General features: G+C 36.3%; 1 protein-coding gene across 1 annotated transcript; it reads right to left on the bottom strand.

Moving 5' to 3' along the window:
- Nucleotides 1-61,468: 61,468 nt before the first annotated feature.
- ZNF608 (zinc finger protein 608) lies at nt 61,469-279,253 on the bottom strand. The gene is made up of 9 exons (XM_036741750.1): nt 278,978-279,253; nt 274,649-275,735; nt 153,055-153,310; nt 71,482-71,569; nt 68,646-71,094; nt 66,508-66,925; nt 65,768-65,940; nt 64,335-64,488; nt 61,469-61,554 (listed from the first exon to the last, which is right to left on the bottom strand). The coding sequence occupies exons 2-9, from the start codon at nt 275,555-275,557 to the stop codon at nt 61,469-61,471; spliced, it is 4,533 nt and encodes a 1,510-aa protein (XP_036597645.1). The 5' UTR covers nt 275,558-275,735; nt 278,978-279,253.
- Between the last annotated feature and the right edge of the window lie 9,105 nt (nt 279,254-288,358).

Genomic DNA, 288,358 nt, shown 5'->3' with positions numbered 1-288,358 from the left:
TCTCTTTTTGCAGATGATGTGATTTTATATTTGGAAAATCCTAGAGATTCAATGAAAAAGCTAGTAGAAACAATTAACAATTTTAGCAAAGTAACAGAATATAAAATAAACCCACATAAATAATTGGGATTTTTATATATCACCAACAAAATCCTACAAGAAGTAAGAGATGACCATTTAAAATAACCGTAGACATTACAAAATACCAGGAAGTACACCTACTAAGACAAATCCAGGAACTACATGAACATAAGTATAAAATGCTATTTATACAAATTAAATCAGATTTCAATCATTGGAGAAACATTTATTGTTCATGGGTGGGCAGAGCCAATATAATAAAAATGACAGTTCTACTTAAATTTATCTACTTATTTAATGCCATCCCAATTAAATTGCCAAAATAATATTTTTGAAATTGAAAAAACAATAATGAACTTCATTTGGAAGAACAAACAATTGAGAATATCAAAGAAGCTAACAGGAAAAAAATGTAAACAAGGAGGTTTAAGAGTACCTAATCTTAAACTGTATTATAAGGCAGTAATTATCAAAACTGTCTTAAGAAACAGAAAGGTAGATAGGTGGAACCATACTCTGACATGTAATACCCAGTAGTAAATGATTAAAGTAACCTTGTGTTTGACAAATGCAAAATTTTAAGCTTTAAGGATAAGCATTCACTATTTGGCAAAAATTGTTGGGAAAACTGAAAAGCAGTATGGCAGAAACTAGGTATAGACCAAAATGGTACACCATTTACCAAGATAAGGTATAAATAAAGACATGGCATAGATTTAAAGGGAGATACAAGAAAACTAGAAAAATATGGAATATATTACCTATTAGGCTTATGGATAGGAAAAGAATTTATGAATAAACAAGAAACACTGCAAGGTATAAAATGGATCATTTTGATTATATAAAATTTAAAAGTTTTTATACAAACAAAACCTATATAGCTATGATTAGAAGGAAAGCAGAAAATTGGGGGTGAGGGGGTAATTTAAAGACAGTTTCTCAGATAAAGCTTCCATATCTCAAATACATAAGGAACTTTGTTAAATTTATAAGAATATGAGTCATTTCCCAATTGATAAATGGTCAAAGGATATGAACAGGCAGTTTTTCAATGAAGTTTTTCAATATATGGTCATATAAAATGCACTAAATCATTATTGATTATAATAATGCAAATTAGAACTTTGAGATATCATCTCACATCCATCAGATTGGCTAAAGTGATAGAAGGGGAAAGGGCAAATGTTGGAGGGAATGTGGAAAAATTGGGACACTAATACACTATTGGTGAAGTTTTGAACTGATCCAACAATTTAGGAGAGCAATCTGGAACTATGCCCAAAGATTTAAAAAAAAACTGGATGTACCCTTTGGCCCAGCAATCCCACTATTAGGTGATTAGAGGAAAAAAAGAGAAGAATATATATGTTCAGAAATATTTAGAGCAACTCTCATTGTGGTGGCAAAGAACTGGAAATTGAGGAGATATCCACCAATTAGGGAATGGCTGAACAAGTTGTGGTATTATGATTGTGATGGAATACTACTGTGTTTTAAGAAATGATGAGCAGGTTGATTTTACAAAAATATGGATAGACTTTCATGAAATAATGAAGAGTGAAATGAGCAGAACCAAGAGAAAGTTGTATATGGTAAAAGCAACATTATTCAAAGAAAAACTGTGAACCACTAAGCTATTCTGAGCATTATATTCAAATCAACTACAAAGGACTTACGAAGGAAGATTCTATCTACCTCCAGATAAAGAACCAATAAATGGAAGTATGCATTGTATGGTTTTATATATACATATCTATTACATACACTACATATACACACACATATATATGGCTGGCTATCTATCTATCTATCTATCTACCTATCTATCTATCAATCTATCTGTCTATCTATCTATGTCAAATGCTGGCCTCTAGTTCAGGGTGGAGAGGGAGGGGGGCAGTTTGGCACTTAAAATGTAAGAAAAAATAAAATAAATTAAATTAAATTATAAAAATCATCTAAGAAGATAATATTCATGGTTGGAGAGGCAGAGGGTAGAAGAAAGGGAAGGGGAAAGGAAATAGCAAACTTGTAGGCTATTAAAAATCCATGATCCATTCTTATTTTGATAGAGGTCACGCAAGGAAATGTGAAGTAGCATAAGCATTGAAAGGTGCCTCTGCATACCCTGCTACACCCAAATTAGTGGGAATGAAAGGTATTGGCCTGTTTTTCTCTGTTCAGATTCCTCTCTTTGATGACTGGGAATTTTCAACATAGCCATGCAAGAACGGTGCTTTACTTAAAAATACCGTGTTCTGTTAAGCAGTCTGTCATTACAAAGCTGCCATAGGAGACAATGGATACATTTGTGTTGTTTTTATTATAGGGGCTGTCAAGATCTATAATTCACACATCATTAACTGCTTCATTAAGACTGCAGCTGCCCTGTGGGGCCTCAACTTTAGCAGTTTGAAGACAATGCAAAGTAAATGCTCTCACTGTCACTGATAGCCAAACAGCTATCTCCAGTGACTTGGGCTCAGAGAAGTTTTGAAGGAAAAGCTGTTTTTGAGGAAATCACTTTTCCCCCTCAAGTTTTCCAGCATGAATGTGTAAAACACATTCACTTAAAACTGATTTGACTTAAAAGTGCTATTTTGCAATGAGCTATGCACTCTCACATCATCAGTCAAAGCTCAGCAAGTACACCGCACACCAGACAACTACTTAAATGTTTTCATATGTCCTATGCCTCTTATCGGAAGAAAAAGCAGGAAACGCACAGAAAGTAAAACATTAGAAATATATATGTAGTCCATAATATCCACATTCTTTTAATGTTTATTGTAGTACTAAGCAACACTTAGGGAAACAGGGAGACCAAACCAAATATTGCTCCACAAGGCATGTGGATTTATTTGGTTGGGGTTTTTTGTTTTTTTTTTTCCTTTCCTCAGGAGCAAGAGAAAATATTGAAACCTGGTGTCATGCAAAGACTTATAGGCAAGAAAGAGAGCTTAGACTCTTTTCTATGCAAATGTCACTGGGGGTGGGCAAATGCATACTCTCAAAAAGGCTCAGTTTCCTCATCTTAAAAAAGAAAGAGGATATTAATATTAGCCCTATCTACCTCATAGGGCCAGGGGCAAGCATTTTATAAACTTAAAAGCACTATATAAATGTTTTGTAATCCCTATAAATTAAAGAAGAAAAATTTAAATTTTGTTGTCATGGGAAAGGTAACTGTTCTCATTTTACAAAACAAAAAAACAAAAAATTCTATCAGTAAATGTCTGAGCTGAGACTTAAACCTACATCTCTTTATTTCATCTCCGCTATGTCAGGATGAAGATGGACCTACCCTGATCATTTTGCTTTTTAGTAGCAATTAAGAAAAGACATACGTGCAAATAACTATAATACAAATTAGAATATGATAAACTAATTAGTGAGATTCAAATAAAATGTTATGAAACTTCAAGGAAGGAATAGTTATTTCTAGCTGAGAAGGCTTCATGGAAAAGGAACCACCTATATAAGTTAGATATTAGATGTTTAAGGGGAGATGGATGAACTATTCCAGTTACAGAAGACAGTGTGAGAAAAAAAATAGGAGAGGATAAGAAATTTTTGCCTGATACATAGACTGTGTAAGGTGGAAAAGAAGGAGACAAGATTTTAAAGCTACATCATTCTGTAGTGGAGGGGATGTGTCTAGCATTAGTCAATGAGTATTTATTAAGCCCTTACTATCTACCAGGCATTGTGGAAGTGCGGGAAATAAAAATACAAGTAGAAAGACAGACACTACCCTAAAGGAACTTACATTCTAATGGAGGAATACAACACCCATTAAAAAACTCAGAAAAGGAAAGGAGGAGGGAAGTAGAGAAAGTCCAGGGGTATAGGCTGGAAAGGACATGGCTTGGCCTAGGTGCCTGTTCTTAAACAGAGGTTCTGGGAGGAGCCATTCAATCAGAGGGAGAGGCTGAAGGGGAACAGGTTACTTCCAATGTTTGAGTTATGGGGCTGGAATGAAGCTCCATGAAGAACAGTTAGGGCATAGTAGAAGTCCAGGATGCTGCCTGGAGAGGAAAAAAAGATCATGGAAGAGATATCTCACTGGGCACAAAGGTGTTCTTTTAGGATAGTCGCTCTGTAGAACAATTTGGAACTATGCCCAAAGGGCTATAAAACTGTGCATACCTTTTGACCCAGTAATAAGACTACTAGGTCTATAACCCAAAGAGATCAAATAAAAAGGAAAAAGACCTATATGTACAAAAATGTTTACAGCAGTGGTAGTGGTAGCAAAGAATTGGAAATTTAGGGGATGTCCATCAATTGAGAAAGGCTGAACAAGTTGTGGCAGATGATTATGATGGTATACTCTTGTGTTATAAGTAACAATACTCCAAATCCTTTCAGAAAAACCTGGGAAGACGTATATGAACTGCAAAATCAGGAGAACATTGTACACAATAACAGCAATATTGTAAAATGATTAATTATGAAAGACTTAGCTACTCTAATCAATATAATGACCTAAAATAAAGGATTTTATGAAGAAAAATTCTATCTACATCCACAGAGAGAACTGGTAAACTCTGAGTGCAGATTGAAGTATACTTTTTTCATTTACTTTTATTTTTCTTACTTTTTTGCAACATGGCTAATATGGAAATCTGTCATGACTTCACGTGTATAATTGATATTATATTGCTTGCCTGCTCAATAGACAGGACAGGGGTTAGATGAAAGGAGAGAATCTGCAACTTGAAATTTTTTTAATGAATATTAAAACAAAGTATATTTTTGTGAAAAAGAAGGACATTGGTAGGTGTATGTACTGGTATGCAAAATCCTTGTGATGTGAAAGTTGTTACCACTGATGACTCTAGAATTCTTATGGAGGAACTTGAAGGCTAGCTGTTGTGGTCTAGAACTAGAATGAACTGTGTCCATCCTCCTGACTATTTATATTGTATTTCCCCTCAGTAAAGCTGTCTTACTTTTACTCTGTAGACTCTTTTGGGATTTTTTGTCTTGTGTTACTCTGTCATTCCTTGGTCTATATCTTGGAATCTTATAACTCACTCAAATTGCAGTAAAACATGGCTCCAAAGCCAAGATGGTGGAATAGAAAGAAGCTGTGAGGAACTCTAAACTTTTCCAAATAGATACAGAAAAGCCTATAGGCCAAATCCTGATTGGAAAATTCAAGAAAAAGTTCAGCCCCAAGTTGGCGTAAAAATACAGATGGGTAAGTCAACAGATACTGAAATAGGATCTGGTACAGAGTATATTGTGGGGAGCACAGCAGCACCCAGGAAGAGGTTATAAACTGAAGCACTTACCATGACACCATGACAAGGACTAGCATAAATTTGTAGCTTTGCTGCCCACTACCCAGTTTCAGGGCACAAGTCCAGGGTGGAATGATGAGAATACCTCTCCCTTTCTCAAAAGGTCTCAGGATGTGGATTCTATATCAAGAGAGGAGCAAGTTCAGAAATAAGAAACAATGTGGGTCAAATATCAGGAACAGAGCCAGGTGTCAGTTATAACCTCTAGTCTGAAGATCACAGGGGAATAATGAGGACAAGAATTCCAGACCTAAAGGGAGCATGCAGTTCTATAACTAAACTAGCAAGGTTTTCCAGGTGGCTGAAAGTGGCTGAGTCCAGTAGCAATCTGCTCAGACCCAAAATGAGGTCAGGAATGCATAGAGTTCATGCTGGGATTTATTCTGGAAGGAGAGAGCCAAAATAAGTAAAATCTAATAGGTTTTAACAGGATGGGGAGGCTACTGAGTTTCTTACATTTCTCCAATAAGGACCTGGCTCCTGAGGAATGCCATTTTGCTAGCTTACTGATGGCTCCAGCCTTGACAAGAGAGGCATACACAACTTGACTAACACAGTCAGTGAAACAATCATAGTGGATACCTTAGGGAATGAGGATCCTGGCAAGTCCAAGTTGCATAGCTGATATGTTTGAGAACCTTGAGGGATGAGTTAGAGAGGATTTCATCTAGGTTAATGCCTGTGCAGTGACCATGAGCTAAGTGATCTGGGACCTGGAGAGCACAGATTGAACAATCAAAGGCTCTTTTGGGCCATGACAAATGGAAGAATTTTGCTTATACCTCCCAATACATATTTTTAAAGCATGTTAGCACCCATCAGAGGTGTAATATGATTAACAACCAATTGGGAGACATTATAAGAACCAAAGATCAGTTTGGCATGTTGTGCTTGGTATGGGACCATATAATCCACTTAATTCAAAATAAGGCACCTATTCCTGCCCAACTGCATTTTGTGCCAGTCAAAGTACCCACCCAAACTTAAGTGGCCCTCAATTTGTTCCCTAATGGCAAAATGACTGTCTCCCACCTCAGGATAAGAGATTTTTGCCCCTTGCTAATCAGTAGTTACATCATCATGTGCCTGATGGCCCAGGTCAGGTGTCCAACTTCTCAGAATCCATGTTTATGACAAAACAAAGCCATCTTTATAGAAAAAAAGCTCTCCAGCCCAGCAGTTTCTTGGATCCAGTGGCCAGGAATATTCATCTGATAATAATGGGCTTGTTTTAGACATAGTTCCAGCTTACCCTTTCCAATCCTTCTTTATTCTTTCCCTAGTTCGGAGTCACCTTGGCCTAAAGGTATTTGTCTCCTCAGAGGGCTTTGTACACCCTGGAGAAATAGCTCAGCCCCCCCTCAAGTGGCAGGCTTCCTTTTCTCTGGAATAGTTTGAAAGATGCCTTGTTTTTTAATAGCATGGTGGAGATGAAGTTATCATCAAATAACTATAGTAAAATATACAATTTTTAGGAGAAAGGGAATCCCTTAGTGACTTAGAATAATGGGGCAGTGCCTCTACAGATTCTATAACAGGGCAAAGATTTACTAAAATTGTCTTGATAAGTCTCTCAGCTAGGGGGGATGGTGGGTGAATACATAGTGATAGTTTTGAGAGAATTTCAGTGACATCTTATATCCTGGGTAAAAGTTGCATGCAAGACATTTATGGTTGCTTAGTCACTTTGCTATAGATAACCCTAAGGCATAATGAAATGTTAATTATGCCATAAGCATAATCATCTGTGCTGGCTGGGGCCCTAATGTTTCTAGTGCTGTTCTTACATCAAGATAAGAAATGAGACTATGCAAGAAGTGTCATCATCTGTGCTGTCTCCCAAACATTTCTCGTGATGCTCCGTATTATTGGTTCATCATCACCACCTTAAATTAGGAGATCCACTGTGAACTGCAAAGATGTGGCATCACCTACCACATGTATCAGATAGTCAAGATCTGAGTTTTTGTTATTTGCGGGGGGTGGGGGGGTACTTAGAATTTCTCAAATTTTCCTGCTCCATATTCTTTTCTTTTTTCTTCTTATTCCTTATAGTGACTCTTGGGAAGAGGGCTATATTTTTTTTCTTATCCCTCTAGTATTGATTATGCCAAGAGAATTGTCCAATAAGATCTCTAAAATCATTTAAATGATTGAATGTCTTCTACAAGATCATTGAGACCTTGCCACCATGGGGTTGGTATGTGATAGGTCCAATATCTTACCAGGGATCCTCCCATTCCCTCCAAAAGGGATTAATTTTCCCTAACAGAAAAACACTGCTCCCAGGATCCACTTGGCCCCAATATAGTTTCCTGGTCATTTAAGGGTGTAAAAGTCCCACCCATGGCCAGTCAGAGCTCTTTTTACTTGGTAGACATCTGAAGACCTCTCAAATCACCACATGTCCCTGCTGACCAGATGTGTTTCTATAATGAGAAGTATGTGGTGGGGGAGCGGGGTGGAGAAAATTGGATAAAGGGGGATAGGATAGGAAGGAGCAAAATATAGTTAGTCTTTCACAACATGAGTATTGTGGAAGGGTTTTACATAATGATACACATGTGGCCTATGTTGAATTGCTTGCCCTCTTAGGGACGGTGGGTGGGGAGGGAAGATGGGGGAGAATTTGGAACTCAAAGTTTTACAAGCAGATATTCAAAAAAAAAGTTTTTGCATGCAACAAGGTAATGAGATATACAGGCAATGGGGCATAAAAATCTATCTTGCCATATAACAAAGTAAGGGAAAAGGGGATGGTGGGAGTCAGGTGACAGAAGGGAGGGTTGAGTGGGGAACGGGACAATCAGAATATATGCCATCTTGGAGTGGGAGGAGGGTAGAAATGAGGAGAAAATCTGTAGTTCAAATTCTTCTGAAAATTAATGCTGAAAACAAAAAATATTAAATAAATAAATAATGATTTTTTTAAAAAAGAAAGAAAATAGAATTAGGAAAAGGGAAAAAGAGATATAAAATTTCACTGATGAAAAGAACTCCTTAACAAGCAGAACTGGCCAAATAAGCAAAAGTAACATGGAAGCATGGATTAAAAATTAATTGAAAACAAAATAATCTAATGTTAAAGAATGAGCAGATCAAAGGAAAAATCATAGAAATTATTAATAGTTTCATTAAAGAGAATGACAACAATGATACAATATGTCAACATTTGTAGGATGCAGCCAAAGTCGTACTTAGGTGGACATTTATATCTCTAAATGGATACATCAATAAAATATAGAAAGAGCAGATCAGTGAATTGGGAATGCAACTAAAAAAAACCTGAACTAAAAATTCCCAATTAAAGATAAAAATGGAAATCCTGAAAATCAAAGGAGAGATTAATGAAATTGGAAGTAAAAACTAAACAAAACACTGAACTAATCAATAAGACATGTTTGTTTTGTTCAGTCATTTAGTCATGTCTGACTCTTTGTGATCCCATATGTTTCCTTGGCAAAAATACTGTACTGGCTTGCCATTTCCATTCCCAGTGGATTAAAGCAAACCAAGGTTAAATGACTTGCTCAGAGTCACAGAGCTCAATTAAATTATTATAAAAATAACCTGAGTTTAATGTACATACAATTTTCTACACATATGGCCTTAGTCTCTCTGCTGAACTCTAATCTTGCATGCCAAACTACTTATTGGACATTTTCTAATGGCTATCCCATAGACGTCTCAAGTTTATCAAATCAGCCTTTCTCCCCACCCCCACACCTCTTCTGAGTTTCCTTATTTCTGTTGAAGGCAATACCTCCTTTCAGTTTCCCAAGTGTTTAAGGTCAGAGTTAGCCTCTACGCTTTACTTTTCCTTACATATGTGTGTGCGTGTGTGTGTGTGTGTATGTGTATATATATATATATATATATATATATATATATATATATATGTATATATATGTATATATATAATCAATATGTCAGTAAGTAAATAAAAATTTATTCAGCAGCCTAATATAAACAAAACACTGTACTAATTTCTGGGGATACAAAGAAAGGCAAAGAAGTTTGCATTCTAATAGTCTAATATGAGAGACAATATGAAAACAACTAGATATACAATCAAGATATGTACAGGATGTTTAGTGTTCAGTCATTTCAGTCATGTCTGACCCCATGTGGGGTCTTCTTGGCAGAGATATTGGAGTGGTTTGCCATTTCTTTCTACAGCTCAGTTTACAAATGAGGAAACTGAGGCGAATAAGGTTAAGTGACTTGCCTAAAGTCACACAACTAGTAAGTGTCTGAGGCCAAATTTGAATTCATGAATATGAGTCTTCCTGACTCCAGGCCCAGAACTCTATCCACTGTGCCACACAGCTGCCTTATATAAAAGATAAATTGGAGATATTCAACAAAGGGAAGGCACTAGCATTAAGGGAGATCAGGAAAGGGGGATAGCCAGTATTTCTGTCTGAAGTGATACTTACATCAGAGTGAGAAAATTAAGTGTCTTGAACAGCAGAGACACCAGTCTCTAGATTTCAAAGTACATATTAGGAAGCAAGGTCTAAGAATACTGGAAAGGTAGGAGGAGCTGTTGAAAATTAAACAGAGGATTTTATATTTGATCTTGGAGTTTATTGAATTGAGAAGAGGGTAACATGGTCTGAATTTCACTTTAAGAAGATCATTTGATAGCTGAATAGGGGATGTATTAGAAAGGGGGAACTCATGACAGAGAGACCAACCAAAGTGATATTGCAACAACCCAGGCTTTAGTGATAAGGATTTGCATCAGGGTTATGGAAGTGTCAGAGGAAATAAGGGGGTAAATAGTAAAGATGTTACAAGATTATATGATAATAAATTTAACAATTTAAGTGAAATGTAAGAATATTTACCAAAAAAAAGATGTTACAAGGCTAAAGTAATAGGAACTTGGCAACAGATTAGACATAAGGCATGACAAGGTGGAGTCAAAGATGGATCTAGGTTTTAAATCTGAATGATTGGGAGGATAGCAATGACTTTCACAGTAACAATGAAGTTCAAAAAGAGAGAGGGTATGTTTTTTGCACAAACAAAACCAATGAAGCCAATATTGGAAGCAAAACAGAAGACTAGGGGAAAAATTTTACAACAACTTTCTCTGATAAAAGTTTTACTTCTCAAAATAGGGAGAACTGAGACAAATTAATAAGATTACAAGTCATTCCCCAAATTTATAAATGGTCAATGGATATGAATAGGCAGTTTTCAGATAAAGAAATTAAAGTTATGTGAAAAATGCTCTAAATCACTATTGATTAGAGAAATGCTAATAAAACAACTCTGAGGTACCACCTCACACCTATCTGATTGGCTAATATGACAGAAAAGGAAAATGATAAGTATTGGAGGGGATATGGGAAAATTAGGACACTAAGGTACTGTTAGTGGAGTTGTGAATTGATCCAACCATTCTAGAGAGTAGTTTGGAACTGTACCCAAAAGGCTATAAAATTGTGTAATTGCTTTGGCCCAACAATAGCACTACTAGGTTTGTATACCAAAGAGATAAAAAAGAGGAGGTGGGGGGAGAGGACGTATTTGTACAAAAATATTTATAGCAGCTCTTTTTGTGGTGACAAAGAATTGGAAATTGAGGGGACGCCCATCAAATGAGGAATGGCTGAATAAGTTGTATCATAACATTCTGATTGAATACTATTTTGCTATATGAAATTATGAGAAGGATACTCTCAAAAAACATGGAAAAAGCTTACATGAACTGATGCAAAACCAATGTAGCAGAACCAGGAGTACATTTTGCACAGTAACATTAATATTGTATGATGACCAACTGTAAATGACTTAGCTGTTCTCAACAATACAAAGATCCAGGATGATGCAGAAGAACTTATGATGAAAAAAATGCTATCTCCAGAGAAAGAACAGATGATGTTCTTTTTAAAAAAACCTATTACTAAAAAAACTTTTAAAATCTATTTTTTTTTACTTTATAGTTTTGTGGAGGTTTTTTTGGTCTGTGTTTTATTTCACAACATAACTAACATGGAAATATATTTTGCATTACTGCATACATATAATATATATCAAATTGCTTGTGGTCTTAGGGAGGGGAAAGAGGTGGGAAGGAAGAAGAGAATTTGGAACTCAAATTTTTTAAAAATGCTAAAATTGTTTTTACATGGAATTAGAAAAAAATAAAATATAATTTAGGGGAAAGGGAGAGGGTTTGTGAAGGAAATATCTTTTGCATATTTTGAATTTAACATATCTATAGGACCTGTAGTTTGAAATGTTCAGTAGGCAGTTGAAGATGTAAGTGTGGAGATTAGGAGGAAGGTTAGGGTTAACATTAGGTAAGTACACCTGAGAATTATCAATAGAGATGATAATTTAATCCACGTATGAAGCTCATGAGATCATCAACTGAAATAGTGTAGAGACAGAAGAGAAAAGCATCGAGTACAAAGTTATGGGGAACCGCTACCACTGGTCGGTATGATCTGGATGAAGATCCCTCAAGAGACTGAGAAGGAGCTGTCAGACAGACGGAAGAAGAATTAGAATATAATGGTGTCATGGAAACCTAGAAAGAAGAGAGCATCAAGTAGAAAATAAAACAGCCGCCACTCTTCACAGAGGAGGATTGAAAAAAGGCTATTAAATTTGGCAATTAAAAGAATACTGGCAACTTTAGAAAGAGCAGCTTCAGTTGAATGATAAAGTTGAAAGCCAGTCTGTAAAGAGCTGAGAAGAGAGTAAAAGGCAAGGAAGTAAAAGCAATGATTAGAGAAATCCTGCTCAAGGAGTTTGGTCATAAAAGAGAATAAAGATTTGAGGTAATAGCCAGCAAAGTCAAATTGTTCCACAAATCACATGAGGCATTTTTGAAGATGGGGAGACATGGTTATGTTTTAGGCAGTAGGGAAATGGTTGGTAAACAAGGAGACATTGACAAAAAGTGAGAGTGGGGATGATAGAGGGAACTATCTGCAATAGAATGGAATGGGATAATTTACATGTAGAAGGGTTTACTTTGGCAAGGAGAAGGTCAACTTCACATGAGATATAGGTGAAGGAGGAAATAGTGCAGAAGACATCTGGGTGATGCAAAAATGAAAGAGGAGGAAAGAAGAGGGAGCACTCAGTAAATGTCTTTTTTAATGAAATATGAAGCAAGTTTCTCAGCTAAGAGGGTGGAGAGAGGAGAGCCATGGTAGGTTTGAGGAGGAATGGAAAATCTGGGGCAGCCACCTAAGTGGAATAATGAGTTAATCAAGGTGGTGCAACAGGCTTGCTTTGCCATAGTGAGGAGCCAGTTTAAGGTTATGTTACATAAATTTGTAGTGAACGTGGTTTTTTGATTTTCTCCAGCTTTTTTCAGGAGCATGTGTGTAGGTTGAAATAATCTAAAGCAGAGGCTTTGCAGGGCCGAACTGGCAATTAAGATAAGGAAGCAAGGAATTGATAGAAGAGAATGGAGAGTCATACTGGTTCACCAAAAGGTCAAGGCAGGGAATAGAGGAGTGTGTAGCTAGGAAACAGCCAAAGGATCAAGGGATTGGAGGTCTCAGTGAGGATGAAGAATAGGGTTTGAGGTTGCAAGGCCAAGGAAGAAGCAGAATGATAGTAGATTGAGATCAGATAAGGGAATTTCAGAGTACATGAACATGACCCACTTTTGCATGATGGCAAAATCTAGGCTATGACTATCTTTGTGTATAGCTGAGGTGGGGTAGAGGAATAGATTCTGTTATAACTGTAAGATATAAATTCATGTGAGACATTTCACATTGTCTTCCACTTTTTCATTCCTTTGGTTCTGTTTTATAATATTATCTCGCATAAAAGTGGCAAGAAAAAAAAGTTCTGTAGGAAGAGAAGAGAAAGCAGGTGAGAAGGAATGAGTGAATCTTGCTCTCATCAGATTTGACCTGAGGAGAGAATACCATACACAGTCAATTGGGTATCTTACTCCACAGGAAAGAAGGAGGAAGAAGATAAAAAAGGGGAGATGATAGAAGGGAGGGCAGATGGGGGAGGAGGTAATCAAAAACAAATACTTTTGAAAAGAGACAGGGTCAAGGGAGAAAATTGGATAAAGGGGGATGGGTTAGGAAGGAGCAAAATATAGTTAGTCTTTCACAACATGAGCATTGCGGAAGGGTTATACATAATGATACGCATGTGGCCTATGTTGAATTGCTTGACTTCATAGGGAGGGTGGGTGGGAAGGGGAGAGGAGAGAGAATTTGGAACTCAAAGTTTTAACAACAGATGGTCAAAAAAAAAAACAAACACAAAAAAAGTTTTTGGCATGCAACTAGAAAATAAGATACACAGGCAATGGGGCATAGAAATTTATCTTGCCCTACAAGCAAGGAAGGGAAAAGGGGATGGGAGGGGAGTGGGGTGACAAAAGGGAGGGCTGACTGGGGAACAGGGTAACCAGAATATACGCCATCTTGGAGTGGGGGGGAGGGTAGAAATGGGGAGAAAATTTGTAATTCAAACTCTTGTGAAAATCAATGCTGAAAACTAAATATATTAAATAAATTAAATTTAAAGAAAGAAAAAGAAAAAAAAGATATAAATTCATAGGACAGGAATCATTAAAGGGGGTGCAGGTAAGGAAATGATAAATATCCTAAACTCAGTAAAATTGTTTAATATGTTAAGTGAGCAGTGTGTTATAGATTACAAAGAGCTCCTTTGGGACTCCAAGCATAACTGTCAGATCTGTCCTACTGGCTTAGAGTCATTCTGTTGGTTGTACTGAAATGCAATGATATGACGTGTCAGCAAGCAAAATGGGCTTTGTTTTCTTTGAGTGACTCGTCGCATTTCATTGAGCCTTGCTGGGTCCTGGGCCCCAAGCCCAGAGCCTTATTAGGTGTAGAACTTATGTGGGTGGTCGGATTGGTGACTGGGATGGGCCCAGGATGGGGCTGGCTAGGGGGAGGTGTTGACTCCAGAGCCATGCCCTATTGGGTGTTGACCTAATGTATGTGGATGTGAGCCTCCCAGGGTCCTGAGGGGAGGGGCCAACTCAAGAACCAATCACCAGAGCCTGGGCTCTGGTCAGTCAGACAATGCTTGATGATGTCAAAAGCTCTATAAGAGGAGAGAAGACAGCTTGAAGATCCCTTTTCAGTTGGAGCAGCAGTGGTGGCAAGTGTGACTCTGGGCCGGCCTTTGTTCCGAGCTCCCGGGCTGAACCCAGATGTTGGTAACTATGAATTGTATTGGGTCTGTCTGTTGATGCTTGTAATTTGTTTGTATTTTGTTCTGAAGTTCAGGGTGCTGAATTTTTCCCCTGAACTAAATGAATGTTCTGAAGTTCAGGGTGCTGGTCTCTTCCCCTGAAGTAAGTGAATGAATCTGTGTTTGGTCTGTCTGTTGATGCTTGTAATTTGTTTGTATTTGTTCTGAAGTTCAGGGTGCTGGCTTTTTCCCCTGAACTAACTGAATGCTGTCTGTATGCTCCCCTGAACTAACTGAATGCTGTCTGTATGCTGGATTAAAGTAAGCTTGTCAACCCCTTCACCTTGCTTTCCTTGGTTAAGCAGATCAAAAGAACCTGTGCTTTCCCGGCATGCCGGCAGCTTTCTGGGTGCTGGCTATGGATGGATCTTACACCCCCACAGAAGCTGTTAGCTGGATTGTTAAAACATATGATACCACTTGGCCATACTGGACTGTCTCCATGCCTCAGCGTATACAGGGATGATGTAAGCATCTACCTACTACCACAGTTGCTATTTTCTTCTTTCCTTTCCACCTCTCAATCTTTTTATTCTGATGGCTTGCCTTTTTACTTTAATTCATCTTTGCTGATAATTTGTCTACATATATAGCATATTGCTGCCTCATTTTTGGCAGCTAAATTTTGTGGCAGGAAAAGAGTATTTTAAGTGACCATTTTGTAATAAAGTGTTCTTAACTCCTAACCAAAGCTGGAAACAGTGTCACTAGGATGTCAGTGAAATATGTCCTATCTTAGCATGTGCCATCAAAAGCCAAGAATTTGGGATTTAAAATTAAAAGTACACCTTGAGGGAATAAAGTGTAATATAATTTGAAACTATAGTAGCCTTATAAGGAAGAGCCTTATAACTTATAGTTTTGTGAGTGGAATGTATGTTAAGTTTTCATACATAGATATTATGTGTCTATCTAATAGGTTTCTACTGTAGTGATCTGCTTCCTTTGTAATTTGTAGTCCTAAAGGCTTTTTTTTAAAAAAATAAAGGCCATCCTTAAGCTTAGAAAAAAAATAACAGTAGGGCAAGGAATTGTGAAGTTCCAAGTGTTGTATAAATACTATCTATAATAATTATTATTATAATTATTTATTATTATAATTATCATTATTAATTCAATCTCTAAATATTGAACACATCTATACCCACTATTCTCATTCAAGGCCTTGTAAATTCAATTCCCAATAACCTCCAAATTGATCTTCTTGTCTTAAATCTTTCCTTTTTTCATCTATCGCTCACATAGTTATTAAACTGATATTTCTAAAGCTCATGTCTGATTACAACACTCCCATTCTCAAAGAGCTTCAACAGGTCCTAGGATAAAGTTAATACTTAGCTTGGTATTTAAAGTCTTTCATAATCTAGCTCTAACCTGACTTTCCAAACTATCCCCATATCCATTCCCACTTCCACGCCCCTCATACGTTCTTTATTCCTGTGAAAATGTGCTACTATTCTCCATACACAGTGTTCCGGTCTTGGCTCTATGCCTCTCAAAAGATTTCCTTCACATTCTTGGAATGCATTCTGTCCTCATTTCTCTGCCTCTTAGAAGCTTTAACTTCCTTTAAGGCTCCCTTCAAATAGTTTGCAATGCTTTCGCTGATTCCACCACTCCTGCTGAGTTGTTAATGTCCCCTCTCTGCCTATATTTTGAAGATTGGCTTATCTGTGTACAGACTATTTATTCCTAATAGAATATAAGCTTCTCAAAGGTAGGGACTGGTTTTTGTTTGTTTTGTTTTTTTCTTGCTTTTCTAGTACCTAGTATACCACCCAACTAATGAAGATTAGAAGGAAGGGAAAGAAATACTATCTTTCTTCAAGTATTTGAACTATCGTAGAAGAAGGATTAGATTTTTGTTTTGTTTGATCCCAGAAGACAGAAATAGAAGTAATTTAATGGAAAGCCATTGAGAAGTAAATTTAGACTCATTTACTTAAACACTTCCTAGCAATTAAAGCCAAAAGTATAGAATAGTTTGCCTCAGGAGTTCCCTCTCACTGGAGACTGGGTGACCATTTTTGGCTATGTTGTAAAAATGCTACTTGCAGCTGCTGTTGGGGTACAAGACCAATAACACCAGCACACAGGAGGGCTGCTAGCATGCGTTCTTTGATCTGCTTTTCTAAAGGAAAGCAACTTTAAAAGGGTCAACCATCTTACTTTAATCAAACATATGTATATATGTAAATGTGTGTATGTGTATGTGTGTATATGTATGTGTATATGTATGTGTATATATACATGCACACACATACATATATACATATGCATATGCATATATACATATTTGTATGTATGTGTATGTATGCATGTGATATGTACATATATGTGTATATATACACATATGTATGTATATATACATGTATATGTATATATACATATATACACACATATCTATGTATATATATATACATACGCATAAGAATTCACTTAGCTCAGGGGAAAAGTCAGAACTTCAGAGAAAATACAAACAGAAATTACAAGCAGAAATTATATAAACAGAGCAAATACAAACAACAAAGACCAATAGACATGGCTTCCAACTGTCTAACCAAAATCAATACATACATAGTTACCAGAGAAAGACGCACCAATATCTGGGTTTTTCAAAGCTGGGGGGCTCCTTAACAGCTACTCAAAGTCGCATCTGGCTAAATTACATGAACACTCTTTCAATGAGTGAGCTCCAAAGCAAAAGGCTACCCTCGGAGTGTATACTCTTCTTCAGGGCCAGAGGGCATCACAGTCATCATGATCAAGGTTCATGTGACTCAGGCTTCCATGTGACTCAGGTTCAAAGCAGGTCTATTAACGGGCAGGGAAGATCTTCAAATTGTATTAACATTACAGTGGTAAAAAGGATTCTTGTTCCAATACAGTGTGGTCTAGATCACTTTTGAGTCCCCTCTAAACCTGAGATCCTGAGATTGTTAGGATCAAATAAAATAACATGTAAAAGTACTTTGTAAACTTCAAAGCACTTTGTAAAAATGAGTTACTATTAAAGATAAGGACTGGACTTGTGTTTTCATTTGTATAGGGATATTCTGGGTGAAGAAACTCCCACCAGTGTAGGTCAGCACCTTCTCTGTAACTGACAGTCTTAGGCAGTAGCCTGGGTCACTGAAAGTTAAGTAACTCGCTCAGGGTGATGCAGCCACTATATATCAGAGGCAGGATTTGAAGCAAGGTCTTCTTGGCTTCAGTACCAGCTCTTTATTGATTATGCCATGCTGCATCTCACAAGCTATTATTATTACCATCAGTAAAGTGAAGTGATCGGTGTATACTGGAGGTTCTTAACCTGGCCTGTGAAAAGATTTCAGAGGTCATTTGAAATTATAAAATTTCGCTAACTACATTTCAATATAATTGGTTTCCATTGTAATCCCAAGTATTTATTTTATGCGTTTAAAAATACAATTCTAAGAAAACTCCATAGGCTTCATCAAACTGCCAAAGAGATATATGACACAAAAAAGTTTAGAGCCCCCGCTTTTGATGTTCTCTTACATTCCTTCGACCGATAATATTTGATTATTCTATGATATGATAAGGTATCACGCATTTTCCTTAGATTTAGTGAACAAAACATCCATGGATGAATCTGGAATTTCAAGAGGACTCTAAAGGATTGGTAAGAAGAGTAGATAGGGGGGAAGAGCCAAGAAAGCCACGTGAAAACAGCATCTTACCAGAGCTCTCTCATAAATTCTGTCAGATACCTCTAAAAAGGTTAATCTGAGCATATTTGAGAGAGTTAGAAGCTACTAGTAGACTGAGTGGGACAGGAACTCTGGGGGTGTGGAATGGGCACCAGACCACACAAAATGGGAGCAGCAGAGAAACCCAGCCAGTGTACTGGACTGAGAGAGCCCTGGGCACATGAAACATGGGAGCAGGCGCAGACCCAGGGCTAAACCATGGCTACAGCAGCTATCCCTATGCCTCTCAGCCCAGGACAGAAATCAATCAGACAAAGTATCTGATTGATGATAAAAACAAAATTGAGGAGTACAAAGGGATTGTTCTGGGAGAAGAGGTAAGGAGGAGATAGGAAAGGATAAATTATGTCACCTGAAGAGGCACAAAAACATAGAGGGAAAAAAGGGAGGGAGAAAAGCAGTGTTTGAGCTTTACTCTCTTTGGATTTGGTTCAAGAGGGAATAACATGCTCTGATAAGTATGGAAATCAAACTTGTCCTACAAGCAGTAGGAGAGGAAAGGAGAAAGGAAAGGGGCTGGTAAAAGGGAGGGAAGAAAGAGCAAGGGGAAAAGAGTAAGATGAGGGAGGATAAGGGAGAGAAAACTGAGGAAGATGGTAATCAAAAGCAAAACTCTTCTGAAGAATGGAAGGGAGAAATAAAAGCATAAAGAGGGTGGGAGGAAATAGGATGGAGAAAAAGACACAGATAGTAATCATAACTGTGAATGGGAAGAACTCTCCCATAAAATGAAGCTATGAGAGACACCAGTGCAGAGCATGAGGCCATGGCCCCAGCCACTTCTGAGGCCTCCAGACCACAGTCTAAAGGTTTGAAACTTGCCCTCTTGCATTTCTCAGGAGCCAAGATGACCAGGTAAAAACAGCTCTCATCCCTCCTTTCCTCACCCAGATAATACTCCCTCAGGAGAAACCCTGAAATAGAGGAGCCAGAAGTGGGGCTTCAGTAGCCTTTGTAGCACAGGAAGCTGGGAGTCTCCCTCTTCTGGTGGCAGAAGGAGACTAGTGCAGGAAGAGAGGTGTCCCTTGAAGGCCCCACCTCAGCAGAACAGAGGGAGTTACTGAGCCCCAGGGGGGTGGAGCCAGCAATCGTCAACACCAGGACCACAGACGTGCCTTTACACAGCCAGGGGAAGTGGCAGACACCAGCACAGACAACTGCTGAGACCACCTAAACTGTAGGGCAGCCCTAGGGGAAGAGGAGACTTCCAGCAGCCAGGCCACCCTCCCATACACCTCATGAAACCAGAGGCCACAGCACACAAAGTTAGTGAGCTCCAGAAGCAAAGATACACTTTAGAAGCCAGGGGAAGAAAACAAACACCATGAAAAAACAGACCAGAAAACCAAAGACTATTCATTTCTATGATGGAGAGAAGGAAGATCAAAATACACATTCAGAAGAGAACAGCATTGAAACTATGCCACATCTGAAACCTCAAAAGGGAATGTGTGCTGGTCTCCAGCCCAAAAAGCATTCCTGGAAGAGCTCAAAGAGGATTTTAAAAACCAAATTAGAGTGGTAAAAGAAGAAAACAAATCTTTAAAAAGTAAAATTGGTAAAATGGTTAAATAGGTTCAGAATATATTTGGAGAGAATAACTACTTATTAAGTAAAATTAATCAAATGGAAAAGGCGATACAGAAGCTAAATGAAGAAAACAATGTGTTAAAAATTAGAATTGGACAAGTGGAAGCTAATGACTTAATGAGACACCAAGAATCAGTCAAACAAAATCTAAAGAATGAAAAAATATAAGAAAATGTGAAATATCTGACTGGGAAAACAACTGACCTGGAAAATAGATCCAGGAAAGATAATCTAAGAATATTTGGTATACCAGAAAGTCATGATGAAAATAAAAGAGCCTGGACAGTATCTTGCAAGAAATCATGAAGGAAAATGTACTGAGGTCCTATAATCAGAGGGTAAAATAGTCATCAAAAGAAACCACCAATCATCCCCTGAGAGAGATCCAAAATTGAAAACTCCAAGGAATATAGCAGACAAATTGCAGAATTACCAGGTCAAGAAGAAAATACTGCAAGCAGCCAGAAACAAACAATTCAAATATCAAGGAACTACAGTCAGGATCATGCAGGACCTAGCCGCTTCTACATTAAAATACATGAGGGAGTGGCATCCGAAAGGTAAAGGAGCTTGGACTACAACCAAGGATCAACCACCCAGCAAAGCTGAGTGTATTTTTTCAGGCAAGGAGACGGACATTCAATGAAATAAGGGAATTCCAGACCTTCCTGATGAAAAGGCCAGAGCTCAATGGAAAATTTGATCTTCAAATAGAAAACTCAAGAGAAACATAAAAGGTAAATAGGGGGAAAAAATCCAAAACTATGTTATTCAATAAAGGAAAATTGTTTACATCCTTATATAGGATTACATTGATTTATATGTTTTATATATATATATATATGCACACATATATGCACATATATATGTGCACATACATATATATGTATACATATATATGTCAATCTTGAGAATGGTACAGTTATTATGACAATTGAAAGGGATATAAATAGACTGAGAGTGTCAGTATAAAGTATCTGATTGATGATAAAAACAAAATTGAGGAGTACAAAGGGATTGTTCTGGGAGAAGAGGTAAGGAGGAGATAGGAAAGGATAAATTATGTCACCTGAAGAGGCACAAAAACATAGAGGGAAAAAAGGGAGGGAGAAAAGCAGTGTTTGAGCTTTACTCTCTTTGGATTTGGTTCAAGAGGGAATAACATGCTCTGATAAGTATGGAAATCAAACTTGTCCTACAAGCAGTAGGAGAGGAAAGGAGAAAGGAAAGGGGCTGGTAAAAGGGAGGGAAGAAAGAGCAAGGGGAAAAGAGTAAGATGAGGGAGGATAAGGGAGAGAAAACTGAGGAAGATGGTAATCAAAAGCAAAACTCTTCTGAAGAATGGAAGGGAGAAATAAAAGCATAAAGAGGGTGGGAGGAAATAGGATGGAGAAAAAGACACAGATAGTAATCATAACTGTGAATGGGAAGAACTCTCCCATAAAATGAAGTTGGATAGCAGAAGGGATTAAAACCATAATCCTACAACATGTTGTTTACAGGAAGCACTTTGAAACAGGGGGATACAAACAGGGTAAAGGTAAAAGGCTGGAGCAGAATATATTATGCTTTAGGTAAAGTAGAAAAAGCAGAGGTAGCAATCCGAATCTCAGCAAAAGCAAAAGCAAAGATAGACCTAATTAAAAGAGATAAGGAAGGATACTATATCCTGCTAAAAGGCACCATCACCAATGAAGCAATATCATTAAAGTTTATGCACCAATGGTATAGCATACAAATTCTTAGAGGAGAAGTTAAGGGAGTTACAGGAAGAAAAAGACAGCAAAACTATACTAGTGGGTAACCTCAACCTCCCTCTCTCCGAACTTGATAAATCTAATCTCAAAATAAACAAGAAAGAAGTTAAGGAGGTGAATAGAATTTTAGAAAAGGTAGATAGGACAGACCTCCAGAGAAAACTGAATGGGGATAAAAAGGAATATACCTTTTCTCAGTAGTACATAGCACATACTCAAAAACTGACCAAATACTAGGGTATAAAAACCTCTCAGTCCAGTGCAAAAAAGCAGAAATACTTGCTGCATGCTTTTCAAATCATGACACAATTAAACTTATTTGTAATAAAGGACCATGGAAAGATAAACTGAAAATTAATTGGAAACTAAGTCATCTAATCCTAAAGAATGAGTGGGTCAAAGAACAAATTATAGAAACAATAACTTCATTCAAAAGAACGACAATAATGAGACAACATACCAATACTTATAGGATGCAGCAAAAGCAGTTCTTAGGAGAAGTTTTATATCTCTAAATGCTTACATGAATAAAATAGATAAAAAGGAAATCAACGAATTGGGCATGCGACTGAAAAAGCTAGAGAAAGAACAAATTGAAAATCCTCAATTAAATACCAAATTAGAAATACTGAAAATCAAAGGAGAGATTAATAAAAATGAAGTCAAGAAAAGTATTGAACTGATAAATAAAACTAAGAACTGGTTTTATGAAAAAATCAATAAAATCTATAAACCATTGGTCAATTTGATTAAAAAGAAAGAAGAAAGTCAAATTACCAGTATCAAAAATGAAAAGGGTGAATTCACTTCCAATGAACAGGAAATTAGAAAAGTAATTAGGAAGTATTTTGCCCAATTATATGCCCATAAATGTGACAACCTGAGGGAAATGGATTAATATTTATAAAAATATTAAATTGCCAGGTTAACAGAAGAGGAAGTAAAATATCTAAATAACCCCATCTCCGAAAAAGAAATTGAGCAAGCCATCAATGAACTCCCCAGGAAAAGTCTCCAGGGCCAGGTGGTTTTACATGTGAATTCTATCAAACATCTAAAGAACAGCTAATTCCCATACTTTACAGACTATTTGGGAAAATAGGTGAAGAAGGAGTCTTACCAAAAAATTTTTATGACACAAATATGGTACTAATACTTAAACCAGGAACAGTCAAAAGAGAAAAAGAAAACTGATAGACCAATTTCCCTAATGAATATTTATGCAAAAATTAAAAATAAAATACTAGCAAAAAGATTGCCGCAACTTATCACAAGAATAATGCACTATGACCAGGTAGGTTTTATTCCAGGAAGGCAAGGCTGGTTCAATATTAGGAAAAGTAAGAGCATAATTGATCATATCAACAACAAAACTAGCAGAAACCATGTCATCATCTCAATAGATGCAGAAAAAGCTTTTGACAAAACACAACATCCATTCTTATTAGAAACCCTAGAAAGCATAGGAATAAATGGAGTCTTCCTTAAAATTATAAGTAGCATCTACCTAAAACCATCAAAAAGCATTATTTGTAATGGCGATAAGCTAGATGCACTCTCGATAATATCAAGGGTGAAACAAGGATGTCCATTATCGCCCCTACTATTCAATTTGGTACTAGAAACATTAGCTGTGGCAATAAGAGAAGAAAAAGAAATTGAAGGAATTAGGCAAAGAAGAAACTAAGTTATCACTCTTTGCAAATTATATGACGATTTACGTAAAGAATCCTAGAGAATCAAGTAAAAAAACTACTTGAAATAATAAAAAACTTTAGCAAAGTTGCAGGATATAAAATAAACCCACATAAATCCTCAGCATTCCTATACATTACTAACAAAGCCCAACAGCAAGAGATAGAAAGATAAATTATATTTAAAGTTACTGTGGATACTATAAAATATTTGGGAGTCTACCTGCCAAGACAAACCAAGGCCTATAAGAACACAATTATGAAACACTTTTCACACAAAGTCAGATCTAAATAAATGGAAAAATGTCAGTTGCTCATGGTTAGACAGAACTAATATAAAAAATGACAATTTTACCTAAATTAATTTATTTATTCAGTGCCATACCAGTCAAACTTCCAAAAACTTATTTTACAGAGCTGGATAAAATAATAACGAAATTCACTTTGAAGAACAAAAGGCCCAGAACATCAAGAGAATTAATGAACAGAAGTGCCAGGGAAAGTGGCCTAGCCATACCAGATATTAAACTATATTATAAAGCAGCAGTCATCAAAACTACTTGGTACTGGCAAAGAAACAGAGTGGTGGATCAATGGAATAGGTTAGGTACACAAGGCACAGTAATCAATGACTATAGCAGAGTCCTCTTTGATAAACCCAATGAATCCAGATTCTGGGCTAAGAATTCACTATTTCACAAAAACTGCTAGAAAACTGAGAAATGGTATGGCAGAAACTGGGCATAGACCAATATCTTACATCTTATACCAAAATAAAGTCAAAATGGATTCACGATTTAGGAATAAAGACTGATACTATAAGCAATTTCGGAAGAGTAAGGAATAGTTTACCTGTCAGATTTAAGGGAAGGGGAAGAATTCATGACACAACAAGAGATAGAGAGCATTACAAAATGCAAAATGGATAATTTTGATTATGCTAAATTGAAAAGTTTTTGTATAAAAAAACCAATGCAACAAAGATTAGGAGGGAAGCAGAAAACTGGGAGAAAATCTTTACAACCAGTGTCTCTGATAAAGGCCTCATATCTAAAATATATAGGGAACTGAGCCAAATTTATAGGAATACAACTCATTTCCCAATTGAGAAATGGTCAAAGGTTATGAACAGGTAGTTTTCAGAGGAAGATGTTAAAGATATCTATAGGCATATGAAAAAATACTCTAAATCACTGTTGATTAGAGAAATGCAAATCAAAACAACTCTTAGGTACCACACGTCTCCTGTCAGATTGGCTAACATGACAAAACAAGAAAATGATAAATGCTATAGAGGATGTGAGAGAATTGGGACATTGTTACATTGTTGGTGGAGTTGTGAACTGATACAGCTGCTCTGGAGAGCAATTTGGAACTATGCCCAAAGGGCAATAAAAATGTGCATAGGCTTTGACCCAGCAGTACCACTTCTAGGGCTATATCCCAAAGAGATCATACAAGTGGGAAAGGAACCCGTATGTACAAAAATATTTAAAGCAGCTCTTTTTGTGATGGCCAAGAATTGGAAATCAAGGGGATGCCCATCAATTGGGGAATGGCTGAACAAATTGTGGTATATGAATGTAATGGAAATGAGGAACAGATGGACTTCATTATAATCTGATGACTTATACGAACTGATGCTGAGGGGAGCAGAACCAGAAGATCATTATACATGATTACAGACACATGGTATCTGTAAGGACTAACTATGATAACCTTGACTCCTCTCATCAATGCAAGGTTTAAAGACAAATCCAAAAGACTCATGGTGGAAAAAGCTGTACACATCCAAAGAAAGAATTATGGAGTCTGAATGCAGATTGAGGCAAACTTTTTGCCCTCTCTCCCTTTTTTTCCCTTTTTTTTGGTTTCATTTCTCCTTTCTTATGATTCATTCCATTGGTTATAATTCTTCATTACAACTGGACTATTATGAAAATAAGTTCAATGTGAAGGTATGTGAAGAACCTATAATGGATTACATGCCATCTTGGGAGGTTGGAGGGAGGAGTGGGAGGGAGAGAAAATTTGGAACCCCAGAACTTGTGTTACTGAGTGTTGTAAACTAAAAATAAAAAAATAAATTTATTTAAAAATTTTTGAAAAAGAAGAGTAGATAGATGTAGAGAAAATTTGGTTCAAAAGTTAAGAGTGGCACAAAAGATGACACCAGGCTAAAAATAGGAAGGCAATATGGATAAAAAGGGCTATAATAGGATTTAATTGATTAAAGTAGAACGCTAAGACAGGAAAGAAGTTAAATCTTCAGGTTGAGTACTTTGGAGTTGAGTAAAGGAATTAGACCTTTTAAACAATGTCGAAGTTCTTCTCTAATTCTTCACTGTGTTTTAGAGTTGTTCTTGGATTCTCAAAGGCTAAGGCAATCAAAGCACAAACTCTAATCAGTCTTAGCCTAGTGAAAATTTGCATCTGCCATTTGATGAAAAGTTTATTTAAATTTAGAGTGGCTCAACACCACAAGCCTACTCCCCCGGTGATATTTTCAGCTGAGGCAATACAGTGGCTGCTGTAGTGGATGGAGTACTGGACTTAGTATCAAGAAACTTGGGTTAGAATATCACTTCAAAAACTTACTAGTTGTGTAACTAGTATCTGCAAAATGAAGATAATAATAACTTCAAATTTAGAGAGTTATTGGGAAGATCGTGTGAGACATGTGTAAATGTAAAATGTAAATGTAAAACATTTTTCATATTTTAAAGTATTCTATGAAATTAAAAAAGCTCATGGTAAAAGTCCATTATACATGGGAGACATAGAATCTATGTGGGGAGAAATAACCACATAGGTCTTTTAAAATATAAAATTATTGTTTTCCTATTAATGTTTCTGCCACACTAATGATACTGGAATTTAGAATACAGGTCTGTGCTGTAATAATATCTATGTATGTCATATAATTTAAGAGCTGAAAATAACCCTAGAAGTCACGTAATACAACCCCCTTATTTCACAAGTGGGGAGACTAAAGCCAAGTTCAGTTAAATGTTTTACTGATGATATACCACTAGTTTGTAACAGAGGCAGGAATAAAATATAGGTTTTCCAACTGCCTATCAGTAGTGAAGTTGGAGAAATGCTAAAGTAAACTATATGACCTACTCTGTTTTTCAAAACATGATTTTAAAATAATTGATTTCTTCAAAAGTTGTTGATTTTTTGGAAAAGAAATCATCTACATCCCCAAGTTCTAATGTACTGTATACCAAAGCACTGCTGGAGTGGCCTTTTTGTTATAGCTTCCTAAGTTTTACCACGACGTTAAAAGAACAACTCACTGAATGGAAGCTCAATAGCATCTGCTAAGCTTAACTTGTACTTGGTAAGCAAGCCCGAGTAACTGCAAGATGAAATCACATTAGAGCTGGCTCTTTCAGCCATTTAAAGAAATTCCTCTTGTGCTCCATTAGTTTAATTATGACACAGTTAAACAGACTCAGAAATTTCAAACCTGTGAACATTTGCCCACAGAGAAGTCTGAACCCTGGCAGTAGCTTTTAATCACATTCCTCAGTCAGGTGTCAAACAGAGACAAACATACAAGCAAGTTTTGTTTAGAATACCTCAAAAAATCTGCCAAGTGGCAAATTTGGACATCTGCGCTAGACTGCGGCTGTCCTTTTTTTTTTCAGTCTAATCTGTCAAGATAACCATTTACCCATTCTCTTAAACAAACATAGACTTCCTTGTTTAAACTCTGTAACAGTGCTAACAGAACACACAATTTTCAATCATTCTGTGTTAAGTACACTGGCAAGAGACTGAGAAAAGAATAAAAATAACTTAAATGTAAATTGAAACTATTTTTGCTGGTGATAAATCCCTAAGAATCTTGGGCAGAAATCGAAAATCCTGTACAATTTGAATGAAATTTTTGAAAGCAAAAATAACAAATTTAAAAGGAAATCTTTATTTCAAATATTGTTTCTGTCTTTATTTATTTATTTGGAATTCAAAATTAATTCATTCGAGTTTTTGAAGAATAATATTTTACTTGAGGTTATTTTTCATTTAGTAAGAGTTTTCCAGTCTATTCATTTTTGCTTAATATTTCTGGTTTTTGCTAGCAGAGGCATACATAAAAAATTCAGGAATTTCTTTTCCCTTCTCTTTCTCCCTGTTTTTTTCATAGTCATAAACACAGGATTCCACAGAAAAGAAACAACTTAATCTGTCTCTCAAAACAGACTTTTTTGAAAATTACAAATAAATAGTCACAAAAATCATATTTTAGAAAATATTTAAAGAAAAGTATATAATCATTTAATCATGAAGTAATAGTAAGGATGATAATTGACATTCAAATAGTGCTTTATGTAAGTTATTTCATTTGATCCTCATAATCTGAGGAGGTCCACAAGAAGGGCTTTATATGAGAATCTGTATTCAAACCCAGGTCTCCTGATTTCCAATCAGTTGCTCTTTGTACTGCAGCACAAGGGCCCCGGATATGTATCATAAAAATTCATTTTTTTGCCATTCATACACAAAAAGTTAAAGTTCTTACTAACAGTGCAGAACACACAGTAAGCATTCAATAAACGTGAGCTGATATCAACAATATTGATACATATTTAGAATTAAAAATCCAAGAATACTAGGGTTTTAAATTGGTATTATTTATTGATTTCTTGTTCCATGTGCCAAATATTTCTAGTTATTTCCTTATATTTGAAAACACAAATATAAATGTGGAAAAACTCAATTTTTTGTTTTAGAATAAGGACTAGAATCTTGAGAAACATATTTTACAAGATGCCTACTCTTTCACTCTGTCTTTTTTTAACTCTTGCTTCAAATACATCTATGTTAGAGATGCCAGAAACAGTTGTTATCTCTTTAAGATTATAAGAAACAGAAACAGCTCAAGTTGAATGTTGAGAAAAATACTTTATTTTGGGAGTTCAAAAAAGTACTTGAGAAATTTTTTGATGTGAAGTACTTCTTTCTATTGAGACAAAGTATGTGTTTTATCTTTGATACCTGAAGATGGATGAAAAATCTGTGGAGAGGACAGAGAGGAAGAAGGTGAAGATGGATTTCTTTCTTGTGGGATCTTTCTTAATGTTATTTTGGGAGGAATTTCTATAAAGAGAATTCTATGAAGAGCATGAGAAAAGCTAAAAGACTATTTCACTCTTAGAGAAGCTGGTGGTAAAAGAGGAGATATGGAGAAAATTCTTCTTTCTTCAAACTATTTCAATAATGTTATTTAAAAAAAACTTAGGTGAAGGAATTAAACAATTATTATATTGAGGATTCAGACAACTAGTTCATTTTTCATTTAAGGAAATTGAGGTTCAGAGATGTTGATGACAGATAATATGTGTCCACTTCCTAATTTAAATTCATGTACTCGGACTCCAAATCCAGTACTATTTTTGTTGTACAGAGATTGCTAAGTACTAACAATAAGCAAAAAATAGAAAAAAACATATTATGGGGGGCATAGTACAAGCTGGGTCTTGAAGGACACTTGAGATGCTAGGAGACATTGGTGAGGAGGGAGTGTATTGCACAAATGCAGAATGAACTGAGAATGCAAAGGCAATAGGGACTAGAAATGGAATGCCATGTGTGGGGAAGAGCTAATAGACTAATTGTCTGGAAGGTAAAGGGAAGTAGTGTGAAATTAATCAATCAATCAATAAGCACTCATTGAATGCTTACTGTGTGCCAGGCTCTGTTTGCCAAGTTTGTGAAGGGCTTTAAGTGTCAAGCTGAACAGTTTATATTATATTACAGGAACAATAGGGAACCACTAAAGCTGCTTCAGCATGGAGATGACATGGTCAAGCCCATGATTTAGAAATATTGATTTGGCAGCTTTGTGAAAAATGGCAGAGAGAGGAAGCAGAGAGGGAAATTGGAAGGCTGTTGTAATAATCCAGGAAAAAGGTGATAAGGTACTGTACCAAGATAGTGACTGTGTGAACATTGAGAAGAATATGAAACATACAAAGGTATAATTGACAGGATTTGATAACTAATTAAATATGGAGGGTGAAGGAGGGTAAAGTCAAAGATGATTTTAAGGTTGCAAACTTGTATGACTGGGAGGATGGTAGCACCCTCAAAAGAAATATAAGAAGTGTGGTGATAGGTTCAGGATGGAGACAATCCATTCGGTCTGAGACAAGCTAAGTTTAGTGCTGGTAGACATAAAAGTGAAGTTATAAAGTACAGTAAGAAGTTGATAATATGTGACTATAGTTCCAGAGTAAGATTATTACTGGTTATATAGATTTAGAAGTCATTTTTCTATAACAACGGTGTCAAACTCAAACAGAAATGTATATGAGCACCATATTGACTTAGAAAAACACAAATTAACATCAACTGTGTTGTATTTTGTTTTTGTTTATTTTGTTAAACATTTCCAATGACATTTTAATCTGATGCTTGTGGCACTCGGCCTGGGAGTTTTGTGGGCACTGCTGCCTCTAGTTTGACACCTCTGGTCATAGGCTCATAGATAAGAACTAGAATGGACCTCAGTAAGTCACTTAACCCAACTCCCTCATTTTACATATGAAGAAATTGAGGCCCAGAGAAGATAAGTGATTTACCAACGTCAAGATTCAATTCCTTATCTTCTGACTACAAATTGAATACTTCTTCTGCTGCATCAGTTTCTATCATGAGAAAGGATACAAAAAGAGAAGTTTTATAACAAAAGCTTGAGAGACATTCATGCTTAATGGATAGGAAATAGATAACTGTCCAGCCAATAAAACACTCATAGATCCTCTATACTTTATTTCTATATAATACAATATCATGCCTGACTTTATGTGAATGAGTAATTTTAAAATAACTTTGTGAGATAGGCAGAAAGAAGGCATTCTCTCCCTTTGGGAATGAAAGTGATAGGTGAAAGTTCACATAGTGATAATAGAGCTAACTGATCCCTAACTGACATGCTTTTCATTTTACTTACATTTCTATCAATATTTCTATGGGTAGAAATGTATGGACAAAGTACTATGAATTGCTTTTTCAATTGTAATTTTAAAGGGAAACTTTAAAGTTGATACTCAGGTAAACCAAATAACAAAAAAGACAAATGAAGAAAAGGAACCAAGAGGTATGTTAACTGGCAAGTCCCTTAGGTCTTGAACTCATGTGTCTTTGGAGAATCTTAGGAGCACTAACAAATCATCTATAGGTGTTTACCAAAATTCCATGACTTTGTTCTGCATGGCTTTTATATTTATAGTGTGGAGAAGTCCAAAAAAGGGAAAGTGAAAAAGGTAAAGATAAGAAAATGCATTCAAGACAGTTCAATGAGATGTAGTCCTTTCAAAAGCATCACCAAATTCTATCATCTTTTTATATCTAAAATGTTAAGGCAAAAAGGTTGTTTGAGGGTAGCTTTAGAAAGGGTAGTTTTAGAAAGTAGTACATTTCATCATAGCTTCTGAGCAGACACTAATTTCATTTAGGTTCAATGTTATTTCTTTTGCAGTTTACTAGAGTTGTAAATGACAAATTCAAAACATGGAGATTTTATTTAAAGACTTTCCTTGCCATTGACTTCTAAGATGTCTTGTGAAACACACAATAAAATTAAAATTTGTTTAATTATTGAATAAAAGTAGTAAAAAAAATTTTTCTCTACTTTTCTCAGTGCAGACAATTATCTTCACAGACATTTGTTACTGCAACATTGGGATCTTTTTAGTCATAGAATGTTATAAGAAAAGATATTTACTTATTCAAAAGATAAACAAGTAGTTAAAAGATAAATAAAAGATTAAATTGTTATTTCAAATTTATTCTACTGCTTGCAGAAAATGGTATTATTAGGGAAGGCCAAAATTCAAATACAATTAATAGTATTAGATGAAAATCTTGCTTTGAGAACCTTATTATTTACAAAGTTTATCATTAATTTAAATGAGAAAAATGTAATGACATTGCTCCAACTCTATGTTGGTCAGGAAAGAAACAATCAATCTACTTTGAACCAGTTTTTATGTTCAATCTCTTCCATTCAGTTAGCTCCTCAGACCTATGTGCTGGGAATTATTTCCTGGGTGTGCAAACATCTTTAACCATGCGCCTCCTGGCTATTGTGGGGATAGTATAAAAGAAAGAATGCAGCATCTTGGCAGTAAATCACACTTCATTCCAAGGAAGAGGCAAAGGTTAAGAATGAGGAAAATTAGGCAGACAACCATGTGTAGCTGAGAGAAAGGCAAGCTATTCTGCTGAGGCTGACTCCCCTGATATAAATAGAAGAAAGGCTCATGAATGAGATCATGTTGACTTCCTCTGCTCACATACTAATACAGGCATTTTTTCCTTTCGAAAAAGCAGGTCATCCATACACCAGAGTTCAGTGGTGCATTGTACAATATTTCCGCACTCCTGGTGACTGCTTTTTAACACAAGCCTAAAGTAAGTGTCACAAGCAGGCTTTTCCAGGCTAGCCTAAGGGTCCCACAGAATGCACCTTTCTGTTTTCAGAGAATCTTAACTATTAAGTCACCAGAAACTAATGAGTTTGCACTCACACAGGCTAAATAGTGTTGACTAAAAAACAGATCATGTTTAGTGACTTATTATCAACATTATTAATCATCAATTTCAATATATGAGATGTCATAACAATGCTTCAGTAACTCCTACTGGGCTAGAGAGGACAGAGATAACTGGGTCAATGCAGGAGCTTTTCCACAGTGCCCCCATCCATCCAATGGTGGGCCCATTATTCCATTTTCTTTCTTTTTTTATGTTTAAGACTATCTTCTGGTTAAAATTCACTGAGGTAAATGGCATGAGATATGGTTCTAATTCTGTTTCCCACAAGTTGCTAACCAACTTTCCTAAGTATATTTCTTAAATAAAATGAATCCTTTCTCCAGTATATATATTTCCAAAGTTTTATTAAATATTAATTATCAGAAGCAGCATAGTATAGTAGACAGAGGGCCAGCCTGGAAGTCAGGAAAACATGAGCTCAAGCTCTGGTTTGGCTTCTGACATATATTGATGCATGACAATGGACACTTTGCTTTTTGTTGTCCTAAACAACTGTCGAAGATATTGAGTTCCAGATACCTCCCATCTGCATCAGTGGAAGGAGTTTTCACCCTATAAGTTCCCTGTACTGATGAAATTATGTCTAGACTGAAATGGAAAAAAAAAGCTTTTTAAATTTAATTCGGTAAAGTTATAAAGTAACAACGAGTAAGACACTAGGCTAGGCATTAGAGATACAAAGACTAAAACGAAAAAGTCTCTATCCTCAAGCAGTTAATATCATTACATTAAATTGGTGAATATCTGTTAATTACTTCATAAGATGCTATAAAGTCTGAAAATGAAACAGTACCTTATTTAGTTTTTTTTTTATCATAATCTTGTTTAATATTGTGGCACATCACCCCAATCTTCACCATGGGCTAGAAATCTGGGTCTTTCCCTGCCTGCTTGCTGCCTCTCTTCTGCTGCTTTGAAGTCTCAAATTCTCAAACTCCATCACCTTCTGGCTGTCTCCAGAGCTGTGGTGAGCACAGCATACCCCTTCATCAGAGACCAGAGGAGGAGATAAAGGCTAATAAAGTCAAGGATTTTTGAGATGTAGAGGAAGGAAAAAGAGGGAGATCATGGTGATGGGCCTCTATTTAAAACCCCCAGGCCCATGGCCAGTTTTCAAACTCAACCAAAGTCAAAATAGCCCATCTCAAACACAGTATGCACAAAACCGAATTTATCATCTTTCCCCCAAAACTTATATATTTCTACATATAGAAATACATAGCCCTTTTCCATATATTTCTATTTCTGTCGATAGCAGCAACATTCTGTCAGTCTTTCAGGTCCGTAACTTCGACATTATTTTCAACTCCTCACTCTCCCTCACCACACATATCCAATTATAGCTAACAATTACATAGCACGTTAAGGTTTGCAAAGCACTTCACAAGCATCATCTCATTTTATCCTCACAACAGCCTAGGCAGCTAGGTTGTTATTATTATCATCTCCACTTCAAAGATGAGAAAATGGAGGCAGAGGAGATTTTAGTTAATCACCCAGGTTCACAAAGCTTGTAATTGATCTGAAGTAGGATTTGAACTCAGGTCACCTGGACTCCTGGTCCAACATTCTATCCCACTACACCACCTAGCTGCCTCAACTAATTGCCAAATCTTGCCATTTCTGTTTCCACAACATCTATCACATCTGACCCCTTCTGACCCACATCTGACAGTATGAGTACAGACTCATGCTATTACCACCTTAATTCAATCCTCACCTTTCGTTTATATTATTATAAGGCCCTGACTCAAGCCTCTCCCCATACCTGTCCACTGTTGTTAAAGTGATTTTCCTTAGTGCATTTCTGGCTATCTCATTCCCCTGCTCAATAAACCCAAGTGGCTCCTAGGATCAAAGATAAATTAATTTGTTGAGCTTTTAAAATCCTTCACAATCTTATCTTTCCAGCCTCATTGTATATTATTATTCTTTCTCCTGCACTCTGTGATCAAGGCCATTCTGGCCTTCTCTGTAATCCTCATGCTTCCTTTCCTGTTTATGTGTGCTTATCCTGACTGTCCAGAGAAGCTAGGTACAGCAGTGAATAGAGCACTGAACTTGGAATCAGGAAGACTGATATTTATGAGTTCAAATCTGGCTTCAGTCATAAAAATGGCTATGTGATCCCGGGCAAGTCATTTAATCCTGTTTGCCTCAGTTTCTCATTTGTAAAATGATCTGGAGAAGGAAATGGAAAACCACTATAGTATCTTTCCCAAGAAAACCCCAAAGTGGGGTCATGAAGAGAAGAACATGACTGAAACAACTAAACAACAACTGAATGTCCCCCATAATTCATTTATATTTCTTTTGTACATATTTATATACTGTTTATATATGTACATATATCTATATACATATATGCACACATATATTTATTATCTCTGCATTTAGAATGAAAGTTTCTTATAAGTAGAGATTGTTTCATTTTTTGCATTTTTTTCTCCAAAATCTAGAAAAGTGCCTGGCACATAGTAGACATTTAATAAGTATGCTTGTTCATTGATGGATTGTATTTTAACTTCATAATATCCTTCAGGAAAACATTAATTTTCCCAAATTTATTTAGAACCATCCAAACAGTCAGATATGTGCCAGTATCACATCTTCCGTGAAGCTTTTCCTAATCCTTTGTTTAGATCTTTCATATAAATTTACCGTAAGTATTCTGTTTTGTAGTATTTTATCTATTATCTCTCTATATCTATCTATCTATCTATCTATCTATGTATCTGTCTATCTATCTATGTCTTCTCTCCCATAATAGAAGACTCCATGAGCACAGGACTGTTGTATTCACCTTTGTATTTCTCTTTTCTAAAAAACATACTGCCTTTCACATATACAACTGTATTGAGGATCTGTGATTTCATCCGATTGTGAAATTCCTGGTATAAGAAATCACTATCTCACCTTTATTTGGCTATAGCATCTCACAAAAGACTGTATAAAAATACAGATGGGGTAGTGTCAAACTATGTTAGTAATGGGTTTGATCATTCTGATAAATCACAGGTTTCCAAAATTAAAATATTTCCCTATCAGAAAATCAGATTTCTGGAAAAATATTTAGTTCAGCTTAAAAAAAGATCTCACAGAGTTATAAAAATTGTTTTTAAAAAATTAGGAGTTGATGGAATTTATTGACCAACTTTGAATATAGGTATGGTTTCTGGCGGCTATTCACAAATGGTGCCTAAGTTCCGCTAGGAAGGATGAAAGGCCCCTCCAGGTAGCATGGCAACCTCATTTGAGCATTAGATTATTCACTTTCCCAACTAATCAATAATTGCTATAATTAAAATTGATAGCTGCAAATAACATGACAGAATACTGCTGCCAGAATACTGATTGTGTCTTTGGCTTGGAAAGATAGGCAGCAGTGTGGAACACTTATTTTCCAATTTGCTTTTAGCTGTGTGAAAATTGCCTTAGCTGTAGCCAGCTGATTTAGACCTTGCCCGGAGGTGCAGGAGATTAATTGGGAGCCACACATTCATTGCTTACAGAATGGATTCTGTAATTGGAGAAATTTGTTAGTGCCAGTTATAAAATAACTATATAGTTCTGGTTTTAGTTGTCCTTTCATTACTCTTTCTATAAGGGGGTTGGAGGGGGGGGGCACGGTGAACACAATTAGAAGCCATTGGATAATGGAGATTGCTTTTAGTCCTTATGTAAAATCACCAGTGAGACTCCAGTCAATATTTTATACAAGCAAACAGTACTGTGAGTAAGGTATTGATTTTTTTTAAAAAAAGACTTCTTGAGCACAGATAAGCATTTTTTTTTGGTCTTTCCTGTGACTAAGCTTCAGATAAGAGAAGTCCTATATCACAAACATGAGGCAATTTTTCAAAATGTTTCTTTTTGGGTTTTGCCATCTTTGCTGGTTCAGATTTTCCTTCTTTACTGCCAGCCGAAAGGATAGAAAGAAAGAAAGAAAGAAAGAAAGAAAGAAAGAAAGAAAGAAAGAAAGAAAGAGAGACAGAGAGACAGAGAGATAGAGACAGCGAGACAGAGAAAAGAAAGGAAGGAAGGACAGAAGGAAGGAAGGAAAGTAGGAAGGAAGGAAGGGAGAGAGGGAGAGAGGGAGGGTGGCAGGGAGGAAGGAAGGGGCTTTTATCTTCACGTTCAGTTTGCTGTGTTTCTCCTTCCCTCCACTCGTGTTCGTGGGATGTAAGAACGTCTGAGTTCCCCAGTTAAATATTCAGACTGAAAGCCAATTGATCTTTTTTTATGATAATTTGTCTTTCACTAAAAAGAAAAAAACCCAGAAACGAAATAAACTACAAGGCCAGGAACAAAACCCATGAGACTTAAGATGCTAAAAATTAGTGGTTGCTAAAGTGCTACTGCCTTTGTATTCTGGAAATTTCCTAAGCCCCAATTCAGATCTGAAAAATATGCCATTCCATTTTTAAATGTTTATTAGGATAGTACAGTTTTGTACACAGCTGTGAAGGGCCTTTTGCCACAGAAATATAAAACTATAGCTATAAAGGCATATATAACACCTTCCCCAGGCTACTCTCCCAACTTGCACTCACTTACAGATTGGATGGTAACACCACCCAGAACGTGGCTGCTACCTCAGCCAGCAGGATACCCTATGGTTGGCTATTTCTGTAGCTAGAGTTCCTACTATCATTTCCCATTAATGATTAGCAAGTAGACATTCAGTTTTTAACAAAGTAATTACTGAGACTAATCCTCCTAGCCCAGCTCCTTACTTTCCAGACTTCAGGACCACGTCACTGCTGCCGTTTCATCCTAGAACTTCCATCACCCTGGAACCATGGACATCTCACCCTGTGATATTTCACTGCCAGTGAATATTTCCCTCCCAGGCCTGCTCTTGACATTCCAGATTCTCTGCCCCTGACTAGATACATTGTCTCTTATTGATCTAGTAAATCCAATAACATGGTTGAGGGGAGAAAGTTCCCTCCTGCCTCTGGTTGCACAGGTCATAAGCACATTTTTTTATTAAAATATCATCATATATGACTATCTTCTGTGATTACACGAACTGATTTGGGGTGAAGAAATCATATTCTCCACATTCCCTTGCATATACATGACATTTGGGTGATAGTAACCTTGCTTACAGCCCTATAAGCGAGAGAGTGTAGTTTGGAAAGAGTGTAAGAGACTGCAGTTAATCTCAGTTTTGACACTTATTAGCTGTGTCTCTATGGACAGGTCACATGAACACTCTGAGCTTCAGTTTCCACTTCTGTAAAACAGGGACAGAAAAATGTACTCACTTCATCACAGGATTATTGTGAGAAAAGTATTCTATGCATTTTAAAGCTCCACATAAGTGAGGGACTGTAGATAAGGAACACTACTACATACACTTCCAGAATCAGTTGATATGTTGGTTAATTTTGTGGAACTGCTTTTTTTTCTTTTTTATTCTTTGATATAATGAAAGGTGGGATGGGTTAGGAATACATTCAGAAATAAAGATAACATACAAAGCAAAAATATGAATCTTTGTTGCTGTTCAGGCATTTCTCACTTGTGTCTGACTCTTCATGACCCCATTTGGAGTTTTCTTTGCAAAGGTAATGGAGTGGTTTGCCATTTCCTTCTCCAGCTCATTTTCTAGATGAGGAACGAAGGCAAAAAGAGTTAAGTGACTTGCCCAGGGTCATGCAGCCAGTAAGTGTCTGAGGTCAGATTTGAACTTAGGAAGATGAGTCTTCCTGATTCCAGGCCTAGCACTCTATCCATAGCACTACCTAGCTGCCTCCAAAAATATTAATCATTATTTTAAAAAAATTAAAATATAAAGGAGAGTTGTTAATGTTATTTACATACTGGCAGAGAAACACCCCCAGAACCTTTTTACAATCTTCATCTGGGGAGCAAGAAAGTACTGCCTAGGGAGCAATGGACAAAGGAAAAAGAGGGTAAGAAGAGTAAAAGTCAGTGACCAAGCATGCCTAATGCCATGCCCCTCTCAAGGAGTTAGAACGAGGTTTTGCTGGAAGGCTTATAGATCATCGTTTTATCAGTGATGTAAAAGCCTGGGCCAACACTGAGAATCTAAGAGAAGGAATCAGACTTTTTTGTGAACCATACATCTGATAGTAGTTGAAGCAAATCTGATAATATCTGAATCATTCCCAGCTATCACGCTAGCCATCTACCCTACCTCCACTTTTTCCCTTCTACCCATTAATTTAAACTGCTCACTTCCCCAACACACATATCTATCTTCCTGGAGTTGTGTGTGCTGAGACTATTTTTGTTTCTATTTTTAATTGATACATTCTATTTTAACACAAAAGACATAAACAAACCAGGATCAAAATATGCTTTACCCTAAACAATTAAGCAAAATACTCAAGGATGACTACCACTGATAATACATGACACTTTGCATTCTTGTGCTGTTTCAGCTCAACTGCTTTTACATTTTTCTGTCTGAGGTACATTTTGGATATGTGTGTGTGTGTGGCTGAAAGCTGGGCTTCTTCCACAAGGCCATCATAACTAGAATTCTGAAAGAATATTTCTTAAATTATGACATTTACAACTGAATACAATACTACAGATAATGTCTGAGAACAGAATACTGTGGACACTGTACCTGTCAATACAGCTCAACATCATATTAGGGTTTTTTCTGGCTGCCATATCATACTGTTTATTCATGTTGAACTTACAGTCTACAATCTGCAAATTTTTTTCCAGAACTGTCAGTAATGTATTTTTTACAATCAAATATAAGATCTTAATTCTATTTAGCCGATTGATATCTACTAAATTTCATCTCATTATATGCAGACCAATAGTCTAACCTGTAAGAATCTTTTTGGATACTCAACCTGTTAATAATCATGATAGTTTTTATCCCCACCTTGTTATTATCTTTAAATTTGATAAGCATTCAACCTATCCCTATATTCAAGTTCTTGATAAAAATGTTAAAGAGTGCTGGGCTAGAATTCAACAATATGTTGCTTATAAGAAACATGAGAAAAACAGAAAGACAGTTTAAGTAAGATGCTGGAGCAGATTCTATTATGCTTTAGCAGAAGTAAAAAAGGCAGGGGTAGCAATCATGATCTCAGACCCAGTAAAAGCAAAAATAGACCTAATTAAAAGAGATAAGCAGGGAAACTACATCTTACTAAAAAGTACCATAGATAGTGAAGCAATATCAGTACTAAACATTTCATACATCCAGTGGCATAGCAACCAAATTCTTAAAGGTTAAATGAGTTACGGGAGGAAATAGACAGCAAAACTATACTAGTAGGGGATCTGAACTTTCTCCTCTCGGAGGTAGATAAATCTAACCACAAAACAAACAAACAAATAAGGAGTTATAAACATGATTAAAATATGAGAAAAATTAGATAGGATAGACCTCTGGAGAAAATTTAATGAGAACAGCAAGGAGTATACTTTTTGCTCAGCTGTCTATGGCACCTTCACAAAAATTAATTATTTATTGGGGGCATAAAATCCTTACAACCAAATGCAGAAAAGCAGAAATATTAAATGCACCCTTTTCAGACTATAATTCAATGCATATTATGTTCAATAAGGGGCCATGGAAGCATGATTAAAAATTTAATTGGAAACTATTGGAAAATTGGAAACTAACAAATGAATGGATCAAAGAACAAATCATAGAAACAATCAATAATTGAATTAAAAACAACAAGCAAACAGCATACCAAAATTTGTGGGGTGAAGCCAAAGAAGTACTTAAGGAAAAATTAGTACCTCTAAATGATTATATGAAAAAAATAGAAAAAACAGATCAATGAATTGGGTATAAATAAAAACATTTGAAAAATAACATTTAAAATCTTCAATTAAACACCAAATTGGAGATCCTGAAAATCTAAGGAGAGATGAATAAAGCTGAATGAAAAAAAGGCCATTGAATTAACAGATAAAACTAGGAGTTGGTTTTATGGGACCCTCCCCAAAATAAATATACCATTGATTAATGTGATTAAAAGAAAGAAAACCAAATTACCAATATTAAAAATTAAAAGAGTGACTACAGCAACAATGAAGATGAAATGAAAAGTTATTTTTAGAAGCTATTTTGCCCAATTATATGTCAATGAGACTGACTATCTAAGTGAAATATTTGAATATTTACAAAAAAAAAATAAATTACCCAGATGAAGAAAAGAGGAAATAGAATACTTAAATAATTCTATCTTAGGAAAAGAAATTGAACAAGCCATAAATGAGCTCCTTAAGAAAAAATCCTCAGGACCAGATGAATTTACAAGTGAATTAAAGAACAATTAATTCCAATACTATATAAACTATTTGAGAAAAATAGGTCAAAAGGAATTCTACCAAATTCCTTCTATGATGCAAATATGATTTTGATACCTAAAACATGGAAAGAGAGAAAGAAAATTTTAAACAAAATCCTAGCAAGATTACATCAATCTACCAGAATAACCATACACTATGACTAGGCAGGAGTTATACTAGGAATGTAGAGCTATCTCAATATGAGGAAAACTTTTAGCATAATTAGCCATATCAATAACAAAAACAACAAAAATTATAAGCTTATCTCAATAGATGCAGAAAAAGCTTTTTGACAAAAGATGACACTCATTCCTATTAAAAACACTAGAAAGCATAGGAATACATGGAACCTTTCTTAAAATGATAAATAGTATTAAAATTAAAATAATATTGGTCTAAAACCAAGAAGCAGTATTATCTGTAATCAGGAAAATCTAGAAGCCTTCCTAATAAGATGAGGGGTGAAGTAATGAGATCCATTATTATAACTATCATCCAGTATTGTACTAGAAATGCTAGTTATAACAATGCCTAGCAAAAGAAATTGAAGAAGCAAGAATAAGGAACAAGGAAACAAAACTATCATTTGTTGCAGGTGATATGATGGTATACTGAGAGGACCTCAGAGAGTCAACTAAAAAAAATCCATTATTTGAAACATTTAAGAACTTTAGTTAAGTTAAAGAATATAAAATGAACCCACAGAAATCATCAACATTTCTATATATTACCAACACAAAAGGAAGAGACAGAAAGGGTAATTCCATTTAAAATAACTGCAAACAATATGAAATGCTTGAGAGTATACATGCCAAGACAAAGCCAGAAACTATATGAATACAATTAGAAAACACTTTTCAGGTAAATAAAGACAGATTTAGACAATTGGAGAAATATTAATTGCTCATGGATAGGTTGAGCCAAAATAAGGAAAAAGGCAATTCTATTTAAATTAATTTACTTGTTCAATACCATAGCAATCAAACTACCAAAGAATTATTTTATAGCTCTAGAAAAATAATATTTCATCTGGAAGAACAAAAAGTATTATCAAAGGAATCAATGAAAAAAAATGAAGGAGTATAGGCTACAAGATTTCAAACTATATTACAAAGTGGTAATCATGAAAAGAATCTGGTACTGACTAAGAAATAGAGTGGCAGTTCAGTGAGATAAATTGGATATATAAATATGCAGTAGTAAATGACCATAGTAATCTTGTGTTTGATAAATCCAGTGGTCCAAGTTTTTGGAGTAAAAACTCACTATTTGACAAAAATTGGTGGGAAAACTGGAAAGCAGTCTGGAAATGAGGCATAGACAAACCAACATCTCATACCTTATTCCAAGATCAGGTCAAAACTGGTATGAAATTTAGGCACAAAGGCTCTAAGTTAGACCCTTCAGAGCAACAAATTAACCTGTCAGATCTATGGATAAGGGAAGAGTTTATGACCAAACAAAAGACAGGGAGGATTATGGGAAGTAAAATGGATAATTTTGATTACATGAAATTAGAAAAGTTTTGTACAAGCAAAACCTATGCAGACAAAACTAGAAGGAAAATGGGAGATGGGAAAAACTTTTTACAGCAAGTCTCTTTGATAAAAGTCTCATTTCTCAAATACATAGGGATCTGAGCCAAATTTATAAAATATATAAGGCATTCCCCAAAGGATAAACTGGTCAAAGCATATGAACAGGTAGTTTCCAGAAGAAATCAAAGCTATCAATACTCATATGAAAAAAAAATGCTCTACACCAATATTGATTAGAGAAATGAAAATTAAGGCAATTCTGAGGTACCATCTCATGACTATCAGATTGGCTAATATGACAGAAAGGAAATGATACCTATGGGAGGGGATGTGGAAAAATAAGGACACTAATGCTCTGTTCGTGGAGTAGTGAACCATTCTGGAGAAGCATCTGGAACTATGCTCAAAGGGTCATAAAACTGTGCGTACCCTTTTACCCAGGAATGACATTACTAGGTCTATATTCCAAACAGATCAAAGAAAAAAGTAGGGGGGAGACCTAAATGTACGAACATATTTATAGCAGTGCTCTGAGTACATCTCAAAGCATGTTGTTTTTCACTTTCTTTACTTTTTTTCTTGCCTTTTTTTCAACATGGCTAATATAGAAATGTATTTTTGCTTGACTTCACATGTATAATTGATAGATTGCTTGCCTTCTCCATGCATGGGGAAAGGGTGGGAGGGTGGGTGAGAATTTGAAACTCAAAATTTTAAAAAATGAATGTTAAAATAAAGAAAATACATAATACACATGTATAAATATGTATATATAAATACTCATAACATTATATATTTATATGTGTATGTATGAATATATACATATACACAAATAAGTGTGTGTGTGTGTGTGTGTGTGTGTGTGTGTGTGTGTGTGTAATTACTAGACCAAGCATAGATCCCTGTGGTACTCTACTGGAGACCTATTTCTACACTGACTTTGACCGAATAATAACCACTCTTTGAGTCCAGCCATCTAATCTGTACTGAATCCACCTGACTGTATTATTCTTTATTCCATATCTTTCCATTTCCTCCACCAAAAGAATATAGGATATTTTATCAGAAGCTTTTCTAAAATCTAGTTAAACCATATCCACAGAATTATCCACATCTATTAATTCAGTAATCATAACAAAAAAGGAAGTGAGGTTGGTCTGGCATGACCCGTCCTGGAGAAAGCAAAGTATTCACCACTTTTCTTTCTAGATGTTTACCAAACATCTCTTTAATGATTTGTTCTAGAATTTTGCTAGGAACATAATTCAAGCTTAATGGACCGTAGTTTGCATAGTCTGATCTTTTCCTTTTTTTTTTTAATCAGGATATTTTCCCTATTCCAATCTTCCGACACCTCTCCCATTTTTCATTATTTTTCAAATCTCACTAACAATGGCTCAAAAAATCACAATGCCAGTGTGACTTGAAGTCATTAAGGACAGTTATATGCTCTCTTACAATCTTCTTAGTTCTCCTGGGTATCTATTCTCTGTTAGGCAATTTTGTTCTGCCATTTCCAGTCTAGTGGTAATTTTCCTTTGCAGAGAAAATGGAAACAAAATAAAAAATTGATTGGTTCTTGCTCTTCTCTGTTGTTAGTTACCATTTATCATCTTATCTACCTCAAGCAATGACCTTACCATCTTTTGATTCTACTTTTTTCTCCCAATACAGCTAAAAAGAAGTCTCTACTCTTTTTGTGGCCTTTAATTTCTCTTGGATTGTGGGTAAAGATACTGGCTGAACAAGGATGTCATGAGCTAATATCTCTCACTCTCACAATACCATTTCTTGTTTGTTTCATAAATTTCTGTATATAACATTTGTATATAGACACTTGAGGCAATGGGCTTTTACTATTGGTCTTTTCTTGGATTTGTCTCCTGTGAATTTCTGGATGTATCAGCGGTAATGTTTCCTTTTATATCAGAGATGTTAAACACTAAGTCTTCAGTCTGCATGCTGCCCACATGGCCTGAACCTGATTAAAATGTAGTTGAGAAATATCTAACAAAATAAATAAAAACACAATAAAGCAAATATATTATTAATATGTGGTTTTTTAAGTAGATATGGGACCTGTAGAAATTCTTGTGTACAATTTAGTGGCCGATTTTTCTATTTGATTTTGACACTACAGCTCTATACCACATAGCTTGTGGAAAATACATAGACACTCACTTCCTTCTTCCACATTTTTCAAATCAAAGCTTTCTTTTTAAAATTAGATTTGCAAAGCACCTGCCAAAAACTTCTTCCAGACTTTGTGAGGTGCACTCCATCTCTGATCTGGAATGTATCAATCTTGTATTGTAAGCCAGGATTCAAAAATCCAAAACCAATTCTCATATACCACCTTCTTAGTCAGCTGTTCACTTCCAAAATTAATTTTTCTCTTATACATTTCTTTTCTCTAATGGACAAAAGTAGAGAAAACAAAACCTGTGTCTTTATAGTCTTCAGTTACATGCTGAAGATTTCATAATCCTTGGCAAGATTTTTCAGGTTCTTTCTGCAAAGAAATTCCAATTACTCGAATGCATTTGCGTCCATCTGCATCACCAGAAGTGAATTGCTGTCATTCAGTTTGATAAGTCTTTCAGGGTTCTCTGTTATGTTTTACATACGTGTCCAAGGAAGACAACAGACCTTTCCTTATTATAATCAGGTTGACAAATAGTTTCCTCAGTATTCTGAGCAAGGAATTACCAATATTACTCTTCCCTTTTTTCCTCTGCCCTTTATTAGGAAATCTCCGACCTGATGGTTTCTATGGCTTGAACCATAAAAGGTAGGTAGAGCATAGAACTTCTGGGTGTACAAGCAACTTCTTCCTCCTCTGAGCCTCCATCTCATACTTTTGGAAGAGCCTCAAGCTTGTTTTAAAATTCTAAGTGTATAGGTGCCCCTTTCCTCCTCTTTCTCCTCTGTGTAATTTTCATTATCTATCAAATTCCAAAGTTGAACTACGGTCTCTGTCTCCCCCTGAATTTCTTTATTTTCTCTCCTGTGCCTAATTTTAAATGTTTCATTGATACTGTGTTCTTTTATTTGGGCATCATTATTACTACCTCCTCCACCTCCTGTTTACCCTCCTCCCATCACGGATCTCCTTTCTACCAAATAATCAGCCAAGTAAAACAAATCAATACATTTTCCTTGTCTGAAAATGTATGTCTAATTCTGCACATCTGGGCTATTACCTTTGTGACAGGATGACAGCCATTAAGGGACTATTGTTTTTAGAACATGTAAAGTTTTGCCCTTTCTGGTGGCTTATACAGAACACATCAAATATTCTTGGTCTGCTGCCAATTCAACACTGAGAAGCTAATGAGCATATTTTGACCATGAACAGCTGAGGGGTTGATACTGTGATGATAAAGTCTTCAGATTGGCTAAGGATCCAAAAGGATTCAATGGAAACTGAGTTGGAATCGAGTGTGCTTAAAAAGAATCTTTATATCCCCTCCTGGCCCCTCAGTCCTTTTGAGCTTCTTTCTTTCCAGGTGGCTTTTGATTGAAGAGGAACTGCTATAGGTCTCTGGGTGCGAGGAGGCATAGTGGCTTAAACTGCCTTGCCTTTCCCCCAGCACCCAGGGACGCATAGGGCTTGTTTCTTTTGTGTCTGCTTTGTTTTGCTTTTTTCTTGATCCTGGGTGAATGAGTATCTTGAGGTAAGGGTGCCCAGTTGACTGATGAGACTGGGAGATCCATTAAAGTCATCTGAAGTCTCACCAATGAATGGAAACTTGTGACTAGTGGCAGTGGCAGCCAAATCCAATAAGAAGCCACTTCTACCATCAGATATATCTGAGCAGATAGATTGACCAGGAAACTGAGATACCGAGTCTGTAAAGAGCAAGCTCAGCTCAGCAAGGGAGCAACTCATTTATCAGCTATGTCACCCTCAGAAGTGAATTTGTTTGGGACTTCTCAAAGAGAAAATGACTTCTAGTATCATTATATGCCTCTTGGAGACTTGAGATTTTTAAATGGTGAACTGTACCTTTGTACCTAACTTTGGATCCCACTTTGCCCAGTTACCACATATGTATATAGGAGAATGTGTACTCCTGGGTTTTTATAACCCTTGTCAATCCTTAGTAAAATATTCCTTTGTAAAGGTCAATTGATATCAACCTTGGAGTCTATTATTGGGGAAAGAATATAAGTTGGGGACTTGTAAGCAATAGTATCAGAAGCCACAATCCCTCAGGGTAACACCCAGAAATCATTCAGGGTAAGAAGGGAGCCAACCCCTTGGGGATCTGACCTGTTAGTGTAAGTGGAAATTAAGAATTAGCCCAAAAGGATCAAGAGACAGGAAGCATGCCTCATCATTAGTTTTCTGGAGTCACTGTTGGTCCAATTCTAAAATATTTCAAAATTATTTTTATTTGAGAGCTTTTTTAACTGCTTTAGTTCACAAAGGCCTTCCCAGGTTGTTCTGAATTTTCTTTTCCTCATTTCTTATCGCAAAATAATATTCTATTATATCCATATACCTGTTCTTTCTCTATTCATAGAGATTCACAATGTCATCTAAAATTCTTTGCTCTTTGTAAAAGGCAAGGTTTGTTTCTGTTAATGTTTAAGAAGTTATAATAAAATAATTCCAAACCGTAAAAAAAATGTTTTCACAAAATTTAGGGTATATGTCTTACTATGCCCAGATTTCCTCAATAGACAAGTGGTGAAAGCATATGAACAAAGAGCTCTCAAAACAATTGTGCACTACCAAATATCATATGTACATTGTTCCAAATCACTACTAATAAAAGAAATTTATATCAAAACAACTCTGAAGTTCATACCCCCCAAAAACGACAAAGTTGCCAAAATGAGAAAATTCAGTGTTGGAGAGGTTATGGAAAACAGAAGGATATTATGCTTTTGATGGAGTTAAGAATTGATCTAACCATTTTGAAGAGCAATTTGGAATTCTGCTATGACTGAGACTAAATTTAAATTGTTCCTACCTTTGATCTTGAGGTCTCAAAGCTGGGCATATATCCCGAGGAGGTAAAAGACAGAAAGAAAAGTATAATATTTGTAGCAGTACTTTCTATAATGGCAAAGAAGAGGAAACAAAGTAAATGCCCATTGACTGGGAATGATTAAAAAGACTGTGGTACATGAATGTAATGGAATATTATTGTACTATAAGAAATATACAAAGAATAATGGAAGACATGAGAAGACAGAGGCATTGGTTGTTGTTCTTCATTTCTGAAGAGGACCAAAATGACATCACTATACTAGAGTCAAGTTACAGTGTGTCTGACTGTGGCTGCTCAGACTAGTTAGAGCTTGGAATGCTCTACCACAGGTCAGGCACAAATAGCCCATGAGAACATTTGGGGTGGATTCTCTAAGTCTGTGCATCTCACATTTCTTTTGAGCTACTTCAATTTTGTTTTGGACAAAGAGCACAGCACCTTCTCTGATGTGGGCACACCATGCTGAGCAGTCCTGTGCCAGTCTCCCATGTCACACAATTAATTCTAAAGTTCTTAAGAAAAACCTTGAGTATCCTTGTATTGCTTCTTTTGACCACCACATGAACGCTTGCCTTGCATAAGTTCTCCATAAAATTGTCTTTTTGGCAAGTGTGTGATTTGCATTCGAACAAAGCAGCCAGCCCTTTGGGGTTGTGCTCTCTGAAGCAGAGTTTGAATGGTTGGTAGTTTAGCTCAAGAAAGGACCTCAGTATCTGGTACCTCATCCTGCCAGGTAATCTTCGGAATCTTCCTAAGACAATTCAGATGGCAGTGATCGTTTCCTTTCATGGCACTGGTAGACTGTCCAAGTTTCAAGAGCATACAAGAATGAGGTCAGCACGATGGTTCTGTAGACCTTTAGTTTGGTAGTCAGTCTAATGCCTCTCCTCTCCAATACTCCCTTCAGAGCCTTCCAAACACTGAGCTAGCTCTGGCAATGTGTGAGTTGACCTCATTACCAATGTGTCCATCCCTGGAAAGTATGCTACCAAGGTTAGTGAACTTACCCACAGCACTCAGAAGTTCTCAATTTGCTGTAACCGATGACTCCACATAGGAATGGTGTGGTTGTAGCTGATGGAGCACTTGTTTTTTCTTGGTGTTTACTATTAGGCCAAAATCAGAACAAGCTAAAAGTGAAGTAGGCAGAAAGAGAAAAAGAATAAACACAGTGTCTTCAACAATAAAAATAACAACAACGAAACTGAAACTGAACAAAGTATAGTTATAAAGATCAAGCCTGGCTCAAAAGGAGTGATATGAGAACAAAACATCTCCTTTTATGCTTTGTAGTGGTGGGTGACTATGGGTGTGGAACGGCGCACTATATTGTCAGACTCGATTGACTTATTAGTTAATTTTGCTGAACTGACTTTTTTCTCTTTCTTTTGAGAGAAATGATTATTTCTCTCTCATTTCAACAATCAATTATTAAAATTAGGGAAACCCCAGCTTTTTTTCCCCTGTCCTATTTCTTTGATCAATCTCTCAAGGACAGGGCTGATGGAAGATAGGATTAACATTCTCCTCATTCTGGGTATTGCTAATCCACCCAACTAGCTCAGGCTTGGGTGGAGAATATAGATTCTTTGTTTAGATTGTCCAAGCCTGGGGATGTTCTGGGTATAGAGCCAAGAGTGCCATAATGTCTCTCTCAGACCCTCACTGGAGTGAGCTCACTTCTTGTGAAGTCTACCTCTCGTTAATTGTTAGCCAAACCATGAGCCTGCCACCATGAGAGTCTTTGGCATTCAAGAGTGTCACTGACCTTTTATTAAAAATGCTGGCATTATTAATAAAATTACCAATTACCCTGAAATTATGTCTCTCAAGCTTTTTAAATGTCACACTTAAAAATCCTTTTATTAGATAGATTTTGGGTAGAGGAATGGAGATTAGATATATTGAAAACTAGATGTTATGTAAAAACAAAAACCATTGTCATGGGAGTGGGGAACTAAACAATGAGGGCCTCATCCTTAGAGTATGAACATATACTTCTCTTTCTGGTTCCAGTCCAAGAAACTGCATGGAAAGTTAGTAGGTGCTTGTTTTCAGCCATACGTGGTTGAAGCACTAGTACTGTCTGATGATGAAAAGTCTTTTATTTGACTGAGGAGCAGGAATGTCTGGTGATTCAGGAGGCATTGAGCTGGAGTTGAATTCAAATGCAAAAAAAGATGTCTAATTTTTCTGACCTGGTGGTGGGTGAGTCAAGAACTATTGTGAGCTGCTGAGTGTGGTAGCAGCAGTAAGCTACATTTACTCACATAGTCACAGTTCATATTCATAGGTACATGGTGCCTGTTACTTCTTCATCTGTTCATCCATGACCTTAGGTGAAAGAATATCTGGATATCAAATTGACCACATTACAACCTGGCAAACATTGAAATGTCAGAAAAGATATCACACATATCCCCCCTCCCAATTAACAGAATCCCATAGCAAAGGCCACTGGAGATAGTAGTAGTCATCAAAAATAGAGGAAGAATCTTCAGTTTGGATGTGGAAAGCCAGACACATGGTGGATTGAAAAAAAGTATTACCCTTTAAGAAAGAAGGTATTGCTATAGACATTAAAAAGACATCAATCCTTGAATTATGTAGGGAGGAGAGAGTTACAGCAAAGGAAAACTTTATGAAGGGTCAATTAAGTCAATTAATAGTCTCCTGGGGCCAGGAATCTTGAGGTACCCATCCTGCCCACGTGTTCTCTACCCATGTACTCCAAACTGCCAGTTAATATTGGAGTTGAGCCCACAATATCAATACAATTTTTTAAATGGTACCTTTACCTTGAAAGGACAGAGTAAGTGTGTTGATTTTCTTGAATATATTTTCTAGGTAGGATACTACTGACAGCCACTTGTCATCACATGAATCTGGGACATGTTTTTTCATAAAAGCAAATTTCTTAACATCTTTCAATTTGACAACTCTTTTAATCTCTTTGGCAGGAGATAACTAGTTAACCTCTGTGTAGAGAAAATATTGGCATATGTAATCTTTTGTTGATAAAAATTTTCTTTTTAATTTTTTGTTTTGGTAGCACTTGCCAAATAAATAATTCATGGTTAAATATTTGCATTTTTTCAATACTTGAATCTAGAATCCAGCAAATATTTTTGTAGTATTTCATATCTCTTCTTATATGTATTTTCAAATAAATATCTTCTTTCTATGGCATTTCTATGGCAAGAATTCAGAGATGTCTCTAAGTTCATAGATGTTGAAACCAAGCAGATCAGTCTCAAAAATACTGACTGACTTGGAAGTTCCCTTATTAAGCATCTATTCTAGGCACTTTACTAAGCAGTAGGGATGCAAAGACAAAAATGAAACAGTTCCTTCCCTCAAGGAGGTGATAAGAAGAAAGTATGTATATAAATACATATATGCAGAATATATACAGAATAAATACAAGGTAATTTGGGGAATGAGGGCACTGAGACCTGGGAAAATCAGAAAAGACTTCATGTAGAAAGTGGTACCTGAATTCAGTCTTGAAGGAAATAAAGAATTCTAAAAGATAGAAGTAAGGAAAGTGAGTGATTTCCTGGCATGTTACATCCAATACAAAAACAGAGAGATGGGAGCTAGAGTATTGTGTGTGAGAAACAAGAAGAAGCCAAGTTTTATTGTATCACAGAGCATGTGAAGGAGAGTTTTGTATGATAAGACTGGAAAAGTAGCCTGGGACTAGGTTGTGAAGACATTTAGATGGCAAATTGAAGTTTATATTTCTTTTGAGACAGCGGTATGATCAGACCAACATTTTAGGGAAGTCATTTGGTCAGTTGTGTGGAAGACAGATTGGAGAAAAGAGACTTTTAGACACAAAAAAAAAATTAGAAGAATGTGGCAACAATTTAGGTGAAAGCTCCTAACGATCTGAACTAAGATGATGGCTGCATGACCAGAGAATAGAGAACAAATGCAAAGAATGTCATGCAAGTAGAAACAACTAAAATTTGGCAACTAGTTAGATACGTGGAGAACAGCGAGTTTGAGGGGTTGAGAATAAGACGGTCATATGCCTGCGTGACTAAAGGGTGACAGTGCCTTTTACAGTAAAAGTTCAAAAGAAGGGACAGTTTAGGAGAAGGATAATGAATTGTTTTGGACATGTTGAAATTGAAATGCCTATGGGATATCCCATCTGAAAGGAGATATCCTGCTGCAGGACAGGACAGAGTTTAGGACTCGCTCTATAGAACTAGGAATAATCTGCAAAAGGCTGTTGATTAATTAATTAAGTGAAGATCAACAAGTGAGATAATATAGAGGGGAAAGAAAAGCAAGACCAAGATAGAGAATTAAGGGACATTCACAGTTAGGGGCTATCACAAAACCTTCAATAGATTTGCATCCTTAACCATCCCCACAAATCTCTTGAATCTTCAACCTTTTCTTATCTACTTTTTCTTTCCCTATTGCCTTCAAACCTGGTCAAACCTTTCCAACACTTATAAAAAAAGCTTAACAACTTTTATTTAGACTTTCAAACTATTGTCCTAAATCTCTCTTTCCTATCTCAGCAAATTTTTATATATTTTATTTTTTCCAATGACATGTAGAAACATTTTTTACCATTTTTAAAAAAAAAATTTGGGTTTCAAATTCTTTTTCCTTTTCCTCCCTCCTCCTTGAAGAAAGTAAGTAATTTGTTATAGATTGTACATGTTCAATTCAGCAAATTCCTTGAGAAAGTGATCTCTACACTCTGCCTCTACTTCCCCCGCACTGTTCATTCCTTAAACCTTTATAATGTGGTATCTGCATCCATTACTTAGTAGAAACTGGTCTCTACAATATTACCAATCTCAGTTGCCAATTCTGATGTTCTTTTCTTAGTCTTCATCCTTTTTGACATTATGTCACATTTGACTCTGCTGATGACACTTTCTTCTCTAGATTTTTGTGATGCTACTTTCTCCTAGCACACATCCTACCTATCTAGCAGCTCTTTCAGTTTCCGTCTGACTCAATTTTATTATAACTTCTGCCTTTGTGTGTTCACCAAGGGTAAGGTAAGGCCAGGTAAGGCCATTCAATGAAAGCCAGAGTGACTTGGATTTAAAAGCATAGTCAAGTAGTTCCATTTGAAACACAATGGGCTAGTCCAGAGAATCACTGGACTCTTTTAAAACTTTTATTCTTTTTAAAGCCTGTTTTTAATAGCAGAGACATCTCTAGCCTCATCTTCCCCCACGCTTCTCCAAGAGAGACTTCCATTCCTTTTTTCAGAGCTAGTTCTGAGGTTCTACAAGCCCTCAGTTGTTCCACAGTGGCATGATTCAAGGAGAGGTATGGTCACTGCTCTTTTGGTCTGTAAGTAACTCTTCTCCAAACTGGAACCATGACCAGGACCCCAATAACCCACCTACAAAATGTGGATAATCATAACACCTACCTCCCACAGTTGATCGATTCAGCAGGGGTCACTAAATTATCTGCAGCTACTGGCTTGCCTGAGACATCCAAAGCAGGGGAGCACATCACCATTCTAGTATCTTTTAACAAACTTTACCTCAAACGATCCCTGAGTTCTTTTCAGACCACTCTCTTCACTCCCTTCACCTTCTTGGAGTGGCAAGTGACCATTCACCAACTTCCTAAACAATCTAGATGGGGAAGGGATTTTAACTAAGGAAATGGAGGTAGACTGGTTCTGTTCTGAGAATTTTAAGAGAAGAACAATAAGGGAGAGTAAATGGAATTCACTAGTGCAGAAAGAAGAAAGAAGGGGGTGGAATTTACTCATTTCTCCTAACTGGGGTATGCAAGAAGAGTATACAAAAATGGAGGGAGGATAAGTGGGAGGAGCTATCACTCATATAAACCAGGCAAAGGGTTTTACTCTTACTCTCTCTCTCTCTCTCTCTCTCTCTCTCTCTCCCTCTCTCTCTCTCTCTCTCTCTCTCTCTCTCTCTCTCTCTCTCTCTCCCTCTCCCTCTCTCTCTCTCTCAACAGGGAAATAGGCAAAGTAAAGGAGAAGGGAGTCTCCAACATTCGAGAGTGGATGCCAAAGAAGGGATTAAAAAGAAAAAAAGAAAACAACCAGAAATTAAGGGGGTGCCCATCAATTGAAGAATGACAACAAATTATATAAATATAAGAAGATATTACTGCATAGTAAGAAATTATGGAGAAAATTTCAGATAATTAACTTTAGGAAGCTTTGTCTGAATTGAAATACAGTGAAGTGAGCAGACACAGGAAAACAACTTATACAATAACAATAAATTATAAAGAAAAATAGAAAGCTTTAAGAACTCTGAACTCCAAAGGACATACATATGCACGCTACACATGGTATATCTACTTTGCTTAACTGTTTTGTTACAAGCTTTTACTTTATTTTTAATGAAGGGAGGGAATGGGAGAGAACTAGCAATAAACAAAAAATGAGAAAAGGAAAAAAACCCCGAGCACCATTGAAACATTTTTTTAAATGCATAGAAGGGTAGCAAGTACAGAAGTAAGCGGAGACAAAGAGAACAGCTTTGTAAGCAAAATGTTGAATTTATTATATACTTTAATAAAAGCAAGCTGTATGGAAAGGATTTATGGTTTCATATACAATCTTTTAATGTGCTACTTTGAAGAAATGCTCATTTTATGTATGTTAAATAAAGAATAAAAAATAAATAGAAATATAACATCTTCTTATCACACTAAAGAAATAGCATCTAACTTGATATGTCAAAGTTGAATAGTTCCCCCAAATTTCAACACAGAATAAGGACAGAATGATATAAACTGAAAGTCAAAAAAACCTGGGTTCTAGTCCTGGCCCTGACACTAATTAGCTATGTAAGTTTCAGCAGTTTTTTTTTGAACGTTGTTTTAGGTTGTTTACTTATCTAAAAAGTAAGAATATCAGAATATTTCTTTTAAGTCCATGAAATTAAACTCTCACAACTGGAAGTTATCTAGTCTATGTCATGTAGTCTAACCTGCACCTGAATAAGAATTTCCCTATAAAATTCCTGAGAAGTGTTCAGCTAATCTCCCCTTAATGACTTCCAGTGATAGGAAACTCAATTCTTGCTAAGGTAGCTCATTCCATTTTTTTTTTTTACAATTCTAGTTAAAGCAACGATTATCATAGAATATAGACAATTTCAAGAGGCAGAAACGGTAGACTCATCAGGAAATAGGTTTTTTTTTCCTTCATATTGAATCAAAATTTGCTTTCCTATAATTTCTACTCATTGATTCTTTCTACTGCTAAAATTCAACTTATCCGCACTGGTAAAAGTAGTGACATTTCAGATTAAGCAATTGAATTTGTATGGTGTGACATAGTAACTGTAGGAACAAGAAGCATCTAAACGTCCTTGAGTTTATGAGCTTGGGGGAAGGGTCATCAGTGGGCCAGGATCAGGTCAGAGTCAGATTTTTAAAAATCTAATTTAAGAGTTTACAAAGCAGTTTATATATGCTTGATTTGATTTTGACAGTTCATTTGAATTTCATGGTAATCATGTGATTATCCCCATTCCCATGGCTAATAAATGACTGAGCTAGGATCTGATTTCATGTCTTTTGACATCATGTCTAGAGTTCTTTCCATGACACCTACTGATTCTCTTCTCTAATTTTACTCCATCTCTAGTAAAAATCAGGATGAACTGCCCAATCCACTGGACAATATTTATAATGTCTAATGAATTAGTACAAATTTCCTCAAAAGCATATTTACACTTCCCTCCTATATGGGGCAAACTTCTTTTCCCCCCACTATCCTTCCAATTCCAGAATAATTTGAGAATTTTCACTGACTCTATACATCATATATGAAGCATAATCTAGGCCAATTTATTCTATTGTATGAAGTCACTGTTAGAATTCAGTGAGGAACATTTCTAAGGAGTTTATTTCCAAATCCCTAGAGTGATATCCTATCTAGACAGTTACATGATTGTGAGTTTGGTAGATACCACTTGGATGCTTAGATCATGGATGAAAATGGAATGACTTTGTTCAAATAATAGTGGTTCCAACTGCTTTTTCATCTAATAAGGAACAGTCATGCTACCTTCTAAATGGAGAATGTGGAGACCTTATAGATAATATGATCCTAGATGTGTCTGCCAGTTAATTCACTGGAGGGCAAAAACTACAGGAAGACTGCACATCTTTTGAGATATTAAAATGGACCTTGGGAGAGAAGTTAGGGCAAAAGGCAAATATTTTGTAGTCACCTGCTTAAAGATGAAAATCAAATGGGTCAAGTGGTGAGGAGTATGTTTCTTGCATGGCTTTATTCATCAGTCAGAAAAGGGGATGGGGCATAGAAAAATACCTATGTTATCATAATGTCTTTATGTTTCAGGAAGGAGAAAGGAATAAAAGAAGAAAAATCTATATTAAAGGTTTGGACTATTTGGGCTGTCCATACTTAAAAGTTTTTTCTATGTGATATTCTTGTTTTTCCACATATTGCAACTTAACTATTCCCTTTTAGAGCGTTTTGGTAGGATAAATAAGACCTATGAAAATAGCAATATTAAACTTCAATAAAGGCTTCTTTTTTTTAACCTGAAAGCACTAAGTATTTATGACTCCTTGAATGAAGAGGATGGAATAAAAGACATTTAGCAGGTTAAAATAATAAATGACATTAACTATTGACTATCTTGCTCTTAAGAAGGTAAAAATGTGACCATTAGTCATAATTTAAACCTCTGCTTTTTCCTATATCAATCAGATTGAGTCATTCCAGTTATTCACAGGCACTTGTACACTAACACTAAATCGAATTTATAAGGTCTGCTTAATGGTAAATATGTTAATGATCCAAGCGAAAAATCAGTTGCTTGTTTATATGCAAAAGGCATTTAAGAGTTTTACTACAGGACCAAATGGAAATATAGATCTTATTACCTTGTTTTCAGTGTTCTGTATTCAAAGGCACTACTGCCGTAAACAATCATTCATGACTATTTCCTCAGTGAGGTTAATTTGCACTGTGTTGGCACTGCAAGATTTTTGTACATGTTTAGGACAAGCAGACATGAGCAAGCCAGGAATAAATAATATGCAGTAAAATCAATAAACCTTATTATTAGTCACTAAAGGGACTGATTTTTATGTCCATAAAAGTAAACCAATTATAGGAGTATTAATGGTGGCTTCATCATAACAATATAATGGAACCAAATATGCTTGTCCTTCGGGAAGGTTTAATTTCCCATTCAGTAGCAGCTATGTGCTCAGCCAGAAAAACAGCACACTCATTATAAATAACCCCTGACCTTTGGCAATTCATGTTGTCAACAGAGACAATACTATAGTAGTGAGGAAGTGGAGAGCTGACAAAAAAATTTCCCAGTTAGTTTCAAATGTAGTCAAAGCCAACCATCTTATACTTTTGGTTATATAATAAGTTGCCTTTGTATTTACCAGTTAATCTTCAGCTTATTTTAGCAGAAGAGCAGAACATGGTTTCACAAACTATTACAAGTGCATCTACTACTGAGCAACTAGAAATGACTAAAGTGTCAGCTCTAGAGCGTACACATAGCAAATCATTCTGCATCTGAAAGGTATGACTTATTTAGAAAAAAACAGAAAACTGACTCCCGGGAAACAGCCATAATCGAAAGTTACTAATAAGATAAGTATTTATTCAGTTGATATAGATATATAGATATTCAGTCAGCAAACTTTCTTTAATTTTATAGATCTGTAGCAATTAAGGGGTAGTTCCATTCAAATACAAAAGTTTAGAAACCATTAAACAATGCAAATTCATGTTGTCTCCTTTAACAAAGAAAATATTAATACATGAACTTACCAGTGAAATGATAATACGTGTTTTTCAAATACACCTAAATGTATCATGAGAACTGATATAAAGACTGGTAAATTTCAAAGCAATAATCAAGAGGGCAGGATATTTTCCCATAAGTAGTAAACAAACATTTATTAAGTACCTACTATGTGCCAGGCACTGTGTTAAGGCTGGGGATACAAAGAAAAGTCTCTGCCCTCATGAGGCTCACAGTCTACTGGGAAGACATACGAAAAAAACTGTGTATAAACACATCCTGGATAAACTGGAGATAATCTTGGAGGGAAAGCACTAGCATTAAGGGGGATGAGGAAAAACTTCTTCCAATAGGTGAGAATTCAAGCAAGTAAAGAGGAGGAGATGAGGAGAGTGATTGGACTCAAAGGACGAGGGACAGCCAGTGAAAATGTCCAAATTTGGTGGAAAGACTGTTTTATTGGAGGCCAGTGTCACTGGATTTTAAAATATGTGGAGGGGGATAAAGTTAAGAAAACTGGAAATACAGGTATGGGACAAATTATGATAGGCTTCAGAAGCCATCAGAATTTATATTTGACCTTGGAGGTAATAGAGAACTATAGAAATTTAGTGAATATGGGGATGACATGGTCCACACCATTCCTATGGACTGGAGTATGAGTTTACTTTACATAGGAAAGCGCAGTGAAATTGAAAAAGGAAGACCAAAAGTTACCTAAGACAGCTAATGAAGAGCAAATGTAAAAAGAAATGGTCCTCTAAGATCCAGAATTTCTCAAGCAGTCTGGCAGCTTCACTATTGCTTACCCATTGCTATTTTATATTCTTTTACAAGGCAAGTGTCTCACAGCCTCGATCCCAATTAATGTAACTAATGATCCTTTGGGTTACAGAATCAATCAAAACATCAAATGTGTTAACTAGGTGTGAACAATACCTGGACACCTTTACTGAATCAATCAATCAAACCCACACATAAACCCTAGGTGCAAACAACCTAGTGAATAAAGTTGAAAATAAGTGAAGTGTTGTGAGTTTTTGGATGAAATCAGATGACTGAAATGCATTGGTATTACTTGTGCTAAAGAAGAGTCTGACTCCAGACTACCACTCTGTTAGTTCAGGTTTGAAGTTGAGATGAAATAAAGCACACTTATAGTTCATTCAACAGTTAACAAAAGGAGGTGTACTTAGCCATAGTATAGAAAGGATACTCCAGATTGGGGAATCTGGTTAGCAGGAGAGTGTGGTGACTTGCTCAAATTCATTGTCTGCTAATTTTGAAGAGCCCCAACTCCACAGTGGGTGAGCCTTTATAAGTAAGTCCATAGGTAACCAGGAAGCCATGTCAATATAACCAAGGCTACCAGGAAGCTGTGTCAAGAAAGCCACAGTTTAAACTCCCCTCTCCCAATCAATCAAGTCCAGGGGAAAGATGTCACCTTTCAGGGTAAAACAAGTCAATTCCATATTATGAGGGAAGAAGGGAATCCTGATAGATAATTGGTTCTATCACAAGTAGAAAGTAGAAACACTTATGGGCCTATGTATATCAAAGAAGGGAATTCTGGAGGGGATATTTCTGGAAACTGCTTTGTGAGTTAAGTTTTGAGAAGTCTTTGAAGGGGTAAAACACATGCATTGGTTGCAACAGGCAACAAAGTGGGAGGATGCACCAGGATTCAAGAAGAAGCTTCATACTTCACCCCACCTTGATCAGAGGAAAACTTCATGGCCTTCAAAAGGTCAGATTATTTGGACTTCCCATCAGCAAATGCAGGAATGTCCCTCAAACAGTGGTAAGGTTTGCTTCAGAAGGTCAGGACAAACTGGATACCTCAAGAATAACTTCATAAGGACCACAAGAAGGGAGAAAAAGACTTCTACGTAACCAGGAGCTGCAAATCATGCCTTTGCCATTATGTTCTCTAAGTCAGAGTCCACTTTCCCTTAGACTTTGTATGTACTTGTGGGAGAGTATGTCACAAACTTTTGGGGGAAATGTTTTCAACAACTGTTTTTGCTATACCACCTTAGTAAATACCATTAAGAGAAATTAAGTCTAGTTGGCTAATTGATATCAACTGGATAATAAAAGGGCAACACACCTGTGGGGACTTGAGATTACTTGAAAACCAATCCCAAACCTTCAGGATTACCCTTAGAATCATGAGAAAAGTAGCTACTCTCGAAGGACCCAACCCACCATTCCAGTGGGAGTTGGAAAAGTAGCCCTGCAAGGAGTGCTACCCTGAGTGAATTTGGAAATGCTTCTTTACCAGCTCTAATACATATGACATGCAAACATGGAATGTTAAGTGTGTGAAAAAGCAGAAAATCACTAAAGGAAAACCCTAGCAAATTAACACACACACACACACACACACACACACACACACACACACACACACACCCAAAAACTTAGCATTACAGTTTTCCTGGAACAGAGTAGTTCAAGTGTCTATAAAACATTTGTAAACATCCATACAGAAAAATCAAAGAACTTTAAAATTAGAATGAATCCCAGAGATAGCCTCATTCATATCCTTATTTGACAAATGAGGAAAATGAAGCACAGAAATACTTAGATTACTTGTTCAAGGGTCACATAGCTTGTTAATCATAGAAACTGATCTAGGTAAGGGCTTCTTAAACTTTTTCCACTCAAGGCACCTTCAGTGCTTCTTAAACTGTGAGTTTAAGATGCACTGACGTAGGTCTCTTGAATCCTGGTACTCTTTCCACTAGATAATGCTCCTAACTCCAGCATGTTACTATTACAAATGTGGATGTAACTTACATGAAATTCCAGAATCAAATTAATACTTTATTTTAACAGTTAAAAATAATATTCTTCCATAATTTTTTCTAGAACTGTTTTCAATATTCCCCATACCCTTTAGATAAATGGAATTTTACTATGTATAGAAGCATTCGTTATTATCACAATAAATCCCATTCACCTTTTATAAATAAATTGTAGGACTGACTTTTAAAAACCACCTACATATTATCAAAAATGTCCATTCACTTGTTTAAAAACATCTGTTAAAACAATAGTTTAGCGACAGGTAAAAATTAATAGGTCTGTGACTGGATGTTTCAGTTTTCAGTCAGCTATTTCTGATGACATATACACAGAGCCTAAAAAGTATCACTAGGTGTCTACCAAATTTTAGAGAATACCTTATTTGAATGCATAGGTTTCAAATTATGTCGCAATATAATTATATGTTGTGTACTGTATTAATCATCCCAGTAAGTGTTTTTCTAGAGCAAGATACGAGATATAACATTATATAATTGAGGTACGCAAGCTTAAGAGACCTCCTTTGAAAATCTGGTCCACGATCTCCACCAGGAATGTAAACACGACAGACACAAAAACATTTAAAAAAACAACTTTTTTTTAATTCTGATTGCCAAATTATTTAAGGCATGTATAAAAAAAGCATTCAATATACATTTTACACAAAATAAACTAAATTACAGCATAAAACAGGTAACCAGGCAATGGTATTAAAGTCTCTTTTCTAAAACTGGATAATTGTAAACATTAAAAAAAAAGACTGTGGGACTATTCAAGTAATAGAACAATCACAGATGTCTTCTGATATGCAGGCTATTGGGTTACTTGCCATTCAATATTTTTAAATGGATGTTTCATTATTCATAGATACTCATTATTTTCCCATTTAAAATCTATACATTATGTACAACACAGTTTTTGTGGTACTGGCAACCCTACGCCTTCCAAAAGTATATTTTCCACCATACACAATTACAATGAAACAGTGAATACAGTAACATTTCACACTGATGCATCTTAACAGGAGCCACCAAATAGACATCTAAATTGTATGAAAGTGTCATCATCACAGTTAGTCCTTCTGAGAGGCTTGTGGAAATATCTTAAGGGTATGCAAGGTTCAGGCACACTGATACATAACATTATTTATAATTTAAAAGCAAAAGGAAAAGAAAACAAATAGCCTTTTGTGGCTAATACTTTTCAACATGACAAAATCACTTTTTTCCTTTATTATGTGGCTTGCAACTTGGCAGCAGACCCTGTGTACTTGAGCCTGGTTACTGATATAAAAAGTAAAGAATATACATATATAACACATATATATGTATGTATATATATATATAAAAAGAAGTTTAATTACAGCGACATTTGTTACTCTGTGATAAAATCTGCAATTTACAAAAATGAAATGACTGCTTTTTGCCTGCCATTAAGGCATTTCAAATTAACACCATGGAACTGATGTCTGTAATAAAGCGCTTCCCCATGTGATCCAATCACATGACAGTGTACATTTCCAATCTTTTCACTCTCTGCAAAAGAAAATAAGGAACCTTAAGAAAATCCTTTTTTCATAATTAACATTGAAAACTATGAAACTAAAGAGCTTGCTTTATTGTATTAAATCCTTGGGTTACTCCAAGATACTATTTGAATTAAAAAGTAAAATATAAATTTTGTCATAATATGTAATGTGAAATTCAATCATTTTATTTTTATTTGTAAGTTGTGGTTGAATGAAACTAAAATATATATTTAGATTTATATTTTTCTTTAGCATTATCAACATAAATCTTCTGTTTTTACAACTTTAATGTTAAAACAAGATTAAGCAAGGGGAGTCAGAAGACTTTAAGAATCCTAGAAAACTCCTGGTACAAAGATATATATGTTCTAAATAAGGAAAAGAAATGCCATACAATTAACATAATGCAGTAAAAAAATAAAAGTTACAGTTTAGAAAGAGGCTGACTTTCAAGTTTAAAAAAAGCCTATCATTAGCTTTCTTTCTTCCCTGTTAAGATGTCTCTTTCTTTAAAAGTAATTCAAAACTCACAGGATATTTACCTTCTCTGTGCAGGAAACATACCAGATGCAGAAGCTTGAGCAGCCACCTGCTGAGTAGCCACAAGGGCAGCAGAGGTTAACCCTAATTGACAAAAAAAGAAAAAGAGGTCTTGTTTCTGTGGCCTTTAGAAAGACAATCTAGGTACGGACTTTCATGTTGAATGCCTGTAGAATCTATAGCAGTACTTTGTCCTTTCCTAAACAAATGCATAAAACATCTCATACAACAAAGACAAAGAACAAGATGCCTAGTCTGACTAATATCTCTTTACTGGATATACTGTTTTCCTTCCTTACTAGCCAGTTTAACAGAATCTAGCATTCCATCTCATGTTCCTTTCTGAGTCCTGACACTGTATAGTGCTAAAAGGCTTGCATACATTATAGAATACAAAACCCAGTAGAAATAAAAAGTATCAGCTAACAAGAGGAAATAAAAGCCACATTGTATTACAGAACCAACACAGTCATCTATTTGGTTAGGATTTAACTTTCCAGTGATGAAGAATAATACATTCTATAGGGTAGATGGAATCACTAAAATCACATTTAGAAAGAGTAACAGCTTTTATCTGAAAAAGCTAGATTTCTCACAAGCTTTTTTTCCAAGGGAAACTAAGATGCAAATCTAGAAGGAAATATTTTAATTCTCTCAGAATATGGTATCAGAAAAAAGTGACCAAACTGGAGCAAAGACAGAAAAAAAAAATTATCTTTTATTTTTGTATACTTTCTTCTTATGAACATGGGCTACTTTAGAAATTAAAGATGTAACATTCTTGATATGGACAAAAAAGATAACCTGCTCGAGTTAGACTGAATAGTTATAAAACAGAAGCTGCATAAATCAGGATAATCCCTTACATTTGTATAAAGTCTTCCCATGTAAAAAAATTAGTATTTTTTGAGATTAAAGTTGCTTCCCAATACCCAAACGCCCAACAAGGTATATTCCCCCCAAATGGTTAATTGAAACCATCTAAAAGAGCAGGGATTCTTAACTTTTTGTGCATGTGTCATGGACCACTTCTCAGAATAACTGAGTTTTTAAAAGTCATAATGGAAGGAAATTTTAAATATCAATTAAAATTTAGTGAAAATAAAGATGTATTTTGCCCATCTAAGTTCATGGATTACTATGTATTCCAGGGTTTTGTTGCTGTTCAGTCATTTTTTAGTCACGTCCAGCTCTTTGTGATGCAATTGGGGGTTTTCTTGGCAAAGATGTTGGGGTGGTTTGCCATTTCCTTCTCCAGCTCATTGTTTAGATGAGAAACTGAGGCAAACAGGATGAATTGATTTGTCCAGGGTCACATCACTAGTAAGTGTCTCAGGAAAGATTTAAACTCATGAAGGTGAGTCTTCTGGGCACACTATCCATTGCCCAACCCAGCTGCTCCAGGGCAAAAAACCTTATAATAGAGTGACTGAGACTCCTAAGTTACTTTTTCTCCCTTTGTAGTTTACCCAACATTAACAGAAAAGTCCAGTAGGGAGGACATCCCAGGCACAGGGGAGAGGCATTGATTATCTTGTCAGACGAATAGCAGAAAGGCTAGTGTCACTGGATTGTAGATTATATGGAGAGGAGTAAGGTATAAGAAAACTGAAAAGGTAGGAAGGGGCCAGATTATGAAGGGCTTTAAAAGCAAACAGAGGAGTTTACATTTGATCCTGGAGGCAATAGGGACCCACTAGAGTTTACTGAATAGAGGAATGACATGATTGGACCTGCACTTTAGAGAGATCACTTCAGCAGCTGAATAGGGCATGGATCAGAAGGTGGGGAGATGAGGCAGAAAGACCAATCAGAAGGCTACTGTAATAGTCCAGGAATGAGGGGATGAAGGCCTGCACCAGGGTGGTAGTAGCATCAGATAAGAGAAGGGGCAAAGATAGTTGTGAAAGGGCTTAGGAATTTAGATTGGGAAGGGGAGGAGGGATGAGAGAGTGAAGAGTATGAGGATGATACCTAGGTGTTGAGATGAGGTTACTGAGAGGGTAGTGGTTCCCTTGATAATAACAGAATCATTAGGAAGACAGTAATGTTTGGGGGAAAAGTAGTGGGTTCTGTTAGTACTGTCTTTATTTACAGTGTTTTACTATTTGTCTATGTTATTCTTTTGTATAGTTTCAGACTTTTCAAAATGCCATTATACCTGCTGTTTCATTTTATCCTTAGACTAGGCAGGGATGTAGAAAATTAAGAGGCAAAATGGAAAAACTCTACAGTGTAGGACATAGTGATAGCCATCATGTTATTAACTAGAACAGTAGATTGTACTTAGTAAGCATTTATTTAATGATAAGTTTTATTAAAAAAATGAGTGAATGAATAGATCCTATCTCCCTAAGATCTATCTTAACATATACTCATGTCAATTCCATATTAAAATATGTTTCAACCCTTATCCTCAATCGATCAGATCTGAGGTCTTGAGGACCTTAACAACTAACAAGTATTGATTCTGAAAGTAGTAAGAATTGTATCTAATTATTTAACTGTTAACACTTTTAAAGAAAGGAATTTCAATGAATCTGGGAAAATATACTCATCCAAGTACTATTATCATTTCTTTTTCCTTCTATTTTTCCTATGGCAATCTGAATGCTACATTTAGCATTCTGCAGCTAGACTACCACCCTCACTCACTCTGTGGTGACATTAGTCTGCTGATAACATCAACCAGTGACAATCAGCTGGAATCCAAGTCTTATCTGAACAGACTATGTAGATATCAGATATTTTTCTAACAGAACTATTTTTCCAATGTGACATTCAATCTATGATACAAAAGCTGTGTCAGCAGGTTACAAGGAGAAATAAACAAGCAAACAGAGATTGAAGAAAGAACTACTGACCTTGAAAGGGGTCATATTGACCCGGTATCAATGGATAGCCCATTCCAACATGCGTATGATGATGAGTATGAAGATGACGTTGACCGAAGGGGGAGTGACGATCTCGTTCTCTTTCTGCTTCCCGCTCACGCTCAGCTACAGCCTTTTCTATAGGCTATCATGAGAAAATGAGAGGACGAAAAAAGATGACAAGGTATTTTTCTAAAAACTTGTCATATAGTAATGGTACAAAAACTTTTGCTCCTGTAAATAGTATATAAATGATAAGTAGTTAGATGCAGAATTTTGGATTATTCCTTGAAGACAAAAAAATGACACTAATTCTGTTTATTGTGTATCTTTCCTTTTCATTCTAATGACCATACTTGAGTGCAATAACAATATGGTCTATCAATCAACCAGTCAAAATGGGTAAAACTACTTTTAACAGTGGCCCTTAAACAAACAAACATCAACCTTGTTTTACATATTAAAAAATGAAGGTTAGGAGACAAATAATTTCTACAAATTTATACCATTGAAATTTTCAGAAAACACAGACTAATATTCAAGAATACTCTCTAACCTCCCATCCCCAACTATGTAGCGTAAATGTTTACTCAAGACATAATTAATGTAACTAACAGAAAGTAGGAAATTATAGGAATCTGTTTATCCCCATTCATCTGCAGTTATTATATTATATGAAAGCATCTAACTGGATTGTACCAGAGCCTCCTCTCTCCCTTACATGTGGAAATGAAAGCAGTTTTTAAAAACTGTTTTTGGGTCAAGTTTTCTGATTATACTCATGGTTTTTTTTCAGTTGGCATTAACTTATATAAAATCATATGGACACCAGCTCTATCATATTTAACTACCTATGTGACCTTGCAAAAATCACTTTACTTGCCTGAACCTCAGTTTTCTCACCTGTAAATAAGAGGTTGGCCCAGATGGCCTCTTAGGTCACTTTCAGTTCTAAATCTATGGTCTTATATATCTTGGCACTAAAATAAATAAAGGCAGTTTCAGTTTAAGATATTTTGCTAAGATAAGCATATCAAGGAAATACCTACAAAGCCCAGCAACTTGCCTTCAGATTTCTCTGTGTGTGTGTGTGCGTGCGTGCGCACACATATACATGAAGGTATGTTTTTGGAAGTCATACTTCCAAATTGGGCTCCATGAATTTCAGTTTTCACATGAAAACCTTAACCTAGTTTTTTTTTTAAATAAAATCACGAAATCCTGCTATGGTACATGTCTTTCCCCCTCCTAACATGAAAAAGCATTTTCATTTGGAAGAAAGCATTCTTTATGTATCAATATAAAAAAAAATCTTGAATTCAGAGTTGGGCTCCACAACCATTCATATTTTGAAACTCTTTTCTACTTTGTCCTCTTTTCCCCCAAAACATAGCATTCTAAAATAACAACAAAAGGCAGCTTACAGCAGGGGACTTGCTGCGGTACTGGTTGGCATGCTGCTGAAGCAAATCCAGTGCTTTAGATTCAGTGGCTGTTTTCGTGCTGATGCTAGGGCTGGTATTGACTTTTTCCGCCTCTTCTCTCCCTGACATCTTCCCATAAACAGGATAATGAAATCCTGGAGAGAGATAGGCCCCTGCAGGTAAACAACAAATGCCACATCATGTTACTGGCTGCCTTTTTATTCTCCTTTTGAACATTTGAGTTACACAGATTTGGGATGGAGTTAGACATCATTGTATAGGGGTTACATTAAAAATGGGACATATCTTCATTTATTTAAATCTCAATTTTTCCCCCAGTTAATTCATATTGATGAATGGAGGTTATAAACAGAGTTGAGTTTATAGTCATCTCATACATTTATGTGTTCTCTTAAGTGAAAGGAATAGTAACTATAATAGTTCTGACAGTAAGTGCTTAGAAAATTTTTATAGGCAATAAAATATCTGTCAGTCCAACAGTAATAGCAGACTGTCAGAGACTATGGAAACTAGAGCCGGGAACTCTGACAGTTCATAAAAAGAATATCTTGTATTGAATCAGTTTCATCTGTAAAACTATAACATAAAACCAAGAAAAATAAGGGTCATTTAAGAAGTTCCTAATTTATCCTAAAATTTTAAAAGCTAACAGTGGAACAGAACTTTCACACATGCAGTTAAACATGAAAATCTTTTCTCTTAGGATACAGTTCACTTACCAGGATAGCTGTGCATTAGGACAGGAGAGACAGCCCTGTATGCCGGATGATTGGGATCATACATCTGTGGATAAGGATAAGCATGTAAATATTGTATGTATGACTGATGTTGACTCATTGGAGAGGAGACAGCCACTCTGGCTCCTCGTGAGTCCTTCCAGTTTACAGGAGTCTTTCGATCATCATTTTTTATCTTGTTCTCTTCCAGTGATTGAGAATCAGGATGCTTGGCTTCTTTGGGTTCCTCTTTGATACTTGTTAATGACACAGGAAGGCCAGGTATCATACTCTCTTTATTAGGTGTTTTCGTTGGGCTATCCTCTTTTAACTTTTTTTCTCTATCAAGCTCTTCTGACTTTTGCTGATCGAGGTATTTAGACTGGTATACATAGTGGTGCCAGGTCCTTGAATCTGGATCCTGACAAAGAAACACAGGGATTTCTAAAGTTAGTTTCAGAAAGGTTCATCAAAATATTATTGCTCATGTGTCAGCACAGCATGTGTTTTCCTTTTACCATAGACATTTCACGTAAGTTTTAAAGAGGGCTATCTCTTTATTCAAATACAAGCTAGTAACAGTAAATTTAGCCATCATTGTGAATATTAGCATCATTTAAACAAAAACTCAATGGTTTCTTATTTCATTTCTTCATTATCTTACTGGAACTGAGATTTAATATACTAATGTATGTATTAATGTAGAGCTTCACAGTTTAGTATATGCTAAAACCCTAATTAAAACAAGATTTCAAATTATAACAAATATCTTTTCAATCAAAAAACCTAACATATAAAATAAAAAGTTATTTGCCATTTGTGAAGATAATGGTTTTTTTTTACTTTTATAACAAAAGTGAAATATCTTGAAAGAAAGAATTTCTAAATAGCATTTTTCAACCAAACACTAGTAATGATAAATAATTGGTATATGGTCAAGAAAGTCCTTGAGGAAATTTTAAGGAAGAGCATTAAATTCCAACTAAAGTTGAATCTATATTCAATAGGAGAGGAAACTAGTGTGATGAAAAGTTAATTGTTCTCATTCAGTGAAATCCATTTCTAAAGCTCTTTGGGATTAAGAAAAACAAATTCATAGTACAAAAAGGAACCTTAAGACCATCAAATCCAACCCATTGTACAAATGAGTAAATTAAGGCCTAGACTTTTGTAAAGTCACATAGCTAGTCAGTGGAAGAAAGAAGACCAAGAAATCAGCCACAACTCTCTTCTCCCCCACCTCCCCTATTCAATACTCTTTCCATCATACCAATGGCAAGTACCTGAAAAAATAAAAGTGTCATTAATCAAATGGCTCCCTTAGTAAGTTGCCATGAATGAAAATGCTTTGGTTATTTATATACAATTCCACAACATATGCTTATCTAATTGAAGTTTCATGACCACTTTTTCAAATTTTAGTGAATTTGTTTTTCAGGGATGATCAATAACTTGGCCTTGAGAAAATCTGAAAAGGTCAGTCAGATAGACTTCTCTACCCATTTTAGCTTTAATGAACTTGACAATACAGCAACACATGGCACATTTTAAACATCACAAAAGTAAAAATGTTGGAGTCCAGGTCCATCCCAAACTGCAGAAATTACATAGTTGGACCCTTGCATGATCTTAAAGAGAAGGGAAAGGATATATATGGGCAAAGCCTACCAATTCCCACTAAATGGTAGTGGAAATTGTGAAATTTAAAAGATCAAACATTTTGGCCATCTAGTACAAGTCCCTCATTTTACAAATGAGAAAAATGAAGCCCAAGAAGGCTAAATGACTTGCTTGTGGTCACAAAGAATGACAGAGCTGGTACTAGAATCCAGGTCTCAAGTCTCACACCAGTGCAATAGAAGAAAATTTTATATCATGCCACTTATAAATTTCTTTTAAATTGAAAGGACCTCAGAGATCCTCTAATAAAAATATATAATGTTAAAAATGTTGATATACTTTTTATAGAACTGAAGGGACTTCAGAGATTCATCTTATACATATGTATATTAAAAACATTTAAAACGCTTTTTAAGGAGAAAATTAAGGAGGGGGAGTCCTTACTGAACAAAAGGCATAATCAGATCAAGCCTAGAAATGTACAATTCTCAGATTGCTCTCTATGTCTAGGGCCATCTTACTTGTTTAAATCTTGTGGTTGGGTCTACACCTGTCTGCTTCATGGAATCCATGACAGATTTCATTTCTACAGCCTCCTTAATAAGCTGGTGGTTTTCCATCTGCTTAGCTTTGAAGCTGTCGGACTGAAGCTGCTGCTGGTGATTGGACAGAATCTGTGATTTACCTGTCTCCTCAGTTTTATTAGGTAATGCTGGCCCAAGTTTAGTATTGTTTTTGTTAGGCTCTGGAGTAGTAGGAGCTTTAGAGATGGTGGCAGATGGGATATTTTTCTGTTTACTGTCCTCCTTGCCCAGGTCTTTCAAAGGCAGTTCATTTTTTCTCTCACAGTCTCTTCCAGTCTGAGCTATTTTCTGTTCTGCCAACCTCTGGTCCTCATAATATTTCTCATACTGCTGTCTGTAAGCAGGATTAGTGGCTATTAAGGACTTCTGGTCCATATAGAGGCCATAGGCATACTGTCCATAATAAAGTGATTGGGCAAGTGCAGGATGTCTTTGAGTTATTACTGACTGATGTTGAGGTGGTAAATTAGAATTGTTTTCCATTTTCTTAGAATCTAATGGATCTGCCTTGTCTTTTCTTTCCATTTCTTCTTCAGACTCCTTTTTGATCTTCATTCCCTGTGTGTAACTACTGTTCCCAGCTGCAGGGGTGCTGACTTGGCCTGAGTGCAGATAACTTGGAGAATAATAAGTATCGTAGCCATGGTAATAGGGAGAATGGGACTCTTTTACTTGGGATGATTGTGCTGTAGCTGAAGAATGCCCTTTTACAACACTGTCCTTACTAGAAATAATATCTGAAGGTGAACTGGCCTTTGACCTCATGCCCTCTGACCTGCTGTCAGAACCACCATCATCAGCAGCATCAGATATATCAGAATAAGCAGGGCTATTTGTTTTAGTAGCTGAACTTTCTGCCCCATTTTGTGTCAACACATGCAATGGTGGCATAGGAGACTGTCCATTCACCAAAGTGTTACATTCCATTCTGGAAGCACTCCCTATAGAAGGGCTGGGTGCATTGTCTGTGAAAGTGTAAACCTTATCAGCTTCAGCTTTAATACTTGCCATCCTGCTCTCTTGAGATTCTGACAGACCATTAGCTAGCACTTCATTCTTGCTGAGATGGTCCTTTAAAAAATGTCCAGATAAATCTTTCCCAGACCCTTTTGTGTCCTCGAGCTTTCCTAGCTTCACATCCATTTTAGGGCTTCCTGATTCTTTGCTTTCTTTATCTTTTACCTTTCTCTTTTCCTTTTTCTTTTTGTTTTTGAGTGATGTGAGAGCTGGGTTTATAGTGCTTGGCTCTCCCATAATAGTGGGCTTTGGTTGAATAGGTTTTAATGGAGGACTCTTTGGTGTAGCCTGAACAACAGTGGTTGTGAGTGAGGGCAATCCTGATATTGACCCTGTAGTGGTAGTTGTAAAGGCTGCAGTAGGAATAGCTATCAATTGGGGAGGAGTAGGAGCTGGAGCAGGAGCAATAGGCCTGGCAGTTTTAAGCTTTGAAAGGTTTTTGTCCACTTTGCAACTGTTAGCTTTTTTGCTCTTATCTTTATCGCCTGAATTTTTCTTTTCTATTAGTCCCTCTGCTTCCAATTTAGGCATTTCAGTAGCCAAACTGCTATCTGTTACTGAGCAACTATCCAAAGTGGCTGACATATTAGAGATCACTGGAAGGTTATTAAGTTCATTGTTAAGGCCCTTCTTTTTGCCAGAATTCTTGCCAGCTTTAGAACTGATTATTGAACTTGGGCCATTATTAATCAATTCTTTTTTGCCCTTGGGTGTTCCAGGGGTGTTTACAGAGCTAGGGGATGTTGGTGCTTTTAGTGGATCAAATGTTGATATATTTGTGCTTGGCTCATTAAACTGAGATGCCATGGTATTCAATGCCTCCTCACAATCTGAAATTTTGTCCTCACTCTCAGGCTCAAATTCCAGTTTGCTTTCTGGGTCTAAGTGTGCATGAGCCTGGTGGTACCGCAGTCCATTAATGTGCTTGTACTTTTTGTTACAATTTGGGTGTGGGCAATCAATTAATACTGGAGAAGAGCAACCTTGGTCCAAAAAAGTAGTCTCTGGTTTCCCCTGAGGGGTGGTTGGAGTGCTTCTAGAATTCGTACGAACACGCTTTCCAGACTTATTGTCCTCTGAACTGGAATTCAAATCCAGTTCCATAGGAGGCTTATTTTTTCTCTTATTGGTTGAAGAAGGACTGGCTTTAACATCTTCAACAGCACAGTTTGGAGGTGTCCTGCGTCCACTTGAGTTAAGATTACCCCTCCTCCCTTTTCCATTAGCACCACCTCTGTTCTTATTCTGTAGCCCTCTAGCTTCTGCAAAGCTAGCATCATTTCCTGGTACAGTGGCTGCAGACCTTGCTCGCTTCCCTCTTCCTCGACCTCCTCTCATCTCCAGATCACTTGTTGGTGACTCACAAAACCTAGGCAAACAAGAGCAACAAAAGTGAAAATTAGGTAACATAAAGAAGGCACGTGTTGTACTCCAAAGCCATCAACAGTTTTTGAATCACAAGGGCAGCCCCATTTCTTCCACTGGTAATTTCACCGTCTGGGGTAGAGTGGGCCAGCAACAACATTTGTTTTTTTCAGAAAACTATGTAAAAGCAACTAAAGCGACCTCAAATTCAACTTAAATTTGCATAGCATGAAAAAGCATTAAAAAATTCCAACAGCTATGTTTTTAACATGTTGTGTGCAGAATTATTAATTTCTCTTCTTCCTGGTTTCAAATTAATGTTAATTTGCATAGAGTCTCCTTTTAGGAAGGAAAGGGAAAAAGAGTATTTAAATAAATTGTTTCCAGTTACCTTGGGGGTGCCCAATCATGCTTTGTGCAATCCAGCAGTGTGCCCACGTAGGTCTTGTTCCGCCATGTGACATTTACCACTAAGACACCTGTAGTTGGGGGAAGAATGTAGAATTATCACAGTTGGTACAAAACTCCTGTTTTCATTTTTAATTGATTTTTATGAATACAGTTCTATTCTCATTTGCTTTTAAAAGGCCATGATTTTAAAAGGCCACTCGGCCACTCTTCCTCATTTTTGGTTTTAACGACCTTAACTTAAAACCCACAGGAAATTATCAGAGTGCGTGCGTGCGTGTGTGTGTGTGTGTGTGTATAAGACAGAATGTAAGTGTAATCATATCTCTCTGCAGACAGAAGGTAATCATTTTTTGCCATGTCCTGCTATAAAACAGCAACACTCACCTCTTAATTTTTCTATTACATTTAATTGCTTTCTTTTGGCAGTCAGCCAACATAAACTGAGTGCCAGTTACCAGTGTTTAAATCAAGAGACTGAAAGTAATGTGTTTTTTTTCTCAAATCAGTAAAATAAAATATTTTATTCCTCCCTCCCCCTAACAAGTACACAGACGCATAAAAGTATGAGAAAGTAACTACCCAGACTAGATCCAAAAGCATTCAATTATTAATGTTCTCTCTCAAAAAAGTGATCTTTAACTTGAAAATTAGCACTTTCTCTGAGAGAACAATGAATCCAAACTGAGGTGAGTCCAAATCGGTATTTGGTCCTGTTTTACATATAGTACTAAAATAGTACTAAATAGTACTCTTAATAAAAAACAATTTTTTTAAAAGATCTTCACAACTGCTTTACAGGATTATTCCTGGTGGAATCAATCTTAAGAGTGCCTGTCACAGAGGATTAAATAAATAAATAAATAAATAACCCACCCCCAAGCCTCTCCCCATGCCATTTCCTATGAACTATTCTGCTTTCACCAACTCTGCCTTACAGATGATTTAATTTAGTGCTGCATCTGTGAACTGCTAAACTTGACTGCTTGCCAAATGTCACAGAGAAGCATAAAATACATGATTCACTTTTCATTTCTCTTCAAAATTTACAGAACAAAAAAAATTACACTTTCTAGCCTACCCTAAAAGGACCTGATTTCTGAGCTAATAGATACAGTTTTTATTCTCACAGAATAAACATGTTAAAATGTTTTTTTTTTCAATTTAAGTTTATTTAAATGTTTAAGTATTCATTGTTTTGTATAGATCGCCTCCACTTTCTCTTGGAAACAAACATTGGGACATAATCAAAACCTTATTCTGTTTGGTTTACTTAATAGTGTAAAATCTGTGATTTTTCATCTGTTCTATACAGCAGCATCAAAGTAACCTAAGCTTACAAACCAGGTCATCACATAACTAGAGGAGAGATTTCTTTAAAAAAATTATCAAAGTAGAATTGAAAATTGTTTCCCATAAGAATTGTATTGCTATTACTTAGGGGACAGCTGAATTCTATTCACTCTAACAAGTCTAGCAGACAAAATGATAATAAAAAACAAGCCTTTCTTCAATCACAGTTGAGGCGATTGGATTTCCCTTAGGAAATAAGAGATCCGACGACATTAAATTAATATTGAGATCAGAATAGACAATTGAGTATTTAGTCAGAATTTGCACAATGTAATCCAGTTGGGGGAAACAATATTTTATCATTTTAAGATCTACACACACACACACACACACACACACCCCTCCTTTCTAGTAAAAAAAAAAAAAGGTTAAAGAAAGAGAAGGGGAAGATTGATTTGCTTTTCACATTGTCTCCTCTAGGGCACTGTGTGTGATGTCAAAGACCTTTCCAGCTGCTTAAAATTCTTTGGCATGCCAGCTATATTTACTGCTGAAGAATACATCTGCATCGCCAGAGGGTTACTGCATTTTAGCTTTAGATGCAATAAGCTGAGTCACCGAGTTCCAGAGGCCCCAATGTAGTACAAATGTATAATTAAAAATGCTTGAAAGGAAACATGAAAGAAACAATAAATGCTCCATTCTTGAAGTAATAAAATTAAAAACAGGAAAAGTCTGCACAAACACTTAACATTTGCCTGCGCCAAAAGGCTTTTGTTACTGCTTTCTCCCTATGGGTTTCACGTTTCCAGCAAAAAAAAAAAAAAAAAGAGGTTTGGGATTGGTTCTCTCTTTCTGGGAACACTAGTATCTGATTGGCTGGATTGAGCACTGCAGTAGAAACCTCAAAAAGCAAGTGCCTCGGCTAAATGAGCTTCAAAAAGGGAGGGGTGAAAGAACGTAATACACCAGAGTACGGAACACGCAAAAGGGTGAGACAGAGTGAGTGAGAAGAAGAATATATAAGCAGAAACTGTTTTTATCGAGGAGGAATAATCCCAACAATGAGCGAGGGTTTTCTAATGCTTCCCCAGTCAGTAAATCAAACACTGGTTTGTTTTCAGTAACAAAGATTGTCAGTGAGATGAAAGGTTATTGTCTGCTAAACTGTGTTGTGTTTATACACTAAGACCCATGCCACTGAGCTTTTCAAGATAACATTTAAACCTATTCAGGACTGTAAGAACAGAATGTGTTGTAGCAAAACAGGATAAAGAGGAGTTTGGGGGCTGAGAGGGAGGAAATGAATTCCAAAACAAGTAGTAAATCATAGTTTATCTGTGGCTCTGTTTGAAGCTGACAATAGCTCAACTGAAGATGAAATAACCATAGTAAGCCATTCAAATCTCTCCTTGCTATTTTTAGGAGCCAAACATGCAAATGCTCTCCAGAAGTATCAAAAAATGAATGTTTTATTTTTAGAATTTTAATAAGATTTAAAAAAATAAACCCTGTATGCAAATAAAGCTCAATTTCAATTTCTTGTTTTCCAGAAGTCATGTTATTTCTTGGGGAACTTTTTTTTTAACAGTAACTATCCGCAGTGGTTAATTAACTACATCCTTCTGCCTGCTTTTCTTTTTTGTTGTGTACATGACAGTTCAGAATACTGCACAATATTTGTGTGCTTAAAAGTACACAGGTACTTAACCAAGTTCCTAAAGTGGAAATAAATAACTTGAAGTTTTCTCACATGAATTCTACCATGTTATGTTTTTAGGGAGGAAGGCATGTTCACACAACATGTGTCACAGAAAGTCAAATAATTATGTTGTAGCATGGTTTGGTTCAGAGGAAGAAAAATGGGTTATCATTTCACTGATGAGTTGAAGTCTTGTAATATTTTGTAACCTACAGACATTCAAAATAACCTTTAAAAAATGAAAATGTTCAAATTATATAAACCGCAAAGAAAACATCTTTCCCTGACAGGTCATTTTCCGTTAGCTAAGATGTAACTCTTACCACTTATCACAGTACTTGGCACATAGTAAGTGCTTAATAAATTCTCTTTCATTCACTGACAAGAATGAAATATTAAACTGTTAAAACTAGAAACATATAGGGCATGTGGAGGAAAGAAGGTCCTGTGTAAATGTAAACAGCAAGGGTGGTGAAATTATTTGCTTCCCTTTTATATATGGCTTTATAGTGTTACTTTATTTTCTTAACTACCTTAGAAAATTTACTGCTAAATAGTTATTTTTTTAAGTGGTAAATCAGACTTAGGAATATGAAGAAAGATAAGGCCCTTACTGAAGAACACCACCTCACAAGAAAAAGAGATATCATACAATACAAGAAATTCTCAGTGGTAGTATATATCAGATGAATAGGTTTAAAATTTTTGAATTAGGAATAGGAATTAACATCTTTTGAAGATATTTTAGCAATTACACTACAAATGGTTCTTAACCTGGGGATCAATTAACTTGTTCTTTAAATATTTTGATAACTATTAATTTTCTTTGAAATCTTATCTCTTTTTTATGCATTGAAAAACTTTACTCTGAGAAGGGATCCATAAGCTTAACTACACTGCCAAAGGAGTTCAGGATGGACACACACACACACACACACACACACACACACACACACACACACACAGATACAGACACAAAATCCCTGATCTGGAGGAAAGCAGAACTCCTCACTGCAGATTAGAATGGTTAGAATGGCACTTTGTTTTTGAGTCCTTTCAGTCCTGTATGACTCTTTGTGACCCCATTTGGGGTATTCTTGGTAAAGTTACTGGAGTGGTTTGCCATTTTCTTTTCCAGCTCATTTCACAGATGAGGAACTGAGGCAAACAGGGTTAAGTGACTTGCCCAGGGTCACACAGCTAGTAAGTGTCTGAGGCCGGATTTGAACTCAGGAAGATTAATTTACCTGATTACAAGTCCAGTGCTCTACCAACTGTGCCACCCAATTGCCCAGAATAGTACTTATGCTTACATTTTTAAGTTTCCACACAAAAATGGCACATTACTTCATTTTCTTTCATGCTCCAGCTCTGACAGTTTCTATCAATTTTTGGAAATGAAGGACCTGCTTAAGTTAAGAGAAAGCTCATCACCAAGGGCTGGATCACCAGGTAACGAAAATTTTTGTATACAACAACTCATAATCAACTATCTCCTCAAGAGTGGAGAAATTACAATCGGTGTCTGCCAGTGACTACCCACACTGATAAATTGTGTACTTAACAATTAACACAAATATTTAAATACACAAAGAAGAAAGAGGATTATATTTATAATATTCTGAAAAATCTATCACACTTTTTTATGATGACACAGAGGCCATTAAAACTGAAATACTCCCACATTTAACGGGGAGTCAGTTTCATCTATATTTATCTTTTAAAAAAAAGAAATATACTTTTGAATTTACAGTACCTAAATGGGCATTTTAAAAGGTGGTAAATTGTTTTGTGGCAAATCTGGGTAATAATTTAAAAGTTTTAAAGGATGGAAAAAATTTAATGTGCCTTAAAATATTATAAGCCTTAAATTATAGCGCTATTTCAGACCGTAAGTGTAAACTGGCAAAAATGCTTGAATAGATAAGATAGTTAACTAATAACAGGTTCTTCTGAACTGACATGTCTGTTTTCAAAAGTTATTCAGTATTCAGATGAGTATTATAAACAAACAACTAGATTACTAAAAGAACCTTTGTGGAACAGAATATGTTCACCACCTCTACATCATTGAAGGGCTGAGTACAAAGAAGCTCTTCCACAAATAGATGTTGAATGAAAGATGTTTCTCTTTTTATATTAATAACGGTGGATTTGGAAGCAGCAGATCTGGGTTTGTATCCTTGCTCCTCTCCATATTTGTTGTGTGACTCTGAACTAATCACAAAACTCTCTGAACCTCAGTTTCCTCATTTGCAAAACAGAAATACTGATATTCATACTATAATGCTTTATCAACCTTTGTAAACATTAAGGTGAGAGAGAGCTAGGGAGTCAGAGACAGAGAAGGTGTGGGAATAAGGAGCTGATGGCCATCAGGGCTTCCTCTCATCTTATGCTGGATCTGGGAAATATCCTAATCAGATATTTTCAGTTCCTTTTCCAGAGTATCCTTCCTATTAGCCAATTGGGTTCTTTACCAGAGTCTGGGAACCACCAAATTCTTCCTTATGTTCCTTTTTTCATTAGAAACTGAAAAATGAAATTGGGCTGCTTACTTTTGGTACTAACTTCTCTAGCCCAAAAGCAAGGCTGTGTTGTCCTATTCTGTAATAAAATATGTTCTATCTAGAAGTCATGGGATCAGAGGATCACAGATTTAGAGCTGTAAGGGAACTTCAAGGTCATCAATTCCCACCCTTTTTTTTTAGATGAAGAAAATGAGGCCTGGAGAGGTTAATCAACTTTTCCAGGATTACACAGCTAGTAAGTGTCTGAAGTGGGGTCTGAATCCAGGTTTTTCTGACCTCAAGTCTCAACTCAATTCCCACCTTTTGCAAGAAGCCTTTCTCAGTCCCACTTAATCTTAATGCTTTCCCTCTGAAACCATCTCCAATTTATCCCAAATATGTCTTGTGTGTATATAGTTATTTGCATTTTGTGTCCTTCACTTGATTGTGATCTCCTAGAAAGCAGGGACTGTTTTTTAGCCTTTATTTGTCTCACCAGTGCTTAGCACACTGCCTGGTATTTAGTACCAACTATATATGGTACCAACTCTCAAAACAGCTTATGGTTAGAACTGTGCTTTCAAAAATAAGAATTTTGTTTTTGAAGTCTCCACTTATGGTTGTTATTTCTTCTTTTCAATAATGGCAGTCAATTCTTCTAAAAATGATGCTCAATATCACCTTGGGACATTAAATATTTATTAAACACTGGTTACACAGTAGTGTACCAGTTTTCAGTTAAAGTCTTTGTCTTCAAAGACCTCACCATGGATTACGACGATAAAACACAGATTAAATATTAACAAATGTACAGTTCTAAGTAGCCATGTATAAGTTTTCTTTGCAGATCATTTATTCCTTCAGTAAGCACTTTTGTCAACCTTAAATTATTGTAAAGCTATTATTACTGTTATAATTATCTATAATCATACCAGAAAGCTTCAATTACATTTAAAGACAAAAAAATAATTTTTGAATCACTGGATTTTTTTTTACCATCTTTCTCTTTTCTCCTTTAGCAACAGATAATTAAGAATTTATTTTATAATGCCTAATTTATGTTATACAATAGTCTCGCTTTCCTATCAGTATCTACAGTGCTTAGCACAGTGCCTAGCATCTAGTAGCTACTTAATAATGCTTTTTCATTTATTAGCATACACTGGGGATAAGGAACCTCTTCTTACATCTAACAACCCCCTCAGCTTAATTTCATCAAGCCTGCAGGAAGTGCAGAGAAGTGGTTTTGCTCTGGAGACAGTGACTGAAGTGTAGAGAAATCACTAGCCAACCCAATTCAGAGGGAAACCTCTGAAGGGCAGTCCAGGGGTAATGAACAATACTTCCCAAAGGCTTTACTCACTATTTTGTTGTTTGTTGTTGTTGATTATTTCTGTTATATAATGAATTACAAAATGGAATTTCAGAACCGAAAAGAGAGCTTTACTCAAAACATTGGAAAGAACATTGGGCTCAAGAATCAGGAAACTTGGATTCTAGTCACAACATCACCATTACTCATTGTATAATTTTGGGCAAATTGCTTTATTTCTTTGAGCCTTTGTCAATTAACGGGTTGGACCAGAATTAAGAGTGGTAAACTTGGGGTCCATAAGCTTTTCTTTTCTTAAGGCTTTTGATAAACCAATAAAATTGGTTTCCTTTGTAATCCTATGCATTTTATTTTATGTACTTAAAAACATTGTTATGAGAAGGGATTCCAAGGGCTTCACCAGACTGCCAAAGGAGTCCATAACACAAACAGAAAGGCTGAGCATCCCTGGACTAGCTGATCTCTGAGGTCTTTTCCAGTTCTAACATTCTTTGACTCTGCAATGGTATTCTTAATTCCGTACCTTCAGCCTCTCATTTTACAAATGAGGAAACCTAGGCCCAGAGTAGTGAAGTGATTTTCCCAAGACCACACAACTAATTAATTATAGAATAATCACTAGGTTCCTACGCCTTCCCCCTTCTCCCTGCGCCTTTCCACATATGCTGCCTTGAGTTAGCAAAATTGGAATCCACCTATAAACGAATCTGAGCCTTCAAAAGAGTCTTAATGATGAAATAAATTTCATTCAGTGGTTTTCCAGTTGTGCCTGACTCTTCATGACCCCACTGGAGTTTTCTTGGCAAAGACACTGAAGTGGTTTACCATTTCCTTCTCCAGCTCATATGCAACAGAGCTATGTGACTTGCCCAGGGTCACATGGCTAGTAAGTGTCTGAGTCCACATTTCAACTCAGGAAGATGAGTCTTCCTAACTCCAGGCCCTACACTCTATCCACTGCACCACCTAGATGCCCTGATAAAATAAATGCTGGTTTCAACCAAGAACCACAGGCACCACAGAATGAAGTAGCCCTGATAACAAAGAACAAAAATAAGGCAGATAGCTTTTGAATGACAAAGGAACTTTCTGATAAATTTTTCAAACCTAATTTACTCCAATAAACTAAAAAGAAAAGCAAAAAACCACTGGGCCTAGAGTAGATCATCCCTAAGGTTTCTTAAAATACTCAGTTCTTTTGTTCTATAATCCTTGATGCTATGCAACATTTTGAGAATTACACAATAAAAATGGGTCTTCACTTAAAAAATAAACCTTGCATCAAGAAGAAATACAATAAAACACTTCCTGCCACTCCTTTGAAGAAATATGAGGTCCAAAGGAATGGAATATTGCACTTTTTGATTCTGTTGAGGTATTGATTGGTTTTGATGCTGTTTTTCTCTTCTTCCTCTTCTTATATTTTTCTTTAAATACTTTTTGTTGTTGTTAATACACGATAGCATTCTGGGAGGGGGAAGGGTAAGAGATACTGGGAGAAATTTAAGAGATGTAAAAACAAGGAAGTTATTTCTTAGTGCAGAAAGTTCTGTTCTTAACTGATACATATATAACTAACCATTTTATTATTAATAATAAAAATATTAATAACATTTTGCTAATATCAATAATTACTATTATTAATAATACATTCACATATATGATCTTATTTAGATTTCAAAACTACCTTATACCATAGTGGATAGAGTCCTTGATTTGGAGTAAGAAAGACTTGGCTTTTAATCCTGCCCTCAATATGACAGCTGTATGGCCACAGATAAATAACTTCATTTCTCAGAACTTCAGCTTCTTCATCTATAGAATGGGAAGGCTAATTCCTATAACACCTTTCTCACTGAATTGTTGTAAAGCTCAGGTGGCATAATATGAATATCTCTGTAAACCTTCAAGTACTATTTAGAGGTCAGCTGTTATTTGTTATGAATCAGTCAAGGCAGATATTTATAATTCGCACTGTAATCCATGCAGAAGTTGAAGTACAGAAAATATGAATGAGTTGCTCAAGATTTTATAGTTTAATTAGTGCTAGAGCCTGCACTGCAATCAGAATTTGGGAATGCAAAGGGTTTACCTAGCTGGGTAATCTCTGGAACTCGCTACTCCTGACTCTCAGGCCCAGTGCCTCTTACACCAGTGTCTTTCACCTACATGAAGCCAAACTGAAGTATTAGTTCTTCCTGAATCTCTTGTACCTCAACTCAAGTACATCTGCACAGCCATATCCTATGCCTGAAAATTTCTTCTTCTATATCTCCATTTGCTGAAAGTCCTATCTTCCTTCAACCCAGCTCTGGTGTCAACTCCATAGAACAATTCCTCAAATGTTCTTAGAGTAGAGAGTCTTAATCTGGGATCCTTGAACTTCTTTTTTTTTTAATATCTTGATAACCGTATTTTAATATAATTGGTCTCATCTGTGATGCTATGTATTTTATTCTACACATTTATAGACATTATCTGAGAAAGAGATCAGTAGGCTTCACTAGATCGCCAAAAGGGTACATGACCCACAGAAAAGATTAAGAAACCCTCTATTAGAACATTTTGTACCTTTGATCATACTCATTTGTATAAATACCACAACATCCGTTTTGAATTCTAAGCTCCTCGAAGGCAGGGGTGCCCTCATTTTTCATCTTTGTATCCCTAATACCTGGCACCTAGTGGACATTTAATAAATATTGGATTGATCAGTTGCCTCCCTAATAATATAAAGCCACAAACAAACTGAACAATCAACATAACCTTTCTGTTTGTACTTGACTTAATAAATAAGACAGTTCTTTACAGATGGTGTCTGTTCTGAAGATGCTATTAAATCTGGTATGTAAATTATTCATTTTTGGTATTTGTGAGAGAATGTTTTTCCAAGTACTGGGCAAATGCCTAATTCCTCAGTGGGGTGATTTAACCCAGTTTGTATACTGTCAGCAGTCTTAAAGCATCTCATCTCACTGTTGTGAATGATGCCTTTACAAGTACTGCAATGGTGTGTGTAAAACAAAAAATAATATTTTTGGATTCTTATTCAGTTTGCCACCTCTGGATATGCATGACATTTGCTCATGCAAAAAAAAATAAACTAAACCAAAACATAAACTTCACTCTAAACAATACAGTCATGTAGTTGTTATTGCTGGTTTATGAAATTTTTTCCATATTTTTCCATTTGAAATATTTTAGTTATTACAAAAATATCACAATGTCATAGAGTTTCATGAGTGTGGAGTAATGTGTATTTATCTTGGTTTTCAGTATTACAAATTATATAATGATTCTAGAAGTGGACACTGTTTGGCATGCTCTAAGTCACTGACATTCATCTAACAAGCTCATAAAGGTTGGCTGTAAAATTTCACACTTGTAATTTTAAATGCCAGCTGACATGCCTGTTTTTATCATTAAAAAAAAAAACTTTAAAGCTTCTATCTACAGATAGTTCTTTTTTCAAACAGGCAGGTTTATCACAATCTGGGCATTTTTTCCAATTTGTAATTCACTAAATATTGTTAGTTGAAGAACGAAAATTCCACATTGCTTACATTAAACTTATATACGGTAGCTACAAATATTTTTTCCCCTTCCCATTCCTTTACCTCTTCCTTCCCTTCTTTCTTCCCTCCCTCCATCCCATCCCTTCACCCTCCAATGCTGGGTTGAATGTTTGGGGAGTCCCTTTAATCACTTCCTGTAATCAAAACCATCTGGAACATAGACCCGTGATTAGTCACCCTCCACACTGGGCTTTATCTGAACAAATAATGTGCAGGATCAGAGCTCAGAAGATAGGGCGGCACCAACAGTGGAAAAGCATAATGAAATACTTCATGCTTTAGTATCCAGCTCTAGGCTCATATAAACTTGAGACACATTACTCTAGTATATTCAAATGCAAAGTTTAGCATTAAAGTCTAAAGACTGAAGGAGTAAAACTTGCTAGTTAGATCTCCCCAGTCAGTGGCAGGAATATGTTGCCATTCCTCTCCTTATTAACTGTACCACCTCTAACAGTTTAACACTGCTAATGATATTACATATTATTTTCAATAAGTTATTGAGCAGGGTTAGTTTACTGAATGTTGTTGGTGAGCAACAGTGGGAAAATGAAAGTTTAATTCAAATGAATGTGTTTCACAAAGAGCAGAGAGTAAACAACATATGTTGAAAAGCTGCTCTTTGTATTTAAAAGAGAGGTGGGGGTTTATTTAACGCCATTCTGACAGTTTTTTGCAAATGTCATGTGATCATCTGGAACACAGTTTATTTGACTCTTAAAAAACAAAAACAAAAAACCTAAGGGATTTCTCAGAAAATATACTTAACAGGCACTGAAAAATTAAAGTGAAGAAACTGTGTCTCCATGAGTCTACTACACAAAAGAACACACAGGCATTTCCATCACTGTCACCTCTCCTTCTCCCCTCCACCCCCCACCCTCCAGCCTTTGTTCTGAAGCCTGATGAACTGTATTGATTTGGGAAAATCATTGAGCTCCTTGGAAAACTAGACTCTGGCTTATTCACCACCATTTATTTCTTTCTCATGAAGACAGCTGGTCAATATTCAGATGACTGGCCAACAAAAAGAAGCTCTAGCTGCTTTTCTTTTTCTTGCTACCCTAGTAACATTATCCTTTTTCATCTCTGGTAGAAAATATAATGAAATGTTAAAGAAGCCTTGTTAAAAGGGTGATGATTTTGGATGACAGCATTACTTTCAAAGAAATACCAAAGCCAACATAAGCAAGTCACATATATTGGTTACTTATATGCACTGTAAATTTATTATACATTATTAAACACTAAACAAAAGCTTCCTACATAGTCACCCAGTGGGAAGGGGCTAAAGCAGAAGTAATTGGATGGGGAAAGAAATGATTAACAAACATACTGAATGACAATCTGACATTTAGAAATTTTTTTGTCAAAAAACATAGTAACAAAGGTTAGAATCTTTGTTCCTGGAAGCTTAGGACTAGTTTAAGGAAAATGCTTCAGTTCAAGTAATTATTAACGAAAGTCAACTATTAAATATATATGTATGTGCGCACATATATACATATGTATATACATGTGTGTATATATATGCGCACGCACACAAAAAAATAGGTTAAACTTTTTTTTTTTAAACTAAAGTCCCTTCTAGTTCTAGCAGCTCACTCTAACAGTGGGGTGTAATGAATAAAGAATAGCACTGGAGTCAGGAAAACCTGGATTCAAGCCCTGCCTCTGACACACTTTCTGTGGGATCCTGTGCAAGCCATTTCTCCCCTGTGGGCCCCAGGAAACCCTCTAACTTTTTAAGTTGCACAGCAGCACTGGCGGGTGAAGGTTTGAAATAAGAGATCTGGAGAAGAGAGAAGTCATACGGAAATGTATGTATGTATGTACATTATATGTATGTTGTGTATGTATGAAATAGAGTTAAGGAGAGAGTGCATTCTTGCCATTGGGGACAGACAGCTCAAAGACACAGAGTTCAGAGATGGGATGCATATGCCAAGGGTTAAACACAGAAACAGAGATTGTAAATAGTAAATTTATGCTGAGGTAGGTGACCAGAATTTCCATTATTGGTTAAAAGAAAGTATATAAGATATTTCACAATCTGGCCTCCTTTCTTACATGGTAATTTGTCTCTGAAAAGTCCTGCATGAGTAACACCCACCCAAACAAAAACTCTACATAATAAAAAAAAATCAATACATTACTAAAAGTGATAACTCTTTTCTTTCAAGAGAGCACATCTAGATTTTGTATTCCCTGAAAGCTATAGGTTTGATTGAAGTGTGAGGGGATAGAAGAAATCCAGTTGATTATAACTGGAAAATATCTGCTATTCACTCTTCCCTTGAAATTGATAATACCAGAGAGAATCAGTTCTCTCTAAGTTTCTACACTAAGTTGAAAAAGAAAAAAAAAAAAGAACCTCTTAGTGTGATTAGTTAAACCAAACAAATTTCAGGTAAACCAATGAAAATCACCAGAAAATCAGCATTACAACTCTGAACCAATAAACAAGCATTATTAAATGTCTACTATGCATATAGGTTCTAGAGCTTTAAGTACAAATGTAAGAAAGTACCTTGCACATGGCTAGTCTTATTTCTCTTTGTCTATATATGGTTTTCTCTATCACTGTTTTTGTTTACTTTTTTGTCTCTGTCTTAAATATTTACTTTCAACCTTTGAGCTTTTTCTCCCCTCAATCACACCTTATATGTGCAAGGCACTGGGCAGGGAAATAAAAATGAAATAATACCTCCCTCCAAGAGCTTACATTCTACCAGAGGAGACAATGATGAGGGCACAGTCTCTGGGAACCCCCTTGAATCTGGAATACAGTCTCTGGGAGCCCCCTTGAACTGTCCTTGAATCTTCCAACTGGATCTGGCCTTCCCCTAAGGCCACGAGCCTCACATTATCATTAGGCCCAAATCTCTACCTAGCCTCACCCTTTGTTGTCCAGCTACTTCCCCACCCTTGATATATCAGTGTCCATGCCTTCAGCTACTTCCCATCCTTAATTCCATTCTCTAGGTTCCTGGACTCTGACCCCACCTTATCCTCCTTAGACTTCCCCTCAAGACCCTCCCTAAACCCCTCCTCTAGTCACCCCAGACCACCCCTCGATCCCTCCTACAATCTTTGTGTATATAATCTCCATCTTGCCTCCATGAAGGTGCTCAGATTCAATCTAATTCAGTAGGTTGAATCTGGCCCGCTTGTGAAAACAGGCATTACAAAGGGTGGGATTTCTTAAGACAGCCCATTATGGTGAATCCCTAATAAACTTTCTCTTTTCCCTTGGCTGAGAAGGCTTGAGTCGAATTCTTTCGGCAGGACCCGGCACGTCGGTATTCTGGGGTCTCGAGCACCCTTAGAAACCTATAGTTCCCCTAACAATCATCATTTTTACCAATAACCTCTTCAACATGATCATCAGTAAATATATACAAGAGTTATCTGTTACTTTTTTTTGAGTGTATGAAGAAATGTTAGCTTCTATTAGCTTCTAAACCAATGAGGAAAAGTTTCATGTATAAGGTGGCACTCAATTTGAACCTCGAAGCAAACTACTACTGCTAATAAACAGAGGTGGTACATTTTAACCATGGAAGACAGCCAATGCAGAGATGAGAGCTACAGTCTATATATGAGAAACAGTAAGGAAGTCAATTTGGCTTGAATGTAGAGTGTATAAATGAAAGTAGTGTGTAATACGACTGAAGGTCTAGGTTGGGAACAAGTTGTGTATGACCAATGCCAAATAGAAAGAGGAGTTTATATTTCATCTCAGAGGTAACAGGGAGTCATTGAAATTTACTGAGCAAGGAATGACTCGATAAACTTTAGGAAATTCACTTTGGCATGTAGGTGGAGGACAGATTCATGTTTGGAGACATCAGCAGTCAATTGCAATATAGTTCAGGTAAGAGATGATATATTTGAATATACCCGAAAACACAGAGTAAGCTCACACTGGGAATGAGATGTTTAGCTTAAGGGAGAGAGGAGGAGAGAAAAAAGGAAGGAGAGGGAGAGGGAGGGAGGGGGAGAGACAGAGAGACAGAGACAGACAGAGACGGAGAGACAGAGAGAGACAGAGACGGAGAGACAGAGACAGAGAGACAGAAAGAAAGAAAGAAAGAAAGAAAGAAAGAAAGAAAGAAAGAAAGAAAGAGCATTCCCCAAAGTCTGTAGTGAAGAAAGCTAGAAATCAAGGATGTTAAAGCACTATTTCTGAAGAAGTTTGAGGTGCTGACATGGTTTAGGGGTGCTGGGACCCTGAGAATGTCAAAGAGGAATTGCCCAGAACGAATGCATATACTCAAGCCTTCTCTTAGTCAAGTGTAAAAGTTTATTGTAAAGCTTTAGCAAAAGCAGGTGAGGTTCCTTAGGGAACCTGCCAAGTAGTCAGGATGGCGCTGGGACTTATATGGAAAAAAGACAAGGGAGAGGATGCCAGGGATGCTAATTAGGTAATCTAGGGATCCAGGTGTCTTTGGGAGCTATGGATGAGAAAATGCAGAGAGTTTTGCAGAGATAACTTTGTTGATAACCAGACATTGAAGGAGTTGTCAGAGGCATGGGCACCGGGGATCTGGCACGAGGGAGAGTCCTTGGGCCAGCCAGGGGCAAAAGTCCCTGGGCAAGGCTTTCCTGTGTCTGTTCTGATAAGAGAACATGTTCTGCAACACGAGAAAATTTTCTCACAGGGTGGGGCCTTACTGGGAAATTGAGAGCCTTCCAGAGACTTAGGATCTTAGGGCTGGGGCCAGACTACCCCATCAGTTCTTCTAGCTATCTACTGCTTCCTAAAATCTTTTTCTCTTTCTCTGAGGGGATCTTCCTGAAGGGAGCTTGGAACCATATGTGTCCTCTCAATGCCAAAAGCAAAAAGGTTTCTCTTCTCTCAAGCTCTCTCATGAGAGACTTCCACTTTTCATGCAGGCTTACAGCACAGAGTTATAATTCTCCCTACCAGTAAGGAATCTTACACAAATGCAACAGGCTTGAACACTGAGTTGCATTCAAATAAGGGCATCCAGTTGATTGTTGAAGGTCACATTCCTGAAAACGTCATGTGGAAATGAGATAGCTATATGAAAATTTTGTAACTTTGCTAACCTCCCACTGATTTTTCAAGACAAAAGATGAGATGAGACAGAGCAAGGCAGCACTTTGACTTTGAGTTAGAAGTCCTGGTTCCATTCCTGCTTAAGACACTTCCTACCTGTTTGACCCTGAGCAAATACTTTAACCTTTCATTCTTAGTTCCCCTATTTATAAAATGTGGATGCTAATAGCACTTACATCACAGGTTTGTTGTGAGGATCAAATGATATAACATATGGTAAGTACTTTGCAAACCTTACAAGCACTATTAAAAGCTAGCTATTTACTATCACTATAACTCTTAGTATAATTGTTATTAATTAACATAAAAATGTTGCTGTCCTGTAGAATCATATGGTTAATGTTCCTTATTCTGTGGGAAATTTATGGGATGGGTGGAGGATACCAATCCCTACCTATACTCTCAGCCTCAAATGGCTCTTTAGCCATTGAATGAACACTTTCAATTCGTCTGTCACCCTTACTTTCTGAAGTAAGCTTTACTTTAAAGTTAGGCTCTCATTAGCTAGTTGCTTCTCTATTCAAACTGTCCCAAACTCCCAGTTTTTAACTGGAGAAATAAGTAAAAAGAAAGGCACAGTAGCATGCTATAGTAGAAATTCTGCAATAGAAAACATGGAATCCTACTGTTACCACTCTAGTCACTCTGTCCCCCGATCTCTGGACCTCACTCAAGATCCCCTCTAAAATAAGTGGGTTGCCTCCTGAGAGAGGGATGATCAAGATATAGGATGATATGCATTTTCAGACGCAAGCAAAGTGGAAATTAGTTTTACCTGACTATGTATGTTTGTTGCAAAAATGTTGCTATTCTTTTTTTTTTTCAGTTGGGGAAGGATTTAGAAGGAAAATGGATGTTAACAATAGAGTTGTCAGAAAAAAGAAAGAGGCTAACTGAAGTAGTTTAAAATTGCACAGAAGTTAGGTGAAAGGAAACAAAGACAGGAATAAGCTTTGAAAGTTACACGTTACTTAAAAGGAAAAGCAAAATTCTAATTTGTATATGGAAACATCCATTTTCTTTAGCATCTTGGTTCAGAATAAAAAAAATTTAAAGAAAATGAAGAGTTTGTAGGAGACCTCTAAAGTCACTCTCCAGCTCTGAATGAATGAATGAATGAATAAAGCCCTTATTAAGCAATTACTATGTGCCAGACACTGTGTTAAGCATTGGAAACACAAATATAAAAGAAAGACAGGTGTTGTCCCCAAGGAACTGACATTCTAATAGAGGGACAATACATATGAGGGTGTTGTCCTGCAAAGTCCCAGAATGGTGAGAGGCACCAGAGCAAGAAATAGGAGGAGTATGGGAAAGTATGAAAGAGAAATATGGGAATAAACCATGATCCATTGGCTGAGCTGGGTTAGATATGGTGAGCTCTCACCAATTTTGTAGGTCCTAGGTCCAGTGATCCTGAAAAACACCAATTCTTAAGAAAAATAATGAATGCTATCCCCCACAGAAGAGAGAAAGGCTTGGGGAGGGTTAAATGCTAGGAATTTTAAAAGTCATTTAGAAGATATCTGACTAACAAGCCCAGGGTTGTTGTGAAGACAAAATAAAATAATATTTACTTGTAAAGCACCTGACGCATGATCACCTTATAAATGCTAGCTATTCCTTCATAAATTCTCACAAACCATCTATTTAATAATATAATCTAGAATTTTACCAGAAATTGAAGTCAAGCTAATCAACCACAATATTAAAGACTTTCACTATCCTGCTTTTCTTGACGTTGGCGCAAAATTTTCCCAATTCTACAGCATCTCTCTTATTCTCCACAGCAACTCCAAAATGATATTGGATTTGTCATCAGAGAAGCTGGCATTGAATCCCAGCTGTACTACTGAGCTTGGAAAAATCACTTCTTATCTCCCTGGACCTCAGTGTATTCAAGCTGTAAAATGAGAGTGTCGGATTGTCCATGTCTAACAATAATAATAATGATAACAATAATAAATGATAACTAACATTTATATAGAGCCTACTCACTGTGCTAAGTGTTGCATGTAGTATGTAGTTTGTTTAGGCTGGATGACTAATTCACTGAAGACACATAGACATTATCACTATCTCCTTGCTTCAATTCCATGTTTTTCAACATATTTTTTAAATCTTTCTGTATCATCAGTTCTTGGAATAAAAGAAGCTGCTTCTCCCTCAGTCAATTCAACACCACTCTCCACTGGAAAATCCTCACAGCTCTAAATATTCTGTGATCATCATTCTTTCTTGTTTTCTTTGCATCATGAAGAATCATCCTCTAACCTTCTGATAATGAAGATTCATTCTCTCAAACTTTTCCATATCCTTTTCCTTGCTGTCTTCTGTTTAAACATGCTCCTAGCCTTTTAAAAAAAATTAATTTGATTTTTTTAACAACAAAAATCTATTTTCTTTCCCTCTAACCTCCCCAACCAATGGGAAAAAAAAGAAAAATGAGGGCCTTTTATCATCTAGATGTATGAGTAAGTGGTATGTGTGTGTATGTGTGTATATATGTATACATATATACACAAATGAACATATATACATATATGCATATATATGCCTACAAATATATATATAGATATATATGAGAAATTGTTTTCGATTATATTAATAGCCAATTATTAAATTAGGATCCAGCTCCCATGGAAGGTCAACCTCTGAGGGACAAGGCTGACTGACACTTAACCTTCCAGGAACATTCTCTTTGATTCTGAGCTACACTGCACCCAACTAGAAGACCTTCCTTCTGATTACAGCATAAACAGAATCTAGGCTAGGCCATTTCTTATCCCAAAGGAAATGAGCCCCTGTCCTTATACCCTACCATTCAAGTTTAGGGTGACCCAGTTCTTAAAGGAGAAAAACAACCAGAGTGGTTTGGATAGAGATGGATTCCCCTGTCCAGATTGCTGGAGGAGGTTGCGTCCCATGATCAAGCCATGTTCTCAGCAGGAGGAGCAGAAGACTTCTAGCCCACCTCTTCATTAAATGTCCACCAGTCACGGCTGATTTTCACTTGTTAGGGGCATTCTCTTTTACAAAAGTATTTAAGGCATTCTTCCTCTCCATGGTTTTGTCTTTGACTATCACAGGAAATGACTGACCACCAATTTATTGATTATTAGTTAGCATAATTAATAGATTATTAATTATCCAGAAACTCTGTCTCTGAGTTTTTCATTTATCACATATATGTGTCTATGTCTGTGTGTAAAAGCAAAACAAATTTCCACACTGGCCTTATCCAAAAATTATGTATCTTAATATGCACCTTAAGTCCATCAACGAAATGTCAGGTAGTTTATTTTCATTGTCAGTGCTCTGGAATCATGGTAGGTCACTATACTGATCATAGTTCTTAAGTCTTTTAAATTAATTTTTAAAAATATAATGCTGTTATGTGAACAAGAAAGAAGACTAGTTATTTTCTCTGATCCTCATGACCTCTCCACTCTCCCCAAAACAGAAACTATGCACCAAAGATAAAGCACCTTCATCTTTTTCCATGATCTAGAACACCAAGAATCCACAACAAGACAAAAACAAAAATAAAACCCAGGAATGGATGCTCACTGACCCTGAGCTCACTCAGGACCTCTGCCCCACCTCCCATGTGGCAGTGAAGCCACATTAGCAGACCCATGGATATCAAAACCTTCCCCTACACCCTGGCTGCCCCTCACTCTTTCCAGTGCCCTAGAAACTCTGGCTTCAGGATGCAGAAGTTTTCTTGGGTCTCCCCAGCTTGCTCATAGCCCTTCAGGAGCAAAGGCCTACTGGAAGCTGCAAACCAAAAATACCAATGATCTGAACTTCCAGGTCCACCAGGCTCTGAACTGCCAGTGGCCAGGCTCAAGAACTAAGGAACGGAAGAGTGGGACAGGTCACCAGGACAGGATAGCTGATGTGTGTGGGGAATTGTGGAGCACGTCCAGTCTAAGGGAAGAACATGACATATAGCTGGAGCTGGTTCTGACCACCCAGAAGTCAACTGGTGTGGAAATATGAGCTAGTAAACTGTGACTGCCTAATGTGAGAGAAGGATGAGATGCTTTGAGATCCAGTCCCCAAGGAAACCACAGTCTGAGAGGAGGGAGTCATAAACAAGCAATAAATAAATGGGGGCTGGGGAAGAAGATTGAAAGTACCAAAGATTCCAAGAAAAAGAAATTTCAAAGACCTTGAAAATAAACAAATAAATCAACAGGAAAAACACTAACAATAGAAGGAAGTGTGGCTTCCAGACCTAGTAAATGAGTTCAGGCATGTATGAATAAATATTGCAAAACAAAAGAAAATAATCCAACACTTGAAGAGATAAAGGACCCTATGAAGTTGAGGATGGCATGGGACTACAACATGCTCTTCCTGGGGGGTTTAAAAGAGAAATGAGAATTATGAAAGAATTTATGTTCTAAAATTCCATTTTCCTAAAGAACGTTTAACTAAAGGTAACAAGATTATCTAGGAGAACTCAGATTCCAATATGCATTTATTCTAATCCTACCTCAAATAAAAATGTTTAAGGGATATGACTCATTGTAAGAAAACTAGAGTTTGTAGATGCCAAGTGCATTAATTTTCTGGTACTGTTCTGAAAGTTTAAACAAATATACACAAAACATGTGTGTATACATTTAAAAATATTTGACATCTTCACATTAAGCTTTCTAGAAAGAATAAAAAAATGCTGAAAACACTTGGAATCAGCAAATCCCTCCACCCCCTTTAAATTCTGTTTATATGTTGAGAGTGTTCTCTCCATCTGAATATATGGCACACAATGGAGTACATTAAGTTCCATGTGCCAAAAAACTTCATTTTCTTCACAAATCACTTAAGAGAAGCAAGTCATGAGGGAAACATAGAGAACTAGCTACAGTACTTACAATATTAAAAGTAATAGCTTGTACCAGAATTATTTCACTTTTATTCTCTAAGGATCTTTTCCTAAGTCTAGGAAGATATAAATACTCCGTTTTCAACAGAGTATGGTCATACACACTGGTGGTATGGGTGGTATTTCACATAGATACGCATTCTTTCTTGGCAACAAATCCAGGTAATTAACTGTCAGAATGAAATATCTAAAGCTGAATGGGATTAACCCTATTGAAGTTTAGTCAACAGTATACCTTAGTGGGAGAAGGGGAAAATGGTGGTGGTCAAAGGATGGTTTATAAGCCTCTGGAAACTCTGGGGCTTATTAAGAGACTGTTTTGCTCTCTTTTGTTATTATTGTAGTTTTATATTATATTTATAGTATTTATATTGTTATAGCATTACTGTCTATCATTATTAATTATTATTACAAATACTGCCTTCTCTAACCTCTTCTGACAAATGCAGGTACCTTCTCGGAACTCAGAAGGGAGGCAAGAAGTACATGTTTCTACATTCCCATAAAAAAAAAATCTCCTAGTCTCAAATGTGAGCCCTGAACCATAGCCCAATATTTTAAACTGCAAGTTTCAGATGAATATAATTTCCACGGTTTCTTCTCTTATTTCTACTGATATTGATTTCAAGCCAGTACAAAAGGCTAGCTTCCAAAACAATCTCAGGATCTCTATCTCCCTCTTTCCTAGACCAATAAAATGTCGTGGACCAACAAAACTTCAACATTATGGGACCTGCAGTTTATACTTCAGATACCTCCCCTCTGGATCATTATAGAGTTGATGGAGCCTTATTTCAAGTTCTAGTTCTAGCTTGTAATATCTAAGTGAATAACATGTAATGGCATTGTCTTAAATTTCTCTGCCTCCTAGGGTACAAAAGACAAAATAAATCTTACTCAGTACCATGAAAAAAGAAATGATACTCTTAAGCAGGGATCCAAGGTAAACATAAAGCAGATTAAATGCTAAATGATCTCTATAATTTCCATCATAATAGACCAGTTCTTCTGGACAATGGTCAAAGGCTGTCTTCCCACCCTCTCTCATTCCACATTAAATTCTTATCTCTCAGAAAAGAAAGGCCCAACATAGTTATAAGTATTTCAATAACTTGCTTAGAAACCAGTTCTTTTCTGTGAACAAGCTTAATGAAGTATGACTAACAGTGTTCTCCTAGAACAGAGGAAAGATTTTTAAGACCTTTGTTAGAGCTTGTTGAAGCAAAGTAGCTATTTTGGGGGACAGAACCAACTTAGTTATTAAAAGATTAACTTCTCTAGGTATCAGTACACATTCACATGTACAAACACAAGCAAGTGATTTGAATGTCATATGTATGTATATACACGTATATATGTAATATATACTTGTACATATATGTCTATGTACACACAAATGTACATACACACACTCATATTGATAGGCTTGAGAGAGAATGTGTGTGTGTGCATGCGCGTGCGCGCACGCGTGTGAACTTCCTTAACTGATGCAAATTGCAAGCCTATTCATCCCCTGGAATTTTAGTCCATGTTTTATGCAGTAAGTAATACACAGAGCTTCTAAAGTTAACCTTCTGTTGCAATTCTCATGAAATATTCAAGGAAACCACTAGAAAACCAATTCTTCTTTAACATTTGCTTCTAAACAACTTTCCCCTAGGCCTCATGGGTGTTATATGTTTGTTAAGAAAATATATTTTAGAGTAATTCAGAAAAATAGCCCAACATATTAGTTTTTTTTTTGATATGCTGTAGTTTTTTTGAAGCTACTACTGTTTCACTGGACCTTCTGTTTTTCTAAAGATGATTAACTTTTGTTCCTACATCTAAAACAATTCCTTTCCTTCCTCTTTTCAAGGTAAGAAGGCACTCATTCCCTTTAATGAGATCTAAAAATTTCCATTCTGGCTATAAAATTACAATGGCTTAAAATTCTACACCCCCACTGAATTTTCCATTCTCTACGGATAAAATCAAGGAATCCTCACATTTAATATGGTTGTGACTTACGCAAAGAAAATCAGCCTTAACTGACTTTCTCAATTAGACACAAAGAATGCAAATGCAAGATAACACTCATGAGACTGGCTAAATTAACAAAAGAGGAAAATAACAATGCTGGAGGGGCTGTGGGAAAACAAGTACTTTAATGCACTGTTGGTAGAAGTGGTCTAACCATTCTGGAAAGCAATTTGGAACTGTGCTCAAAAAACTATTAAACCATGCATCCTTTTGATCCAATGATACTGTTATTAGGTCAATACCCCAAAGAGATAGAAGAAAGAGAAAAAGAACTCAAGTATATAATACTTATAGCAGCTCTTTTTGTGGTGGCAAGGAATTGGAAAATAAATAGATGCTCATCAATTGGGAAATGACTGAACAAGTTATGATTTATTAATGTGATGTAACACTACGATGCTATATAACTTTTAAAGCTAAAAAAAAGAAATGGTTATGGGAATAATTTCAGAGAAACTTAAAATAGACTTGTATGAACTGATTCAAAGTGAAGTGAGCAGAAGAAGAACAATTTATACAATAACAATACTATAAAGATAATAAACTTTGAAAGACTCAGCAACTCTGATCAATTCAATGTTCAGCCACAATTTCAAAGGACTCATGACAAAGCATGCTATCCAACTCCAGATAGAGAACTGACGAACTCAAAGTGCGGACTGAAAAATATTCTTATTTCTCTTTCATTCATTTCTCTTTTTTTGGATGTAGCTAATGTGGGAATTTGTTTTGCATGGATATACACAGACATGCAAAACAAATATGTATGTAATATATACATATATACACATATATAATTTTGAGGGGGGGTTGCCTTCTGATTGAGTAGGGGAGGGTAGAAGCTAATTCAAAACTGAAAATAAAATGAAATTGAATTTCAAAAAAGAATGCAATAAAAAATTTGCCTTCCTTGTGACTCTAGGTATAGATGTCTGTATAAAATATTAATAGCACTTTGATCTTATATTAAACAGAGGCCCTCTATATGTTGATAAGCAATGATCCAGTTCTTCCAGAAGAGGCAAGCATATTACTGCTTTGTACTTGGCACTGTAGCATGAAAGTCAATCAATCAAGCTATTTAACAGCTTTACAACAACTTTACATTAGGCTTAAGTCAAATGACTCTTATTGTCCATAAGATTCTCTTTTTCTCTGCTCTAATGAAATTACAGGTAAGTCCTATGCTTTAGTGAGAGAGAAAGGCTATTGCTGATAACTTCATCTTTATTGCCTCTAACTTACAAGGTAACAGACCGCCATAAAGAAATACAGAGAACTATTGTCTGTCTCTTTTCACTAAAGAAAGATAAAATGGAGCATTTCAGTATCTTTCCTATTTTCCTATTCAATTTCTCAATTAAATGGCACTCTACAGACAAAAAAAAAGACATACACTTGTGGTCAAAGAATCACTAATTCTAATATTCTTTTATTTTTTAAATCTTTATTTACTTATTTATATATTTGGGTTTTGGAGGGGGAAGGTAGGCAATTGGGGTTAAGTGACTTGCCCAAGGTCACACAGCTATTGTGTCAAGTGTCTGAGGCTGGATTTGAACTTGGGTCCTCCTGACTCTAAGGCTGGTGTTCTACTCACAGCGCCACCTAGCTGCCCCCAAATTCTCATATTCTAATATCAATGCAAACATAATATTTTGCTATGTAATACTAATACTTGAGAATTAGAGAAAAATAAATATGTATATTTTTAACAATGAAAATATCTGTGAGATTAATACCAGAAACAGGAAAAAGATGATGGTGGAATGAAGCAGTGACAGTTACCTCCTTCTGATATTTGTTTTGTTTAAAATGCCAAAAGACATGCCCTTTCCCTCCTCCCTCCAAGATGAAACTCTTTAAGGGCTCTTCTACAAAAGAACAAAATCTTGTATTATGTTTGTGAGCAGCCAGCAGCAGATATTTTATGTTCTTGATGTAAAGCAACTGTATTTTCATTTGAACTCCATTTTGAGGGGGAAAAGAAAAAAATTTCAAGCATTCTTGAACGGGCTGAACAATTCTTACCCCATAGGTGATTTTGATCTCTTTGAAACTCCTCTTCCCCTTATCAAAATTAGGGTGGTAATGTATGGTATGTATGTTTCATCTATGGCTAGCTTTTTGACTTTTCTGGGAAGAAATCAAACAGTGAAATTCTGAAAATCACTTTTTTTGGATATTAAAGGAATAGAATACTGATTTTTTTTTAATCTCTGCTTCTGCTACTGATAATTTCTGTCATAAAAATCCTTTGACTTTACGAAAAGGAGTACCTAATTAAAAATTAGGTAACCAATATATGAACTAGTATCTTCTTTACTAAATGTGTAAATTAGTGCAAACTATTTTTTGATTAAATTTAACTCTGTGTATGCAACACTGTTCATCCTATGGAGGATGCAAGGGGATAGGCTTGTCCTCTGGTCACTTCTGGTGACATGTATGTTCTGGTTTCGGTACTTCTCACGGAATGCTGAGCCTGCTAAGTGGTCACTTCCACCGAGACCAGTGCTTTGATAAAGAATGTACCCATAGTTTGGTCCCAACGTATTACTGCTACCCAAGTCACAGGGAGAGGGCTGCATCAAAGATTAGCTACTGAGCAGCAATTGCTTCCCATTTTACAAGGAGAGAAAATCTGAGCTTTTCTTTCTCTCTGGTGAATGTGTATCTTGGAACTCTGACAGCTCTCCTGTGGATTTCCTGTGAGGCAAGGGATTTTTCCTCCTCTCCCCCTAGCAACTATGATGGCTGCTTCCACATGGCAGTGAGAGCATGGGCTGATATAGTTAAGTCTGAGACAGAACCCCAAGTCTATGATTTCCTCTTCTGTTTCATGTTTCCTTAAGCACAGGTGACCAAACAGTGATCCTACAATGGAGGTTTCTGATCTTGGTGGATGTCTCATGGATTCAAGAAGGTCTGGAGTCAATAAGTCTGGGAGACTGGAAGCTGGAGGTGCTTTCTTCAACTATATTCTTCTATGACATGACTACTTGTAAGAGGAAGGGCCCAAGTCATGCCCTAGCTTTCCAGAAAATACAAAAGAGGAGTGAGTGTTATTTGGACAGTACAGAGATGAAGTAAAGGTAAAATGTCCCACAATGCCTTTCATGTTTTAAATTTCAATTTCTAGTGGATTATACTATTATCAGTTAGGTTACTATATCATATCTTAAGTATCTGTCATTATGTGCTTATGATTCTTTTGTGTTTTAAACCTGTTTTTTAAAGGGTGGAGGAAATACATAACTGCCCTATATCTAATCTCGATCTATGTGCTAAAGTGATTTATCATAATTGCAGATCTGACTATGTCATTCCCCTACTCAAGAAACTCTATATTGCCTCAAGGATTAAATACAAACTTCTAGGTTTAGTTTCAAAAGACTTTACCTTTATAGCCCTTAGCTACAATCTATCTTTCTAGACTCATTATTCATCCATCTCCTTGTCACATTCTATGGTCTACCCAAAATGGTGTTGCTCTTAGTCCTTCACACATGACACTCTGAACTCCTTAGTCACTTCCTTCTGATAGGATTTCTCTCTTCCTTCAAGAAATAGCTCAGGTTTACATTCTACATAAAGGATTTCTTGATCCTCTACACTGTTAGTTCTGTCCTTGCTAAACTACTTTGTATTTAACAACTCTGCATTTATTTTCTCTATATTTATTTTCTCTGTTCTACAGAAAGCTGGTCTCAGCTGGGTTCTCTCTATCTACTTTGTAGGAAGTTGGGTTCAGGTTTTGCCTCTGACAAACATTACCTTAGAGATCCATGGCAAGACACTTAACTTCTAAGAGTTCTAGGCAACTTTTCTAAGATTATAATTTGCAGAAGTGATGACTTACATGGATATAAAATGGTTAACTCATCTTAGAGTTAAATGGCATCTATCTACTCTATTCCTACTCTGTCCTTAATCTATGTATTTATATATGTACTTCTTGTCTCCTAGATTAGCTTGCAAGCTCCTTGAAAGTAAGGATTATTTAATTCTTTGTATTTGTATCTCTAGTGCCTAGCACAGCACCTGGCACAGAGTACATGTATAATAAATACTTGTTAATTGATTGGGAATTATGGTATGATAGCTAGTGGACTGAAGGATCTAGTAAGGTTTTTTTAAGGATGGGGAAACAGGAAAAGAAGAAGGTGGGGGGTTGGCAGAGAGGGGAGAGACAGAGCAGTAGAAGGAGAGGGAGAAGAAAAAGGGGCAGGGTGGGGGAAGTTACAGGGAGGAGGGAGAGGATATTTGGCAATCTGTTGAATAAAACAGGAGATGGGTGAATACATGTAAAACAGGCTAGCCTTTACAAGGTTCAAGGCCACCTCCTGAAATAAAGGAGGAGGTGGTAGGAGATGATGTTAGGAAGATATAAGATGTTGAGAAAGGAAGAAGAAGGACCTCACAAATAATTTAGATAATTAGCATCTGGATTCATAGTGGATCCATTCAGAATGTCTGCATGATATTCATTAACATGTAAGGAGGCGGATGGTTGGAATAATTCAAGGTTGGGGTTTGTTAAGGGGTGAGCAGTAGTAGGATAAGGAAACAAAGAATTTGAGAGTAGAAGATAGTAAACTGATTCACCAAAGGGTTGAAAGTGGGAGACTGTAGACAGAACAAGAATAAAGAACTAAGGGGCAGGAAGATTGGAGGTCACAACGAGATCCACAAATAGGTTTAGGAATAGGAAGGTACAAGAAGAGATGGAATGATAAAAGATCATACTGGGTAAAGGAATTTCAGAGTTTGTTTTTTTAAACATAGAACTGGAAAACTTGTGAGTTGATGGTAAGGAATAATTGCATCAGGGTGGAGTCTTAGAACAACTACTTTGTCAGATATGTAGGAGGTAATGCATCTGAATAAATTCTTAAACACACTCTGTTTATAAACTGACATTCTCACCACCATCACCACCACCCAATCCCCACTCCGGCTTTTGGGGATGAAGATAGTATAGTACTGTAAAAAGAGTCAAGTCCAGAAGAATGAAATATTAAGCAGTTATTATGTTCCAGGAATTGGATTTGGAGTTAAAGGATTGGACTAAATTACTCCTAATGTCTTAATAATTCTTCTCGCTCTTAATGCATGATCCTATGAAAACTATTCCAAATCACCAATACTCAAAGAAATGCAGCTAGGTGGCACCACAGTGCACAGGATGCTGGGCCCGGAGTCAGGAAGACTCATCTTTCTGAGTTCAAATCTGGCCTCAGACACTGGGGAACTGTGTGTAGATCCTGGGCAAGTCACTTAACCCTGTTTGACACAATTTCCTCATCTGTAAAATGAGCAGGAGAAGGAAATGGCAAACCACTCCAGTATCTTTGCCAAGAAAACCCCAAAATAGGGTCACAGAGAGTTGAACATGACTGAAAACAAGTCAACAACTTCTAATGACTCTTCTATCTCTTAGTGTATGATTCTATGAAAAATAGTTCCAAATAGCAATAATCAGAGAAATACACATTAAAACTGCCCTAAGGTATCTCCTATCAAATTAACAAAAGAGGTAGGAGATAGGAAATTTCAGTGCTGTAGGACCAACTAATTCACTGTTTCTTGGAAAACAATTTTGAAACATGCAAGGAAAGTTACTTAATTTTTCATGCCTTTTAACCCAGAGATCCAAGTATAAAACAAGGACGTTATTAACTGCAAGAAATTAGCTAAATGTGGAGATATATTCATAGCATATTTATGACAAGAAAAAGCTGGAAAAATGTAGTAATGATGAAGAAATGACTAAAAAAGGTACTTAATGTAACTGGCTATTATCGGGTCATATGCAATAATGAGTATTAAGAATTCATATGAACCAGGAAAAGCTTTTATTAAATTATTCTGGGCCAACAGCTTAGGCCAGTCCAGTGATACAGGCTTGAGATTAGAGTATAATGAGTTAGCTGTGGACCATAAAATACAAGATTTAAAAGGATAAGATTTATTCATGCAAAACCTTGTTCCTGATCCACCAAAGTTATTGCCAGGTATGAGGAAGGTGAGCAATGGAAATTTGGCTAGGGTTTCTGGAGGACCAATTCCATGTTTTAAGCCCCAGTCCTCTGGCCAATCAAATCTTAAGGATTAGCATCCTTAAATTCTTAAAGCAAAATCAGAATGGCCTATGTAAAATGTGTCATTCACGGCACAGAAATGATACAAAGTGAAGAAAGCAGAGGTAAAAGGACAATGCATACTATAATGATATAGAAACAAAACTAAAACTGAAGTCATATCTAAGGAATAATGTTTGTACTATACTTTCTGCTAATAACAAAATATGTTTTGCATATCTGTTTTGGGGGAATATACTTGGGAGAGGAATGTATGGATATTTATTAGGAAAGTGTTGCCAAAAATCATTTGAAAAAGAAATATATCAGGAAATATCATTACAAAAAGACTTTTCAGTGGCACCTCAAGCATAGTAAAACTGATTCTTCAAGTGAGAATGCTTTATCCAATAGGATTTGTTTTGATTTCCTTCCTTCCTTCCTTCCTTCCATCTTTTTATGTTAAGGTCAATTAATCCATTCTCTTAATTTTATCTTATTTAATTTCATTTTAAAATTTATTACTTATTTTTAGAATTTTTTAAAATTTTGTGTTCCAAATTCTCTCCTTCCTTCAGGCCCCTCTCCCATTCATTGAGAAGGCAAGCATATGATATCAATTATACATGTGAAATCATGCTGTTTTGATTTCTAAGAAGAAAGTAAGACCAGAGAATTCAGAATCCTTGCTTTGAAGAAATTTAAGCGACTTGACTCTGTGTATTTGTTGATTCTACATGCATTCCATGTGGTGAGTATCACATCAATTTTAGCAAATTTTTATGACATTTTCAAATCTAACCTTTTTTTTTCTTTTTGCTAAGCAACAGGAAAAGAGGCTAGTAAGATTCATTTGTTTCTGTCTGATGTACACATATAAGTGCAATTCACACAACCCACCTAACCAAAGAAATACCAGTTAGCCTCACCCACAATGCCTTGCAATTTAATGAACAGTCATATTTGATAAACCTTTTACTAAATGCATGACAGTGGTTATTCTCCTAGACTCTAGGCCCTAAAGAGAGATCTGTCATCGCTTAAATAAATTTTATAGATGCAATAGATAAGAGTAATAAAGAAAAAAGAGCTTTTATAAAACAAAGTTGACAGAGCAGAAAGCTATTTCTCCATAATGTGCATGTCTCCATGTACCAGGCTGCTTGTGTGTACCAAAGAGAAATAGACAATGAAGGTTAGGAAGCATGAAATAATAGACTTTGCCATTCAGAAAACGTAAATTTTATTTGAAGAACGTAAAGCTTAAAGTCATGGTTTTCAATCCACAGATGTGATCACCAAAAACTGATTTCAAGTATTAAAAATACTTAAATTCTTCCTCAGCAATGCAAATCTTATATTGTACATTCATCCTTATTAATAAAAAAAATACAATTGATTAAAAAATTATGTCATTTTGCAAATTTTGATGAGACAGTTTCAGGTAAGATGCTATTAAAAATAAACTGATTTTCAGCTAAGACAGAAGCAAGCTTTTGCTTCTGTTGCCAAGAACACTGAAGGCCCTGTGATAGTGACTCTACTCCTGGAGTCTCTCCTTACTCAAGTGAACCAGGTCTTAGCCCCTTAATTTCCAGCATCAACAGAGGCACAAGTGGTACCCCTGATGTGGTTCAGCTCTGCAGGCTGATGACTTTCTCTCAAACCCCTCACAAAAACTGTCTTCAGCTTTTGTTTTTCCCTATTCCCTGTCTCAGAAGGGAGTCCCTGGACGGTGCTGTTGTTCCCGCAGGAAAATAAAAACAAAAAACTGAGCCTTGGGATTCCCACTGCTTATGGCTAGGCATTCGTTAACAAGCTGGATAGTGCCTTCCCCAACATGAAAGGTGTCCCTCCTCCAAGGGTTTGCCTGATGTGGTCCAGTTTGCAACCATGTCTTACCTGACCTGTTACCTGAATGAGAAGATGGGAGCCAGCCCCCTCCATGTGGGACTAAGCCACCTTGAGGGAGTGGAGTTTGCATACCATCTGGTCAGCATTCCAGCTCTGGCTTACAACCTTGCCCAAAGAATCACTAACTCCTGCCAGTTAAGTCATGACCCCTGTCACTGATGAGCTACAATGATGGGGAGCCTCATATCCTGTTCTGGACAGGGACCTTTTCTATGAACTAAGACAGTCAGAGTAAGACCTGACATTCCTTACCTTTGGAGACCCAGACCTCAATCTGACCAATTCCAGATAGAACGACTCCAGGACCCAAATTTTACTGACCATAGAGAATCTTTTTGGACTATTCCTGATACTTAGTCTGGTTTACCATGGTTAGCCCAACCTGCAACCTGCCTTCCCTCTTTAGAACTTTAGAGGTCTAGGCTCCAAGCTCCAGCTCCTGCTGGCATTATATGAGCAGAGATCTCACCAGAGGGTGGGAAAGGAGCACTCCTGATACTACACACTGGTCCCTCTCCCTGGCAATTATCTCCCCAGGATTTTCAGACCTGGGCCTTTAACTAGACTGGTAGAAGCTTCTCCTGTGTCAGTGACTGCTTAGTTTTCAGTTGTCTTCTCTTGGCATCTAGATATGATTGATTTCTCTTCATGTTCTTGTCTTTTACCTACAAGCTACACAGGATGCTTATCCTCAAGAGAATGGACCCTTTTGATGATCTTAAGGGGAACATCTTCTCTGTGGCCCTGATAAGCCGACACCACAGGTGGGTTGTAGATCTAGTTAGCTTTCTTCTTTTCCCCATCTCCCTTTGAAAGCTACAGGGGAGATCTTCTGTCAGTTTGTGTATGTAGGATTTGTTAAGTGTGCTATCCTATGTACCCAGTGCTGAGAGACAGGGCAGAGTAGGTATTTAACAAATACTTGCTGAATTGAACCAAACACAAAAGGTAGGAGACAGCCAGGATAAAGACAAAGACAAAAATTAAGCAATCCTTGCTTATTTCATTTCTTCCCCTCATTCTCAGCCCATGTGGAGAAGACTGGTAGGCAGGGTTGATAGAGATGGACCTGGGAAGGCCCTTACAAGCCATCTTTTCTGAGATTCTTATTTTATAAACGAGGAAACAGATACCCCAAACAGATAAATAACTTGCTCAAAGTCATTCAGGCAGTGACAGACAGAGGTGGAATTTGAAACCAGGTTCTTTGACTCCAAAACCACTGATTTTTCCCCTGATTTTTCCACTGGATCACTTTGAGAGCACTAATATCTACCAGCATTTTTGCCACAACATGGGTCAAATATACCCCATTTCCTTCTCTCCTTCCACATGGATTAGTTTCCTTAAAAGGAGAGTGGTATCAGGCCCTAACTGGTCCCTTATTCCCAAATGCAGCTTCTTTTTCCCACCTACAACATAAGGCAGGTACAGGCCCCTCCTTCTTGCTTCCTGAAACTGGGCTTAGCTTTCCCTTAGAGAAAAGAAAGGTGTCCCTTGGACCTGCTGGCCCAATTTCTCTGACAAGGCTTCTTTCTAGAGATGCTAAGTACCATTGTATCCTTTTTGCATATGCTTGTTCTGTCAGAGCAAAGCAAACTTCCTTTGGGTAACTGTTCAGTGACTTCCACTTGCCTCAATTCAAAATGGAACCCAGAGTGCGTAGTTATGTCGCGTGGGACAAAATAAGAGGGCCTGTCATACTCTAAGTCCAGACTGTCTCAAGGGTTTAGATTAGGTCCTACCTTCTGGGTAGAGCCCTACTACAATGGCTTTACACTTTAGCTATGAGTCTCCCCTGACATACAGCCATATAGGTGTGAGTTATTAAATTGGTAAAATTTGAGTAAGAAGTTGTGAGAAGTATGGCTTGGGCAGATACCACAGTTAGGGTAAATAGGGACTCTGAGAATGGGGTGAGGAGTCATAAACTGGATTGGTAAAAGGGAATGAAGGAGCTTTGGGTATGGCTCCTGAAACACAGGATTGGTAAGAAAGAAACTGATGGACAGCCCATATGAGTGCTCATAAAACTGTACAGAGAAATTCAGCACCAGGACATTATGGGCCCATCAGCCCTACTCAAACTTGTAATATACTCTAAAGACTCTGCCTCATTTGAATCATTCAGGAGAGGTGACAGAGAACAGACCATGGAGGAAAGGAGTATTATGGGTTCAGTATCTATTTAAAACTCTAAAATACGAAGTTGCTAAAGTGCTGCACTCAGTATGCCAGTAAATTTGGAAAATGTAACAGTGGCCACTACGGTGGAAAAGATCACTTTATATCCCAATCTTAAAGAAGGGCAATTCCAAGAAATATGCAAAATATTGAACAATTATGCTCATTTCACACACCAGGAAGCTCATACTTAAGATTCTGCAAGCTATGCTTCAGTAATGGGTGAACCAAGACTTACCAGAAGAGCAGACTAATTTTCAAAGAAGTAGAAGAACTAAAGACCAAATTGACAACGTTCACTAGATTACAGAGAAAGCAAGAGAGCGCCAGAGAAACATCTACTTCTGCTTCACTGACTACACTAAAACCTCTGACTCTGTGGATCAAAACAAAATGTGGCAAGTCCTCAAAGAGTTGGGAGTACCAGACCCTTTTACTTGTCTTGTGAGGAATCGGTGTTAGCCAAGAAGCAAGTTAGAACCAAACATGGAGAGTGACAAGGCTGTATATTGCCACCTTATTGCAGAGTACATCATGTGAAATGACAGGCTGGATGAATCAAAAACCAGAATTTAAGTTGCTGGGAGAAATAGCAACAACCTTAGACAGGCAGACAAAAGCATTCTGATGGCAGAAAATGAAGAGGAATTATGAAACCTCTTGATGAGAGAGACAGAGAAGAGTGTAAAAGCTGGCTTGAAGCTCTGAAAATAGTAGTGTCAAAAAGCCTGAAATTTGGGCTAGCTCCCCCTGCCACACCTCCCCCCCCATAAATAGGTGAACAGAGCCCAACTTTAACAAAAACTTCAAAAAAAGAACCTGAACATTTTAAAAAAGCTATGGTGACAAGGAAGATTGAGAGTAGGCTAGAGTAGAATTTATGATGTTTCAACTGAAGTAAAAAAAAACGAGGGCAGCAATCATTGTCTCAGACATAGCAAAAGCAAAAATAAATCTAATTGAAAGAGATAATCATGGAAATTACATTTTGATAAAAGGGACCAGAGACAATGAAGTAATATCGATATTGACATCTATACATTAAATGGCATAGAATCCAAATTCTTAAAGGAAAAATTAAATAAGTTACAGGCAGGAAGAAATGGACAGTAATAGTAGGGGACCCCAAATTTTCCCTCTCTGAACTAGAACAACCTAACCATAAAATAAATAAGAGAGAAGTTAAGGAGATGAATAGAATTTTGGAAAAGTTAGAAATAATATTTCTATGGAGAAAACTGAATGGGAATGGAAAGGAACATACCTTTTTTTTCAGCTGTACATGGCAACTTCAGAAAAACTGATCATGTATTAGGGCATACAAACCTCACAACCAAATGCAGAAAAGCAGAAATAGTAAATGCATCCTTTTCAGATCATAATGCAATAAATGTTATATTCAATAAAGGGCCATGGAGATATAGTTAAAATTAACCAAAAACTAAATAATCTTACCCTAAAGAATGAGTAGGTCAAAGAACAAATCATAAAAACAATAAATAGTTTCATTAAAGAGAATGCCAACAAGGAGACAATATGCCAAAATTTGTGGGATGCTGTCAAAACAGTACTTAGGGGAAAATGAATATCTCTAAATGCTTACATGAATAAAAGAAAGAGCAGATCAATGAACTGGTCATACAACAACAAAAAAAAAAACAGAAAAAAAAAACCAAGTTAAAAATCCCCAATTAAACACAAAAATAGAAATCCTGAAAACCCAAGGAGAGATTAATTTAAAAGAATTGCACTAATTAATAAAACTAGAAACTGGTTTATGAAAAAAATAAAACAATAAAATAGATAAACCACTGGTTTATTTAATTTTTAAAAAGAACAAAATCCCTAATTTATCCGTATCAAAAAATGAAAAAGGCTAATGTAGCATCAATGCAGATGAAATTAAAACAATGATGAGAAGTTATTTTGTCCAACTAAATGCCAATAAAACTGATAATCTAAGTAAAACAGATGAATGTTTATGAAAATAAAATTTGTTTATATTAAGAGATGGTAAAATAGGATACTTAAATAACTCTATCTTAGAAAAAGAAACTGGACAAGCTATAAATGAGCCACCTAAGAAAAAATCACCAGGAACATATGGATTCACAAGTGATACTACCAAACACATAAAAAACAATTAATACCAGTACAATAAAAAAAATTGAAAAAATATGTGAAGAATTCTACCAAATTCCTTCTATGACAAACCAAAAAGAGTAAAACCAGAGAAAGAAAACTATAAGCCATTTTCTCCAATGCATATGAATGCAAAATTTTTAAATAAAATAAGAGATTACAGTAATATGAAAAATATCATACACTAAGACCAGGTGGGATTTACACCAGAAATGCAAGTATGGTTCAATATTAGAAAAACTATAAACATAAATGGCCATATCAATAATAAGAACATAAAAAGCTGATTATCTCAACAGATTATATCACCAAGGCAATATTCACAACGGTTGTTATTGTTATTGTTATGAGTATGCTAGTGTGGTTCTGAATCCCAAAATATAACAGACTCTCCACAGAGAAGACAGAAGCAAAACATTTTTTCAGACACCAGAAAGCCAAATCCGAACACCAGTAAACCAAATCCATCATATCAAAAAAGAAGTTAAAACACATAATCACTACAGAGAGCAGCTCCATTCCAAAGTGTCTCTCCAAACCCCTTCCGCCCCCCGCTGGGGCTTTCCCACAAATAAACATTTACAGCAAGCTGCCTGCCTGCTCTCTCTCCCTCAGCTCTAACTGCCCTGAGCAATTCATGTTCCACTCTTTGTGTTCCACTCATTCAGCAAGCTCCTTCCACCACATGTGACTCAGGCTTCCTGTGACATAAACGAGTCACACGGGCCTATCAATAGATGGGAAGATCTTCAAATTTACATCACCATTACACAGATGCAGAAAAAGTTTTTAACAAAATACAACATCCATGCCTATTAAACACACTAGAAACATAGGAATCAATGGAGCTTTTCTTTAAATAATAAACAGTATTGATCTAAAACCAAGAGCAAACATCTGTAATGAGGATAAATTAGAATGTAATGAGAATAAATTAGAAGCCTTCCCAATAAGATCAGGGGTGAAGCAAGGATGTCTATTACCACCACTATTATGTAATATTGTACTAGAATTGCTAGCTATAGCAAAAGATAAGACAAAGAAATTGAAGGGAAAAGAATAGGCAATGAGAAAACAGAAAAAAAAACTATCACTTTGCAGATGATAGGATGGTATACTTAAAGAGCTCTAGAGAATCAGCTAAAAATGTAGTTGAAACAAGTAACAAGTTTAAAAAAGTTGCAACATAGAAAATAAACCCACATATATATATATCATCAGCATTTCCATATATTTTCAACAAGAAAAAATAGCAGGAAGAGACAGAAAAAGAAATCCCATTTAAAATAATTACAGTCTAAAATACTTGTGGGTTTACCTGCCATGACAAACCCAGGAACTATAAGAACATAATTATAAAAAAAATTTCAGACAAATAACTAAAATATTAATAAAGAAAATATTAATTGCTCATGAGTAGGCCAAGCCAACATAAGAAAAATGACAATTATACTTAAGTTAACTGATTTATTCAGTGGCATACCAATCAAACTACCAAAGAATTATTTTACAGATTTAGTAAAAAATATCAACAAAATTCATCTTGAAAAACAAAAGGTAAAGTATATCAAGGGAATCAATGGGAAAAAAGTGAAGGAAAGTAGCCTACCACATTTCAAGCTATATTATGAAGCAAAAATCATCAAAACAATCTAGTACTGGCTAAAAAAATACTAGCGTATCAGTGGAATAGATTAGGAACACAATGTAGTAGTAGTGAATGACAGTAGCAAATGACCATAGTGATCTAGTGTTGACAAACCCATAGGATGTAAGTCTTTGAGATGAGAACACGGCATTTGACAAAATTTGCTGGGAAAACTGTTTAGAAGAAATTAGACATAAATCAACATCTCAAATCTTATACCAAGGTAAGGTCAAAATGGATACATGATTTAGATATAAATAGATATAAATAACAAGCAAAAGAGGGTAACATGTAAAAATTTACCTCTCAGATCTATAGAGAAGGTGAGAATTTAGGACCAAACAAGAGATAGAGAGGATCACAGAAACTAAAACTGATAATTTTGATTATATGAAATTTAAAAAGTTTTTGTAAAAATAAAAACAATGTTGTCAAAATTATAAAGAAAGCAGAAAACTAGGGGCGGGGAATTTATACCAAGTTTCTCTGATAAAGGCCTCAGTTCATGAGCTGAGTCAAATTTATAAAAGTACAAGCCATTCCCAATAAATGGTCTAAGGATAATGAACCAGCAGTTTTCAGAGCAAGGAATCAAACTATCAAAAGTCATATTAAAAATGTTCCAAATCACTAATAATTAAAAAATACAAATTAAAATCTATGAAGTTCACACCTATGAGACTAGGTAACATGCCAGAAAAGGAGAATAACAAATAATGAAAAGAATGTGGAAAAACAGGGTTATGTGCACTGTTTGTGGAATTATGAACTGATTTAACCATTCTAGAGAACCATTTGGAATTATGCCCAAGGTCTAGAAAACTATGCATATTCTTTGACCCAGCAATACCACTACTAGGTCTGTATTTCAAAGAGATCAAAAAGGAAGGAAAAGGACTCATATGTACAAAAATATCTATAGCAGCTCTTTTTATGTTGTCAAACTATTTGAAATTGAGAGGACACCCATCAATTGGAGAAGACTGAACTAGCTGTGGCACATGGTTGTGATAGAACATAATATATTATGCTATAAAAAACGACAAGGAGAGCAGTTTCAGAAAAATCTGAAATGACTTGTATGAACTAACACAAAATAAAGCGAGCAGAACCAAGAGAACACTGTACACAGTCATAGAAATATTGCAATAATGATCAACTGTGAAAGACTAAGTTATTCCAATAAAAAAAGATCCAAGAAAATTCCAAAGGATTCACAATGAAAAATCCTAACCACCTCCAGAGAGATAATTGATGAACGAATGAACCCTGAGGTTATTTTTTTGTAACATAGCTAACATGGAAATATGTTTCGCATGATTTTACATGTATAATTAATATCATATTGGTTGCCTTCTCAATGCTTGAGGGAGGGGATTTGGAACCAAAAATTTCAAAAATGAAAGTTAATCATTAGTTAGTAAATTTTAAAAAATACTAAACATGAACATAAATATTTTCAGTAAGAACTGGGCTAGGAACTGTATTAATTCTCTTATTCTTTGATTTTTGTTCATAACAAACTGATAACTCTAATAATGAATGTGCTAGTCCAAAAAATATATCACCATGTGCTATTGTCCTTTTATACTGGCTACCTATCAACTTACTATACTGACTAGAGGACGGAGATGGAAGGGCTCCGCAGGACCAGAAAATACTTTAACATAGAAAGTATGGAAAATAACAACAAATATGACCTAAGGCTGGCCCAGGCAAACAGTACCAGGAGTGGTAGAACATACCAGCTCTTAGATAGAACATAAAACATTTGATTGGCACTCTTGTAAAACTGCTTTATATTCTGCTGAGGCTTAAACATTGGCCCCTCAATTAATTTTAAGGGTGGTTACATTATTAATTAAGTCAGAAACACACAACACTTTTTGGGGGGATGGGGATGGGGTCCAACAAAATGGAATATGCAATTGTATTTTCCCTCCTCTTAAGTAAGACAATTTGAAAGGCAGGTTTTAACTTGTTTTACCTTAAGTAACTCTGATTTTGTATTTTTAAATATAAATAGAATGAAATATTCTACAAAGTCAAACATCTTAGAATTGCTCAAAATAACAACCATTCTAAAAAATGTCTGGATTAGCATCAGTTGGATATAAACAAAAATAGCCAGTATAGACACACCCTTAATATTTCTTGAAGTATGAGATTGTGGGAGTTATATCAATTTTTATTATTGTACATAATTAGGGACTATTATTAGTAGATATTGTCTGTCCATGAGCAGTTTAAATTATTAGAGTCAAAATTAAGTTGTATGAATTCTGTTTATTCATGTTAGACTATAAGCTCTTTTTGAATAAGGATTGTTTCATTCACTGTATTTGCATCCCCAGAACACAGCATGATGCATGGTAATGTAAAAGACACTTAATAAATACTTGATTGATTATTTAAATACTTAACTCGCAGTAGCTTAAATCCTGCAGATAACTTCCACTGAAAAGGTTGCAATGTATTCACAGCCATATTAATTGCTTAAAATTTGTTTTTCATAGTATAAGGGGAAAAGGAAGTAAACATTTTCTATAAAGCATTTATAAAGATTAAGCATGACACTCTTCTCCACTTTTACTGTCTTTTAAATTTCCCTTGACCACTATGGAAAAGCTACTTTTGACAAGCCACAAAACAGAGCTCCCAGGAATAGATTGTCCTATGACTGAAAATCTCTTGAATCCATTCATTTCCTCCACTTCTTTTAATATGAAACTAGAGCTTACCCACTACGTAATCAGCTTTACCATAACTACTTATTCCCTGACAGAAGCTGATCCAATGCAATTTTTTTGTAAAAAATAAAAATAAAAAAGGAAAGGTGATGTTATAATTATTTTGTGTATCATTTAACATATTTTGCCATGTATCTTTTTATTTATGACAAAATAAATACAAGTGTGATTAATATCTGCAAAAAATGTAATTAAGCATGTTAGTTCTATGTGTTCTGAAGATACTATCTTTTGGGTGGAAACGTAAACATGCAGAAAGCAATTCTGGAAGTCAATGACATGAAGAAAAAGTTTGCTGTAGTAAATACTAAGAAATGTGGAATTGTATTGGAGTGCAGTCATTTACCGAGAAACTACCATGTACAAAAAATTGTGCAGAACAAAACAAAAAAGACAAGTACCTGTCCACAAGGAACTTCTAGTTTATTGGGGGAAGAAAAGGGGACAGAAGTACCTAGAAGAAAACATTTAAATAATGCAAAGAGTAAAGTGAGTTTTGTCAGAACTTGTTTCCTCAGTTTCTGGGCTTTCACATTCCCCATGATTACACATACACAGGTCTATAAGATCACTTGTAGACTAGAGAATATTAGTGATAAAGTAGGATACTTAAAGCTCATCTAGCCATTTGCTGAGGAAGTGAAGCTCAAAAGCTAAGTGACTTATCCAAATTCCCAAAATTAGTGTGTGGCGGTCCTGGAATTAAAACCTATCTAAAATCTATTTCCACTATCTCATATTGTCTTACTAATATAGGGTAAGAAGAGGGCTCTGGTCAGATCTTGGCCAACTAGAAAAGAGAAATGAATGTAAGTCTTTTCTAAATGAAGTCTCATAGCCTAAAAGTATAGTTTGAACCCTGCAACTGATCAAAGTGGGTGAACCATTTATATAATAAAGATTATGTGAGAGAAAAAGAATGTTGTTCCTGTTAAGGGCTATTAAGGGTTTTGGGATATCATGATTGCCTGTTGAAATCAAAGGATATGAATACATTTCAAAAGCATTGTAAACTATAAATGACCACATGAAAACATGATTCAAATCACTAATAGCAAGAGAAAATGGAACTTTTAACAAATGAAGTTTACCTCGTACCCTGTAAAGTGGCAAAGATGATGGTCTGTTTCAAATGTTTTGCTTAATTGTGTTTTTGTGAGGGTTCAATGGGGGGGGGTACACTGGAGTCAAAAATGTGATATAGAGACAAAGCAGATCAATAAAATGTATTTTTTTAACTGTTGCTAAAACACAATCCATTTCACTTCCCACTGTTAAATGTGAAAGTAAGTGAAAAGGTGCCACAGTGAAGCTAAATTGCTAAAGGTGAAAATAGTCAAGAATTTTCTGGTCCAACACCATGCCACAAAGACAAGTGGGTGAAGGACCATAAAGAAAATATTGAGTTGACCAAAACTTACTTTGCAATTCACCAACTGTGCTTCTAATACAAAGCAGTGTTCCCTTAGTCTTCTTACAAAGACCATTTATCTGAGTCTGGTTTATGGACCACAAAGAGAAGTGCTTCATTGCAACCAAGCAGGACTTAAAATGGAATCACTGATGGTTGAAAGGTCAGACTAAATCAATAACTAGTATACTATCTGAGTTACCGTACCTCAATATCATAGAGGAAGCAGCTGTACTTCCTCTTTGTATCACCCTATCTTCCCTTCACTTCTAGCTTACTAAAAGAGATAATCAACCATTTATTTCTGTGTTACTCATAGCACTGAACACAGTGAAGTCCCTGTATTACTGAAATGTGAGACTGTAAGGCCCTGCTTTATGTCATTACTTGGCCTTTTTTTTAAATTTCAAGAATCCTTTTATTTATACTCCTATTGAAGGAATTATGTTTGATCCAGACAATTTCTGCATTACTTAGGGGTGATTTTTGGATGCGTGGCTAACTAAATATCCTCAGATTTTTAGCAATATAATATAAAGAAGCCCTATGACACAAAACTGATAATTGTTAGGGTTTTATGAGAAAGATATTGACAATAATAAAACTGACAACATAATATTCCTACCTTTTTAAAGCTGAAAAATGCACAAAAGGACATTTTTGGTAAAAAGAATGAATTTTTCACCATTTACATTACTCTTTCCTATAAAAAGCCAAAATTCTCTTGTTGCTATCCAAAAGGATTGGGAGATGACAAAGTCTGACTATGCCTTTCTCACAGTAGGTTACTAAATCCTATTTTGAAAATTAAACTGTTGTTTAAGTGCAAAACAATTAGTCTCACAGAACTAAACATAAAAGAACACTTCAGATTCCTATCTGGCATTTCAGTTACTGCTTTCTTTTACATTTTAAGAGAGAGATTTGCAAATATATTTGCTATTTTCATATCAAATAAAGCCTAAGACATTAACATCTTGCTGTTAGTGCTTCACACTGTGCTCTTTTACATTCTCGGAACGGCATAGTTACTAAGTGTATGGACAGATCATGGTGCAGTATTAAATTAACTAAAACACTATAGACAGGATCAGTAGTAGAAAATATTTGCTATATTTGCTATTGTAACCATATGACTCTAGCCATTGAACACATTGGACTGTGAGCAACCTCTTTCTCTATTATAATCGCCCTTCTCTTTTTTATCTAGTTTAGCAAAACAGGTTTTCGTTCAAAAGGACAGAAGGGTAAAAAACAAACAAATGACTTCCCCTCCCCCCCACTAAGAGCTTAACCACAGAAACCTCTTGTAAGAGCTTCAAAAATAACTATTAGGCAAAAAAAATGAAAGTGTCGCAACCCTGCTAAGTCAGCTCTGATAAGTCCTTTTCAAAAAGCAGCTTTCATTGAATCATTTTTTCAATGTTATTTCAGCTTTTCTTAGATAGAAAATTTCCTAACCCCTCCTCTTCTTTGAAAATTTGGTAACCATAGTTTCTGAATCCTGCTGGGACTTGATAATGTAGAGATGCTTTCTACCTGTTATTAAGCTGCTGATAGCAGTGTTTCTGTTGCAATTTGTGAGAAATGTCAGCTGAAGGCAGAGTATATTGTACACACTACATTTTCCCAGCTGGAGATCTGAGTAAATGGGAAAGCAAAAACATGAATACACATGTACTGTAGCCTTGAGGGAAGAAAAAAGCATAAAAAGTCAGCAGGCTAAATCAAGTGGGTGGTCTTGATTACAAAGTAAGTAGATAACAAATACACTAAGGATGATGTAACTAAATGGTTAGAAAACAAATACTCAGACTATACAGAAGCTGTATCACTGACTGGATAGATATTTTGCTTGCTTTCTCTATGCTCCCCTAGTATAGGATATTAAGAATAGGACAGGATAAGGGAGTCAGAAGAAAGGGGTTTGAATCCCAATTCTGACACTTAGTAGCTGTTCAAACCTCAGGAAAGTCCCAGGTGTGAAACCTAAAGTACTCTGTTTCCTCATCTAGAAAATGGGGGTGGAAGTGGAACCAGATTATCTAAGATTATTTCCAAAACTAGAACCCTGTGATTTTGTGTACAACTCTTTTTTTTAGTGGTCTACTACATAAATAAAGCCTTTGGCTTTTAATTTAATCCACAAGGTCATTAAAACTCTAAAAAAAAAAATCACGTTCCAAATTTAAAAAAGTTAAAAATGAATACTTCAGGTCACAGTACTCCAAACAAGTCTAATAATGATCTCTTTTCCAGGTCCCATATTTATTTCATTAAAATCAAATTTGCCTACTTTCACCATATCAACATCCATTCTATAGACATAACTTTAAATTTTCCTGGCTAATGAACATATCAATTACTGAAGCTTTTGAGTGGCTTTATCACAAAGCAGGTTAAGTATTTACAGAAGTAGCAAGATAAAATTCCAAATCAATACTGACAGTCAATGTTGGGTTTAAAAGTTATCCAACAAACAAAAATAAGTACTTTTCCCCCCTAAAAATATAAATCAAAAGCTACAATACATATAATCATTGTCCAGTTAAATCATATTCAGAATTTAGCTGCCCTTTCATTTTTCTTCTATAGGTATAGATGTTCATAATGAAATAATGTGGACTCTACTTCTGCTACTTACTACCTGTGTTATTTTAGGTAAGTCTGGGCCTTAGTTTTCTGAAATTAGAAGTTACACTTGATATGCCAGTTTCCTTATAGAACTAAATCTATAACCTTACATCCAAATAACGTAGCCTTAGGCATGGACAAAACACTAAAGCAACAAAGAGCTACAAAGAGAAATATTTGCAAAATGGACATTTATAAGAGCAAAATAATTTTCTTTTTAAAAACTACAGCTTAATGCTAATTCTCATATGATAGTGGAAACCTCCCCAAATTTGTCTATTACTAACATAAACATACCTGCATTCCTAAATAGAATTTAGTTGTCTTTTGGCTCAGAAACATTATAGTTGTATAGTATAAAGAATTCAAAATAATCAAAATTGGGAAGCCAGATAAATTTAACAAGCCCAGAGCTCAATTAGGGAGCAAGTAATTAGCAATTAAACAGAACCATGAAACCCTTTGAAGGAACAGGTTTTTGTTGTAGAGATTCAAATGCCCCCAAATGGCAAAATCAGGAAAACAGAGATATCGAAATTTTTCAGAGATAAAAAATGTCAAAACAAACAACCCCAAAATTCATTTTGCTAGAAAGAAGCACAACCCAAATCTTCTGTGTGTGCCATACACTGTGCAAAGCACTGGACATAGAAAGGAGAGACAGAGCCTATCCTCAATGAAATTGCATTATAACAGGGGAAGATTACCCTTCCAATACATGTACAGTAGTAGAATGATAATAAAGGAAGGATGTTTTGGTGTAGTTACAGGGGTGGGGACCAAAGCACATGTGGCCCTCTAGGTCCTCAAGTGTGGCCCTTTGATTGAATCCAAACTTCACAGAACAAGTCTTTTTATTTAAGGGATTTGTTCTGCGAAGTCTGGATTCAGTCAAAGCCATACTTGAGGATCTGGAGGGCCATATGTGTCCTGGAGGCTGCAGGCTCCACACCTCTGATCTACTAGGTCACAGGGATGGTGAATAATAGGGCAGATGCATGACATTCCCTTTTCCAGAACCAATACTGATTTGGTTAAGGTTCCCAGAATCAGAGACGGAAAGTGATGAGGGAATGGAAACCGTAGAGAAAGAAGATGATTGAGGAAGAACATGGTTGGGGATCTAATTCTCCTACCAACTGGAGGAATTGGCTTAGCTCTCCAATGTCATGGTTTCTGAGATGGGCTGAAGCAAGATGGCAGGGCAAAAATACACGCTAAATTTTCAAATTCTGAAGGTGCTTTACAGTGATAAAATCAAGGCTCCTAACTCACAGTCCCTCATAGATTTCAACTAAAATACAGCATTCCTACAGGCTACTCCCCCAATTTGCACTTGCAGGTTGGTACCCTGCCCCCTCAGGTTCAAGATACTTTATAGATACAAATTCCTAAAAATACAGTTAATATCTTAAATGTTTGAGGGATTTGAGTTAGCATTTTGAGGAGAGCCTCACTCAGCCAAAAGTTTTATTAAGATGATGTAGTAAGAAAAGTTTTATTAAGTTGATGGCAGTTTTATTAAGATGATGTAGTAAGAAAAGTAACTATAAAATATTTGTTCCTCACTCCCACCCCCATCCTCAATCTGTGATGAAGTCTTCTACAAGTACACAAAGCATCAAGGTGAAGAGTGAGCACACACATAAATTACTCTAGGGGCAAGGCATATCCGTAAGCAACATATGCAGCCAAGATAACTAATGCTTCCGTATCAGAGGGTCTTAGTGTCCTGTTTTCTCATGGAGTCCTCACAGTGATTCCCAACAAATGCTGCATCTCTAATGGGTAGGCTGATCACCTAGGCTGATATCTTTCTGTATCTTGACTTCCATCTGCCAAGTTCTCTTTTGAATCCACAGCTAGCTCCATTCTCTACTTCCAGGAGTCACTTTGCTGACTTCACTGACTACTGGTTTCCTCCTAGACTCCCTGGGTCTGTCCTCAGGCCAGTAGCTCTGCTAGGAGACACAATGGTTGATGAGAGGAGGACATGAGCGGAGAGAATTCCTTTCCCCTTTGCTTCTTTCTGGTTGGAGCAAAACAGAAAAGACAAAAAGAGTCTTTGCTTCTCAAGTCCAAGTTTTTCTTCACAACTGGCTTTCTTCTCTCCCAGGGCAGGATACACTACAGATAAGTGTCCTACTTGCACTGTTTCTAGGGCTAACAAGCTAAGAAGCCAGCTGGCTTTTTAAAGGCCACCTGAGGAATAGCTGATTTTCAGCCAGGAAAATGTAAGTTGGACTTCTAATTCAAGGAAGGATGAGCTACAACAAAGTGAAAACTCTTTTTCGTACTTCATTTAAGTATTATATTTTGTCATCTCTGTTACTTGATCCAAATATTGTCTATCAAACAGGATGGAGGCAGAACTCAATTGGTCAAGAGTGTTCTAACAAACTCTTATCTTCCCCACTTTGACATATAAACAGATAATAAAATTTAATACTTTAGCAAATATTTATTAAATTCCTACTGTGTATAAGACACTGTATTTACCATACGGAAACCAAAAGAAACAAAGGACCCTGTTCTCAAGTCCCTTACATCCTGATGGGGGTAGGGTTCAAGGTTCATCTACAGAAATAAGTAAACACAAGGTAGTTTGAGAAGAGTGAGCATACTAATGACTGGGGGATTAGTGACAGCTTCAAAGGGATGATACTTGAGCTAAGATGTGAAGAAAGATAAAGCCTATGAAACATAGAGATGAGGAAGGAATGCATTCCAGAATGGGGGCAGGCTTGTGCAAATGCACAGAGGCTGTCAGAAACAGAGAGCAAAACTAGTAAGTGTTTATTAAAGACTGACAATGTGCCAAGCACGGTGATAAGTGCCAGAGTTATAAAAACAAAGAATGATGCAGTCTGTACTCTAAAGGAGCTTACATGTTAAGGAGGTAGAGACAATATTCAATCAATTAATATTAATTAAACGCCTACAGCCTATTATATTCCAGGCCCTGTCCATACAAAGAAAAATGTAAGCAGAAAAAATATAAGGAGAATGAATAAAAATAAATACAAGGCAGTTAAAGAAAGAGGGGACTAGCAGCTGGAAGGGGGAGGATGATGAAAAGCCATTTAGAAAACAAACTTTTATTGAACATTTGTTGTACTGAGAATGTTATGAAAGAAACAAAAATATCATCTTTCCTTCAAGAGATATTACAGTTTAGGTGAATAAGCAAGTACACCTAGGTGAATGCCACAAGAAAAAACATAAAACAAGTACCAACAAATGAAAAATCTGAAATAGGCAGCAAATACAAGAAAACTGAAAGGACAATAAATGAGTTCTGATTAGTTCCAATTTAAATTTAAAGCTAATTTTAAATTTAAATGCCAAATGGGCAGCCAGGTAGTACAGTCAGCCTAGAGTCAGGAAGACCTGAGTTCAAATTTGGCCTCAACAATTACCAGCTGTGTGACTCTGGACAAGTCATTTAACCTCTACTTACCTCAGTTTCCTCACTTGTAAAGTGGAAGTAATACCTATATGTATCTCCCAACATTGTAGTGAGGATAGCATGAGATATCTGTAAAGTACTCAGCACAGTGGCTGGCACATATTAAATAATTGCTATAGAAATCTTAATTATTATTTTTATGTATATAACTAACCATGAAAAATGCAGTAAACATTCTACATATTAAACATCATTGATTTGATGTCACAGGAGGAAATGTAAGACTAAGATTTTATTAAGAGAGAAATCCTTATCGTTATAGTATGATCTTCATTTTATCATTTAGGTGTTGTGTGCATATATACATGGGCAGATATACACACATGCATATACATATACATGGATTTATATCTGCATATGGACACAGACATGTATATTGTAAAAATGTGTAAAGTTAATTTAGATGCTTTGTATCCAGCAGCAATTTCCATCCACTTCATCAAATGTGCTTGAGCCTAGCACATTTATTTATTTTTTTTTAATTTAAATTTATTTATTTAACATATTTGGTTTTCAGCATTGATTTTCACAACAGTTTGAATTACAAATTTGCTCCCCATTTCTACCCTCCCCCCCACTCCAAGATGGCTGATATTCTGGTTGCCCTGTTCCCCAGTCAGCCCTCCCCTCTATCACCCCCCTCCCCTCTCATCCCCTTTTCCCTTCCTTTCTTGTAGGGCAAGATAAATTTCTACGTCCCATTGCCTGTGTATCTTATTTTTTAGTTACATGCCAAAAACCTTTTTTTTGAACATCTGATTTTAAAACTTTGAGTTCCAAATTCTCTCCCCTCTTCCCTTCCCACCCACCCTCCCTAAGAAGTCGAGCAATTCAACCTAGGCCACACATGTATCATTATGTATAACCCTTCCACAATACTCATGTTGTGAAAAGCTAACTACATTTTGCTCCTTCCCAACCCATTCCGCTTTATTGAATTTTCTCCCTTGACCCTGTCCCCTTTCCAAAGTGTTTGTTTTGATTACCTCCACCCCCATCTGCCCTCCCCTCCATCATCCCCCCCCCTTTTATTTTTATCTTCCTCCCTCTTCTTTCCTGTGGGGTAAGATACCCAACTGAGTATGTATGGTATTCCCCCTCAGGCCAAAACTGATGAGAGCATGGTTCACTCATTCCCCCCTCACCTGCCCTCTCCCCTCCTCCCACAGAACTGCTTCCTCTTGCCACCTTTATGCGAGATAATTAACCCCATTCTATCTCTCCCTATCTCCCTCTCTCAGTATGTTGCTCTCTCATCCCTTAATTTCATTTTATTTCTTTTAGATATCTTCCCTTCATCTTCAACTCACCCTGTGTCTGCTCTCTTTCTTTTATATATATATATATATACACACACATACATATATAAACAGATATATATATATATACACACATACATATATATACACATAGATATATACATACATACACATTCACTTATATATATACATAAACACACACACACATATATATGTGTATATATATGTATATATATATATATATATATATATACATATATATGTGCATATTCCCTTCAACTACCCTAATACTGAGGTCACATGAATCATACACATCATCTTTCCATGTAGGAATGTAAACAAAACAGTTCAACTTTAGTAAGTCCCTTGCAGTTTCCGTTTCTTGATTACCTTTTCATGCTTCTCTTGATTCTTGTGTTTGAAAGTCAAATTTTCTATTCAGTTCTGGTCTTTTCACTGAGAAAGCTTGAAAGTCCTCTATTTTATTGAAAATCCATATTTTGCCTTGGAACATGATACTCAGTTTTGCTGGGTAGGTGATTCTAGGTTTTAATCCTAGCTCCATTGACCTCCGGAATATCGCATTCCAAGCCCTTCGATCTCTTAATGTAGAAGCTGCCAGATCTTGGGTTATTCTGATTGGGTTTCCAAATACTCAAATTGTTTCTTTCTGGCTGCTTGCAGTATTTTCTCCTTGATCTGGGAGCTCTGGAATTTGGCAACAATATTCCTAGGAGATTTCTTTTTGGGATCTATTTGAGGAGGCGATCGGTGGATTCTTTTAATTTCTATTTTGCCCTGTGGCTCTAGAATATCAGGGCAGTTCTCCTTGATAATTTCTTGAAAGATGATATCTAGGCTCTTTTTTTGATCACGGCTTTCAGGTAGTGCAATAATTTTTAAATTATCTCTCCTGGATCTATTTTCCAGGTCAGTGGTTTTTCCAATGAGATATTTCACATTGTCTTCCATTTTTTTATTCCTTTGGTTCTGTTTTATAATATCTTGATTTCTCATCAAGTCACTAGCTTCCACTTGCTCCAATCTAATTTTTAAGATAGTATTTTCTTCAGTGGTCTTTTGGACCTCCTTTTCCATTTGGGTAATTCTGCCTTTCAAGGCATTCTTCTCCTCATTGGCTTTTTGGAGCTCTTTTGCCATTTGAGTTAGTCTGGTTTTTAAGGTGTTGTTTTCTTCAGTGTATTTTTCAGTATTTTTTTGGGTCTCCTTTAGCAAGTCATTGACTTGTTTTTCATGGTTTTCTCGCATCCTTCTCATTTCTCTTCCCAATTTTTCCTCTACTTCTCTTACTTGCTTTTCCAAATCCTTTTTGAGTTCTTCTATGGCCTGGGGCCAGTTCATGTCTTTCTTGGAGGCTTTTGTTGTAGGCTCTATGACTTTGTTGTCTTCTTTAGGCTGTATGTTTTGGTCTTCTTTGTCACCAAAGAAAGAATCCAAAGTCTGAGACTGAATCTGGGCGCGTTTTTGCTGCCTGGCCATATTCCCAACCAACTAACTTGACCCTTGAGTTTTTCAGTGGGGTATGACTGCTTGTAGACTAACGAGTTCTATGTTCCACGTTTGGGGGGGGTGGTGCCAGCTCTGTCAGACCGGCACTACTCCTTCCCCAAGAACCCCCAGCCCGGTCTGGGCTTAGATCTTCAGCAGGCTGTTGTACTCCTGCTCTGATCCGCCACTTAATTCCTCCCACCATGTGGGCCTGGGGCCAGAAGCAGCAGCAACTGTAGCTGCTCCACCTCCGCTGCCCCCAGGACTGGAAGCCGAACCGCGAACTCCTTCCACTCCCGCAGCTTTTCCCACTAACCTTCTCTGCAGTCTTTGGTGTTTGTGGGTTGAGGGGTCTGGTAACTGCTGCAGCTCACATATTCAGGGTGCTAGGGGCCCCATCCGCCCAACTCCAAGTTTGGTTGTTCCACGCCGCTCAGGCTGGGCTCTGCTCCACTCCGTTCCCAGCTCCCAGCTCCGTGTGGAATAGACCTCACCCAGAGACCATCCAGGCTGTCTTGGGCTGGAGCCCTGCTTCCCTCTGCTGTTCTGTGGGTTCTGCCGTTCTAGAATTGGTTCAGAGCCATTTTTTATAAGTTTTTGGAGGGACTCGGTATGGAGCTCACTCTAGTCCCTGCTTACCAGCTGCCATCTTGGCTCCGCCCACCGCCTAGCACATTTATGTAGCACTCTGTTACCATCTTATTTTTCCTTCCAACTCTGAAATAGACACTTTAGTATTCCAATTTCATAGCTGAGGAAACTGAGGCAGAAAACTTGTGTAAATCAGTAAAATGAGAGAGAACACTGGTCACAAAGCTTTGCTAAATCTGTCTTTCCTCAGTCCTTATCCTTCTGACCACCTTATAATATTTAACACCTGATGGACTATTATTGCTTCCATCCTTCCAGTCATTCAGGTTCACAACCTTGAAGTCATTCTGACTCTTCCCTCTCCTCATCCCAACAAGGTCAATTGGTTCTCAGATCTTGCTGATTATCCCTGTATAATATCTTTTACATCCAGCCTCTTCTGTCTGTTCATTGGGTCGTGCTAGTACAATACTTCAATGTCTCTCACTTGGATTACTACTAAAAGCCACATAGTTGAATTTTAAGCTTTTAGTCTCTCCCCTCTCCAATCTATAATCACAGAGGCCCTTTCTTTGTATTCACAGGGTCTAGCGTACTGCCTGCCATATAAAGATAGTATACTAACACTTGGGGATTGGACAAGATTGAGGGTGTTTTAACTCACAGCCTCAATTAATCAACAAGCATTTATTAACAATTAATCAACAAGCATTTACTAAGTACCTAAGAGAGACAACAAACTGTGCAAAACAGTACAGATACAGAAACCAAAATTTAACAGTCCTTGCCTTCAAGAAACTTAAAATTCAGTGAGATGAAAGAACATACACGAATGTAGGTTTGTACATAATAGACACAATAAAATTTGAAGGCAAGATGCATAAGCAACTGGGGAGATCAGGAAAGGCTTCATGGAGAAGATAGTGCTTGAGCTGAGCTTCAAAGAGGAAGCTCATTTTAAAGGTGAAGGTAAGAAAAGTATGGGGAACAGACAGTGCAAAGCAGAGACACAGGAGGATATGGAGTACTATAAGTAGACAGCAATAAGAAGGCCAGTTTGGCTGGATTATATCTTAAGTGAAAAAGAATACTGTGTAATAAGCTTGTAAGAGTGGAAAAGAGAGAGGCTCTGAAAGAAAGGTTTTAAATGACAAACAAAAGAGTTTACATTTGTTTGTACCGATAATACGCAAACCACTGGAGTTTACCGAGTAGACAATTCATATGGTTAGAATTGTGCTACTAGATAACAGTAATTTTTTCTTTTACTTTAAATTTAATGATTTGATTAGTGTAAACTGAACAAATCGTATTATAAGAATGTAACAGAATATTAATATACCTTAGGGAATAATAAATATGAGGAATTCAGAGACACTTAAGCAGAAATCTTAGGAAGCCTGATGTTAAGCAGAAGTATGAAAACAATTTAAATGAAGAAAACAAATAAAGGAAAACACTGAAAGACTTCAGAACACTTTTTAAAATAGTGACTTCAGAGGACTAATGGTAAAGCATACTTCCCTGTCTTTTTGTACAGAGGATCATGAAAAAACCTTCACTTGATTCTTTCATTCTGTTAATTATCATCCTATTTCTCTTCTGCCCTTTGAAGCTAAACTCCTTGAGAAGGCTGTCTACAACAGATACTTCCACTTTCTCTCCACTCACTCTCTTCTGTCCTTATCATTCCACCAAAACTACTCTCTCCAAAGTTACGAATAATCTCTAACTTGTCAAAACCAATGGCTTTTTCTCAATCCTTATTCTCCTTGACTTCTCTGCAGCCTTCAATACTGTTGATCACTCTCTTCCTTGATATTGTATTCTCTAGATTTTCAGGACACCACTCTCTACTCTCTCTACTGATTTTCCTCCCACCTATCTGAGTGTTCCTTCCATGTAAAGATGATGTGGTGCTAGCTGGTAGAGTAAGGACCAGTAAACCTTCATATCGTAGGAAGGAAAAGGAATTACATCCACACCAAGTGAGCAGTGAAGCAGCCGATATGAGTTCTGGGTGGTCCCTGCTAGACTGGGTAAGGAAGGCAGGGGAAGAAGTTACCCCTGGGCATGGCATAAAGCCACAACCTCAGCAGGAATTTAAAAAAAAAGGTGTTAGGAGGTAACTGCCCAAAGAGATGGAGGCTCTAATGTGTTTGGTAGCATATGCCCAGGTACCTTTGGGAGTCCTGAAAAGTCAACTCCACTCAGGGCAGACAGGTAGAGAATAAACATTTATAAAGTCCTTGCTATGTACCAGGCACTCTACTAAGTTCTGGGGATACAAATATAAGAAGGAAAAAAGATAGCTCAAGCCCTCAAAGAGCTGAAAAGAGAGTGGGGAGGGGGCCAGAATAAAGTAGGGGAGGATGGAGGTAAAGTTGAGTGAGTCAGAATCAGAGCCAGGATGGGAATTAAAGGTAGTCATTTTGGGTTCTTCTTTAAAATGGAGGCCCCAGAAGAAGCTCCTTAATGGGAAAAGGATGACAGAGAGGTGAAAAAGTGCCAGAAAGTGACTGACCAAAGAGACAGAGAGCTGGCAAAGGTCAGAGATTTAGACAGAAGGCACATCTACAAGGATATAGCTCCTTCTCCCAGCTCAGAGTGATAGAAGAGAGCAGAAAGTAGTATGGGGATGAAGCCATCCATCCACAACTGTGGCATGGCAGAAGCTGAATCATTTAAGCTTCAGCAGGAAATGGACCTGAGTCACAAAAACATATCCAAGCATTCAGGAGAGAAAAGAGACTGACCTCTTAATCCAGGAACTACGGCTGGAAACATGAGTAAACATAAGAAAATTTATAATCCATACATCAAAATATTTATAGCTGTATTTTTGTGATAACAAATAATGAAACACAAACTGCATATCCATCAATTAGGAAATGGATAAAGAAATTGCAATACAAGAATGTACTTTAGTGTAAGAAATGATGACGATGACAGAGAGAAGGTTGGAAAACTGCATATGAAGTGATACAGAATAAAATAAGGAGAAAACAAGAAAATAATACATAGTGACTATAACAGTATATAAATAGAAAGAACAATAAAAAACAAGTGTTACAAAATTGCAAAGAATCCTCTTTGTATTGCATGGTTGCAATTTTTGTTGATTTAGGTGGGTGAGAATCAGCAGTTTTTGCCTATGACACGACATACCTCCTCCACAACAATCTAACAGAAGAAGACAGCAAAATGGAATAGAAACTAGAATCTAACAGCATGTCGAAACACATTTGAAACAGAAGGATACACATTGGAGTCAAAGTGAGACAAAGAAGCAAAATCTATCATGCTTCAACTGAAGTAAAAAAGACAGGCGTGGTGATCATGATCTCAGACAAAGCAAAAATAATACAGACCTAATTAAAATAGACAAACAGGAAAACTACATTTTGCTAAAAGGTACCACAGACAATGAAGTAATATCAGTACTGAACACATATGATCAAACAGCATAGCATCCAAATACTGAAAGGAAATGTTAAATATTAAAAGATAAAACAGAAAGTAAAACTAACCTAACATGGGGGATGGGGAGCATGCGTTTGCTCTAAATTTACCCCTAGCAGATCAGATAAAACAAATCATAAAAGAAACAAGAAAGGAATTAAGGAGATAAACAGAATTTTAAAAAAGTTAAATATGATAAACCCTTGGAAAATAGGAATAGAAAAGAATATACCTATTCTCAGCTACGCATTGCATCTTCAAAAATTGACCATGTATGGGCACAAAAACCACACAGACAAAATACAGAAAAGTAGAAATATTAATGCATATTTTTCTGACCATAATATAACCAAATTATATTCAAGAGGACCTTTGAAACTTACATTAAAAATTGGCTGCAAACTAAATTGTCTAAAAGTAAAAATCAAGTAGGTCAAAGAACAAATCATAGAAGCAATCTACAATTTCATTAAATATAAAGAAAACAATAATACAATATAGCAGAATTTTTGTCAGCAGCTAAAGCAGTACTGAAGAGAACAATTATATCTAAAAATGCTTACTTCAATCAAAAAGAGAAAGAACAAATCAAGCCACAACTAAAAAACCAACAAATTTTAAAAACTCAATTAAACTAGTTGCTAGCAGCTGCTGTAGAGGTGAAAGACCAACAACAAGACCAATAACAAGAGCACACAGGAGGGCTGCTAGCACGGATCCTTTGATCTGCTTTTCTAAGGAAAGCAACTTGAAGGGGTTAACAATCTCACTTTAATTAAACATACATATATCATTCACTTAGTTCAGAGAGAAAAGCCATCACCCTGAACTTCAGAGCAAATACAAATGGAAACTACAAACAGATCAACAGGCTGATGACCAAATCACAATCCATACATAGTTACCAGAGAGAAGCACCAACATCTGGGTTTTCAAAGCCAGGGAGGGAGGGGGCTCTCCTTAACAGCTACTTAAGAGTCTCCACACCAACATTCTTCCAATGAGTGGGCCGCAAATACAAAATACTAACCTCCGAGTACATATACTTCTTCAGGGTCAAAGGGTATCACAACCATGCAACTCAAACCCATGTGAACTAGGCCTTCTCTTGATGTCAGCAAGTCATCAAAGACTCCTGATTCAATCAAAAATTCCTCAGTGCTGAGAAGCACTCCAAAACAAAGACAATAAAAAGTTCACTTTGCTTGCCATTACATTTGAAAGGCAAGACTCATCAAAGGTACTTGGTTACCTCAGCATTCCAAAAGAGAAAACAGTAAAAAAAAAAAAAAAGTCCCACCCTAATTACCATTACAACATCAAAAAGGACATCATGAAAATGAAAAGATGAACAAAACTGAAATTAAAAAAAATCATCGAACTAAGAACCAAAAAAGGAGCTGGCGTTTGAAAAAACTAATAAAATAGATAAATAATCACTGATTTGTTCCTAAAAAGAAACAAAATCCCAAAATTATCAGCATCCAAATGAAAAGGATAAATTCAGGGCTAATTAAGATGAAATAAATGAAATTATTAGAACTATTTTGTGATATTGCTTGGTAGTTTTAAAGCTCTTTTGGCATAGTTGCATAGTTCTCCAGAATGGTCAAATCAGTTCACAAACTCCACCAAGTGTCTATCAGTGTCCCAATTTTTCCACATTCCCTCCAACATTTGTCATTTTCCCCTTCTATCATTTTGATCAATGTGATAGATATGAGGTGATATCTCAAAGTTGTTGTAATTTGCATTTCTCTAATCAATAATGATTTAGAGTTTTTTTCCTATAAGTGGTTTAGATTTCTTCATCAAAAACAGTGTGTTCATATCTTTTGACCATTTATCAACTGGGGAGGGGCTCATTCTTATAAATTTGAAAAAGTTACATATTTGAGATGAGACCTTTTTCTCAGAAACTGTCAATACATTTTTTCCCAATTTTCTGCTTTCCTTCTAATCTTGACTATACTGGTTTTATTTGTAGGAAACCCTTTTAATTTGATGCAATCAAAATTACCCATTTTACATATCACAATACTCTCTATCTCTTGTTTATTCATAAATTCTTCTTCTACCCATTAGTCTGATAGGTAGTATGTTCCATGTTCTCATAATTTTCTTATGATACCTCTCTTTACATCTATGCCATGCATCCATTTTGACCTTATCTTGGTAAACAGTGTAAGGTATTGGTCTATATCTAGTTTCTGCCAGACTCCTTTGCAGTTTTCCCAACATTTTTGTTACGAAACAGTGTGTTTTTATCCACAAAGCTTAAATCTCTTCATTTGTCAAACACAAGGTTACTATAATCATTCACTACTGTGTACTGAATGTTATTCTGTTCCACTGATCTACCTTTCTGTTTCTTAGCCAGTACCACAGATACTTTTGATAATTACCATTTTGTAATATAGTTTATGATCTAGAACTCCTAAACCTCCTTCCTTTACATTTTTTCACTCATTCCCTTGATATTCTTGACCTTTTGTTCTTCCAAATAAATTTTGTTGCTATTTTTTCCTAGGTCAATAAAATAGGTTTTTGGTAATTTAACTGGGATGGCATTGATTTATACCAAGAATGCAAAGATGGTTTAACATAAAGAACACAATTAACACAGTTTATTATATCAGTAACAAAAATAATACGATTATATCAACAGATACAGAAAAACTTTTGACAAAATACAACAAAATACTTGAAAGCAAAGCTATAAAAGGATTTTTCCTTAAAATATTTGGAAGCATCTACCTAAAACCAACAGCAAGCATTATTTGTAATAGGGATAAGATAGAAGCCTTCCCAAAAAGCTCAGGAGTGAAACAAGAATGCCCATTATCACCAATATTATTCAATACTGTATTAGAAATGCTAGCAATAGCACTAAGAGGGAAAAGACAAATTAAAGGAATCAGAAAGGTCAGTAAGGTAATAAAGCTTTCTCATTTTGTTCATGATATAATATACTTGGAAAATTCTAAAGATGTAACTAAAATGTTAGTTGAAACAATAATTTTTTCACATACAGTGCTACACATACAGTAGTACCTTTTCCAATAAATATGGGAGTAAAGGAAGGATGACCACTTTCCTACTATTTTTAATATAATTCTGGAAATTCTAGGATCATAAATGAATAAAGAACAGAGATCAGTGGAAAAGATTACACAAGGAAGATTCAGAAATAATAGAACTCAATAACCCAGTGTTTGAAACAAAGTAGAAAACAGAAATTACCTTGGGTAAAATTCTCTATTTGATAGAAATTCCTGGGAAAAATGGAAAGCAATATGGCAGAAATTAGGCTTAGACCAAAACATTATACTATATTCTACAACACATTCTAAATAAATGTGACATTAATATTAACAGTCATACTATAAAAAATTAGAAGAGAAACATATCATGTACTTCTCAAAACTATGGAGAGAAAACAAGAGATAGAGGAAAATATAAAAGATAAAAAATAGCTAACTATTATTATTTAAAATTGAAAAGCTTCTGCAGAGACAAAATTATTACACAAATGGTCAAAGTTCTCAAAAGAATTGCAATATATTCACAATCAGATGAAAATATGCTCCAAACCACTAAAAATAAGAAAACTACATATCAAAATAACCTTGAGGTTTCACCTCACACCTTGTAAATTGAAAAAAAAAAGGAAAAGAGTTAATATCAGAGCAGTTGTGAAATATAGGACCACTAATACATTATTGGTAGAGCTATGAAATGGTGCAACCATTTTGGAAAGCAATTTGGAATTATGCAAATAAAGTGACTCAAATGTGCATAGCCTTTGTATCAGACTCTTATTACTAGGCTTATACTCCAAGAAACTCGTCAATCAGAAGAAAGTCTCCACATATTCCAAAACATAGCAGCATTTTTATGATAGCTAATTGGAAACAAAGATGCCTACCAATTGGACAATAAGTGGGGAATATTCTATTATATTTATGTACCATAATTTTACTGTCTATAAGAAATGATGTATGTGAAGCATAGAAAGATCTATGTGGAAAAGCATGGAAAGATCTATGTAAATCAATATAGAATTAAGTAAGCAGAGCCAAGAAAACTATATATGTGTGTGTGTGTAGTAACAACAACAATATAAATGAAAGACCAACCAAACACCAAAATATCAAAACCAAATTTAACAAAATTACTAAGAGTAAGCAGGACACAAACAATGAGATATGAGAAGACATCCCAAACCTCCCCTTCATGTAAGTAGGAGATTGAGAGGCATTATACATTGCACATGTTTTTTGGCTTTTTAAATGTGACATTCAGTTATGCTGATATTTTTTCCTCTCCAAAAATAATATTTGTCATATGAGATGGCTCTCTGGGAGGAGGAGGGATGATTAGAATAACTATACTGATGCAAGTAACAGAAATACTAGTGTGATGATGCATTTCTGGACATAGCTAATGAGGGATAATTTTTCTTTGCTTGACTACACGTTTGTAATGAGTGTTCTGTTTTGCTTTCTTTTTTAATGTGGTGGAACTAGAAAGAGGGAGGCTAGTCAAAGTTTTGCCCACTCTCTACCCCACCTTAAGAAGGTCATTGAAACAATTCACAGAAGATAAGTAAGACCAGAAGGAAAAAAATACACAGGACAGTTTTGATAGTTATATGTCAAATGTATTATATACTTTTAAAGGAAAAAAATAACTGTGTAATAGAGGTTCACATTTTCATATGCAATCCACTTTTTTTCTCTTCTATTTAGTACAGTACAGTATAGAACTGCTCATTTTATTTAGTGTTTGCTAAGTTCAGAATTTCTTTTTCTTCAAACACTATTACCACCAGTGGTCAACCCTCCTCAAACATTACCCAGGCATGAAAGCATGAGTGCATGTAGGAAAGAGTGAGCCAGTCCAGAGAGAAGAGGGTTGGGGATAAGGGCTATGGATGCCACATTATATGCTATACTTTTGGATGAAATTTCCAGCATGAGTAAATCTGTGTCATGCCTGAGTGACACGCACACATGAAGGTGCAGCTCAGCACCTTCACTTGGTTTGGCTACACAGTGAATTAAAACACATTTTTTAAAAATGTATTTTTCATTATTTAATATTTTTACTTTTCAACATTGATTTCCACAAGATTTTGAGTTACAAATTTTCTCCCCATTTCTACCCTACCCCCTATTCCAAGATGGTACATATTCTGACTGCCCTTCCTGCGGTCTGCCCTCCCTTCTGTCACCCCACTCTCCCAACTTGTCCCCTTCCCCCTTACTTTCCTTTAGGGCAAGATAGATTTCAATACCTTCTTGTCTATATATTTTATTTCCTAGTTGCATGTAAAAACAACTTTTTTTGGCATTTGTTTTTAGAACTTTTGAGTTCCAAATTTTCTCCCTACTTCCCTCCCCACCTACCCTCCTTGAGAAGGCAAGCAATTCAACATAGGCTACACATGTATCACTATGTAAAACACTTTCGTAACAGTCATGTTGTGAAAGACTAACTATATTTCCTTCCCTCCTATCCTGTCCCCCTTTATTCAATTTTCTTCCTTGACACTGTCCCTTTTCAAAAGCGTTTGCTTTTGATTACCTCCTCCCTCAATGTGCCCTCCCTTCTATCATCCCCCTCTCTTATCCCCTTCCCCCCTACTTTCCTGTAGGGTAAGATACCCAATTGAGTGTGTATGTTATTCCCTCCTGAAGTCAAATCTGATGAGAGCAAGATTTTACTCATTCCCTTTTACTTGCCCCCTCTTCCCTTCCATTATAACTGCTTTTTCTTGGCACTTTTATATAAGATAATTTACCCCATTCTATCTCTCCATTTCTCCTCCCAATATATTCATGTCTCACCTCTTAATTATATTATCCCTTCATATTCAACTCACCCTGTGCCCTCAGTCTGTATCTGTATCTATATCTACATATATATATATATCTACATATCTATATATCTACATATCTATATCTATCTATCTATCTATCTATCTATCTATCTATATATATATATATATATATATACACATCTCCTACAACTACCATAATACTGAGAAAGGTATCATGAGTTACAAATATCATCTTTCCATGTAGGAATATAAACAAAAGAGTTCAACTTTAGTTAACGGCCCTTATGATTTCTCTTTCTTGTTTACCTTTTCATGCTTCTCTTGATTCTTGTATTTGAAAGTCAAATTTTTTATTCAGCTCTGGTCTTTTCATTGAGAAAGCTTGAAAGTCCTCTATTGTATTGAAAATCCATATTTTGCCCTGGAGTATTAAACTCAGTTTTGCTGGGTAGGTGGTTCTTGGTTTTAATCCTAACTCCTTTGACCTCCAGAATATCATATGATATTCCAAGTCCTTCAATCTCTTAATGTAGAAGCTGCTAGATCTTGTGTTATCTTGATTGTGTTTCCACAATACTCAAATTTTTTTTCTTTCTGGCTACTTGCAGTATTTCCTCCTTGACCTGGGAACTCTGGAATTTGGCGACAATATTCCTAGGAGTTTTCTTTTTGGGATATTTTTCAAGAGGCAATTGATGGATTCTTTCAATTTCTATTTTACCCTCTGGCTCTAGACTATCAGGGCAGTTTTCCTAGATAATTTCTTGAAAGATGATATCTAGGCTCTTTTTTTGATCATGGCTTTCAGGTAGCCCAATAATTTTTAAATTATCTCTCCTGGATCTATTTTTCAGGTCAGTGGTTTTTCCAATGAGATATTTCACATTGTCTTCCATTTTTTCATTCCTTTGGTTCTGTTTTATAATATCTTGATTTCTTATCAAGTCACTAGCTTCCACTTGCTCCAATCTAATTTTTAGGGTAGTAGTTTCTTCAGTGGTCTTTTGGACCTCCTTTTCCATTTGGGTAATTCTGCCTTTCAAGGCATTCTTCTCCCCATTGGCTTTTTGGAGCTCTTTTGCCATTTGGGTTAGTCTATTCTTTAAGGTGTTATTTTCTTCAGTATTTTTTGGGTTTCCTTTGGCAAGTCAATGACTTGTTTTTCATGATGTTCTTGCATCACTCTCATTTCTCGTACCAATTTTTCCTCTACTTCTCTTATTTGCTTTTCTAAGTCCTTTTTGAGCTCTTCCATGACCTGAGACCAATTCATATTTTTCTTGGGGGATTTTGATGTAGGCTCTTTGACTTTGTTGACTTCTTCTGACTGTATGTTTTGATCTTCTGTGTCACTGAGAAAAGGTTCTATAGTCTGAGTCTGAGTCCTTTTATGCTGCTTGCTCATCTTTCCAGCCAATTACTTGACTTTTGAGCTTTTTGTCAGGGTATGACTGCTTTCAGAGTGGAGAGTCTTTTGTCTGTAGCTTCACGGGTTTTGAGCTGCTGTTTTCAAAGCTACTTCTATTCTGAAGTGGTATGATACTACTCTCCTGGCCTTTGCTCTTGTCTGTGAGTGCAAGCACTCCTTTCTGCCATATATCTACCAAAAGGATTCCCTCTCCACAGTCACTACAAGCCCTGCCACACCAGTGCTTCACCTTCCCAAAGAACTGCCAACCAGGACCATGACCCAGATCCAAGCAGGGCAAAGCAAGAAAACCCTGCCTCTGCTCCAGCAAAGCAATCCCTGAACTCCCACTCTGATCTGCCACTTGATTCCTCCCACTGTGTTGGCCAGGGGCTCCAAAAGCAGCTGCTGCTGGAGCTCTGGAAGCAGCCTCAGGAGCTTCCTGCTGCTGCTACCTGCTGCCCTGGGCCTGGGGCCACACCACGCACTTCTCTCACCCAGATCCAGCAGTTTTCCCACAGACTTGCTCTGTTGTCTTTGGCATTTGTAGGTTAAGAAGTCTGGAAACTGCCACAGCTCAGTGATTCAGGGCCCTGAGGCCTGCTCCACCTGGTCTACTTCCTGCCTGGTCTGTCCTAGCGCGGCCCATGCTGGGCTGTGCCTGGCTCCCAGTACAGCACAACAGAAACTTCCCTGAGACCATCCAGACCATCTTGGGCTGGAAACTTGTTTCCCTCTGTTATTTCGTGGGTTCCGTAGCTGTAGAATTTGTTTAGTGTAATTTTTTTACAGGTCTTTGGAGGGATTTGGGGGAGAGCTTAAGCAACTCCCTGTTTTCCAGCTGCCATCTTGGTTCTGCCCCTAAAAGACTTTTTGTAACCATACACAAGAATTCCCTTCCATCAGTCATAGCTAGAAAATGGTTTCTCAAAACTCCACATGATGCACTAAAACCAAGAAGGAATGTCTGGTTAAGGATCGAAGGCTGTCTTCCATAGTCCAATACAGCCTTATTACAGGTAGCTAAGTGGCACAGTGAATGAATATAGCACTGGACCTGGAGTCAGGAAGATCTAAGTTCAATTGAGTCTTAAACACTTTAGTGGCCGTGTGACTCTAGGCAAGTCATTTAAGCTTTCTAAGCCTAAGGAGATAATAAAAGCACCTATCTCATATGGTAGTTGTGAAGATCAAATGAGATAAAATCTACAGAATGCTTTACAAACCTTAAAACACTATATAAATGCTAGCTACTATATTACTAAAGAAAATTTATATTAAAACTAAAGAATAATGCATGACAATATAAATTCAAATGATAAGTTATTTGGCATATTCTATAAGTGCTAAAGGAACTCAGAGACAGAAAATGAATGCTGGCTGTGATGAATTCTGGTTGTATTAAATTGGGAAGGTCTCATTTATTGAATATTTTCCTTTCTTCTAGTTTGTCTTTTTGATCCCTTATACATCCCCTGGGATAATGAAGTTAGTTTTGACAAAGAATATTAATGGAATTCATTTTTAAGTGCCATGATTTTTACTTCTAACACTCCCAGAACAACAACAACAAAAATTAAAATTTAAAGTAGTTTACGGAAGATTTTTAAAAATCTGACGTAAAGAATTAGATTCTTGTACAGCATACATAGCATGATGCCTTGAAGACAACATGGGTGCAAATGTTGTAGGTGTTCAATTAATATAAACTTAATTACATGAAACTGACTACAGATTGATCTCTAAATTTCACAAAGGCTATTTGCCATTTAATTTGTCATTTAATATTTCCAAGTATACATCATTCTAAAATCAAGAGCTATTTTCTCTTCTCCATTTATGTTATCAGTTGCATATAATCAGAGAGGATATAAAGAATAAGAAGAATAAATTTTCATTTATGATGGAAAACACGAGTCCAACAATATTTAAAGAGGAAAATACTTCTAATGCCTAGTCAATTGTGAAGTAATGCCAATAATTTCTTTTCCTGAAAATCTATGGAAAACAAAACTTTGAAATTTTATTCAGTTCTCTGTCAGTACATAACATCAAAGGACAAAATGCATATTGTGTAAGACACATTCGGGCAAAATTTGTTTTATAAGGTTAAAAGAAATGAATATTGATTTTGTTTCTCCAAAAATATCCTATTGTTATTTTGTTTATTATAACACTAAATCTGTAATTAATTTTGGTAGTATTGTCATCTTTTGGTATATCAGCATAGGCCATCCATGAACACTAAATTCCTCAAGTATTTTTTGCTCAAGACAAAAATTAATAATAATAAATCACTTTTCTATATCACTTTAAGGTGTGCAAAGCACTTTTCTCTCAATAATTGTATGAGGTAGGTGGTACAAGTATGTTTATCCTCATTTTACAGATGAGGCAAACAAAGGTCAGTGGCATTGGCTGACTTTCCTATGGTGCTGAAAGTAGTAGATGCTTATATTTCTGAACTGAAAGCTTTTGAGCTGACTCATTTGTTTGTTTTAAATCTGTTTTAGTCTAGCACTCTCATACTTTTGAGTTTTCAGAATAAAGTTAATTAGAGTCGGAGGGGAAAGAAGAAGAAAAGAGTAAAGACATGAAACCATTTAGATTCATAGGATCATGACTCTAAAACTGGAAAGGAGGTCAAAAGACATGTAATTCTGTTGCTTTTCCTCTATGTTACAAATAAGGAAACTGGGGACCATGGTACTAAAGTGATTTTCCTAAGGTCATGCAGAGAATAAACATCAGAGGGAGGACCTGAACTGATTATTGATGGTTCTGGCTATTCCATTCCCGGCAATTCCAAGAGCAAATATCCCTTAGTCTGCCTTCCTGGTCTGGCCCTTGTTGTGGGTCTGTAGCTATCACCCCATTCTACTCCCTCTTCTAGGTTCTAATTACCCTGGAAACAAGGATTCCAACTTTGGCTCCAACCCAGGGCTAATTTAGAGAGATTTTTTTCCCGTTGCTGTTATCCAGATAAAATTAACTATAACTGTAACATTAATTAGACTGATTAAAATGATGAAGATTATTTTTGATAGAGGGAGAAAAACTTTTAAATTGGATAATTGGATGGGAGCTATAACATTTTAGTAACCACAAAAAATCACTATTGTGCCTGATAATTGTGAGATTTAGCTCCATACAGAAATTTAACTTGATGTATATTAAAGCATTTATACATTTTCCAAGGCTTACTCTTCTCTTACTGAAATAGAAATTACTTATTTTATAGGAATAAGAAAATGATGATGGAGTATCATTGGGGCAGGGAATGCCATTTCAGAGATTTCAAGATTTCTCTCAGCAAATTAGAGACCAGGAAATTAAGCCTAGAGATACAGGTTTGTCTAACAAAGTCTGATGGAGTACAGACTACACAAAAAGCCCAAAAATAAAATCACTTCAAAACTACCCTGAGATCTGTCTGAATGACCCATTGTGTTCATTTGATAATTGCTTCTCACCAAACAGTAGACCAAGCAACTAAACATTACTGTTTTTTTTTTATTTTAGATGAGTTCATTCTATAGTTTGATCCCTGTCAACTGAGAATGGCATTTAAAATTCTATTGCAACATTTCAGTACCTGGATATTAATTAGAAATGTGGTTTGTCAGATTGTAATAAAATAAGCAAGATTGTACTTGTTTGGTTTTGTTTTTTTTCCCTTGCATAATAAAGAACTTTTGCCTGAGGAGTATATATAATAATTAATTGAGTCCATTCAACAAACACTTAATAAGCAAAAGAGAAAAAGGAATACAACATATACACAGGTAAATCAATATAAGTGATCTGAGGAGAAAAAAAGCAGTAACAATTAAGGAGATCAGGGAAGAATTCACTGAGGAAATAGCACAAGAACTAAGAATTTAAGGTAAACAAAGATTTTGATAGGCACAGATGAGAAAGATGGTACATTCCAGATATGGGATAAGGCACTGTGGTACGGCCAGAGAATAAAGATGAGACAATGCATATAAAATGTTTTGCAATCCTTAAAGTGCTAGGCTGTTAGCTATCATTATCGTTACTATTATTGTAATTTAGACAACATACACATTAATGTAGTGTGAAAGAAACATAAAATGAATGGAAAGCAAGAAGTTGAAAAGGTAGGTGGAAGCCAGATTGTGACAGGCTTTGATTTCCAGGTTAAGGAATTTGTACTTCACCTATAAGGCAACAGAAAACCAATGATGATTTTTGAACTGAGAGCGAAATTATCAGACCTGTGCCTTAGATTATTTTGGCAGCTGTGTGGAGAGTAGATTGGAGAGAGGAAATACTGCAATCAGGGTAAACCAATTAGGAGGCTGTTACAGTAGTTCAGGGAAGAGGTGATAAGGGACTAAGTTATGGTAGCAGCTATGTGAGTGAAAAGAAAAAAATGAGTTTTCAGAGACATGGAGGTAGAACTGACAAGGATTAAAAAGTAAAGTAAAAAATATTTAGTATCACCACTGTTACTCACTATAGAAATGACAAGACTTGGCAACTGGTTAGATGGGGTGAGAGGATGGAGAGAAGAGGGAAAAAGGATGCCATTAAGGTTATATACATGGTTGACTAGGATGATGTTAGCACCAAGGACCTAGTTCATTTATTTACTTATTTCAACAAACTGCATTCCAACTGTGTTCAAAATTAAGGATTATAAAGCCTTACATGTTATCTCATTTGAGACTCACATCCACTATTAGAAGTAAAACAGCTATTATCTTCACTTTAGCTGAGGATAAAGGAGCATAATTTACCCAGCATTATTTAGCGAATACATAGCTGAGGCAACATTTAAACCCAGATTTTCCAGACTCCAGGTCTATTACTTTACCTGCTGTACTATGTAGATACCTCTAAAATTAAGCTGTCCTGATTTTACCTCAGTTAAATTTTCTTTTCATGTGAATCTTTTTTCTCAGCATCATTGTTAAAATTATGAGGTTAAATCAGATGATGCAAAGATCTATTACTCTATGGTTCTGCCTGTGACTGTGTATGAACCTGTACCCTTTCCAGGAAGGAAAAATCCTTAAAAGTGAAGCAAAGACACGAGCCCCTGCATTTTCATGGTTCCAGACAGTGAAGTAAAAGAGCCAGAATATGAGTTATTTTGGAGGTTTACTAACAGAACTTAATAACGGACTAGGCATAGAAAGTGAGAGAGAAAGGAAAAGAATCAAAGATTACTGCAAAGTTATGAGACAATGATAGTACCAATAGAATTAGAGAAGTTAGAGGTAGGGCAGATTTAAGAGGAGGAAAATAATTAGGTGTTTTATTGGAGTTTTTTTTGGACACATTGAATTTGAGATGTCAACAGGATATCTGGCAGGCATTTGGAAACATTAGACAGAAGTTCTAGAGAGGGCGTTTTGGGAAAAATCTGCAGAGAGGTGATGATTGAAACCATGGGAGTGTCTAAGATCACCGAAGGCAAATACGTGAAGAAATTCTTAATGGAAACTTGGGAAACACATTTAAGGGGCTGAATCAACTTGACATTATTAAAAGAATGAGTCCTTTCCAAATCTCTTATTTCTTGTGTAGAAGCGTTAAACAATGTCTAAAAGAGTCTTTAAAAAATTCAGTAAGCTATTTGATAAGCATGTTGTTTTTGAATTTTCTTTTTTTATTAAAAACTATATTGTCAACAAGTATGAATAATTAAATATATGCAGAACAAAGCGTAGCAGTAAAACTGTGAACTGTTACATAACTTTAAAAGCAAATATTAAATTAACACAGAAATAACCACCAATATCATGTTGTTTTATGTGCTACATCAAAGAGCCAGTCAGTCAATAAGCTTTTACAAAGTGCTTCTTACACACCAGCCCCTGTCCTAGGTGCTGAGGGTTCAAAGACAAAAATGAAAAACAAAACAAAACCAAAAAAAAAAATAAACCCTCATGAAGCTTATATTCTACTGGTGGAGACAACATGAGTATCTGTAAATACATATAAAACAATACATAGTAAATTTTGGAAATAAGGCCACTAGCAGCTACAAGTGATAGATCAGGAAAGATACTACTTCAGCAGATTCTTAAAGGAAATTAAAAAAAAAGAAGTAAAATGGGAGTGCAATTCAGGCACAGAGGACTGCCAGTTGAATGGCAATGAGACAGGATACAAAGTGCTATGAAGAATATCAAGAAAGCCAATCTGGCTGGACTTTGGGATATGGGAAGGGAACTAATCAGGGATAACTTGGTAAATGTTTAACAACCAGCTCTCGGGGTGGAAGGGGGAGAAGACTGTGCTGAACATAGTTTTAGGCTTAATCTGCATTTTTAACATTTTCTCCTCAATTTTCTTAAGTCTAGACAATCAACAAAACAATAAAGCCTTGATATATATTGTTTGCCAATAAATAACGCTTTGTCAGTAAATAAATGCTCACACTGAAAATTTAACAATTATCATGAGAGCCAGTAAGAACTGTCTCCAGCACATTGCTGTGAATAATGTAGGTCAGAAAGGTAGACTGGGTCCAAGATGTGAAGGGCTTTAAATAGTAAAGAGAGGACTGATATAGTCAGAAATGCAGTTCTGGAAAATCACTGCAGCTAGTTTGAAAAAAGAAAGAGACTTGCATCCAAGACACCAATGAGTACTTATCCCTTTACTTACATAGTCTATTAATATTATTTGTTTATATTTTGTTTTTCATACAATGTTTATGCAGCAGACAGCCATCAATCAGCGTACTTTTTAAAAAGTAAAACAAAATTCTGCATTTAAACAATGAAAGATATTACCTCAAGCCATAAAGTTACTAGAAGTATACAGTTATCAAAAAAGTCACACAAATCTATGTGCTTTGTACACAAAACCTGATACATTTTCAAAACCATTTATGTTTTAAGTTGGAAAACTGAGTCTAACTATTACTTTTGCTGAATTTGGCTCTCAAACTAGAAATCTAGGGTTATGTGGCACCTGATAGAAAGTCTTAGACCATATTCTTTTTCTGTAATCCAAATGTCACTCCTGTGCTAATTTTCTAGCAAATCTCAGTGCTTAATAAAAACAAGACAAGCAGATATATGAAATCATGGTCTACTACAAATCCAACATAACACAGAGTTGTGAGCCATAACAAACATGCCACTAATTAATTTAAAGATCAAGAAGATAGATCTTGGGGGCATTGGTGTTATACTGAGATTTTTATATAAGTTATAACTGGTTGTTTCAGACACAGCTAAGAGGAAATTTTGCCACTTGGATTTGGTCATGCTCCACAATAAAGTCATTATATAATTTTTTTAAAAAATTAGTCTATATCCACCTTAGAAATAAATGCAGTATTCCACAGAACATAATGTCTTTTTAAAGAAAACTTTAATGAAAATGCCATGTAGAAGGCTTTATCTTAACTAGAAGGCTATATGTTTATTTGGTTTTTGCCACACTTTTATATGCAATATAAAGCATACTTTGCACTGACTATTATTCAATCGTACAGAATAATTAATTTATAAGATTGATATATCTTTCATATCTATTTGAATTAGGATTGTTTCTTTTAAGCTGTAAACTCACAAAAGCAAGAGCTATTGTCTGCTTACTAAGATAATGTCATGCTCTTATTAATAGATACTTCATGTTTGTTGAATAGTAATGGGCTAACACAATCCATAGAAAATAATCAAATTTACTTCAATCAGTAGTTTTAGTTAATATAAAACCATATCTGAAAGATGTAAAGCAGTGGACAATTAATTAATTTGTGTTTCTTAAACCTTGGCCTTCTTCAAAAGAGAGCACTAGATATCAAGTCAAAGTATTTGGGTCCAAAACTCTCTTCTGCTATTTACATGTGTGACCTCAGGCAAATCACTTAGTTTCTTCTTTTGGCTTCAGGTTCCTCAAATGGAAAATTAAGAGAGGGGAGAGAATTTAGAACTCAAAGTTTTAAAAACAGATGTTCAAAAACAAAAAAAAAAGTTTTTGCATGCAACTAGAAAATAAGATACACAGGCAATGGGGTGTAGAAATTTATCTTGCCCTACAAGAAAGGAAGGGAAAAGGGGATGGGAGGGGAGTGGGGTGACAGAAGGGAGGATTGACTGGGGAACAGGGCAACCAGAATATACGCCATCTTGGAGTGGGGGGGAGGGTAAAAATGGGGAGAAAATTTGTAATTCAAACTCTTGTGAAAATCAATGCTGAAAACTAAATATATTAAATAAAGTTAAAGCTAAAAAAAAAGAAAAAAGAAAATTAAGGCATTGAATCAGATAATCTCCAAGGTCCTTTCCACATTAAATCCTATCAGTCTTGTTCAGCCCATGATCAAGGATCTAACAAGGAAGCATGCTCTTAGGTAACTATTTCCATCCCCCCAATTAATGCTATGAAGAACTGTGTATTTGTAAAAAGTTATGTGGCTAATTGGAACACTTTATCACAATGAGATTTGAAGGTGCCAGGCTTCCTTTATAGTAAATACTCTTGAAAGTGTTTGATTAATAATTATCATTAATAGTAACAACAATCATAATAATAGCCAACACTTATATAGTACTTTAAGGTTTGCAAAGTAATTTATATATTTCCCTTTATCAGACATTCATAGCATTAGTTCAAGGAAATCCTTTATTCTGTCAACTTTATAATTGTTCTCAAAGTAAGCTAGTGTGTCAAATTAATTTCAGAGACACTATATCAGCATATCACAGCAGAATGTGTTTATAAGGTTTTTTTGTCATAGTATATGATTAATTATTGTAATGGTGAGATGTACAGTTTATGCATGTGTATGTATATCCTTATTCAGTAATTGCTAGAGAGCTATTGTACATACTGTTTTTCTAAAATTATATTTAGATTCTTAAACTCTATCTTCCTTACATTTGTACCATTATCTGAAAGGAGTATATTGAAGGTGATAGCTATCAAGGTTGTGCAATCAGTTTCTTTCTATAATTATATTATTTTTCCCTTTAAGTTTTTAGAAGCTATGCCATTCAGTGTGTACTTATATTAGTGATTTATTTTATTCCTTGTGTTACCTTTAAACACAATGTAGTTTTCTTCATTGTCTCATTTAACCATGTCTGTCTTTGCTCTTGCCTTGGTTGAAATCATAGTTGCTACCTCTGCTTTTTTGAGTTCTCTGGAAACACAATAAATTTCACTTTGCTCCGTCATTAGAACTCTAATGCTGTGAGTTTTTAAGTTTCAAGCATGTTTCTTATCAACAATATATTAGTAAATTCTGCTTTCTAATCCATTCTGCTAACTTCTATTTTATAAATGAGTTTATTATCCCTTCTAAATTAATGGTTATGATTACTAATCACTTACCTCCATCATATGATCTTACATGTTTTACTCTTCAAAGAGAAAGATGATGATAAAAGAAGAGTGTTGTTAGCAATAGTGATTTACAATTGAATTGATCTCCTTCTGCTCCACTAGTCTTCTCTTCTCCTCACCAAGACTCTACCCACTGATTCCTACTTGTTCACTATCAGCATAACAGACAATATTAATAATAAAAATAACTCTTACATGAGTATATGAATAGTTTCAGAAAAAGCTTCTGAATAACACAATACCTACCTAAGTTTTAAATAAATATTAAAAAATAGGAATAAATGGATATTTCCTAATATGAAAAGTACCTAAAGCCAAGAGCCAACATTTTATTTAATGAGGATAAATTAGAGGCTTTCCGTTAAGATTAGAAGTAAAACAAGAATTTCATTAACACAATTACTATTTAATATAGTGCTAGAAATGCTAGCTATATAATGAGACAAAAAAAGATATTGAGGAAAGAAGCATAAGCAATGATTAAACATTTATCTTTTGCAGATGACATGATAATTTACACAGAGACCTCTAGTCAGTCAACTAAAAAGGTTTGCAATAATTGAAATAATTGATAATTTAATAAAATTGTAGCATATAAAAGAATCTATGTAAAAATAAGCATTTCTGCATATTACCATCAAAATTTAATACAAGGAGATGGAAAGAGAAACTCTATTTAAAATAACCACAGAAAGTATAAAGTAATTGAAAGTCTACCAAACAAGATATACACACAGAAACTATGATTACAACTCCAAAATACTCCTTATAAAAATAAAGACATCTAAATAATTGGAGAAATATGAACTGCTGATTGGCTGAGAAAATATAATAAAAATGACAATACTCCCTAAATTCATTTACCAATCAAACTTTCAAAAGATTACTTTAGAGAGCTAGAAGAAGGAAAAAAGGCCAAATTCATCCAGAAAAACAAAGGCCAAGAATCTCAATGGGAATGATGGGGGGAAAAAGTAAGAAGAAATGGACCCAGTAGTAACAGACAATACTACAAACTATACTGCAAAGTAGTAATATTCAAAATTATTTGGTACTGGTAAGTAACAGGGAAGTTGGTCACTGGAATAGATTTGGTAATCAATATACAGAACCAAAGGAACACAATAATCTAGTATTTGATAAACTCAAAGATGACTTGCTGTTGGGATAAGAATTTATTACATGACAAAAACTGCTACGAAAACTAGAAAGTGGTCTGGTAGAAACTATGAATGGAACATCATACTTTATAACTAGATCAGCTCCAAATGATTACATGACTTAAAAACAAAAGGTCAAATCATAAACAAATCAGAGTAGCAAGGAAGAAATTACCTTTCAGATCAATAGATAAGGGAAGCTTTCATGACCAAACTAGTGAATGGGAAGATCACATACGATAAAATAAACAATTCCAATAACATAATTTTTTTTTACACAAACAAAACTGGTATAGCTTAAATTAGAAGGGAAGTAGTTAACTGGGGGAAGAAAAACTTTGTGGCAAATTTATCTGATAATCATTTTGAAGATATATTAGGAATTGATTTAAAACTTAAGAATAAGAGCCATTCCCCAACAAATAAATTGTCAAAGAATATGAACAGACCAGCTTTAAAAGGAAGAAATCCAAGCTATGAATATCAATTTGAAAAGGGTATTCCAAATTGCTATTAAATAAACATGTAATAAAGCAACTTGGAGCTTCCACCTTAAACTCATCAGACTCAAAAAGTTGACAAGAAGAAATTTTTGAAAAGTGTTGGAAGGGATTCTGGAAAACAGGCAAATAAATTCACTTCTGGTGGATCTGTGAATTGGTTTAACCATTCTAGAAACCAATAATGCCCCCATAGTTCCTATACTATGCAAACCGTATGACCCAGTGCTAGTCCTATCACCCCAAAGAGATAAAAGAAGAAAATGACTCATGTGTAAAAAAATGTTTATACCAGTTTTTTTTAGTAGCAAAATGTCTGGAAATTAAGGAAGTACCCATCAAATTTTGTTTTATGGATGTAATGGAATACTATTTCATTATATAAGAAAGGAAAAAAGGGACAGTTTCAGAGAACTTTGTTAATACTTGTATGAACTGTTTCAAAAAGTAGCAAGGAAAGCTAGAACAATTTATATAATGACAAAACAGTGTAAATACAAACAATTTTGAAAAACTTAAGAACTCTGATCAACCCAATGACCAACTACAATTCCATTGGCATGGTGATGAAACTTGCTACCCACCTCCTAAAAATTGAATCCATGAGTCACATATTTTTTAGACATGGCCAATGTGGGAAGTTTTTTTTTTTACTTAATTACGCACATTTGCTACAAGGGTTTGTTTTTCTTTCCTTTTTTTTTTCTAAAAGGGAAGTAGGAAAATGGGAGGAAAGATAGATTTTTGTTAAAATTAATTTTTTTTAAAATGTCATTATGGATGGAAGGCAAGACAAACCAGGTTTCTAAACTTGTGGACTTCTGCCTGGCCCATATAACCATAAGCAACATAATTCAGGTTGAAGGTCACTGCAAAGTTAAAGTCATTTTTTTTCCAAGGAGTGCAGCATTGGGTAGTGGGAAGAGTGCAGGAATGGAAGTCATAAAACCTGGGTTCAAATTACAGCTCCAGCACTTTACTGCCTCTATGATAGTAGGTGTATTTCCCTTACTGTCTCTGGGCGTGGGTCTGTGCAGGTCATTTAAGCACTCAGTATATTTTTTAAAAATAGAGGAAGGGTTAATTATCCTATCACATTTATCTTGATTTTTCTCTGAAAAGCAACACCTGACATTTATAGAAAGCTTTTAGATTCCAGAAGAACTGGATTCTTATTTGTTTATGTTTACAAATGAGGAAATCCACCTTCATATCCAGATCATTTGCAAAAAGATTCTCTGTTGACCCATATGTCAGAATGCTTCAGGTGCATACATCCCTTTTGCTACTTCAATCTTCCATTCCCTGCACTGTGTACATGTATATAACTGGTTTTAGTTGTGAATATACTAAGAAAAAATATTCTAAAGAGCTTAGTGACTGATATAAACAAGAAAAAAAATCTCTTCCTGAAAGTGAGATATTTGAGCCAAAGTGAAAAGCAAATAAAATCGTGAAGTCATGAAAGAATTTTTTAAAATGCCATTTTTATAACTTGTGGTAAAAAAGATGCTATCACCTGCCATCCAACCTTTTGATAATTAGAGGTCCCTCCTCTGGTAACAGATGAGGCTTATACTTAAAACCTGCCTAGCTTCGTAGAACCTGCCAGGGCTTATACTCAATTAGCACAAACAGAGTCACTTCCTCAGCACCATGAGGATTCAAAGACAGAATAAGATAAAGAGTGAGTTTGATCAGGATTAGGAAAGGCTACAGTAATTAAATCACAAACCCTTTGAAGTATCCTTGTAAAAAAAATAGTCATTTTAACAATTTCCATCTCTGAAGCTATTTACAATAAACTTAGTGCCACAGTAATAAGATGTGTTATCATTTTGGGTCTCCATTCACCAAATAAACAAATTTAACCATAAAATACAGTAGTGCCAAGATAAAATATATAATTATATATAAAAATAGGCAAAATATGTTTTGACAATGCAGTTATTTCCATTTGTGTGACCAGGAAATAATTCACTTCAAATTATTACAATAAGATAATTCTGTATCTGAACAGAAAAAAAATTGTGAATATGTAAGCATAACCTAAAAGCTGGAGAGCATCATTTATAAAAACTTAAGCTAGAACTTTGACTGCTTTTCTCAATTTAAAGAAAACTTATTTACCAGTTCTAATAGGACCAGTAGTTTCCTGACACAGCTTTATCCATCTGTGAAACCTTATTGTCCTCAACTTCCATAACATAGCTTCCTGGTCGGTCTAGGGGTATAAAAAGTCTTGGCCAGGCACATAGAGTTAGCTCCTCTCAGACTTAGCGTTTCCTTAGATCACAGGAGTCATCATACCCTGAGGACTGATTGTCCAGACGCATTTCCAGATAGAGACAAGAAAAACCAAATCCAGATAATCATTTTGTCCCAACATCAAACCCGTAGTATGAGTGTACATGCTTTGGAATCATGCCTAGGACACTTGGCATAGTTAGCAGGATGAAATGAGGGACAGCCTCATGGCTCACATTGTAGTTGAGTCAAGGGAAGAGCCCTGCACATATAGATTCCTCCCAATTGTACAAAGGAATCTTCTCTGTGGGACCTGTCCAAGGTGCCTCCCTAGACAGACAGATTAGCTCTGTGAGTGCTAAAGGGGTTTGCCTGAGAGGGGAAAGGGAAAACCAAGGACACTAAACCTTAGTTGTTGTTAAGGGAGCTGCTCATGTTGGACTGCCATTGACTTCAGAGTTAAAGTAAATAGGGCTGCATATTCAGTAGCTGACAGTTTTGGGCTTTCAGGGGCAAAACAATGAAAGCCAAGAGGCAGCTAATAAAGCTGATGGCCCCTCAAATGAAGAGATCCCTCTTGATGCAGATGGAGGGTGAAGAGTCCCAGCCTAGGGTCTCTAAACCAGAGATCCTGATTCCTTTTGAGAGGGGAACCACATCCTGGAGAAAAAGTGCAGACTTTTGACTGAACTAGGAACTCCCACCAGGGTAAGGAAGTCTTATCCGGAGGGGCTTATCCTAAGAGCTCCCAGGGTAAGGACAACACCTCTCTGCCTGCGGGAATAGTCTGGCGAACAATTCTCTCTACCTAGGTTCCTGGGGCTTGGCCCGGTGGGTGGGCTGGCGGGTGGTAGGGAGATGGGTACAGAGAGACTTTGGAACTCAGCCTTTCTGAAGGAGGTTTTGTTTTGTTCACTTCTGTTTACTCCTTTTCCCCTTTTTCCCCATGAGTTGACCGCCTCTGCCCTAGAAGATCATTAGGACCTTCTATCAAGGTACAGTATGTGACAGGACCAACCATTTCCTAATACTCTGCCTTGACCCTGACACAGTCTTCTTCCTCCTGCCCTGGACCCCATGCAACTTGATTGGCCTCATCTTCTTTGATGCAACTTCCTGGTCTGGGGACACAAGAGGTTTCAGTAGCTTATAGTCAGTACTTCTCAGACTTGACAGTCTCCTGAGACCACAGCAGTCACCATTCCCTGGTGACTGACTGACTGACTGACCAGACACATTCATAGATGGAGATGAGAGTGGTGCTATACAGAGAAGACAGCCTTACTTCATATCTTTGCTGGGTTAGGATAAAGTAAATCTTTTTCTCTGTTAAATGTTCAGTGACTTGGCAGTGCCTCATTTTGTCCCAACATCAAACCTGAACTAAAAGGGTGTCAGATTTCAAGCCATACCAGCAACACAAATCCTGTCTTGATTTTAGTTAAAAATGAAAGCACACGTTCAATTTCATACTATTTATTTACATTTTATAATTTCTTAGTTACAAAGCTAGTAACCCAAAGTGGACAATGAAACACCTTATTAAATTTGGTTTTGACTACATTGTTTTATTTTTTATCATTTAATAGCATACACAAATTATCACAAAAGACACAGATAGAAGGAAGCCTGTCAATCTCAAAACAGAAGAAAGTGCTCTGTCTCATATTAGCTTATTCTTCACATAATGAGAGTAAGGAAAATGACACTTGTCTTTTACATAGTTTTAAAAGTCACAGAATAGACACTTTATATTGGGAAATTTTGGCTATACTACTGTCAGGAAGACATAAGACAAATTAAGAAGTAAGAAGGTCACAATGAAAAAAAAACAGGTGCAAATAGTTTAGAATGCTTTTTTTTTCAAGTTCCACATTTTTCTATGAAGTTTATAAACAAATCTGATTTCTAGCTTATCGTTTCCAGCAACAGAAATAAAATTTAATGCTTTTGATTCACAAGTTTTATTTATGAATCAACACTTGAACTGATTTCCCCAGGGGAACAATTCATTTGACATTTAAAACAAAGATATTTTAAAGAGCTAAATATAACTAACTAATATCACAGTCTAAAATGGTGGTTAAGATAATGAGACTACCTTGTATTAAGGCACACAAGAAAATTGTTAATTTAATTTGGGCTGCCTTTCATATATGCAAATGACACATCAATAAGGAACATACTTTAAACGGTTTTTCCACTAGTGGTGATAAAGTTGCCTTGATGCATCTCAATTCATAATCAGTTCCCTTGGAAACCAACCAATCCGATGAATCTACAAGACTCTCAGATAGAGTTAAGTACAGCAGGTGGCCTTGGAACAGAAAGAAGCTCTGCCCCTGACAGGGATCAACCCTACAATCTTGACCTCATTAAGCACAGTATTCTAACTAAGCTAACCAGTTCAATCACACACTGTAGGCCGAATTATCTATGGTTATTACTCTGACAGTTAGAAAACTACTTTTAATCACAATGAAGTTCACAATTGTTGTTGAGAATCAATGAGATACATCTCACACAGAAGTGAACTTTGATTGTCTGTCCAGGATGAATATCCTAGGCTGAAAACCTCAAAGATTATCCTCAATCAGCTAGGTACTATATTAACTCCACTGCCTTCATAATTTCTGTTTTATTTCAAAATCAGGTACTATAAAATGAACTTAAATGCACATTTCAGTCCCTGCCCAACTCAATCAAAAATCAGAGGGAAAAATATTAGAAGTGAAATTTAACTCGATAGAAATAAATGCTGGGAAGCAAAAATAGTACCACAATAATCTATATTGTTTGAGAAATTTAAATACACTTACTTGAAATTAATTAGCTTGAAAACAAGTTTTACAAATCCAAAATATCAGCCTTCTTGGAAAAAAGGGAAAAGAAGCAGAATGTGACAACATCTTTGGGTGTTCTTCTGGAAAATGATTTACTTTTATAATTAGTTACCTTCAAATCATTAATCCCCAAAGTTCACATTTTATTTCCTTGGAAAGCACAAAATGCATTAAGTGAAAGATTCCAAATACATAATCACTTTCTCCCCCTTACATGCCCCATCAAATGATACCTTTTACTGTCTTTCTGCGTTTTCTTTTCCATTGCTAGCTATTCACCACCAGAGAAAGTCAACAAATCCATGTGGGCATTTGTCAGCATATACTATAATAAATAATAGAATTTTAAATGATCTAACTTTTCTTCTCACACTCTATAATGCACAATTCTTCACAAAAAAATAAATGCTCTAGAAAGATTAAAATATGTGGATGAGAATTAGGAAAATCCACTTGAGCACAGCAAAATTGCGTGTTCTCTTCATCCCCTCTCTTTTCTTTGCCTTTTCTTAAGTGTAAGAACATGAGAATGGAGGGAAAGGGGAACCATTTCTTTGATTCAAGAATTACAAATGACAATCACAACACTGAACCGTGACTAGAGGGAAGGCATTCAGTAAAGAACAAGAAAAAAGGTATGACTTAGAAACCTGATATAATCAATTTAAAAGGAAAATTCATCTCAGTGAATTAAAAACCAAGTTCAACAAACATATTTACATACACTTCATTATTGTATTTTTGAAAAAAAGAGAGAACTTTTTGACAAATCACTGAACAGCAGCATGTGTGCCCCAAATGTGTAAGTGAAACCCTAAAGAAATTCTTTCTAACATCTGTGAATAATTTAATATCATCGCACACTTTCCTTGAAGAGAAGAGATCAGAGTAGAGCAGCAAAACATCCATATGTAGTATTAATTTTTTCTCTCCTATTAAGCATGATCTGAAACATCTTAATTTTTTCCAGAGGGAAACATACTTGCAACACTTTTCACCTTAAGACAATTTGTTATTAAGCAATAGAAGGTTTGTGCACTAAGAGCAAGGCAGAGTTAAGTCAGAGACAGTTAACTAAATGAATCTTTCTCTAATCAGGAACTTTAAACGACAAGAAACAATGAAATACTTCACTAGGGTTTTTAAATCCCATTCCTTCAAACTCACAAGAATACACGAGATTACTGAAGATGACTGAATGAATATTTACATGAAGAATCATAAGAAGACAAATCACTTCCAAATATCATTTTTCCCATTTATAATTAATTGGGTTTGTAGGAAACTACTACCAGTGATATCATACTGGTCAAAGCAAAGGTACCAGGAATGGAAATTTTACTCAACCACATCTAAAGATTAATGTTTAAAATCGCCTGTTTTATGTTGGATATGTTACAAACTGCCTACTTAGGTCAACATAATCTCAAAACTCTAATAAAACTAGATTCGTTGTCTTCTTCCTCCCTGATCTTCCACTCCTGTTCTTAAATCCCTCAGCTAATGCTGACAAATGTGTTCTTTCTTTCTCTCACAACTGTCCTCAAAAGGACAGGAAACAATGATCAAGCGGATTTAATTAACTGATTGATTAATTAATTAATGTTAGGTAGGAACAAGACCTACACTGAGAAAATTCATATGGAATTTTCTTTGACAAATATGCCTGTTAGACACATACTTCTTAAGAATCTTGAGCCTTCACTAGGAATAGAGTCTTAAATTCTCCTTATTTTACTAGTTTAGTATATTCAACAAGAATGACTACTAACAGCTATTGCTTTCATGTCACCCCAATAAATATCTGCTCATTCCAAATATTGGTAAATACAAAGCAGTAAAAAGAGTAGTAGAGCTGCTGAAGACAGTTCTATGTTAGGGTATTCATTAAAAGTATCATATACTTTAAAACAAAACAAAACAAGAAAACTATAAGGATCAATCTGTCCTATAAAGTGAATGAAAAACGCATAAAGAACAACGAATATATAAAAGCAAATAAATCTGACTGCATACATATATATTATGAAGTGAGTATATATTTTATTTGTTGTGGTTTAGTGCTTTCGGTTGCATCCGATTCTTCATGACCCCATTTGAAGTTTTCTTGGCAAAAATACAGAAGTGGCTGGCCATTTCCTTCTCCAACTTATTTTATAGATGAGAAAACAGAGGCAAACAAGGTTAAGTGACTTGCCCAGGGTCACAGAACTAGTAAGCGTCTGAAACCAGATCTGATATGAGGTCTTCCTGACTCTAGGCCCAGCACACTATTCACTGAACCACCTAGCTGCTCCACATACATATACACATATATATGAATACAAACACACATCCACATCCACACACACTCCCCCCGCCTCCCCTCCCACATACAAAAGGTAGAGGCCCTTTGATGAACTCTCATGTATCAATGCAAAATACCCAAAACAATTATGCATAAACAGAAAGAGTTCCAGAATTCCATACCTGGAATGTGCTGTTACTGTCTTAAATTGATGGATTTTTAAAATAATCCCATTTTCAGTGGAGAGAAATATTAACAGTTAAAATTAAATAGACAACTAAACATATAAAAACAAAACACTACCTGGACCTTATAGATGCTATGGTTAATTTTAAATAAGCTTACCACATGAGAGATCAAATCCCAGAGATCAAATAATCTATTAACTAAGGCTATGAAAGACAATAAACTGAGTCGACTAAGCCACTATGAAAAGTAGGCCAATGTTTCATTCTACTAGCTCATTTTCCATTAGTCCTTACTTTCAATTTTACAGATTAACAAACTGAGGACCTGTAGAGGTTAAGCGACTTGCTCAACATCATACAACTATTTAGTGAACCAGGATTTGAACCCAGGTTCTGATTTCAAATCTACTTCACTACAATGCCTCCATATATGAGTACTTACTTTGATAACACTTGGGGTACTCACAATCAGCACTTATTTGAACTAACTTTAGTAACATGTGAACTCAATGGATATTGAGTAGCTGTAAAACAAAATGAAGCTCAAACAAGTAAACACCACCTAGAATCAATGGAAAACTTAGGGAACCTTACATTTTTCCCAGTGCATCTCCTAAATGGTGTCTACCGTAGAGGGTCAGAATGACAGGATAAATTAAGAACATTTCTCAGTTCCTCCTTAGTTCTTCAGAGTATAGCTTCATTAGTTTATTTAAAATGTATGGCCAGATTAGAAATATATTCAAATGTAAGTAGGAAACCACATTCTAATGTGAAAAACAAATTATACACTTAAGCAAATAGGTGAACCATTTCCTTATCTTTTCCTAATATTCTTTAAATTATTTCCATCATTTAAAAAGCCTTAATCCTTACTTACACATAAGAATCCTTATCAATTTTTCCTATCCTTGGCAGTCCTAAAGACTTTGGATCTTTCCTTTTCTTCCCAAATTCCCTATCACACGTACCCAAGAGGCTAAAAAGAAAATCTCATGACCATTTTGAGACAAAAAACAAAAGCTATCATTTTTTAAAAACTATCTTCTTATCTTTCTTCAGCTTTCATCTTTTTCATTCTTTTGTTAATTATCTGGATTCTCAGTGTGGTTGTTTAGTTGTTTTTTGTTTTTGTTTTTTTCAGCAGTTTCTGACTCTTAGTGATCCCATTTGGGGTTTTCTTGGCAAAGATATTGGAATGATTTGCCATTCCCTTCTCTAGCTCATTCTACAGACGAGACTGAGGCAAACAGGGTTAAGTGACTTGCTTAGGATCATGTGGCTAGTAAGCATGTGAGGCCACATTTGAACTCATAAAGATCAATCTTCCTGCCTCCAGGTCTGACATTCAATCCACTGAGCCACTTTCCTGGATTCACCAATATTCCCTTTATTGCGTATTTGTCAACAACTATTGCCCATCTCACTCCCTTTTTTCCATGCAATCAGCTTCTTGGACAGCCTGAATTTAAATTTCTAATCTGGTCATTTAAATTTTACTCATCCACACCTCACTCTCCCAGTTCCCCTTGTGACTTTTATTTAGTTTGTTTTTGTAGGATTATTAGCTAAAATTAAGAAAACATTGTGTGACTGTATAAGGGGACCATGGTAACAGATCTAAAAGCAAAGAACATATGCACATAGTACTTTAAGGCTTAAAAAGCTCTTTATCACAAGGTTGCAGTGAAGTAAATTGTGAAAGTACTATCCCCACTTTACAGATGAAGAAACTGAGGCTCTGAGATGTTATATGGTTGGCCCATTGTCACACAGCTAGTAAGCAGTTGAAGTAGGATTTGAACTCAGGTCTGATTCCAAGACCAAGACTCTTTCCAAATGAACCTGTTATTCTTGGTTCCATTACTTTTGTGCATTAGTCACATCCATGATACTTCTGTGGTCCATGCTAGTTAGTGGCCTCTTTCACTATACATTGTGAATATGGGTACTCATTTTTTAAAATCTACCAAATTCTGCCATGTTTATCTGAATAAATAAGTGTGAAGTCACCTCTCTCATCTAAAGAAGCAGCTGCTAATGGTGAAGGGAAAATTCAGGCTTCTACTTCCATTTAGTTATTCAGAGAATTTCGACTAGCAAAAATAACCATGAAAAAATGTAAAGATTTGCCTATTTAAAAAAACCAACAAATGATGTGAGAAGCCACTTGTCTTTCCTCTCAGTATAGACAATAAATTCTCTTACAGATAAATATAAATACAGCAAAGAAAAGAAGGTAATAGAAACTAAAAAGAAATTTACCTTCATCGGTTTCATGCCACACAATCCCTTCCAGATTCACGCTGGTCCCAGGTTCACAGGGTCCCAGGCATTCAGGCTCAGTTATTACTCCAACTTCACATGTATTAACACCCACTGAACGAGTTCGTACCAAAAGCTGTTCAACTGGGGCTGCAATATTGGATGAAGATGAAGAAAAGTAGGAAGGCAGAATCTGAGGCGTGATGCTACTGGAAATTGGTGGAGGTGGTGCTGGCACTGTAAACAGGGGGTCAACCTGAAAAACAGACATGCTTACTGCAATAGAGCTGAGTAGGTAGATGATTACAAGCAAAAATAACTTTATAACTGTATTACCTCTGGAAAAGATCACTATTCAAAACTCCCACTGGTACTTCAAATACAATTTGAATGTCCTTAATGATGCTAGAACATAACATATGATTAAAGGTACAAATGTAATATTCTTCATGCTAAACAAGGTTTAGCACATTTTAAGTTTTCAGTTATGCCTGAATTATACAGACTAACTTCTCAGAATTCATAAAATAGCTCTACACAACTCATAATTGCAGGAAAGTAAGCATTGCAAAATGAAAAATGCCCCCACCTCCACATCTTTTAAAGGAAAAACTTGTTTAAAAAAACAAAAAAAAACTACAATACATTTTCCTGTGTCTCACCACAAGAAACTCTAATGAACACCATACAGTTGGGCAGACAAAACATTGATAAAAATACTCAGAGTATCTTTTAATTTCAAAGTGACAAATACATTCATGAATTTATTCACAACTAAATCACCTCAGTTGCAGAAATATGTACATTAACAATCATATTAAGTTCTTAAACTGGATACGAATATTTTTAAACATCACCTCCTAGGTAGATGCTAATTATTAGTAGACTGTGTAGGCATGACCAAGAGTATTAAAAATTATTTTGTAGTGATTTCTGACAAGTTTTATTTTGCTCATTTGATCAAACAGCAAATCCCAATAAACTAAAGCCATGTAGTAAATGAAATATTCCTGTTCATCTTCCCTACAGCTTACAGATATTTTGAGCTGAGGTCTTTCCTATCTTCCTAGTGTCTAGATAGAACTGTCAGTGAGGAGTTGGGAAAATCACTTAGCACACAGGAGACACTTAATAAATGGGAAGTACTGGCTGTCTGCCATAATATCCTCTTCTCACCTAGCCAGTTGGAAAACTTTACAATCACCACACAGGCATGAATGCCAGTGAGTGTGCACATGCGTGTGCACACACGCACACACACACACAAACACATACACACAGATCACATACTACATCAGATTTCAGGTGGGAAGCAGAGTAACCACCATAAGACTGGGAATATCTTTTTTTTATTTAAACCAGACCTGTGATTTTATTGGTATAAATAATTCTTGGTAAGGAAACTGCCTCTACCGATTCAGTTCATTACCTCTACTGTAATTTATAATCTTAGAGAGCTGTTTGGAATATTGGGAACTTAAGTGACTTGCCCAGAATCACACATGCAGTGTTGATCTGAGACCAACCTTCACATCAGATCTTCCTGATCCAAGAAGCCACTTCTAATGTCCATTTGCCACACTGACTCTCTGGAATTTTTACTGTAAGTGCCCATATATAATGGCTGGATGTAGAAATACTAACTATTCATCAGTACACTAGCTAAGATCCATCTTCAATCTCTGGGAATGAGAATGATGCTAATTGTCACATTATTTAATCTTGACAAATAGCTATCAATTTTTTTAAAGGGCAACAGTAAAGATGTTACATTGCCAGACAATCAATTCTATACAAAGGGAAATTGCTGCACATTCTTTCAATTGAGTATCTCATATCCCATATGTAAATATGGACACCTATTAGGGAAATATGGGCAGAACTCAGCCTTGCTTATGCATTCATATTTTCCTAAAATACTTTCTAAGAATTCAGCACTTTTATAGATATAATGTATAAATCTGTGTAAAAATTATGCGTGTATGTAATAAAATGAGCTCTGATTTAAGCAGCTGAGTCAGCTGTTTCATCTTTTTCATATGAGTATAGGAACTATCTCTACAATTTGCATTTCACTAAAATGATAAACTGATATTAATTTAGCCAAGGAGATTCATAATTTAAGAAAGCAGTCTGTCATCCAACTGCCCATTAAAGGAACTTAATTTTGTACTTTCAAATCCACCATAAACGTTCCTTAGTTTGGCATTCTTTTGTTGTTCTTAATTCTTTATCTTTATCACAATGCCCTACAACACATTTAGAAGTTCAAATATTAAATTTAGTGATTTAAGTTTTCATGTAAATGTAGCTTAATGTAGATCAAAGTTCATAGTAATATATATACTTCATAAACTGACCTGACAAGAGGGAAAAATTAGAAAGAACATCCACAATAGTACTTACTACACACTGTTTGCCTAACTTAAGAGGTTACAATGTTGTAATAATATTTTTCTAGAATAAGTAAAACAAATAAAACTAGAATAATAAACCAACTTTTCAAGTATTTTTGTATGTTTTCTGTTGTTTAACAAAAACTTTTGTGTTTATTGGTGCTATTTTTGTAACTGTGACTTCCAAATAATCCCCACAGTACCACACTCCGTTATAAGTACAAACATCATGCAAAGACTATCTCGTGGTGCTTTTTTTCATTCTTCATGTATCTTTATTATTTTTGCATGTTTTCATACTCAACAACCTGTTGCATTTCATTTTAATCCACTATTCCACTCTAGTTGACTTGAGTTATTTAAACTATATACATCTAAGTTTATGATAGTTATAATTCTGTTCCTCCATTTATTTCTTTAGTATTGATTTTTATGCCCCTTCTCCTTAAAGTCAGCACTTCCTCCTACAAATAATTTCCTTATGCTACTCATACGTGTCTATGTATGTATGTATGTATGTGTGTATGTAAATTCTGCCCCCTCCATGTCTTATCCTCTTCCAAAACTGTAGAGAATGGTTCTTCACCACCAACCTATTTACAAAGAGAATGGGGCAAAGCCCACAACGAATTGCTTCACCTTCCTCACTAACAGTAACAAACTGTGATGAGAAACCCCAGGCTGAAAGTAATCAGCTTTCAACTTTGCTATTTGCAAGAACACTGAGTGCTCCAAAACGCAGGGAATTACCATCTGTGCTGCTTCTATACCCACCAGCTTACCAGTGTCTATCGTCCAACCTGCACTGCATCTTTTACATCCCCAGGCCTTGTCATATGTCCCACAGATGAACTTTTCTATATGTGCTGTCTCCTTCTATTACAAAATATGACCTTTTTGAAAGTAGGGACTCTCATTTTAAAAATATATGTATCACTGGTGCTTATTGCTTGACACATATGTAAGCACTTAAAATGCTTTTTCAGTCATTCATATTCATTTGAAGTGTATGCAAGTCAAACATTTAGCTCACCTCTCTTGTTGTTACTGCTGTTGCTGCATCTGTCGTGGTTTCCCAAGAATGATTCAAATGCTTCTTTTCTGATAAGGTCCAATTTTGTTTCCTTGATGATTGTGTTAACTTTGTAGGACATATTATTTTTGGTAGCAGCTTTAACTCCTCTCTTTTTGGAATTTACTATTCCATTCTTTTGTCTTTATTTCCAAGACTAATCATAGGTTATTTGACTTGGCATCCCTTAATAGCTGAAGGTCTTTCTCCTAGACACTTGCAAAATTTGTTGTTTGTTACTGAAATTTTGAAATTTAACCAGTACCCGCCTAGGATTTTTAAGCGTGGGCTTTTCTCTAGCAATGACAGAAGAGAGTGACTGAACAATACTTTGTTTTCTATATTTAAAAGTTCTGGACATGCAATTGTATCATTTCCTGCCAAAGAGAATTCAGGTTCTTAGAAGTATCATCTTCTTCTGGGAGATCCTTAAATTATCTCTTTCCCTCTTCTCTTCAAGGTCAATTGCTCTGTCTTGTACAAAATTCATGTGTTCTTTTAACATTGTTGCTTTTTGCTTCATCTGCATCAGTGGAGGAAGCACTCAATGACTGCCAATAGGTGTAATAATTTATATGGTATTTCCTCTCTTCCCTCCCCATTTTCATTCTCACTGCAAAACCAGAAGAGATGTAGTTACTATCCCATGAATAGTTCTATGTCTACTGCATGTGACCAGTATTTGATGGCTATGTGAAATACTGGCTTTGGGATATCTATCTAAGATGAATAAGAAATGACACTTATTTTTCTTTTCCCTTTTTTGGGGGCAGGAAGGGGGTTTAAAATCGAATTTATTTTTCAATGAAGAAAAATGTACCTTCTCCCCTTTGATCATCCCTTCCTCCCTACTGAGGAAAAAAAGGAAAAGAAAAGAAAAACAAAATCCTTGTTACACAAATTCCCCCACTGTATATGTCCAGAAACATTATGCCTTAATGTTTACTCCTCTGTTAAGCGTTGGTAGCACATTTCTTCACTAGTGTTTTAGCATCATGGTTGGTGATTGCATCAATCAGAGTTTCAAAGTCTTTCAAAGTTGTTTGTCTTTACTGTAATGTTTCTATTGTATAAATTATTCTCCTGGTACTGCTCTCCACATTCTGCATCAATGCATGCAAGATTTCCCAGTACTTCTCTGAAATCTTTCCCTACATCATTTCTTAAAGTACAATAATATTCCATTACATCCACATACCATAACTTGTTCAGTCATTTCCCAAATGATGAGTGCTCCCTCATTTCAATTCTTTGCCACACCCTCCCCCCAAAAGTCACTGTAAATATTTTGTGAATGAATCCGTTTACTCTTTGTTAGAGCTAACTAAGAGGGGTACTGGGTGAAAAGGTATGCATAGTTATTTAATACATTGGGGGGCTCAGTTCCAAATGGTTTTCCAGAATGGCTGGACAGGTTCACAGCTCTCCCGACAGTGCATTCATTCATGTACCTGCATTGCCACAACCTCTCCTGTATTTGTCATTGTCATTTTTGGTCAACTTTACTAATCTGATAAGTGTAAGGCAGAACCTCATATTGGCTTTAATTTTCATTTCTCTAATTATCAGTGACTAGGAGGAATTTTTATATGGCTTTTGACAACTAGGATTTCTTCCTCGGAAAACTGCTTATTGATTGATCATTTCTCAATTGCTTATAAATCTTAATCAGTTCCATATATGTACATATATAGTCATATATATGTATAAATACATATGTGTGTATGTGTATAATGAGACTTTTGTTAGAGAAACTCGCAAATATTTTTTTTCCTTTTTACCTGCTTCTCTTTTAATATTAGGTGACCTGGTTTTTGCCTTTTGCAAAAACATTTTAAATTTATGTACTCAAAATCATCCATTTTATCTCCTGTGAGATTCTCTACCTTTTGCTTAATCATGAGCACTTCACCTGTCCATAGACCTGAAAGGTAATTTTCTCTGTGTTCCTCTAAATTATTTGTCACCTTTATGTTACCCTTTATGCTTATGTCACATATTCATCTGAAGCTTATCTCGGTAAACTCTTTGACATGCTGCCTATACCTACTTTCTGTCAGATAGCTTTCTAGTTTTTCCAAGTCTTGTCAAATAGTGAATTCTTACTCCAACTGCTGTGGGACTCTTTTGGTTTATCAAACACTAAGCCACAATGTTCATTTGCTTCTGTTTATTGTATACCTGTTCCACTGAACAACCTACTTCTTAACCTGTGCAAAATTGTTTTAATTACTACTTTATAGTTTGAGACATCATACTGCTAGGTTTCCTTCATTTCCGTTTTTTTCCCATTATTTCCTACATGTTTTTGTTCCTCCAGATAAACTAGGTTGTAAAATTCTTTGGGAAGCTGACTGGTATGGAACTTTAAGAACAAATTAATTTAGACAGTTATTTTTATTAATTATAAATTAATAATTCATTGTATTCATTTACTCAATTAATTTGGCCTATCCATGAAAAATTAGAATTCCCCAATTAACTGAGCCTGTCTTAAAGTTCTATTCATGTCATTCCTTTGTGTGCATTAGCAAGCAGAGTGCCAAGTATTTATATTTTCTGTAGTTATTAAGTGGAACTTCTCTATCACTTCCTGCTTGATTTTGCTGGTAATATAAATAAAGGCTTATAATTTATATGAGTATATTTATATCCTGCAACTTTGCTTAAGCTATTGTTTCAATTAGTATTTAGTTGACTAAGGTTCTTGAATCAAACCAACATCTTGTTTCTAAAAAGTAATCATTTTATTTCCTCTTCACTCATATTTATTCCCTCAATTTCTTTTTGTTGTCTTGTCCTTACAGCTAGCATTTAGTAATAGTTATTATGTATATCTTTGGCTTTGATCCTTTTCTTTAGAAAACCCTCTATTGCCTTTCCACAAATTAAAGAGAAAAAAAGAGAAAGTTTCAACTTTATCACCATTACAGAAAATTCTGGCTCTTGGTTTCAGATATATACTATTTGTCATATAAAGGAAAAAAATCCATTTATTCCTGTTTTCTATTTTTTAAAAAAAGGAATGCTTTTTTTCTTGTGAAAAGCTTTTTTTCTGAATTTACTGACTTATGTTGTTCTTGTTATTGGTATATTCATTTACATTTATAGTTTTCTTAATAATGAACCAGTCTTGCATCCCTGGATATATGTTCTTGTAGTCTCCTTACTAAACAGCTTTCTTTCCTTATTTTTATTCTCCCTAGTATAGATAATAAGACCATGTTTCTATCATACAATAAATTTGGTAGAACCTCCTCTTTTCCTGTTTTTTAAACAGATTTGGTAGTAATGGCATTAACTATTAATAATGTTTTATGGAATTTTCTTATAATCCATATGCTCCTGAGTCCCCCATTTCCTTGATAGGTCATTTATGACTTGTTAAATGTTTCTTTCTGAGAACAAGTTGTCCTCCATTTCCTATTATGCTAGGCATTTTATATATACATATACATATGTATGTGTATATATATATATACACATACATATGTATATGTATATATATATATATATACACATAGTAAATATTCACACATTTCATTTGTTAGTTTTACTGGCATATAATTGGGTGAAAGTTTCTCATAATTTATTTTATTTTTTCAGTGGTTTTGAAAATACCTTTTGCTTTTTTTGGTACTGCTAACTTGATTTTTTCTCCCTTTTAAAATTAGCTAATGGCTTGTCCATTTTACTATTTTTTTTTAAAAAAACAGCATTTAGTTTTATTAATTCAATATAATTTTTTTGTTAATTTCTTCTTTTTTCCTCAAGTTCCTCAATTTCTAAGTTTTGAGTTATCTAGGGTTTTTTTAAGGTGCATGCCCAACTCATTTATCTGCTTTTTCTTTTATTGATGAAAAGTTTTAAAATTTATAAATATTCCCCTAAGAAATATGTTGGCTACATTCCAAAAATTTTGGTATATTGTCTCATTGCTGTTATTGTCTTTAATGAAATTATTATTTGTACAATTTATCCCTGGATAAACTGATTCCTGAGGATTAAGTTATTTAGTATAATTGTGAACTATTTATTCAGTAGTCCTTAATTTTTTTTTTGCACTGAGGTCCATAAAAGATGTTTTTAGTATTTGTGCTTTCATGTATTTCTTTGAATTTTTTAATGTGCTAAAGTTTGTGAAGGTTTCATGAAAAGCTGAAAAATATAATCTCCAGATTATTGTATAATAATCAACATATCTAACTTTTTAATATTTCATTTAGGACCTCCACTTCTTTTTAGTTTGTGTTTTCATTTTATTTATCTAGGTCTGCGAAGAGTAAATTGAAGTCACTATGACTGTTGCATTATTTCTCCTGTAATTCTTTTAACTTCCTTTTTTACTTTTCTTTAATTCCTTTAGCTTTTGTTTGAAGTATGTTGGCGCATGTTATAAGTAGAATATTTATATTGTCATTGTCTATGATATCTATCAGAAAAATATAGTTTCCCTTTTAATTAAATCTATTTTTGCTGTGGGCTTGCCTAAGACAATGATTACTAACCCCTGCCTTTCTTTTATATTTTAGCTGAAGCATAACAGATTTTACTTTGCATTCTTATTTTAACTTTATGCAATTAGGTGGCACAGTAGATAGAGCACTGGGCTTGCAATCAGGAAGACTCATCTTTATGAGTTTAAATCCAGCCTCAGACACTAGTTGTGTGACCTTGAGCAAGTCACTTGGTTTGCCTCAGTTCCTCAACTATAAAAATAATCTAAATTAGGAAATGGCAAACCATTCCAGTTTCTTTGCCAAGAAAACCTCAAAATGGCATCATGAAGAACTGGACACAACTGAAACAACCCAAAAAGTATTTTTCTATTTAAACTGTGTTTCTTGTCAACAAAATATTATTGAATTCTATTTTGTAATCTCTTCTTCTATTTGTTTCCATTTTATGAATGAATTAATCCCTTCATAATAATTATCATTAATTGTCTATTTCCCTCTATCCCCTTCCCTTATACATTTCCTTCTGTTTCCCAGTACCCTCTTTATAAAGAAAAGAGTGGTAAAAGAGGAATGTGATGAGCCCCAGTTCTACAGATTTGATGTAATTTGCTTCTGTTTCATTGTCTCTCCTCTCTTTCCCCCACCCAATGCCTAATAACAGGTTCTTTCTCTTTCTTTTCTTTTAAGCCTCTCTTCAAAATCCATCCTCCTCAGAGATTTTTGGACTTGGGATTAATATATCTTAATCTATCTTTCCTCTGATCACCCTCCTCCTTTCTCCCCATTCCCTCCTGTTTCCCTGTTGAGTGACTGTATATCTTTGACTAGCTCAAATTAGAGTGGGGATCAAGTGTCACTTGCTTGTCCCACCTCTTCCTCCTTGTTTGTAGTCTTATGCTTAAAAACCCCAATGATGTAAGATAATTTCCCCCATACGTTGTCTCCCTTCTCCCCTCCCCCCATCCAGTCTGTCCCTTTCCCCATCCCTTTCCATTCTTCTTTTAAGATAATCAAAACATAACCAAACTATTGCCAGGCTCTCTGTCTTATTAGGCTTCTTCTATTACTCCAATGGCTTTCAGATCATCCAGTGATTTTTAAATCATATTTCTTGCATTGCGTTTCCAGGTCAATTGTTTTAATGTGAGATACATTATAGTTTCTTCCATTTTTTCAGTCATTTGATTTGTTTTAATATTTCTTATTGCCTCATGGAGTCATTAAGTTCTATTTGGTCCACTGTCATTTTCATGGTTAAGCCTTTGTTATCTCTTGTGCCAAGCTGTTAATTCTCTTTCAAATCTTTCTTCCACAGCTCTCATTTCTTTTACAATTTTTCTCTAGTGCTAGCCTTTTATTTGTAAAAATATTTTTATCTTTAACATTTATTAAAACTCTTGCTTCATCTCTTCCAAGAATTCTAGTTGAACTTGTGTCTCAACTGTGTTTTTCTTTGAGGCTTTGCTTGTAGATGGTTTTCAGTTGGTCTTTTCTTCTGGGATTCTGTCTTTAGCGTCCCTGTCATCACATTAGCTTTTTATGGTGGGATTCTTTTTTCATTGCTTATTTATCCAGCTTACTTCTTGACTTTGGACTTTATGTTAGGGCTGGACTCTGGGAACTTCTGGAGCAAATATCTGGGCTGAATTTGTGCCCTCTTGGGTTCTGCTACTTTCACAGGATATTTTGATTGTTACTCCAAGATCTCAGGGACAGCTCAAGTTGAAGACCTAAAAGCTTTCATTGCTTACAATGCGGTCTGATGCAGGGCAGTGATTGCCCTGTTAGTCTGTGCTCTGCAGTTTCCTGACCTGGGTTTGGGTCTGAGCAAACCACCTGTGGGCCCATCCCTGACTGGAATTCTAGTAGACTTCTCCTGGACTCAACTACCATCAGTCATCTAGTAAATCTGTTGCACACTTTCATATTGAGTGGGTGCTAGAACTGAGACCTTGCTCTACTCACAGGGTCAGAACTACAAAGCTATTGCTTACTTCTGGACTTTATTCTTACTCTATACACAATCTAGGGGTCTGTTAAAATTTCTTATCCTGGAATTCCACCTCAAGTACAGGTTTCCTCCTCAGTTCACCCTGGTATAATGACCTGGACCCAAGTAGTCAAGAGACAAAACTACCAATTAGCACCTGTTCCTTCAGCCTGCATAAAGTCAGGCTTTTCTATATAGGTCTGGGACCTCTTCTCTCTCTGGTACACTGCCTTCATGTTATTTCATTTCCTACACTGGAATCCTCTACTCCTGGTTAGAGCCATCCCTACTGTCCACAGAACTATTTGTCTCCCTATGACAACTTGGGCTCAAAAATGATTCACCGTGGGTTTTTCCCTTGGTTTTTAACAACCAGGATTTAATCTGATAAATTTTCTAGATCTCTGTAGAGGAGTTGTGGGAGTATATCTTGTCTGTATTTCTTCCTGTTCCTTCACCTTAGCTGTTTCCATTTTGTTTTTGTCCCCTAGGGATTCGACTTAGCATATACCTACTATGTTTTTAATGTACTGTGTTTATCCAAAGATTGGAAATGACAGTCTGAGTTTCTCAAGGAATTTACTATCTAGTAGAAAAATGATCCAAATTAGAGTATTTTAATGCTTAGAATGAAGCAGAATAGCATAAGAGATTCAAGAAGGCAAAGACTAGTTTCAGCTGAGAGTAATGGGGTATGAGAGAAGTTTTCAGAGAAATGACAGTATCTTTTGTCAAACCATTCCAAATAAGTAAGTCTCCCAGGAGATGCGACCTTCCTCCCCTAATGCCTTAATCACTTGGCAGGTCCCCTATTCTTCTGACCTGAACCATTTCCTTTTGCAACTGTGTGGCTAGTATACTTGCTACACTCTCCTCTTGTATTAAGGCCCCACTCCTCTCAAAACTGAGCTTATCACACTGTTCCACAAACCTCAAATCAAGGACCTTTCTCCATTCTGCAGGGGCCCCAAAAATCAATCCAGTATAGCTTCAGAAGGAAGTACTTGGGATATAGACCCAGAATGGCCCATTGCTTCTGGTATAAAGCACCTTCCCTAGCTGAGTACCATTTGGGGAAGAGCAAATGAGGAAAATTCTCCTGTGAAGACCAATAGGTTACTATTCCCCACTGTGGTAGCAATTTAGATTTGAAGATCTTTCCCACCCATTGATAGGTCATGTGACCTGCTTATGTCACAGGAAGCCTAAGTTACATGTGGTGGGAGGAGCTTCCAGACAGGAAAAGGAAGTTATGTCACAGGAAATGCTGAGAGAGAGAGAGAAGGAGAGTATTTATGGCTGCTAATGGCCACCCTCATGATTGTTAGACTGAACAGGCTGTGACTTAGCTGTACTGTGAGTTTGTTTTGGGAAGACCCCAGCAGGGGGTCAAAGGGGTTTTGGGATGGCGAGGCTACAGACTGTGATATGGTGTTTTAAGTTCCTTGTTGTTATGATTAAGTAGGCTGACTGGCTGTGGGAGCCGAACATTTGGTTACGGGATATGATTTTCTGGTGTCTGAATAAATGTTATACTTCTTTTACGTTCTTTATGGAGAGTCTCTCATACCTTGTGATACAGACCTACATAGGTATATTCACGATTATCATTGATGTTATGTTTATTGCCTCACTGGTACACCCAAATAACCCAATAAATAAATCCATTAAACAGTGGAGTGTTTCCCCTCAAACCAAGAAACAGTAGTCTAATTCTCTCTCCAACAGAAGTTGTGGATTAATGTAATGAAACCTTGTTACTTGGGCTGATTACAGGAGCTCTGCTGAACACAGAATCAAAGTCAGTAACTTATCATTCTAATGTTGCTGTTTTTCCTGCCTCTTATTCATCTCCTCCCAAAGCTATATGAATCTCTTTGAGAGTATTCTGCTCCAGACAATCTGATTTCCACTCTGAGCTTATCCTGAGTATCTACTTAAATCAAGCCCAGCTAGGTAGCTCCAATATCTGGTCTCAAAATGTGTTCTCTTTCCCCTCCAGCAGCTGAAGGTGAAGAATTTGAAGCTCCAAAACTCCCTTGCTCCTCAACTAGACAATGAAGAAGCCCTCCAACCTTAATTTCTCCCTCCTGAGAAGCTCCAGGTGACTGGTTACATTTTTTATTTCCAGGATGCCAATTTGCTTTCAGTGTTTATTTTCACTGTCAGCTCCCTCTCATGTAAGTTTTCCCTGTGATGGTCAATAAAAACCAAGGAATGGTTGTGTAAAGCTGTTTTCCATTTTTTAACTTCCTGAGTAAACTCCTTTGAGATTTAACCCTGAATCCCCTCAGATTTTGGTAGGATGTACTCTTGATCCAACTGGGCATTATTCTCATGTGGAATATAAAGGACTGTGGTGACCCCAAACTCTGGGGCTATGGTGGGGGCAATCAATATCTGAAGGTCCAACCCCACCCTGGCTGGGCTAATTTTTCCTTAAGATATGTGAAACGGTCAACACTTGAAATATGTCGAAACACTTAATTGGGTCAGGGGACTAAAGTCCATTGACATAGGTTAGCATCCTGATGGCCTAGATATACAAAAGCCAGGATACAAGAAGTATGACTTCAGCCTTCTAATCAGATGATCATTATGAGCACCATAAAGGAAACAAAACTATGTCCAGCTAAATCAATGTTTGATCTTTGCTGAATATCCTTTCCTTACCCTGAATATCCTTCTCCTACTATGGCTAAGTTAACCTTTTTGTGTTAAATATCCCATGTTCAAGGAGCATATAATACTCCAGTCTCTGAGCTACCACTTTGGCCTGAGTGAGGCCTGGCTCATCACCTGTGCCCATCTCTAGTTGGCTGAGTGACACAGAGGTTTTGTCTCCATCCCCTGGCAACTTATTTCAACCAATCGGTGATTATTTTCCATACATCTCACCAGCTTACTCTGGCTTAAAGTGATCTTGTCTCACAGTTTGAGAATATGGGGGAAACAAAACCTCGAAGACGCAAGTCAGTTACTTAATTGCATAAAGAATATAAAACCAATTTAAAGATACACGTTTCAGGGTGCAGGACACAAGTCAGAAAAGAAGTTCATGCTGCACATGACTCAAGGATACATGTTCAAATTGGACATATTATACAAGTTAGACATAGTTTGCTTCACTTCCTACAACCTCTAGAAGTATGATTAGGAAAGGAAGGATTGGCAGGTCTGTACAACAAGGAGGATTAGGTCTGGGGAGCAATGTATTTTTAGTTCCCAGCATCTTATATATTTTGAGAGGTGAGGGTGTCACATCATCTGTATAGTCATACCCAAGCTAGTCAGAGATTCTCAGACTCTTTCTCATTGCCTTCTAAGGCTAAAAAAAAAACAAATGGGGACTGGATTAGGGTAAACAAAAACTGAGTTAGAGTAAGCAAAACTGTATAATCAAGTCCACAGTTTTCAACTAACTTAAGGGAAATGATGTACATTATGTACTACCATGCAGGGAAAGTACTGAAGGAAGGGGAGCAATTTCAGTAGGAAAAAAAAAGATGCGCTACGAGTCTATTCCAAATAAGGGAAGATGTAAAGGAAGAATGAAATCAGGGAATTAGAAATAATCTATGCTAAATATGAAACAACTCCCCTAATACCAAGTGCACACTACATGTGAGGCACTGACTTAAAAAAATGTTATATTGGCACCTGAGAATCACAGATTTATAGAATTTGAGACTTGGAAGTGACCTCAACAGTCAACAGAAATCCCCATTGCAACATATTTCCCAAGGGACGGAATCCACCTACTCATACAACCAATTCTACTTTTGAACAGTTCTAATTATTAAGAAACATTCCCTGAAATTGAGCCTAAATTTGTTTCTTTGCACCTTTCACCTTTTGTTCCTGATTCTGCCTCATAAGCTCAAACAGAACACATCTGATACCACCATCATGTAACATCTCCTTAAACACTTGAGGACACCTACCATGTCACACTGGAGTTTTCTCTTTTCCACGCTTAATATGCCCGGTTCCTTCAACTGATTCTTAAATATCACAGACTCAAGGGCCCTTGCCAAGCTTGTTGCTCTTCTCTGGATATTCTCCAGGTTATCAATGTCCAAATTAAAACATGTGATTCGCTGCCATGTGCATACAATACTCCAGTTAAGGTGTTATGAAGGGAAAGCAAAATATCATGTTCCAATTTGTGAAAGCTAGGTTCCTCTTACTTCAGCTCAAGACTGCATTTGCTTTTTTGCCCACCAGATCACATTGCTGGCTCATGTTGACTGAAGTCCATTAATCTCACCCAGATATTTCTCAGTACTGCTGATAACTATTCTTACTTCCCCCATCTTGTGTTTGTGAATTTGGTTTTTTTTTTTGTACCTAAGTACAAATTCATCCCTAACGAATTTCATCTTATTATATTCAGCCCAATACACTAGCCGGTCTAAGTGATCATCTTTTAAAAAGTAAATAAATACTCTTATTGTGTTTGAAGGGCTATCAAATTAAGGGTGGGGTAGAGATGGCAGATTAAGAAGTACAACTTGGCTTACCCACCAAACCTCCTCCATGAAGATCTAGAAAATGCATCAGATTGAAATCTGGTTCAGCAATCCAAGAAAAAGCCACAGTGAATTGTTTTTCCAGTCCAGGGAAGTTGAGAGAAACAGAGAGGGAGTCTTCAAATATTGAAGATAGAGTCTCGGGCTCTGACCAGTGGCGAGTCACATTGAGCATCCCAGCACACAGGGACTAAAAGAAAACTGAGACTAAACAACAGAGCAGGAAGCACCAGGACAAGAAGAGATGCCAGGGAATCCCCACAGTAGTGCAAGGTGCAAGAACGAGTCCCATCTGGCAGCTCTGTTGCCCACTGCCCAGTCCTGTGTTACAGATCCAGAGGAGAGAGGGCATGGTCACAGTGTAGCAGCCTCTAACAAGCTTTAAGCTGCATATAAAACATGGAATTTGTTCCAGAAGCAAAAACAGTGTGTCTCTCAACACAGGAGCAGAGGACAGATTTATTTCTAGCTGATAGCCCAATGTAAAAGTTATAGTGGATATGGATCCAAAGCTACAACATTTTGAGATCACTCCATTTTTTTCATACATATATGTCTGTACTCTTCCATTAGTACTTACAATGCAAGTAACACAAAATAGGATGTGCCATGGTAACCCCTTATGCAACCTATTCTGAGAAACAGCTTAGACCCTGCTTCCTATTATGTTCCATTCTGGTAGAAACCCCTAACCCCAAACCTGGGTAAAAGGGTTATTTTGCCAGATCAGCCTTGAGCCCCAGCAACAGGGATCTTGTTAAATTATCTTTGCCCCATCTTTCTACCCTGAAACCTATAAAAACCTCATGTATTATTCATTCAGGGAGCTTCTGACTCTTCAGGTGAGACTTCCTTGCTGGTAAACTCAATAAACTCTAGTTGCTCCAAATTCCATTTCTCATCCAGTCTGCTATTCCTGACATGGAATAAGCATGGAAGAAGTCCCAGACTAAAGTGAAGCATGCAGTTTAGTTACTTTGACCCTGCAGAGCTTCCCAGTGGTATAACAGGGGCTGGATCAAGCAGCAGTCTGTTGAAATTCCCGGGAACAAGTCAACAAATCCAAACCTGGGAGGGCCTTGTAGAGCTCAGACCAGGAAGACTGTGAACAGATATCTCCAAAGACTGAAGCATTTTGGGAGTAGGGAAAGCTTGCAGGCCATTAGTTCATGCTTTCAGAGTAGGAGAGGGATCCACAGAAGCTCAGTCCAGAAATCCTCATGACCACCATCACCAGAAGTATTCAGAGACCAACCCAAACAAAAAGTAAAAAGTCAAGAAGTAGGATAAAAGATTGAACAAACAAACAAACAAAAAAGAAGCTCACAATAAAGACCTATTATGGAGAAACGTAAGCTCAAGACACAAGCACAGAAGAAAATAATGACTTAAAAACATCTACAAGCAAAGTCTTACTGAAAAAAATGCAGCTCAGATAAATTCTACCAGAAATGATTTTAAAAACCCAATGAAAGCTACAGAAAAAGGATATGAAAAGAGTACTATCTCAGCACAAAACTATACCAAATAAAATAATTCCTTCAAAATTAGAATTAACCCAATAGAAGGTAATGACACCATAAGACACTGAGAAGTATTAAAACAAAGATTAAAGACTGAAAAAAGAAAACATTATGTATCTCATAGCAAATGAATTGATCTGAAAAAAAGATGAAGGACAAATAATTTAAGAATTAGTGAGTGACCTGAAAGCCATTTAAAATAAGAGTCTAGATATTATAATTCAAGAAATCATCTTTTTAAGTGCCTAGATAACTTAGAACCAAAAGCCAAAGTGGAAACTAAAAGAATTTACCAATTATATCTTAAAAGAAACTCTCAAATAAAAACTACCAAGAACTTACAATCAAAATCCCAAGGTCCCCGGTAAGAGAAAAAATATTGTAAGCATCCAGAAAGAAAGAATGCAAGTTCTAAGGAGCAAAAGAATTCACACATGATTTAGCAACTATCATATTAAAGAAGAAGAGAGCTGTAGACACGGTATTTCAGAAAGCAAAAGACTTAGCAGTAAAAACAAGAGTAACTAAACCAGCCAAACTTAGTATAATCCTACATGAGGGAAAATTGACCTTTAATGAACTAGAGGATATGCAAGCATTCCTGATGAAAAGAAAAGCAAATTGATCAGAAAACCTGACATACAAACACAGGAGTCAAGAGACACAAAAAGGCAAAAATGAGCAAGAAAACAAGGGACTAAAGAAAATCAAATTTTTATGTTCTTATATGGGTAGATGAACAATGTATCCCCTCAGAAATTTGTAAGAAGGCCTGGGAGTGATTCTATTATGTTTTTAGGATCTTAAATAAGAAGGGAAAGTGTGAAGAAGAGGGATACATTGGGAAAGGGGGGAAAGAGAATGAATAGGGAGAAAAAATTATCTCACATAATTGGGGTATGCAAGTAGAAATATACAGAACAAGGAGGATGGAGGAGAACAGGTGACACTTGACCCCACTTTCATCTGAACTAATCAAAAGGGAGGAAAATGCGCATATATATACAAAAATTTGGGTACAAAAATACATTCTATCCAACAGGAAAATAGGACAGAAAAGGGTTACAATAAAGGGAAAGAAGGATAAAAGGGAGGACAGTTTAAGAGAAAGACTCGTCAGAAGCAAAACAATCTTTTAAAGAGAGGACAGGAAAAAAGAGAGAAAGAAAAGCATAACAGAATACGATGGAGAGAAATACAGTAAGAAATCATAACTGGAAATATCAATGGGATGAACTCACCAAAAAAAAAAAACAGAAGAGGTTAACAGAATGGAGAAGTCAAAATCCAACAATATGTATTATAATAAACACTCATGAAACAGAAAGATATACAGGAAATTTAAAAAAGAAGATGGAGCACAATCTAGTATGCTTGAACTGAAGTAAAAAAAATTAGAAGTAGCAATCATTATCTCAGATAAAGCCACAGTAAAAAATAGACTTGATAAAAAGAGATAAACAGGGAAACTACATTTTGCAAAAAGGTAACAGACAATCAATGACTATCAATACCAAACATGTGTGCACCAAATGGCATAGTATCTAAACACTTAAAAGGAAAAGCTAAATGAATTTCATGGAAAAATAAACAGTAAAACTTTAATTGTGAGTAGCCTCAATTGTATCCCTCTCAGACCTAGATAAACCAAACCAAAAAACAGAACAAACAAAAGAATGAAGTACCTGAATGGAATTTTAGAAGTTAGAAATGATAATCATATGGAGATTATAGAATGTGAATAAAAAGGATTACACATACTTCCTAGCCCTTTACAAAACACGGCAAAATATTACGACGTAAAAACCTCACAAACAAATGCAGAAAAATTATACTAAAGTATGTTTAACAGACCACAATGTAATAAAAATTATATTAAAGAATCACAGAAGAAACAATTAAAAATTAATTCAAGATGATATAACTTAATCACAATGAGTAGATTAAAAATAATAGGCCCTAGAAACAATAAATAATATCATTTAAGTTAATGAGGCAGCCTAAACAAAAATTTTAGAAATGCTACCAAACAGCCCTTATGGAAAAAATTTATGCCTCTAGACACTTTGATCAATAAAAGAGAGAAAGATTAGATCTATGAAGTGGGCACACAAGTAAAAAAAATGGAAAATCAAAAATTTCCAAACCTCCAAATACACAGCAAAATGGAAATACTGAATAGCGAAGAAGAGATTAATAAAACTAAAATCCAAAAAGATGCAAATGAAGTGGTTTTTTTGGAGGAGGGAGATAAAACATTAGATAATTTAAAAAAGAGAAAGAAGAAAACCTAATCGGCAGTATTAAAAACGAAAAAGGTGAATTCACAACCGATTCAGAAAAAAATAAAGAAACTATTTTGCTCAAGTATATGCAACAAAACTAACAATTCATTTTTTGAAGATTTTTTATTTTTAGTTTACAGCACTCAGTTCGGCATGATTGTGAGTTCCAGATTTTCTTCCCCCCACCCCTTTCTCCCTTCCTTCCCCAAGACAGCATGGATTCCGATATATCTTCTACATATAACTTCACACTGAACTTATTTACACAACAGTCAAATTGTAAAGAAGAATTGTAAAGAAGAAAGTAGAAACAAAACCAAAAAACAAAAACAAAAACAAAAGAGAGGAAAAAAAAAAGAACAAACAGTTTGCATCAATCTGAATTCAATCTTCACAATTCTTTCTCTGGATGTAGATCTCTCTCTCCCTCATGAGTCCTTTGGGGTTGTCTTTGAACCTTGTATTGCTGAGAAGAGCTAAGTCAATCAAGATTAGTCATCACAAAATCCATATATTTGTGGTTGTGTATAATGTTCTCCTAGTTCTGCTTCGCTCACTCAGCATTATATCGTGTAGGTATTTTCAGGTTATTATGAAGTCCGTATCTTCCCCATTACCTTCATATACCACAACTTGTTCAGCCACTCCCCAATTGATGGGCATCCCCTTGATTTCCAATTCTTTGCTACTACAAAAAGAGCCGCTGTAAATATTTTTGTACATCTGGGTCCTTTTCCCATTTGTGTGATCTCTTTGCAACCCTAGAAGCGGTATTGCTGGGTCAAAGGGTATTTTTATAGCCCCATGTGCATAGTTCCAAATTGCCCTCCAGAATGGTTGGATCAGTTCACAACTCTCCCCACACTGCAGTAGTGTTCCAATTTTCCCACATCCTCTCCAGCATTTATCATTTTCCTGTTTTGTCATTTTAGCCAATCTGACAGGAGACATGTAGTACCTAAGAGCTGCAAAACTAACAATTTAAATTAAATGGATGAATATTTACCAAAAAATTATAAAATGTCCAAATTAACAGAACAAGATATAGAGGACTTAAATAATCCATTTTCAATAAAAGAAACCAAAAAGAGCTATAAATTAACTCCTCTCCCCCCACAAAAAACAATCAAACAAACAAAACACCAGAAGAAAATGGATTTACTTCAAACAAATTCAATCAAGCATTTAAAGAAAAATTAATTCAAACATTGCATAAATTGTTTGAAAAGATAGGAAAGGAAGGGGTCCAACCAAATTCACCCTATGATACAAATATTTCCTTCATACCTAAACAAGAGATTTAAAACATAGAAAGAAAACTATAGACTGATATTCTGAATATTGATGTAAAAATTTAAATATTAGCCAAAGGACTATAGAAACATATTACAAAGAATATACACTGTGGTAAGGAGGAAAATTATATGAAAATGCAAGGCTAGTTAAATTATTAGGAAAAGTTTAAAAATATTGCTTGAATTTATAAGAACAACAGAAATCACTTGATTATATCATTAGATGAAGAAAATGCTTTTGACAAAATACAACACCCATTCTTATTTGTTTGTTTGTTTTATGACTAGAAAACATGGGACCTTTCTATGACATGATAAATAATAACTATCTGAAACAACAACACAGTATTATCTGTAATCAGGTTAAAACTACAGCCCTTTCAAATAAGAAAAGAGGCACAGAAACGATGTCTAATAATACCATAATCATTCAAAACAGCGCTAGAAATGTTAGCTACATCAATGAAACAAGAAAAAAAATGAAGGAATAAACACAGGCAAAAAAAGAAATGAAATTCTCATTTCTTGCAGATGATATGAGAGTCGACTTAAAAAACCTAATGGTAACAAATAACACCTTCAGCAAAGTGCAGGATATAAATAAATATAAATAATCAGCATACCACATAAGTCAATAGCATTTATATATATAATCAACGAAAATCCAAAAGGAAGATGCACAAAGAAAAATTCAATTTAAAATAACTACAGAATGTTTAAAATAGTTGGGAGTCTACTTGTTGAGCCACATATAGGAACTATATGAAAACAATTAAAATACATTTTATATAAGTAAAGATAAACCTAAATATTTTCAAAAATACTACCTGGTCATGGGAAGGTTGAGTCAAAATAAAAATGACAATGTTATGTAAATTAATTTACTCATTCTGTGTCATACCAAACAATCAATCAAAGGTTTACTTTAGAGAGACAGAAAAAATAATAATAAAACTTATCCAGAATTACAAAAAGTCAAGAACATTAATGAAAAAAGTGGGAAGGAAGGGAGTTTGGCAGTATCAGATCTCAAATTATACTACAAAATAGTGATCATCCAATCAGTTTTACAAAGAAAGAGGTTGCTCAATGAAATAAATTGTGTACACTATATCTGGAAGGGTGTAGAAGTATGCTGATGATTTTTAAAACTCCTAATCTAGCCCTAGTTTGACCTCTTAAATCTATAGCTGACTATTAGAGGTCCCAAATTAGATATTCCACAGACATCTTAAACTCAATTAGTCCAGAACTAAACTCATAATCTTTCCCCTCAAAACCATCCTACTTCCAAATATCCCTATCGTTACAGAGGGCACAGTCCCTCAGACTTGAAAACTAGATCTTGTCCTTAACTCCTCATTTTCTCTCACACCTTATGTCCTATTTTTGCTAAGGTCTATTGATTTCACCTTTACAACAACTCTCAAATATATCCTCTTCTCTCCTGATAGTGCTACTATCCTGGTGCAGGTATTCATCTCTTCATGCATAGACTATAATAATAGACTGCTGACTGGTCTGCTTGCCACAATTCTCTCCTCACTCCAATTATCCTCCATTCAGTTGTCTAAGTAATTTTCCTAAAGTGCAGGTCCAACTATATTACTCCCTACTCAGTAAACTCCAGTGGCTTCCCATCACTTCCAGGATAAAACAAAAAAAAATTCTTTGTTTCTGATCCAACCTTTCTGGAGAGCAATTTGGAACTATACTCAAAGAGCTATAAAATTGTGCATACCCTTTGATCCAGCAATACCACTTCTAGGTCTGTATCCCAAAGAGATCATAAAAAGGGAAAAGTATTCACATGTACAAAAATATTAATAGCAGCTCTTTTTGTGGTGGCAAACAATTGGAAATTGAGGGGATGCCCATCAATTGGGGAATGGCTGAATAAGTTGTGGTATATGAATATAATGAAATACTATCATTCTATAAAAAAAGATGGGTAGGCAGATTTCAGAAAAACCTGGAAAAACTTACATGGACTGACACTGAGTGAAGTGAGCAGTGCATAGTAACAGCAACATTGTGTGATGACCAACTTTGATAGACTTAGCTCTTCTCAGCAATGCAAGGATCTAAGACAACTCCAAAAGACTCATGATGAAAAATGCTATCCACATCCAGAGAAAGAAATACAGAGTCTTAATGCAGATCAAAGCATACTATTTGCTCTCTTTTTTTTCTTTCTTGTGGTTTTTCCCTTTTGTTCTGATTCTTCTTTCACAACATGACTAAGGTGGAAATATGTTTAATATGATTGTATATGTACAGTCTATATCGGATTACATGACATCTTGGGGAGGTGGGAAGGGAAAGAGGGGGAAAATTTATAAAAGTAAATGCTGAATTAAGAAAAGAAAATTTAAATCCTTTGTTTGGCATTCAAAGCCCTTCATAACCTAATCTACATCCTCCCTGGTTCCCACCTTTCTAGTCTTTATGGTCTTTTTTTCTGGTCTTTTACTTTTACCTTTCTAGTCTTAAACCTTACACCTCCCACCTCATCAAATACTCTGTAATCCAGTGACACTGGACTCCTTGCGGTTCTTCAGACAAGCTCCTCTATCTCTTGACCCTGGGCTTTTATACTGGCTGCTCCCCCTATCTCCATTGCTCTCCTTGGCTTCGTTCAAGTCCCAGCTAAAATCCCACCTTCTATGGTAAGTGTTTCCTAATCTCTCTTAATTCCAGTGTCTTCCTGAGCTCCTAAGAAGCATTGTTTTAGCACTAGTTTAGTAATGTCTTCATTTATTATGAGAGGGTCATATGCAACTGAATTTGAGTATCCATCTATCCATTAACAGGATAACTTAGAGATGAAAGGTAGGGAACCTGATAAGTCTTCCCAGTGAGGTTGAGATCCAACAGGTATCTGGAGAGAGAGCCTTGTAGGATGGAGTAGAGAAGACTGGTGGCCACAGGTCTATTCACATGATATGAGACCTGGAAAGTACAGGACTGGACAATCAAAGGCACTACCTTTAGGGTCAGGAGGAATGAACCAATGGAGGAATTCTGTCAAAGTCTCCCACTGAATACAGATGTTTGCAAGACATGTCAGCACCCATCAGAAATATCATATCATAAACCAGATTGGTACCATTACAGGAAAACCAGAGATTAGGAGAAGGTCTACTATGAATATGGCCACTGGGGTGGTGATGGCATGTGCTGGTCATGAGACCATATGATCTCCCAAACTAAAGACAAGATAGCTGTTCTTGCTCAGTGGGGCTTCTTGTGCCATTAAAAGCACCCACCTAATGAAAGTCGTCTTCGAATTATCTCCAGTATGCAAAATGTCTCTCTTCCATTTCAGAGCAAGAGGCCTACCCCTGGTAATCAACAGCTACATCATCATGGATCTGATTGCCCAGCTGAGGTGCGCAACCTCCCAGAAGACATTTCTGTGACAAATCAATTCCACCCTAGGAACAGAAGGGCTTTCTGGTCCAATAGTTTCTGTCATCCATTCTTCAGGAAAAATTACCTGAAAAGGAAGAACTGGTTTTGGAAGTAGTTCTGGGTGAGTCTATCCATTACTTGCTTATTCCTTCCTTAGCACAGAAGTGCCTTATCTTCAAAGTCTTTGCGCCCTCGGAAGGCTCTGTACACCCTGTAGAAAGAGCTCAAGTCTCTCTCAATTGTAAGGTTTCCTTTTCTCTAGGACGGTTCAAGCAAGTTTTTTCAGAAAGGGCTTGAGGCCTCAAGGGGTACCATGGCTGGGAGGTACCTCTTGCTACTCCCATAACATGAGATAGGTAAAACTGTCACTTTAGAACTATGAAATGTATAATTAAATAAGAAGAAAGGGGATACCCTAGCTAACTTGGTGTTAACTGTGGGTTCCTAGATGGGGGTAAAAGTCTTTAGCTCCTGTTACAAGGAGTAACCTTACTCTAGACCCCTCCAAGAGGACAAAGATTTCATATAATTTTCCTGATATGGCTCCAGAAAGAAGGAGATTTTGGTGGGTGAGCCAGAGAATACTGAGTGGGTGTCAGCACAACCCTAACTATCAATTTACATAGCAAGACAGGTTGCATGGCTTATGACCCCTTTACTGGTTGGTTGGTTGCTGCCCTTCGTTCTCAAAGAGGACAAAAATGACATCACTATATTAGAGTCGAGTTTCAATGTGTCCAACTGTGGCTGATCAGACTAATATAAGCTTGGAATGCTCTACCACAGGTTGGGCACAAATAGTCTATGTGAACATTTTCTGTGGATACTTTAAATTTGTGCATCCTGTGTTTTCTTTGAGCCGTTTCAATTCTGCTTTGCTCATAAAGCACAGCATCTTCTCTGATGTGGGCACTCCATGCTGAGTGGTGTGCCAGTGTCTCCCACATCATACAATCAATTCAAATGTTCTTGAGAGAGACCTTGAGAGTGTCCTCGTATTGCTTCTTCTGACCACCATGTGAACGCTTGCCCTATGTTGAGTTCTCCATAAAAGTCTTTTTGACAAGCATACGTTTTGCATTCAAAAATAGGGCCAGCCTATCAGAATCACTCTCTGAAGTGCAACTCTCTGAAGCAGAGTTTGAATGTTTAGCAGTTTAGTTTGAGAAAGAACCAGTGACTGGTACCTCATCCTGCCAGGTGATCTTCAGAATCTTCCTAAGACAATTCAAATGGAAGCGATTCAGTTTCCTGGCGTGGCGCTGATATACTGTCCAGGTTTCACAGGCATACAGTAATGAGATCAGCATAACAGCTCTGTAGACCTTCAGTTTGGTAGTCAAATCTAATACTTCTTCTCTCACATACTTTCCTTCCTTCAGATCTTCCAAACACTGAGCTAGCTCTGGCAATGCACGCATCAATGTCATTATCAACGTGTACATCCCTGGAAAGTATACAACTAAGGTAAGTGAATTTATCTGAAGCATTCAAAACCTCTCCATTTGCTGTAACCAGTGGTTCCACATATGGATAGTGCGGTGGTGGCTGATGGAGCACCTGTGACTCTGACACACAGTGAAGAATTTGTGACTATGCCAGAAGTGTCATCCATGCTATGGCCCTGATTTTCCTAGTACCACCACAGGGTAGCAGGATATCTGCCAGTTTCCTGTGCCTCCCCACCCCCCCACGATATGGGAAAATCTTTTCTGCAAATTTGGATTAGTTTTCCTAAAACCACGATGAAGCTATCCCCAAGATCCAACTGGCCTTTGCCTCCCCTGATACAGTTTCTGGGAAGCCTCTGGTTGTGATGACTTTACTTCTACTCACCTAAGAACATAAAAAGTGCCACCCAGTTGGAGACCAAGACCTTTTACCAGGACTTGGTAGATGTCTGAAGATTAAACAACATCTTGCCCTTCTCTACAGATTTGTTTCTATACAGAGACAAGGTGGGGGAGGGACATGTCAATAGAAGTTAAGTGGCACTGTATTCTTGTTGCATATCTTTACTATATTAGGGCCACATGGGCCACATGAATCTCCTATTTGTTAACTGTTCAATGACTTATGGATGCTTCATTTCATTCCATCATAGAACCTGACAAACAAAATGCTGGCATCAGAACAAAATCTCTACAAAGTAGTAGTTATAAAAACTATTTCATACTGCTTAAAAAAAAACAAACAAGTATTTAATCTGTTGCCAAGGCCTGTTGATTTCACTTTCACAAAATATCTCAAATATACTCCACCCCCTCCTCTCATGGTACTCATCTTCTCATGCCGGGACTATGGCAATATGGCAAAGTCCTGGCTAGTCTGCCTACCACAACTCCCTCCCTGCTCCAGCCCATCCTCCAACGTGATTTTCTCCAGTTCAACCACATCACTACCTACTCCGTAAACTCCAGCAGCTCCCTATCACCTCCCAGATCAAATATAAAATCCTCTGTTTGGCATATCGAAGCCTTCCATAACCAACCCCCACCTCCACCTTCCCAGAACTTTGAAGGCCTTACACTCCTCCTCCACTAAATACTCTGGGATCCAGTGACTCTGGCCTCTTTTGCTATTCCTCACACAAGAATCTCCATCTCCCAGGAATGAAATCACTCAGGACAATTTCACCAGCTGTCCCTTATGCCTAGAATGCTCACCTTTCTCAAGTCTACTTTCTGGTTTCTGTGGCTTCCTTTAAGTCTGAACTAAAATCCCATCTTCAACAGAAAGCCCTTCCCAATCCCTCTTGATTCTAATACCTTCCTTCTGTTCAAGATTTACTATGCATCCTTTATATATAGCTTGTTTGTACATAGCTGTTTGCATGTTGGCTCTCCCATGAGATTGTGAGGTCCTTGAAGGCAGGTGGCTGTTTTTTACCTTTCTTTGTATCCCTAGCATTTAACACAGTGTCTGGCATATAGCAGGCACTTAATAAAGGTTTACTGATTGCTGATAACAACAAATAACAACAGAGAGATTATTGAGAGATTTCTTTCTAAAAGTACACAAGGAGATGTGGATGAAAGATGAAATTAAACAGAAGTGATGATGGAAGAATGGGTATGAAAGCCAATGGAATAAACCCGCAATACTCTGCTACAGATGAATCAACATTTTCTGTGGTACTAACATGAAGAAAGGGGAGGGCACACAAAAGGGGAAAGGAGAGAAGAAAATAGAGGGGAGTGTGTGATACAGTCTAATAAAGTTAATGATAAACAATAAAGAGAAAATAATTCCCATAGTTTCCTGTAGTCTCTCAGGAAGAACAGGACCTATGGGAGGATGGGTGAGATGGTCAAAAGCAAGGAAAAAAAACAGGAAGTCTTGATTCTGTCGTGGGATGTTGTCCCACTGAAGAATATTCCCATGGTAGGAAATAATATTCTATAAAAAGATAATGACCATACAATAAGTATAACCTGCAGCTTCTCTGTGATTAGAGATCACACTACCTGAGAGAGAATGTTGTGCCTCGAGAAAAAGGGAATCAGAGCTCCTGGGGACAATGGACATACAGAAGGACGGGAGGGCATGAACCCAGAGAGGAGATGGCAAGGAAAATGGGGAGGAAATGATCAAGGGGAGAACAGGGAGTAGTAACAAAGAGTACACTCAGGGAGATAGGAACAGTTCAATCTATAAAATCTGTATCTTCTGGAAGAATTGATTATTTTAAGTGAGAAAAACAAGAGAAATTTCATAGAACCTGTTTAGAAGAGGGAACTCAAAATAATTACCTTAGAGCCTTTAATTCCAAGAAAAATAGGCATTTCGAAAGTATAAACAAGTAAATACAAAGAACACAAAAACAAAAAGTGAAAGTCTATAATAGAATAAGATAAAAAATAATGAAGAGATGAGGAAAAGAAACTTTTTTAGAAAAAAAAAAAGCACAGTGAATTAAAAAAAAAGCCAGAAGAAGCTGAAGGGGGAAATGGGAGTTTATTTGACTACTTAACTGAGAAAAATAAGAGGGCACAAATTAGACAACTTGATAAAAGAAATTAGGAAATGGAATTAATAAATTAAGTACAACTTCAAAACTACGGAAATAGCTAACAAATGGAAGGGGGGAATTGGAGCTTGACAGTAAAGGGAAAAGAGCCTATGGGAATAAGGTTGCCTTCAAGGAAAGCAAGCAAAAATAACTGAAGACACAAAGTACTACCTTTACAGAGGAAAAGCAACACTACAAAATCATAGTTCACATAAAAATTAGAGACAAATGGAGAAAATACAAAACTAACTTTAAATGTGAATGAATGCATTAAATGAAACAATAAAATAAAAGAGTGAAAAGTGAATAAGAAAACAAGACCCAATAATCTGTTGCCTACAAGAAATATCCTGAAAAAAATAATTACATACACGAATAAAAGGTGGGGCTAGAACAAATTTGAATACATCCAAAAAGAAAGGCAATAAGCATTTGGGCATCTAGGTGGTACAACGGGTACAGAACCAGGCCTGGAGTCAGGAAAACTCATCTTCATGAGTTCAAATCTGGCCTCAGACACTTAGTAGCTGTGTAATTCTGGGCAAATCACTTAATCCTGCTTGCCTCAGTTTTCTCATCTGTAAAATGAGCTAGAGAAAGAAATGGTAAACCACTCTAGTATCTTTGCCAAGAAAACTCCAGATGGGGTCATGAAGAGTTGGACACGGATGAAAACTGACTGAACAACAAAGTGTTTATTATGTGCCAGGAACTGTACTGAGCAATGAAAACACAAATATATGGAAAAAAAGCACACCATCCTTGCTTTGAAGATCTTTACATTCTAATAGGAGATAACAACACAGGAAAGGAACTGAAATAGGGGAGAGAGAAAATGTACTCAAATTGGGTGTGGGGCGGGGAGAGGCACAGTGTTGAATTTTACAAAGAAGCAGAGCAAAAGGAGATTAAAGATTGGCAGAAGGTCTCAGGGAGCACTATCAGATGATTCCAAAAAAGCAGGACTTGCAATCATTCCATCAGACAAAGCCAAAACAAAAATTCATAATATATAAAAAGATAAACTACACTAGACTGATGCTACAGATAGCAAAATCATTATAAACACTAACTTATGTATTTCAAAAACCTTGACATCTAAATTCATAAAGTAAAAATTAACTGAATTACAAGAAGACATATATAGTAATACTGTAACAGTAAGAGACAATAATTTACCCCTAGGTTTTAGATGCAACCAAAAATTGTTTTATAAGAGGGAAAATACAAATTGACTGGACAAGAAAGAATCAGGAACATTTGAACTCAATAACCCAAAGTTCAATAAACCTCAAAATTAACTTAAGAAAAAAAATCCATTTTTACTAAAAACTACTGGGAAAACTGGAAAGCAATCTGGTAGAAATTATATTTAATTATGCTTAAACCAATATCATACACCATATTCCACAATACAACAGAAATAGACCTTAATACTAAAAATCATACCATTAAAAATTAAAAGAGAAAACGATCATTTATCTCTCACAGCTATGACTAACCAAATATGGGATTAAAGGCAATTTTAGACAAGACAGAACAGATAACTTTGATTATGAAACTGAAAAACTGCTGCCACAAATAAAACAAATACTTCTAGGATAAGAAAGAAAGTTGTACGGTGGGAGAAAAATATCTTTGCACCAAAGTTTTCTGGTAAGCATTTGGTATCCAAGATATATAGACAATTAATAGACATACATGACTAAAAACCATTACCTAATAGATTGTCAAAGGATATGAACATGTAGTTCTTGAAAAAAGAATTGCAAACTATTGACAACCATATGAAAGAATGTTCCAAGTCACTGTAATAGTAATTAAGGTGGGACTTTTTGCTGTTCTTCTCTTAAGTGCCTTTAAGGATTCTGGCCTTTGTTTGAATGGGGCAGAGAAAGTGGGATTTAGCTTTGGAGTGTTTCTCAGCATTAAGACAATCAGAAAGTCATTGAATTGTATATGATATGATACTAGAGATGGGGAACTTTCACACATCCAGCCCGGGTGAGGTCAGAGCCCTCAGGGCTCTGAGTAGGATATAATTGAGCGGACCTTGGCTTTTGACTTTTGGGGCACATTCACGGAAGGAGTGTTGAGACTCTGGGTAAGCTGTAACTGCCCCCCAGCTTTGCAACCCAGATGTTAGTTCTGCTCTGGTAACAATGAAGTTTGTAATTTCTGTTTGTATTTGCCTCGTAGTTCAGGGGGCTGATCTTTTCCCCCTGAACTAAGTGAATGATATATGTATGTTTGATTAAACTGAGATTGTTAACCCCTTAAAGTTACTTTCCTTAGTAAAGCAGATCAAAGAACCTGTGTTGGCAGCTTTCTGTGTGCTGGTCGTTGGTGGGTCTTACACCCCTATAGCGGCTGCTAGCAGATTGTTGCTACAGTCACTAATAATGAGAAATGTAAATCAAAACAACCTTGAGGTTTCACCTCATACTCACCAAACTGTTAAAGATGACAAAACAAAAGAAGAGTCAATGATAGAGGAGATGTGAAGAGAAAGGCACACTCATGCATTATTGGTGAAGCTGTAAATCAGCCTTTTTGGAAAGCAATTAGAATTATGCAAAGAAAGAAAATAAAATGTCCATTTCATATGACCCAGAAATTCTACTGCTAGACTTGGTCTCCAAGGAGTGATAAGAAGAAAGTCTCTATAATACACCAAAATATTTGTAATAGCACTTTCTGCAATAACAAAGAATTAGAAACAAATTAGATGCACAATTAACTGTAGAATAGTTAAGCAAACAGTATAGCAGATGAATGTAATGGAATATTAGTATGCTATAAGAAAAAAATATGATGAATACAGAAAAAAATGGAAAGATTTAAATGATTTCATGCAGATAAAATAAGTGAAGCTGAGAAAACAAATTGACACAATGAAATAGCAACCATCAAATGATCAAAAGTGAATTTTACAAAATTGTGAAGAGTAAGAATGGCCCCAAAGAAGAGATATAAGACATATTCCACTCAATTCCTTTGTAGAGGTACAAAGGCTACGAATTTAATATATTACATATATTTTCACTTTTTCAATGTATTGATCAGTTTTGCTGACTTTTTTTTCTTCCTCTTTCCCTTAAAAACACTATCATATAAGTTGGCTTTCTGGGAGGGAAAGTACAGAATAGTGGGAGAAATTCTAGTGATTAAAAAATTAAAATTTCAATAACAACTAATTTTTTAAAAAATTCAAAGACTGAGGGAAGCAGAAAGCTGGGAAAGAATTTTTACAACCAATGTCTCTAACAAAGGCCTTATCTCTAAAATATACAGGGGACTGAGTCAAATTTATAAGAACACAAGTCATTCCCCAATTGAGAAATGGTCAGAGGATATGAATAGGCAGTTTTCAGAGGAAAAAATTAAAGATATCTATAGCCATATGAAAAAATGCTCTAAATCAGTATTGATTAGAGAAATGCAAATCAAAGCAACTCTCAGGTACCACATCTCTGCTGTTAGATTGGCTAACATGTCAAAACAGGAAAATGATAAGTGTTGGAGAGGATGTGGGAAAATAGGAACACTGTTGCATTGTTAGTACAGTTGCAAACCGATCCAATAATTCTGGAGAGCAATTTGGAACTATGCCCAAAGGGCTATAAAAATGTGCATACCCTTTGACCTGGCAATACCACTTCTAGGGCTGTAACCCAAAGAGATCATGCAAGGGGAAAAAGGACCCATATGTACAAAAATATTTACAGCAGCTCTTTTTGTGGTGGCAAAGAATTGGAAATCAAGAAGATGCCCATCAATTGGGGAATGGCTAAATAAGTTGTTGTATATGAATGTAATGGAATACTATTGTGCTATAAGAATTGAGGAGCAGATGGACTTCATAAGAACCTGGAGAGTCTTATATGATCTGATGATGAGTGAAAGGGGCAGAGCCAGGAGAACATTGTACTAACTACAAACAAATTGCTTCTGTGATGACTAACTTTCATAGGATTTGCTCTTCTCAACAATGCAAGGTTCTAAGATAGCTCCAAAAGCCTCATGATGGAAAAGGCTATCCATATCCAGAGAAAGAATTATGGAATCTGACTACAGATTGAAGCAAACTATTTGCTCTCTCTTTCTTTTCTTTGTTACTTTATTTTATTGTACTGTATCTTTGGTTTTGTTGCCTCTTTCTCATGGTTCATTTCATTGGTTATAATGCTTCTTTACAACTTGATTATTGGGAAAATAAGTTTAAGGTACATGTAGAGCCTATATCAGATTACATGCCATCCTGGTGGGGGGGGAGAGAGAGGAAGAGAAAATTTGGAACTCAAAAACTTGTGGAACTGAGTGCTGTAAACTAAAAAAATAAATTAATTGATAAACGAAAAAATTCAAAGATTATAAGGTATTCAAGGATTTCAAACAGACCAATAGACAAAATTTGGGTCTGACACAAATTCAGCTAGAATTGTTCAATTATTTGGGAATCAATCTAGTTGGCAATACTAGTTGGAGACAATTATCATACATATAAGAAAGAATTTATCTTAGTTATAGATAGCAATTGATGAAAAATGGTGTCAAACTTTGACAACTGTGACATATATTGATATAGTCTTTAAAATACCTTACTGCTATCCTTTGTTTTTATATCATTTTCATGTCCCAATACATATTTTCCACGAAGTACCCTCCTTGTAACAAGTAATAAAAAATGGAGAAGTATGAGGAAAAAAATCAATTCAACCAAATTAACTAAAATACCAACCGAATCTAACAGTATATATCATCCTCATAACTTCCCACTTCTGCAAAAAAAGAAGTGAAATAAATCATCTTGTAGTTCTTTGGGTAAGAAAAATGATAGCAAAGCCTTACCATCCATGCTGCAGATATACCCTAAGGATCACTGAGCCATGCCATCTGACCTGCAACTGGTTCTGCCTATGTATATTTTCTCTCTGAATTAAAATTTCAGGTCCCTAAGAGAAGATACTATCATAATTTTCTATTTGTGTCCCCATATTTGTATTTAGTGTATCCTTTATGATTTCCTGTATTCCTCATGTGGTCAATATTTTCCTCCCAATAACAGCTAAGAAATCTAATTGATCTGATTCTTCTCTGTTTTTAATAGTGCCTTTAATATGCAGATAACTATGATTTTCAGTAAAAGGGTTTAGATGTTGGTCTAAACCTAATTCTTGCAAACTACTTCACAATTTTCCTAACAGTTATGTCAAACAGGAAGTTCTTCCTCAGGTAAATTTGTGTTCTCAGCTTTATTGATAACTAGGTTACTTGAGTTCAATTCTATCTGAATCTTCCTTCTACAATCCGTTCCAGTTCCAAACAATTTTGATTATTTTTTACAATGTATTTTTCAAACTGAAAATGCCGTTCCTCATTCACTCTGATTTTTTCCCCATTATTCTCTTGAGGTCCTACACCATTTGTTCCACACATAAATTTTATGGGTATTTGGTACACCTCTGTTTAAGGGAAGTGGGGGAGAAGATGAACAATTGACTAAATCAGGCAGCTAGCTGTCAAGGGACAAAGATGCTACAACATCAACAGAAAGAAGGTTCTGGAAGTTTTGCCTTCCCATATTCCTATTGGTTTCCTAGCATCATTCCCATAGGAAAGCAGCAATTAATTGGTAGCAGTGTCTGCATCAGAAGGCAAAGACAAACAATACAGATTCAGGGCTCCACAAACAGTCTAGCAAAACGCTATGAGATACTTCTTGAGATATCTATGGGATACCTAGAAATCTCAACCTAGATATATAAAGGATAGGAGAAATTTCTTAAGAACCTCAAAAAGGGGAGAAAAAAACAACAAGGAAGAGCTGTAAGTTATCCCTTTGCCACGTACTCTCTAAACTTGTGCTCATTTTCACCTGGATTCTGTACGTACTGGGGGGAGGTAAAGTCACAGACTTTGGCAGGCATATTTTTAAGAACTGTTCTGACAATATCTCCTTGTTAAATGGTCCTTTCTAAAAAACTGGCTGACTAAATGATATCAGATATTTGTGGTGGGAAACACTCCACTGCTGACTCATGAGCTATAGCATGAGAAAAACAACATACCAGCTCTCAGGACTACTCCCAGACCCTTAAGAACTAAAAATCCAATTACTTATATTATTTATTTCTTTTGTTATCATATCTATACAAGTCTTGAGAATTCTTTGGTAGATCGACTCTTAGATACTTTATGAATATTGTACTTACTAGTAAAAGGGACTTTTTAATTTCCTCCTGAATTTTATTACCTTACAAAAAGTTACTGCTTTTGAGAGTCGATTTTGTTTCCTGATGCTGTGCTATATAGCTAACATTTATACAGGTTTGCAATAAGCAAACTACACTGTGAAGAGGTGAATCTAAGATCTACTTGACAACCTATTTTTTTAATTAGTGCCATTAACCTTGAATGTCAAACCTAATAGTCACATTCCTGAAGAATTTTATCCATGAAGGTAATTCGGACATAATATTAAACTGAACAAATTTGTCAGACTGAAAGTATTTTGTCATGTTTCGGAAATATTATAAAGTTTGGTAATTATTAATGCTTGGGAAAGAATTTAACAGTAACAGTAACACCAAGAACATGTACATAACATTGGGGGCTAAATCATTTGTGATGATTTGAGTATTACAGTTAGTTTATTAATTAGAAGATGGTATAAAGGATATTTCATACATATATGTGTGTATATATATGTATGTATATGTGTACATACATACACACCTATATGCATCTATGCATATCCATATGTATGTGTATATGTGACTGTATGAATGTATATATATCTACACACACATACACACATATACACACACACATAGACACAGAGAGAGGGAAAAAGAGAGGGAGGGAGAGAGTTTTATTAAGCACAGAAACTTGTATAAAGCATATAATGATTCCACATTAGGAAAAAGTCTATTTCTCTGGCTATTCACAAAATTTCAGGAACATAAACTATTATTTAACTTCTCTTTAGTGTATATTTATAACTAGGTATGACTGCTCAAAAGGAAATGCCCCTCCAAGGGCCAATTTCTGAAGTCCCACCCTTTTGCTCCATCTGCTTGGTGAACATATTGGACAAATCCCTAGGGGCCATACCAACCAGTTCAGCATTTAATCGTACAACTTAAATGCAGAACAACTTTGCCAATGCCCCACTCCTGAGCCTCCCATACCTTCCACTGTGCCATATGCACCTCCTGCTTTGTAATTATGAACGTCTCAATTTTATTTTTTATTTTGGACTTAAATACCGCAACTTCTCAGTTCAGCTTACTCATTTCCCATGGCCTATTCCATGATCTCAGCACCACCATGCACAGAAATGCTCATACCCTTAATCTTACACACCCTTGAATTTACAAGTATTCTACTTCCATTTTCATAAACTCTGAAATACTATTATCTGATCACAATCTGACGTCATTGCTTCACTCCATTTACCTCAATACCCCAAATCTTATTCTGCAACCTCCATGTGACCTCCAGTTGTTCCACTCCTGAGTTTTTTCCCTGTACTGGCTACAATATCCTACCTTACCGATCTTGCCCCTTTGGTAAACCAGTTCAATTCTACATTTTCCTCTACACTCAAACTTCTTGTACCTTCATCTGATTGCTGATCTTCTCCTGCCAAGTTCAGCCCTGGATCAACCCATGATCTGCTGCCTTAGCTCCTACTCGTATGACGCTAAAAGAGGTTGGGAAAATAAATCACAAAACCATGCCAACTTGGTCCACTACAAATTTATGTTACGTGACCTCAACTGAGCACTCACCACAATAAGACAATCCTTTTACACATTCCTAATCAATTCACTATCCCACTCACCACAACACTTTTTCTAAACCTTTCAATCCTTTCTCAAACTTTCCATACGTTCATCTCCCTTGATCCTCTCAGCTGAGAACCGTGTCCAATAATTGAATTAAAAAATAGGAGCCATTAGCCAAAAACTCCCTCTTCTCCCTTCCTTTTCTCGTATCACTCAGATACTTTCTACCATTATTTCCTGCTTCACCCTTTTCTCATATGAAGAGAAGCCTTTCTCCTTATCAAGGCTCACTCTTCTACACGCAAAAATGATCCCATTCCCTGTTTTCTCAAGTAGATGACCCCTTCGATCATCCCTCTTCGCTCACTAATCTTCAAACTCCCTGTATACTAGTTGCTTCCCTACTGTCTACAAACATGTCTATATATCTACCATCCTTAAAAAACTCTCACTTGATCCATACATCATCACTAGCTACTGTCGATGTCCCATATGCCCCTACCACAATGTCACTTGACCGATGCAGGGCCCCATCATCTCACACAAAGACTACTGCTAATAGCCTTCTGGTTGATCTTTTTCGTTGTTGCCGAGTCATCTGAGCAATGTCTAACCCTTCAGGAACCTTTCAAAGTAAAGATCCATTCATGATATAGATATGTACTCTTTTTCTTTGTTTTATCTTTTCCTCAAATGAGAGAACAGTATTAGGTCTATGTCCCAAAAAAGGAATTTGGTAAGTCTCTTTCTTTCTTTATTTTTGGTAATAAATTTTAAAGTATGAGCATTAACTATTCTTTAAAAGTTTGATAGAACTCTCCCATGAATTCACTGGGGCCAGAAGTCCTTCCCTTGCCTTTGGAAGTTCCTTTCAAGCCATGAATATTTCCTTTTCTGAGACTGGAGTATTTAAGATCTCTATCTGGTCTTCTAATAGTTTGAGTACCTTACATTTTTCAAAGTATTCCTCTCTTTTTTTCTATGTTCTCTATTTTGTTATCAAATAAATGTACATAATGTGTTCTGATTATTCTTTTTATTTCTTCTGACTTTGCTATAATTTCACCTTGCTGTATTTTACTGACTCGATTTTCTGCTCTCTTCTGTTTAATCAAATTAGCTAAGTATCTCTCAATTTAATTAGAATTTTTAAAGAACCAGCTTTTAGTGTTAACATTGTTGCAGGGGGGTTTGTTTCATCAATTTCCACTATAATTTTTAATATCTCTTCTTTTGTACTTACTTTAGGGTAAAAATGCATACTCAATTCACTAATCCTCTCCTTTTCTATGTTTTTTTTGTTATGTTTGTAAGGATGTGATTTCCCTCCCACAGAACTACTTTAGCTACATCTCAGAAATTTTGGTATATTGTTTTATCATTACTGTTCTTTTACAAAATTGTTAAAATGTTTATGATTTATTCTCTGACCCACTCATTATTTAGGACTATGTTGGCAAATCTCCATTTAGGTCTGTATTTTTTGTTTCCGGTCCCTGATCCATTTTCTATTTCTGCTGCATTATGGGATATAAAGGATGTACTAATTATTTTTGCATTTTTTCCATTAGTTTGTAATATCTTTGTGGCCCAGTACATGATAAATTTTTGTAAAAGTTATACATAGTACTGAGAAATATATATTCTTCTGCTATTCCATTTAGAAGATAACATAATTCTTGTAATTCTAGTCTCTCTAGTAATTTGTTCAAATCCATATTTTTCTTCTATTGATGTTAGACTTATCCAAAACTGAGAGAAAGAAACTGAAGTCTCCTGTCACACTGTATTATGATCTATGTTTTTTTGAGGCTCAGATAATGCTTCCTCTATGAATAGGCATTTGGAGCTTATAAGTTTATTACTTGTTGTCTATGATTACTTTCAGAATAGCACAGTTTTGTCGTTTATACCTTTTTAAAATTTTTGAATGCCTATTTTTGTTTTGTCAGATTATGTTTTGAACATCTGATTTTGTTTTGTGATTGAGTGAACATTGCCTCAGACAAGTTGAGACCTGGGAAAAGACCTTAATTTAGAAAGGACAAAGTCACCCACTGCATCCCAGGCCAAGTTGCTTCCAGGTATCTTGATTTTTGTTTTGCCACTGGACTTCAACGACTCTGGAGGGGATGGTAACTTTGAGTGGCTCTGCCTCACTTAAATCCAATTCACACACAAGGCATCACCCTCCTGATGTCACTGGTAATCTTCCAGAACAAAGAATCAACAAGAACCACAGTTTTGTTGTTTACACATTTTAACTTTATGAATATGTTTTTGTTTTGTCAAATAACATGACAGCAACTCCTGCGCTTTCAGATTCCCTTGATGTATAGTAATATTTTTCTTAGACCAGCAGTTTTATTGTGTGTAAGGTTTTTTAAAAAATGTGTTTCTTGTGAGCAACAGATTGTAGAATTTTGTTTTATCCAAGCATACATTCTTTTTCCTTTTATCAAATTGTTTAACCCATTCATAGTGTTCAGCAATATTGTCAGGTGCCTTCAAAGGGGACAAAAATGGCACCAAGGTCAGCTACCATACTGACAATTAATTATTTAACTCGAAAAAGCTTACAAGACAAGACTAAAGTGGAGGGAGAGTCAGTGTGCGATTTTTTTTTTGTTTGCAGATGATTACATGCTCAATGCAACCTCTAAGGGTGAGATGCAACAAAGTATGGATTGTTTCTCTTCTGCTTGTGCTAATTTTGGCCTAACAATTAACACCAAGGTTAACACCAAACAGAAGGCCTTAACCATTTGCACACTATATCTTGTTAATATTCTTGAACTGTCATGCCCCTAAAAATAAGACTTTGGGTCACCTAACAAGGTTATCTATCTTGGTATTCCCACCACATATCCATTAACATTGTTCTAGAATGAATCAAAGTTAAAAATAAAGATTAGAGTATAATAACACAAACAAACAACAACAAACCACCAATTAACACAGGTTCTCCACCAGCCATCACCATACTATCTATATGCAGAACCATCAGTTACTGAATCCCATAGATAAGTTCACTTACATTGGCAGCATACTTTTCAAGGACATATACATAGATGATGAGGTTGACACACGCGTTGCCAGAGCTAGCTGACTGTTTGGGGGACTCCAAAAGAAAGTGTGGGAGAGAAGAGGTATTAGACTGATTACCAAATTGAAGGTCTACAAGAGCTGTTGTGCTGACTTCACTGTCATACATCTGTATAGGCACTGTATATCTATTAAACCTGGACAGTCTACCAGCACCATGCCAGGAAAGGGAATCACTTCTATTTGAATTGTCTTAGGAAGATTCTGAAGATCACCAGGCAAGACAAGCTACTGGATACTGAGGTCCTTTCTTGAGCTAAACTGCCAAGCATTCAAACTCTACTGGAAAGAGTACACACACCCCTCAGGGGCTGGCCATGTTGTTCAAATGCCTAAAAGACTACATACACAGCAGATGCTCACATGGCAGAAGAAGTAATATAAGGATACTCTTGAGGTCTCTCTGAAGAGCTCTGGAATCAATTGCACAATATGAGCAACACTGGCAAAGGACTGCCCAGCATGCCATGCCCTCATCAAAGAAAAATGCCACTCTATGAACAAAGCAGAATTGTAGAATAGCTCAAAAGAAAGACAAGATGCACAAATTTAGAAACACCTCCATTCCAAATGTTCATATGGCCCATTTGTATCCAACTCATGGTAGAGCCTTCTTATTCTTAGCTCATATTGGTCAGATCAGCCACAGTGGGACACACTGTACCTTAACTTCAACATACTGTCATTTTAGTCTTCTAGAATGAAGGGCAACAACCATAAACAATCTATTTACTTTCCTCCATGTCTCATAGATATTTTTTCAATTTATGATTCTTCCCCCTTCTCCTGGTATCATTCTACTTTAATCTTTTTTTTAGGCTGGCTACATTCCCACTGTCTCTCTTTCCCTCACCCCTGATCCCTTCTTATCATTTGCTACCATTTTCCCTTTTGAATTTTTCCTATTAGTTCCTTTTACTCTTTTATCTAATTATATAATCCTTCCCTCCATTCTTCTCAATCAAGTCAAGTAAATCCCCCCTTCCTCTCATCACCTCTGACTAGTATGGTTCATTAGCTTTCTAAATTTCATTTTTCTATGCTTTTCCAAAAAGTTTTATTCTTACTCTCTTTATTATCCATAAACACTTTCTTTCTAATCTAGACCCTCATATTGTGATTCATGCTTTTTGTAATTATCTGGTATCTCTCTGTTCTCTGCATTCCTATGCAATCAAAGCTGGATTCCAAGGTAACCATTCTAGACTCTCTCAAGGCCACTGTCTTTTAGAGTTTGCCTCAGAGATTCCTCTTTTCAGTTATGCCTCAACTCCCAGAATAATGCCAACTACTGTGGGTGTCAAAGAAGGCACTTCCCCATGATTGGGCCCCTCCTCACCACAGCCCTGATTAGCTCACCACTGACCTATACCCTCTGCTGGTTACCTTTTTTCCCACATTTGGCCCCCAACCCCCTTCAATCCATGTTCTCCAACTCTTTAAGTACCAGTTGCCCTCAAGGTTACCAACTCTTTCACCTCTCAAAGTAGGACATGTATACTTTGCTAGCACCAATCCCTTCAAAGAATATCTCTTCACTCATTGGAGTATTCATCAATGGAACCCCCTCCCACCACCAGAGTAAAGCCTCCTTTCTCCCCTTTTCAATAATTCCCCCTTTCTCCTCATCCACTCTTCTGCAGGCTTTTCTCTTTCTAAGACCGGAGAAATCATGTTCCCCAAATTGGGAACTCTTGATTTTACTCTGGCACGTTGTAATGGCAAGCAAAGTGGGATTTTTTGATGTTTTTTTTTTCTTTTGGCTTTAAGTTTCAGTAACACATTACATGCTTAATGTAATATTAATGGAATAAGAAGATCTTTCTTGTCCATTAATAGGCCTATGTGACCTGCTTTGAGCTCTGGACCATTTCATAGCTGTAATACATCCTGAGTCACACGCAGCCCAGTGTGGGAGGAGTTTACCAAAAAAGGGGAAAAGAGCTGCAAATGGCAGCAAGGCAGAGCTGAGAGAAGCTAACATGAGTGGGCACAGGGAGGAATTTGCCTGGGGGAACTTGCTTGTGGATAGGCCTAACAAAAAGAATGTTTGAGATGTCAGCTCTCCCTCTGTTGATCTGTGTTAATTTCTCAGACAGAAGCCCTGTCTGTTGGTCTTTAAGTGAATTGGGCTGAAGGGCGGAGACCTGCCCACAGGAAGGAGGCTTAGCTTAAGCCCCTCTTAAGAGCTGTTAAAGTGAATTGAGATGATGGTGCTGGTAATGTGTGTAAATACTGTTGTAGCCCTGTTAAAGTAATGGTAATGAAATGGGATGATCTTTCTTGCCCATTAATAGGCCTATGTGACCTGCTCTGAGCCTCAGTCACATGGAGAGTGAGTCACATGGAACCCTGAGTCACATGAGCCTGTGGTAGGAGGAGCTTGCTGAAGGGGTGGAGCAGGAAGAAGTATGTGTGAGGCTGAGCTAGGGGAGAGAGAGGCAGAGTAGCTGGCAAGTGAGAGAGGGAGTGATTTTGCCTAAGGGAGCTTGTTTGTGGGGAGGCCTGGCAGAGGGAAGGCTTGGGGATGGCGGTACTCCCTGCATTGGTAATGTATATGGATTTCTTTATTGCTCTGATGGATTTGGCTTTCTGGTGTTTGAATAAGTGTCTTGGTTTCGTCTTCAATGAAGAGAGTCTGTTATATCTTGAGAGTCAAACCTGGGAATACGCCTGCATATTCATAGCAGCTGCTTCGGGTATTGCATTGGTGATATACACGTCACACAATCCTCTCTATTCCCCTGATCCCTTCCCCTTCTTTACTTGTACCATCTCATGTTTCAATGTAGGACTACCAAAAAAAAAAAGATTCACCTTTAGGCAAGATGTAACCAGGTTCTGTCCATAATGCCCTTGGCCTTCTCTTCCCTGTTTCTTCTACCAGACTTTTCCCTTTACCCCTAGCTCCTTGTGCACATTCAAAAAGAAGTCTCTTATTGATCTCTCTGCCATCATTGTGTTGCTATTGCTGTCCTCGCCTGCTCCATTTGTTAATTCCTCCTGATTCTCTGTTTTTTGGCATGTTCGAGAAGCAAAAGATTTCTTTAGCTCTGGCTTTTGTCCCAAAAATGTTCCCAATATGTTTTCGTTATTGAACATACCTCTTTCATATATATATATATATATATATATATAGATAGATAGATAGATAGATAGATATAGATATATATAGATATAGATATATATAGATATATACACACACACACACATATACATCATATACATATATTCAATTATGGTTAAGCTCATATTTGCAGGTTAGCTCACCCTGCTCTGTATTCTGAGTTCTACTATTCTTCAGAACACGGTATTCTATTCCCACCTATGTTTTCTGGTAGGTGCAAAATACTCTTTCATTATTCAGATTTTCTTTCCTTTGTATTTGAAGGTCTTTCTCTTGATTGCTTGAAAAATCTGTTTCTCAATTGAACTGTTAAGTTTAATTACTATGTATCCTGGAGCTTCCTGCCGTTTTTGGTTTTGGTTTTGTTTTTTCCTAGAGGTGACCTGTCAATGTCTTTAGTTGTTACTTAATTTTCTAAGTTCAGAAATTCTGGGCAGTTGTCTTCTGTTATTTCCTGCATTATGGTGTTACGGTTTTTTGTCCTGTCATGTTCTTCTGGGATACCACCTATGATCCTTAGGTTGTCCCTATATATCCTGTCTTCAAGATCTGTACATTTTGCTTGCACAGAGAGCATATTTTCCTTTAGTGGGATGCTTTTTGTTTTTCTTCTGGATAGTCCCTCACTTCATTGTATTTGCATTCCGAATCTATTATTTTGTCTTTTATTTCTTTGGTCAGGCTTGCCATCGAAGATTCCAGCTATTTTTGTTGTGCAGGCCATTGCAAATTCCAATTATAAAGGCCATGTGTGCTCTCATAATTTTCATTTCTCTTATGAACCACTAAGGAACAGGGTGCTGTTGTTTCAAATTTTCCTCAAATTGCACAGGGTCCTCTGTGTCATCTAGAGTTGGATAGTTTTTCTTTGTTTTGCAACTGCAAACTAGACTCATTTATCCAATCTGGAAACCATATTTCCTTCTGTTGTTACTATTTTTCTTGTTGACTTATCAGTTTATTTTCAAGAACTGTGTTTTCTTCTTCCTGAAATCTTTGGCACTTTTAGTCTTTTTCACCCTTTTTCCCCCTTTATTTTCCCCTCGTGCTCATTTTCTGACTCCCTCTCGTCTAACTGTGGTTTCTTTGGGGGCTGGATCTCATAGAGTCTCAGCCTTCTCCAACACTAGCCTATTCACAGATCATCAGCCTAGGTCTCTGCACAAAGTGACTTTTGGGTGGGTGATCAGACCTGGCCCCCGCTAAATGATGTACTCTTTCTCTCAAGCTTTGTGGAGTGAGCTCAGGCTCAATGAGTGTCAGTTCAAGAGCTTTTGTTTTTGTTTTTTACTTTTTTTAGGATTCTGGGTGTCCTGGACCATGGAGACAACTGAAGTTGCTTTATCTTTGGTGTCTAATTTTTGTTTTGGAGAGTTTGAGAAGTTGTGGGGATAAGAAAATAGGTCTAGTCTTCTGTTTTGTTGTTCACATGACCTGGAAGTCTATCCAATTTCTTTGTCAACTCCCATAAGGATTAAAGAACATTTCCATGAAGAATTCACATCAGACCTATAAATCCAGTTCTGAATTCCTCTCCAAAATTATGGTTCTACATCATCACTAATAATTAGATATTTCCAACTAATGTCTGTAGGCATCTCGAACTCTAAATGTCCAAAGCAGAACGTTTATCTTTTCCCCCAAAACTATCCCCTCTTCTACACTTATTGCTGTTAAAAGCAACACCAACCTTCCTTTCCTTCAGATTTGCAAAAATGCCATCTTCTATTCCTCATTTTCACTCACCCTACCACAAAATCTCTTGAACCTATCCCCTTTTCTTCACTCAAATAGCCATCCCAACAGTTTAGGCCCTCATCAGTTCTCTTCTGTACTATCGAAATTTCTTCCCAATGGGCCTTCCCGTCTCACTCCAGCGGGGAAAGTCACCATGAAACAGTTTTCCTACAGCTCAAATCTGATCAAATTATTTTCCTAGGCAATAAAATTTAGTGGTTCTCAACTGACTCCAGGATCAAATATGAAGTCCTATATAATTTAGATTTCTTTATAACCTGGCCTCTTTCCACCTTCATGGTAATCTTTCTTACATATAACTCCCTCCTTGAGCTGTGTAATCCAAACTATTCCTGTCTGGCTCACTGTTCCACATGTACAAACCTCATCTCTCATCTGAGTACCTTTATTTTACCATTTCCTGAATACCTCTTCATCTCTCCAACTTTCTATACCTGGTCTCTTTCAAGACTCAGCTCAAGTGCTACTTTCTACATGAAGCCTTCCTTAACCTCACTCTACCCCCACTTCCGAATGCCCTCTCTCCAAAAACTGCATGTGTATTAGCAATTATTTCTTCCATTAGGATGTAAGCTCTTAGAAGGTAGCAGCAACTGCTTCACTTTTGTCCATTAACTCAAACACTTATCTCAAAGTGTAGTATGTGGTAAGTACTTAATAAGTGACTGGTGATTGGTTAACTCTGTGACAGTGATGTCTCCCTTTTGCTGTTTCTTCAGCCAAGTGGGTATCAATCAAAGCTCTGACCAGGGTCGTCTTCTACTTCTGTTTCTTTCTACACCATCTTGTTTGTTGATCTCATCATTTACCATGGATTAAATTATAATCTTTATGCAGATGATTCCCAAATCTATATATCAAACCCTATCCTCTCTTCTAAGCTACTGTACCATATTATCTATCTCCAAATAGATGTCCTAAAAGCATCTCAAACTGAATATATTCAAAACAGAACTCATCCTTTCCCCAAAAATCTCTCCCTTCTGAATTTCTCTAATAGTGTTGAGGGCTCCACCATCCTTCTAATCACCCCCACATGTAACCTTTCTGTCATTCTCAACTCCTCACTCCCCCTCACCCCACAGTTGCCAACTCTCCTCATTTCTACTTTCACAACAGCTCTCACATTCATCTCCTTCTTTCTACTTAAATAAGCATAATCCAAGTTGATACCCTCATCACCTGTCACCTAGACTATTGCAATCACCTTCTAATTAGTTTCCCTGCCTCTCAAGTCTCTCACTACTCTTATCAGAATTCCACTCAACTGTTAATGTGATTTATCTAAAAGCACAGGTCTGACCATGTCGCTCTCCCTACTCTATAAAACTCCAGTGGCACCCAATTGCCTTTAGTATCAAACATAAAGTATTATTTGACATTTAAAATTCTTTATTAATTTGTTCCTTCTTACTTTTCCAATATTCTTATACTTTACTCCTCTCCACAGACTCTAGGATTCAACTATACTGCTGACTTGTTCCTTAAACACTCCATCTCTAGTATCCATACTTTTCCAATATCTCTCCACTATGCCTAGAACGTTCTACTTCCTCTTTCTATCTCTTAGCTTCTCTTGCTTCCTAAATAAATGCCAGCTGTTATTGTTGTTTTAATTTATCATTTTGTATTTACTTATATATGTACATGTTGTCTCTCCCAATAGAATATCAACTTCTTGAGAGTAGGGATAGTTCTATTTATTTTTATCTCTAGCTACCGCAGTGTCAGGCATATATGAGGTGAATGATATGCACTTGATTGATTTAATAATGAATTAATCTCCCCTCTGCCTTTATGCTGGCAGTCTCCCATTCCAAGAAGGCACTCCCTCTACCACTCTGGCTCTTAGAATCTCTAGTTTCTTTAAACACTCAGTTCAAGTGTTACTTGATATATGAAGCTTTTCTTGATACCTCTGTCTTGTAGTGCCCTTCCCCTTAAAATTTTTTCTTGTATTTTTAAATTTAATATATATTTTGCATATATTTATATAGGTATATGTTTTCTTCCATGACAGAAGATAAGCTCTTTGAAGGAGAGGATGGTTTCTTCTTTGGGTTTTGTATTCCCTGCTGTTAGTACAGTGTCTGGAACAGAATAGGAGCTTAATAAGTACTGACCGATTGATTTACTGATTATTGGTGCTCCCTCTGAAGTTGGCTAGCCTAGTCCTCAAATGACGGTCACACTATGTCATGGCCCATAACTAAAGTTTTTCCAATTTGGTAAGACCTTCCTGAGATTGTACTCACCTGGTGTAACCTTTGAGTGCCCAGAGTCACTTTATAAAACAATGAGGCATCAGAAGAGAACTTTGGAAGGGAGATGTAAAACAATGCTCTATAAACCAGAAAATCTAATCCTTTTAATGCCAAGCTGTCAAGTAGGTTCCAGAGATCATAGGATACTACACCAAAGGAGAAGTTAGGAAAACTAGATCTGCAATCAGAGAACCTGAGTTCACATTCAGCTTTCACACATACTACCTGTGTAGCCTTGGACAGGTCCTCTCACCTTGTTTCCCTCATCTATAAAATGAAAGATTTGGAACAGATGATCTTCAAAGTCCCCTGAAGCTCTAGAGGAGTGAATGATAGTGGAGAAGTGGAAGCAGAGTGTAGAGATAGCTTTTTCAAGAAATTTGCTGAATAACTGCACTTGTACAGTCTATAACAAATTTCTTGCCTTCTTCAAGGAGGGGGCAGAAAAGGGAGAGAAAAAGAAATTGGAACTAAAAAAAAATTTTTTTTGCAGGGGGGAAGGCAAGGCAATTGGGGTTAAGTGACTTGCCCAAGGTCACACAGCTAGTACATATGTCAAGTGTCTGAGGCTGGTTTTGAACTCAGGTGCTCCTGACTCCAGGGCCGGTGCTGTAGTCACTGCGCCACCTAGCTAGCCCTGAACTAAAAATTTTTAAAAAGAATGTTAAAAATTGTTTCTACATGTAATTGGAAAACATTAAATGTATAAAAAAGAAGTTTCCTGGGATAGGAAAGAGAGATTTAGGATAATAATTTGAAAATTGTTAGGCTTTTATTTTTTTTAAGCATTGGGATGATTTGGCCATGTTTGAAGGCCAAAAACATGTGTGTGTGTGTGTGTGTGTGTGTGTGTGTGTGTGTGTGTGCGCATACGCATATGGAAAGGTATAACTTCTATCATGACATTTCTACTTTGCAGTGTAGTTAGAAAAAGTTTTACCGTCAAGTATACAAGATAATTTAATTCTTGGGTCTTGAAGAGTCAAAGAGCTGTTAGAGTAAGATGTGAAACTGAAAGGATTTGTTCACTGTTTGTAGCAAAGCTCAGGGGGGAAAAAGAGAATATTGAGATTGTATGCACATTTGTATGTGCCAGGACTGCTTCTTCTAAATAATTCTACATGAAGAGATAACATATTCAATTGAATTCTTAGATGGATAGGTACAAAATTTAGATAAATCTTATCTCCTGCCTCTATTCTAACAGGAAACTATGAAATATACACAGATAACTTATACACAGATACATTAGAGACATGCAAAACATTGTTGGGAGGATAGGATAGAGTGAGGGAAAAAGCAAGATTTCATGAAAACGGTGACATTTCAATTAGGCCTAGACACTTGCTTGCCACTACCACCACCAAACCAATAAAGACTAGCAGATTCTCTACAACTAGGACAGCCCCAGGCATGCTTGTTCTTAACAATGTATCTATCTTCTCCCCCCTTCCTATTAGAAGGTAAATTCTTTGAAAGCAGAAACTGTTTCTTTTTCGTCTCTGGTTCCCCAGTACCTAGCACAGGTACTTTTCATATTATAATAGCATAGTACTTAATTATTTACAAAACACTGAAAGGGTTCAAAATAGCCATCCACAATCCTATTAATACTGGGGTAGTTAGTGAAATAAATGACTAGGAGAAGGGAGAAGAATCTTCTTAGGAGGGTTTTATGAGAAATTGTGTGTGGCTGTGTATTAAATTCAGGTCCAAACTTTAGTTTTTAAAAAAATCCATAGTAATAGTCTAGAGAGTCATATGATATACTGAGAAATAATTCAAATCATACTATGTACAGAAAGAAATATTCCAGAAAATTCCTAATTTAATATTTTTATGGTTCTTTTAGTTACCTGAAGTACCTAGTAATAATAACTAGAATAAATAATTATAATAGAAAATCTATTTCAGAAATCATTGTCAAAGGGATTTTATACAATCTCTATAGGATACCTCATGTAACCTACTAAACCCAAAAGGAGGAAAGCTGGAAAGCAGTCACTTCTAGTAGAAAAAAGGCACCTAAATCTAACAGCTGGTAGTGGCAGTCTGTCAAACCATGTAAAGTTAATGTCTACAACAGATGTTCTGCAGTCTCTCTCTGTTATTTTTGCTTGATTATTCCCAGGTGTTGGTGCACGAAGAGCAGTAATCTTACTATTTATCATGCAGGAGATTGGGGGGATGGGGAGTAGAGGAGATGAAAATAAAAAGTTATTTACACAGATAATGGAATTTAGCATACATAATCAGAGGGCTGAAAAATCTACAGAAATATTCTGGTAATGTTTTCTGTGTTTATCCCATTTCAAGGGCTTTCTTAAGTTTGTGGTGCTGATTTGCAATCAAAGCTATGGAGTGAGAGTGTTGTTTGCTATAGCTTTCAGTTGCTGAGTATTTGATTGTACCAGGACGTGAAAATGACATAAAATAAAGAAGTCTTGCCAAAGAAGGGAAAGTGCTCTCATGAGCACTCCTGCTCTCTGCAAACATGATGGAAAAGACATTTTGGTAGCTTTACTATGAGGACTGATGAGGGATGTAACTGTAGAGGAGGGAAGGGAAAGGAGAATGTCATTATCATGCAAGCTTCCATAAAGAACAAAGATTTCTCTCTTTGTCTCAGTGTTACAGCCAAAACACTGTTATTAAGTTTGCCCAGTACTTTGGAAGTAGCCAGAACTCTCCATATTTATTCATCCATTAGCCCTTGAACCTTAGGAAAGTCAAATTGCCAATGATTAGAGATTTTTGTATTGGGTTTTCCACTCAAAATTAAAATTTCCTGTGACACCAAAGGGGAATATTCTATTTAATATTCATGTTTCCTATATGTCCTGGTATTTAACCTTTATGAAATAGGACAGAATAATCTTTTAATTTAAAGAACTTTTTAAAGGACTGGAGACTAAATTGTGGAAGGCAATCTGTTAAGGTGATTATTTTGCAGTTTTCTAAATCTGCCTCTCTGTTGCATAATCTGCTTCTTTAGCAGAATTGCTGGAAAATTTGCCCCATAAAAACACTATCCTTTTCTCAATATAATTTTCCAAGGATGAGGAAAAGACCTAACCTATAAGGGAAAGATCTAAGACAAATGCATATAAGTCATTTCTAATTCTGTCTCAGCATAATTTTCCTGCTAATCTTCTTCTGGATTTGGATCTTGAGCATCCCTATCACAATAGTTGCTTTTTCAAAGAGATTCTTTTATTTGTTTGATCATTCTTCTTGTCTGCTAAAAGAAGAGATTATGAGGTAGAGATAAGAAGGGGGCACCTTCCAAACGTGGGTGGGCAGCCAATTTAGTGGCATGGGGAAGGGATATAGAGTTCCATGTACTTGAAAAAAAGATACCAGTTTGAGAGGATTATTGAATGTGAAGAGGTTCATGTTAATAAAGCTGAAAAACAAAAAGGGAGGGATGTATAGTTACCAAGAGCAACTTGTTCCCTTTCTCAGCTCCATACTACCTAGACTCTGATTATGACAATAATACTTAAGCAACACAAATCATTCTCTTGATAGTTATGAGAGTTGGACACATATAAAATAAAGTCAATTAATCTAAAATTATAAATTATGCATCTAGCTCCACTGTTGTTAAGTCAACTCTGAACACTTGAAGATGATTCCAAAAGAGCAAAATCTCCATCAGATTCCAGAAAAACAGAAAAATTTTGTACAACATTAGCTATCAAGGTCCAGTTTAGTCAGTGGCAATGGTAGGGGTATAGGGTACATTCGGGGAAGAGGAGTACCTCTGGTGTCAGGACTTCTTTCCACCTTTGATGCCCACCTGATTCACCCAAATCTGTGTGGCTCCATGAAGCTGTAGTATGCACAGCAGCCCCACCCCAGTAAACCATTTAGGCAGATGGGTTAAACCAAGTTAAGGGTCACTGAGAGGTTATTTGGTAATTAGGGTGGGACTTTTTTACTGTTTTCCCTTTTGGAGCACTAAAGTAATCAAAGTCTGGTATTTGTTTCTTTGATTAAATCTGGGAGACTTTGATGAGCTGCTTAAGAAACAAGAAAGCCTAGTTCATATATGTTTGAGTCCCACGGTTATGACGTCTGAAGAGCGTCACATGGTTTTGAGTGGCATGGTTGTGACGCCCTTTGACCCTGAACAGGGTATATAGACTCAGAGGTTAGCATTTTGTTTGGGGCTCTCATTCACTGGAAATGTGTTGTGTGGTTTCACCAGAGAAGACTCTGGGTAGCCATTATTAAGGAGCCCCCCGACTTGAAAATCCAGATGTTGGTGCTTCCCTGGTAACTATGTACTGAGAAGCTGGACAGAAAGCTACAAGCCTGTCTACTGGTTTGTGTTATTTGATCTGTTGATATTTTCTGTTTATAATTTCTGTTTGTATTTGTTCTGAAGTTCGGGGTGCTGGCTTTTCCCCTTGAACTAAGTGAATGATATATCTATGTTTGATTAAAGTGAGACTGTTCACCCCTTAAAGTTGCTTTCCTTAGAAAAGCAGATCAAAAAACTGTGCTAGCAGCCTTCCTGTGTGCTGGTGTCGTTGGTCTTTCACTTACACAGCAGCAGCTAGCAACATTGTTACAAAGGGTCTTGAACTCTTTGGTGAGTTAGGGAAATGTCTACCCCAAGCATGTAAAGACTTTTCCTGGAGGAATATGTGAATTAGAACAATTTGTTCCAATGCCCATGAAGGTGGCTGAAGTGGGTACTTGTGAAGCACTTAGAGCTTGGTTAGACATCGAAGACTTCAGGGTCCTCCACTGCATCCCAAGCTATCACCAGTCATCTTCACTTTGTCTTATCAAAGGACTTTGATGACTCTGGAAGAGAAAGTGAAGCTGACAACTTCGCGCAACTATGCCTTATTTAAATCCAATATATGCAAGAATCAAAAATATAACCCATATCATTTTACCATTTTTGCCTATCTTAAGTCCTATGGCAACACGCAAGTAACAAAGCAGCAGGTGCAGATACATTGGGAGCTGTAGTCACAACTCTGCACACAGGAGGCACAGGCCAAAGGATGTCCTCTCACTGGAAGCAGCAGTGGGATCTGGAAGCCTAGGCATCTGAGCAGTCATTTTTAAAGATAGTACAACTTACCTCCTGGTGTAAGGAAGGGGCTAGAAAAGGTGTCCTAAAAATTGTCTGCTTCACCCAACCCTGGCTTGCTTACCCCATCTGGTGGGAATCCTATCTGCTGTGGTCAAAACACAAAAAAGTACAAAGACTTTTGCAAAGATGATTCCACTCACCATTGGCACATGGAATGTGTACATGCCTATGAACAACACAAAATCCAGTATGCTGAAAGACAAACAGGTCTTGGTGTGTGAGAACTCAGCAGGTATCACATCCAAACAGCAGCCCTGAGTGAAACAGGCTGGCAAATGAAGACCGGCTTACCTAGCTTGGAGCTAGATGCATGTTCTTCCGGAGTAGCCACGGGGAAGGGGAATGCTGTGAAGCTGGCATGGGTTTCACAATCAAAACTAAACTCATCAACAAGCTTATATGCTTACTAAAAGGAGTGAACAACAGCCTCATGACAATAAGGATTACTACTTTCAGGAAAGAAGCACACCAGCATCATCAGTACATATGCTCCCACCATGACAAATCCTGAAGAGGTCAAAGAAAATTTTATTAAGACATGGAGACCCTCATCATAAATGTGCTGAAAGAAGGCAAGCTTATAATTCTGGGTGACTTCAATGCTAGAGTAGGCACAGACTATCAGACATGCAGGGAGTCCTTGGGAGCAACAAAGTTGCAAACAGCAACAGCAATAGTCACTTACTACTGAAGACTAGTGTATCTCGTGACCTTCTCATCTTCAACACTTTCCATTTGCCTAAACATAATAAAACTTTGTGGAAACACCCTGACATTTATTAGCATTTATAGCATTTATTATTAGCATTTAATAGACTATGCCATTGTAAGGAGAAGAGACAGAGTATAAGAATGACAAAAGCGATGAATGGCCACAGAGTGCTTGACTATCATAGCCATTTCCTCTCCAAGCTAAATATTCACATTTAACAAAAGCAATGGCTCCAAGGCAAGACTATCACCAGAAGCTTTAATGTCAACAGATTAGAGCCCTTCTCTGATCTGAGTGTGAACAGTTTGTTGCTAATTTGGAGGGAAAGGTGAACCAACACACAGTTGGCAACAGTGGAGCAGGAAAGTAGTGGGCAGCTTTCAGAGATTAGGTGTACAGCACTACATCTACTCATCTGGGCCAAAACGCTCACAAACATCAAGATTGATTTAATGAAAATGATGGGGAAATTCAGAAGCCGCTTAATGAAAGAAGAGAACTCCACAGGGTTTTCTAGAAGGATAGTTTATCCATCTCTAAGGGGGCAGCATTTAACTCCATGAAAAGTAAAATGCATGCAAAGCTTAGATGCAGGATTCTTGACTCAGAATGAGGGAAGATGAAATTCAGTTTTATGCTAATAGTAACAATCCAGATCACTTTCATGATGCCCTGAAGGCTATTTATGGGCCAAAGACTATAGAACATCTCAACTACTCAGTGCTGACAGAGCAGTATTGATTACTGATAAGGACATGATACTGGAGAGATGGGCTGAACATTCCATAGTATTCTCAACAGACAATCATCAATCAATGCTGAAGCCATTGACCATCTATCTCAGGTTGAAGTCAATCCTTCTCTAGACAAATTTCCAACTGAAGAAAACGCTCTGAATGCCCTTAGGCTCCTCTCCTGTGGCAAAACACCTGGTGCTAATTCTAGTCTAGTTGAGATTTGCAGGGGGGGGAGGTGAGTCCATTGCTCATACAAAAGCTGACTGGAATTTTCCAGGTTATATGGCAAGAGGGGGTTACACCCCAGGAGTTCAAGGACACCTCCACTGTCCATCTCTATAAAGGTAAAGGAAATAGATTGCCCTGTGACAATCACAGGAGGGTCTCTCTTAGTCAAGGATGGCAAAATTCTTGCCAGAGTCCTCCTTAATAGGCTCATCCTCCACCTGGAAGTTAATCATCTACCTGAGAGCCAACATGGCTTCTGAAAGGGCCAAGAAAGGGTCAATATGGTCTTTGCTGCCCAACAACTCCAGGAGAACTGCCAAGAGCAGAAGAAAGGTCTGCACACAATGTTCATCAATCTGACATAGACCTTTAACACTGTGAGTTATGAGGGCTTGTGGAAAATTATGTCAAAATTTGGTTACTCGGGGGAGGCCATCGGTATTAGATGTCAATTTCATGACAGCATATGTGCTCAGGTTCTGGATAATGGACTATGCTCTTGAACTTTCCCAGTCACCAATGTAGTGAAAACAAGACTGCGCACTTGCTCCCATACTTTTTACATGATATTTGCAGCAGTGTTGTCAGACGCCCTCAACGAGAACAAACATAGCATCAAGGCAGCTACCACACTGATGGTAAATTGTTTAACTTGAAAAGGCTACAAGCCAATACTGAAGTGGAGGGAGTGTTGGTGTATGAATTCTTGTTTGCAGATGATTGTGCGCTCAATGCAGTTTCTGAAGCAGAGATGCAAGAAAGTATGGATCAATTCCTTCTTGCTTGTGATAATTTGGGCCTGACAATTGATACCACAGAAACATAGGTTCTCCACCAGCCAAGCACCACACCTTTAATATGTGGAACCACTGGCTATAGCAAATGGAGAAGTTCTGAATACTATGGATAATTTCACTTATCTTGGCAGTATACTTTCCAAGGATGTACATAAAGATGATGAATTTGACACATGCACTGCCAGAGCTAGCTCAGTTTTTGGGAAATTCAAAAAGAAAGTGTGGAACAGAAGAGATCTGACTACCAAACTGAAGGCCTACAGAGCTGTTGTGCTGACCTCATTGTTGTACACTTATGAAACTGGACAATATACCAGCACCACGCCAAAAAAACTGAATCACTTCCATTTGAATTGTCTTAGGAAGATTCTGAAGTTCACCTGGCAAGATAAGCTGAGATAAGATAAGATAAGATAAGATAAGATACACTGAGGTCCTTTCTTGAGCTAAACTGTCAAGCCTTCAAACTCTGCTGCAGAGAGCATAACTCTGATGGGTTGGCCATGTTGCTCAAATGCCTAAGAGATTATTTTACAAGGAACTCATACATGGCAGGTGCTCACATGGTGATCAGAAGAAGTGATACAAGGACACTTTAAAGGTCTCTCAAAGAACTTTGTAATCAACTGCAAGATATGGGAAACACTGTCATAGGATCTCCCAGTATGGCATGTCCTCATCAAAGAAAACACTGTGCTCTATGAGCAAAGCAGAATTGCAGTAGCTCAAAAGAAAGGTGAGATGCACAAATTTGAAGATCTCTCCACTCCAAATTTTCACATGTCCTATTTGTGTCTGACCTATGGTAGAACCTTCTGAGTTTGTATTGGTCTGATCAGCCACAGTAGGACACGCTGTACCTTGACTCCAACATAGATGATGTCACTTTGGTCCTCTTCAAGAACAAAAGACTACAACTAACCAACCAACCAAGTCAGTAGTGACACTGGTAACCAGTGGAACAATTTTTGGCCATAGCCAAAATATTAAAAATTTGTAAAACAAATACTATTTCTATTATAGGGAGCAGATGTTTCAATTCTCTTGAAAAGAGAATAGTCAAATGAATGCAAGCACTTCTTTTAAGCTATTTTAAATATCACAAGATAGATATTCGTATTTTATTGAGATTACATAAAACCTCTGTCTCACTAGCAGAACTCAAATAAGTAAAAGTCAAAAAATATGAGAAGACAGTGATTTCCTTGGGAGGGGTACTTAAGCAGCTATTCCTCAACAGTTAACAGTGTTTTTTCACTGAGGCATGAATATATCTAAGACATAACCAACAAGCTCAGAAAACTTATTAAAATAAGATGATAATCACCCATTTCTGAATTCGCACATGAATAAATGACACTTTCAGAAGTAACCTAAGAAGTATTGCCAATAATTATGAAGTCTTTAGTAAGTCTTTAGTGGATACAAGTTATTTCTCATATTTCTCCCAATGAAGGTAAGGAACGCAAAAGAGAAAAATTAAATTTGGAAGTAAACAACTGGTTAAAAAAGTGGTATGTGAAAATGGCCTTGACTTTTTGGTTCATAAATAAGAATGTAGGCTTCATAGACTGCTGGCTAGAAACAGAGTACCTTTAATAAAAATAGGTAAGAATGCATTTTCCAATTATCTTGTAAATATTATCAAAAGCTAAAAAAAGATGGGGGAGGGAGAAGATAGCTTATGTATATACTCCCAAATTATATACAATAGAGAGTAACCACCATAAAGGGATTCTAATAATAACAGCTGGAACACCCAGAAATTCACAGAACACAAAAATCAAATAAAGAAGCTAATATCTATGTCCTCAAGTTTCTACACACAAATGCCCAATGTTTAGGTAACAAACAAGAACTCTAGGTTCTAATGATATAAGGCAGAGCTGTCCAAAATATGGCCTATGCAATTTTATGTGGCCCAGCTGTGGGTTTTAATTTTCAGAAGCAAAAAAATAAAATAATAATTTGCATGGAATGCCTATTAGATTTTTTAATTCCATCACTAAAAAATAATCTCGCCGATGCTAATTTTTTTTTGGTGTTTTTAAGCAGTGTTACGGACAGAACATATCGCATGGAATTTTCAATCAATCTGTGGGATGTTTGTACCATACAGACTAGTCAGTATGCACCTACCTTTATACTGTTGTGTGGTTGCTTTGTTGTTTTGTGTTTACTTTTGCACTTCATCATATCGATGACACGCGTTCCCCCATTTTCTATTAGCGTACTGTATTTTTTATTCTGGGTGCAGCCCTCGAATAATTATTTTATTTTAATGCAGTCCTAAGATAACCTAAGGTTGGGCAGCCCTGAAGTAAGGCAAAATTTGACCTCACAAGTATCACTGAATCTTAGTTGGATGAAACCCATGAGTAGACTTTCTTCAAAAGAAACAGGAAGGTTAAAAGGTTAGTATTGTATATTAAGAAGATATAGCCATGTGAGGAAATCCAAGATCCCAGAAGGAAGAAGCATAGCAGAGAGTATTTCAGTGAAGGTCAAAAGAAGGTGAAATACTATTTTTGACATTTGATTATACTACAGAAAAGAAAAAAGGAAACAGATGAGGATTCTGGGAAATGGATCACAGGAATGGCACAGAAGCCAGTATAGTAGTGACAGGAAAATGTAATTATATAAACATCTGCTAAAGCTTTTTCTCTGCCAAAAGTACAATAACTAATAACTTCTTAACTTGCTTAAGTGATAATCTCATTCTTCAAAAGAGGAAGGAACCAAATGGGGGAAATTCTATTCTGGAAATGATTCTTACTAACAGGAATGAACTGGTAGCTGGAATAGAGATGATGAGAACACTTGGGAGAATTAACCCTTTGACTCTATCCCAGTTTTTGATATAGAAGTGGACATCTAGCATAGCATGGCATGAAACCTAGATTTTAGGAAAGCAAATTTTTGAGAGTTCTGAGGAAAGATGGGTAAGATCTCACAGAGTAGAGAAGAAGCCTAGATAACACAGTAGGAAGCAGTACAGTGAACTCCTCATCTCCAAAATATTCTTCCAAACAGAACTAAAAAATGCACCTGACCTAATTCTGATGAGAAAATCCAAGATAAAGTCACAACTGCCTAGGTTGACATAAGGAGATAAGAGAGATCTGCAGATACTGTGGACAGGTTATCACCAGGAATAGCTGCCCACTGGGCACTGATGGTGCCCAGGAAGAGACTGTGCCTCAGAGAAAAAGGGGGTCCCAGACACATATGAGGGAACCACAGGGTGGCAACTGGAAGCTTTGTCTTTTACTCTTCAGCTCAGGGTTACAGATCCAGGATAGAGTGCAGTACAGAACTTGTGCTCAGGGGTTATGTTCCGTGTTAGGGCGTAGCCACAGATCCTAATCTGAGAAGAACAAGTTCAGAAGCAAAAAGCAGCAGTGTGACTCTGACCCCAGAAGCAAAGCAGATTCTCAGGTCCAAATTATATTCCAGTCTAAAGCCTAGAGAGGAATAAGTGAGGTGAGAATTTCAGGGGAAACAGAAGTCTGCTGTTCTGTCACTGAAGCACCAGAGCTTCTCAGCTGGGTGATAGTAGCTAAGCCCATCAGTAGTCTAATGTTGCTTAGACCCAAACTCAGATATGAAACCTGTAGACTTCTGGAGGGGGCAGGGGACACACACCATAATCAGACTCTGCCCTGGATCAGGGTACTTGGAGGCACTGAAAGCCTGCAGGTACCCAAACTTGAGTTTTCTTTGAGATCCCAAAAGAAAACACTCAATATCCCCAAGAAAGCAGAAACAGAACTGACACAAATCTTTCCTCCAGAATGCATAGAGTCTAAAGTCAGGAAGTAAGCCAGAAGAATGAGAAAATAAAAAAGAATCCTTCCATAAAAAGCTATTACAGTGACAGGGATGTTCAATATACAAAACCAAAAGAAAAGTATCATTCCAAAACATCTAAAAGTAAAGCCTTAAAGAAATACACAGCTTGGGCACAAATTCAACTAGAATTGCTTTAAGAGATGAAGCAAGAGTTTTTTTTTTTAAAGATATAAAGAATATTTTTGTCAATTAAATGATAACAAGAGAGGAAAAACTAAGGAATTGTAGAAGAAAAAATGAGAGTAGTAGAGGAAAACAACTGGAAAAGAAATCAGATCCATGGCAAGAATTGAAAAGGCAAGGAATGAACTCTCTGAAAATTAGAATGAACTAAATAGAAGTCAATGGCTCCATGAGACAATATTAAAATATTATATTAAATATTAAAACAAAGTCAATAGTCTGAGAAAATAGGATATGTTAAATTAGGTACCTCATGGGAAACAACTGACCTGAAAAATAAATCAAGGAAGAAAAATTTAAGAAAAATTGGACTACCTGAACACCACGAACAACAACAAAAAGCCTAGACATATTTCAAGAAATTTTTTTTTAAAAACTGCCTATACGGAGCCAAGATGGCAGCTGGAAAGCAGGGACTCTTATGAGCTCTCCCCCAAATCCCTCCAAACACCTGTAAAAAATGGCTCTGAAAAAATTCTAGAGCTGCAGAACCCACGAAATACCAGAGAGAAACAGGTCTTCAGCCCAGGAGACCCTGGATGGTCACTGTGAAGGGTCTATGGCACAGTGCTGGGAGTGGAGCACAGCCGTGAGCCAGAACAGACCAGACCTGGAGTCAGCCAGCTGGAACAGACCATGGGGCCATGAATCATTGAGCTGTGGAAGTTACAGACTTCTCAACCCACAAAAACCAAAGAGCAGGTTAGTGGGAAACTACAGGATCGAATTTAGAGTTGTCTGGCCCCATCCCTGAGGGTGGTGGAGGTAATGCAGCAGTGGTGGTGGCAGCAGCAGGAAGCTCCTGGGGCTGCTTCCAGAGCTCCAGCGTTAGCTGCTTCCAGAGTCCCTGGAAGGTGGAAGGAATCTAGGAATGGATCAGAGCCGGAGTGCAAGGAGTGCTTTATGGGCACAGAGGCAGTTACTCTTGCTGTGCCCTGCTTGGATCTGGATTGCAGTGACAGAGCCTATGGTGATGGAGGAGTAGAAGTAGCTCTGAAAACAGCAGTCCTTGGACCCTAAAGCTTGGGACAAAGTACTCTCTACAAGCAGTCATACCTTGACAAAAAGCTCAAGGGTCAAGTAGTTGGGTGGGAACATGAACAGGCAGTGAAAATGAACTCAGACTCAAACTCAAACTCTAGATTCCTTTTTTGGTGACAAAGAAGATAAAAACATACAGCCAGAAGAAGTCAATAAAGTCAAAGAGCTTACATCAAAAGCCTCCAAGAAAAATATGAATTGGGCTCAGGCCATGGAAGAGCTCAAAAAGCATTTGGAAAAGCAAGTAAGAGAAGTAGAGGAAAAATTGAGATGAGAAATGAGAATGATACAAGAAAACCATGAAAAACAAGTCAACAGCTTGCTAAAGGAGACCCAAAAAAATACTAAAGAAAATAACATCTGAAAGAATAGATGAACCCAAATGGCAAAAGAGCTCCAAAAAGCCAATGAGGAGAAGAATGCCTTGAAAGGCAGAATTAGCCAAATGGAAAAGGAGGTCCAAAAGACCACTCAAGAAAATAACACCTTAAAAATTAGACTGGAGCAAGTGGAAGCTAGTGACTTTATGAGAAATCAAGATTTTATAAAACAAAACCAAAGGAATGAAAAAATGGAAGACAATGTAAAATATCTCACTGCAAAAAGCACTGACCTGGAAAATAGATCCAGGAGAGATAATTTAAAAATTATTGGACTACCTGAAAGCCATGATCAAAAAAAGAGCCTAGACATCAACTTTCAAGAAATCATCAAGGAGAACTGCCCTGATAGTCTAGAACCAGAGGGTAAAATACAAATTTAAAGAATGTACCCATCACCTCTTGAAAAAGATCCCAAAAAGAAAACTCTTAGGAATATTGTCACCAAATTCCAGAGTTTCCAGGTGAAGGAGGAAATACTGCAAGCAGCCAGAAAAAAACAATTTGAATATTGTAGAAACACAATCAGGATAACACAAGATCTAGCAGCTTCTACATTAAGGGATCGAAGGACTTGGAATATGATATTCTGGAGGTAAAAGAAGCTAGGATTAAAACCAAGAATCAGCTACCCAGCAAAACTAAGTATAATGCTCCAAGGCAAAATATGGATTTTCAATAAAACAGAGGACTTTCAAGCTTTCTCAGTGAAAAGACCAGAGCTGGATAGAAAGTCTGACTTTCAAACACAAGAATCAAGAGAAGCATGAAAAGGTAAACAAGAAAGAGAAATCATAAGGGACTTACTAAAGTTGAACTGTTTTGTTTACATTCCTACATGGAAAGATGATGTATATAATTCATGAGACCTCAGTATTAGGGTAGCTTAAGGGAATATACATATATATGTAGACAGAGGGCACAGGGTGAGTTAAATATGAAAGGATGGTATCTAAAAAAATTAAATTAAGGAGTGAGAGAGGAATATATTGAGAGAGGGAGAAAAGGAGAGATAGAATCAGGTAAATTATCTCACATAAAAGTGGCAAGAAAATGCAGTTCTTTTGGATGGGAAGAGGGGGCAGGTGAGGTGGAATGAGTAAATCTTGCTCTCATCAGATTTGACTTGAGGAGGGAATAACATACACACCCAACTGGGAATCTTACTCAACAGGAAAGTAAGGGGAAGGGGATAAAAAAGGGGGGATGACAGAAGGGAGGGCAGATGGGGGAGGAGGTAATCAAAAGCAAACACTTTTGAAAAGGGACAGGGTCAAGGTAGAAAATTGAATGAAGGCAGATGGGATAGGATGGAAGGAAATATAATTAGCCTTTCACAACATGAGTATTGTGGAAGTGTTTTACATAATGATACATGTGTGACCTATGTTGAATTGCTTGCCTTCTTAGGGAGGGTGGGTCAGAAGTGAAGAGGGGAGAGAATTTGGAACTCAAATTTTTAAAAGCAGATGCTCAAAAAAAAAGTTGTTTGTGCATGCAGCTGGGAAACAAGATATATAGGGAAAGGGGCATAGAAATGTGTCCTGCCCTACAAGAAAGTAAGGGGAAAGGGGATGATGGGGAGGAGTGGGGTGACAGAAGGGAAGGCTGACTGGGGAAAGAGGCAATCAGAATATATGCCATCTTGGAATGGGGGGAGGGTAGAAATGGGGAGAAAATTTGTAACTCAAAATCTTGTGGAAATCAGTGTTGAAAACTAAAATATTAAATAAAAATGATTTAAAAACTGCCTATATTTTTTACAACTAGATTGCAAAATGGAACTAGAGAGAATCTAAATCCTAATCCTAAAAAAAAGAAATATTCTAGGAACACTATAGCCAAAGTCCAGAGCATCTAGATCAAAGAAAAAATATTGTGAATATCCAAAGAAAGAATTGAAGTACCAAAAAGCCACAGTCAGAATCACATATGATTTAGCAGCCCCCAGTATTAAGGGAATAGGGAACTTGGAATACCACATTCCAGAAGGGAAAAGAAAACCAAGAAAATCTATCAAATGAAACTGAACATAATCCTGTAGGATCAGGGACCTTTAATGAAAGAGGACTTTCAAGCATTCCTAATGAAACGCAAAAAGGTAAAAACAAAGGAACAATGATAAAGGACTAAATAATGATAAACTGCTTACCTTCTAATTTGGTGAAATGATATCCCTATCCACTCTGAACCCTTATCATCATTAAGGGTCAAAGAGGAAGTCTAAGTAAACAAGGCCTGTAAGTGGTAGTATCTTGATGGCCTTAAGAGGAAAATGGAAAGAGAGAAGAACATACTGAGGAGGAAGGGAACAGAAGGTCAATGAAAATTATGTTGTCACATAATCAAGGAGCACAAGTAGACACCTATACCAACGAAGAAAAGGTAAACCTCATTCTTATCTGAACTTGGTCAAAGGAAGAAAGAATACATACATACACACACAGAGACACACATATACATAAATACATGTATGTATATACAGACAAGGTTGGGTTCAGAAATGTATTGCATGGAACTGGAAATTAAACAGAGAAGGGAGATGGGAAGAAGGGGGAATCAGAGAGAGGATAAATTAAAAAAGGATTCCTTCTAATCAAAACAAACTAAGGATGTAAAGAAATATTTATAGCTCTGTTCAGGTGGCAAAGAATGGGAATCTGAGGGGGTGATCAAAAGTTTAGTAAAATCTGAACAAGTTTTGTTATATAAATATGATGGAACACTATTGTGTTGTAAGAAAAGATGAAGAGTATGGTTTCAGAAAAAACCTAGAAAGATTTGCATGGACTGATGCAAAGTGCAGTAAACTGAAGAAAAAGAACAATCTATACAATAAGAATGTGTTAAAGACCAAGAATTTTGCAACAATTAGAAATTATGATCAGTGTGATTAATCAAGCTACCCACTCTGCCTCTGATAAAGAGATGAGGAATACCGAAATGGAGAAATGAATGACATGGCCAACATAGAAATTTGTTTTGCTTGACTATACTTGTTTGCAACGGGTGTTGTTTTTCTTTTCTTTTTAATTGGGGGAGAGGACATTGGGTAGAGGAGAAAGGGGATTTTTGTTGAATGAAAAAAATTCTTAAAAATTTCAAAAGATCTCATGGAATAAAATGCTTCAGGGAATGTCCCAGGAGAAATACTCAAGAATAAAATTCAAAAGGCACAAAGGGAAGCAATTCCAATGAGGAAAAAAAATAGGATTGGTATGAAGAAATCGGATGCAGAGGGAACTCTGATCAGCTTAGGCTTTTAAAAGAAGTCTATGGAAATTTGAAACCAGGCTTATCTTTGAAGCAAGGCCAGATAAGAACAAGGAAACAGTCCTGCAAAAAAAAAGTGTCCCGAATGCTCAAGATCAGAAAAAGATGAGGCTCTCTAGAGAAGCTAAGAAAAATAAAAATGGCCCTTTCAGTGATAGTGGGAGAAAAAGAGGATCAATCTTTGTTTAAGACAATGATAACTGACTACAGAGAGAAGGCAGAATTGCTCAGTACTTATTTATGTTCTGTTTTCTTTGCAAGGGAGAATAATCTTTACACTTGAAATAACATAACAATAATTACTAACAGAGTAGATAATCAAAATACGTAAGGAGATAAAAGAAAGCACCTAGCTAGCCTTGATAAATACAGGTCACCTGACACAAATGAACTACATATTCAAGACCTGAAAGAACTGGCAGATGTAATTTCTAATTCACTGTTAATGATATCTGGAATATAATGGAAAACAGGAGAGATCAAAGTAGGGTGCATGTTCCAATTTCTTAAAAAAGAAAGAGAACGGAATCTACAAACTATAGAACAGTAAGCATGACTTTTATTCCTGGAAAAACTCTATCATAATCATTACTAAGATAGGTGACAAACATTAAGAGCCAACGTGGCTTTAAGAGCAAGTCATTTGCCAAACTTCCTAACTTCATTTCTTTTTCTGGTAAGATTACTTAACTAGAAGATGAAGTGGAAATAGCTTATCTATTTTAGCAAAGCTTTTGAGAAAATATCTCATACTATTCTTGTGAAGATGGAAAGATACATACTAGAAGATAATACTACTATGTGGATTCAGAACTAGCTAGACAACCAGACTCAAAAGAGTAATTGTTAATGGTAGGATTTTCCCATGAATCAAAGTCCTTCCAGGAGGTCTCCAGTGGAATACTCAAGAGATATGTGCTTAAACTTGTACTTTTTAATATTTTTATCAGTGCCTTAGATAAAGGCCTTGAGAGCAGATTCACCAGCTCTATAGATGATACAAAACTGGGAGTAAGTGCTACACCATTAGACTACAGAATTGGGTTCCAAATAGATCTTAACAGGCTAGAGCAGGGGGCTGGCAAACATGCACAGATTTGGCATACTACCTGTTTTTTCATGGCCTGTTAAACTAAGAATGACTTTTATATTTTAAATATAATGAAACATTATTACAAAAGTAAACATGAATCTTAACTCTAAGGCTTATCAAAGAATAAAAGCAATGGCCTAGATTTGTGTAGTTTGCGGACCTCTGGGCTACAGTAATTAGCTGACTCAATGAAGATGAAATTCAGTAGGGATAAATGAGAAGTCTTACGCTTGTACATAAAACAAAAAACAACTTTAAAAGTTTATGGTAAGGGGAGGCATATTTAAGCAATAATTATTCTGGAAAAGATTTTGTTATTTTAGTGGGCTGCAAGTCATCGAGTTAGCAGTGGCAGCCAAAAAAGCTAATGTCATCTTGGATTGCATTAAAAGTCACAGCAACCAGCAACTAGGAAGTGATAGTACCAGTGAAATATGTCTTCATCAGACCACCTATGGAGTACAGAATTATGTTAGGTTTTGGGTGCTATGATAAACTAGAAACTGTAAATAAGAGGGGAACCAGCAATGGTCTTTAAGTCTGCATCATCTGATGATCAGTGAAAACAATCAGGCATAATTACTCTAGAGAAGAGAAGGAGGATGGGCAGTGGAATAGAGTGTTCAAGCATCTGAAGGGCAATCACGTGGAAGAGGTATTAAACCTGCTTTATTTGACCCAAGAGAAAAACAAATAGCAACTGAGTTTTAAAAAGACAAATTTAGGGTTGAGGTAAAGAAAAACTTCCTAATAATAACATCTGTCCAAAAGTGAAATGCCCTGCCTGAAAAGATGACAAGTTGCCTCTTCTTGGACATCTTCAAGCAGAGGACCACTGCTCAGGTATATTATGGTGGGATTCATTTCATGCGTGGGTTGGTCTAGCAGGCCCCTGAAATCTCTTTCAATTTTCAAATTAAATAATGCTCAGTACATTTGTAAGGAAAAACAAACAAAGATATAATGAAGAATTTACTAAGAAATGTTCAAAAGGAGTGGGGTAAAATTGAGAACACCTGGGTACTTCTTTGGTCCAAGGATCAGTGAAAGTTGAAATGAAGTTCCAGCATTCATTTCCAAAGCCTTAGTTGAGTCGAAAGTCTCCAGAAAGAAATAGAAAGAGTGAAAACAGAAAAGAAAACTAAAGACCAATTTCCCTAATGAATATCGACAAAAAATTTTAAATAAAATGCTAGCAAGGAGATTACAATACATCTGTCACAAGGATCATACATTATGACCAGGTGGGACTTATACAAGGAATGCAGGGCTAATTCAATATTAGGAAAACTATCAGCATGATTGACCATATCAATAATAAAACCCAATAGAAATCATACAATTATCTTAATAGATGCAGAAAAAATCTTTGACAAAAGGCTACACTAGAAAGCATTAGAATAAATGAAGCTTGCCTTAAAATGATAAGTAGTATTAATCTAAAAGCAAGCATTATGTGTAATGGGGATAAGAGAGAAGCCTTCCCCATACAAGCAGGGGTGAAGCAAGGATGTCTATTATTACCACTATTACTCAATATTGTACTAGAAAAGCTAGCTATGTCAATGAGAGAAGACAGGGAAATTGAAGGAATTAAAAAAGGCAATGAGGAAACAAAACTATCACTCTTTGTAGATGATATGGTGGTATACTAAGAGAATCAACTAAAAAACTAGTTGAAATAATTAACAACTTTAGCAAAGTAGCAGGACACAAGAAAAACCCACATAAAACATCAGAAATCTTATTATGTTACCAACAAAGTCTAGCAGCAAGAAACAGAAAGAGAAATTTCATTTAAAATAACTGTAGACAATATAAAATACTTGGAAGTCTATCTGCCAAGACAAACCCAGGAAACAAATGAATACAATTACAAAACACTTCTCACACAAATGAAGTCATGTCTAAACAACTGGAAAAATATCAGTTGCTCATGGGTAGGCTAAGCCAATACAATAAAAATGAAAATTCTAAATTAATCTACCTATTCAGTGATACACCAATCAAACAACTAAGAAATTAAAGGTAGAAAAAATAATAACAGAATTCATCTGGAAGAACAAAAGGTCAAGAATATCAAGGGAATCAATGAAAAAAATGTGAAGAAAGGTGGTTTAGCGATATCAGATCTCAAACGGTATTATAAAGTGGTAATTGTCACCATAATCTGCTACTGGCTAAGTAGAGTGGTGGATCATAGGGATAGATTATGTACACAATACACAGTATTAAATTACTGTAGCAAACTAGTGTTTGATAAACCCAAAGATCCTGGCTTTTGGGGAAAAAAACTCATTATTTGACAAAAATTGCTGGAAAAACCAGAAAACAGTATGGCAGAAACTAGGAACAGAACAACATCTTACACCATATATACCAAGATAAGGTCTAAACAGGTACGTAAATTACACATAAATGTAATGATACCAAAGGCAAATTAGGAGGGCAAAGAAAAATTTACCTATCAGATCTATGGATAAGGGAAGAATTTAGGACCAAACAAGACATAGAGAACATTATGAAAAGAAAAGAGATCATTTTTGTTATATAAAATTAAAAAGATTTTGCACAAACAAAATCAATGCAACCAAAATTAGGATAGCAGAAAAGTGGGAAACAATTTTTATATGAAATACCTTTGATAAAGGTCTTTTTTCTCAAATAGAAAGATAACTGAGTCAAATTTATAAGAATGCACGTCATTCCCCAGTTGATAAATGGTTAAAAGATATGAACAAGCAGTTTTCAGATGAAGAAATCAAAGCTATCTATGTCATATGAAAAAAGTTCTAAATCACTATTGATTAGAGAAATACAAATTAAAACAACTCTTAGGTACCACCTCACACCTATCAGATTGGCTAACGTGACAAAAAAGGAAAATGATAAATCTTGGAAAGGATGGGGGAAAACTGGGACATTAATGCACCAATGGTGGAGTTGTGAAGTGATCCAACCATTCTGGAGAGCAATTTGGAACTATGCCCAAAGAGCTATAAAACTGTGCATACTCTTTGATATAGCAATACTACTACTAGGTCTGTATCCCAAAGAGATCAAAAAAAAAAAGAAGAAGAAAGGACCAATTTAATACAAAAATATTTATAGCAGCTCTTTTTATGGTGGCTAAGAGTTGGAAATTGAGGGGATGCCCATCAATGATGTAATGGCCGAAAAAGTTGTGGTCTATGATTATAATGAAATGCTATTGTGCTATAAAAAATAATAAGCAGATTTCAGAAAAACCTGAAAAGACTCACACAAATTGATACAAAGCGATGTGGGTAAAACCAGAACATTGTTCAAAGTAACAGCAATACTACATGATGAAATACTGTGAATGACTTAACTATTCTCAGCAATATAAAGATCCAAGACGATCCCAAAGAATTTAAAACTCAAAACTTAAAAAAATGTTAAAAATTGTTTTTACATGTAATTAGATGAAAATTTATTTTTTTTAAATCTCAGGAAAGCAATTGCTTTCAGAAAAGGCAGCAACACAGAGCATCACAAAGATAGGGCAAAAACCAATTCCATGGATCCAGGGTGGATGAGATCACAAAAGACTGACCTCTCCCACCCCACTGCCACCTAGGTCCTAACTACATCATGATGATGCTATGGATATAACTGACTTTTTTTTACAGACAAATCATTTTTATCACAATACTCCAATAAGGTCATTTGGCTTGCTGCTGATGTTGTCTGTGAGGAACCCATGTACTAAGATTCAAGTTCTCTTAAGTCAGAAAAAAAAATAAGGTGTGATGATAGACGCAAAAGGAACAAAACACATTTTTAATGCATTTCTTTTCAACCTATAAAACCTATCCTCACTACTCCATTTTGGGTGCCATTTTCAAATCAATGTACATTTTTAGTGTATTTAATGTAACTGTAAAGGGAGAGGACAATTAAATTCCTTTCAACAAGCATTTATTAAATGTCTGCTCTATGCATTGGATAGTGTGCATACAAAGACAACAAAAATAATAGTACTGTGCTCAAACAGCCAATGTTCTATTGGAAAGCTACAATATTTACACTGATAAGTAGAAAGCAATTTAAGAAGGGAGAAAGCAGCAAAAACTGGTGGTGGAAGGGGTAAGAAATGCTTTCTTGATACATAGCACCAGAGTAAGGCCTTGAAGGAAGGCAATTATTCTAAAAGACAAAAGTGAGGACAAAGTGCTATACAGGATTGTTGAGCAGCCTACACAAAGAGGAGATGAAATGCCAAATTTGGGGGAATGTAAACATAGTATCACAAAAATGTACTTCAATATAGCACAACTGGTAATATCTAACAAGCAACTACCCCCCCCCCCCAGGTTGATGATCAGGACACCTCAAACAAACTACCATTTATAAGGAAAGAACTTCTCCAAGGAGCATGTCGGGGTTGTGTTTGGTTTGGGGGTTTGTTTGTTTTGGACCTGATACTAAGGTTATTGAGCTTGCCTTAACAGAAAATCTTTGTGTAGTTGCTTAAATAAGTAATGACTTGTCCAGACACTTAAGACCCAGAGACTGCATTCAAATAGAATTGATTAGAATTCCACCCCTCCACCACCACCCAGAAGACAGCAAATTTAACAAAGTTAACTAGAATGTAGAGTATCTAAAGGGAAATAATGTGAAATAAGTTCAAAAAAGGTTGGTCAATTTCAGAACAGGAAGGCTTTAAATGCCAAATTGAGTTTGCATTATACCTTAGGGGCACCAGATTCATCAATCAGGGAATGGGAGGTCAGAGTTGTACTTTAAGAAGATTATTTTGGTAATTTTTTTATGAGACAGAAAACGGCCTAGAAGACTGAAAACAAATTAGGAAGTTATAATAGTGGTGCAGGTGAGAGGTTCTGAAGTTCTGAACTGGAATGGAAACTAATGTGAGTAAAGAGAAGGGGATAAATGTTGGAGAGAGAAGAAAAGTTAAGAAAAAATAGGATCCAATTAGATATGGGAAGGGAAGGACAGGGAAGAGCCAAGGAGAATCCCAAAATTGCCAACCATAGGAAACTGGTGATGAAAGAATGACAGAGATCAAGAAATTATAAAACAAAACCAAAAGAATGAAAAAATAGAAGTCAATGTGAAATATCTCAGTGGAAAAACAACTAACCTGGAAAACAGATCCAGGAGAGAGAATTTAAAAATTATTGGACTACCTGAAAGCCATGATCAAAAAAGGAGCCTACACATCATCTTTCAAGAACTTATCAAGGAGAACTGCCCTGATATTCTAGAATCAGAGGTGAAAATAGATGTTGAAAGAATCCACCAATCACCTCCTGAAAGAGACCCCAAAAGGACAACCCTTAGGAATATTGTAGCCGAATTGCATAGGTCCCAGATCAAGGAGAAAATACTGCAAGCAGCAAGAAAGAAACAATTCAAATATTGTGGAAACACAATCAAGATAACACAAGACTTAGCAGGCTCTACATTAAGAGATCAGAGGGCTTGGAATATGATATTCTGGAAGTCAATGGAACTAGGATTATAAACAAGAATCACCTACCCAGCAAAGCTGCATATAAGACTTCAGGGGCAAAAATAGACTGTCAGTGAAATAGAGGATTTTGATGCATTCTTGATGAAAAGACCAGAGCTGAATAGAAAATTTGACTTTCAAATGCAAGACTCAAGAGAAGCATGAAAAGGTAAATGGGAAAGAGAAATAATAAGGTACTCATTAAAGTTGAACTGTTTACATTCCTACATGAAAAGATGATATTTGTAACTCGTGAGACCTTTCTCAGTATTAGGTTAGTTGGAGGGAATATATTCATATACATATACATATACACATACATATACGTATACATATACATATACATATACATGTAGACAGAGGGCACAGGTTGAGTTGAATATAAAGGGATAATATCCAAAAAAATAAAATTAAGGGATGAGAGAGGAATATACTGGGAGAAAGAGAAAGGGACAGATAGAATGAGGTAAATTATCTCACATAAAAGAGGCAAGAAAAAGCTGTTACACTGGAGGGGAAGAGGGAAGAGATGAGAGGGAATGAGTGCACCTTATTCTCATCTGATTTGGCTTAAGGAGGGAATAACATACACACTCAATTGGATATGGAAATCTATCTTACCCTACAGGAAAGTAGGGGGGAGCAGGAGAAAGGGGAGGATGATAGAAGGGAGGGCAAATGGGAGGAGGGGGTAATCAGAAGCAAATACTTTTGAGAAGGGACAGGGTCAAAAGAGAGAAGAGAATAAATGGGGGGCAGGATAAGATGGCAGTAAATATAGTTAGCCTTTCACAACATGACTGTTGTGGAAGTATTTTGCATGACTACACATGTATAACTTGTATCAAACTGCTTGCCTCCTCAATGGGTTTGGGTGGGGAGGGAGGAAAGGAGAGAATGTGAAGCTCAAACTTTTAAAAACAAATGTTAAAAATTGTTTTACATGCAACTGGTAAATAAGATATACAGACAATGGGGTATAGAAATCTATCTTGCCCTTTAGAAAAATAGAAGGGAAAGGAATGGGGAGGGATGATAGAAAGGGGGACAAAATGGGGGAAGAGGTAATCAGAATGCATGTCATCTTGGGATGGGGAGAGAGGAGAGATGGGGAGAAAATTTGGAACTCAAAATCTTGTGGAAGTGGATGCTGAAAACTAAAAATTAATTGACTGATTAATTTAAATAAATGTAAAAATAGATAAACTCTTCTTATTGAGATAAATATAAAACTAGTAGGTAAAATGGAGAGGGAGAAAGCAAAGAAATACACCTGTTGATAACAGTGGTTCCCATTCAATGGTTCTCAAAGCCATTAGGGGTTTGCAATATTGTTCCAAAGGGTTCATGCTAAAAATTATTTAATGGTACCTTAATCAGTAAATAATAATTGTCCAATTATGTTTTATATATACAAATATATGTGTGTGTATTATTTTTTTCCTCTGTAACAAGCATGTGTATTTTGAGGCATTATATGTTTATTTTTACAGTAATCTGAAACTGTCATGATCATGTGCACAATAATTTTGGTGTTCGTGCATTAAGTACATCAAATTCTGACTAAGCATATATTAACAGTTTCTCAAGCTGTCCTCAAATTGTTTCCAAACTTTCACAAGAATTCAACTTCCAAACATAAATCAGTTCTCAAGAGATGATCAGATGCATGTGTACATACTCTTTTGCATTCCATACAATGCACGGGAGTAGATCCCTCACATCCCTCTATTATTATGTAATCATCTCATTAGACGTAAATCATGTGATCAAGATACTACAAACGTTTGCATTTTCGCAGCACAAATTTCAGTCTGTCTGAAAACCACAATCACTAAGCATGCACATTACAAAGCATCTTGAAACCCTAACAAGTATTCTATAGAAACAAACATTATATTACCTCTCATTGCAGTATTAAGATTGTATTTGTATTTAAACTTATCCTTTTCTTATGTTACTATTCTGGTAATTACTAATCTGGAAGATTTTCAAATGAATTGCTTGGCAACACATGTTCAATAGAATTTCTATAAGGCTGGTGTGCCAGTAGTAGAAGAGAAGAAAGTCCTGTGTGAAGAAAGTCTTTCTTTATAAAGGTTAATTTATATGTAGTTTTTTAAATAAAACAAATCAACACATACAAAAGAACTTTAAGCAACATGTACAAATGAACATTTATCATTTAATAGCAATTCTTGTCACTAGCCAACAGAAAAGTAAATTATTTTATATCATGACCATTATTTTTATAGAATGGTTAAAAGAGCCATATCTTCCAGAGTCCCACATATACTGGTAAAAATGGCATTGTTTAGCTCCAAGGAATATCCCTATATCTGACTATTGTTAAAAAAAAAAAAGTGCTTGGAGAAACATACATTTCCATCAATTGCATTGGTGCGATATTGTTATATGCCTAAAAATATTGAGTATAAAGATGAAATTTTTGGAAAAATATTATTTCATTTTTTAAAATTGTATCAGTCCAAATAGTTCATTGGATAAAGAAAAAAATATGAAAAAGTGTTAATGAGGAATTTCTAAATATTCATTAATATTCAGCACAGGGTGATCAGGCAATTATTAAAAAATCATTTCACAGGTTACAATCTGAAATAATACACAAAATGTTTAATATACTTGTATTATAATGGGCATGAAATAGAGAAAATATAATAATGATACAAATTTGGTTTTGCCCTTCTCAGAGATAACAAACATCTACAACCACAACGTGTAATTTGTGGAATTATTCTTACAAATAGCAGCTTAAAATCACTTTTAACTTTTACAATCAAAATATAAACACTTTGTTGATAAGCCTGCTGAAAAGAATAAAATCTGAAACATGTAATACTGATTCACTTATTTTTTGTGAATAGAAAAGAAAGTAGAAAAGCGATTGAAGTTTCATGTTTACTAAGTAATCAAATTGCAAAAAAATGGAGAAATTCATGCTATTGCAGAAAAGTTAATTTTTCCAGGTACCAAAACAATTGTTAAGTGTATGTTTGGTGATGATTCCAGTAAGAGGATAGAAATGACACATTTCTGATAATACATTGTCTCACCAGATACATACTACGTCCAGTGATGTTGAATCATGAGTTCAAAAAGTCACATTTACACAATTACAACTGTTTTGTTTCATTTTGTTTTTTTTCATAATTGTACAGATAGATAATAAGTTCAATATAGTACAGACAGATAATAAAATAATACAGTTATCTGTATGATAGTAAAGTGGAAGAGAAAATACTAGTTTTATCACCTGTTAATAGGACGTAACACCAGAAGGACATTTTAAATCTAATTCATACTTCGAAGGAAATGAATCAATTCGTCCACTTGTGGAATTTGCACAAATAAAGCAAAAGCAATGACTGGGAAATCTGAAGATCCTGTTTTCACATATTAAAAAAATGAATACAAATATAGTGTGGACTCTGCAGCATATACAAACAAGTTTTAGTTGCAAAAAGAAGGCTACAACTTAAAAGTATATTAGATGATGCTGTCAAAATCATTAATTTTATCAAATCTAAACCCACTAGCTTTCAATTATTTACTATTTTATGCAGAGAGATAGCCAGCAAGCATATTACACTTCCAATACATGCAGAAATTAGGTAGCTTTTCCACACGTGGTAGAGTTATTATTCATTTATACAAACTAAGAGAAAATTAATTGTCTTCTTCAGTGACCATCCTTTTCACTTGCGTATACAAGTGAAAATGACATGGCTACAAAGATTAGCATATTTAGTAAATATCTTTTTAAAAAATTAACAAAGTCAACATCATTACAGATACAATTACAAAAGCATTCGATATTCAAAACAAAGTAAAAGGCATAATTAAGAATCTGAAATTTGTAACCACACAACTGAAAACAGCACAGAATGTTTTGTTTTTAATTTATCTTTGGATCAAGCTGTCAAGAAGGCCATCAGCGATAATCTGAAATTTACAGAAGTAACTTTCAATAAATATTTTCCTGAAATACCCAATAAATTCAATTCGATACACAAACCATTTGACATGTCTTTTACATTTCTGGCTAAAAAAATTTGATTCATCTATCAATAGATTTTGAACTACAAAGATCATTCAAAAATAACAATCTTATGAATTTGGGGTCTAAAAAAACACTTTTTTCATATCTCAGCAAGAGAATGCATAAAATTCTCCTATCCTTTTCCACTACATTTGTATGAGTGTGCATTTTTACTTTATTCTTGTTTTAAGCAAAAAAACAGAAATAATTTGATGTAGAACCTAATTTAAGACTGTTTATCTGCTGTTGAATTAAATATTGCAAATATTTGTTCAAATAAAAAAGGTCAACACTGAAACTAAGTATATATATATATAAGTATTATATTATGTTATGTATCCCCAAGTTGTGATTTATTTCACTAAAATGTTATTAATATTCAACAAAATTTGTAATTAAATAATTGAATATGAAGTCGTGTAGGTAATAGTTAACATATGCAGTCTTGCTCATTTAGTAATTTTAGTTTTTCCCATTGAAAGAGTACTGGATGTTGAGTCAGAAAAACCTGAGTTTCAATCCAACCTCAGATACTTACTAAGTTACCCTTCTGCACTAGTCACCCTTCTGCAACAGTTTCCTCATCTGAAAAATGGGGATAATAATAACACAGAGCTCCCAAAATTGTTGTGAGGATAAAATGAGGTATTTGTAAAGTGCTTTGCAAACTTTACAACATAATGTAAATACTAGTTATCATTATAACTTCTTACAGTATGTCCCATAAAAAATACTCATAATCATTTTGTAGTTTTATAATTTGAGTTCTCATAATTATTGGTAAAATAAAATTATATAATTTCATAATTATATAACTTAATTTGGAGCTTCAAGGGCAAAAGTTACTGTAATTATTACAATGAACAAATTTAACAAATTGTATTTTAAATATTATACTAATTCTAAATATCATAAGGAATAAATCTAATCTTAATGAATAGATCAAAAAGAATATTACAAGAATATTAAATTACCCTGGGGGGTTCACAACATATTGTTTTGTTGTTCCCAGAACATAAAACATTGGGAACCACTGCGCTAGACCAATATCTCTAATTAATATCAATGTGAAAATTTTGAATAAAATATTAATAAAGAGTCTACATGATATTTAAAAGATTAGAGTCTGACAAGGATTTACAGCAGGAATTCAGAGTTGGTTCAATATTAGGAAAATATAATGATAATGGAACACACTAATAACAAAAACAACTAAAAACCTCTTAAATGTATCAGGGCATACAAAAAAGTTTCAAATGAAATATGAAACCCACTCATGTTAAAAACACTAAAAATTATAGGAAAAAATGGACCTTGGTAAATAGTGTCTATATAAAAACAAGAGTCCATATTTTGTCATTAAGTCATTTCAATTGTGTCTAACTCTTTGTGATCCCATCAGGGGTTTTCTTGGCAGATAATAGAGTAGTTTGCCATTTCCTTCTCCAGTTCATGTTACAAATGAAGAAACTGAGGCAAACAGGGTTAAGTGACTTGCCCAGGATCACACAGCTAGTAAGTGCCTCAGGCCAGATTTGAACTCATCCTGACTTTAAGCCCAGCACTCTATCCACTGTTCCCCCTAGTTGCCCCATGAAAATCCTGTAAGTTGAACTAAAAATTAATTGCAAAAACAACTTCCACAACATAATAGTAAATAAAGTCAATCCATAAAAATCATGAGCTTTTCTGTATATTACCCAAAAAATCCAGCAGAAAATGATAGAAAACAAATTATATTCAAAATAACTGCAGAATGTATTAAATTTTCTGGGCATTCACCTTCCTTGACACACACAGAAATTATATAAGCAGAAAGGGATCCTGATTTAAAAATAACAGTTGATTGGTAGAATAGATCAGGTATGCAAGATCCAGAACTATCAAAAATGATGGTTCAGTGTTCCACACTACCAACTAATATGGACCTTAGTGCTACAAACACCAGCTGCTAGGGTAAGGGCTGATCATTTGATTAATACAGTGGGAAATACGCTCTAAATATATATATATATATATAACCTATATCTAAAAACATGCATCATAAATACAGGGGCAGGGAAGGAGATTTAACCAATTCTGCTCTAACACTTGTTTTGAAAGCCAATTAAATTTGTTCCAAGGCAATAGTTTGAGGCATAACACAGATGCAGTTGCTTTTGAGCAAACTCCTCATGGAAAAAACTGCCCCAGGGTGGCAGGGAGGTGACCACTGAGGATGGGTTGGGGAAGCAGGGTGGACCCTGAGTATGAGGTGAGGCTTATGGGAAGATATCTTCCTCCAGCTGGGGAAAAGCACTGCTGTGGTCATCTTCCTGAAGTCAGGAAGGGATGAAAGCTACTACTGGGGGGAGGGGAGGAAATATAACACTGCTGGGAGTAAGGTGGAGACCTGGAGAGGCAGGCACACTAGGGAAAAGCAGTCATTCCTACTCCACCCACAGAACAGTCTCAACTACAGCCTTTTACCTCCCCACCCCCAAGTTACCTGCCTAGGGAAAAGCCCAGCTGGAGATGGTTAGGGCACACCCCACTCCATGAAAATGGGAAGAACACTGGGTTTCTGGGTTGGGGAGGTGATCCCCAGGATGCCTCTTTATAAGAGGCCAATCCAAAGGTCTCTTAGATCCCCTGATGGAGGTTTCTCCTGTTGCAGCTGCAGCAGCTTCCCCTGAGGCCAAGTTCAGATGCCCAGTTGCAACTTTATATCTTTGTCAAGGTAAGATATTTTCTAGTACAGTAGGAGCTGTGGATAGAGGAGGGCTGATCCACACCTACACATACTCCAACCTCCCACCTCTCCAACCAGAGTGCAGGCACAGCAGCAGCCAGAGGCAGAGGACACCACCACTATTTATTGTAGTATTTATGTATCTCTTAACAATTTAACATATGTAAAACTGTATTAACATCTTAATTAGGTAATCTTTCTTTTTTAATTTATCACTGACAAAGTTTTTGCTTGTTTTCCTCAACCCTGTTTTCCCCATAATTCTGTGGTTTCTATCATTCGATTTCTCATAACTTGGTAATTTTTAGGATCTCATACGTTGATTTTACAGCAGAACTAACTGTATCTTTCACAACTATAGACAGGGAAAGAGCTAATTTTTTTAAAAATTATTTGTTTTGAACATAAAAATATTTTCAGTTCCAAATTCTCTCCTCCCTTCATCCCCTCTCTTATCCACTGAGAAGGCTAGCAATATATGATACCCATTACACATGTGAAGTCATGCAGATCTTAAGGAGAGAACTCTTAACCAAACAAGGGACACAGAGGACCACAGGAAATGAAATGAGTAATTTTGACTGCATGAAACTGGAAAAGTTTTTGCACAAACAAAATCTACAAAGAATAAGAAGGAAAACAGTTATATGGGGGAGGGGAAAAATGTTTGCTGACAATTTATCTGGTATTCAAGATACGTAGGGAATTGGTACATTAAAAAAAAAAACATAATCCATTCCTTAATAGATAAATGGTCAAAGATATGAGCAGGAAGTTGGAAAAATCAGCAAGATATCAAAAATCACATTTTTAAATGTTCTAAATCACTACTAATAAGTGTAAATTAAAACAATTTTGAAGTTTTTCCTTACATTCATCCGGTTGGCAAAATTATGAAATTTTTAAAAAAAGGGAAATCATAATTATTGGAGAGGGAGTGAGAGGAGTGAAACACTAATGCATTGTGGGTAGAGCTATGAATCGATTAAACCATTCTGAAAAGTAATCTGGAATGATGTCCAAAAAGTGACTAAATTGTGCATCCCCTTTGACCCAGTGATACCATAATTCGGTTTATACTCCAAAAGTACCAAAGACAGAGGGAAATGACCTGTATGTGCCAAAATATTCACAGCAGTACTTTGTTTTTGGAGAGTAGTCTGGAATTATGCCCTAAGAGTTCTAAAGCTATGTAGACTCTTTTACCCAGCAATACCACTGTTAGGTCTATTTCCCAAAGTTTTGCAAGGAAAAAGGAAAAGAACCTAAAATATTTATAGCAGCTCTCCTTGCGGCATCAAAGAACTGAAAACTGAGGGGATTCCTATCATTTGGGGTATATGACTGTGATGAAATACTACTATTCTATACGAAAATGATGTGGTGCTTGGGCTTATTTGGATATTGGCACCAGTGAGGGAATACATTAAGGTCCTGGGGGCAAATGGCACCTGGGGTGGCATGAGTAGCTCAGTCCAGGAATTCCCTTACCCCAAACAACCGGCTCAACTGTCTCCCGCACTTCCGAGGGGACATCCGGAAGTCTAGTGAGCAGGCGCAGATTGATTTTAGGAAAACACGAAAGACTTGCATGAAATAAAGGAGAATGAAATGAGCAGAACCAAGAGAATGTTGTCTACAGTAACAGCAATACTGTCCAAAGAGTAAATGTTGATGACTAAGCTATTCTGCATTATATAAATATTCAAATCAACTACAAAGGACCTACGAAGGAAGATGCTATCTACCTCCAGAGAAAGAACTGATATATGGAGCTCTGTGCAGGATAGTTTCTCTCTCACACACACATACATCTGCATCAAATATTGGCCGTCTTTACTGAGTGGCTGGGAGGGAAAGAGGGAAACCACTTTGAACAGAAATGTAAGCAAAAAAATAAAAAAATTAAGTTAAATGTATTTTTAAAGTATGTTTTTAGTGTAGAAATCCAATTTTTAAAAAAATAACATTTATTAGTCATTTTACTATGCAAAAGACACTGCTAAGCACAGGAAATACCAAAAAAAGAGGAAAAAATAAGTTCCTTTCCATCAAGGAGCACACACCCTAATGGGAAGACAATATTCAAACAACTACGTACAAACAAGATATATACACAGTAAATTAGAAGTCATCTTAGAGACAGCCTTGGTAGTGGGGGACCAAAGGGGAACAGAAGGGAGACCAGGAAGGGCTTTTTCCAGAAGACAGGATTTAAGCTCAGTGTCGGCAGAAGCCAAGTGGTGGACTCATGGAGAGAGAACATTCCAGATATAGGGGATAGCAGGTAAAAAAAAAAAGGCACAGAGTCAGGAGATGGAATGTTTTATTTGAGATACAACAAAAAGACTAATATTGCTGGACTGTGTAAAGAAGAATAAAATGTAGGAAGGCTGCAGAAGTAGAAGGGCCAGGTTGTGAAGGGTTTAAGAAGCCAAAGAGAAGATTTTGTATTTGACCCTGTAGGAAACAGGAAACCACTATAGTTTACTGAGTATGAAGAGGAATGGGTGACTTGGAAAGACTTTCACTTTAGGAAGAACACATTGTTAGCTGAGCAGATGACAGACTGGAGTGCAAAGAGGCCTGAGACTGGTAAACCAACCAGAAGGCTACTGTAATACTCCAGGCATGAGGTGAGGACCTTAAACTGGGTAGTGGCTATGTGAGTTGAGAGAAGGGAAAATAGTTTAGAGATCATGAGTAAAAAACAGTAGTACTTAGCAACAGACTGTATATGTGGGATGAATCTGAAAAAGAAGACAAGGATGATCCTGAGTTGAAAGCCTGGTATCCTTTAATAGAGAATTACAAAAGATGACAGAGTTTGAGGGTAATTGCGAATTCTGTTTTGGATAGTCTGAATTTAAGATATTCTGGGCTTGCCTTGACTCAGACCAGTCTCCCTTGCCTGCATAACCCGTCTTGATTAAATGAGATAAAGCACTCTGCACAAGGCCTAGCACATAGTAGGCCCTTTATAAACCATAACTCTTATTATTATATTACCAGCCATACTCAGGCAATCAGGAAGTGATGTCATCAATCTAAGCTTTTTAGTTCCCTGAGTCAGCCAAGTTTCAAGAATGGTCATTACCTTTTAAGTCCAACTTGCATGAGAAGAGAAAGGAAGGAAGAGGAAAGCAGAAGGAATACAAAATCTTTGCCCAATGAGAAGCCATTAAAGGACACTTTCACTTTCCCTTAGTAGCTAGGAAGCAAGTCCATCCCAACAATAGCTTGCTTTAATCCTCTAAGACCTCCCAGAGGAAGAACTGTACAATGATCCCTCTGAGTTTTACAGGCAGGATTCTAGAGGGGCTACCAGTTTTATATTACAGGAAGCAATAAGCTATAGTGAACCTGCTTCTTGCCACTGTACATGCCAGTGCCCATTCCTCTATTACTGAGATGCCACTGCTGTGGGCAGCTGATCTGCTCTCCACTGCCCTTAGAGCCCATGCCTCTGCCTATAGCCTTTGGAACGTGCATTTGTGCCTGCTACCCACTCTGCCAGGGTTAAATGATTCTCCCATGCCAGAGAGGGACATTTACCTAGGGCCTGTGCTCTTCTGCCCTATACTGGGACAGAATGTGCCCTTGGTCTTATTGTTATTGTCCTGCCACTGCTAGCCCAGATTCTGTGCCCCTACACATAGGACTGACTGCCTTCTTAATCTGGGGTTTGGTGCTTGTATCAGTAGTTAAGGTGGGCTTTCAGCACTTATTTAACCAATTTAGCCCTTGAAGAGTTTGGCCTTTATTTCCTTGATTAAATTAGGAGTTTTTGATGACCTCCTTGCCTCAAGGGAAAGCCTGGTTTGCATGGGTTTGAGTCCCAGGTTTGTGATGCTTTTAGATCATGTGGGTGAGTCACATGTGTGACTCACCTTTGACCCTGAACAAGATATGTAAACCCAGAGGTTGGCATTCTCCCTTGGAGCTCTCCGCCACTGGAAGAGTGGTGTGGGACTCTGGGTAAACCACTGTTAAGAGCTCCCCAGCTCATGAACCCAGATGTTGATGCTTTCCTGGTAACTATGAATTGTGATTTGGTCTGTTTATAATGTAAGTTTGTAATTGCTCTGAGGTTCAGGTTGCTGGCTTTTCCTCTTGAACTAAGTGAATCATATTTGTATGTTGGATTAAAGTAAGATTGTTAACCCCTTAACGTTACTTTCCTTAGTAAAGCAGATCAAAAGAACCTGGGCTGGCAGTGTTCTTGTTGTTGGGCTTGTATTGGTCTTTCACTGCCACAGCAGCTGCTAGCCCAATTGCTGCTACACTGCTACAGGCCAGATTGTCACCGCCCCTACACTTCCTACATTCACATGCAACTAAAATACTAGGGACTACTTGTTCAACTATATTATTTCAAAAAAATCCACTTAAAACCACACAGGCCCACTCCCACCTTTTACACACAAACCTGACTCCCTCAATGCTGGGAGGAGCATTCTTTCAGTAGATCACCTCTGAGGCAATGGGGTGATGTTGAATTATCAAAACAAAGACTATCCACCCCAGCAAAGTTATGAATTTGTTCTTTTCTAATGAGGTAGAAAATCTCTTTCAATTTCCCAAAATTCAATCCCTCCCAGCTACTTATAAAGTAAACTGAATTTTTAGAAAATCACCAGAATTTGGAAGATATTTAAATTATTAACCTAAATTATCAACCAGGCCCAGAAACAATAGTTAGTAGGCCTAAAAGACAGTTTATTGCAATTGTACTCAAAATACAGTTTGTAGGAATAGAGATGATGTTCATATTTTTCTCACCTTGATAAATGGCCATAGGCCATGTTTCAGGACTGGAGGGACACCACCATCTCCAGAGGCCTAAACAAAAGCACTACCAGAAGCACGAAGGCTAATCTAGGCTCATCTTCCTTTATACTGAACATCCCCCACTTCAACAATATTATCATGGTCTTATCTTGCACAACTAAGCCAATTGTTCTGGGCTTGACCTAACCCTGGCCAATCCACTGGTCATTTTAGTTTAATACTGGAATAAAATGAGACAATGTTAGAAATTCATATTGAACATAAAGAATTGACTTAAACATAGCAGGAAAAGGATATTCAAAAAGGATAGATATTGAGAACATCTTCACTTTACTTAACTGAAGGAAGCTTATTTGCCTGCTGTCTGTCATCTTCCACCAGCCATCAAAAAATGTCTGGGGTTCCTCAAGACTGATTTTGTACTCAGGCTACCAGCAAGTGAATTAAACAGTCTGAGCCTAAGCCAACCAAGTCTCCAAAATACTTTCTAACTTGCATGCAACCATGGGTTAGGGCTATTGCTCAAACCACACCTGTATTCAAATCCTGCTTCAGACACATACTGACTGTGGACAAGTTACTTAGCCTCTTAAGATAACATGCAATTATGTAAATGAAAAAATAAGTTGTCAATCAGCATTGGTAGAGGTAACTCCCTCACCTGAAGTTCCCGATATAAATTAAATCAGAAGTCAGAACCAAAAAAATAGAATCCCTTTATAGACACATCTTACTTTGTCCAACAGCTGAATTCCTGAAAAGTTATATGTAAATAACGATTATAAATCAAACATTTCTTCTAATTTAGCAGAGTAAGTAGTTACTTAAAAGTACTCTATAGCAAATTATTTTGCGAAGTCCTATCTCCTATTTAACCATTTGCTAAAAAATGGATTTTCATAAACTCGGTTTCTTGCAAGTAGACATACTAGCATACTAGATGAATAAATCAAATACAAAAATTCTGCCCAAAAATCAGTGTTTATTGTTGTAGTTAACCTATTTTCCCAGTATTTAGTAAGACAGAAGTTGTAAGGCCAGTAAAATACCTACTTAAATTTACTATTTAAAATATTATCTCAGGATCAATTCCCAGGAGTCAAGATGGCAGAGTAAGTAGTAAATCACTAAAACTCTCCCATGCCCACCACCACACAACAATAAAATAGAAGCTCAAAACAAATCCTGGAATAGGAGAACCAGCAAAAAGAGGGGTGAAAAAATCCTTTAGCCCAAGAAACTTGGAGGGTCAGCAAGAAAGACCCCTTTCATTCGGGTGAAAGGGAGGTGCAGTCCAGGACAGGAAGCATTCCAGCAAGCCCCACTTAAACAAACCAGCAGGAGATCCTGAGCCCCAGTATGGTGAAGCAGGTAAACACCAACACCAAGACACCCCAAATGCCTCAGCATAGCCAGGGGAACCAGCAGACTCCAGCTCCAGGGGCCTCAGTGCAGCCCTGAGCAAACAGGTAAATCCCAACCCTACAGATGCCCAAGCAAACAGGCAGCCACCAGCCAGCACCAGCCCCAGCCGCCTTTCAGCATAGCCTTGGGCAAACAAGCAACCACCAGAGGCCAGACCACCATGCTACATGCTTCAGTGGAGTAGCAGAGAAACACAGAAACACCCCACTGGGCCTCAGCACACATGAGACATCGCCATCAAGACCTGAGCTCAGCACCAGGTAAGCTGCCATCTGCCCTATGGCCACCAGCACCACCAGCCCCAACCCCTCAGCACAGCACCAGACACAAGGGTCCCATAGGTCTCAGGGCAACATCAGCACAATAACCAGGTACAACCAGCACAAGAAGCCTAAGACAGAGGCCCTTCCACCCTGGGAGCAGAGCTGAAATTTAAAAGAAAGGAAAAGGGCCAAAAAAATGACTAAAAAACAACAAAAAAAGAATGACACAAACTCAGAAAAGGACAACAAGGTCAAAACACCCATGGGCAAAAACCCCAGAGAAAAATGTGAAATGGTCACAATCCCAGAAAGAATTCATGGAAGAGCTCAAAAAGGAGCTTAAAAATCATATGAGAGAAGTAGAAGAAAGACTGAGAAAAGAGATAAAGGTGATGCGAGAGAATTATGAAAAAAGAGTCAATAGCTTGAAAAACTACTTAAAATGTAGAAGTGGACAAATGGAAAAGGAGATGCAAAAATCCACTAAAGAAAACAATTCTTTAAAGAATACAACTGGCCAAATGGAAAAGAAAGTACAAAAGCTAACTGAGGAAAATAACACCTTAAAAGTTAGAATTGGGCAAGTAGAAGATAATGACTCTATGAGAAATCATGAATCAATCAAATTCAAAAGAATGAAAAAATGGAAGAAAATGTAAAATACCCCATCAGAAAAACTAACCTGGAAAATAGAGCCAGGAGAGATGAAAATCAGAATCAATACACTACCTAAAAGTCATAATCAAAAGTTACCTGGACAGCATCTTTCAAGAAATTATCAAGGAAAACTGCCCCGATTATTCCATCCCACTTCATTCCAATTGAGTGTCTAAAAAACCCAAGAAGAAGAAAGTCTCTACATGAAGGCTATCAATAGTGTCAAATGTGGCGGGGTAAATATTTCAACCAGTTCATCACACAAAAGGAAAAATATATTAAACAGAAAAGTCTCCTATACAAGTCTATACACACTGCCAAGTGGCTAAGTGCATTTTACAAAGAGGTCTCATTCTCACTATATGTTGCTCTTCAAGATTTTTTCTGCCTCTACTTTTCAGATGAAGCAACTGATACCTAAAGAAGTTAAGTAACTCAGAAAATCAATGTCAGATTCAGGACTCATGGATCACTACACTTCCCAATGGGTTATTCTCTAACATTATCATCCTGTTAATCACTCTAAGTTTCTCCCTATTCCTTATTATCCCTAAATAAAATTAAAATATAAAAATCCTAGACTTTCAGGACTCACATAAATCAACTGGTCATTGCACTATAACTTTAGTTTCCAAATAGAAATCAAGTAGATTTTTTAAAAACTAATTAGAAGTAATCATAGGATCACTAATGTAGAGTTAAAGTACATCAAATAAAATCCCTTCATCTTACTTGTTAAGAAAATGAGGCTCAAGGAAGTTAAATAATACAAGATCACAAACGTAGTAGGCACCACAGATCAAACTTGAACCTAGGTTCTCTGACTTCGGAGTAAGTGTGCCACTTGGGACTGTGAATAAAGAAGAGGTGGTAAGAAAACTATCATCATTCACAAATCCAGCCATAGGTTTATGGGACTTATCAACTAGGGGTTTTGCCAACCCAGATTCAGCATGTATACCTTAAATTGTCAACAGGATTACATGCAGACTTAAGCAGATACAGTTCACTTTATAGCTCACTTGCAACTGGAAAATGGTAAAACTTAAAAAAAAATGGAAAGAGAATACTGTAACTTTATCAATGTATATCACTGTGTTCAATATTTTAAGGAATCCTAAGTAATCACAACAATTTTTTTCCCTAACAAAGGGAGAAAATGCACTCGAGAAGAAAATGCTAAGTAAAATTGCTATTCTTGAACATTTAGTATTTAACCAGTTGCTATACACAATGAATGGAGAGAAACATTAAAAGGGTGGTCGGTCCAAAGAGTCGGAGCTTTTCCAACCAGAAATCTAGTCATGAGCCCTAATAAATAACCTTCAATGATTAATCACTCATAGGCATATCTACAGAGTACAAAGTACAAAGCTAGATGACTATGATGATGGACATAAAAGAACTGCAGGAGATAGAAGCATTTAGAGTGGAAGCAAATATGAAAGGAAGTTTGAAGATAGATCAGATGAAGAAAATGAACAAGAGCCAAAGGAGAGATTGGATGGCAAGTGAAGTGGTAAGGCTGAAGATGCTGAAATTCATAATGACTTCTATTGCCTAATATAGCAAATCCTTTAAGATAGAAAAGGCCATGCAGAGTCACAAAAAAATCAAAGAAGCATTGAGAGATGGCTGCTTAATTAAAAAAGCAATTAGAAGCGAGGAACGTTTTTAAGTACATCATCAGGCTAACAATTCAGAAAAAGAAACTTAAAAGACACCAAAGCAAAAACTCTCCCTTAAAAAAAGAAAAAGAAACACAAATCACTGCCAATTGCAAAGGTTGAACCAAAAAAGGCTCCCAATGAGTGAGAATAAACTTTCAAAAAGAAAAACCAAAAAGAAATCAATGCCAATTTATGAAGACAAATTCAATAAAGATGAAACTATATGAAGTAGATGTCAGACCAAAAGAAGCTAACAAGATGTGTAACAATAGTGCCAAACAACTGAAAGACAACCCCCAAGAAATGCCACTGTCACAGAGGCTGATAAACAGCTGAAGAGATAAAAAAATTCCAAAGCCCAAAGGAAAGAAAGCCAAGGATTTGAAAAAAGTCTTTCAAACCATCTGCAAAATATCAAGCAGTAGGCAATGTTCCTATCAACCATACAACTTAACTCTGTGCATTTTCGTCTCAGAATAAACTATGAATACCTGAGCCATAGGTCATGGAACAGTACTTTCAGTGACCTCTTTAAGTAATGGAGTAAGTAGCAGAAGAAAGAAAAATATGAAAATTGATAAGCCTTCTGCAAAAATTTATATGGTTTGGTTTTCTCTAAAATTCAAAACCAAATAAAGTGGATTGAAAGTAATCTAAGGAATTAAAATATGACATATTTATGGAATTTGCCATTTCTTGCAGTGTGGTATAAACAGTTTGGTTTAAAATGTTTTTCAAACATTTCACTAGTGTCTTCCACTTTTGCTGTCTCAACGCTCTTAAAATTTGTGTTCTTGATTTCTTTATGGCTCATATAGGCAGGAATGTTCAGGGTAAAAATGAGTTATTTTTAACACACACACACAGAAAAGGCGGCCTATAGACCAAGACCAAGACTATGGGCCAAAAATAACCATATATGTTAAATGAAATGTAGTAGTGTCTCTTTGAGACATAACCTACTGAAGTGGATAGGGCCCTGGATTTGAAATCAGAAAGACTTGACTTCAAATACTATCTCTGACTTTTGTGAGATAGTCTCAGTTTCCTTATCAGTAAATAGGAATAATAATTCCTATAGTACTTTGCTCAGAAAAGTATTTTTTGTTTTTGTTTTTGTACCAGGCCTGTGATTTCACTGTGTAGAGTATTCCTAATTAGCTTGACTTGCTCGGTCACATATTCCGATGTGTCAATGACCAAACTTAAACCCAGGTTTTCTTGAGTCCTAAACTAATTCCCTCTACATATTCCATTAAGCTCAAGTGAGATTATGTAAATCACTTTTGCAAATGTTAAAGCACTATACGTATGTAAGTTATCCGGTCACACCATCAGTGTTTTGGATACAATACTTCCACCAAATACAAAATGCCATCATTAATCAAATATCCAGACCAATGACCAGTCAGGCAAGAAACTATATATATGCTTCTACCATATAAACTCTGAAAGCTTGGGAAGAAAAAATAGGTAGGAGATATCAAGTAATATCATGTCAATTTGATGTTTAGAAATATTTAAAGAAATTTTATTTGGAAATAAAATTTATATAAAAAGAAAGACTTGGTTCTTGGACAATTATTGTTCCTGTCCTGATTTTTCTGTAAACATTGCAGAATTATATTATCTGCCATAATATACAAGCTCAAATCTTAGTAAGCATGTTATAGATTCAAAATGTTTATTGCCAGGTACCTTTACACTTTACAAAGAAAAAATACTGGAAAACAATGAGCCTAAACACTCCAATATACCAATGTGCCTAACCTCTAACCTCTGTAGTCCTCTGGAACAGTGGTTTATCATTGCATTCTAAATTCAGAATTCTAAAGTCTTTTAAAGTTGTTTTTCTTTATAATGTTGTTGTCATTTTGTAAAATTGTTGTCCTAGATCTGCTAACTTCACTTTACAACTATAAGATCATTTCATCATGTCTTATGGCAAAATAATATTCACTTGTAACAACAATGTTGCTAGCAGCTACCGTGGCTATGTAAGACCAACAACAGCACACAAGAAAGGCTGCCAACGCAGGTTCTTTGATCTGCTTTTCTAAGGAAAGCAACTTTAAAGGGTCAACCACCTCAGTTTAATTAAACATACACATATCATTCACTTAGGGGGAAAACATCAGCTCCCTGAACTTCAGGGCAAATACAAACAGAAGTTACAAGCATCAACAGACCTTGTGTGATCAAATCATAATTCATAGTTACCAGAGAAGCATCAATCATCTGTCTGGATTATCAAAGCCCGGGGGTGGGGGGAGGGGGCATTTCAATGGCTTGCCCAGAGTCTTGTCACCCTTTCAATGAGTATACCCCCAAAAGTAAAATGGTAACTTTCCAACACATAGACCCTGTTCAGGACCCTGAAGGGCTAAAGGCTCTGTATTTAGGGTGTGGGAAAGCTCTCACCAGTACCACATCATATACATTGTTTCCAATCAATGACTCTCTATTGTCTTAGTGCTAAGAAACACTCCCAAGACAAAAGAGATCCCACTTTACCTGCCCCATTCAAAGACTAGACTCATTAAAGGACCTTAAGAGAAGAACAGCAAAAAATTCTACCCTGATTAACATTACTAAACCAAAATTTGCTTAATCATTTCCTAATTAATGGGTACTACCTCAGTTTCCAGTTTAGTTACTATGAAAAGAGCTGCAATAAATTTTTGTATGTATTGGTCCTTTTTCTATTTCCTTATTCTCTGGGCCACAGCCCCAGTAGTGGTATCAAAAGACAAAACAGTATAATTTAGATGGGGGTGATGCAGAGAAACAATTTCAAACTGCTTTCCCAAATGAGTGAATCAATACACAGTTCTATCATAAAGTGCATCAATTTCCTATTCTGCCACTTTCTTTTTTTGTCATATTTGCCAATCTAATAGCTGTAAGATGGAACCTCATAGTTGTTTTAATTTGTATTTCTCTAATTATTAGTGATGTGAAACCTTTTTAATATGGTTGTTGATAGCTTTGATGTCTTTCTCTGATAACCATGTGCTCTTATCCTTTGAAAATCTATCTATTGTGGAATAGCTGTTAGTCTTATAAATTTGAACCAGTTTCTTAAACATCTTGTATAAGACTCCTTTGTTGGAGAAACCTGCTGAAAAGATTTTTTCCCGATTACCTGTTTCCCTTCTAACTTTAACTTCATTAGTTTTGCTTATGCGAAACTTTCAAATTATATAATTAAAATTGCACATTTTATCTTCTACGATGTTCTCAATCCCTTGTTTAGTAATGAAAACTTCCCTGATTCATATATCTAAAAAATAATGTCTTCTTTGGTCCACTAATTTGCTTACGTAGGCATCTTTATATGGCTCATTCATTTATCCCATTGCAACTTGCATTGGTGTACAGTATTCTATGTCGATCTACATCTAATTTCTGCCAGACAGGTTTCCAGTTGGCCCATCAGTCTTTGTCAAATAATGAGTCTTAAACCATATGTAACTGGAATCTAGTTTTATTGATCACTGTGCTACTATATTTGTTCTGTTCTGTATACCGAAAACCTAATTCATTCTACTGATCTACTGCTGTTTTGTTTTGTTTTTTCTTTGTATTTTTTTAAAGGAGCAAATTGTTTTAATGATTATTGTTTTGCCCTATACTTTGAGATCTGGTACTACTAAGTCCTCTTCATTACCACTTTATTCTTTTGTTATTACTCATGAGATTCTCGACCTTTTTTTCCTCTGTGTCAATTTCATTATTTTTTTTCTTTCCTAGATCTAAAAAAAAAAATCCTTTAATTTAGATACATAGTCATTTTATTCTATACTCAACCTATCCATGAGCAATTAAAATTTTCAAAGTTTTTCAAAACAAAAAGTCCACACAAAATCTTGCAAAAACAGTTTGCAAAAGAAATTTAATTAAATTTAGGTGAGGAAAAGACATGGATATGAGGTCCTTGAGAACAGGCGCTGTTTTTCTGGAGGAGTTTTTGGCCTTTATTTACATCCCCAGTATTTAGCACAGTGCCTGACATATAATAGGTATTTAATAAAAATGCTTGTTGACTTGATTTGATTTCAATAAAGATTATTTAGGTCCACAATTATTTCTGCCAAAAGTGTTATGTAGTTGGATTCATGTAATTCCTGAGTATGTCTAGGTAGATTGACCCTCAAATGTACATACTATAATTTTGTTGGTAATATGTAATACTAATTAAATTTGAGTGAGAGGGATATAACTTGTGAAGACTTCACAGGGTAAGAATATAGGGGCTACTCTCTTCTCATATTTCTGGAATAAGGAATGTCTGAAGGAGTAGGAGAGGCTTGGAATGTAACCTGGTAGTGACTTACCTAACTTCTAGAAAGTCAGGGCCTGAAGCTGTAGGTGCCCCTCCCTTCCCCCTTTCTCGGTGCTACCACAAGAATCTTACCAAATAAGGAGATGATGGACTACCTGTGGGCTGTTTGTTCTCTGCTCCAGAAAGGTCCCCCTCTCCTTCCTCATTCCTTCTCTTTTACCTTAGCCATATCATCACCACATCAGTAGCTAAATAAGGAGATATGTCTGGATTGGCTGCGCTTGATTCCTTGGTCCTTTGTCTAGTTTTTCATGTCAAGATTGTAAGCCAGCCTCCCAGACAATGGAGAGGAAGGATAGAGGTAGGCAGGAATCTTTCCATTGGTGCCTTGCCTTCTATAGCCCGCCTCCTTCCACTAGTCTGTCGTAGTGGAGGTGCTGCTGAAATCTTGTGAGATTTGTAAAATAAAATTAATTCTTTTTCTGCCCCTACCTGAGAAGCTTCTGTGAATTATTGGGGTACTCAGGTGGTCTCGCCACCCCACACAAATTTATTTTTTTCATTTTCTATCCAGGAACATTGCTAGATACAGCAATCATTTCAATTAATATCTATTTGAATATTTTATTATTATAAAGAATTATTAATAAATACCCAGAATAGAAAGCAGTGATCAGAGAGCCAGGCATAGCTTTGTCAAGGATGGATTATACCAAACTAATCCCATTTCTTTTTTTCTTCAAGACTGGTAGATTGGAGGAATGCTGTAAATATAATTTATCTACATTTTAACCAAAGACTTAACAAAATCACTCATTATTCTTAGAGAGATGTAGGACTTACTATAATACAGCTAGGTGGGTTTTTCCTTCATTGGATGGCCAGACCAGTCATTAATTATTTCTTATCAACATGGAAAGAGGTCTCTGGTAGCATGCCCCAGCAATCATTGCCTCTCTTCTAGGTGTTCATGTTGTGAAGTTCTAAAGTAATAACATGATTTGAGAAACTATGACTACTCGCAAAGTGAAAAAAAATTATACTTTTTCCTATAATAAAGAGTGTTATCTAATAGATTGTTCAGACATCACTTTGAAATTTGTAAAACTATGCTTGTTAATAGTATGCACTGAAGATATATCTTTGAGTCAACTTAGTGACAATAGTCCTTAGATTTTAAAGTATTTTTTTGCATTAAGGGTTAACAGGCAAATAAGGATATCTGTTACTCTGGAAGCTTGTTAGCTGGTATTTTTCTGAGTCTTTGAGCAACTACATGTATTCATTCTATGTGTGAAATGCCATAATGTGGTTATTTTCAATTTCTAAATGATTGATTTTCTGCTCCAGGATGGATTTAAACCAGAAAGGATAAATAAGATAAGCCTTTAAATGTGTTTATATGTCCTGATATGTGTTTATTGTTAACTATTATTGTAATAGAATGAGAAAAACACTATTACTTAGCATTAAGCAGTAATCAGTGAAATTTTGCTACTTCAGGTAAAATCTCTTGAGACTGTAATTTGATATTATTCTGAGTTTTGATCTCAGATATGATTGCCTGAATTGTCATTAAGCCAATGATCTGCCATTTGAGGGAAATACCACGTGTTACCCAAAGGGAGTGCAGTATAAGAACTGCTAGAGGTAGATATCTATGGCTGGGAAGGTTGTGGGAGACAACTTACATGGGCAAAAGTAGGATTCTCTTGACTCAATTCCTCAATCATGCTATTTCCTTTCTGAATGGGAAATTTCCCCACCTGGTTAATTCTGAGCCTGGCTATGATACCCTGTGAATAATGTGGAAGTCTGCAGTATGTTTGGCTTTTAATTACAATATTTGCCTGAAATCAAACAGAGCTATAAAGGAATTTTCCCCCTATAATGCTTATGTCAGGTCAGTCTATATCCATGAAAGGATAATCTTCATTTTGTTTTAACTGTATCCCTCGTTCTTTGCTCTCAAAGCAATTTTTTATAACCAGGGCAGGTGAACTGTATTTGTCATTGCAACACTAAAACATCTCTGAATTGCTATCATGGAATATAAGTATATAAGATCTTATTGTTTTTTAATCTGAATTTGCAGTCAAATTTCTATTCTAAGCAACTAAGTAAATGAATTTTTAGGCTTGCCATCCAAGTATCACTCTTTCAGGACACAATACTGATAACATATACCTTCAGATAAGAAGGAAATGATAAACACGTAAAAGTTTTCCATTTTAGTGGAGTGACTTTGAAAAAAAGCAACTAGACTATTTTGTTTCTCTGAGAACTATAGGATATGTGTATACGTATGTGTGTGTACACATGCACATGTGTGTATTTTATATACATATATACACATATAAGTTTATATATGTGTATATGTGTATGATTGGCTTTCAAGTGTGTTTTAGTAAAAAGTTCTCAAAATTGAATTAAGGATTTTACATATAAATTGTGTTAATAATTGTGAGTTTTTAAATCATATTTTTTCCTGCTTTGAAGTCTCTCCCCCAATAATAATAAGAAAAGAAACAGAAGGACTTGTTTTACAAGTCAGGCCCTAATGGAACCTTTTAAATTCTTCCCTTCAACCTTTTGATGGCATTGGTCTATGTCAGCTACAAAGTTCAGGTAAAGATAGAGCAAATGCTATGTGAAAACTAAAAATTCTCTTTACTTTCAGGTGAATTATGGTTTCCTAATTTTACGTCCTCTTAAAGCTCTGTTCTTAATAGGTTTGGCTCCATAAGGTTTGAGCAGGTTTTCATCACACAAACTGATTACTGGAAAACCAAATTTAGGAGTTAATACTAAATTGTATTTAGTCTTGTTACTGGCAGATTTTAACAGTATTATATTGGGAATCTCACCTGACCAAAACTTGACATATAGAATAATACTGTTAACTGGCTGACATTCTTCAAGTGGAAGCCAAAGGGAAGTTTAGTTATTTCCTTAGCTAACTCTACAAATGAGGATTTCGCTGACTCATTTTCTTGGTTACCTTGGTTATATGTAAACCTCCCCTCTCAATAAGTACACTGTGAACCCTCTAAATGTAGTTTAGCCCATAACGTGACTTAGTTTACGTACAGAGCCTGTTTAACAAGATTTGACACCTTAAAGGATGTATGAGACTATGATTGCTCAACTAACTTTGCTCAACTTTTGTTGTTGATGAGTTGTTTCAGTCATGTCTGAATGACCCCATTTGGGATTTTCTAGGGAAAGATGCTGAAGTAGTTTGCCATTCCCTTCTCTAGCTCATTTTACAGATGAGAAAATTGAAGCAAACAGGATTAAGTGATTTGCCCAGGGTCACACAGCTACTAAGCATCTGAGGCAAGAAGATGAATCTTCCTGACTCCAGGCCCAGCACTCTATCCACCGTTCCACCCAGTTACCCAATCAACTTTTATGATACTGAAAAAAGTATGGGACTATGATTTTTGTGATACTCATGGCCACAGTGTACTTCTTTGTGGGGTTGGTTTAAGTCTCCTGATTTACAATCCTGAGACTTACTCGTACTGATCCCTCTGATTATGAGACACTAGGAAAAGTTTGTCATCAATCTAGCTATTACTCCTTAAGGGAATATCAGCAAGCTCTAGATAAGTATTGATGAGGATACCATCGAGTTTGATTATTTTAATGAAATCCCTTTGGATCCATAACCTAACTTTCTGCTTCTGTAACTATACCCCCTGCCTATGAGAATCTTAGACTTTAGTAAGCCCAAAAAAGGGAATTGCAGGAAAATATTGTTTTATATAGTTAAGAAAACCATATTTATTAATATTATTTGAACCTAGCTTAATGTGGCTAGAGACTACCTAACCCAAAAACTTACTATAGAGGTCAGACATGTTTCCAGGGAAGCTAGATGGTGACAGCGAATGCTTGGGTCCTACCTAGGTCTGGTCTTAGGTCCACCCAATGCTTGTGTTTTCGACTCCCCAAATTTAAGACTTCATGTTTACATCTCAGTCAACCTTAATTTGTATGTTTATGTTTACTGACATAATGAACCTTGCCGAGGAACTGCCTTCCCTAAAAAATAGCTTAGTGAGTGTGTTGGTATTCTTTTCTGAACTCCTATATAATGTAAATCTAACAAAGACTGAGGAGGGGAGCCTTCTCCTGACTTTCTTCCTCTAACAAATGACCAAATAAACTTCTTTCCAAAACTATTTCAGATTTTGGGATTTGTTCTTGTAGACTAACAACATATTCTTTAAGCATGCCAACTAAGATTTTATTTATGTCATATGACATTAAACAGAACAAGGCTAAACACAGATCAGTGGGACAAACCACTGCAAACCTCTAGCCAAGTTCACATTAAACCATTTAACAGCTGCCCTTTCAGTCTTTCCATTCAAACAGTTCTGAATCCACCTAGCTATATTCTCTTCTATTATGTCTCTGTTGAACTCCACAGGTAAAAAAATGAGATATTTTTTCAAATGCTTTTATCAAAGGATAAATAGATGGCCTATACCTCTGCTTCTTCTAAGTTTCCTCTGTAAGAGTTAAAAGAGAACTGAATATCTTTATGATTGTCAATGGAAGAAGCTTTTTCTTTCTAGCTTTTTCTTTTCTTTTGAAACTAGAAAAGCCTTGATAACACCTTTGAGTACAATACACATTATGTATGACCCAATAACTGCTAAATTATTATATCCCTGAAAGAATTACTCAGTCTAAACACAAGTTCACACACTGGAAAAACTCCTTTAATCTCCTTTTCCAAAGTGTCTGTTTTTTTATTGACTTGGACCCCTAAAATGTCATCTGTTGCTAATCCATCTTTCCTCTGCAAGCTTATGTTCTTTCTCTGGCTATCATCAAAAGCAGTTAGTTGTTAAACCAGATTGAGTGTTGGACCAGAAGTTGGAAAGACCTGAGTTCAAATTTGATCTGATACACTGACTAAACACTGGGCAAGTCACTTAATTCCTTCTGCTTCAACTTCTTTATCTGTACATTGGGGATAATAATAGCACCTACCTCCCAATGTTGTTATGAGAACAAAATGAGATATTTGTAAAGCATTTTGCAAACCTTAAAGCACAATATAAATGCTACTTATTATTATTAGTGTTCTCTGATCAGTTTTTTATGGAGCAAACAATGACGATAGCAATTCTTAACAATTGCTACAAATTAAAATATTTTACCAAGTAGAAATGAAAAATAAAGCTAACTTAAGCTGTCACGGATTCATGAAATGTCTATGGCAATTCTACCAAAGTACACAGACAAGTACAAATCCTTTGAAGAAATGAAACTGCAGTTTATCATGTGTGATTTAAAAGCAACCCTGATTTACCTGGGAGATAATACTGCTATCTAATCATAAGCAGTCAGACAACGATCATGTGAACACATCAATTATGGGCCACTGCCAAAAGCCCTTGAAATCCTGAAGATTAACAACCAATCCTCTGTTTTACAAGCTGACATCAAAAGGAATATTAATAAGAGGAGGGGCAATTTGAAAGCTTGTCAGAATAATTCAGCTACTAAAACAAAGCATTTTTTTCCTTTTTTCTCTGTTCCCTTGGCCCATGAAAGAAGCTGGCATTATCTACAAAGTGGGGAGATAACAATTTCTAGGGAATTTCATGTAGGAAGTTTTAAGGTTCTCAAAAAATGCTATTTGTTGAATACAGGCAAGATATATATATGTACATACACGCACATACACATATATGGATATACATATATGTATATATACACACACATATATACACATATACATACATATATTTCTATACACACATCTAAATACACATGACTTCTGCATATACACGTGTATGTGTATTTATACACGTGTTTGTGTACATGTATGTATGTCTGCTATATATGTATATCAAGATGTAAAATATGTGTCAAATCCTTCATTTATATAAATATATTCAGATCTATAAAGATTAATATCTCTTGTAGAAGTGTTCACTAGCTTTTCCTTTTCCCTGGAAATCAGATATCTTGATAACAACAAACAGTAAGTTTCTTGTTGCCAAAGCTGACAACTGAACTAAATAGTGAAACTAAAAGTACTAAGGGCTGTCACCCATATGTTCGTTTATTTGCTTTTTCAAATGAAATATGGTTCTTTACAGTTGGCTACATTCTGGGAAGAGAAAAAAAAGTGAAGCCTTAAGATTATATATTGCTATTTTATTTGAAGTCCTTTTCAACCAACTCAGGAAAACAGATTTAGACCACATCCATACTTTTGCAACCATAATTAAAACCTTCAATAAACATGCACAGGAGTCATGTGTGGGTGGAAAAATTTGCTGTTGGCACAGTGTTAATCTTAGTAACATTTTTTTATGCACCAATAAGAATAGCTGTATTTTGTAAATTTTTACTTTTAACTACAACAGCTGTTAAGTACTTGCAGGTTTCTGTCAAACTTACTAATATATGGACACCAGTCATAACACAAAGTATATGGACCCAAACACTGTATAGCTTACATTTATATAGCACTCTGTCCACTTATATTATGTTGCATAATGTCATCAGTTACTTGTTATATTTCAAAAGCAAAATGGAGCAGACACTAGAACATGAATCTAAAGAACAAGATTCTACCAGGTCTGAAAATCTAGATTCACCAAGTAACCTTGGGCAAGCCACTAAATCTCTGTAAGCCTAAGTTTGCTTACCTAAAATGTGGATAAATACGTCTTTCCTGACTATCCTGAGGATCAAATTAGATAGATATGAAAATGAGTTAAAAGGCAAATATCAGTATAGAAATGTATATGAGGTATAAATTATATTTTAAGAGATTAACAATGTCAATTTCCATTTGCACATAAGGAAAGAGGGACTAAACCTCCTAATGTCACCAAAATGTATGCCTCAAAACTCAAGTTAAAACATAAATTTCCAGTTTCTACAATGTAATTTAACAAATACACATGCTAATCTTCTTAATTTAAAAAAAATCCTAAAGTTTATATTTCAGAGTTAGCAATAGACTACATTACCCACTTTAAGATCTATGACTGAAATATCATGATTCCTTTTCGTCTCCAACTGCAATCACCATCTTTAATCCATAAAAGGATTTTCATAGCATCATGAATTTAGAGTTGAAAGAACCTTATAGTCCACATAATCATAGGATCATAGGATTATCTGTCTATTCCTAAAATGGAATGTGAAGAAACTTTACTGATCATTGTTATTTTACAGATAAAAAAACTAAGGCCTAGGGAGATTGGACTTGCCCACAGTTACACAGGTAGAAAAACTAAATGCAACAAGCAATGATTATGTACTCCATCTAGATGAAAAGCTTTTCATAAAAATCCTTCATCTTAAAATGTGTATTATCACGCATATTATTCAGTTTAAGTGACCCTTCTTCCTCCCCTCATAAAAAATAATGCACTGAATATAATTTAATTTAAAGCCAAACTATGGTCATTTTTAATAGTGCTGATTATTAATGACACCATTTATTACATACCAGCACTTCAAGAGTGAGCTATACTCTAAATTGGGGGTTCTTCACCTGGGGTAAGTGAACTTATACTTTTAAAATGTTATTTTTGATAACTATTTCAGAATAAATGGCTTCCTTAAAATTCCTTTATAATGCATTTTATTTTGTGTATTTAAAAATAGTATTCCAAGAAAGGGGCCATCTATAGGCTTCACCAGACTACCAAATAGGTCCACAACTCAAAAAGAGGTAAAAGAAGCCCTTCTCTAAGTGTTTATACAGATTTTTGCCAGGAAATGAAGGATAAAATTCATGATTTGGTTTCTGAAATCATATTATACTCCAACTGTACAATTAGGATCCATTTTTTTAATGAGTAAAATGAAGTGATTTGTTTGGGTAAAAACAACTTTCCCAAAGTCACCTGAGTATAAGTTCTAGCAGGCCATTTTCCCCTACTTGAATAATGACTATTTTAGGAAACAGCCTTCCAATTAAGTTCATGAGATTTTACAGTATCTTTACATTAAATATCTCTGAAAAAGAGTGTGAAATATAAGACGTTAAGGAATTAATACAAATATATAAAACCAAAAGCCATTCCCCAATGGATATGAACAAATGATATGAAAAAAGAAGACTGCAAACTTAGCAATCACATAAAAGACTTCCAAATCATTCATGATAAATTAATATTATGCTGCATATATCTTGTTTGTACATCATAATTTTCTTATCTTCCTCACTAGACTGCTTGAGAGTAGAAATTTTTGTTTGGGGGGGGGTTGTTTTAGGGTTTGGCTCTTGTTTGCTTTTTTTTTCCTTTTCTTGTATTCCCCAGTGCTAAGCACGGTACCTAGAACATAATTGATACTTAGTAAATGCTCCTTGACCCTTAGAGAGTTGCCTAGAACAATGAGTGTTTAAGTGACTTTGTCAGGGTGACTGTGCCCTGGGCATCCAAGATTATACTTGAACCATGGTCTTCCAGCTCCAAAGTCATGTATCTATTATGTTACAGCTGCCTCTCATTGCCAGAGAGAAAACAAAAATAAATAAACCTAACATAGGTGTGTGTCGCTTATGCTTATATACCAAAATAGCTCTAATAAAACTTCAAGCAGATACTCACAAATAAAGTTTGGGATTTTTCCCAGCATTAACCCCACAAATAATGCCCCATATTTTTCCCCCCAAAGCATTATTTTGTTGACTTTTTATTCTAGCAACTACTTGATCTGAACAAATAGATGCCATTAAATGCCAAAGCTGGAAAGATACTAAAAAAATATAGATGAATTCTTGAAAATTTGTGTTTAAATGAAAGCCTATTTTCTTACTGACATATAGTATAATTTGGGAGATGTTATATCTTTACTTTTGTTCTATAATTTATAGTTCCTAATCTACTCTGGGTCTTTTAAAGCTTTTTACTTTCCCTCCCTCTTTACTCTCCCTCTGTGCCTCACTTGTCAAGTCCACTTAAAACTCTTAAATGAATGAATACTTAAGGAACCCTGTGGTGAGTTCTTTGGTAAAGAATTATTTTGCAAACTAGAATAATCAGTCCTTATTTAACTGTTTTGCTGGTTGAATCTAGATGTGAATTTCCTTAAATAAGACTAGTCTATTTAGTGGCTCCTTTCAAATTCCTGTATATTGAGACAGAGATGGCACCAAATCAGATATGTAGTGATTTTGTTTTGTTGAGAAATTACAAAGTTTATTGGATTTGAATTTATGTCAAAAATCATTATTTGCTCCTGAAAAATGACATCAAAGTCAATGACTAAAGTGAGGAATTCGAATTTTGGAAAAAAAAAGGTGAAAATATATGTAGGGCACAGTAAGAAATCACACATTTTTTTAAATTGAATTTATATGTGAATTTCTTTAAGTGAGATGCTTTTGACAGAAAACTAAGTCTTGAGAAGTGGCATCAAACAGCTTTTCCAAATTCCATAGAGTCAAACAACTTCTCTAGGTTCTATACTGAATTATTCAATCTCAGAGATGAAAACAGTCTCAAAGGTCATCTAATCTAACCTGCATGAGCAGGAAGTCAGTCAGTCAACAAACACTTAAGTGCTTACTTTGTGTCAGGTGCTCACTGAAGAGTGAAAGATCCAAAGAAAGTACAAAACAGTACCTACCCTCAAAGAGCTTACACTCTAATGGGAGACACAAGATGTAAATAATGAGTACATACAAAATAAATACTGAGTAGATGGTAACCTTGAAGAAATTAGCTGCTAGAGGAACAGTGACAAGGTTTCTACAAAAGGTGAATGAATTTTGCACTGAATCTTGAAAGAAGCCAGGTAAATGAAGAGGAAGAGAGTTAGAGTAAGAAGATTCTAGACATGGAGGAGCATGGAGGGAAATGGAGTGTCCTGTGTGAGGAAAAACAAGTATGACAAGATAACTGGATCATGAAGTATGTAAATAGAATTAAAGTATAAGAAATCTAGAAAGAAAAGAAGCAGCTGTACAACATCCTGACGAGCTGTCACCCAGAATATGCCTAAAGACAAGTGACGAGAAAATTTATACTACCTCCCAAAAAAGTTTTGTTCACTTTTTGGAAATCTATAGTTGTTAAGCAGCTTTACTCTCAAAGAAAAAACTTGCTCTTTGTAATTTGTACCCATTGGTCTTATTCTATTTTCTGAGACTACACAAAACAAGGCTAATCTTTCTTCTGCACGAAAACTTTTCCAATACTTAAGGGGACTTGTGCTACCCTCCCAAGTCTTCTTTTCCCAGCTTTGTTCAACATTCTCATATATTTATATTCCCCAAACTATTATGAGCTTTCTTCTTTTAAACTCAGCTGAAATTTGTCTGTATTTTGGGAATAGATGGCCTAGATATCCAGAAAATCCACACTTTGATGGCCTTAATTTGCATGTATCTATAATAAAAATCATGATAATTCACTTTCGGTGTCTCCCAAGTTACTCATTTGATTGCAACTACATTTGTGGGAAATGTTTTACTATCAGAAATGGGGTAGCAGTATTTTTAGAAGAAGTCTATCCTATTTCAATTAACACCAACATGATTTTCTTAATATAGACCCGGCCTAAATTTTACTTGAGTCCTGAAACAAAAACATGGGTAAATTCATATTTTTTACAATTTTATTATAATGGGGGACTGACTGTCCAAAGAAGTCCCATGCACAGTAGCTTCTACTGGTTTCAATCCAACTCTTGAAACTTTATATGAGCCAGTTTTTGGCCAAGACTAACTGAGGGGTTTGCTTGGGCTATGTGGTGACTACAAGTTTCCTTTTATTTTTAATCATTATTTTATTTTTATTCAGAATTCTACAAAAAAACAATAAAATGGTCATTTCCATAGACATAGTAGAATGAAAAAAGGCTTATATGTGAAAACACAAATCTCTTATATAGTTTCCTTTAATAAAGAATTTATTAATACAACACATTACTTTCTGTTGCCTTCTGAATTTCAGTTCTCTTCTGGGCATTCTAAGAAATACTTAAATGATTCTCTTTTCTTTTTTTACCTTACTGCTAGCTCCTCTCTCTTCCACAAATACTCCCCTACACAAGAAAAGCACAACCTATATAACATATAGTCAATGTAGTGGATCAAAACAAATCACACATTTTCCAGGTCCAAAAAGATGTGTCATTTTTTATGGTGAATACCTTACCCTTCTATCAGGAGTGGGTAGTACGCTCTGAACAAGTTAGTCTCTATCTAACAGGAGTGGTATTATGCTCCCAACAAGGAAGTCTCTAATTGGCTTCAGAGATGGAAGAACTAATTATCTAGAACTGAATGCCCCCTACCATTGGCTCTTTTTACATTTCACTCATTCCTAGTAGCTTTCAAATAAGAAATAATTGCCATGGGCCACAAGATAGGGAGACTAGTTCTGTTGCTTTATCTTCCTAATCTGGTAGCCCTAAATCCCTAACCATACAGTGCCTTTTTTGTGGTTATTCTTTACTGATCTTCAGTGAACGAGTATCCAAAAATGGAGCAGACCAAATTACAACCTTGTAAATTTGAAAAAGTCAGGAGAACCATAAGAGTCTAGTAAACAGTCGTCGGTAGCAGAGTTGTCCAGCAGCCACACAAGCCAAGTCTAGTAAGGAGTCATTTCAGTCAAGAATTTATCCAGCAGCCAAAATTCTTACAAGGGAACAACTGATCCATTGGCTAAGCCACACCCAGAAGTGAACTTGGTGAGGACTTCATGAAAGGCAAAAAAAGACTCCCAGGCCCAGAAGGCTCCCCATCCCCTAAACTTCCAGATCTGCTGTAAGAATTCCTTAAAAACTCTGAGAGTCAAGTAAGATGTAGAACAAAACTCATATCAGAAAGGAAGAAAGGGAAGAAGGAAGGAAGGAGGGAAGGAAGGAAGGAAGAAAGGAAGGCAGGCGAGGGGGAAGGAGGGAGGGAGGATGGAAGCAAGGAAGGAAGGAAAGAAGAAAGGAAGGAGGGAGGGAGGAAGGAAGGAAGGAAAGAAGAAGGAAGGAAGGAAGGAAGGAAGGAAGGAAGGAAGGAAGGAAGGAAGGAAGGAAGGAAAGAAGGAATGTCTTTTGCTTACTCCTTTTTCAACCCTCAATTCTGAGCTTCCATCGACAGTTTCAGTCTCAGCTCCATACCTACTGAGGGAATTGAGGAGATTTCAACAGACGGTTAACAGTGGAATTGAGTGAACCACACTAACTCCATCTGGTGACTCAATTCTGGATCCAGCTCAGTTTTCTTTCTATTTAATTATGGGTATGGTCCAATTTCTGTCTTGTGAGAAAACTTTATTCAACTGTGGGAATTGTGAGAAAACCTTATTGCATTGTTTGAACCTGGTGCTGTGAAGCTGAGAAAAAGAACCACCTCTCTCTTCTGCTCAGAGACCCTTAACTAGGGACCTAGATTACACTGACCATAAAGACAGATCAGAAGATTAATATAAGGAGTTTTCTTACAATTATACATCTCAAGAAACCCACAGGTCTTATCTGAAAACTGGCCCCACCTTGATCAGTTATTGTTTCCATGTTCCATTGATTTTTACATATACTTGAGGCTATCTGTAATTTTTGTTGATATAAATGTAAAATGTAGAATATTAATGAAATTATTTTTTTCTGATTTCAGGGAATTCTATCTGTTTGCTCTCTCCCTCCAAACTTGGAAAGTCCCTAATCTTCCCTCCAATGAGAAAGCAGTAATGTTGTAGGCTGATTAATTGTTTTCTTTTAATTAAATGGTCTTATTTGAGTAACTGTTTTTAATGCATAAAAATCTGTCTCCCCCTGTAGTCAGGGTCCAGGCCTAAACTGAGGAGGTCCTGATTTGTAAGACAATTGCCAGCATTGCTTAATAAATCAATATGCTCAGAAGCTCCAAAAAAAGCTCAGAAGCTCTTTGTTTCCTCAATCATTTCATCTTTCGCCTGCTACACTACACTGGCCCCATTTTGACCCTGCTGCCAGCCTCATCCCTTCATTCCACCTGTAAAAAGAAATAGAGATACATTTCCTCCTCCCTACAATATGATAACTAGAGCGGTGGATACATTCCAACAAAACAGACCAGACTGCCACAAATACTTTGTATAAAGGTAATGGTAAATAGGGAAAAGGCACAACAAAGTTATTTATTGTGGCCAGTTCTAGGTCACTTGACCAACAGGATGGAAGTTTCTCTGATCCTTGGTCTCTCAAACCTATAACAGGAATTATGTATAAGGGGAAAAAAGCTTATCAACCATCTCCCTAACAAAGTAAAAATCTGAATAGCAGAGAAGACTAATCCCTAATGCCCAAGATGCTCACTCAATAACTCTTCACCTAAAAGACACCACTCTAACAGGCTGCACAAACGAACCAAAAGGTTTGAAATAGAGCTCAATCTTACTACCCCACCTCCTCTCAATGCCTTAGAAATTCAAAAGACATAAGTTTCCTCTTACTAGGACTGCAGCACTATATGCTACAACTAGTTTTTCCATTAGTGAATTCTTTCCTGGCATTTCTTGGAAAACTTATGTTTTTCTGAATCTCAAGAAATTCAGTCAAAAAGTCAAGAAAAAGTATCATGACCCTCCTGTGAGAATTAAAGGTTAACAATCAACATAGAGATGTTATTGGTTTGAAAGAATCCATTGATGTCAAGTTGAAAGCAAGAAGAGGGAATGCTGACAAACAGAGTCAAAGGTTGACATTTCTGGGAACTAGAACAGGAGCACATAGGAGAGAAGCAGTCCAATTTAATCATTCAGTCTTGTAACTGTTGCCAGGGTATAAGTGTGTATCCAAGGCCCTCTCTGCTGCTAATGGTGAGATGTTCTTACAAATTAAATAAATATTAATAAAATGATACTTTTTACAAATCCTATGAGTATGGTGTTCCAAGAACTAAGTTTTAGAAACAAAATAAGTCCTTAAACTGGTAGTTTTGACATATGAGAAAGATAAAGGAAATAAGTCGGCTAGTTGCCAGACCTGTTTTAAATCACTGTCACAGTATATTGGTTCATAATAATAATAAACCATGTATTTATCAGTGTAACTCTTTTACATAAAAGCTAAAATTTTTAGTACAGCCCTATCAGAGAAAAATGATTCACTGTTTTATTGTTATGGTGGCACACAATTATTTTAAAACAGGTAAATAAAATTATGAAAAACATACAATAACTTAGAATTTGGGCAATTCATGGGAATTGTTTTCTCATTTCTTAACAGCGAAGATTAATATCTGTTGGGAATTTGGAAATATGAGCTACATATATACTCCACTACAGAATTGTGGAATAGAGGAAACTGAGGCACGGCATCAGAATATGTAGGGAACCACCAGGCCTGTCTGAAGCAGAGCCAAGTATCCATTTGAAATCTGTTTTATTCCTCTCAGAAGCCAATTGTGGTAGAAAGTGAAAGTGGTAAAATGTAATTTGCCTAGAGTGGGAAGAGGCTGAGACAGCTTTGAGGTTCAACTGCCAAAGAAACCACAAAATGAAGGACAAGGGGTAAAAAAAAAGTTTATAATGGGGGATAATAAGGAAAAAAGACTGAAATTAACAAAGATCATAGTAGGAAGGAAATTCAGTTAAGGCCTTGACAGCACACAGATAAACTAACAGGGAAGATATTAATAAAAGAAAGAAAGATGGCCTCCTGATCAGCTAAATAAGTCCACATATCTAGAAATAAATACTGAAAAACAAAGGAAAATGAGTCAATGACTGATGAGATGGATTCTCAAGAGAGCATGGATTCATAAAAGGATGTTCTTTAATGGCTTAAAAGAGAAATAACAATTGAGAAAGCACTATATATGGCCTGCACAATAGAAGTAATTCACAGAACAGAAAAACTTAAATCCAAGGCAGTAAGTCTCACTAAAGAAACAAGAGTGACAACACCTAGCCCTTCTTCCAGCCCAGCTCTCAGTCATCATCCAAGGGGCAGCTTCTGTAAAGAAGGGACCAGCCACCCCCACCAACTGCTGAGTATTTGCCACTTGTACAGGGCAGGCAAGCCAGCCTAGCTGAAGCAGCAAGGCACCTTTAAGGAGAGACAGGGAGCCGCAAGTGCCAAGTAAGGTAAATCTCCACCACCCTGAACAAAATCCCTTAGACCTTGATGGAGACAGCAAGGACCCTGAACCCAAGCCTTTGGAATAACAATACTTCCTGCCTGCCCAGTGCCTGTAGCTATCATCCAGGGAAGTGACCCTTCTTGAGATGCAGACTGGAAGCCTGGCACCTCACGAAGATGCTAGAGCTACATCTATTAAAGATTCAGAAAATAATATTGGTGTCACCAAAATCCTTGGAACTTTCAAATGGTTCAACATCAGGCCCTGATAGGATTTCCATTGGTGAAAATGACATTAAAGATATATCACTATCTGCTCTGCCACTGCACCCTAAGGATCATGGTACCTTTCTATCTCACCTATCACTGAAACATTCTATATGTGCTGTCTCTCTCATTAGAATAGGAGCTTCTTGAGCACAGAGACTATCTTACTTTTCTCTTTATATCTGTGGCACTTAGCACGTAATGCAGCGTTCATATGAACTGATGCACAATAAAATAAGCAGAGCCAGGAAAACAATATACACAATGACTACAACATTGTAAAGAGAAAGGACCACCAAGAAAAAAATCAAAAACAAATACTACAAAATTACAAAGAACAAACATGGCCCAAAGGAAGAGATATAAGAACATACTTCTATTTCACCCCACTGTATGCTTACAAGTGTTGTACATTGCTCATATTTGGAGACATTTTCAATGAACTGCTGGGTTATACTGAATTCTTTTTCTTTTTTGTCTTTAAAAGTTACTTGTTATATGGGATGACTCTCTTGGAGGGGCAAAGGAAAAGGATACTGAGGTATCCATTATTTTTATGGTAATATAAACAAAGATATCAATGAAAACTTTTTTTAAAAAAAGTAATTTATTATGGTCAAATCAAATCTGTGCACAAATACTACAAATTAGATCTTAAGAGTGGTCAATGTCTCCATTAAGCTTTGTCTTAACTCAGGCCAAGGCATACCGATGCATGTTGTAATCTTGTTCACATTTGGATCTTGTCCTATCAAATCAGTTATGATGTTTTCGAGGGTTCGCAAATTCTCCCTATATAAAGTACGCCCCAGGAGTTTTTATTAGTGAGACTTGACCAAAGTACATATGTGATATGAGGGAAAGGATGACAGAAAAATCCCAATACTACTCTGAAAATACCTCACCTCCCACATGCCATCCAACCTGAAATCTAACATTAAAAGATTTAATCCTTAGGGATCTTAAAGAACTTGCTTTTAGGGAATCTTCCTCCTAAAAATGTAAAATCTAAGGGTCATGCAAAATCCTTTATCAATACCTTGGGCTTTAGTTAATTATCATACTATTCTTGTTTCTAACTACTATGTCACACCTCTAACCTTTAACCAGGTTGTCTCTCAAAGACAATAACATCAATTTTGTTTCCTTTGAGGATCATGGTGACAATGTTATCTCTGTAAGGACGTTGAACAAATATTAATAAAAATCTGGGTTTCATCAATGTCTCTGTGATTCTGACCTTTCCTCATTCAGCTGACACTTCTCCCTCCACTCTTGTTTCCTTAAACATCCCTTTTATTATCAAACAAAAATAACAGAATCTAAATATAAACATCCTTAGTCAGTTTGGAAACTTACAGATTAAAACAAATTTCCACTTATTATTGGCCCAAGAATCATCTTAATCACTGTAGTACAATAGTGTACTGATTTTTGTTTCTTATGCATTAAAATTTTCATATGAACAGTAAATAAAAACAAAAACAAAAAAAACACACTTAAGTAACTTTGAAATCACTTGTTTCTAATACTGAACTTCAAATGACATCACGATCCAATAGGAACAGAAGTGTGAAGTAAAAGAAGCTTATACTATTCCAGGCTAACTACTACTCAAGAAGGTATTCTGCATGGGTGGATATCTTTTTAGATTCATAGCCACACAAAGCAGCCATATTGCCCAAAATACAACCATTGTAGACTAGACAAGCATTTCAAAGAGGAATATAGATCATGGAGAACCTATTAATATGCACTCAGGTTCCCAGACAATAAAAATGTTTACAAAACTGATGAGGGAGGAAATATTCAAAACTCTATTAGCTGCTACTGTTTTATTAGTTGCAGCCAATGACAGATATGTACTTTTACTATAGTAAAAAAAAAGTCTAAGTAAATGTATCATAATTTTATTATGATGTGTTGATACACAAGGCATCAACATGCTGGTGTCACTGACATGGGTTTATAAAAGCATTAAATACTTATTTAGGTCTTAGTATATATAGCACCCCTTAGGGATACATAAAGAAGTGGTCCCTCCCTTCCTTCTCTCACCCCACCCCCAACTTGAGAAAAGATTCAGATATCATCTGACCACTCCTGTCAGTCATGATGGTTTTCATAATTGGCACTGAGTAAGACCTTCATGAAGGGGCAATTCCTGCTCTTATGGTCTCTTGTTACTACTTACCTTGAAGTACAAGAATCTGAGCTCCAGAGGGCCCTTTCCACAACAAACCAAAAGCCACAAGCTAATGGCCTCCTAGGTAAACCTATCTTGAATGGGGCCACCTGTTTGTTTCTTATTTCCTTTGATAAAGAACTTTGTGAGCTCTTAAGAGTCAACTGGAATCTTCCCCTTTCCTAGATACCCAAATAGCAGCTATTAAAGCAGCTTCAATGAAAACAACAGAAGAGTTAGAATGGGCAAAAAGGCCACTGGAAGTGAAATGGAAAAAATTAATGAGCAGCTGTGATTAAACCAATATCTACTAGGGTTCTCCCCTTTCCCTTCCCCTTGCCCGAATATGGATTGGGCTAGATTTTCCCTACAAGGCAAAAATGCTGGCACCTGATTGGTCCAGGGTGGTACAAGGCTAACGCGGTGCCTCCCTAGAGTCATATTCCTCTAAGTCTGGCATAAAAGGTCCCATCCACATAGGACCCAGGCCTTCAGACTATCCTAACATGATGCATGTGACCACTGCAAACAAACACATTTCAAAATGGAAAAGAAAGGAACCATGGCTGCTGAAGCTAAATGCTACTCTGTGTGTATATGTATGTATGTATATGTATATATGTGTTTACATACATATATACATATATCTGCATATTTTCACTACATTTAGGCTAAGTAAACTTCCTTTGTTAACTGTTCAATGATGAATGAGTGTTTCATTTCATCCCAACATATAATCTGAACAATCTCAAGCCTGCCCCTATGTAGTAAGACCTATGTACGGGACAGAACCAATGCCCTCAGGATTCTCCCTATTCCTCCCAACTTGAGCTAGAATAGCTTCCTTTTGGGGATTTTTAGACAACTAACCTGGAATCTGATTCTCCTGGTAGTAAGGCAAGGCTCAAGCTGTGTTTCCCTTAACTCCTCTCCTGGTAGCTTCTCATTACATTAACATGGCCTCCTGGCTTCCTGGGACATAAAAGTGCCACCTTCCCCTTTTACACAGAGCTAAGCATTCCTGTATCATGTTTGCTTATTTTTGTTGTGATAAGACCACATAAACCTCTTTTTGTTCATTGTTCATGCCAACATGGAACCTGAGCTAAGAGGGTGCCAAGCGGCAGAGTCTCCTCTTAAAACCCTCCTTGAAAAGAAACTGTTTACAAATGGTTGAAATAGTGGTTTCCCAACTGATAATAATCATTTTATGTTGCTTAACATTCCTTTTTCTATATGGGAATAAAACCACCTGTTCCATATCTGATTCATGTTTACACTCTAGATATCTTTTAACTTGTTGCCCCCTTGCTAGACAGAATCCCTTACACCAGAGTCAAAAATACAATTGTTCCTCAGAAATCCAAGGTGGGAACAGAAGAGAACGGTAATCCTAGATCAAAGAATCTAAAGCAAGCAACAAGGCAGATAAAGGTCAAGAACTGGCTAAGGTCCACAGCCCCTATGGCCTCAGCCTAGTGGTACCTGGCTAGATGTATACGTATATTTTGATTGGTTTAGTGAACCTGACCATTTAAACACAGCTTACACATACTGCACTAAGTGACTTACAGAGACTTTATGTACAATTTTCTTTATTGTTTTAAAAATTAATCTAAACATCTGGACAAAAAAAATCTTTACATTCACTATGTTAGTCACACATTTTGTGGATAAACTGAATGCTAGGATTGAAAACCACATCTACCACAGAGAATCACTCTCCCTGCAATAATCCCTCCATTTGTGCATGTACATTCAAGCTCAAGCAATATAGAAGCAAAAGTGGAAACAATTCTGTAGTTCATATTAGCTTCTAAGAAATAGGAACCTAACCCCTTATTCCACTGGTATAGGGAAGTCCAGGTAAGGAAACTCCCTCTACTTACTGTCTCCCCAATTAGAATTTAAACTTGATACGAGTAGGAATTGCTTCATTCTTTGTAGCCCCAGCACCTAGCACAGTGACTGGCACATAATACATCAAAATTTATTGACTGCTAACAAGGCAGATCAGTCAGCACCTCTACTTAGACAGCAGCCTAGAGCACTAAGGTGACTTGGACAGGGCTACACAGCCAATATGTTTCAGCCATTATGACTCGAAGCCTCCTCCTCCTAGATTTGAAACTGAAGACTATATGCCACACTGCCTTTCCAGAGTCTAAATTGGCTTAGAAACCAACAGTTAATAAGATACGATGTAGCCAGAATTAAATGACAAAAGGGGGGAAAAGATATCCACAGTCCAATAATCAACTCTTTTCAAATTATGTGTTTATTATTAATTTTTTTGAAAACATAAGGTAGTATCTTAGGAATACACTCAAAAAGGTGAAAGGTGACTTCTAAAAAGGTAGCCAGTGTTTGTTCTCTAATAGCATTGTGTGTGCTTGTCAAGAAAAAAAATTTACTGAGTTTTTTTAACTATACTTTTCATGCATTAAACTTCCTTAATGTCTTCAGATTTTGTTAAGAGGGAGAAATAAGACTAAACTGAAGGCAGTACAAACTCAACCAAGTTAAATCTAGCAGGGGCAAAGGCTTTTAAGTGAGATCACTGCCTCACTGATAAACAATTTGCTCGTATTCCTGTCTCATTTTAATATCAAATTGGACAGGATTATATGCTAGAAGTACTACCACCTAGCTCTGCAGTTAGCAATTGTACCTGCTCTCAGGGATTTTTTAAGTTTCTACAAGGAAAAAAAAATCTGTGTGACTTTTATTTCATATTATATGTGTTCGTGAATTCATATGGTACTTCTTCAAAGGGGTTTCAGCTTTTAATGTATGTTAAGAACTAAAAAAGTAAATCTTTATGGAGGCTGATTGACAAAAGTCACTTTGAATAGGCCTTATAATAAGAAACCTCTCTTGCCTTACAGAGGCAACAGCCAAACTGCATTAATTAGAATTTATTTTAAAGCCTCTCTTAGGGGGAAGGGACTCAGTTCACATATACTGATGCCTCTCAAAGTATTCCTCATTTTTTATTACTCTGGACAAAAATTACACTGATTTTCTTGTGTTATAATTTCTTAAAATATCTTTCAAATCACTAAAGAGTCACCTAGGCTTAAAGCTATTGTTTAGTAGGGTTTGTTTTGTTTTCAGTTCAACAGCACTGAAAACTTAAGAGGCCTGGTAAGTCCTTAGAATGTTTATACCTTATGAAATATTGCATTAAAGTACTGTAAATGATTGTACTTATGAAGTATATGAAGTACTAAGATTATTTTAAATTGCCTTATATATTATCACTAGGCATTTTTATTTTAATCAACAAAGTCTGTCAAAAATTTCTTGTTTCCTCAGTTATTTCACCAGTCCAGGCCTTTACTTTATAAAGCAAACATACAGTGAAATTTAAATAACTCCTAAGATAGTCTATATTTTTTCAAAGCATATTCCTTGTCTCTTCTGAAGTATTTGGTATATACTATACAACAAAAAATACACAAAAATTTTTTTCCTAATATTAGTGGCTCAGACATATAATGGGATCATAGATCTAGAGCTATAAAGTTCCTTACAGGTCATCTAATCCAACCTCTTCATTTTACAGATAAGGAAAATGAGGTCAAGAGAGGTTATGTGACTGCCCCGAGGTGGCATGGAGGCAAATCCAACAGAATAGTACCAGATTTTGAACTTGGGTCTTTTGACTCCAAATTCAGTGCTCTTTCATTTGTGCTGTGAGGGGAGGCAAAAAGGTGAAAAGAACACTATATGTGTATGTATGTGTCTATAGACACATACACACATGCATATGTTTGTTTGTTTTGTCAACCAACCTCCATAAAGATTTAGGATACATTAAAAGCTGAAATTCTTACACATTTCTGGTCTTCACACAAAACAATTCCCTTTGACCAGCTGACCACCTCCCCTCTCTCATGTTGTCTGTCCTTCCTTCTGGAAGAGGACCATGACACCAGGAAGAGGATGCCATGACTTTCAAGTGAATTAGATTTAAGTGAGGGAGGGCTGTGCAAAGTCACCAGCCTCACTTTCTCCTCCATAGCCATCAAGGTCCAGTGGCAAGATACAGATCAGGTCTACTGGAAATGGCCCTCTCTCTCACCTTATACAGAAAGAGTACTACAAAACTAAAAAGTGTCCAGGTCACTCCAACCTCCTAAACTTCTCTCCAGGCCCTCTCTCTTCCCTTCCTCTCCAATAAAAAATTCTCAAGATCAAGATCTGTGCGGTAATTTGAGCCATAATAGCAAGGAACTTAGAAATTACCATAATAATATCAAAACCCAAACAAAGGAATAAACAAAAATCCCTAAGAAAAAAATAAAGGAATCATTATCCACCTGGAGCATTGTTTCTAGTCATTTTATCTTTATATAAAAGCTTAATTTACCGGCTACTACAGCCAGTTGGCCACATTTATATTATAGAAGAAACTGGCCTTTCTTCAATGCCTAGGTAGAAAACTGAATAACACCTTGTACCAAATAAGCTTATAATAATTCTGTGAAAAGCGGAGTATCTCAGATGACAAAGGGTGATGATTTATATAAGAACAGCAGTTCAAACTGAAGGCTACCAGGAAAATGACTGCTTGAGGGATGGGGGAGGTGGAAAGGAGGGGAGGGGTAAAATTAAGAAACATTTAGAAGACACACATTGCCAGTGTATAAATTAAGCCTATTTCTTCATTACTGGAAAAGAACTACAACCTCAATTTACAATGAGGAGCCTGCCTGAATTCCACTCTTAAATCATGCCAATCTTGAAAATAATATATTGAAATTCACACTGCCAAGCAACAAGCACTTCAAAAAATGTTTTGCCACTGTACGACAATAACCAATGGCCCTCTTTATACATTAGCATAGCCACTAATTAATGTATTGAAAGAAAAACCTCACTCTAGGCTGAGGGGGGGAATAAATTTCTATAAACAGGCCAAATTGCATTTTTGACTGTCAAGTTCCAGTGAGTATATTGTTTGCTCAGATTAACAAAGGCTTTTTCTACAACTATTTCCTCTTTCATTTTTTTTTCAATTCACATAAACAAAAGAGGCAGGCTCATATTGCCAACAATTGGTGCCCCTTGGCTAAAAGAACCTTTACTTGTCAGTCTTCTTATGAGGCAGCAGACATACATACACTTACACTGACCTCTCTCCCCCTGCCCACTGTTTTAAAAGAAGTGCACTTAGCTCAACAATTCTCACCTTTAACAATTCATTTTTTCCATCTTCCTTCTTTGTGCAAGAAGGGAGTTTTAAAAAAAAGCTGAACATGGCCAATAATATAAAGACAGACATTCATCTTCTGTACATTAGTGTTCATTCTTTCACCTCCTCTTCCATAGGATTTGGCTACCAAATAAATCTTAATTTGTAAACAAATGATTTGCTCTACAATTAAACCATTCATTTCTATTTCCTTTTGTGGCCATTTGGCTGCTGTCCAACACTGAGGCTTCTTAGGTTCCATAATTTAGAGCTCACATGGTTAAAAGGCACTAAAGCTCATCTGGAAGATATAAAAAGTATAAACTATCAACAAAAGCATTTATTGCTTCTCATGAACTTCAGCTTTTTGCAAACAGAATGTGTATCTACCTTCTTGTGTTAATGCCCAGCCCTCTCCTCAAAATACTGCCCCTAATTTGGCTTCACTGGTACCCTTAAAGCAGTTGTTTTCAAGTTGCAAATACAGCAAGAAAGACAAATGCTTACTGTCTTGTTTGCTTTCTTCACAATGAGAGGGAGGTGGGGGAAGGAAAGAATCAATGGCAAACTAATTTCATTACAGGATAATTAGTAGGCAATGTTATTTGAAAATTCCTATTAAAGCTAGGGTAGAAACACTATTAACTGCATTCCACGAGAGACCAAATTTAAGTTTAAAAACTAATATTTAAAATCTTGATATTATCTCCATCAAAATGTAGTGTCAAGAGAAAAGAGACATTATCAAGACTACTAATTATTCATTGGTATTTTTGACCAGCTAGGCAATTTCAGTCTAGAAATACTGAATTTAGAGCTCAACAAAAATTATAACACTATTATCTATAATACTAATGTATTTTTGTTTGTATTCCAAACAAAAAAAATTTGACAGACATAATATTATTTTTAAAACCAATACCATGCAATTGATAAATACTAACTGAAAAATGCAGATCCCATTTATCACCTACAAAATTCTTAAAACCTCTTTAAAATCTATGGATGCAGTTAAGTTCCATCAAGATACTGCTAGACTCAGTTGAAAATACCCATCTATAAAACTTAACTAAAATTCTCCTTGAAAATATTAAGTGCCAAAAATTTCTACAAATATTTAGGCCAGTGACACAATAACTGAAAGAGAAGCAGTGGATGAGTGCCTTACTTTTCTCTCATTCTGGCTGCCAAGATTATACCAAGTTTAGTAACTGTAGCATTTGCCATTATATGAACATTAAAGGAGGGAAAGGAAGAATCTTAACTATTGCTACTTTGCCTCATCAAGGCAAAGGGACAGAAGTCTTGGTCAGTGACACCTCCCCCCAAAAGAGAAAACACTGCTTTCCATTCTTAATAAGAATAGACTGGCTTGGTTAGGAATTGTAGGACTGTCACATGTTTCCTAACTGAGAAAATCACAATCCAGCCAACTGCTTATTTTACAACTAACAAATTCTTATAAACAAGTAAATTACAAGAAACATTTATCCTAAACTTATTTCTCTGCACATATACATAGTAACGTGCGCATAAACCTGCATTTTAATTGGTCATTCTACATATATGCATGGGCCAATTAATATTATAAGCCCTTTAATTTAAACTTACAACTTTTAAAAAAGAGAAGATAAATATACATATTTCCTATTAAAACACTATAAAGGAATCTGGATTATAAAGTGGCAAAGCAAGCAAAAACAAAAAGAAATCTTTGTTTTGTTTTTTCAAAAATTGGGAATGTTACTGCATCATTTTGACATATAATATATTTCAGATAATCTTTAGTGAGGTTTACTGAGGGTGAAAATCACTGGCAGTTTTTTTTAATCTCCAATGCAGTATTTGGATTGGATAAAAATACAGTTCTTGGAAGTCACTCCAAACAGTTGGAAACTCTTCTTACAGTATATCCAAGGGTTCAAAAAATAAATATTCAAGAGCATTAATTTGTTTCTGGATGTGTGCATGCAAGTAAAACAGCAGTCATAATGTGGAAATTTCAGTCACATTTTGCAACTAATTGGAAGCAGATTAGAATTCAGCCTCAGGGGAACGTTGTCAAACTAGAAGCTAGAGCAAATGAAGAAAGAGGTGAAAGCATCGTGAAGAGCTGACAGATTTACAGTGCTCAAGGCAATAAACGGGTACTAGATGAAAATGAATGAGCTTCACTGTACTCCATGTGGTTCTCTCAGTCATATCTCAGCAATAACAGCACAGAGCTATGAAACTATTATTTTCAGCGGGGGGAAGGGAAGAATAAGAAAGTGCAAAAAAGCTACTCTGTACTAAGCATAAAAAGCATACAGAGTTCAAAAAAGCTATTCTGACAAAATAGAAAAAGCACACCAATCCCAGAGGCTCCTTAACTAATGGAAGGAAAACAACTAATAAAATAGAAAAGAAAAAATTGCTAGCCACTGATGTGATAACCAGGAGATGCAAAAACTAGACTATACAAATGTCAATGGAAGAAATCTTTTTTTTTTTTTTAAGGAAGATTGTGGAGGATAATAAAGCAATGGTGTAATGGAAACAGCTGCTGGATTTCTACTTCAATGTCTGGCATCTGCTGCAGCATCATGGGAAAGAAAGGCTGGTAAAGGATTTGGGCAAGGAACATAAATGTAGACAATAAGCTAAATGTAGTTTGATTCTGAGTTCATTTACTGTTTCAAAGTTGTTGAGTGTTTCCCCCTTCCTTTTGGAAATCAAGTAAGCAATACCAAAGTTAACTCAAATTACCATCCATTCCAATTGCATAATTTGATAACATGGTATTTTCATTTACTACATCAGAAGAAGAAACAACCAGGATACATATACAGGCTGCAAGACTTGCAGTTTCATTATAAAATCACAATCCCAGAAAATGTATTTAGTAACTGTCACCAAATCATGTTTAGGTAAAAAGAAAAAAAAATAAGGTAGCTTCATTTTTTCCAAACTTATCTTTCACACACCTTGGAGAAGCTAAATTGTAAACCTTTCAAGAGATACCATCTTTCTATTTTAACATGCCCCCAAAAGTCCACCACCCAGTTAACTTCTGAACTAGATTAATGGGCAGCTTTTACTTGTTGTGCCTATTTTCCCCTTCACTGCAAAGATTCAGTTCTAATTTCATTTCCATCACAAAAGAATTAAGAAATAAAACCCAAAAACATAAAACTAAAGTACTGCTGCTACTCTACAGCCATAAGCCTACATAAAAGCCCATATTTGATAGTATTATTCATGTGCTGTGGTGAACCACACACAAATAAACAGTCTTCCATTAAGAATGAAAACCCAAAGACCTTCCAATTCAAACATTATTGTTGATTTTAACATGAGCCATGCACAAAAATCAGCCAAGGATATGACAGGAAATCCAAGAATAATTTGGTCTGGCTGTTGTACACCTTGGGAAAGAAAGCTGCAAGGCGCTTTTTACTCTTCCTAATGCTGGAGGTGAAGAATGGGGAAAACTATGAACTATAAATACATAAACAAATAGTAGTTTTATAGTCAAATTAAAAAGCACTTACTATTTATGGTATAGAAAGAAAAGGCATCACAGAAAGTGCACTATTAGTAGGGATGCTTGGTGAGAATAGCTTAAATTCAACCTATATTCAGCAGCAAAGATGAATGCCTTAAGCACACAGTACACTCTATAGCCTGAGGGGCCAAATGTGCTTAAGGGTTTCCTGGGAAAAGCCCAAATGCAGAAATTTTCTTTAATTAGAAGAGTGAAAAATGACTTTTAGGAATACGAACAGTGTGACCAATTGGAATTTGGTCTTCTGTTGCTAACTGACACATATAACAATTCTTAAGACATATTACAAACACAATTTATAAAAAATTCACAGACACAATGATAAAAACCAGAATCACATTGACTGATATAAAATCAGTGACCAAGCTATTATTTCAATCTGTCATGGGAAGGCAATAAAATTGCTACCAGGTCTCCTCAAGTTACTCTTCAATAAAAAGAAGCCATTAGGGAAATAAGGGGGAGGGGGGGAGGACATCAAAACCTTTAAAGTTCCTTTAAGTAAAATTATACATCTGTGGCATGATGCCATCTGCTCTCTGGTTAACATAATAAGCCAATTCCACAAACTGAATATCAGCTTTCTAAAACCATTATGTACAAGGCAAAATATAATCAATATACTTTTATTTGCTCTTTTAAACTATAAAAGCTGCATTCATATGGTATTATTATAATATGCTTAAATGTCCCTGAAGGCACATTTTTCTTAAGTTTTTAGCTGGCAACAAAGATTCCCAAGAGACAAAAATGCAGAAGCTGAACTAAAATAGTCACTGTGAATAAGAATCAAAACACAAAAAACTAAAAGGGATAAAACTTCATTTTTAACTCAACACTCACAACTATTTTTGCAAAAAAAATCATATCAAATTACTGTCTTTCTCCTCCGAACAATGCCAAATACTTTGAGCACAATGGGGAAAACATGATTATTATCAAGGCCAAATTTCATTTTAGATCCACTGGAAAAAATAACCCATTTTACGAAAGATGATGATTCTCATGATTTTGGTAACAGTGGCCTAACAAATATGGGGAGCTTTTTTTTACACTTTTTTATCTATTTTTAGCTTTACAAAGTATACCAGTAAAACAAAAACATAAACATAGACATAAAAAATTCCTTTTAATTCATTCCCAAAGTTATTCCTATCCAAAATTTAACAATTTATACATAACTCTGCTTCAAGGGTAAAGTGTCAATTCTCCACTCTTAATTTTTAGTTCTGAAAATAACATTGTAAACAGCCCAAATGCTACTCAATCCATTCTGAATAGTTTCACAACCATTCATTCAGTTGCAAAGGCTTTTTGTTCCAGGTCAAAACCATTTAGCCTGAATTAAAAGAAAACTGCAACAGAGAACATCATTGGTGTGAACCTCAGCTGTGATAAAGCAGTCCTAAACTGGTGCTCTTATCTACACTGCTACCAAACCATAATCAATTTTGCTATGGATTTTTTAAGCCATCAAAAATAATTATATGTTCTCATCTGTGATTACTGCACTTCTCAATCAAATAATGCCAAAGAGAAGCCTATGTATTTGGAATGTCAAAATACCAATCAGGCTGCTATGCCATTCCATTAGTAAAAGTCACACCTTTCCCCACCCCACCCCCTCCAAAAAATAATGTAAATACTTTGGTAGTTATTTTTTAAAACTGCAAAAACATGATTTATGATGTCATATTACAGGACTGACCAATGCGTAATAGTTCTGACTACTATTTTAAGGAGGAAAATAAAGAGAAACCAACCAGTTAGGAAACAGAAACAAAAAAAAAATTTTCTTAAAAAAAAACCAAGATAACAAATTCAGAATCCAAATAATATTGTGCCATAGCATAATTACTGTGGAAAACTTCTGTAGTAAATAGTAAGAACAATATAAAGATACTACTCCTGTCTGTTCTATATCACTCCAGATTATATTCAACAGAAATTATCCTACCTCAAGATAGTCTACATCACTAACAAACTGAAACATAATCATTTTTTAAAACCACACAAAATAGATAAACTAAATCAACTTCAAACACATCAAAATGCCATTTTATTTTCCCTTTAAGAGAAGACTCTCAAGATTTTTTAAAAATCACTCAGTTAATCCCATATTTTTCTACTGCAAACATAAACTACCAAAATGGACTAAATCCCAGGTATGATAAAGCCAATAAGGCAATACTGCTTAAAACAAAGAGTTTGGTTAAGGGAAGGTTATAATAGAGCTTGTTCTCTAGGCCTGCTATCTTTAAAAACCAAGATCTTACATTTGTTAACAAAAAACATCCTTTACTAGTTTTAAGTATGCAAAGATATTAGGAGTTGTAGATTTATGACTTAAGTGCTTGTTGCTAAAATAGCTTTCCAATTATCAAGGGTCTCTTAGGAAAGGCAAAAAATGCATTATGTGTTAATGATCACAACCAGGGGCCTCTTCTTTACTCTTGTCAGAACTAGAGCTGATCCTCCCTGCAGCTTCACCATTAACATGTCTGTTTCCTGTCAGCCCACTCAGAGATAATGTCATTTATCTCAGGAAGGCACAAGACCAGTCATTAGCTTCAATAAAAGAGCTCAAACAAAGACAGTATGGTGTTTTATACAGGCCCCTTAGTCAAGAATCTTATTGCTTCAGAGTCCAGAACCCAAAAGTCATAATTATAATATTTTTTACCAGCTATAAACAAGTCTACACGATGGCTCTGAATAACAGTAATCTCTATGTATACAAAATTTTAGTCAATAGCTTTATCACAAAGAATTAGGTAACTGCTAAGAACTTTCTGGAGTCATCCTTGGAGGTTTTTTTCCCCCTGGGGAAAAGGGATGGAGAATTGACAGAATAATTCAGGTATGGGCTTTAAATAGCAAGATCTTTGAAGAACTGACCCTTTCTATGTGTTTGCCTGAAGGAACTGAATCACAGTTATAAATTGTTCAGTGACAGAGCTTCTGGAAGTCTTTTAAATAAAAGTGGAACTGGTTAAAATAAATGTAGGTACATGTGTTTTCACAGTCTTGCTCATATTATTGCAATTTTAAAAGTTTCAGTGAAGTACCAGGTGAACTTTTTTTAAATTAAAAAAACACACAAAGTCAAAATTGGAGCAAATTTCAGATATTCAATTCCCGTGTCTATACTGCAAAAACGAAGAACAGATGGTACTTTCCATGGTATTTGAATCTGGTTATTGAACACCTCTGCAGCTTGTGAGATTTTTTTTCCCTTAGCACTTTCAACATGCATTTAATTTACTTACCTATAAATGCTACTTTGCAGGGGGAAAAAAAAGGTCTTTATATGACTGTAATTTCTTTGGTCTTAACAGCAAAGTGATTGAACATGAATAACACTCTTAATATAACATTTGGGAAATCAATCCTTTCCCTCTTTTTTGCAGAGTACCAAATTATTAAAAGTTGCTAATAACTAATCCCCAAAGAAAAATATTTTATTATTTCCAGTAATATAAACTAAATTCATGAACTTAAAAATGCATGCTTTTTAATCCTTCACACTACCATAAATTATTTCAAATACTACACTAGCTAAGAAGGAAATTCACAGTGCTCAATGGTTTTCTCAGAAAGCTTCCTTTGGCTAAAGGGCAGCACCTATTCACACGGCTCAGAAAGCACTGTCACAGTACTAGTAGAGACTATAGAAAATTAAGAACCTTGAACACTGCTTATTGTTAGACACCCAGAGTTATCAATGTTTTTAACAGCTAAATCCCTTATGTAGCTTTCAAAACAGTTTGCTGTCAAACAACAATAGCATTTGTTCTTTAATTACAGCAAGTGACCTTTCTGCCCTTTTATTTCACAGTGGATAAACTGCCCTCTCCAAGCAGAATTTGGGGGAAGGGAAATAGCTATTCAAAAAATATATTTCCTTCTAACAGAGGCATGTTCTTAAACCGCTTCACCCCACTCACAAAAAAAGCTGCTTTCACAGAAGAAAATTTTAATTACTGATACCCTTCAAAATAGGGGTTTAAACCTAAAGAAGGCAACATTCAGAACTCAATTTCTATGAAAAATAAAATAGACATTGATAACACTAGCAGATTAATTCCCTTAAAAGGCACAAGATAGAACTACAGGGTCTTCTGCCTTTCTCGTTTTTCATCAAATACCTTCCTAAAAAACCCTATATTTTGGAACTCTACAATCTTTTGACACAAATACATACACAAATGTATATACATATGTTATATCTAGATATACAGATATGATCATTTAACCAAGCTGAACATCCAATGTCCTAGAAGTTAAATTCATAACCTTGTCCAAGATGCTTCTTACTCACAATAGGAGGCTATTATTGTACTTTAAGGTGGTGGGAAAGGAGGGGGAGGGTGTAAGGACGATTTAACACTACAAATCTAGGAGCTGTTAGACTACCTATCAAATCTATTTATTCAGACATGTCCCTAGTGGCATAACAACAACAAAAAAATGAACAGTATGAATATAGTTCAAATATCTTATAATTATAGCATTTTTTCACTTTGTTTCACATATTAAGGGAGTGGTGACTTCTACAACATACTAGCAGTTTCAGCATAAGAGAATCACTAGAACACAGCCAGAGCTTAATAAGATATAATTTATCATGTGTTACATGACTTTCTGTGGTGAGGAAAACAAATAAACAGACCATAAATAGATAAGCATTCTGTGAAAGTCTAACAGTGACAGTCACTTTTATGAATATATTTGAAACCTGCCAACAGAACAAATATAAACAACTGACCCCCTTCAGCTTTTATTTACAGTGAAAAATTATCATTTATGTTTTCGTTGTAGTTAATTCCCTAAATTTGAGCATCAAAAGTGTACATTTAAGTCATTGTCCCAAGATGTCTCCAGATAATTTTCTAAAATAAAGCATCAACGTTTAATTCATTATAAGTGAAAGCTGTCTCCATCCTAAAACATTCTGTATATTCTTACATCATTAGATAATATTTTTTGGATTGAAGTTTAATTAATATTGCAACAAATCAAAGAAACCAAAGGTGCTTTCAAGGGTACTATTATGCAGAGTTCTCCTTTCAAGTGTTCTGCAATGGGGGTAGGGAGGAAGCCCTAAGGGATGTTGTTTAAGACACTAAGCCAACATGGCAGTTTGATAGACAATGACTAACACTACACAATTTGGCCATGTGAAGCCTTCCCTGAAGTCACGGTGTGCCAACAACAGTGGGTATCATTGGAAATGCAGCTATTATTTCAACAAGGTACAGCAATGAATAAAAACAGTGTTCTCTCTCTCCAACATAAAATGGCATATTTGTTCACAACTTAGGTTATACAAATTATCTATCACACTGACATTACGCTGATTGATGATGACTTGCATATATAGTAATAATTTAATTCTTCATGCAATTTCCTCTGTGACTTGAGAAAAGAACACAAAAACTGAAAAAAAAAAAATTAGAGCATCTAACACTCTAATCTCTGTTGCCATGACAGCAGTCTTTGAGATACAGAAATGTCCCAATTGCCAGCTAAACAAAATTGTTGAATGTGAACATTTGGCTGAAAGATTAAAAGGCTAAGGGGGATGCAAAAGGGCAGCACCTCCCACATTCCAGGCAGCCACTGAATCCAATCAAATGCCTCTGACTCTTTAACCACAGCCATTGTGAAGACTGGATTAGAGCAATTTATCTAGATGGTTAAAGCAGATTAGAACTGCAATTTGAAGACAATTGGCAACAAAAAGTAAGTGTCCTACTGTACCAAGTTAATAATAAGATTTGAGGACACCTTTCAAATATAATGAAGAACTGTATTAAGACCAAGTTTATATTAAAGGATAACATCAATTTGCTTTTAAATGTGATTAATTTACAAAGTTTAATGCTATTCATCAACAGTTAATTCGAAAAAAGAAACACTTCATGTGAAATTTCTGCACATTAATAAAGCTCTACACAGTTTTCACAACTACAAAACCTAACACCAAAGAAGGAAAATTCATAGATAAATCAAAAAGTCTATCTAACTTTTGAAATGTCAGTTTAAATACTCAAATGCTACCTCAAAGAGAAATCTAGAAGTTACTGCACAAATTAGTAATTAATTAACAAACAATTTTACTATCACATGAGTTCAGGCCCTGAAAATTAGAGATGGGAAAGAGGGAATTTTAAGAACATCTCCAAACAATCATGACATAAGCCAACAGAGGACAGGAGATATGTTTTTGCAAATCACAACTTATAGAATTCTTCAGACATTTCATTATAAGCTATGAACACACATACCCCTACTCTCAACTAAATACATGGAAAAACCCTTTATCCTCTGGACAGAGCAATTTCTGCTCTTCAACAGAGCCAATCTGAATTCAATATGATAAGAGACTCTGACCTCATTTCCTAGACAATAAAGGGAGTAGTTTTTTTTAAGGGCTTTATCTATGAAATCTAATTGCAAAATTAAGAGAAATAAAAAAATAGACCTTAATGGGGCTGGGGGTAATGACTGTGTGACTTATCCAGACTGATCAAATTCAACATTCCACTTCCTTTTTTTTCCTGTTAGACATCACCTTAGATATTTTTCCTATGTCATGAACACAACATAACACCCCAACCTTCCTGTCTCATTTCATCTCTTCAGTTTCAGCTTCAGCTGGTAAATGGTAGAAATCCGAGTAGTCACAAACCAATCAAGAGGAAAAGTGTCCCTCCCATTAGGGAGTTTTACACCGAAAAACAATATGTTGGTGAGGTGATGCCATAGTATACAAGCACCTGTTTAACCTCATTCTGGATTTAATTTACTTTTATGAAACAGTACACTAAACACAGCATTTGGTTCATTAATGAGGGAACATCTCTAACATAAATCCGTGCTGGGTTATTGAACCTACAGCAAAATTCCTTTAGAGGAGCTTAAAAAGTATAAAAGCACAAAAATTAGCATTCTTAACACGCCTTTGCAAAGGAAGTACCCTTGAACCCAAGGAAACAACAGCAGAAATACTACTAAATGGAAAGAGTTAAGTGGGCTCATGAGCTTTCTGTCCCATTAAAAAGCACACACCAACTTACAAACTGGCCAGATGCCCATCTGCAGCAGAAAATGAACTTCTACTTCTGGGGAAATCTTATTGACTCTCTTTTTCTCTCTCTCTCTCTCCCTCCTTCCCTCCCTCCCTCTCCCTTCCTCTTTCTTCTTCCTTCCCTCCCTTACTCTCCCTCCCCCCCCCCCCCGCCCCCGCTGTAACACACAACAAATACACTCACACACATCTATGAAGTGATCACTGCTGCCACAACAGCAACACCATTAGCTGTACAGAACTAAAGTAAATAATTAACTCAGTTATTAAATAATAATAATGGTAATACAATACAAATGCCACTAAGACCAAAAGGCAAACTGTCTAAGTTTATGGTATACATAGGTAAATGCACCCACATAAAAACAAACAGAGAGGTACACAAGGGGAAGATCTAGGAAGGTGACTTGTCCTACCTTCTCTGTTTTCAGTTTCTTGATTCGCCTGTGGTTCTCCTCCTCCTCCTCTTCTTTCTTTACCAAAATAGAGTTCCCCAAGAGCCCTGAATCCGGGGCATTTTTGCTAACTTCCCCTCCAGTGGAGGAGGTGACACTCCCAGTGCCCCCACAGTGGTAGGGACTCCCGCCATCATTGCCCTTGGCCCCAAAGCCATACAGGTGCCCCCCAGAGGGGGCTTGGCCACCACTGCCATTGGTATGGCCCTGAAGCAAGTCATGCTTGTCTTTCCTGGATTTCCCTGCATCCTTATCCCTCTTGGAGCCTCTATTGCTCTGACTTTTACCTGTTTTCTCCTCTTTATTTTTCCCACAAGAGGCTGCCCCTGTGGCAGCAATAGAGGTGCTGGTGCTGGTATTGGTATTATTGCTGTTTGGGTTGCCACAGCTGCTGCTGCTCACACTTTGACCCAGTGCTGAATTCATGCCAGTTGCCTCTCCAGGGCGCCCTTGGACTTCCTGCCTCTTACCAGCACTGCTGATCTCAGGAATCCCATACAAGGCAGCAGAAGGCAGAGATTTATTAGCATCCTTAGAAGTTTTACTCCTTTTCACTTTTGATTTGCTGGTCTCTTTGTGTGAATTCCCCTGGGGAGCAGAGGGATGAACAGAAGCAAATTTTAGGCCATCAGCTAAGACGGTGGTAGCATTAGCCCCACTGGAAGCCAAACTCCCACAATCCTTGGAGCTGCTGCTGCTAGTGCTGTTACTGGAATTATTCATCTCAAATTTCTGTCTGTCCTTCTCCAAATCAGCGTCCAAATCTATTATTAAATTCCCGACCCCAATTTCCCAATCATCACCACTGTCATAAGTATCAACTGTGTTTGGATCCACACCTTTTCCTGCAGTGGAAATGTTCACTGACATCCTGAAAACAAGATTTCTAGAATGAAAATCCGATGAACTTTCCTTTGGTGATGAGGGGACATTCGTTTATCTCCACCGGGCTTTTCTTAAAGAAAAAAAAAGTCGTCTCTTCCACTTCTTTTTCCTGCCCCAGGTATGTGTCCGGGGTCTATACCCTTCAGTCCAGGTTCATCTTTTCCTGTGAGGGGGGGAAAAGTCGAATATTTCTTGTCTGGGTGTTACCAGAATATAATACAATTAACACTGGGGAGTCAGGGAGTAAGTAAGGGACACCAGGGTAAGGTATAGAGTAAAGGTGGCTCATGTACTGTATCCACTGTCCAAAGCAGGTTTCTGTGGTTTTGTTTTTCAAATAGGAAAATATACCCAAGATAAAAAATATATATTTTAAAAATAATTTAATAATCTGATTCATAACCAGAAAGCTAAGAACCACACACACACACACACACACACACACACACACACACAAAATGAATCTGGGTCTGTACAACACCTAAAATAACAGGGAGAAAGAAGGGAAGAAAATAACAGTCCTAACCCTTCCTGAATTTCTCCAATTTTAGTTTTAAAAGATATAACCCTTGAAGTTTTAAAATTCTGTTTCAGAATGGCCGTCTGTCTAAATTTCCCCCAATTCTGAATCTTCACCAAAAAACAAAACAAAAAAATTAAAAAAACCTAGGCATTTTAAAAAAAAAATTCAATAACCAAAAAAAGGACCAACAACTCCTATAAAAACACCTCACACCTCCTTTGTGTTTTGGGTGTGAGTGTGTGCTAGCCCTTAGAAATGAAAATTGCTGAAACAAAGAATGGGTGTCCTTTAGAAAATGTAACATCTAAAATAAGCCTCAAGTACTCTTCCTAGGTCACAGAATTGCTCAGTCGGTTAAATATAGTATTACTGACTGTATAGGAAACTGATTAAGACATACACTTTAAGTGATCTACACCAAGGTGGCCTCAGTGACCGCAAATGATTGTGTGTTTGACAAAGATCAGTTAAAATGGTTTTTAAAGGGATCTTTCCCCCTTTTAAACAGTTGATTGTCAAATAATATATATAGATATAGATATACATACACACACATATTGCTTACCTTTAATCCTTTATCATTTTTAATTAGGCCAGCAAATCACAATGCTGTTCCCACTCGTCTCAGCAACAACCCTGTGCCTCATTTTACTTAAACATCAAATGATCAAGAAGCAGAAACCAAGTAACACATCTCAGTCAGAATAATCACTCGATAACATTATCCCCCCAGCACACACACACACACACACACACACACACACACACACACACACACACACTCACTCTCCATTCCTTCCCCTCCCCTTTGGCAAACGCATAAGGAGTCCTTTTCTCCTCAAAAAAAAAATATGTTACTGTACAGCTGGAAGATAATGTTTCACATTCAGAACAGAAGCACCAAGGGTGTTTTTTTCCCCTCTTAACAAGCATCAAGAATGATAGCCAAAAAACGGCTTTAAAAAGTTTTCCCAACTTAACATTCCGTCTTCAGTTCCAGCCTTGAGTCATCGTGATCAGTAAGTAATGATCCCGTGTAACCAACCTACAGGCGTCCAGTTCATAACAAGAAAGAATGTGCTAACATCAGGACAAATTAGTGAAAGGAAAGAAGAAAGAAAGCACTGAAAATCTGGGCTGGATTTTTCCTGTTAGTCGGGAAGTGGCATTTTTTTTTCGCCCGTCCTGACAGATTTGTTTCTTGAACTAACTTGAGACAAGGGCTTGGGGAGCGGGTGGGGTGGGGAGGCGGTGGGGGGCTGTGCGGGGTGAGGGAGGAAGACGGGATGGCTTGGAGGAGGGGTGTTTGGAAAAGAGGAGAGAAAGAAAAGGGTCTGGGTGAATGATTCAGTGATCTGATAAATCACTTATAAAAACATTTGTTCAGAAGGGGGCTTGGTCTTTTTCCGTTTTATGTTTAACAACATAAAGGGGAAAAAAATTTCCAAGTGATGTCCAAGAGAAGGAAAATTCCACTGTCATTCATGCCAATCGGTCATGTGGTAACTCGGTAATTAGAGTCCAAAAAGAAAAACGCGACCTTTTTTAGCACGGTTTTTCTGGTTGCAGCAAATGGCGCATCTCCCTTTTATTTATTTTTTCACTCCCTCCGCTCCTCTACCCCACCCCCTACTGCATTAGTCTGATGGTCTCGGAGGTTGGCTTAGTATTTTTAATTAGCTGGCGTTTGGAACCTAAAAGCTGTAATGAATTGTTGATGGATTGAAGGTAAAGAGTTGGTCTGCAGGAAATGTAGGTGGGGGGATGGGCAAGTTAGCAACAACCAACCATCTAAAAGGAACGATTTTGTTACAGTTCAAGCCTTTCACATCACGTGAGGATCAAGGGCTCAATTGGTTGTCGTGAGAACAAAAATGGGTGACAAGCGTATCCAGAAAATACTGATCTGGTCTTTAAAAAAAATCTTAAAGTCTGTTCCCTCCCTCTCCTCCCCCTCCCCCCACCTCTCGTCTCCAATTCCTCCTTTATACCCTCCGCCTCCTTCCACTGTTGGCACAGCTACAAGTTATGAATGTGAAACATTTCTCCGAGAACAAGATCCCTGAAGTTAGGAATGAGTGAAATGTACTGAACACGAAGGCAAAGCATATGTTTTAAAGAAACACGTTATAAACCTTTCCTCAAGTTATCTCCAATTTGTAATAGTTTAAGAAGGGGTAGGGGGTGGGGAGCGGAAACAGGAAAGGGGAAAGGGAAGATATGGGGAAGATATAGGGAAAAAATGGATAATAAAGCAAAACATTTGCTAGCTTCCAGACTAACTTATGCAATAAACACATCATCGTGGCTGTTAGTGGATTTATTTGGGTTGGGTTTTTGTTGTTTTAATGGTGGGTTGCTCTTGGCCTTTTGGAAAGAGGTGGAAAAATGGTAATAATAACCATTACTAGTAATGAGTGTTTTCCCTAGTACAATTTCAAATATTCGGTCCTTATTAAGTGACAGGGGACAAAAAGCAGTTCGTTCCCGTGTAATCACTTCTATAGCTCCCACGATCTTTCTTCATGGGAGCTACTTGTTTCTGTATGTAAGTGCAGGAGGTTGGGTGGGGTAGGAGAATGGAGACTATGCAGACTGGTATGTAATTGTGTCACTTTTATTCTCCTGGTTAGTAAAAAAAAAAAAACCCTCAAAAGGTAATATACTTTAAATACTCCCCTCCCCCCCTCCCACTCCCGATCAAGCCTAATTTGTGTGAAGAGGCTTCACCCTCTGCTTAATAAAGCTAATCCTTTCGTGTTTTGTTTTGTTTTGTTTTTTAATTCGAGCAAAACACTGTAATGGCAACGCATAAAAGTCGTACATTCCCCTGCATGAAATCCCCTCTACGTGCTATATACACACCATTAAACCGTACTTACGGTCTGTATTGGATCGAGTTGACCTTTTCCTTCTACCTGCATTGAATATGTTTTGTTGCAGCCGCTTTATTTTTAAAATTATTATCTCTTCAATAAATTTATTAAGACGGACCATCAAGTGTCACAAACCTTCCTCTTTTTAAAATTAAAAAAATAAAAACAGAAACAAAAAGCCCCCTGTGCACCAATATACAACAAGCCTATACTGCAAAATTGAAATCAGAACTGAACGCACATACATATACACAGAGGGAGGAGAGTAGAGCAAAAAGAAGCTCGCTGTATACCTGAAAGGGGCTTTTCTTTGTTCCCAATTCTCTTTCTCATTTGACCAATCAGAATCCAGCTTTTATGAAACCGAGCCCTATGATTGGCTAGATGCTTTCTCTGGCTACTGTAGAGGGTTGAGATACACACACATACAAAAACACTTGGGGGTGGGGGACAAGTAGAGAGAAAGGGAGAGGGAAAGGAAGTAGGAGGGGTGTCTAGGAAAAAAAGCGTTTTATTTTGCAAGTATCAGTACACTTAGATAGGGGTTGAGAAACCTGCAATAAAATAAAATCATGCTGCCATTTCAATTACTGCATCATCCACTCAACATTTTATTTATTTATAACAAATCTTAAACACTAGGAACAGAAGGTGTCGGTAAATGTGCGATTGTGTCATATTAGGAGAAAAAACACTCGTATCCAGTGACCGGAAAACCAGTGACTTGATCAGTAAGGAGCTAGGAACACCGTTTTGCTGCCTTTATCACTGAAACAACCATTGCTGCCTGCACTCTCAGGATTTAGTTGTTTTCAAACATTCTTTCCAAGCACAGAGCCCTTTCTACAAATGTTTTCTTCTGTCTCTGTTTATTCGATGGTTAAATAAGAAAAAAATCAAATTGAGAATAAAGGCAGTGGAAACTCTTTTGTTTCCAGACTCCAAATCTGCAGGCACTGAAGTGTGAAGGCAGGCAACCATGTAAGCACTACTATGTGAATTCACAGACATTAGAAACAAATCTTTTCCACCTGGCTTTGTGCATCCTTTAGGAAAAAAAAAAAATTCTTGACATATTCCCATGTTTAACTGGCTTCATTTTTCATGAAAGTACTGCATGTAAAATTTTTTTTTAAATTACTCTATAGCATCCCTTAAATGTCCCACAGGCCTATGTTGTTAAATTGAGAAGAGTTTCCAGTCCTCTTCAAATCCTCAACCCTCCTGCCTTTCTATTGGGATCGTACTTGATGCTACTTGATATTCTGACTTGATATCAACAGAAAATACATCATCTTAAAAATATCTTAAAGGGGTTTAAAAATTATTATCATCAACATGTATACAGTGCTTTACTGGTTAGCAAAGCACCTTAAAAGTATCTCATTGATCCTCACAATAACCCTGGGAGGTAGATGCTATTATTATCTTTATTTTACAGATAAAGAAACTATTGCATAAAGAGTAACTTTCCCAGGGTCACTCAGCTACTAGTACCTCAGGAAGGGATGGAACTCAACTGTCCCTGAATCTAGTTCCAGCACTTTATCTACTGCTATCAATAATGCAAGATAAATGCCAATACCTGAGTTAATGTGACTCTTCAAGGTTGAAAGATATCAGAGTTTTACTAACATATGGTAATAGTACATACATTAAAAGAAGAAAAGATCTTGCTAGTCTGGATCTTTTTAAAATTTAACTTAATTTTTTTGATTTTCCATTGTTTTAGAGTGGTGGGAACCTTGAGAGCATTATGCCAGAATATTGAGGATTTAATCCAATTAGACAAAGCAAAAACATTTATTGAATGCTAATAATATATATAAGATACTACTTTGCTGAGCTTGAAATTTCTGCACAAAAATAACAGCCCAATCATACAGGAGAGTGTTTTGCAAATAATTAGCTTTTGATAAGTGTTGACTTAATGAATAAAACTTTGACTTTGGATGATCTAGTATTTGCCAAATATGTTAACAGATAGATGTCAAATAATAAAACCAAATCAGGAAACATAGGTAATAAGGATATCTTTCCATCTTAAGTAGTGTTGTCAGCGTCACATTTGACTTGATCCATTTCATGAAAATTGTCAATATATTAACTGTAATTTCTTGGTTATATCCTAGGACTACCACTGAAATTCATCTTTGATGCCTTATCATGAGTCTCAGTTCTCTGATGCTTCATTATAACCCTGCATCAACAGACAGCAAAGTCTGACAGGTTGTTACAAAACTAGAAAGGCTTCAAGTATAGTCCAGTAATGAACCTCTTATCTGTCATCCTAGAAAGAGCCTGACTTAAGATCGGAAGGCTAATCATCAGGCAGGCTACAAAGTGATTGGGGGCCATCTCCAGTCTTCCTAATCTATATTTTGCCACTGGACCCAAATGGCCCCAGAGGAGAAAGTGAGGCCTCCCTCACTTAAATCCAATTCACTTGCAAGTCATGGCATCACCTTCCTGATGTCACAGTCCTCCTTGAGAACAAAGGACAAAAAACAACAACAAAGTGATAATTTTTTCATCCATGTCATGTTCAGGACCTAACAGGCAAATAGAAGTTGAGGGCCAATAAAAGAAGGAAGTGGTACACTATTAGATCATTGAACAATTAGCAAAAAGAAAAGTTTACCTAGGCGTAGACTGGAAAGGATGTTCAACAACATATAGCCCTTGACTCAAGCACTGGCCCCACTAAAGGTAAATACAAAGGAACAAATCTGGACATCGAGTTATAAGGGTCCCTGATTCCCCATGGATGGTTTTTTTATACCCTAAGTGATGAGGAAACCATGGCAATATAGCCTGCATCAATCAAGATATTGCATCAACAACTAAGCTGCTTAAGTCTTAGTTCCCTGGGTCAATCAAGTCTTAGAAACAGCTTTTAAGAAAATAGCAAAAATTTAGCCTAATGTACATGATGTGGAGGAGGGGGATGGGATGGACAGGAAGGAGAGAAATCCCTGGCCTATCATATTCCAACCCTTGTAGGTACGATCCTAACAGCATTGTAGAGGACCTTCCACCATTTAAATGGCTTTAGGAATGTTACCGGACAACCTCAGGAATGCAAGAATGATGAAATGGATTGTACTGAAGAAAAAAAAAAGAATTAAAAGATAGCAAAAGCAAAATAAATAACCAAAGAATGTTATGCTCACTCTTTTGTCCTCCTCCTCTTTCCACCCCACCCTCCACCCCCATCAAGGAATAGCCAAATGTGGAAGAGGCCAGCTTCACCTTTCTATTTTGGAATGACTATGTCTAAGATCTCAACAGCCTGGTCTATGGGGGTACCAAATATTTGAAGTTCATAATTTCTCCCAATGTAAGGTAATGAAAAGCAGAAACAGAACTCAGAACGTCAGGGCTGCAACAATATCACGTCACTTCTGGCAGTCACCAATTCCTCATTACAAGTCAGGTTCATCTATAGTAAGGTAGCTAAAAGGTCATGACCTTCTTGCACACAACTTATCCGGTATCAGTGTTAATCGCAGGACTTTCCCTGTACCTATTCAGCGTTTCTGGCCATGGCCTCCTCCCTAGGAGCCCCATTAGAGAAACGGTGCCAAATAGTTGTCTCTTTAAAGGCTTCTGTTGAAGGGCTACCCCCTTCTTTTTCAAAGTAGTTGGATAAGGATTATTCCTCACCTTCCAGGTGATGATGAATCTAGGAACTCAGGATACCAGCAACTCAGCTAGAGAAGTCCCCTTCTTCAAGGTAAATGCACATTCAGTTATATGGAGGCAGTTTCACTTCTCCATGTTGTTGCAATGAAGGTGTTTCCCAATAATACCACCCTTTGGTTCCCCTAAATATTTCTGAGAAGGAGTTGTTTGAATAGTACCAAAGGAAAGGAGAAAAGACCTCAGTGTCCAGTACCTTATCTTGCCAAGTGATCTTCAGGTGTCCTAAGATAATTTGAATGGAAGTGATTGATTTTCCTGTCATGGTGCTGGTATCCCTTCCAGGTTTCACAGGTATACAACAAGGAGGTCAGCACAATGGCTCTGTAGACCTTCGGTGTGGTAGGCAGCCTAATACCACTTCTATCCCTCTCTGTTTTGGAGCCTCCCACACACTGAGCTAGTTCAGGCAATGTGTGGATCAATAAACACTTATTAAGCACCTACTAGGTGCTAGACACCTTGCTAAGTTCTGTAGATACAAAAAGAAAAGACCATCCCTGCCCTCATGATTAAATGGGGAGAGGAGCAAGCAAACAAATATGTACAATCAAGCTATATACAGAGGAAAAGAGGAAATAAAGAGAGAAAAGCACGAGAATTAACCAGAATTGGGAAAGGCTTTTGCAAAACATAGGATTTTAGTTAGTACTTGAAGGAAGTCGGAGAAGCCAGTAGGCAGAGAAGAGAAAAAAAAGAATTCTAAGCATAGAGGACAGCCAGAGAAAATGCTCAGAACCTAGAGATGGAGTAGAAAAGCTAGGAGGTCAATGTCAAAGAACTGAAGAGCATGTTGTAGGGAGTAGGGTGTAAGAAGACTGGAAGGGGGTAGGTTATGAAGGACTTTGAAGGCCAAACAGAGGATTTCTATTTGATCCTGTAGGTGATAGGCAACCACTGGAGTTTATGGAGAAGGAGAGTGATTTGTTTGGACCTGCACTTTAGGAAAATCACTTCAGCAGCTGAATGGAGGATGGATTGGAGTGAGGAAAGAACTGAGGCAGACAGATCTACCTGCAGGCTACTGCCACAGTTCTAATGTCAGGTAATGAGGGTCTGCTCCAGGATGGTGGCAGTATCAGAGGAGAGAAGGGAGGATATTTAAAGAGAAGTTGCAAAAGTGAAATCAACAGGCATTGGCAACAGATTGTATATGAGAAGGTGAGAGATAGTAAGGAATCAAGGACACCTAAGTCACAAGTGGAATAGACTGGGGGGATACTCTTACCTCCGACAGTAATAAGGAAGTTAAGGAAAGTAAGGGTTTAGGGAGGGAAATAATGGGTATTGATTTGAACATGTTGAGTTCAAGATTTCTACTGGATATCTAGAACAATATAGCTGAAAGGCAGTTAGAGATGGAAGACTGGAAGTTAGCAGAGAAGGGGTAGATTTGAGAATCATCAGCACAGAGATGATGATTAAACAGGAGTCGATAAGACAATCAAGCAAAACAGTATAGAAGGAAAAAAGAAAAAGATTCAGGATAAAGCCCTGGGAGACACTCACATTAATTGGTCATGACATGCAGTGGGATCCAGCAAAGGAGACTGAGAAGGAAAAGTCAGATAGATGGGAGGAGAAGCAGAAGAGAGTAGTGTCTCAAAAACTTAGGAGAAAGTATCAAGGAGAAGCGGGCTATTGACAATGTCAAATGTTGTAAAGGTTAGGAAGAATGGGGATTGAGAAGAGACCATTGATTTGGCAATTAAGAAATCATTGGTTACTTTGGAATGAGTAGTGTCAGATAAATGATAAGGTCAGATTCGGGGTTGTAAGAGGTTAAAAAGGGAGAAAAAGGAGAGAAAGTGGACATAACTTTTATAGATGGCCTTTTCAAGAAATTTGACCGCAATGGGCAGAAAAGATAAAGGATTATAATTAGAAAGGATGGAAGGAACAAATGAGAAGTTTTGAGGAAGAGGGAGATGTGGGCATATTTTTAGACAGCAAAGAAGGAGCCAGTAAGTAGGGAGATATTGAAGATAAGGTAGATATATAGATACTGTTGTCTTTGACCTCTTCTGGCTTTATATGCTAACATCGTTCTCTATTCTCAGACCCATTTCCATGCTTTTATCCATTTGAAGTTCTCTACATCTTTCACTTTTTGTTAACATAAATCTTGTACTTTCTTTAAGACCAAACTTCTCCAGGGTGCTTTCCTTGACAAACCCCCAGGATCTTAAGGTTCTTTGAGTTTCCATAGCACATAAAGTATTTACCATGAAATCTAGCACTGAATAATATATTATCATAAACTGTACTCTAGTTTCTCCTGTTGTCTCCCCAAGTAGGTTGTAAGTTTCTCTTAGGGAGCAGAGATGTTTTTTCTTTTGTATACTTCAGAGCTTTGATCAGTGTACTATAAATAACATAATTTGTTTTGGATAAATTAGTCAACATAGACAAAAGCATGATACTATAATAAATGGATTTTCTATTAATTAGACATTGAAGATTATCATAAAGAGGAACCTAAATAAAATCTAGAATCTCTGAAGGTGAGGGGGATTAGTATACCACTAAAAAACTAGGAGTAGCTAGAAGGCACAGCCCTGGAGTCAGTAGACGTTGGATTCAAATTCAGCCTCAGATACTAGCTGTGTGACCCTCATCAAGGCACTTAACCCTGGTTGCCTCAGTTGTCATCTGTAAAATGAGGTGGAGAAGGAAATGCCAAACCACTTTAGTATCTTTGCCAAAAAACCACCAAATGGGGTCACAGAGAACTGGACATGACTGAAACGATGCAACAACAATAAAATTGGGAAGATATTGTATAGTTCAACAGAAGAACATGCAAAAAACCCCGAAAGTTCAATCAATTATAAACTGAGAGAAAAATATGAATAATTCTTGGTTTTAGCCACTTTAAATTTGGAGGCTATGCTTGCTTTATGCTGTTTTAACAAACACTTCACTTCTCTCCAACATTATTTATTTCCTCAGCAGTTTCTCCTGATAGCTAAACAGAAGAAGGCAATAGGACATACACAGTTTTGCTTTTATGGTGATCTGTGTTAAGACTCATTCTCCAAGATTTTACTATTTCAAAGGCCTCATTTCTCAAATATATAGAGAACTAAGTAAAATTTATAAGAATACAAGTCATTCCCCAACTGATAAGTGATCAAAGGATATGAAACAGGCCATTTTTAGGCAAAGAATTGAAAGCTATCTATAGTCATATTTAAAAAGTGCTCTAAATCACTACTGATTAGAAAAATGCAAAGTAAAACAACTTTGAGGTACCACCTCACAGCTATGAGTCTGGCCAGGAACCCTGAGGGTCTTCCTCTCCCAGTTTGATATTTTTTTTTTGGAGTTTTGATTAAAGGGGCCATCCCTTGATTGACTTCTTAAAGAGGCCTATTCACTGAATGAGTGTTACCTCCCTCAAAGTGAGAACCTGAAAAGACCTTAACCCGAAAAGGCCAGGGTCTCCCAATGCATCCTGGACCATCTCCATCCTGGTGAATATCAGGCCACTGGACCCAGATGGCTCTGGAGGAGAAAGTGAGGCTGATGACCTTGCACAGCCCTTCCTCACTCAAATCAAAGTCAACTGCAACTCATGTTATCATTTCCCTAATGTCATGGTCATCTTTTGGAATGAAGAACAAACACAACCTGTATCCCAAAGAAATAAAAAGAAGACACGGGAGGGAGGACCTATTAGTACAAAAATATTTATAGCAGCTCTTTTTATGGTGCCTAAGAATTGGAAATCAAAGTGATGCCCATCAATTGTGTAATAGTTGAACAAGCTGTGGTATATCATTGTAATGGGATATTATTGTGCTATAAGAAATGACAAGCAGGTTCATTTTAGAAAAACGTGGAAAGACTTACATGAATTTATGCAAAGTGAAGCGAGCAGAACCAGGAGAACATTGTACACAGCAATAGCAATATGGCATGATGAAGAACTGTGAATGATTTAGTTATTCTCAGCAATATTATGATCCAATACAACTCCAAAGGACTCCTGATGAAACACGCTGTCTTCAAAGAAAGAACTGATGTTGTCTAAATAGAAACTGAAACTTTTTTTATTCAAGGCTTCTTGTACAAAATGAATAATATGGAAATGTTTTATGTGATCACCTATGTAAAACCTATTAAAGATTGCTTACTACCTCAGAAAAAGGGCAGGGGAGGGAGAAAAGTAGAAATGGAATTTGAAACTCATAGCCTTAAAAGAAAGTTTAAAAATTGTTTTAATATGTAATCAGGGAAAAAAATAAAATATTATTTAAAAAATTTCACTCTGTCCAAAAGTTTCGTTTTTGTATCTGCAAAATGATTATAATAACATCTGCTCTACTTTCCACAAAGGGTTATTATAAGAACGAATTAATATTTACATTTTCACACATGTGTATACATAGTGAAACAAATAAAGATATAGTTGGATGAGGTATCATGCTAGCTGATATCGATCAACCCACTAATATACATTAAGCTCCTACTATGTGTCAGGCCCTGCATTAAGTGCTGGCTATCTAAAGAAAATTAAAAGCACAGTCCTTGATCTCAAGGATCTCACAGACTAACAAAGGAGACAACATGCAAATCATAACATAAAACAAGAAAAATACTACATACACAAGATAAATTGGGGGTACTCTTAGAGAGAAGGCATTAAGATAAAGGAATACTGAGAGCAACTTCTTGAAAAAGGTGGAATATCAGCTGAGACTTGAAAGAAAGTTAAGGATGCTAGGAGTCAGAGATGAGGAAGAAGAGCATTCCAGGCATCAGAGACAGCCAATGAAAACATCAAAGTTGGGAGATGGACTGTCTTGTACCAGGAAAATCAAAGAGGCCAATGAAACTGGATTTCAGAGTGGGGAGGGAGATGGTGGGGTGAAGTGGTGGTGTAACATGTACGAAAACTGAAAAGGTAGGAAAGAATCAGTTTATGAAGAGCTTCAAAAGTCAAGCAAAAGATTTTATATTTGATTCTTGAGGCAACAAAGTGCTATGTAGTTTATTAAACAAGGAGGTGATATGGTCAGACTTGCTCTTCAAGAAGATCAAATTGACACCTGAGTGGAGCATAGACTGGAAAGGGGAGAACCTTGAAGTAGGGAGACCAACAAAAGGAAAGAAGAAAGCAATGAGAATGAGGAGGTGAGGGTGACACATAGATTACCAGCCCAAGTGACCAGGAGAATGATGTACCCTTGACACTAATAGGGAAATTAGGAAGGGGAGGATTTAGGGGATATAGGAAAGATAATGGGCTCAGTTTTGAACAAGCCGAATTTAAGATAACTATAGCACATCCAATTATAGATGGCTAATAACCACTTTAAGATTCAGTGCTAGAGGTTGGGAGAGAGGTTAGGTCCGGATAAGTAGATTTAGGGTCATTGGCATACAGATCATTCTCAAAACTATGGATGAAATCACCAAATTCAATAAAAAAGATGGGCCTAAGACATACCTTTGGGGGATATCTATGGATAGAGGATATGACCTAGATGAAGATCTAGCAAAGGAGAAAGAAAGAGAAGTCAGGCAAACAGGAGAAGCAGGAGAGATAGTGTCACAAAAACCTGGAGAGAAGATAGTGAAAAGGAGAAGAGGGTGATTGTTGACAGTGTCAAAGAATATGGACAGGTCAAGAATGATGATGATTGAGAAAAGATTTAAAATTTGTAATTAAAAGGTCAG

Source organism: Trichosurus vulpecula, chromosome 1, assembly GCF_011100635.1.
Source record: "Trichosurus vulpecula isolate mTriVul1 chromosome 1, mTriVul1.pri, whole genome shotgun sequence".
Lineage (NCBI taxonomy): Eukaryota > Metazoa > Chordata > Mammalia > Diprotodontia > Phalangeridae > Trichosurus > Trichosurus vulpecula.
The sequence above is the reverse complement of the archived record's forward strand: the minus strand, read 5'-3'. Positions and strand labels throughout refer to the sequence as shown.

What these genes read in the sequence shown, in the direction of transcription:
- ZNF608 (XM_036741750.1), bottom strand. Translation starts at nt 275,557, where the DNA reads ATGTCAGTGAACATTTCCACTGCAGGAAAAGGTGTGGATCCAAACACA. An exon ending in CATGATTGGGCACCCCCAAG is followed by an intron (nt 71,095 to 71,481) that starts GTAACTGGAAAC and finishes TTGTTTGCCTAG; the next exon opens with GTTTTGTGAGTCACCAACAA. An exon ending in ACCGCAGCAAGTCCCCTGCT is followed by an intron (nt 64,489 to 65,767) that starts GTAAGCTGCCTT and finishes TTCTCATGATAG; the next exon opens with CCTATAGAAAAGGCTGTAGC.